This window comes from Papio anubis, chromosome 8 (genome assembly GCF_008728515.1).
Source record: "Papio anubis isolate 15944 chromosome 8, Panubis1.0, whole genome shotgun sequence".
Lineage (NCBI taxonomy): Eukaryota > Metazoa > Chordata > Mammalia > Primates > Cercopithecidae > Papio > Papio anubis.
The window spans coordinates 69,566,965-69,855,322 of record NC_044983.1 but is presented as its reverse complement, the minus strand read 5'-3'; the positions used below and the strand labels follow the sequence as shown (position 1 = coordinate 69,855,322).

At 41.8% G+C, this 288,358-nt stretch overlaps 3 protein-coding genes, 2 non-coding genes and 2 pseudogenes across 14 annotated transcripts; 2 read left to right on the top strand and 5 right to left on the bottom strand.

Annotated features, from left to right (window-relative positions):
- Positions 1 to 83,607: 83,607 nt before the first annotated feature.
- LY96 (lymphocyte antigen 96) lies at positions 83,608 to 196,670 on the bottom strand. Of its 6 annotated transcripts, none has more exons than XR_002523853.2 (5): positions 196,376 to 196,631; positions 182,968 to 183,057; positions 177,722 to 177,850; positions 150,762 to 150,912; positions 83,608 to 84,338 (listed from the first exon to the last, which is right to left on the bottom strand). XR_002523853.2 is itself a non-coding variant. In XM_017962115.3 (5 exons), the coding sequence occupies exons 1-5, from the start codon at positions 196,485 to 196,487 to the stop codon at positions 157,097 to 157,099; spliced, it is 393 nt and encodes a 130-aa protein (XP_017817604.1). In that variant the 5' UTR covers positions 196,488 to 196,615; the 3' UTR covers positions 156,950 to 157,096. The 6 variants fall into 6 exon arrangements, 5 of the variants coding, with proteins under 5 accessions (XP_017817604.1, XP_021798141.1, XP_003902921.1 ...); XM_017962115.3 differs by lacking the exons at positions 83,608 to 84,338; positions 150,762 to 150,912 and adding exons at positions 156,950 to 157,105; positions 160,903 to 160,955 and having other exon boundaries at positions 196,376 to 196,615; XM_003902872.5 differs by lacking the exons at positions 83,608 to 84,338; positions 150,762 to 150,912 and adding exons at positions 158,664 to 158,785; positions 160,903 to 160,955 and having other exon boundaries at positions 196,376 to 196,617.
- On the bottom strand, positions 106,753 to 106,859 carry LOC116268717. Its single transcript, XR_004175888.1, has one exon. It is a non-coding gene; the product is annotated as a U6 spliceosomal RNA (small nuclear RNA).
- LOC108587260 lies at positions 129,122 to 132,542 on the bottom strand (annotated as a pseudogene).
- Positions 138,986 to 139,090, bottom strand: LOC116268706. The gene has a single exon (XR_004175879.1). It is a non-coding gene; the product is annotated as a U6 spliceosomal RNA (small nuclear RNA).
- A 9,713-nt stretch (positions 196,671 to 206,383) lies between the features above and the next one.
- On the bottom strand, positions 206,384 to 212,092 carry TMEM70 (transmembrane protein 70). The gene is made up of 3 exons (XM_003902871.4): positions 211,748 to 212,092; positions 209,388 to 209,493; positions 206,384 to 207,089 (listed from the first exon to the last, which is right to left on the bottom strand). Exons 1-3 carry the CDS (start codon positions 211,955 to 211,957, stop codon positions 206,623 to 206,625), a joined length of 783 nt encoding a protein of 260 aa, XP_003902920.1. The 5' UTR covers positions 211,958 to 212,092; the 3' UTR covers positions 206,384 to 206,622.
- A 3,788-nt stretch (positions 212,093 to 215,880) lies between these two features.
- ELOC (elongin C) lies at positions 215,881 to 242,503 on the top strand. 5 transcript variants are annotated; one of them, XM_009213221.4, is made up of 4 exons: positions 215,881 to 215,948; positions 229,506 to 229,559; positions 232,833 to 232,976; positions 241,779 to 242,503. In XM_009213221.4, the coding sequence occupies exons 2-4, from the start codon at positions 229,556 to 229,558 to the stop codon at positions 241,967 to 241,969; spliced, it is 339 nt and encodes a 112-aa protein (XP_009211485.1). In that variant the 5' UTR covers positions 215,881 to 215,948; positions 229,506 to 229,555; the 3' UTR covers positions 241,970 to 242,503. The 5 variants fall into 5 exon arrangements, with proteins under 5 accessions (XP_009211485.1, XP_009211484.1, XP_009211486.1 ...); XM_009213220.4 differs by lacking the exon at positions 215,881 to 215,948 and adding an exon at positions 216,029 to 216,152; XM_021942446.1 differs by lacking the exon at positions 215,881 to 215,948 and adding an exon at positions 216,288 to 216,319.
- A 33,312-nt stretch (positions 242,504 to 275,815) lies between these two features.
- Positions 275,816 to 288,060, top strand: LOC100998868 (annotated as a pseudogene).
- Positions 288,061 to 288,358: the final 298 nt, after the last annotated feature.

The following is a 288,358-nucleotide window of genomic DNA, read 5'->3' as shown; positions in this document are numbered from 1 at the left end:
ACATTCACACCTTGGGCCTCCAAGTTCAGAATTCAGGCTGCTGTGGCTGCTTCCTGGTTTGATTAAGATACATAAATGATAGCTTTTTTTAATTATTATTAAATTTTCTGATTTCTTTGTTAAGTACCAGTCATTTTGTTGATTAAGATACATAAATGAGGCCGGGCATGGTGGCTCCTGCCTGTAATCCCAGTACTGTGGGAGGCCGAGGCAGGTGGATCACAAGGTCAGGAATTCGAGAACAGCCTGGCCAACATGGTGAAACCCCATCTCTACTAAAAATACAAAAATTAGCCAGGCTTGGTGGCACACACTTGTAATCCCAGCTACTCAGGAGGCTGAGGCAGGAGACTTGCTTGAACCCAGGAGGTGGAGGCTGCAGTGAGCCATACGATTCCTTGTTAAGTACCGGTCATTTTAAATTCAAAGGACCTTTCTAATTTCAGTGTTCAGCTGGGTGCCTTGGACATTCTTGCCAGGTAAGTAGTATCTTTTGGTTCAGGCATCTATTTATATTCATTCATGGATCTTTTTCTGGCCTGAAGCAAGTAAATGCTCCATCCAGGTTTAATTTGCAATATGGAGAAATGGGTGTCTGCTTATCTTGACACTAAAATATTTTTGGTATTTTATGTCTTACACTTTTATCCAAATAAGATAATTTAGAAGTTTTCCAGTGATCTACTATTTCTTATCCTTTAGATTTCATTGTAAACAATTTCATTTATTCCTAGAAAAGAGCCCCTAAATAAGTTGGATGATTAGAGATATCAGAGTATGAGTTAGCATCAAAGAAATTTTGACTTGCAGTACGATTTGTTATTCATTGAGTTCTTCAGAGAAGCTTAGAAGCTTCTGGCATATTTTGAAGAGAAGTGACTTAAATCAATGTACATGGTGTCTCTTAGTGTGTGTTAATTTAATCCTCTGAACTACCAATATTTTGTAAATAGGCTCTTCTTCATGATTATGTTATATGCCCAATGTTGTTTTATATAATTGACATTTCCCATGCCTATTTCAACCTGACACATCTCTCCTAAAGAGATTACAAATGTCTAAAGGGCAGAGCCTGTGACTGAAACTTCTTTTTGTTTCTCTACAATATCTAGTCTGATGCCTTGCCTCAAGTACATGCTCAATAAATATCTGATCATTGACTGAACCAGCATAACCTGGAAATGGTGATGATGGTGACCAATCCAAAAGAATAACAAGAGTAGCCTTGAGCCCAGCACCCACCCAGAGGCTTCCTGCACATCAGTCACAGTAGAGGGTGACCCCACCTGCCCACTTGAAGAGAGGTGACATGGGCCTCGCTGTTTGGGGCTTGTCTCTCATCCCTTTTACTTTCAGCTGAGAGATCTGATCAGCCATAATACTGAAATAAAAGTTAAAAAGAAAGTATTTAGGCAGATAGTGAGGGTATGGAATTCCACCGTAAGGTTTTCCTTTTAATGAAAACCAGCCCCCAAATCATTTCTTTTCTAATAAAAGCAGCCTGTAAAGTCGAGCTGCAAACACAGATAAGCAAGCTTTCCCAAGCTTGCACGGAGGAATGCTGGCAGCTGCGCCAATAGGAAGAGGCTACCTGGGGGCTAGGCATGTTCAAAATGGAGCCTCCATCTTCCCTTTTCTTTGTCAACCATGTGTACAGTAAGGAGCAGACAACATGGAGCCGGCCGAGTAGCAAATCCATTTGCATAATAAAAGATTAGGGTGAAGTGGCCAGCTTCTTCCTGCACTATGTTAATGTCACACCTGGTCCAACCAATCCTTGGGCCCATGTAAATCAGACATCGCCTACTCAAGCTCATCTATAAAACCCTGTGCATTTCACCACAGAAACAGAAGACCCACTGGGGTGCCCCTCTCTCTCTGCAGGAAGGCGAGCTGTTCTCTTTTCTCTTTCTTCCACCTATTAAACCTCTGCTCTTAACCTCACTCCACATGTGCCCGTGTCCTTGATTTTCTTGACATGAGATGACGAACCTTGGGTATTTCCCCAGATGAATGAGGTCACTTCAATACTACGTGTGCTACTGTACCCACTCCTGCCTCTTTGGTCCCATTCCTGGACTAACAGGGTGGCAAAGTCACATAAAAGAAATACTCCAAAAACAGTAGTCATGTATGCAAAAGGCATTACTATCAGAAAGGATGTGCTGAATCAAAAGGGGCGGTCACCTGAGAGCCCAGACTGACTCAAGTCATTGAGGCTACTTTCTGAATTTGAGCTTGGACAAGTAAAACCTGAGGGAGTCCTGTCCTTTCAAGGATGTCCTAAGAGCTATCAAGTCTGGTCCCACATTTGGCCTGATTTGTAAAAGATCTGAACAATAAATTAGTTGAAGACCAAGCCTAGGTTTAATTCCATCAAAGGGTAACCCAGTGAACTCCTCAACTTAATCAAATATTCCCAATTGAACCCAGCAGAATTAACTGACTGAAGTAAAATACGCATTCAGAAGCAACACTGGACAAGACATGAATGAGGTGGATACAAAGATGATAGCCACAGGTACGGACACCCTCCACATACTGTCTATTAGAAGAGATAAAACCCATTCTTTGTAAATTTTAAAACAACATAAAATGTGGTAAGTGCCATAACAGAGGGGCATGAGGAAAGTGCTGTAAGCATTCAGAAGTGGATCAGGCACGCTTGCTCACGTCTGTAATCTCAGCATTTTGGGAGGCCAAGACAGGTGGAACATCTGAGGTCAGGAGTTCGAGACCAGCCTGGCCAACATGATGAAACCCCCGTCTCTACTAAATATACAAAAATTAGCTGTAATCCCACTACTCGGGAGGCTGGGGCAGGAGAATCGCCTGAACCCAGGAGGCAGAGGTTGCAATGAGCCAAGATCGTGCCATTGCACTCCAGCCTGGACAAGAAGAGCAAAACTTCAACTCAAAAAAAAAAAAAAAAAAAAAGAATTCAGAAGTGGAATTTTCTTCTACCTGGCAACAATCAGGTAATGTTTCAAGTCAACATAGCATTGATAATAGTTGGGTTGGGCCAGAGCTAGCATGTGCAAAGGGGAATAGTGTGAGATGACTTGAAAGGGGAACTTATGGGACTTTAAATTTTTAAAGGGACCTTACGGGACCTTATTTTGGATCAAGGAGTTTGGATCTCCTTCAGTGGGCAGAAGAAGCAACTCTAGATTTAGAAGCAGAGGAGAGTTAAACGAATTTATAGAAGTCCCTTGATTTGGACTGAGCTCCAGCAGTAGGCCCTAACAGACCAAATCAAAATGGAGTCACTCATGCTAAAGTTCCAAATTCGAAAGTATTTATCTGACCTTTCGAGAAATCAAGGGAGCAAGGTATAGCCAAATCCCTACACAGGCCAGTTTTAGCTGACAGGATAAGAATGTCCCCTCAGCTGTAACCCTCACAGGGGGAGTAATCTAAGTAGCCTAATACTAACTGATCCACTTTTTGTTCCTTGTTCCTGCTTTCTTCAGCCTTTTCCTGCCTAAAAAGTCAACCTCCTCTGCTCAGCTCCTCAAGGCACCTTTCCTAAATGTTTAAAGGAGATGCTACCCTCATTCATGAATCAGAAATAAAAGCCAATTGGATCATGTAACAAAATTTGTTGTAATTATGACTTTTGACAAGAGTGTCATGAATTGTTCCTGAGGATGGAGATTAGTGTCTCACTGTGGAACACAATGAATTGCAGCCGGGAGAAAGTGGAGCTGAGATAGAGCAAAAGCCAAGGTGCTGCTGGCATGGCAAGAGGAAGCAAACCACAGGAGAGAGGAGCCGATACTGCACTCAGACAACCAGAGAAATAAATGACTTCAAAGGAACATCATGAACCGCATCAGCGTGGGCTTGTCTAAGGTATTTCTAAGACCCTCCTTACCCAGGCAAAGGTATAGAAAACTGTACTTTTAAAATAAAATATATTTCTTAATCCAAATTTGATCTCCCAAATAAACTTCTAGTTTGCTTTTTTGCAATTACTTTTTTGTAATGCCAAATTAGGCACTTCAGAGTTGAAGTTAATCTTTAAATCTGGGTTTTTTCCCCCTCCATCTTCTTAGCACATACCAATGGACAAGTCCAAAGTTTTTTCTCAGAATCATTCAAAACCAGTATTTCGTATTTCATTTACTTCTATTTAAACTTTATTTTTAAAAATCTACTGTGTTTTTCTCAGTATAGCTGAAGAAATTGTAAACATGAAGAAAGTTTTTGGCATATGTCTAAGTGCCACCATCCTGTCTCTCAGAAATCTAAGCAACTTTATTTTATTTATTTGTTTGTTTATTTATTTATTTATTTATTCGAGATAGCGTCTCACTCTGTCTCCCAGGCTGGAACACAGTGGCATGATCTCAGCTCACTGCAACCTCTACTTCCTGGGTTCAAGCAATTCTCTTGCTTCAGCTTCCCAAGTAGGTAGGACTACAGGTGTGCACCACCAGGCCAGCTAATTTTTGTATTTTTTTTTTTTTTAGTGGAGACAGGATTTCGCCATGTTGGCTTCGCTAGTCTCTAACTTCTGACCTCACGTGAACCACCCACCTCAGCCTCCCAAAGTACTGCGATTACAGGTGTGAGCCACCACGCCCAGCCCTAAGCTACTTTAAATTTGCATTTTCAGCCCAGCATGGTGGCTCACACCTGTAATACCAACACTTTGGGAAGCCGAGGCAGGAGGATCGTTCGAGGCCAGGAGTTTAGGACTACCCAGGCAATATAGTGAGACCCCCTCTCTAAAAAGTTTTTTTTTAATTAGTCAAGCATGGCAGTCCTAGCTACTCGAGAGGCTGAGGTGGGAGGATCACTTGAGTCCAGTAATTTCAGGCTGCTGTGAGTTATGACACCACTGCATTCCAGCCTGGGCAACAGTGAGACCCCATCTGTTAACAAATAAATAAGCATTTTTGTCACTGCTCTCACCAAGCAGATTCCTCCTTCTTACTGTTACTGACTCCATATCATTTCTCCCAAATTCCTCAGATACTATGTAATGGCGTTTACAAAATTCTCTGGTATTTTTTTCATGCAAATCAATCCTGTATTTACTATTGATTGCATCATTGTGGGCCAAAATAAACTCAGAGCTGAGAACATGAAGTTCTTACAGGTATTCCCCATAGCAATTAAGAGGATATTATTACAAAGCTAGGAATCCTGGTTTTATTGCATTGCTTTCATTGTTAAAGTTTACCAAGTCAAATGCACACAGCCAGTTTGTCTGTTGACTTGATGCCTTAAGAAAGTATGTGTCACAGAAAAGTTGCCAATGATTTCATCCAGGAGTAGTTGTTATAACGATAGAAAATGTTTAGATGTTGAAGTTGAATTTCTACCAAGAGTTGTCACCACATGACTCCATTGCCTATTGGACTATTTATGTATATAAATCTCTAGGGCGTCTCCTTTCAGAAATTCTCTCCACCCATCTCATCCTCTCTCCTCTTCTGTACATTTTAAGCATAGATGTTACCAGAAAGGAGTTCTGAGCCAGACCCCAAGAGAGGATTCTTGGATCTCGTGCAAGAAAGAATTCAAGACGAGTCCATAGAGTAAAGTGAAAGCAAGTTTATTAAGAAAGTAAAGGAATGAGGCTGGGTGTGGTGTCTCACACCTGTAATCCCAGCACTTTGGGGGGCTGAGGCGGGTGGATCACAAGGTCAGGAGATCGAGACCAGCCTGGACAACATGATGAAACCCCATCTCTACTAAAAATACTAAAATTAGCTGGGCAAGGTTGCACGTGCCCGTAGTCTCAGCTACTCAGGAGGACTAAGGTGGTGGGAATGGCACAGCAGGAGGCAGGGTTGCAGTGAGCGAGGATCACAGCACTGCACTCCGGCCTGGGCAATGAGGCAGACTTCATCAGGAGAGAGAGAGAGGAAGAAGAAGAAGAAGAAGAGCCACTTTACTTGCCCAGCGGCGACGCTGCCGCGCTTGCCCGCGTTAGCGCGGTAACGCGGCGGGCGGCATGCCTTTGCTGCTGCTGCTGCCGCCTTGCCGCCTTGCCGCGGGCGGGCAGGCGGCGGGCAGGCGGGCAGAAATCGCATCGATCGATATCGAGATCAGTCCTGTCGGATCGGATCCTCCTTCAAGATCAGATCAGATCTCAGATCCTCGGGATCGTCGTCACTCAGATCGGTTGTAGCAGTGAGGATGACCAGAGGTCACTTTCATCACTACCTTGGTTTTGATGGGTTTTGGCCAGCTTCCTTACTGCAACCTGTTTTATCAGCAAGGTCTTTATGGCCTGTAACTTGTGCGCCGACCTCCTGTCTCATCCTGTGACTTAGAATGCCTTAATCATCTGTGAATGCAGCCCAGGAGGTCTCAGCCTCATTTTGTCCGATCTTATTCAAGATGGAGTTGCTCTGGTTCAAATGCCTCTGACATAGATCTATGGACACATAGATAAGATAAATACCCATTCTCATCATGTGCTGAGGGAACACCATTAACTATAAATGGGACCCCTTAACCCAACTACACTCTGATTCCTGAGAAGTTCCTCCTCCCTACAATTATTTCTGGGTCTTGAAGTTGTCAAGAACAACTCATGGTCATTTTCCACATCTCTGCCCTGGCAGCACTGGTGCTGTCTGCCTGTAAGGTGTGAGCGTGAGCCTCCATTCAGCCATGAGATGGTCCCTCGGTGGGTGCCCCGCTGGCCAGGCACCATGCTGGCGGGGTAAACCTAAGCCATTGTATTGTGCCAGAACATCAATATAGCTGACATTGGATGCTACTTTGGCTCCAACCTGAGAGAAAGGGTGCTGGTATCCAGGCCAAGGGCACCATTTCCCACTGCTTCCAAAGCTTTCAGCCCCACTCCTTGTCACTGGCAAGGCCTTCTCCTCCTCTCCCCTCACCTCACCTCCTCTCCCCTCCCTTTTCCTCTTGCCACTACGGAATAAATCAGCTGTGTTGGCAGCCACCACTGGAACTGGTGAGCCACTGATGTGCAGGAGACACCAAAGTGCCAAAGCCCCTGACGTTCAAATGACTGCACTCTGTGCCCAGGTGCAGAGGACCTCTCTCTCCCCATTTTGTGTTTTTCTGTTGTATGCCTCTCGAAACAATGCTGCTTTGTACTCCCAATGTTTCAAAGAGAGTTTGTTTGTGTAAAAACAGCTCGTCTTTCTTTTTTTATTCAAATAGCTCTCCCCACCCCCACCCACAGATGGAGACACAAATCCTTTGGGGGTTGGGGGAGGGGACAGAGAGAAACCCTGCTATACTCAAAATCTTCGTTTCTTTTGGTGCCCAGGGCACTATTTGACCAATGGCCTAGGGCCTCCTTGAATCTCTCCTCCTCTAGATGATTTATTTCTGATGAGTTTCTTCAGTTCCTCAATGAGACAGACATCTTCAAACACGTCCTGACATTTCTGAATCCTGAGGAAAGATCCTCCTCCCCGCTTCCAACCCTCTCCATCCCAAGGCAAGGGAAGAGGACCCAGGGAAATTATCTGTAAAGATGGGGTGTCTTCCAGAACGGGAAAGTGATTTTTCATGCTCTAGGTGGATATCAGCTGTGCTGAAAAGTCAGTAGAACCACCTCACGCCTCTATCAGAGCAAAGCAAAGTGTGATAAATTTGGGGGAACGCTTCCTATAAGATCTCTAGCATTTGCAGGCACACCCAACATAGAGCACAAAGCCTGCTTTTTGTCTGGAGGTTTCTGAAGCTAGGAGGGTTGGAGACGTTACCTGCAACAACAGGATGAGACGGAATAACAGTGAAGTTCATAAGACCGGAAAGAATATGAGGGCGGCCCTTCACCTCATCCCAGATCCTTGTAGTCTTCAAAGGTGTGGGAGGTACCTTCAACAGTTCTTGTGGCTTCACAGGAAGGAGCACAGGGTAGAGAAGCAGCAGAAGCCAAGAAGATGCACAGAAGTACACAAATGGAGATGACCCACCCAGAAAGATGCTTAGGAACGTGGACCACTGTCACAAACCAAAGAGAGGCATAGCTGCACCCTCGCCATTAGGAGCTGAGATGAAACAACTTTACAGAGACCACACTCATGAAAGAAGCCATTGAAACTGCTTTTGCAAGGATTATGATAGCAAAAGAAGTCAAGCATGGCTGACTCCATCCTGCTTCTAGCCTCACAGGCTGGCTATCCTCACTCACTCCTGAGCCTAGGCCAAGCTAACCATGGGAGGTATTTCACTGATAGTTTAACTGTGAAGTAAGATTGATAATAGTCCCTCCCTAAAACTGACCCTCTCCTTGTTTAGGGACTGAAACGACCTTTGTAAGGCTAATGAAAGGCCATAAGCTGGGCGCAGTGGTTCGTGCCTGTAATCCCAGCACTTTGGGAGGCCAAGGCTGGCAGATCACAAGGCAAGAGATAGAGACCATCCTGACCAACATGGTGAAACCCCGTCTCTACTAAAAATACAAAAATTAGCTGGGCGTGGTGGCAGGCACCTGTAGTGCCAGCTACTTGGGAGGCTGAGACAGGAGAATCACTTGAACCCGGGAGGCGGAGGTTGCAGTGAGCCGAGATCACGCCACAGCACTCCAGCCTGGTGACAAAGCGAGACTCCATCTCCAAATAAAAAAAGGATAAGATTAGCATTGTGGGAGTGTCCTGAATTTTGCTAAGATGAAGGTATATTTCAATGACAACCAGCCATTGTTCCCTAGCTTGCTTTTCTATCATCATTTACTGCTCAGGAGCCACATAGCCAAAAGTCACAAGATTTATGATTTTCCCAGAGCTTCTACAAATGACATCACTATTGTATAAAGTAAGATTGGTCTTTTGAGATGTTTTTCAGATTTTTGCATTCTGGCAACTGACTGACTCTACTCGGATCTGTGACTCATGACTCAGCAGGTCCTATGGGCCCACCCAGAGACTGACTCAGCACATGATGACCGTTTTCCACACCCTTATGACTTCATCCCCAACTATTCAGAGGCACCCATTCCTCTAACCCCCACCCACCAAGTTATCCATGAAAACCCTAACCTGAGCTTTATGGGAGACAGATTGGAGAATTAACTTCCATCCTCCCACTTGGCCAGCCCTGTAATTATTAAACTTTCTTTGCTTCAAAACCCTGCCATTGTTGGTATACTGGCTTACTTACTCAGTGAGCCAGAGTAAGACTGGTGCTGCCTCCCTCCTAAGAAGAGCTTCTGCTGGTGAAAGGCAAATCCAGTCATCACGCTTTTCCTCCTCCCCAGTCAATGGATATAGCTAGAGCCTAGAAGACAGCAGGGAAGAAAGAGGTCCTAGAACCAGAACAGTGCCCCTCCCCAACCACCCAACCCCATACTACAGTATTCAGAAGAAGAATTAAAAGATAGTGGAGGGGGGGAAAAATATTTTTTCCTCACCCATCCTAGACTCATGGTGGAGGCCCCTATAACAAAAGGCAGACTAACAAGAGAAAACTTACACATTTATTTATGTTTTATGTGACAAAGGAGCCTCCATGAAGCAATGGAGATCTGAAAAAACCTGAATGTTTTATATAGTAGGTTTGATGAAAAGTGGATATTTGTGAAGAAATAGGATAGGGCAAAAAGGGTATGATGTAATGGTAATAAACTGGGGAAAATTAGCAAGGCCTGTTTGTTCAGATTTGTCTCTGTGTGTACCTGGGTCTTTAGAGATGAAGATGTTCCTTTCCTCTGTATATAGGGAGGGCACCTCTCACCCGAGGGTCTTATGACCTGCTTCAGGGGAAGATCAGAACATCTTTCCTAGGTTTTATGGCCTGCTTCAGGACAGAAGGGTAGGAGAAGATCAGAGAGACTTTGCTGCTTCTTAAGTTTTCTCAAATTCCTGCAGCTTAAAATATGTGGGGAAAGAAGCCCCAACAGTACACCAAGACCTCCTCCCTAAACCCAAACCTGATGGGGTGAGCAAAGTTTCACATTGACTATAAGTCGGAGCTTTAAAGTGGATTGGGCTATCCTGAGTTTAAATAACTAGAAATGACTGAGAAGTTATCAAATCTGCTCGAGATGCTTTTACGATTCTGCTATTAGGGAGAAGCAGAGATCCAACATAGCACAGCCAGGGGCAGATTCTAGAAAAAAGGAAAACTGTTACCCGTCAAGTTCATACTGATCAATAAACAAATTACATTTGTGATACTTGTCTCTTAAACACAGCTCTTAACACCCTTCTTCAAATCCGCCTTCCAGGTTTAAAGTTGATGTTCTAGACTGAGATTAGAAGGAAGTCTAGTTAAATGTCATGGAATTCCATTTCACTTTGTGAATTAAAATTATTCAAACTTAAACCTGTTGGAACCTAAAATGTTCTTGGCCTTGAGAGGAATGTGGCTATGCAGCCTGAGTCGCATGGCATGCAGTTACAAATTCTACTTTTTTCCCCTGTAAATACTTAGGAAGACCAAGCAGCACCAGAGATGACTCCCTCAGATCACTGCCCCGCCTCAGAGAGGAATAAAGTAATCTTCCTTGGAATGTAGCAATTGGTAACCAATCAAATCGCTATGGCATACACACTGATCTTGTACAGAAAATAGGTTTTGCTTTTTTTTTTTTTTTTAAATTTTATTTCAGTAGGTTTTTGGAGAGCAGGTTGTGTTTGGTTACATGAATAAGTTCTTTAGCGGTGATTTTGGAGATTTTGGTGCACCCATCATCCAAGCAGCATACACTGTTGTATGGAAAATGTTGTAATCCTGCTGGAACTTCTTTGTCTCTGCCGATATAAGCAAAACCTTAACTCCTCCACTTTGGAACGCTGACCTCATTTGTCTAGAGTTGGTGTGTCCTGGGTGGCTATCCTCAAGTTTTGCATTTGAGTAAACTTTATACTTAATCATATTTTCTGAATCTCATCATTTAAGGTTGGCAACTTTTTCTTTACAAGTCCAAAATTGGTTTGGTAAACTTTGATAGCCCCAAGTTACCCCAGGAGGGCATTTGCCTCTGCCCTTATCTCTTCTCTGTACCTCTAAGTTGAAGCTGGGATGGTGTTGGGATGAAAGCTGTGAATACGGAGGAAGTATAAGCAGTACAGTTCTAAGACAAATTATTTTTATTCCTTCTTCCTCCCACTGCAACCACTGCTTCTGCCTCTGCCTTAAAAAGGCACTTGGAACATCTAGTCAGCAATGAACAAACCTCTGTTCATGTTTTGTAGCAAATATGATCTACTTCACCAATTTAATGCACATGTCAAATAAGATCTTATTTATTACTCCGATTAATTCCTCAAAGCTGCATCTGTCTTTATCATCAGGTACTCTATGACTGCCCTCTTGAGGACATTTTCTTCATTGAGTATCCAAGAACCCCAGAAATTTACTTAATCCAAAGGAAATGAATCCAGATGAAAAGTGAGAAATGTAGTTGCTGCTAGCACCAAGCTTCATCCCCACCACATGGTGTCACTGTTGAACACTGGTCCTGCACAGTCTAGCAACCATGGTGTTTTACTCTCTGCCAAATCCCTGTATAACCCTGGAGGCCAGCTCTCTTGCTTCAGACTCACAGCTAAAGTACCTTTCTCCAGAGTCAGAATCAAGCCAGTAGGCTTCTAACCTTGGCCACGTGCTGTGCCCCAGCCTTCTCCCAAAACCCTTTGGACTTTGTGACAAGTCCAGGGTACCTAATCCCCCATACTCCAAGAGCAGAGTTGCCTTGTTAAGCCAAACAGAAGATTCTGTTATGCCCTTTAAAAATACCTTACATTATGCACACGAGGAAGTGTCATGCAAATGACTTTTCTGAACAAAGATCTACTCCAAAATTGTTTGTTGTATTCACCTATACAGTGAATTACTGAGAATTCCTCTTGCTAAAAAGAATTTTCTTGGGAATCCTGTTACATATTTCAATCCTTAATTGATAAATTTGGAAGGATGCTGATTTTTTAAGTCTGAAATGACAACCATATTCTTCCTTGAGGAAACACAATGATAATTTGGGGCCATGTTATTTAATCATAACCTAATATAGCAAATGCCTTCAAGATTCACTTTTTTGTGACAGGAAATCATTTTCCTTAGTTTACAGCTGGGCTTGGCTGATGAGAGGCACCTGTAAGAGATGAGAAGGGGACCCCTCCTCCAGTCCAGTGGCCCTGTCAGTAGAGCCACCCTCCCCAGGTTCCAGAGGCAATGGCTTCCTGCTTTTGCTACCTCCAGAGACTGCACTCTTGTTGGTTTTCCAAATCCTACCTGGGCCGTTAAAAAAGCCCCTTCCCTAGACAATCTTCACATTTCCAAGTTCTTACGTGCCATCTGTCTCCTGCTGGAACCACAACTGACACATCAGGAATAAGATGAGTTGGGTGTGGTGGTGTTAGCCTATAATTCCAGCTACTCAGGAGGCTGAGGCAGGAGAATTGCTTGAACCTGGGAGGCAGAGGTTGCAGTGAGCCAAGATCATGCCATTGCGCTCCAGCCTGGGTGACAAGAGTGAAACCATCTCAAAACAAATTTTTTAATTAAAAAAAAAAAATCTGTATTATTGAAGCAAACCATGCTTCTGCTTACTGCGACTGTGTATACAAAATACTCTTCCACGACCAGATCCGAGAGTCCTCTCAACCATAGAGATATCCCTGGGCCAGAATTTAAAAGTGGTCCCTCTTGTAATACTGAGATTGCCCCTGTTGAAACTTCAGGTGAATTCTTTCTATAGCAACACCTGGCAGCTCTAGGCCAATTGCAAATTGATTTTCAGTCAATTGGTCTTTCAGTATATTGGTCATTTGGTGAAATGATTTTTGGATATTGACTTTTAGGCAACTGGCCTGCTTCCACACACAAATACCACTCCTCCTCCCACCCCGTCCCCCCCGCCCACACACTTATTCCCTTGTTGTTTTGATCTTGAACTTACATCTCTTCCACTGCTTTGTAGGATCCTTTCAGAGCAAAAACCATGTGCTATTCATCTTTGTATTTTCCCCACTCCTCTCCAAGAGCCAGATACGGTGTTTTGCACTAATAGCTACTGGGTAAATGTTTGTGAAAGAGGGTGAATGAAGTACACAGTAAAAGGCCGGAGCAGACAGGCTCCCGCAGAGACAGACAAACTTCCACACACCGGAAGGGCCTCTGTCTCAGTCATTGAGAGACAAAGGAAAGAGGGAGTGGGAAAAAAATGGTCAGAAGGAAGTTTTCAGAAGAGAAAGATGGAAAAGAAAGTTAAGAAATGGAAAAGAAGGAGGAAAATATCTTTTTATAAATCCACCTTAAGTAAATATTTTTATAAATCCGCCTTAAGTAAATATTTATGTGTATATAATACATATATACACACACACACACACACACACATATATATAAAAAATCAATGACGTGGGCAAATAAACAGCTGGAAAGATTTTGCCACGATGACATTTTGATTGTCTCTAATAAAACCTTTTCAAAAATTGCGGCCAGGCCCAGTGGCTCACACCTGTAATCCCAGCACTTTGGGAAACTGAGGAAGGAAGATCACTTGAGTCCAGGAGTTTGAGACCAGCCTAGGCAACATAGTGAGACCCCATAACTACAAAAAATTAAAAAGTTAGCTGGGCACAGTGGCATGCACCTGTAGTCCTGCTACTGGGGAGGCTGAGATGGGAGGATTACTTGAGCCTGGGAGGTCGGGGCTACAGTGAGTTGTGTGATGGCATCATTGCACTCCAGCCTGGACAACAGAGCGAGACTCTGCCTCAAAATAATAATAATAATAATAATAATAATAATAATAATTGCTAGTACTTACGTAATGCCCAACACATACCTTCCTTAACAGTATTTTCAAATTTTGCTTCTCAAACTCTGCAGACTGTTTTAACTGCCCTACCCCCACCAAAAAAAAAAATCTCTTGAAATTTAAAACTCAAACCAGAAGGCTGACCAGGATCCAAACATGAATATGGTGGATCTGTCTCTGATTTCTAAAATAGGACCAGAGAAATTACTTTCCCAGCAGTATTTTTAGCGGCATGAGGGAAGGAGCTCCCTTGGCAGGCTTGCAGTCTGTCACTCCTGAGCCCGTCCCCTGAATCCTCCCAGCTTCGGCACCAGTCAGCATCTTCACTCCTGCCTAGGCGCCACTCAAGTGGTCTGCAGAGCTTACCAGTGTTCTTTTGTCTGAAGTGAGGACATTTAAGACAGCAAGAGATCAACCCCTGACAACCACGTTGAGAAAAGCAAACAAAATTCCAAGTAACAAAACAGTTACAAAATTCCAGGAAAAGCCCAATTTAAAAAGAGGCTAATTCACATTTGTGTAGAGCAGGTGCTCTGTGTATTTAATCAGCCCCTTGGAGAAGCAGATATATGCTCCTCTTTCTATGGATAAGGAAAATGGAGGCTTAGAAAGGTGAGATAACTTGCCCAGTGTTCCTCTGCTAGTTAACAGTGAAAGTAGTGCTTCATTAACAGCCAACATTTGGATAGTGCTGTACTGTTTATCACGCGCTTCTGCTCCCCGACCCTTACAATGAACCACAAAGATAGACTGGATAGGTATTAATTATCAACCCCATTCCACAGAATGGAGAACTGAGATTCAAAGAAAAAAAAGGAAATTCTCTAAGTTGGCACGGATGGAAAGAAGCAGCACCAAGGGTCAAACCCATGATTTCTGACTTAGCGGAGCCAGTGCAGCCTGCTGTCCATCACATCTCACTTCTTAGGCAAGAGGGGCAGAGTGATTGGTATTTCTCTGTGTTATGTGGCAAGGAAGTAAACTGCCCAAGCCAGGATGGCCAGGAGAGGATATCAGAGTAGTAAAACAGTGCATGACATTTCTATATCTAGATAATCCCTGGATGTCTGTATGGCTCACGCTGGAAGAAAGGAGGGTGGTGGGTGTACATAGTTGACAATATCTGGCATTGGGTTTAGAGAAACCCCTTCCTTAAGACTCAGGAAAGCAGGGTGAGCATATGTCCCATTTTTCTGGGACAGTTGTGATCTGTAGGGTATTGTCTGGTATAATGAGGCACAGTGCCCTCTTTCACTTCCAAATCATGTACTCACCTTCCATACGGGAATTTGTATTTCACAATTTACTAAAGCAAAATGCTTCTGCTACCTTCTTTTACCCTCCAAAACATAATTGCGACACCAATTTTGATCAAACAGGTTCATTACAACATATCAATGTCAGGAATCCACAAAAGCAGAGGCCAGACTGAGTCAACTCATGGGGAATTCACACTTTCTCAAGATTTTCAAGTTGATGAACAAAACAGTAAATCATGTTTTCTTCCCCAGGTGCACTGTATTTGAGGCTCCCTAGAAACTTTCCCAAAGCAAGTGTCATTACTAAGAAGCTGCAAGAAAATATCTTACTGCTGGAGTTCTTTGTTGCTGTAATAATGAGGCTAGATCTGGAGCAAAAGATGCAACTTCACATTTTCAAAATCACACATACTCAAGGTATAATCCAAGATGGCACCTTAAATATTTACGTGCTAAAATTAAAAAAATAAAGAAAGCACTAAGTGTCATTGTCCCTAGCATTACCACTACAAGAAGAATTCGCTAACCAAAGGTGTTGAATTACTTTCAGACATGGTAGCTTGTCCTTGGATGTTTTAAAATCAGCTCATGAGCTTATAGTTTCCTAAGCAGCCTTTCTGTCTTCTAATTGCCTTTAAAAGGACAAACGGTAAAAGCTGGAAGTCTTTCCAAGCCCCTGGGCTTCACCCCAGGACAACACACCACATACTTTCCTGCATCAGCATATCAGGTTGCATGTGAGCAAGAGAGCCCTGCCTGCCATGAGTTCTTTAAGGATCCATTACTGTGTTTTCCAGGCACCTATGGGACTTCTCCCTCCAATTTCTCACTTACTGGCTTCAAAGACGACTCTCAATGTCATCAAGATTAAACCAGCTCTTAGGGAAGCAACGTAATGCCATAATTAAGAGCACGGCATCAGAGTCCAAGACTGGCATCCAAATCACAGTTCTGCCACTTATAAGCCATGTGACTTTGGTCAAGGTATTTACCTTCTCATCTGTAAAATGGGAATGACAGCGGTGCATAACTCACAGAGTTTGTGTGGGGACTCGAGGATAGAAAGTAGGAAAACCACACAGTGCAATGTCTGGCACAGAGTATACGCTCAAAAAATATTTTTTATCTCTTCTTAGAAATTGAACATGGCTTAGAATTTTAGTTTACGTGAAATCATCAGGGTAAGGGAGAGGGTGGTTTTCATAGAAAAAAGGCAGAGTTTGGAACCAGAAAACCTAAATTCAAGTTCTGTTTTTCCCACCTCCCGGCTTTCATGGCTTTGGATTAATTTATTTGAACCTCAATTCTCTTCCCCTATCCAGTAAAAAGACAATAAATATACTCCAGGTTGTTGAGAAGGCCCAATAAAATAACACAAGGAAAAGTGTTTTGTAAACTGAATAAATGTTAATTATTAATCAAAATGGGACTAAGAACACATCACCTGCGCAAACGGAAGGGCTAACAGGTAACTAAAATGCCTGGTTTCTTGTCTGGAGCATCACGTACTCAGGTCTCAGGACCAGGCTGGATGGCTATAGTGGGCCCCTCGCGTGTCCTGGGCCAACCTTGCTCCACTGCCCAATACCCAGGTCTCAGAGCCAGGCTGGATGGCTGTAGTGAGCCCCTCATGTGTCCTGGGCCACCCTCGCTCCACTGCTCTGTCTTCCCCCTCTGTTTCCTATTCTGGCAGCTTCCTTGCTATGAACAAGGAGAATGCACCATGGGAGGTCTCTTCTAGCAACATGCGATATTCTGCCAACTCCCCTACAAGGAAAATGGTGAGGAGAAGGGAAAGCTGGTGTATCATGCGTTCTGTGCCCATAAACCCAAATAAGAGGCAATACATGAAACTATAGGTAATCACCCTCCAAGAAAGCTTTGGCCATGTAAAGGAATAAGGCTAGAAAGGGGCTTCTGTAGCTCACTGAGGAGATGCCAACCACATGTTGTCATATATATTTTGGGAGAGTGAAGACATTATTCAAGAAAAAGATGTGGAAGAGGAGGACAATTGTGACTATCCTTACATGGGGCCTAAAAGCAGGGCCTAGGTAAGATGTCACATCCACAGTAATAAGCAAGCTATGACACATAAAAAGAAAAGTCGTGCCAATGAAATGTTTAAAGCCAAATGCTTTTATATTTGTATTTAGAATTTACAAAGTCTTCTCATGTTACTTTATAGAAGCCTCATGTAAAAGTATTTTCCTTCTTCTGAGCAACATCAGGTGCTTGTAGAGACTCACTTTTACATTTTTATATAAATAAATACTAGGACATTTCTCAAACAGGAATCCGAAGCACAGAGAGGTTAAGGCTGTGACAGGGCCATTAACGTGGCACTCACCACAGGCATTCTAAGTTCTTCTCTGTGTCAACGACCAAACTAATACATAAATCTCTGTTAATTTCATAAAGAACGGTGTCAATTTCAGTTTACCTGCATTCTCCAGATAACTGGTATCATGGGATATGTTGATTCTCACCACTACCTCCTCTGAATCACCTTAGGAATAGCTAAAATATCCACCAATAACCTTACCAAGGGTTTTGAAAAATAAACATAAAAGTTTAGAAATAACAATTAGAAAAATAAGCCACAGGAATTCCCAGATATTCTCAGGAAGTCCCAAATTCCCCAGGTTTCCCATTCGTGTCTGTCCTCTACCTCATGCACAAGGCAGAAGAATTAATGCATCTTCCTGGGGCATCTTCTTCAGGATCTTGCTTTGTCACCCAGACTGGAATGCAGTAGTGTGGATCATGGCTCACTGCAGCCTCAACCTCCCAGGCTCAAGTGATCCTCCCACCTCAGTTTCCTACTAGCCAGGACTATAGGCACACCCACCATGCTTGGATAATGTATTTTAGGTAAAGACAGGGTCCCCCTTTATTGGCCAGGCTGATCTCGAACACCTGGCTTCAAGTGATCCTCCTGCCTCCACCTTCCAAAGTGCTGGGATTACAGGCATGAGCCACTGCATCCAGCTTATTTTTTAATGTCTCATCTTCCACTGTATAATTGATTGTCTTATTTTAAAATCTTCTACTTGTACCTCTACAGTTTCCAGTAATGGAAAAGACGAACAAATGTAATATTTTCTTCTAGCAAAGCAATAGTTTTGGACCATTGCACCTTCTTCCTGTTGATTGCCATAACTTTCCATGGAATGCCCAGAGGGTCCCTGCAGGATCTCCTCAGGGTCTCTACTCCTCCCCCACTTACCAGCCCACATTGGACATGAAAAAGCCTCTCTGCCCTGTTAGCCTCCCAATGTGTGTTTCTGTCTTATGTATTTCTGTGTTGATAAAAGGAAAACTTTAGACAAACTTTAACTGAGAAAAAAACCATTTGTAAATAGAGCAGCCCCCAGAACCAGAATAGGGCCAGAGCGACCCGGGGGCTGCCTCGTGGTTGGATCACATTTATGGATAGAAAAAGAAAAATGACATACAGAAAACAGAAGCAAGGTGCAAAAACAGCCAGACTGGCTACAGCTCAGAGTTTACCTTACTCCAACACGGCTTTAACAGTCAACTGCCTGTGATTGGCCTAACCTTGGCTGCTGTGATTGGCTTTTGTTACAAGAGTAGATTGCTTGCACTTCTGTTTGCACATCTAATTCGGTTACAGTTCACTATGTGTGGAGAAACCCCTTCAAACTTAAAATATGTAAGGACGTGGCTTTAGGCTAAACTTAATTTAGCAGTGTTATAGTCTTATTGTGCTGGTAATCAGACTCCTACTGTTTGACTGCGGTTACCATATACAATACAAAGCAACCTGGAGTTAGCGAAGGTCGCCATTTGTTCCCACTCCTCATCTCCTTATGTTTCCAGAGAGAAGAATATCAACTAGACTAACACAGCTGGTCACTTGCCCCACTCCTCAATCCCCTTTCCATACCCTGAAGAAGTGAATTGTCTGACGGATGAGCTTGGAAAAATGAACTAGGTATGCTCCACTCAGCCCCTGGTTGGTTTCTCTTAGAGCCAGCCTGACTGCAGAGAGGTATGTTCCAGGCACTTTCCTAGGAGATGATGAGGGGTGTGTCCATGCAAGGAAGCCAGCTATTGCCCTTCTGTTCCAGCATCTGGTGAAAATGCCTGGGTGGCTCTTGGCATCAACCTTTCTCTTGCTTCCATCCTTCAGTTTTGAACTTAGGCATGAAAGACAGAGGAGTAATAAATTATACACCCTTAAAACTCTAATACCAGAAATTTTATTTGCCCCTTCATATCATTATTTTCTCCATCTAAGCCAATGGGGCAGAACTTCTCTCAAATAGAAATTGCCATTTGTGTAACATGGCTGTCTTGTCTCACATTGCACCCTTTATGATTCCTGCCTCTTCTCATTAAATGGAAGGAACTGAGCTGAAGAGTCCTTATCTGAATGTTCAATTTGGGAATTAGTAAATCTGTACAAAGATAAAGTTAATCCTCCAGACTCTCATTGAGCACATAATTTGCACTGTTTTTCCAGTAGTGGAATTGGAGTCATACTGAACCATCCTACCCTCTCACTTTGGCTCCTAATGGTAAGCAGAGAGCCAGCCTTCACACTGCAATCTAAGCAGTGGGAAAGAATGACAGTAACACACGTGGAGTCGGGTGGGTGCACCCACCATCTTGCTGTCTTGAGCCCAGTACCATAACATCATGAGCAAATCATTTCAGGCAAAATAGTGAGTAAAAGGGATTGCTATCAGCCAGGAGGTAGCAATGATGAAGTACATGAGCTCTGGAGCTGGCTGCTTCTGTTCAAATCCCAGCTCTCCACTTTGTGATTGCTAGGCTTTAGGCTTATTATTTTACCGCTCTAACTCAATTTCTCATCTGTGAAATGAAGATAATAATAGTATCTATTTCACAGGTTTGATATAGAGCATAGAATTAAATCATTTAATACTTGTAAATTATTAGAAAGTGCCAAGTGTCTGCTAAACATCCGGTAGATGTTGGCTGTTATTGTTTGTGTTTGAATGTAGTGGTACATACAAATATAAGCAACAGGTAAGATTACATGTTGTCATCAGTGATAACAAAGAGCAAAACATTTGGTGTCTCCTAACAGCCTAATGTGGCTCTTTCCATAACAGAGCACTTTTTGAGATTAGCTATGTGTTCAGGCTGCTTCTTTTTTTTTTTTTTTATTCTTTTTTTCATATACTTTAAGTTCTGGAATACATGTGCAGAACATGCAGGTTTAATAAATAGGTAGACATGTGCCACGGTGGTTTGCTGCACCCATCAATCTGTCATCTACATTAGGTATTTCTCCTAATGCTATCTGTCCCCCAGGTCCCCACCACCTGACAGGACCAAGTGTGTGACATTCCCCTCCCAGTGTCCATGTGTTCCCACTGTTCAAATCTCACTTATGAATAAGAACATGCAGTGTTTGGTTTTTTGTTCCTGTGTTAGTTTGCTGAGAATGATGGTTTCCAGCTTCATCCATGTCCCTGCAAAGAACATGAACTCATCCTTCTTTATGGCTGCATAGTATTCCATGGTGTATATGTGCCACATTTTCTTTATCCAGTCTACCATTGATGGGCATTTCGGCTGGTTCCAGGTCATTGCTATTGTGAATAGTGCCACAATAAACATACATGTGCATGTGTCTTTATAGCGGCATGATTTATAATTTATAATTTATAATCCTTTGGGTATATACTCAGTAATGGGATTGCTGGGTCAAATGGTTTTTCTGGTTCTAGATCCTTGAGGAATCACCACACTGTCTTCCACAGTGGTTGAACTAATTTACACTCCCACCAACAGTGTAAAAGTGTTCCTATTTCTCCACATCCTCTCCAGCATCTGTTGTTTCCTGACTTTTTAATGATCGTCATTTTAACTGGTGTGAGATGGTATCTCCTTGTGGTTTTGATTTGCATTTCTCTAATGACCAGTGATGATGAGCTATTTTTCGTATGTTTGTGGCCACATAAATGTCTTCTTTTGATAAGTGTTTGTTCGTATCCTTTGCCCACTTTTTGATGGGGTTGTTTGTGTTTTCTTGTACATTTGTTTAAGTTCCTTGTAGATTCTGGATATTAGCCCTTTATCAGATGAATAGACTGCAAGAATTTTCTACCATTCTGTAGGTTGCCTGTTCCCTCTGATGACAGTTTCTTTTGCTGTGCAGAAGCTCTTTAGTTTAATTAGATCCCATTTGTCAATTTTGGCTTTTGTTGCAATTCCTTTTGCTGTTTTAGTCATGAAGTCTTTGCTCATGCCTATTTCCTGAATGGTATTGCCTAGGTTTTCCTCTAGGGTTTTTATGGTTTTAGGTCTAACATTTAAGTCTTTAATCCATCTTAAATTAACTTTTGTATGAGGTGTAAGGAAGGGATGCAGTTTCAACCTTCTACATATGGCTAGCCAGTTTTCCCAGTACCATTTATTAAATAGGAAGTCCTTTCCCTATTGCTTGTTTTTGTCAGATCTGTGAAAGATCAGATGGTTGTAGATGTGTGGTATTATTTCTGAGGCCTCTGTTCTGTTCCATTGGTCTATATATCTGCTTTGGTACCAGTACCATGCTGTTTTGGTTACTGTAGCCTGGTAGTATAGTTTGAAGTCAGGTAGCGTGATGCCTCCAGCTTTGCTCTTTTTGCTTAGGATTGTCTTGGCTATACAGGCTCTTTTTTGGTTCCATATGAAATGTAAAGTAATTTTTTCTAACTGTGTGAGGAAAGTCAATGGTAGCTTGATGAAGATAGCATTGAATTTATTTGGGCAGTATGGACATTTCATGATATTGATTCTTCCTCTCCATGGGCATGGAATGTTTTTCCATTTGTTTGTGTCCTCTCTTATTTTCTTGAGCAGGGGTTTGTAGTTCCCCTTGAAGAGGTTCTTCACATCCCTTGTAAGTTGGATTCCTAGGTATTTTATTCTCTTTGTAGCAATTGTTCACTCATGATTTGGCTCTCTGTTTGTCTATTATTGATGTATAGGAATGCTTGTAATTTTTGCTCATTGATTTTGTATCCTGAGACTTTGCTGAAGTTGGTTATCAGCTTAAGGAGACATGGGGCTGAGACAATGGGGTTTTCTAAATATGCAATCATGTCATCTGCAAACAGAGACAATTTGACTTTCTCTCTTCCTATTTGAATACCCTTTATTTCTTTCTCTTGCCTAATTGCCCTGGCCAGAACTTCCAATACTATGTTGAATAGGAGTGGTGAGAGAGGGCATCCTTGTCTTGTGCCAGTTTTCAAATGGAATGCTTCCAGCTTTTGCCCATTCAGTATGATATTGGCTAAGGGTTTGTCAAAAATAGTTATTATCTTGAGATATGTTCCATCAACACCTAGTTTATTGAGTGTTTTTAGCATGAAGAGGTGTTGAATTTTATCAAAGGCCTTTTCTGCATCTACTGAGATAATCATGTGGTTTTTGTCACTGGTTCTGTTTATGTGGTGGGTTATATTTATTGATTTGCATATGTTGAATCAGCCTTGCATCCCAGAGATGAAGCCGACTTGATTGATAAACTTTTTGATGTACTGCTGGATTTGGTTTGCCAGTATTTTATTGAGGATTTTTGCATCGATGTTCATCAGGGATATTGGCATGAAATTTTCTTTTTTTGTTGTGTCTCTGCCAGGTTTTGGTATCAGGATGATGCTGGCCTCATAAAACAAGTTAGGGAGGAGTCTCTTTTTTGATTGTTTGGGATAGTTTCAGAAGGAATGGCACCAAATCCTCTTTATACCTCTGGTAGAATTTGGCTGTGGATCCGTCTGTGCCTGGGCTTATTTATTTATTTATTTATTTTTGGTTGGTAGGCTATTAATGACTGCCTCAATTTCAGAACCTGTTATTGGTCTATTCAGGGATTCAACTTCTTCCTTGTTTAGTCTTGGGAAGGTGTATGTGTCCAGGAATTTATCCATTTCTGCTAGGTTTTTTATTTTATTTGCATAGAGACGTTTATAGTATTCTCTGATGGTAGTTTGTATTTCTGTGGGATCAGTGATGATGTTCCCTTTATCATTTTTTATTGTGTCTATTTAATTCTTCAATCTTTTCTTGTTTATTAGTCTGGCTAGCAGTCTATTTTGTCCATCTTTTCAAAAAACCAGCTCTTGGAGTCATTGATTTTAGAAGGGTTTTTCACGTCTCTATCTCCTTCAGTTCTGCTTTGATCTTAGTTATTTCTTGTCTTCTGCTAGCTTTTGAATTTGTTTGCTCTTGCTTCTCTAGTTCTTTTAATTGTGATGTTAGGGTGTCAATTTTAGATCTTTCCCACTATCCAATGTGGGCATTTAGTGCTATAAATTTCCCTCTTAACACTGCTTTAGCTGTGTCCCAGAAATTCTGGTACACTGTGTTTTTGTTCTCATTAGTTTCAAAGAACTTATTTATTTCTGCCTTAATTTCGTTGTTTACCCAGTAGTCATTCAGGAGCCGGTTGTTCAGTTTCCATGTAGTTGTGCAGTTCTGAGTGAGTTTCTTAATCCTGAGTTCTAATTTGATTGCTCTGTAGTCTGAGAGACTGTTTGTTATTATTTCTGTTATTTTGTCTTTGCTGAGGAGTGTTTTATTTTCAATTATGTGGTCGATTTTATAAGTGCTATGTGGTGCTGAGAAGAATGTATATTCTGTTGATTTGGGGTGGAGAGTTCTGTAAATGTCTATTAGGTCCACTTAGTCCAGGGCTGAGTTCAACCTTATTAATTTTCTGTCTCATTGATCTGTCTAATATTGACAGTGGGGTGTTAAAGTCTCCCACTATTATTGTGTGGGAGTTTAAGTCTCTTTGAGGTCTCTGAGAAATTGCTTTATGAATCTGGGTGCTCCTGTGTTGGGTGCATATATATTTAGCATATTTAGCTCTTCTTGTTGCATTGATCCCTTTACCATTATGTAATGCCCTTGTTTGCCTTTTTTGATCTTTGTTGGTTTAAAGTCTGTTTTATCAGAGACTAGGATTGCAACCCCTGCTCTTGTTTTCCATTTGCTTGGTAAATATTCCTCCATCCCTCTATTTGAGCCTATCTGTGTCTTTGCTTGTGAGATGGGTCTCCTGAATACAGCACACTGATGGGTCTTGACTCTTTATCCAGTTTGCCAGTCTGTGTCTTTTAATTGGGGCATTTAGCTCATTTACATTTAAGGTTAATATTGTTATGGGTAAATTTGATCCTGGCATGATGCCAGCTGATTATTTTGCAGATTAGTTGATGCAGTTTCTTCATGGTTTCATTGATCTTTATATTTTGGTATGTTTTTGCAGTGGCTGGTACCAGTTTTTCCTTTCCATATTTAGTGCTTCCTTCAGGAGCCCTTGTAAGGCAGGCCTAGTGGTGACAAAATCTCTCAGCATTTGCTTGTCTGTAAAAGATTGTATTTCTCCTTCACTTATGAAGCCTAGTTTGGCTGGATATGAAATTCTGGGTTGAAAATTTGTTTCCTTAAGAGTGTTGAATATTGGCCCCACCCTCTTCTGCCTCATAGGGTTTCTGCAGAGAGAGCTGCTGTTAGTCTGATGGGCTTCCCTTTGTGGGTAACGTGGCCTTTCTCTCTGGCTGCCCTTAATATTTTTTCCTTCATTTCAACCTTGGTGAATCTGACAATTATGTGTCTTGAAGTTGTTCTTCTCGAGGAGTATCTTTGTGGTGTTCTCTGTATTTCCTGAATTTGAATGTTGGTCTGCCTCGCTAGGTTGGGCAAGTTCTCCTGGATAATACCCTGAAGAGTGTTTTCGAACTTGGTTCCATTCTCCCTGTCACTTTCAGGTACAACAATCAAATGTAGGTTTGGTCTTTTCACATAGTCCCATATTTCTTAGAGGCTTTGTTCATTCCTTTTCATTCTTTTTCTCTAATCTTGTCTTCATGCTTTATTTCATTAAGTTGACCTTCAATCTTTGATATCCTTTCTTCTGCTTAATCAATTCAGCTATTGATACTTGTGTATGCTTCGCGTAGTTCTCATGCTGTGTTTTTCAGCTCCATCAAGTCATTTATGTTCTGCTCTAAACTGGTTATTCTAGTTAGCAATTCCTTTAACCTTTTTTCAAGCTTCTGAGCTTCCTTGCATTATGTTAGAACATGCTCCTTTAGCTCAGAAGAGTTTGTTATTACCCACATTCTGAAGGCTACTTCTGTCAATTCATCAAACTCATTCTCCATCCAGTTTTATTCCCCTGCTGGTGAAGAGTTGTGATCCTTTGGAGGAGAAGAGGCATTCTAGTTTTTGGAATTTTCAGCATTTTTGCACTAGTTTTTCCTCATCTTCGTGGATTTATCCACCTTTGGTCTTTGATGTTGGTGACTTTCGGATGGGGTTTTTGTGTGGACATCCTTTTTGTTAATATTGATGCTATCTGTTAGTTTTCCTTCTAACAGTCAGGGACCTCTGCTGCAGGTCTGCTGATGCTTACTGGAGGTCCACTCCAGACCCTGTTTGCCTGGGTATCACCAGCAGAGGCTGCAGAACAGCAGAGATTGATGCCTGTTCCTTTCTCTGGAAGCTTCATCCCAGAGAGCCACCTGCCAGATGACAGCCAGAGCTCTCCTGTGAGAGGTGTCTGTCAATCCTTGCTTGGAAGTGTCTCCCTGTTAGGAGGCATGGGGTTCAGGGACCCACTTGAGGGGGCCGTCTGTCTCTTAGCAGAGCTCAAGCCCTATGCTGGGAGATCCACTGCTCTCTTCAGAGCCAGCAGGCAGGAGCATTTAAGTCTGCGGAAGCTGCGACCACACCTGCCCTTTCCCCCAGGTGCTCTGTCCCAGGGAAATAGGAGTTTGATCTATAAGCCCCTGACTGGAGCTGCTGCCTTTCTTTCAGAGATGCCCTGCCCAGAGAGGAGGAATCTAGAGAGGCAGTTTGGCTACAGCAGCATTGCCAAGCTGTGGTAGGCTCCACCCAGTTCAAACTTCCCTGCAGCTTTGTTTACACTATGAGGAGAAAACTGTCTACTCAAGCCTCAGTAATGGTGGACGCCCCTCCCTCTACCAAGCTCGATAGTCCCAGATCAAGTTCAGGCTGCTGTGTTGGCAGAGAGAATTTCAAGCCAGTGGATCTTAGCTTGCTGGGTTCCATGGGGGTGGGATCTGCTGAGCTAGACTACTTGGCTCCCTGGCTTCAACCCCCTTTTCAGGGGAGTGAACGGTTCTGTCTCGCTGGCGTTCCAGGAGCCACTAGGGTATGAAAACAAACTCCTGCAGCTAGCTCAGTGTCTGCCCAAACAGCCGCCCAGTTTTGTGCTTGAAACCCAGGGCCCTGGTGATGTAGGCATCTGAGGGAATCTCCTGGTCTATGGGCTGTAAAGACCATGGGAAAGCATAGTATCTGGGCCGGAGTGCACTGTTTCTCACAGCACTGTTCCTCACAGCTTCCCTTGGCTAGGGGAGGGAGTTCCCTGACCCCTTGCACTTTCTGGATGAGGTGATGACCCACCCTGCTTCAGCTCACCCTCCATGGGGTGCACCCACTGTCTAACCAATCCCAGTGAGATCAGCTGGGTACCTCAGTAGGAAATGCAGAAATCACCTGCCTTCTGAGTTGATCTCGCTAAGAGCTGCAGACTGGAGCTGTTCCTATTCAACCATCTCGCTCAGCCTACTTCTTTTTAATCTAAACTCTGTGCACCTAATATAAATTGTAGGTGATTGGTGAATTATGTGCTACGTGCTAGTTGAGCCCAGATGATGACTTAAAAATACTTGGAATTTGCTGCTGTTGTCAGTCTCTCTAAGCATTGCCTGCTGCATAATCTGCTCATCCACCTCCACATCATGCCAGATCTGTAGGCAACATCTTGCCTGTGGCTTTGGCTAGCAGCCTCCAAGTGGGATATCTCATTGGCTAGCCAAAAATAGGTGTGGCAAGTAGAACAAGGGAGAACTTGGCAAGAGGATGTCAGGACCAAAGTCATCACTTCAAATTCCCTGAGTGGCACAGAAAAGCAGCAAGGTGAGCTGTGATCAGTTTCCACAAGGAGGATCCTGGTAAGAAAATGAACTGAATTTCCACAGACTCAGTCAGAATTTGGGTTTCATCTTTTTCTGGGGGGCTGTACACACAATAGATTCCATCCCCTAATTGTTATGTATTGCTTCAACTGCAAGAAATATGCTATGTTGTTTTTATGGTAATTGATGGTCTTGTTCAGAAAATGTAAAACTCCAACAGTCGCAGAAACAATTGTTCAATTAAGTTGTCACTGTATTTCCCAGGCCAGGTGGCTCAGCTGTAATACAGGCAGCATCCTTCTTGCTGTCACAGTAGGGACTTGTTTTTGCTTCCACAACAACTACCTTACACACTGTAACTGAAGATTCCATGTCACCGTTGAAAGGAAGAATATGATTTCAGTTCATTTATTCCTGCAGAATCCTGCAGTGAGTTACAAACCCAATATTTAATAGAGATCAGAATATAACTAAGTTTTTAATAAATGCAGCTGCATATGAGGTGAAAGCTAAGCAGCTGCTTTCAACTCAAGGTTTAGAAGGAAGCATTAGAAAATGCAGGGAAACTGTGGACATGGAAAAATGAAATTCGTGGCTGTGAGCCCAAGGAGCTGGCCACTTGATTTATCAGGCAGCTTCTGCCAAAGAATCTCCCCTGAGAATCCGTGGTATACAAGTGGATATATCTCTCTGGATCCCAAGGTAGTAGCTAAGAGAGAACTTCTTAAACTTCAAGTGATAAAGCAGCTAAAGAACTTTGCAAAACTCCTGACTCCAAGCCTTCTATAAAGAGTTAGAGAATCTCAGTGTCATGACATAGACTCCACCAACAAGAGCAGACAGGGCAGAAGGTAGTTTCCCTACTTCTATAAGTAGAGTTTTAAATACATACAGCTTTCATTACCATTTGTATTGGACATTGATTCTAATTCTTCACAATAATGAATTGAAGAAAGTTTTACTGAAACGAAGAAAAATGTCTGTGACCAATTCTAACCAGATTGTTTTATTCTTTAATTATCAAGGTCTATGTCCACATCACAGTTCTGATTCTAACAGAACCAGCTTTCTAAGCCTTTGACCCCTTTTTTTAAAACTTGCCAAGGCAATTATAGCATGTCCATCTCATTCACTGGATGCCACTGTTGTTTCCAAGCTTCAAAGGGCCATCCCATCAGCATATGAGGAAAGGCTCTAAGTGTCCTTGCCAATATATAAAATTCTGCCCCATATCAAACACTCTCCTACTATTTTTATATTCTACCTTCCTTGGTCCAAATTCTCAAGGTCAATTTCCAGTATTACTCTTCCTGTTCTTGCTGGTTATATGAGCCTATCCTGTAGCTCTTTTGATGAATAATCTTTTTCTTCTCATGATAGGGAAAGTGTCCCTCCTTGGGCCATGCTGGAACATGATCCTAGTCGTTGGTTTAGAAGCAATGACAGGAGGCAGATCTTGAGAAAGATGAGTACCATATTGTGGCGCTTCCATTTACATGGTCTCCAGATGGTGTAGGTTGAATCGTATCCCCTTGAAAGTATGAAGCCCTAACTACCAATATCTGTGAACATGACCTTATTTGGAAATCGGGTTTTTGTAGAGGTGATCAAGTTAAATGAGGTCATACTGGACTAGGGTGAGCCTTAATCCAACAGGACTAGTGTCCTTAGAAGAAGTGTAGAAGATATATGGACACAGGGAAGAATGCCATATGAAGATAGAAGCAAAGAATGGAGTGAAGCACCTACAAGCCAATGGATGCCAAGGGGTACTGGCACCACCAGAATCTGGGAGAGAGAGAGACAAGGAACATATTCTCCCTCAGAGCTTCCAAAAAGGAACCAACACTAACACCTTAATTTCAGACTTCTGGCCTCCAGAAGTATGAAATAATAAATTTCTGTTGTTTTAAGCCATGCACTTTGTGATAATTTGTGACAGCAGCTCTAGGAAACGAATACATTGATCAATAGGATCAGAGCAGTTAGGGGATCTTGGGGCTTATACCCAAATACCCTCATCTCAGGGTTTGACCCTTTCCTTACCAGGGGCTTTATTTTATCATAGGAGACTTTCTAGGATTGTTGGTTCAGCCTCCTTTGTTACTTTATCACACTTACAACCAAATCTTGTGCCTGATTTTCAGCACAGCCTGCCCTCTTGCTTCAGGACATCAGGACCCACCTAACTCCTAAACTCCTACCTTAAAGGTCTTCTAGTTTTTACGCTGTGCCCTGAGTTGATAGTTGGCTAGTCTGAGCATGTTATTTTCTTCCTTTAGGGTTTCTATGGCCATTAACACCAGCCAACTGTTCTACAGCCCATTAATCACCATGGACCACATCTTTCAAGCACTAGGATTATTAGATAAGTCCATGCCTCCCCTTCTCTCTGCACTCTACCCAATCCACCCCAGGTGAGGGTTTTAATACGTTTGAGCTATAAGACTCCAAGGGCTATCAGTGCTGTTGCAGGTGTGACTGGCTAGGGCTAGTGATGTGGGTAGTAAAAGAATTTACCAAGAGAGTTGTAGGTAAAGAAATGCAGATTTATTAGTGAAAGTACAAAGGTACATTGCAAGAGTGCAATGGGCAGCACAGCAGAGAAGAGGGTATCTGCAAAGAGACGGGGGCTGGAGGGAAGTTTTATAGGGCTATGCTGGAGGGGCATGTGGAAAGAGGTATTTGGGAACAGAATGTTGTGCAGGTAGGTTGTTTGTAGTTAGCCATTTTTCACAATAATTGTTCTCTACCACTTGGGGCTTCTCCCTCGTTGTTGCTTATTTATCATATCAGGACTCCACAAGCGCCACATGAACCCCAGCAATGAAGCCCTTGTTGCCAACTGGCCAGCCACAGGGTGACCCAACATAAGATCTCATCCTAAGGATCTGCCCACTAGGACCTCTCCTGATACCAGGTGCCTTAGACTAGGGTGTCCTGGAAGGATAGCCTGAGACATGGATTGGGTAGAAAAACGTTATTTGGGAAGTGATCCCAGAAAGTCTCATAAGGGAGAAAGAAACTAGACTGAGCTTGTCCACAGCCCAGAACAGCTTTGAATGTGGCCCAATGCAAATTTGTAAACTGTCTTAAAACATTATTAGATTTTTTTGTGATTTTTTCTTCTTTTTTTGGTTCATCACCTATCATTAACGTTAGTGTTTTTTATGTGTGGCCCAAGACAATTCTTCTTCTTGCATGTGGCCCAGGGAAGCCAAGAGACTGGACATCCCTGATACTAGACAGAGAAAGAAAGGAAACTAAAATAATTGTGTCGTTGAGCTGACTACCACTGTGGACAAGTGGGGCTCAATCCCATTGGGGAACTCTGAGAAACTTCATAGAACTGGGTGTTCCCAGCTGTGGCTCAAGAAAGCTGGGCTATTTATCCACCAGCTCCCATCTATCCATGATTCAGGACTGCTCCTGGGAGCGTTAACTCTCCAACACTACTCACCTGCCCTGTGCATGGGCCAAGTATGCTCCTGTAGCCACCCACAGAGAGCTGCAGGTACTTGCAGTAAGAAGCAGTTGCCTTTTCAGGAACAGTGATGCCAGAGATATACTGGAACATGGATCACAGCTGCTACACTCCCAATATAACAAACTCAGGGACAATGAAACAACACACACTGGCTCTTAGAATGATAACCAGAATGATAGAATGGTAGCCAAAAAAATCAAACAATCACATAGAAGTCACTTACTATATTATTATTTCTTAGATCACACGATGAAAATTCTACCTGTCACCCTCAGGTTCAAATGCAGTATTCTAGGGTTTGTTACTTAGCTATTTCTAGTAAGGATTACATTCTAATGTAGGGAATGCTGCCATTTGGAAGCAAATAACTTTACATGCTCTTTATATACTATATTATGGCTGGTCTTCAAATAAAGAAAATATAAACTATAGTATCAATTTACTTGCTTAGCATTAAAGAAAAAAAAAACAGAATTTTTACCCTACTCTGTGCTGCATGTCAAATAGAGCCAGGACTAGGCTTTCAAATATGAGGCTATAATGCCAGTCAGAATGTCATGCATCAGTGTGCCTGGGCCCCTCATGGTATAGTACCAAAGCAAGACAGAGATAGCTATGGTCAACAGAAGGAGTTCCCATGCCTTTGTATTTAGCAGAAAAAGCACTAAGTGTTTTCCGCGATGAACAGACTCTTAGTATATTCAGTTGGGCCACATGAAATTGCTGATCTTCTAGGATTTTTTATGGCAAAAATTGCAAATTTCATATTATATAAACTGGTAACTCCCAAATTGAGTTAGATCAATTACTTCCATCTCATGGAAGTAATACTACATGCTATTGCATCTCATGAGAAATGTTACTGTGAAAGAAAGAATTCTTGGCAGCCTAAACATGACCTGATCATGACCCCCCTTCCAAATGCATATACACACATACACACACACATGCACACACATGCACACTCCAGCAAATAGTGGATCCAAGAAGATCTCATCTCATTCAAAGAAGAAGGATCACAAAGGATCCAAATCTAACAGTATAATTTACAAAGCTATTTACTGCAGCATTGTTTGCAATGGCAAGATATTAGAAACGTACTAAATCTCCACCAATGGGCAACTAGTCAAATAAACCATATTACAAGCAAACAATAGATTTTTATTCATATTTTTAAAAGAATGATGTAGCTGTATATATACTAATATAGAACAATCTCTATATTACCCAGAATAGCTTAGGTTACACTGCAATAACAAACAATCTCAATACCTTAGTAGCTTAAGCCAACAAAACTATTTTTCTATCACACAACATATACTCGTGGAACAGAAGGATGCCCGGCACCACATTATCCTCGCTCAGGGTCCTGGATTCATCATCCAGAAATTCATAACCATAGTGCAGGGGCATCTATGAGGGAAAAAGAAAATTATGTACCTACTTTTAAATTCTTCTACCTAGAAGTGCCATGTGTCACTTTTGGGTACATTTCATTCATTCAAAGAAGTCATATGGCCACATAACTGCAATGGGTTAGAAGTGCTTTCCTACTGAATTAGGCAAGAGGAGAAGTGGAAATATGGGGGAGCAGCAATGACGTTTACCACCATCAACTCCAAGAGATATTATTAAGTGAAGAGGAAAAGCAGGCCTTATTCTTCATGTTAAAAACATTATATATATTTTCTATTCCTGATATGCATTGAATAATTCTGGAGGGATAAATTGACAATAAGGAAATAACTGCAAGTAAGCATAGAAAGACTGAGTCATTTAATTTTCTGGAAGGCTTAATAATTGTATGTGGTTTTGTATGTTATATATTTCATACTATAATGCATGTATCATTAAAAACATATATTTTAAAACAAAAATGACAGGCATATGCCCTTTGATCCTAAAACATAAAGGGTAACATAAGGAATATATGTAAATTTGCCTCCCCTTGAATAAAAAGATATAACAGTTTCCTAGAAGAAATGTTTGAGCCCACAAGAGATTTTATTTAACTATTTAAATTTATAAAAACTTGTTACAGCTTATAAATGAAATTTTCAAATTTTAAACTCAGAGACAAAGACAATAGATATTAGTGTGAAATGATTTGATAGTGATCACTGTCTGTGAACAAGACCAGATCACCACACAATACAGCTATCCATTTTCAGCCAGAACAAGGAGAGCCTTGCATTCTTGATTACAGCATTCTGGATAGGACATAAATCCATCATCTGTCCATCAAAGAAAGCTTAACTATTTTCTAAAAGCAGCAGAGACTATATCAGGGAGAGAGGGATGTTCTTTCCTTATATAAACTGCATGTCTAGTACATTTCCCCAGCTGGGGATCATTTTTAATGTAAACGTCATCTTGTTATGGAACTCCTTGTTCTTTCAAAGTTCCTTAAATCACTAATTAGTTATGCCACATTAATAGCAACTTTTAGGCTCTGTATCTTTCCACACTGATAGTCCTTTTAGAGGAGGGAAAAGACCAGCTGGAAGTCAAGGAAGACAGATACTTTTCCAGGCACTTGCATACCACCCACTACCCGACGTGATGGCCTCATGCCACACTTCCAATTCCAGAAGCACAAGAGCTCACAGTTCAAATAAACCACTCCCAAGTGCCTCAGTCTGGAACTTTGACCACTGAGAAGTTGAAATGAAGCCCTCCCAAGTGACCACAGGCAGCACCCAGGACAATCTCTCTGTGTACTTAGGCTGGGCTGGAGAGCTACTAAATGTTAACAGAGCTCCTCTCAGCCATTCTGTGCCTCCCTCAAAAGGCTACCAGTTTATGTGTGCCACAGCAAGCCTAGGATGAAGGTGGACCTTATAATTGCCTGCACATAAAAAAGAAAAGTTCAAAGACAGAAGGAATGAAAGGTGAAGTGAGAAGAAGAAAAATGTTTCCTTCTTGTAGAATTGGCCTACAATAAAATGGTGCAAAATAATTGTGGATTCCTAGGAAGCTATACCTGAGATCATCATCTCTACTACCAGGTCCCCTGCTTCCAGACCAGGATGGATTTTAGTCCCTTAAAGGAATAGGACACTAATGAGGAAAGGGCCAAACTCTCATAAACTCCCAGAAAATCAAGGTTCCAGGGGACCCCCAACTAAGCCCAAAGAAAGTAACCCCCAAATCAGAGTAAACCAGTTTTGGAAACTTGTTCAGTTCTGTGTCCTTGTATTGTTTTTCACATAGCAAGCAGAATAATTAATAATAAATTAATTTTACAAGATTCTACATAAATGCATTCACTAATATTAAAAAAGTGTTTGGTCAGATCATCTGTCCAGATTACTATTTAGGCAATAGGCACTTTATCTTCATTTTTACAGACAGCATTTTTGACTACCTACTACATGCCAGGCACTATGCTAGATACTAGGAATACAAAATTAAGAAAGCTACTATCCTCATGGCTCACAGATTTGCAGTTAGACATATGACAAATAATTCAACAGCTGCATTGATCAGATTGCTTGACATATCATGAGAACTCAGTAAGTGTTTATTGAAAAAATAAGTTTTAAATAAACGAATGATGGAGATTTGTAAAAAAGAGAATGCCAAAGTCTGAACTAGGTCAGGGAGACGTCCCAGAGAAGATGATGTATGAACTAAGAGTTTGTGGATAAATAAGAATTCTCCAGGAAGACGGGCAACCGGGGAGGTAAGCCTGCCAGACAGAAGCAACTGTGCATGGGAAAGTTATAGAACACAGCACATTCACGGAACTGCAGGCAGATCAGCACGGTAGCAAGGGCTCCTGTGGGGAGTGGTAAAAGATGAACCTTGAAGGGTAGGTAGAGCCCAGATCACAAAACAGTCTGAGGAGCTTAGCACTTCTGCTGGAAGCAATGAGGTAGGAAGGATGTAAGCTGAGGAATAACATGATCATGGTTGTGGTTTGGAAAAAAATCTCCTTAGCAGCCATCTGGAGAATGAAATGCAGTTCATCGAAAGTAGACACAGGGATGAGAGGTGAAGTAAGGCAAGGGAAGAGGAGGTGGTAAGAAACTCTTTAGGAGAAGATGGAATCAACAGGGCAGCTTTGGTGAGTAATGGAATCTGGAAAGAAAGGGAGAGGAAGGAGGTAGAAAGGACACCTGTAAAGATTCCAGTTTGGGTGACTCTGAAATACATGGAGAGTGTCTGATTTGGGAGGCAGTAAGTGTGGAGAAACAGGATCAGGAAGGAGATATAGCTCATAAGGGGTTGGGTGGCAGGGTGGTAATTGACCTTGAGTTAGTCAGAACCAGATAGAAAAATCCAGTAGGCAATGGGAACAGGTTATGAGGCCAGGAGAGATAACCCAGAAGATCAAGTTTGAGAATCATAAATACCAGGAACTTCTGGTAATCTGAAGGTAAAAGCCAACGTCGGTTGGGCGCAGCAGCTCACGCCTGTAATCCCAGCGCTTTGAGAAGCCAAGGCGAGCAGATCACTTGAGGGCAGGAGTTTGAGACCAACCTGGCCAACGTGATGAAACCCTGTCTCTACTAAAAATAATATAAAAATTAGCCGGGCATGGTGGCGCATGCCTATAGTACCAGCTACTCAAGAGGCTGAGGCAGGAGAATCGCTTGAACCTGGGAGGCGGAGGTTGCAGTGACTTGAGATTGCACCACTGCATTCCAGCCTGGGTAACAAAGCAAGACTCTTTCTCAAAACAACAACAACAACAACAAAGCCAATGTCATAATTACTATAAGAATAAATCACATCGACTGAGTGCTAACAATGTGTTTGGTGCTCTGCTTAGTGCTTTCCATGGATTACTTCATTTAATTTGCACAGCAGCTCTTCACAGCAGATATAACTATGATTCCCTTCTTTTTTTCAGATGAGCCACTGAGACATGCAGATATTACATCATCTGGCCCAGGTCTTACAGCAAGTTAGCCACAACTGGAGCTGAGACACTGCCTTCTCCCTAGAGCAGAGAGGATCCAAACAGGAGGCCACATCCAGAGGCCAATCCAAAATGTGTTTTGCTTGGCCAGCATGGTATTTTTATAAATTAGATGTCAATGATTTAGACAATGGCCTGCATCCTACCCCCTAAGTTCACCACTATCCTCAACATGCCAGACTGTCTCATGCCCACCTACTGTGGTGCAGGGATGGACATGTGTCATGAATGTGTCCTGTATCTCCTTCATGACCCTTCCCAAACAGCTGTGAGCTCCTTCAGGGTTTGCCTCAGCTGCAGAGAGCTGCCTCCCCAAGTCACACCCTTCTGGGCAATCCACATCCAATGACCAATGAAGCAGGAAAAGAGAATAAAGGCTAGGTCATCTGATCCCAGCACAGGGTGACTCTGATGGACCATTCCAATGTCAAAGCCCTGGTGAGATCAGCGGAAGCTGGCAGGCACGCGTTGCAACTCATTTTCTCCTTCTGCCCAAGCCTGCTTTCCTCCACAGGTGCTGTTCTCCAGGGCACTTCCCAATAAACTCTCTGCTCATGAAACTTCATCCCAGAGCCTGCTTCCTGGAAAACCAGCCTGTGACACATAAGTTGGCTGTTCTTGGAACACAATGAATTTTGACATCTACAAAAGGGTCAAGTATTGCCCTACAAGTTTCTAAATCTTTAAGACTTGGTGCACCTTAATATGTAAACCAAAAAAACAGTGGATTCCAGCTGCCAGAGAACAAAATTGACTCAGATTCCTGTCCAGGCAGCAAAACCCACTGGGACCTCCATCTGGGACTGCTCCAAACGTGACTCCCACCTGCTTTTCCTAAGTCTTTATATTTGAATGCCTGCTGTCCGAGTCTGCAAGCCCGCCACCTCACCAGCCCCGGGCCAGTTGAACAAAGGGCAGATATCTCGGGCTGTTCACTGGACTCACTCCTGCCCCTGCTCACTACAGAGTCCGTGTAAGCAGAGGGGACAACGCAAATCTCACTGGGACACATTCATTTCTTTGGCTGAGAACTTTGGCCATCTCCTCAAGAATTCTCTGCTAAAATGCAGACAAACTTAGCATATACATGTATGTGTTCTCCATATATATGCATTGACTAAAAGGTAAGAAGGACTCACACCACAGTGTCAACAATGGCTTCCTCTGGGCTGTGTTACAGAATTCTTGCTATTTTTTTCCTATCTTTTTCTACTTAAATATTTTCTGAAATGAGGTGTTTTCATAATAAGAAAATGACAAAAATTTTTTTCAGAGACAAAAGGATTGCACCCTTCTCCCTTGCAAATAACCTTGGAAAAGGAAGCACATTAAACTGTGAGCATGAGAGGAAGGTATTAATGCCTTGCTGTTAATTACTTGGAAAGCCAGCCAGCTGATAGCAGAGCGCTGAGGAAATTAGATGTTTGATAGGCTCGGACAGGATGAAACAGTTCTACATTAGGTGAAGCCAGCCTGGGTGAGGGACCACAGTGTTATGATGAAGGCGTCCAAGGTCACTAAAAGAGGAAGGCTTTGCAAAAATGCGCCTGGGAGACATTGAGACTCACCTGCATCTCACCTCATCCAGTCTTGCCTGCCTCGTCCCTCACTCTCCTGTGCCCACCTCTCCGTGCCGGCTCCCCAAAGCAGGCAGAAGAAGGGAGCCAATAGCTAGATGGGCTTTCGCTCGGGGCCCAGGTGAGGCTTCTGTCAGGACCCCTGGGCTGCCTCCCTTCCTCCCCTAGTGATGTCCAAGTTCCCTTTATCTTTCACCCATGAATTTAAAGTCTAGAACTAGGCCAAAGCTCTCAATTCTTGACTTCCCTCCTCCAAGCCCTACCCTGACCCTTCTCATTCTCCAGAAGAGAAAGGAATCTTCTAAATGGAAACCCAAACAGAGAGACAAGAGCACAGGGAGGAAAATGGGACTGACAGCTCCAGCTCATCTTTTTATGCTCCACTGACACCTTCCACAAAAGACCCACTTCACCTGCATTTCAATGCCCCCAATCTCATGACCTTGCAGCCCTCGCTGGGTGATTGACTTGTGTTTGTTTCACCTTGGTTCTCACTGGTGCAAATATGTACACCTGGGATCTACTGACTCCCAGTCAGCACCTGACCCAGTGCAGTCCACCTGTGTGAGGGAATCCCTGAACATCTTTCCCGCTGCAAGGAGACAAAGGAGACTGAACCCCAGCTCTGTCTCTACCTGATAACTCTGTCCCCACCCTAACAGTGCCAGACTGACCTCAATAAAAGCTTGGCGTACGCCCACGCTGTATGTTTCCCTCACATCCAGATACTCCTAGAGGGACCCTCTCCCTCTCTTTCCATTAAAGCTTGGCCCCGGGCAGTGGGGAGGCAGGGGGTAAATAAAGGAGCCCTGGCCTCTGCCTTCCTGCTCCTGGTCTCTCTCTTCCTCTCTGTAGTGGACAAGGTCAGTGCTCTGCCCAAGTCCCTTTGGGTCCTTTTTCACCATTTTGTGCACGTCCACAGCTTTCATCTTTCCATATATATGCACTGACTAAAAGGTGAAAAGGAGTCACACCACAGTGTAAACAATGGTTTCCTCTGGATTGTGTTATAGCGTAATTCTATTTATTTTCTTTCTTTTTCTACATAAATATATTCTGACATGTCCACGGCATTCATCTTCAACAGCCAACACCTGAGAATCTTCGCGGGCATGTAACTGGAGCCTGCTTGCCTTCATCTGTGCAAACTGGGAGTATCCAAGAATTTGTCCCCAAAGCCCTCCCGCTTCCCCCCATTATTCTTAACCATTGGCTAATGGGGGCAGGAATAGAAAAGCCTCTGCTCCCTTGCACAGTCCATACCCCTGAGTTCTTTGGTGGGGTCAGGATGAAGCTACCCTCTGAGCTCTGGCTCTCCTTCCCTGTGCCACTTGCCCCACTCCCTCACTGGTCCCCCGGCCACCATCCTTAATAGGCCACTTACACGCGAATCTTCTCTCAGGGTCTGCTGTATGTGACATATGTCACTCTCATTTTTCTTCTTCCTAGAAGGTGTGAGCTTGAAACCTTTCTATATTCTACATTCCTTCTACCATAGTTCAACCAACCTCATCTGTTACGGTAGAGAGGCCGCTGGCTTTTTTTAATGTCTTTCTAAAGAAATGCCAAGAATGATTCAGCACAATCTTCTTTTTACAAGGCAGATACAAACCCTGGAAAAACAAAAACGCAGGTACTCTCTTGGACTTGGTGATAATGGATAGCAGACAAGAGCCTTGGGTTGAACAAATTTATCTCAGAATTTTAAACCTAGAATAGCCCTGACCCCTTTATTGAATTTCATGTTAAACTTGTTCAATTATTTTCAACCAAATTACAAGTTATCCTCCAGATGCTGAATTTGACCTGCTTTTTAAAAATGGGTTAAAGACATTCAGTGTGCTCCCCGTGACATCGTTCCGTAATTAACATTCACTTAAAAACCTGAGCCATCCCTTTTTGCAACAAACTACCAATCAAATGTGTTCTGGGGAGACCTAACTGGGTTTGCTGCAGGTTGGTTCTGAAAGTTTAATATGGCACAGCAAGTCCCCAACATTTAGCTAATTCCTTCTTCAAATTAAGGCTGCTGATTATGTGGTGAATAAGGAAGCCACATGAAGCCTGGGCTTGGTGTAACAAGGCAAAAAGCCTGAAGTTAAACCATTTAAAAATAAAAGATTACCCATAGTATTGATCAGAGACGTAGAGTCCAAATCTCAAGGAGGGAAAGGCATGGTGCTTGTCTTCCCACCAACATTCCACATTGACTTTAGGTAGATCATTTTAATAATCTCTAAGTGGAAATGTTCCAAAGAAAGCGAAGTAATATGAAACTGACTCCATCAAATTAATTGGCTTCCTCCTGTGAATTCCATCACATTCTGCCAAATAGAACATAGTGAAGCAGAGAACTATTACTGAAGTTATGGGTAATTTTGGAATACAGGAACACAATTACACCTGAAACAAGGATGACTACTAGATTACTAGCACACTTCCACCACTATTCTTCCTCTTTGTAGCCAAATGAAGAGTAATAACTGGACAGCAAATACTAAGCAACTCTCGGGAAGTAGGAAATTACATGTGGTATAGAAAGCGCCAAGCAAATAATATTAGCTAAGGGTTTGGAGTGCTTACTATATGCCAAATACTATTTCAGAAGCTTTTCCACTTTAAACCATTGAATCCTCACAATTCAGTGAAAGAGGTACTATTATCCCCATTTTGCAGAAGAGTAAACAGGCACAGCAGCAGGCCATTTGTTCCTTTTACACAGCTTGTAAGTGGCAAGAGTCAGAATTTAAACTCACAGCTTTGCTCCAAAGCCCATACTCCTGCCAACACCCAGCCCCCAGTGGCCTCCATGCTGCAGAGCTGTGTAGGGTAGGCACTATTGAGATACTACAGTGTGGATGCTGCCCCCTGGAGGTGGGCCACTCTGAAGCGGAAGTAAAGTGGTAAGTCAGTGAGGCGCTAGAGATATTTTGAGTGACAATGAGGTCAAAAAGAGAAAAGGTAGAAGCCTGGTGGGATTTCTGGCCCAGCAAGCACTAGCATTAAGGCCACGGCACCTGGTATAAAAATAAAACCCCAACAAAATGAAAGCTAGAAGGTGGTTAAGGAAATCCTTGGGCTGTGCAGAACTTCGAAAGAGTGGAGATCAGCATTTAAATTTGCTCTGATTCCCTAGCTCCTAGTTGATCTCCTCTCAAATTAATCCCAACAGGGACTGAGTTAAATTATAATGCACCATCTTCCCAGACTCCTCTGCCCCTGCCCCGCTTGCCTCTCACTCCAAGGACAGCCACTGCTTGCTCTTCCCCAGGTAGTCTAGGCTGCCATACTTCTCTGCTCTTGTACATGCTGTTCTCTTAGACTTTTTCTTCTCACCTGGAAAATTCCTACATGTCTTTCAGGACAGTTACTAGATCATCTCAATTTTGATGGCTTCTCTAAGGCCCCAAATAATTCCATCTGGTTCAGCAATGGACCAGGTGCTGTGCTGAGGATTCAGAGGTAGACACAAAAGTGGTCCCTTGTTAATTTCTCCCTCATCAAAGCCCCCCTAATATACAGCCTTCTTACTTACAATGTGCATCAGACTCACTTCAGACACTTTAAACCATACTTTTGCCCTGGGCTACACCCTCTAGAGATTCTGATTTACTGTATTTCATCAAATCTAAGATGTCATTGGCTCTCTGAAGTGCATTTTCTGTGCAACTAAAAAAGAAAAATGTTTTCAATCAAATTATGAGAAAATACCATTCTTAACACATTGACTGTAAGAAGCATCACTTGAATCCCGGAGGCAGAGATTGCAGCTAGCCAAGATCACGCTACTTCACTCCAGGCTGGGTGACAGAGTGAGATCCTATCTCAAAAATAAAATAAAAAACAAAATGTGGGGGGAAATTGCATCTTAGAATCAACTAATGGTACTTGTCCTGGTTTGGGGACCTAGGCATCAATGTCTTCTAAATGAGCATTTTGTTATGTTACTAAAAACCACCACCCTAACACCTCTGCCACACCTCTGATCATTCAAGTCATTCTTTCATTCATTCAAGAAGCATGCTTTGAACACTTAATCAGTTCCAGGTGCTATGTAATGAATACTGTGTATATATGCTGTGTATATAATATAAAATGTATATATATAATGACAGCAGACATTAATATGGCATGGTTCCCCCTCTGAAAAAGCTTATACTCTAGTATAGAAAAGATCAGGAGATTAGCGATTACAATCTTTTCTTTTTAATTTTTTTATCTTATTTTTTATTTTTTTTGTCTCCCACACTAGGCTATTAATGCAATGACTTTTCCTTGAATAAAATGTTCTATTTCTTTTCATTTTGTTTTGTTTTTAAATTGAGACGAGGTGTCACTCCGTCACCCAGGCTGGAATGCAGAGGTGTGACCATAGCTCACTTCAGCCTCGAACTCCTGAGCTCGAGCGATCCTCCCATCTCAGGCTCTGAAGTAGCTGGGATTACAGGTATGCACCACTGCACCTGGCTCATTTTGTTTTGTTGTTGTTGTTGTTGTTGTTGTTTAGTTTTTGTGGAGATGGAGTCTTACTATGTTGGCCAGGCTGGTCTCGAACTCCTGGTCTCAGGCAATCCTCCCTCCTTGGCCTCCCAGAGTCCTGGGATTAAAGACATGAACCACTGTGCCTGGCCAGAAATGCTCTATTTCGAACAGAATGGGGAGAGAATATGCAAACCCTCTGTCTAAGGGTGAGGAGCCTCATCTTTTTATGCTCTAGCACCTTGCTGCTCCCTACATCACATCTCCATACATCAGAAGAGCATGGGCAATATTGCTGTTTCCAGCTAATAGGCAGCCGGACCATTCGCGCTTATAGAAACAGGAAAAAGAGGTGGCACTGGCTAATGACAGCTGAAACGGATAAGCTCCATGATCAACAGAATTGGAAAAAAGAAAGGCCACAAAATTAAAATAAAAAGTGGGACACAGAAGGAAAGGAATGGCATGCTGCAGATGTGGCATGTAGAAGATATGGCATTAGAGATTAGAAATAGTAAAGACGACAAAAATTACCAGCAGCAAGAGGGGACAGTGGACAAGAGAGCTGTTAACAAAGAGATAGGGAAGAAAGACTAGCACAGTCTGGCAGCTAAAGAGCAAATAGAATCTCAGCTGCTCTTGCTGGCACCATGTGAGGAATTTAGAGATGGACTGAGCCTACTCCTACCCCAAAAGTCATTTTATTACAAAGTAGAAGAGCAATTGATGTCTGAACCATTAAGATAAATGATTGTTTTCTATTGTTAAAATTGCCAACCAACCCCATTTAAAAGCTTTAAGACTTACAGGGCTAAGACTGACTCATACACAATATTTTCTTTTGAGGCACACCGATAATCCCAGGTCACTGGTGCTCTTCTATAATAGCTTTGTTCATGGATAGATGTGATCTGTCTGATGACGTTCCTTGCCTGTATGTTAAACATCACTAGAAAAATAGAACTCACCACTTAGACTTTCCCTGGAAAACGTTTTACTGAGTCTGCCTCACATATTTACACTTAATGTACTTACATTCTACCTGCACCCAAAGTGTGGACTTTGAAATATATTAGTGGATAATCCAAAAGAGAGGTCGTGGTAAGGCTTCATCTCTAAATTATGTTCTAAGTTATGTGTATCTTTCTTATTCCTTTGAATAACCTATTATTTGGGTGATTTATTATAGGATAAATTCAAGGGGACCTCACACTATACCACCAGAAGGTATCAACAAACATCTGCCTCAGCATACACAGAATTCTACCCATCAAGGGACCAACGGATATGCAAACCCATGTATGAGTGCCAATAAACCGAGTCAACAATGCGTTCGATAACGCTAAAGACACGGACGGATCCTAAGGTTAATTATGCCAAAAACTGGTAGACGCAGCAGAATCCTCAACTTCAGCACTGACAAACAATCCATCAAATGGCAAGTATGTTTTCAACGCCTGTGTGGGCCTAATACTACACGTCATCTGTGAGAGATCTGAAGTTATGATAGGTAGTCCTGTGTCACACCGAGTTTACATATCATCATGACCTCATTCATCTACCATTTGTTGAGTCCCTAGTTTGTACTAGGCATTGAGAGAAAAATTGCTTGAACACTGGAGGCAGAGGTTGCAGTGAGCCGAGATCGCGCCACTGCACTCTGTCTCAAAAAAAAAAAAAAAAAAAAAAAAAAAAACTCACAGTCCAATGGAGGAAAGAAACACATAAAGGTACAATTAAGGTTCTATGGGGCATTTAGCACCGCACCTGGGAATTCCAGATGCCGAATCCATGTCTGCTGCACGGAATGAACATAGATGTTCACGTGACCACCGGGAACTCAATTTGCCTGGAGTCAAGGACTTGTCAGGATATATAAAACACCAGGCTGGAAAGCACTGGAGCTAGCTATAACTGGATCTTTGATGACTTTCTAAGCTATATTAAGAGGTCTGAATTTTTTTTTCTGGCAAACAAATAGAAATGACTGAAGGTTCTCAAGCAAAGGAGTGGCATAATCTATGATCTCTGGGCAACAGTAAAGACGGTGGATTGAAAGAAGTGAGCCTGGAGCAAGGGTGATCTGTTGAAAGGCCATTGCAATAGTCCTAGTGAAGTATGACAAAGGCTTTCATGAGGCCAGTGGTGCCGGGGGTGGAGAAGAAGATCCCCAGATACGTTTAGGAATAGAATTGACAGAACTTGGTGACTAGATGAGTGCATTTCTGAAAGAAAGGGAAGGCATAATCAAGAGTGCCTCTGAGGAGTCTAGCTTAGGCAACTGCATAGAAGTTTATTTGTAGAAATTGATTACAGGAACAGGAGTGGGTTGGAGTAGGAAGGAGAGGTAGGTAACAGGTACCACCTCAGACATGCTGGAATTGAGATGCCTCTGAGACATCCAAGTTCAGGTCTCCAGTGGCCATTTGGTGCTAAGAGAAATATCTGAGCAGGAGATACCTGTTACATCTCCAAGTGATGTCACTAAGGGGACAAGACAGGATGTGCACATGCAAACAACTAATGAACAAAGCAACGTGCACTGTTTTTATATGCTAAATTGCTTTCAATGGAGAAGTCATGAATTAAGAGTTCAGACAGCAGGGCAAACTACATCAGCTGGCAGAATACGGGAAAAAGAGCCTGGCCTTCAGGGATGCACAGAATTCAGACAATCAGATGAAGGACATTTAGGGGGTCAAAGCACACACAACCCAAGTCAGGAGGTTAGGAGGTGCCCAGGCCAGAGAAGGGACCTGCATGATGGAGTGGGAAGCTTAGGTGGGAGAGTGCAGCATTATGACTGAAAGCAAAGGGAAGCCAATTATTAACAGTCCTGAAATAAGATCTTAAATCAGTAGGGAATAAGAGCTGTTATGCATTTTGAAGAGCATGTCATGATGGAAATGTTGTTTAACCACTCAATCAAAATGGAGTTTATAAGACTCATCCCACAGGTATTTATGTCCGTGCCCAATTCCAAGGTTTCATCTCTTCACTACAGCCCTAAGGTCACCTACATTTATATAGAGGATTCTTCTGTTGCTGCTGTTTGGTTTTGTTTTGAGACAGGGTCTCACTCTGTCACCCACGCTGGAGTGCAGTGGCAAAATCATGGCTCACTGCAGTCGCAACCTCCTAGGTTCAGGCAATCCTCCCACCTCAGCCTCCCCAGCAGCTGGGACCACAGGCATGCACCACCATGCCTGACTAATTTATTTTCTTTCTTTTCTTTTCTTTTCTTTCTTTCTATTCTTTCTCTCTCCTTCTCTTTTTCTTTCTTTCTTTCTTTCTTTCTTTCTTTCTTTCTTTCTTTCTTTCTCTCTATGTTTTTTTTTTCTTTTTTTTTCAGATGGAGTCTCACCCCCATTGCACAGTCTGGAGTGCAGTGGCACAATCTTGGCTCACTGCAACCTCCATCTCCCAGGTTCAAGCAATTCTCCTTCCTCAGCCTCCCAAGTAGCTGGGATTACAGACATGCTCCACCACACCCTGCTAACTTTTGTACTTTTAGTAGAGATGGGGTTTCACCATGTTGGCCAGGCTGGTCTCGAACTCCTGACATCAGGTGTTCCACCCACCTCGGCCTCCTAAAGTGCTGGGATTACAGGCGTGAGCCACCACACTCGGCCTCTTTCTTTATTTTTGTAAAGATGAAGTGTCGCTATGTTGCCCAGGCTGGTCTTGAACTCCTGGCCTCAAGTGATCCTCACACCTCAGCCTCCCAAACTGCTGGGATTATAGGTTGATATGGTTTGGATCTGTGTCCCCACTCGAATGTCAGGTTAAATTATAATCCCCAATGTTGCAGGTGGGGTGTGGTGGGAGGTGATTTGATCAGGGGGTGGATACTTTGTGGATGGTTTAGCACCACACCTTTTGTGCTGTTCTCCTGTTAGAGTTCCTACAAGATCTGGTTGTATAAAAGTGTGTAGCACCTCCCCACAACCCTGCCGCACCCCACTTGCTCCTGCTCCAGCCATTTATGACATTCAAGATGTTCCTGCTTCCCCTTTGCCTTCTGCCATGATTCACAGTTTCTTGAGGCCTCCCCAGAAGGTGAACAGAAGCCTTTATGCTTCCTGTACAGCCTGCAGAAGCATGAGCCGATTAAATCTCTTTTCTTTATAAATTACCCAGCCTCAGGTATTTCTCTGTAGCTGTTCGAGAACAGACTAATACACAGGTGTGAGCCAATGCACCCAGCCTATAGAGGATTCTTAAAAGGAAACTTCGCAAAAGATATATCAAAGCAAAGAAGCAGAGTAACAGTGAAATTTCACAACACCAAGTATCATTAAAATAAGTGACTGTAACAGATATTTCCATTTTCATACAGATGGTCCATAATAACAGTGTTTTGCTGAGCAGCTTATAACATGTCTTCTATAATGAGGGATCCTTTTTAACATATGCTTTCCTTTATTCTTGACCACCTAATTCACTTTCTGTGGGGACTCTAAAATATTTATGAGCTACCCAAAATCTTGGAGTAAGATTAAATGACAGGAAATAGAACCCCCTTTTTTAAAACTAAAAATTGGGTCAAGGATCTAACAAAACAAAACTATGCTTCTTCTGGGTATGAGAGTTAGCCTAGGAGACACAGAATAACAGAGATCCAATCTCTTCTGCTCTCAGTTTATGTGACTTGGGCAGAACTGACATAATACCTCTACCTAACACGATGACCACCATTTCCACAGCTCCACAGGGAGGCATGTGAGTAGGAGTGGTCATTGTGATTGGTTCAGAAATGATTACATAACTGAGTTAATCTAGTGAGACACTGGCAGATATGGTTGGGTACTTACACACCAACCATGTTCCAGTTCACCCCTTCTTCTTTGCTAACTGAACTCTGATTTTGTTTAGTTTTTAAGCAACATCCATGGGCACAAGAGATAAATTTTAATTAGCTTAAAATTATTAAGGTACAGGAATACCTCAGAGATATCATAAGTTCAATTTCAGACTACAATAAAGCTAATTCCACAATTAAGCAAGTCACACAATTTTTAAATTTTTCCAGTGCATGTAACAGTTACATTTACACTAAACTGTAGTCTAGTGTGTGCAATAGCATTATGTCTAAAAAATGTACAAACCTTGATTTAAAATTACTTTATTGCTAAAAAAAAAATGCTAATGACTATTGGAGCTATCAGTGAGTGGTAATCTTTTCTTACTGGTGAGAGGTCTGGCCTCAGTGTTGATGGCTGCTGAGTAATCAGGGTGGTGGTTGCTCAAGGTTGGGGTGGCTGTAGCAATTGTGTAAAATAAGACCACACTGAAGATTGCTGCATCAGTTTATTCTTTCTTTCATAAAAGATTTCTCTGTAGCATGGGTTGCCGCTTGATAGTATTTTACCCACCGTAGAACCATTTTAAAAATTGTAGTCAGTCTTCCCCCAAATGCTACGGCTACTTTATCAATTAAGCTCATGGAATATTCCAAACACTGTGTTGTCATTTCAACAGTGTTCACACCCTCTTCAACACGAATAAATTTCATCTCAAGAAACCACTTTCTTTGTTCATTCTTAAGAAGTAACTCTTCGGCCGGGCGCGGTGTCTCACGTCTGTAATCCCAGCACTTTGGGAGACCGAGGCGGGCGGATCATGAGGTCAGGAGATGGAGACCATCCTGGCTAACATGCGGAAACCCCATCTCTACTAAAAATACAAAAAAAATTAGCCAGGTGTGGTGGCGAGTCCCAGCTACTGGGGAGGCTGAGGCAGGAGATTGGCGTGAACCCGGGAGGCGGAGCTTGCAGTGAGCCGAGATCGCGCCACTGCACTCCAGCCTGGGTGACAGAGCGAGACTCTGTCTAAAAAAAAAAAAAGTAACTCTTCATGCATTAAAGTTTTATCATGAAATTGCAGCAATTCAGTTACATCTTCAGGCTCGACTTCCTTTTTTAAAAAAATTACTTATAGGGTAGAAGGGCAGTTTTGTTACATGGATACATCGCATAGTGCTGAAGTCTGGGCTTTCAGTGTAACCATCACCTGAATAGTGTACATTGTACCCATTAAGTAAATTTCTCATCCCTCACTCCCTTCCTCATTCCCACCCTTCCACGTCTCTAGTGTCTATTATTCCACACTCTGTTCATGTGTACACATTATTTAGCACCCGCTTATGTAAGAATATATAGTATATGACTTTCTTCTCTTGAGTTCTTTCACTTCAGATAATGCATTGCCTGCAGTTCCATCCATGTTGCTGCAAAAGACATGATTTCATTCTTTTTTATGGCTAAGTACTGTTCCATGACAGATATATGATAGATAGACAGATGATAGATAGATGATAGATAGATAGATAGATAGATAGATAGATAGATAGATAGATAGATGCCATATATAATCATCTGTTAATGGACACTTAGGTCAATTCCATATCTCTGCTATTGTGAATAATGCTATGATAAACATATGAGTGCAGGTATCTTTTTGATATAATTATTTCTTTTCCCAGTAGTGAGATTGCTGGAAAAAATATAGTAGTTCTATTTTTAGTTCTTTGATAAATCTCCATACCGTTACCCATAAAGGTTGTACCAATTTAACATTCCCATCAACAGTGTATACGTGTTCCCTTTTCTCTGCCTCCTAGCCGACATCTGTTTTTTGTTGTTGTTGTTTTGGTTTTGTTTTGTTTTGTTTTTTACTTTTTAATAATTGCTATTCTAACTGCTGTAACATGCTACTCATTGTGGTTATAATTTGCATTCTCTGATGATTAGTGATATTGAGCATTTTTCATGTTTTTTGGCCATTTGTATGTCTCCTTTTGAAAAATGTCTGTTCATCTCCTTTGACCACTTTTTAATGGGGTTATATGACAGGTTTTTTTTTTTTTTTCCAGATGGAGTCTTGCTCTGTCACCAGGCAGGAGTGAAGTGGTGTGGTCTTGGCTCACTGCAACCTCCACCTCCCAGGTTCAAGCAATTCTCCTGCCTCAACCTCCCAAATAGCTGGGACTAAAGGTATGCACACCACGCCTGGCTAATTTTTCTATTTTGAGTAGAGATGGGGTTTCACCATATTGGCCAGGCTGGTCTCAAACTCCTGACCTCATGATCCGCCCGTCTTGGCCTCCAAAATGCTGGGATTGCAGGTGTGAGCCACCGTGCCCAGCCTTGAGGATTTTTTTATTGTGTTGTTTGAGTTTCTTATAGATTCCGGATATCAGTCCTTTGTCAGATGCTTAGTTTGCAAATATTTTCTCCCATTCTGTTGGTTGTCTGTTCACTCTGTTGATTATTTCTTTTGCTATGCAAAAGTTTTTTAGTTTAATTAAGTCCCATTTGTCTATTTTTGTTTTTTGTTGCATTTGCCTTTGAAGTCTTAGTCATAAAATCTGTCAGCCTTCACTTCTAATTCTAGTTCTCTTGCTATTTTCAGCACATCTGCAGTTACTTTCTCCAATGAAGTCTTGAACCCCTCAAAGTCATCCATGAGGGTTGACATCAACTTCTTTCAAACTCTTGTTAATGTTAATATTGTGACCTCCTCTCATGAATCACAAATCTTCTTAATAGTGCCTAGAATGGTGAATCCTTTCCAGAAGTTTTTCAATTTACTTTGCCCAGATGTATCCAAGGAATCACTATCTATGGCAGCTGTAGCTTTATGAAATATAGTTCTTAAATAACAAGACTTCAAAGAGAAAATTACCCCTTGATCCATGGACTGTAGAATGGATGTTGCGTTAACAGGCAAGAAAACAGCATTAATCTCCTTCTACATCTCCATAAGATCTTGGGTGACCAGGTGCATTGTCAATGAGCAGTACTATTTTCAAAGAAATCTTTTCTTTAGGTCTTAACAGTGGGCTTAAAATATTCAGTAAACCATGCTGTAAACAGATGTGCTGTCATCCAGGCTTTGCTCTTCCATTTCTAGGGCACAGGCAGAGTAGATTTAGCGTAATTCTTAAGTGCAATATGATTTTCTGAATGGAAAATGAGCACTGGCTTCAACTGAAAGTAAACGTTGCTTTCGCCCCTAACAAGAGAGTCAGCCTGTCCTTTGAAGCTTTGCAACCAGGCATTTTCTTCTCTAGCTATGAAAGTCCTATATGGCACCTTCTCCCAATATAAGGGTGTTTTGCCCACATTAGAAATTTATTTAGTGTAGCCACCTCCATCAATGATCTTTGCCAGATGTTCTAGATAACTTGCTGCAGCTTCTACATCAGCACTTGCTGCTTTACCTTGCACTTTTATGTTATAGACATGGTTTCTTTTCTCAAACCTCATGAACCAACTTCTTCTAGCTTCCAAATTTTCTTCTGCATTTTCCTCACCTCTCTCAGCCTTCACAGAATTGAAGACACAATTTTAAAAAAATCACCATCTTTTGGCTGGGCGCAGTGGCTCACGCCTGTATTCCTAGCACTTTGGAAGGCCAAGGCAGGCAGATCACCTAAAGTCAGGAGTTCGAGACCAGCCTGGCCAACATGGTGAAACCCCATCTCTACTAAAAATACAAAATTAGCTAGGTGTGATGGTGGGCGCCTGTGATTCCCGCTCCTCAGGAGGCTGAGGCAGGAGAATCACTTGAACCTGGGAGGCAGAGGTTGCAGTGAGCCAAGATCGTGCCATTGCACTCCAGCCTGGGCAAAAAAAAAAAAAAGAATGAAACTCCATCTCAAAAAATATATATATATTTTAGGCAGACAGAGAGGAAAAGGGGTCCTTGGGAAGTTTTCATTTTTTAAAGCATCTCCAGTAAAGTTTCTTATAAAGCCCTAGCTCTTACAGCCAGGCCAGCAACCTTTGATATGCTTATGCAGGCCCTTAGAAACTGGGTCCACCCAACATGGCTGGGCTGGCAATCTTTAATATGCAAATGCAAGCCATTAGAAACTGGGTCCACCCAACATGGCAATTCCTGTGGCCTTCTTGCCCTTGCCCCATATGTTTCTGGTGACATGGTGGCCCCAACATATCCCCATGCGCATAGAACATCATGGCACCCTGCATTTGCATATTAAGAGGCTAGGATGGGAAGGCAATTTTTTTCACATGTTACATGAATGACATGCCTGGTCAAGCCAATTTGCTAAGCCCTATGCAAATCAAACAGCGCCTCCTCCAGCCTCTTCACATACCTGGCTGTTATCCATGGCAGGTGGGGTTACCTCTCTCGGCTTTGGAGCCCCCTCTCTCTGTCTCTGTACAGGAGAGCTTCTTCCTTCTTTCTTCTCCCTTCTATCTTGCCTATTAAACTCTCTGCTCCTTAAAATAAAAGACATTTTAAAAAGTTCACCATCTGCAAAGTGCAATAAAATGAAATATACTTGGAATTGTATTCCCCTTGGAAAGGATTGGTAAAGAGTGAGCATGTGATGTAACTCTGACCCAGAAGACATAGGAGAGGTCTGTTTAGTGACTTCCGGAGAGTTTTTCCACACTCTCAAGAGAAAACACAAAGCAGGGACTTATTCCTTCCTGCCTTTGGGCATTGTCATGTGAAGATGTGATGCTGGGTGCTATAGTCTGATAGTATGAAACTATAAGGGGAAGATTAAGAAATTCATAGAGAACCTGACCAAATGCTCTAACATCCTTGGTCTCCTGAGTTAACTAACTCTGGAACTGCCCCTACCTCTGAGTTTCTTGCTATGTAAGAAAAGTACAGCCCTGTAATCCAACATTTGAATTACTTGTGGCCAGAACCATCCTACCAGATTCAGGCTCAAACCTGAAAGAACTTCCTCTGCTATTAGCGTGACTACTGTGGTAGAACATGACCCCGCAGATCTCCCCAGCCTCCATAAGGGCGGCAGCAATGAGAAAATAAAACCAACAGAGAGGAAAACAGTGCCAAGAAATGGAAAAATACCAATTCCCAATGACATCATTTGAGAACCTAGATCTGATTGTGCAAGAAGCTACTCCCAACTTCTTTAGTTACATGAACCAAAACATTCCCTGTTTTGCTCTTGCTAGTTTGAGCTGCATCTCTTCCATTTGTGATTTAAAGAGAGTACACGTGCACTGGGAGGGAGGAAAAGAAAAAGAAAAACTGATTGTGATAGCATTTGGAAAACCCCTAGCACATAGACCTGGCACTCAGTATTATGGTGAAACCTACATTTAAGTTTTCTGTACCTCTCTTTTATCCTTCAGTCAAATCATCATCATCAAGAGTAACATTAAATGAGTATCAATATTCGCCCAATTCTCTCCATCTCCCCAATCTGAAATGGCCCACAAGCTTGAAATGGAACTTATCCAAGCATCCATATTAGTCCCCAAAGCAAGTTAGAACAAAAAATGTAAGTAAGGCAGTCAATAAATATGACCTTTTCTTCTTTCCCTTCCTACTTTAAAGAAAGTTCTTTTAACATATTAGGTTATTATAACTTCTCTCCTGGGAGTGACTCCCAGCACTTTGTCAATTATAATCACATTCAGAGGTCACATCTGATTGAGTCCTCAGACATAGCACATTTGGTTTATATGCTAATATTTATTTAACCTACAAGATTTGGAGTCCCTGGAGACTAAGAATAGTTTTCACTGAAAGCTCAGTATCTAATATAGTATTTTACACACTGAAGGTACCCAATAATGTGTGTTGATTGAACAGGTGAATGAATTCAACCTTAAAGTCTCCCTTAATTTATTTGAAGAAATAGGATGTTATTTAAAGATGAGCCATACTGGAGAGCCCAACACACCAGATTATTTATCTATCAAGGGTAGATCTCAGTTGTAAGCAGCAGAAGCTAATGCTGACTGATGAACTGGAGAATTAGTTGATTTAAAACATACTGGGCCAGACACAGTTGCTTATTCCTGTAATCCCAGCACTTTGGAAGATCGAGGCAGGAGCATCACTTGAACCCAGGAGTTCAAGACCAGCCTGGGCAACATGGCGAAACCCTGTCTCAACAAAAAAATACAAAAATTAGCCAGGTATGGTGGTGCATGTTAGTAATCTGAGCTACTGAGGAGGCTGAGCTGGGAGGATTGCTTGAGCCCAGAAGGTAGAGGTGGCAGTGAGCCGAGATCATGCCACTGCACTTCAGCCTGGGCAACAGAGCAAGAGCTTGTCTCAAAAAAAAAAAACTATATATATATCTATACATACACACACACATATATATATGCACATATGTGTGCATATATATATACACACACACACATATATATATGGTAGCACATAAGTTGCCCAGAAGACCAGGGAGCCAGACACAAGTCTTACCTTCTAAAAACAAAACTCAATTTCAAATCACAGAACTGGCCAAATGAGGAAATGCCCACCCCACTGAGCAGTGGAGGCATAGCCAAAAAACGGAAGCTCACTTCCCAGCTTGCTTTCTCATGTTCTTGACATCTGAATTGCAGCCTCACACGGATGCATCTCATTGGCAGAGTCTGGGTCCCATATTTGCATCCTAGCTGCATAAGATCCTGGAATTTGAGTTTACATCTATACAGAGGAGGAAAAATCCATCATAGGAAGACTTTTCCTAAATATATAAAGGTCATCCAAAAGATGAGGAACAGTCATGAGTATGACACATGTTCAGAACTTTGGAACTTAGAATGTTAGGGACAAAATCATCTGCATGAATGATTCTCTTATCATCTGGACCAACACCCCCAAAAGAGGCAACTACTGACTCCAGGTCCCTCAGCTGGCTCTGCAGGCTCTTCTGTAATCTGCTGTCTGGCATTGGACACCTAGGCTGAACCCTGGTGGGGTGGAGCAGAAACTAGAAGAAAATGTGAGAAAGTGTCTAGATTTGGTGTAAAGAACTTGCCTCAAGTAATGATCGGTAAAAATGAATCCTAAGCAATTTGCATCCATTATGTCACAACCTTGTGAGGCAGGTGTTGTATTACTTCACTCTACATTAAAGAAACTGAAGAGTAGAGAAGGATTTTCAACCTGTGAAGGACAGTACTAGGATTCGACACCACAGCTGCAGAAAACCCATTGCACTCTGACATTTTTATTTTCAAGTCCTCTGGCACTGATGCATTTAAAACTTCTCAATTTAAATACAAATGATTTTTATTTCTGTATCCATCTTTCAATTTTCCAAGTGTTTATATTAGATTTTCCAAAAATGCTTCTTGAACGAAACAACATAGATTTTATAAAAGCTGAAATCATCTATACTCTCTACCTTTATTGACCTTGAGTCTCATATATCACAATTGCTGGGAAAAATTTCTGTGAAATAACTCAAACAAATAGTTATAGCACTCCATATAACACATATAAATGCTCTTTAACTAGCATAGCAACATTTACCCTTAGAGGCACTCGTTTTCTGTAATTACTGCTTATATGAAAATAAACCTCAGCTGAAAGCTATGAGAAAAATCAATTCAAAATAGAACCTCCAACTTGCCAACACTGCGGAGATGTTTACCAATATGTATGTGCCATTTATGTGCACTGCCCACTGAAAAATCACCAACAGTTCACAAATTGCTCCAAGAATAAATCTTATTGACAAGGCAACAAAATGGAATTGAAAAATACAGTCAACCCAGTGATTTGTTGACAAATTATTCATGATAATCAGTAATTACTGATTTCATGACTTCTAACAGCATCCACTTTAGTGAGTGCTAAGTGTATTTTGTTGATCTCTTACAGTGAAGACATTGTTCATTATCGTTACCTTATATCTTTTAACGGAAGGCAGCTGTTGTCATGGCAAGACATAGGTATGAATTCTGGCTCTGTTTTGTGCTATCTCTTGGACTTTGGGTAAATTATTTTACCTCTCTAAGCCTGTTTTCCCATCTTAGAACTGGTATATCTCAGGATTTTGAGAGGGCCAAATTAAAGGTGTTAATAAGCAATAATTTAATAAATATTAATATATATTAACATATTCACAGTATACATTTCTACTAGAATTCTATGATAGGAATAAATATTACTTGCCAGATAAACAGATGTGCTTCCTTTAATTTGGGCTAACATGTTTTATAACAGATCACAAGGAGATTGGATCAAGATTGCAAAGTAAGAACATGCTAAAACCTCTCCTCCATCTCAAATTCCTGTAAATAACAAGAAAAGGAAGTAATTGAAAAGAGCACTTGGCCGGGCGCGGTGGCTCATGCCTGTAATCTCAGCACTTTGGGAGGCCAAGGTGGGCAGATTACTTGAGGTCAGGAGTTCGAGACCAGCTTTGCCAACATGGGGAAACTGTGTCTCTACTAAAAATACAAATATTAGCAGGGTGTGGTGGAGGTGCCTGCAATCCCAGCTACTCAGGAGGCTGAGGCAAGAGAATTGGTTGAACCTAGGAGGCAGAGGTTGCAGTGAGCCGAGATCATGCTACTGCACTGGGTGACAGAGAGCCTCAAAACAAGGAAAGAAGGAGGAAGGAGGAAGGGAAGGGAGGGAAGGAAGGAAGGAGAGAAAGAATGAAAGAGAGAGAAGAAAAAAAAAGAAAGAAAGAGAAAAGAAAGAAAGAAAGAAAAAAGAAAGAAAGAAAGAAAGAAAGAAAGAAAGAAAGAAAGAAAGAAAAGAAAAGGAAAGAAAAAGAAAGAAAGAAAGAAAGAAAGAAAGAAAGGAGGGAGGGAGAGGGAGGGAGGGAGGGAGGAGGGAGGAAGGAAGGAGACAGCACTAAAAAAAGACTTGGTGCTCTCAGTGGATCAGAAATGATAGAAATTCCTAAAAAAGTTAAAGACACTATGTATCCCATGAATATATGCAATTATTTTGTGTCAATTTTAAAAACAAGATTTTTTTTTTTTTTTAAAGGAGTCTGGCTCTGTCGCCCAGGCTGGAGTGCAGTGGCGGGATCTCAGCTCACTGCAAGCTCCGCCTCCCGGGTTTACGCCATTCTCCTGCCTCAGCCTCCTGAGTAGCTGGGACTACAGGCGCCCGCCACCACGCCCGGCTAGTTTTTTGTATTTTTTTAGTAGAGATGGGGTTTCACCACGTTACTCAGGATGGTCTCGATCTCCTGACCTCGTGATCCGCCCGTCTCAGCCTCCCAAAGTGCTGGGATTACAGGCTTGAGCCACCGCGCCCGGCCAAGATTATTTCTAAGTATTAAAAAAATTAAAGGTAGATGAGTTTATAGTGAAGGAAGAAATAATAGCCAAAACAGACACAAAGGAGAACTGATAAAGAGGATAAAAGTGTCTTTAGGCTCCAAGCTGAGAGGCAATAAATGAAAGGAATGAAAGAGGATCCAGGGTCAATCGGAAGAGTGGTTGGTGGAAGTGGAGGCATCCAGGAACTTTGAACCCTTTGTTCTTCTCCTTCTGGTGCCACATACGTTCAGCAGAGGCTTCTGCTCCGAGCGAGACAGCAGTAGTGCATATCCACGAACATGTCAGCCCTGGTCATCAGGACAGGGCTCACTGCCCTCCGGAAGGAAGCAGAAGCCTCCATTGCCCAGGAAGCCACAGGCACACCCCTGCGTGGAATCGGCTAACATAGGAGCTCAGATTCCAGAGGGGCATGCAACCAAACCCAGCAAATATTTAAGGAAAAGTCATCTTCCGGAAGAAGACACTGTGCTCATTATATACACAAACTCACACCCACAGAACCAAAGGTCATGGAACAAACAGGATTTTGATTTGTTTTTTTTCTGTAAAAGTAAGATTTCACCATGAGAGATGGCGAAACCCTGTCTCTAGTAAAAATACAAAAATTAGCAGGGTGTGGGGGCAGGCACCTGTAATCCCAGCTACTCAAGAGGCTAAGGCAGGAGAATTGTTTGAAACCAAAAGGCAGAGGTTACAGTGAGCTGAGATCGCACCACTTCACTCCAGCCTAAGTGACAGAGTGAGACTCCATCTCAAAAATAAAAATAAAAAATAAAGACATTCAGACATGCAAAAATTTAGGAAGCTTCCACTCATGCTTTATTCTCTGGAAAAAATATAATAAAATCAGCCCTGACCTAAAACAAACAGATTTTTTAAAGTAATGTATTCAAAATGGTGGTAAGGAGATAAAAATTATTACTAAGTCTAAATAAGTACTGATAATAAACAAACAAAAGTAGTGACAATTCCAAATGATCTTGACATGGAAGATAGTGGCCAGGAACACACAGGAGGGTGGGATTGTGGCAGGAAGGCTTAGAACAGCAGGAAGAAGTAAAAATGGGCTCTAGTTCTAGTATGGGCTAGGGGAAGGATGAAGACATTAATTCTACATGTTGATACAAAAATATGCTTATCTATAAGAGATAAAAATTTAAAGCAAATTACAAATCCACCTTCACTTCTAAACCAATGAGGGTAGGAGAATAGAACCTTGAAAAAGCAATCTTCACCCAAAAGTCAGCAATAGGGTTCAAGGTGGAGGTCAGGGGAGAGGAGAGAAATAAAAGAGAAATGAAAATTGGCCAGGCGTGGTGACTCACGCCTGTAATCCCAGCACTTTGGGAGGCTGAGGTAGGTGGGTCACAAGGTCAGGAGATCCAGACCATCCTGGCTAACACTGTGAAACCCCATCTCTACTAAAAAAATACAAAAATTAGCCGGGCGTGGTGGTAGGCACCTGTAGTCCCAGCTACTCAGGAGGCTAAGTCAGGAGAGTGGTGTGAACCTGGGAGGTGGAGCTTGCAGTGAGCCGAGACTGCACCACTGCACTCCAGCCTGGGCAACAGAGCAAGACTTCGTCTAAAAAAAATATGTAAGAATGCCAGAATAAGTCCAATGTATAAGTAATCACGGTAAATGGGAAAGGGTAAAATGGTCTATTAAAAGACAGAGACTTTTTTAAAAATTTAGTCAAATGCTGTTGATAGTAAAGGGGCCTAAAATAACATGTCTCAGGACTGAAAATAAAGAGAGAGAAAAAGACAGACATGGCAAATGTTAACATAAATAAAACAAAAGTATCAATATTAATCTCCAACAAAAGAAAGTTCAAGAAATAAAACTCTTTTCAAGAGAGAAGAAACATGGAAGTAAGTTTCATTTTTCATTCAACAAATACCGATTACACACCTGAAATGTGCAGGCACCCTTCTAGGCTTGATGGAGGTAGCAGAGAGCCAGGCAGACAAGACCCAGCTCGCATGGAATCCAGTGGGATACAGACATTCACTTCTATCCCTTACATTTACAGAACTCAGGGCAAAAATACAAATTCAAGCCAAGCATTCTTTATGTCTAAATGATTAAAAGTTATAATTCAAAGCAATGATAACAATTGACAAATTGTTAGATGAAATATTTTCTAGCCTCCTACTTTGATAGACACTCCTTCATAACAACTAAGCAGGCTTGGTTCAAAGTCAGAATTCTTCGATTCCTCAATTGTAGAAATCCACCCCTTAGTTGATACCCCCTTTTTCTTTCACCCCCAGTTCTGGCCACATAACAAGTGGCCTTGAGCACATATGTGTGGACTTTCCAGATTGTGTGTCCAAGTCCTATTGACATTTCCTGCAAACACCTCTTAGCTAGCCATCCCTCAGGCTTTGGAATATACACACTGACAGCACAGTCCACTCTTGGGAAGATGGACCTAGAAATGAGCTCCATACAGGTCCTAGAAGCTAGCTTGGGACAATATGCACAGGGAATTCTGGCGTATCAGTTTCCCTTACCATGGTCTGTAACTTGGGAGAAGGTAGTGCAGGCTCCAGGAAGGCATGTCCTTTTGCTCTGGTGGATCCCTGGATGTGTGTGGAATGGGTCAGAGCGTAATCCTCAAACAAAGGCCCCGGGGTAAGGGCACTTCCTGCCAGGTTGAAGGCAGCGCTGCTGACAATACACAGAAAAACCAATAAATAAAAAAACATGAAAAGTGCTATGCAAAGACTGAATACAGGGTGACAGAAAAACAAGATACTAGGTGGCGTTTTTTATAAACTAGCCAAAAGCAGTCTGAAGCAGGTGCAGATTACCTCAGCCAATATTAGAATTTTCAAAAAGAAAGCTGGACATTCTAATCAGAGGGAAGAATATTCTAAACAGAAGGCTAGTCACTCACACAAAGTCTCTGGGCAGAAATGAGCTTGATGTGTTTCAGGAACTGAAAGGAGGTCCAAGTACAGCAGGGAAGGAGGAGAGTGGCAGATGAGTTCACCAAGGTAGGCACACAGCAGATCATGTTGAGTTTTGTACGTGAAAGTAAGGAGTTTGGGTTTTGTTCTCAGTGGGTTAGGACATTATTAGAGGATTTTAAGCAGATGGCTGGGCACGGTGGCTTTTGCCTGTAATCTCAGCACTTTGGGAAGTTGAGGCAGGTGGATCACCTGAGGTCAGGAGTTCAAGACTAGCCTGGCCAACATGGTGAAACGCCGCCTCTACTAAAAATACAAAAATTAGCTGGGTGTGGTGGCGCATGCCTGTAGTCCCAGCTACTCAGGAGGCTGAGGCTGGAGAATCGCTTGAACCCAGGAGGCGGAGCTTGCAGTGAGCCGAGATCGCACTACTGCACTCCAGCCTGGATGACAGAGTGAGACTCTGTCTCAAAAAAAAAAGAAGATTTTAAGCAGAGAGCTAACATAATTGAACTTACGTATCTTAGAGTTGACTCTGGCTGCTGGGCAATATGGGGTAAAGCAAGAATGAAGGGAGAAACCAGTTAGGAGGCCACAGCAGTAGCCCAGGTATGACATGATAATGGTTAGGGAGGTAGTAGCAATGAGAGCAAGAAAATAGCCACATTTTGGATATGCTTTGAAAGTAGAGTTAATATGACTTGAGAATGAATGGGGTAGGGGTTGGGGGAGAGGCTTAGATAAAAGAAAGAAATCAAGGAAACTCTTGGCCATCTGGCTTAAGAGACTGGGTGGATAGTGGTGCTATTTACTGAGGTAGAAAAAACTGAGGGCAGAAATCCAGAGTACTGATTAGAAATATGGTCATGCGTCACTTAAAGATGGGGACACGTTCTGAGAAATGCATTGTTAAGCTCTATTTTTCCTTGTGCCAACGTCACAGAGTGTACTTACACAAACCTAGATGGTACAGCCTACCTCAAACCTAGGCAACAAACCTGTACAGCATGTTACTGTACCGAATACTGTAGGCAATTGTAACACAATGGTATTTATGTATCTAAACATGTCTAAACGTAGAAAAGGTTCAGTAAAAATGTGGCACCTTCTCTACGTTTAGATAATCTTATGGGACCACCATCGTATATGCAATCCATTGTTGATAGAAACCTTATGCAGCGCATTACTGTATAAGCAGTTTCCGCCCTGCTTAAGATATAGAAAGGGGCAAAGAGCATCACTCCTATCCTAACACTAAGAGAAATGCATTAAATCTACAAAATAATAACTTTCTTAAGTGTGTCAGCACTGAGAACACAAAACAACCAAGTTAACCAAATGCTAAAGAGCCTGTCCCTCCAAGGAAAGACAGTATCCATTAACTGCCTCCCGTCCGGCCAAGCAGAGGAGATAGAGGGGACCACCATGCAAACAGATGAGAAAACAAACCAGCTAAACCTTTAATGAATTTTTAAAGGCCATATGTGGGGTAGAGTAGCATTTTGGAATAGCTTAGCCCCAAGACACAAGGGAATTTTGCATTTACTCCCAAGCGCTTCTCCATGGGCCTCTACTAACAGCTCATAAGAAAGATTAGAGGGCCGGGCGCGGTGGCTCAAGCCTGTAATCCCAGCACTTTGGGAGGTCAACGGGCGATTCGCGATCAGGAGATCGCATCATCCTAGCTAATACGGTGAAACCGGGCCTCTACTAAAAAAATACAAAACTAAGCCGCATGGCTGGTGCCCGGTCCCAGCTACCGAGGTTTACAGACATGGAACCCGGAGGAGCTTGCAGTGGGCTGAGATCCGCCACTGCACTCCAGCCTGGTGCATGGCAGCAAGACTCCTCTCAAAAAAAAAAAAAAAAAAAAGAAAAGAAAGATTAGAGGCAGGCAGGAGAGACCGCCAGAGAGCCTCCCCTACAGGTGGGAGAGAGTCCTCACACGACAGCAGCTTCAGGGGGACCCACACCTAAGTCCACACATCCACAAACACACATGAACCCATGTCTCCACAAGTCAACTGCTGACACCAAACAGAGTAAGAGAGTCTTAAATGTAGCTGCAGCAAAATTATAATGAGGAACAAAGGTAAAATAGCACTTCACCGTGGAAACATGTTAGGCTATATAGCCAATTTAAAGCCAAAAGAAAAAACGTGAACTAGAATCTTATACCCAGTAGATACGTTTATTTTTTTTTTTCAAGAAAAAGGAACAGGCATGAAAGGGAAGATTTTTTTTTTTTGAGATGGAGTCTTGTTTCATCACCCAGGCTGGAGGTGATGTAGATTCCAGAGTCACTGCAAGCTCCCGGCCTCCCAGGTTCACGCCATTTCCTCCGCCTCAGCCTCCTGAGAGTAGTTGGGACTACAGGCTCTCACACCACGCCTGGCTAATTGTATTTTAGTAGAGACGGGTTTCACCGTAGCAGCTGGGGATTGTCTCATCTCCTGACCCTCCTGATCCTCCACCTCAGCCTCCCAAAGTGGGATTACAGGCTTGGAGCCACCACCGCCCAGGAAGATGTTTTGTATGAAAAGACATACTGGTCAGTGTTCTATTTTAAAAATACTCCAAAAATGAAAACAGTTTTTAAAATTGTAAAATATTGGTAATTGCTAAAGCCAGAATACATGATGGGGATTCATTATAGTGCCTCTACCTGTATAAAATCCTTCTATAATTCAAAAAAACTACACTAGGTGCAGTGGCTCACATCTTATCCCAGCACTAATGGGAGACCAAGGCAGGTGGATCACTTGAGCCTCAGGAGGCCAGACCAGCCTGGGCAAGATAGCATAAAGAGACCCCCTATCTCTACAAAAGAAAAAAAAAAAGGAATAAAAAATTTAAGAGAAAAGATGGAGAAAACTGATTTACTATAGAGCACCCTAGGTCAGGCAGGCACCTGTACTCAGCACTTTGGGAGGCCAAGGCAGGAGGATTGCTTGGGGCCAGAAGTTGAGAGACCAGAAGGATTACAGGAGTCCCATCTCCACACAAAAAGTAAAAAAATAGACAGATGTGGTGGCATGCAGTCTCGCTTAGAAGCTGAGACAGGAAGATTTGAGCTTAAAGTCTGTTGTAGTAGGCTAAGATCATACTACTGCACTCCAGTCTGAGTGACAGAGCAAGACTCTGTCTCAAAAAAAAAGAAAAAAGAAAAGGAAGGAAGGAAGGAAGGAAGGAAGGAAGAAGGGAAGGAAGGAAGGGAAGGCGCTGAAAGGAAGGAAGGAAGAAAGGAAGGAAGGAAGAAGAAGGAAGGAGAAAAAAAGAAAACAAATTTGAAAGTCAGAGAAAAATATTTTGGATTAAGTTGGACAATTCTTTTATGCCATTCTACTCTTCTAAGATACATATGCATCCATTTGTTTTTATAAAATCAAGAATATGAAGTGTCATACAGTCATTTAAAATTTTCACTTAGTAATAGAGCATGTTTCTTGTCCCCATATCCTTAAGAATCCTCTATAACATCGTTTTCCATGGCTAAATTGTGGCTCATCTTAGGCTGAACTATAGTTTATTTAAATTATGCAATTCCAGAAGTTTTCAACTAATCATTAATCGGTATTAATAGGTTAATCATCAATTTATTGGTTTTAAGAATTTCTGACCAGTGGGTCACGCCTATAATCCCAGCACTTTGGGAGGCCAAGGCGGGAGGATTGCTTCAGTCTAGGAGTTCCAGACCAGCCTGGGCAACAATGTGAGACCCCATCTCAAAACAACAAGAACATTTTGTTGATAATTAGCCAGATATAGTGGCACATGTCTGTAGTCTCAGCTACTCAGGAGGATGAAGTGGGAAGATGGCCTGAGCTTGAGAGTGGAGGCTGTAGTAAGCCATGATCGTGCCACTGCACCACTGCGCTCTAGCCTGGGTGACGGAGCAAGACCATCTCAAAAAAAGAAAAAAAGATTTTCTGGAATTTTATCAGTTAATCAATCAATATGTATAAGACATTGCTGATTGCTGCAATGAAAAATAAAGAAATATCAGTTTATTATTTACTTCCTATATTTGCTATGTTTAAGAGAGCAAATCTTGTATGTTATAAGAAATTGATTTCTTTACAGCATGGAGATAAATTTTCAGGGAAAATAAAAGAAAATAGGAGATAATAGCATACCCAGAAAGGTTTCTAATTCCTCTGGAGACAGGATCCCACAAAATAATTTCATTATTTTTTTGAAGTTAATTCCGAGAATATGGGTCATACCCTATACCTACATGATTAATGCGAACATAAAAGGTAAGTAAAGTCTCATAAAAAGTTTTAAATTGTTTTACATTTTTTTACTTCTCTAGTAAAGTCCAATAGTAAATAATTGACAGCAATCTACCATCAATTTGCATGCAGAGCATTCACCTATAAACTCTTTAAAAGTTGCACTTCTTGCACTGTAAAAATAGGATGAAAGGAACAGAAAAATTTCACCAGTATTAGCACCTACATGCATGTCCAGAGTCAGCTTAAACATTCATGGGCCTGAAGGATCTTTTCCCAGTTCAGGAACACATCCATTATTTCATAAACTCCAGGAGGCAAATGACCTAAAATAAATCTTTTTGCCATCTATAAATATAATTTTAAGTATTGACAAGCTCCAGAGACTTTGGCTGAATTTGCCTCAAAGATAAATGTATTATTCTTTTCCTGTGAAAAATCAATCAGAAATCTTCAGAGATTTAAATTTTGGTTTCTTAATTACCCACTGACTCAGATATTAAATATTTGGCATCTAAATTACTGGAAAGCAGGCCGGGCATGATGGCTCATGCCTGTAATCCCAGCACTATGGGAGGCCGAGGCAGGTGGATCACTTGAGGTCAGGAGTTCGAGACCAGCCTGGCCAACATGGTGAAACCCCCTCTCTACTAAAAATACAAGAAATTAGCCAGGTGTGGTTGCAGGCGCTTGTAATCCCAGCTACTTGGGAGGCTGAGGCACAAGAATCGTTTGAACCCGGGAAGCGGAGGTTGCAGTGAGCCGAGATGGTGCCACTACACTCCAGCCCAAGTGACAGAGTGAGACTTTGTCTCAAAAAAAAAAAAAAAGAAAAAAGAAATTCAGAAATTGCTGGAAAGCTTAAGTGAGCTCAAAAACATTTCCTTTCATTCAAGCAACAAAGGAAGATTTACTTTCCTGGAGATTTGGGCTGTAACAGTGTTTATTCCAGTTTATATTGTCATTGTTGGATAGAAGTGCAATGAAGCAATCTTTAGCAAATCTTGCCACAAACAATGCATCAGGAACATTCTAACTGTTTATTCCATAAACTCTTAGAGACACTGGAGTTGTTCAAGAAGTTTTAAAAAACACTTCAAAAAATGTTTGTTTTCAGTATATGGAATCTACAAATAACAGTCACATTCCTTTTGCTCATTCTTGCCCAAAGGTCTCCCAGTTTTCACCCTGTAATTTAACCTTGCTTTCCATCCTGAAAGCTTGTAAGTTGACTTGTAAATGCCTTAATGTAAAACTAAGTTGTTTATTTAGTTATAGCTATATGCCGCTCTATAGAGCTCCAAGTATACCCTTGGAAAGCAATTTAAAAGTTAAAAGTAGAGAGATCATTGACACAGTAACAAAAATTGCCATTCTGTTTAGTAAAATAAAAGTAAAAGCAGTGCAATGGCATAAATGACAGTGATGAATTCTGTTGTTGCCTTTAACAAGGGTTATTAAGGATAGCCACCTTTGATTTGAGATTATTCTTCTTTTCTTTCCCTTCCTATCCTGTAACTAAATATTTATGTCAAGGGTGGTGGTTTGATAAGACACTAGATAGATGGACTGACTCTGTGGCCATGTCTTTGCATAGCACCTATTAAGGCTATTTGTAATTTTAGGCTTACTAAATAGTTCTAGATGATGACTGAAGAAGATGCATGTTTGTCCGCTGTACCCCATAATGCACATTTGATCACTGTTTTAGTTTTGAAAACAGAAATTCTGATTTAGATCTGGCGCAGAGACTCACACCTCTAATTGCAACACTTTGGGAGGCCGTGGCAGGTGGTTCTCTTGAGTCCTGGGGTTTGAAACCAGCCTGGACATACTGGTGAAACTCCATCTCTACAAAAAATATAGGTGCCCATGGCTCCAGCTACTGGAGATTGTGGCGGGGGCGGGGATATTGATGTGGGAGGGTCACTTGAGCCTGGAAGGTGGGAAAGGTTGCGGTGGGCCGGGACTGCGCACTCAGCCTGGGTGGCAGAGGGACCCAAAGAAAGAAAGAAGAAAGGAAAGAAAGGAGAAGATAAAGAATGGAAGAAGGTAAAGAAGGAGGAGGAGAAAAGAGGGAGGAGGAGAAGGGAAGAAGGGGGAGGAGGGAGGGGAAGGAAGGAAGAAGGAAGGAAGGAAGGAAGGAAAAGGGAGGAAGTCAAAGTCGGTTAGTGTTATGGTGAAGTGCCAGATAAAGTGGTTGTGGCGGTGGTGAAATAATGCTGGGAGCTGAAACAGGCAAAGATCACAAAGGTCGAAGAGGTTAACATGCTTAAACAAATCTTAAAAATAAAATTAACCGAACATGGTGCTTCCAGATCAAGGAAGCTAAATAGGGAATCCGATTTGGTAAAACGAACCACTCGGAAGAAGGAGGAAGAGATGGGAAGCGAGATGTCGACGGAAGGAAGAAGGGAGGAGGGAGGGAGGAGGGAGGAAGGAGGGAGGGGGAGGAGGAGGGAGGAAAGGAAGGAAGAAGGAAGAAGGAAGGAAGGAAGGGAAAAGGAAAAGGAAGAGACAACAAAGTGAATCAAATCCTAAAATGGTCATTATACTGATTTTTTCGGGAATAGTACTAAAGTTTGGACAACCTTAGCAGGGCTGAACATCTTTGCATTTTAGAACCACGTGATTCTCTAGAGGGTAAAGGGATAAAATATGGTTGATTGGCAAAATAAATCAATCTCTGCTTCTCTCTTATTGATAGACAATATAACCAACCTTTAACCCTCAAGGAACTCAATTCGAATCCCACAGAATTTGAAGCCCTGCTCCATGGTTAAACAGCATCTGCATTGTCTCAGAATGCTTGCTGAAAGCTCAAATCCTGTTATACTGGTCAGTGTCTCCTTCACACTTCCTTTGCAAACTTAATCATCTTTACCTTCTCTGCTGGTAAACCAGTGTTCCTCTGTGTGCCCCTAGGGCCAGTTACTATTGTGTTCCCCAGTCCACAAAACTTATCTAGGCATGGAGTAGTCTTTGAAATCAAAGGCACGCCATGCTCAGACCTGCTGTAAACACTGCATGAGTTTCTGATCCAAACGTTTGATCTGCCATTTGTTCTCCAGTCTCTTCTCTCCCAGGATCCTGGCCCAGATGGCACTTTTTGTTGGTGGTATGCCCTACTCCTGTCACAGAACAACAAACGTTTTAATTTCGAAATATGGGAGAAATGTTTCAGAACTGATGGTATTTCTCTAAGTAAGGTAATACATTTCTCAACGTATTTCAAAGATATGGATATCTGGTACTATCACTGTGACCATTCTTCAAGATTGTATATTTTGATTAAACTATAAAAATTTCAGCAATTGTCCGGGCATGGTGGCTCACGCCTGTAATCCCAGCACTTTGGGAGGCTGAGGCAGGTGGATCACGAGGTCAGGAGTTCAAGACCAGCCTGGCCAACATGGTGAAACCCCGTCTCTACTAAAAATACAAAAATTATCTGGGCACTGTGGTGCATGCCTGTAATCCCAGCTACTCAGGAGGCTGTGGCAGGAGAATTGCTTGAACCAGGACCCAGGAGGCAGAGGTAGCAGTGAGTGAGATCGTGCCACTGCACTCCAGCCTGGGCTACAGAGTGAGATTCTGTCTCAAAAAAAAAAAAAAATGAGCAATTCATTTATTCATGTTTTAAAGACTCCATGCTGCAGGGCGTGGTGGTTTATGCCTGTAATCCCAGCACTTTGGGAGGCTGAGGTGGGCGGATCACAAGGTTAGGAGTTCGAGACCAGCCTGGACAACATGGTGAAACCCAGTCTCTACTAAAGCTACAAAAATAGCCGGGCGTGTTGGCGCACGCCTGTGGTCCCAGCTACTCAGGAGGCTGAGGCAGAAGAATCGCTTGAATCTGGGAGGCAGAGGTTGCAGTGAGCTGAGATGGTGCCACTGCACTCCAATCTGGGAGTCTCCCTCTGTCACCCAGGCTGGAGTGCAGTGATGCAGTCTTGGCTCACTGCAACCTTCACCTTCCAGGCTCAAGTGACCCTCCCACATCAGTATCCCCACTGCACTCCAGCTTAGGTGACAGAGCAAGACTCTGTCTCAAAGAAAAAAAAAAAAAAAGATGCCATTCACTTACAAAAACACAATGCTCATTATCTGTAGAATATTTCACATAGTTTAGGCAAGATACTTTTACATGTACCACAAAGGGAATACAAAAAGGTTAACAGATGGGATATATTTGCATTAGTATCTTACTCATAGAAGTGAGGAGGTGAAACCTTTTTTCTTAGGAAGTTACTTAGCAGAGAACCCAAATAGGTTAGAAATTTGAATAATGAGAATCAAATAGCAGACTAGAAGCCAATTTCCATTTAGGTGCCCCCATGCAATCTCCTTACATGGACTCTATGCTGTACCAGAGAGATGGAGAAAGAGAGAGGAGGATCTAAACAAGTCACATGTGAAATTCGTTGAGGAGGATGCCTGATTTTTAAAAAAATAAATTAGTAGTTTAGAAGCCTAGTAGAAAAATGCTGTGAACCTACATGATAAACAACACAATATGTAACATTTCCAATTAAAATTCTGAAACAAAAAATGCATATAATCTGCTATTGTAAGAGACTGTGAAAGGTACCAGAAGGAAAACAAAGATGAGTCTCTTTATTTAAAGAGATAAGACAATTCCTCTGTCTTATCTTATTCCTCTGCCTAGGAATTCAGTAACTTCCTCTACAAGGTTCGAGACCCCCTGATTAGGACCCCAGGGGTCCTTTTTTTCCTGAGACAGTCTCACTCTTGTTGCCTAGGCTAGAGTGCAGTGGTGCAATCTCGGCTCACTGTGACCTCTACCTCCCAGGTTCAAGCCATTCTTCTGCCTGAGCCTCCAGAGTAGCTGGGACTACAGGTGTGAGCCATCACGCCCGGCTAGTTTTTGGATTTTTAGTCGTGGCGTGGTTTCACCATGTTGGCCAGGCTGGTCTCAAACTCCTGATCTCAGGTGATCTGCCCACCTTGGCCTCCCAAAGTGCTAGGATTACAGGTGTGAGTCACTGTGCCCAAACGTGATTTTACTCATTTTTTTTTCCCTTTTTTTTTTTTTAGATGGAGTTTCACTCTGTCACCAGGCTGGAGTGCGGTGACACGATCTCAGCTCACTGCAACCTGCAACTCCCTGGTTCAAGCGATTCTCCTGCCTCAGCCTCCTGAGTAGCTGGGATTACAGGCATGCAACACCACACCCAGCTAATTTTTGTATTTTTAGTAAAGACGGGATTTCACCATGTAGGCCAGGATGATCTCGATCTTCTGACCTCGTGATCCTCCCACCTCGGCCTCCCAAAGAGCTGGGATCACAGGAGTGAGCCACCGCGCCCAGCCGATTTTACTTTTTTTAAATTTTTGCACATGCTGTTCCATGGCTTGTCCACCCAGTTATGTGTTCCTCATGCTTCAAAACATGACTCAGTGATCTCTTCTTCTGTAAGAGAATTTTCAGGAGTTATCTTCCATTGGCACTGCAAATGAGACTTCAGCAAGCCATGCACTCTTATGCCAACGATGATTCTCCATTCGAAATGCAGTTTCTGGCTTGTTTCCAAGTCCTGGTAGGGACTGAATGCCAGACAGGAGGCATCAAGTAACCCGAGCTGCTTATCATGAACTGGGTTTTGATCATAAAAGGTGGTCATTACATTGATATTTTCAGGAATAATACTAAAGTATTAAAAGGTGCTAGCCTACAGGATTCAGTATAATATATTAAAAGTATAAAGTGTCTGATACACCAAGTCATAAAATTGTGCACTGTAAGTTATGAACAGCATAATACAGAGGCGCCAGAGCATGCTGGGAAGGCACAAGCAGGAAGCTCCAATTTTCACAGTGCCTGCTCCAGTGTTTCACTCTCTCTCCCTCAATCTACCTGTGCTGTCCTAGGGAGCTCGTGGCCAGCTAAGGGAGGAGGAAAATACCCGGGTCTGGTAACAGATGGATCTGCTTGGTATGTCTTCCAGGCCGTCCCTGAAAGATAGTGGTTAATGTAAGTCCTCCCCAAGGCAGAACTTTGGGAGGTATATCTGGTTGTCCACCTCATGAGAAAGGCAAAATGGTTGATCTACACTAATTTACGGGCAGAGACTAACAGTGTTGGCTGGGTGGTCATGGACTTGACAAAAACAAAATTGAAAAATTGATGACAAGAGTGAGTGGGGAAGAGATTTGTAGATGAATTATTCAAATGGACCAAGTATGAAAATATTCATTAGAAAGATGACTTTTGGGGAGGCTCTCAACAATCAGGTGGGTAAAATGACTGATTCAGTATCCTTAAGCCTCTTTCCTCAGCCTCCTCAGTGTTTGCTCAATGGGGCATGTAAAAGGGGGCCATGGTAGCAGGGATGAAGGGTGCACCTAGCTACCACACCTGCTGAGTGCCCAACCTGCCAACAGTAGGGGCCAACACTGAACCCCTGACACGATACAATTTCTCAGGGGCCCAGTCAGCTGGAGGCAGATAAGTTACAGTGGACTCTTCCTCTGTCATAGAAAGTGTGTCAATTTGTCCTCACATATTTGACTTATTTTCTGGGGGACAGACTTGTCTTATCTGCCTAAAGTGCTTTCCTTACATGGAGTTGCAGAAAGCTTTACTTTTGCCACTGGTGTCCTACACAAGTTCCCCATCCAAGGGAAATTTTTTCTTTCCTTTTTTTTTTTTTCCAGACAGAGTCTCGCTCCGTCTCCAGGCTGGAATGCGGTGGCGCAATCTTGGCTCACTGCAACCTCCGCCTCCCAGATTCAAGCAATTCTCCTGCCTCAGCCTCCCAAGTAGCTGGGACTACAGGCATGTGCCCCAAGGCCCAGCTAATTTTTGTATTTTTAGTAGAGACGCGGTTCCACCATGTTGGCCAGGATGGTGTCGATCTCCTGACCTCGTGATTCGCCCGTCTCGGCCTCCCAAAGTGCTGGGATTACAGGCGTGAGTCACCATGCCTGGCCTCAGGGGAGATACTTTAAGGCAAAAGAAGAATGGCAATGAGCTCATATCCATGTCCTTCATTGATCTTCTCCTGGTTTCATATAAAGCTAGAATAGCCTCCTAAAATATCAGCTACGGTACCAGTTGGGGGACTACACACTGGAAATTGGGGTGCTATCCTACAGGATGCAGTACATGTCTTAAGCCAATTTCCACTACGTGGTCCTGTCTCCTCCAGAGCTAGAACACATGGGTCCAGAAACCAGAGCAAGAAGGTGGAAGTACTCCTTCTCACTATCATATCTAGTGAATTTTCTCATCTTTTTCCCACAACTCAAAGAAATGTTGTTTACTCTCAATGTGACTTTGAGCTCAGTGGGTTTAGATGTCTTCATGCCCAAAGGAAGCATGCTTCTACCAGGAAACACAGTCACTATTCTGATGAATCCTGAGGCTGCCCTCTTGCCTTTTTGAAATTCTCATGGCTATGAATTAACAGACAGAGGAAAAAGGTCATTCTACTGGTCAGGGTGATTGATCTGAATTACCAGGAGGAAACTAGATTGCTGCTGCATAATGGAAGCATGAAGCACTCTGTTTGAAACGCAGGGATTCACTAGGGCACCTCTTAGTAGATGTGCACAATAACTCATGGTCAATGGAAAACTACAGCAACTCAAAATGGAATCCAAAGACTCAGATCCCATAGGAATGAAGGTTTGGGTCACCTCACCAGGTAAAGCACTCTTAACTCAGCTGCTATAACAGAGTACTATAAACTGGGTGTCTTATAAACAATGGAAATTTATTTCTCATAGTTTTGGAGGCTGGAAGTCTGAAATCAGGTGAGGACCCTCTTTCAGATAGACTTCCAATTTCTTATTGTATCGTCAGGTGGCAGAAAACAGGGAGCTGAAGTAAGCTCTCTCATCGCTCGTAAAGGCACTAATCCCATTGAGGAAGGTCCACCCTCATGACTCATCTAATTTTAATTATTTCCCAAAGAGCCCACTGAATACCATAGCATTTGGGGTAGAGTTTCAACCTATGAATTTGAGGGGGGACACAAACATTCAGTCCATAGCACCAGAGAGCATGTGAGCACAGAACGAGGGAAACAGCTGTGGGACAAAGACAGCCATCATTACCAGTTAAGCCCTGTGACGAGCTATAGAGGCAGACAAGGTAGCAGCTATATTTTATATTAATAGGTTGTCCCCCACACCCTCATTACTTTATATGAAGAACACTGATGATTGTTGACATTTTAGTTTTCAGCTGAGAGTATGACCAGATTGATGATATCAATGTCAGTGATGTGGAAACTGATAGGATTTTGTATGTTTCCTGTATTGGAACATAAACTTTTAGCTATGTAAAGGACAGGAGTGGATAGAGAGAGGCAAGAGAAATGGATCATGGTGGATATCTTCTGTTTTCTCCTACAGACTCACTCTCCACCCTCCTTAACGTCTGTTCTCTGCACCCCAAAGGCTGAACTCTAAAGAATACGTCAATCAGCATCCTAGTCTCCTGACTTCTGCTCAAGTTCAGCCAATGAAGAACACCTTTACGCAATGAGGAGATGAGAGGACAGTAGAGTGAGGTGGGATGTTTATTCCCTCCACCCACCTCCCTCGTTGCAGAGCCCTCGGGTCCCTGCCTGTAACCCTCCTCCTAAGTTTAGCTCTGGCCAGGGACCCTCTCCAGCCAGCACTATCTCTCTCTGGGTTCTGGTAGCTGCTTCCCCCAATCCACCATTTTAACCATGCCTTGCTAGCCCTTAGATCCTACACTATCCCTTGTAAGTTCCCTACATGCTGTCCTGTGAATAATCTCTTTATTACATTCTCTTTAACTTATCCTATGACTGTGCCATCTGTTTGCTGCTGGGATACTGATGACAGTATCCTTCACCCCGACTAAAACATGAGTTCCTTGAGGGCAGGGTCCAGGTCTTATTTATAAATCTTTGAATTCTCCAGAGCTTCATTAATGCCTGGTATGTAATGAGTGCTCATTAAACATTTGTCAAGTGAATAAATTAGTAAATGGTAAAATATAAATATCTGTCATACAGGACAAACTATAAGTAGCACAAGAACAAGTCACCACACACAAGGAAAGATAAGCGGGGCTGAAATCCAGTCTGCACAGAGCTGGCACAGAGCTGCCTTAACCCAGACCCAGAGCAAGGGATACCTTTTTGTAATTGGTCTAATCAGCAGGGTTCGTTTTTGTAATATGCACAAAGAAGCGGTATATTCTAGCAGATGGTCTTGCATAACAAAAAGATATGACCTAAGTACTTTAGGCAGCAAGATTTAAAAGAGAAAGTTCGTATTAGCTTGGATATGGTAAAGAAAGACTTCAGCTAGTAGAGGTCTTCTGATTACACTTATCATGAGATAAATGCACTGCTATTCAGTTGTTTACTTACATCATCTTTACCGTTTTTTAATTTTCTATGAGGATGTGGCAGGATATTTTTAGCCAAGCCTACATAACCTCAGACAGATCACAATAGGATTATTTTCAACCCTGGTCCAATTCATTGAGGGCTAACTTAGTCTACACAAGCAGTAATGGGAGATGCTTCCAAATGCTTAGTACATGACTCAGCTGTGTAAACAAGTGGTGGCAAATGAAGCTGACCAAATTTTTCAGGTGTTCTGGTTTGGTCGCCTGAAGTGTACAAGGACTCATACAAAGCTTGAGCCCCTTCTATTTAAAATAATAATAATAATAATAATAAAAAGTCCAAGACTAGTAAATATTTTTCCAGGTTGCTAAACCAAGATCTAAATACTCTGAGATAAGCAATTAAATACATAAATAGCAATGTCATGTATGCTTCAATCCCATCTGATAACCTTAAAAAACAGTGCAGATAAATAATGCCAAAAGCTTAAGTAAAAATTGCTGTCAATAAGACAAGTCAAGGATTAACTCCACTAAAATACTTTTCTTTATTTGGGAAATCCAGTTTCATTTCAATTACTTCTAGGAAATGCTGAATCTGATTTTTTTTTTTTTTCCAATGATAATTTAAAACAAAATCTTTGTGATAGACTAAAATGCTCTGGTATCAGCATTTGTGAGACTCTCGGGTACTTAGGAAAAATTACAGGGTTTGGGGTTTAGTGAAAGGAGAATTAGTGAGCCTTCACATTCATAAAGAAGAGTTTATTTTAAGATTTCCATGGCAAAAGTGGATTACTCAATAGAGAACTCACACACTTTAATGATTATATCTGACCAGGCCTTTTAGCAACAAATAAGGCAGCTTTTCTTACTGTGCTTGGCTGGGTTAATTTAAACCACACCTGTTTAGAAGAGTGCCTAGAGAATTTCTGCAAGTTTTGACCCGCATCTCCTCATTTAGAGCTAATAAGAGTGTTTCTATATCATATTTATGTCTGGGGTTTCAGAAATGGGGATCAAAGCATATTTGCCATTTTGTGGGTCACTTCCTGGAGAAAATGTCTCCTTCTACCTTCTCTCTGATACTCAACCTTTTTTTCCCTTGCATAATGGAAAGAACATTGTTTTGAGTCAGGCTGTTTTGGATTCAGATTCCAATATTTCCATTTTTTTAAACTGTACAAACTCTGAGGTCCTGTTTCCCCATTTATAAAATGGGCTAATAATAACTTTTACGGGACTGTTATCAAGTATATCAAAAATGCATACAAAGTGTCTATTTTAGTACCAGGCATTTAGTAAGTAGTAGTAACAATAGTAGTCATCAATATCCTTGCCATTATTATTATAATTACTCCTATCGGGACTTCTAAGATACCAATTTGATTTCAAGAACCTGCAGTGGTTAGGAAGTTAAATTATTCAAAGTTATTCAGGAAGGCAGGGTGAATCACTAGTGAGTCAGTAGTATTTTATTCAATGATATGTAGACTAGTGATGGTAAGAGAGGCTTTCTGAAGCCATTTTACTATATAAAACATATGTATAATTAAACAGGATTCTTTCCCAACTGCAGTCAGAGAACTGCTACAGATCAGAATTTAAATGAGGCCTATGAAACCTAAATCACCCTCAGAGCACTGCAGAAATGAGATTTTCATTTGTGAATGTTGATCCAGGTCTTAACATAGTCTATGAGCAATGGACAGCTTTCAACATTGCTTAAAAAATAAAATCTCCAGAAAACGAATTTTTGCCACTTTGGTTGCTGTCATTGTTGCCATTATTCATTTAAATATCATTTATATATTTTCTGTCACATAAACAAAATGTCCAAATCACTTGAAACAGCTATATCCACGCACATCTTGGGTAAACATTGCAATAACAGAGATGGTTTAAGAGACCTGTCCTATAAAGCTGTAAATCCCAACATTCCAGCCATATTATAATATCTGTGTTGGAATGAAGTCACATGAAGAATTAGAAAAGCTTTCACATAGTGATTAATACATTGCATTTTCTAACATTTCCTACCTTTCTTCTTCCCATGACTTTCTGAAACTGTTATCTAACAGCAAATAATTTGCCCCATTCTTTCAAGATGTCAAATGCCATGTGTCTTTATTTGAATGATTTGATCTAAGAAAAGTGGCTTGGAAAAGCATTAGTAGTGTCAGGTTTTATAACAAACCATGTGGGTGGAAGGTTTTGTTGGGTTGGATTTTTTTTTTTTTTTTGGCTGACAGCAAACAAGTCTATCTGAAAACATACTAAGCTCCAGCAGGTGCCCAGAGCTAATTTGGTTTGGAACTATTTTTAAAAACCACCAGCTAAGTTTTATAACAAGTCATACCAAATGGCTATATTGTTTTTCTGTTTTCCTGCAATCCAGGAGCCAGTTTTTCAAACGTGACTCCAAACCTGAGGCCGCAAATTATCCCCGTACTAAGCAGATCTAAAATGCCCAGATTCTAGATTCTTAAGCCTTCTCATCGATCCCTAGAAACAAAACATTTAGAGCTTTGCACTTAAGTTTCCACCGAACACATTCCTTCATGAGTTCTCTACATTTCCTATCAATAGTTTTCATTTAAACCTAGTGAGTTTGAGCTCTTGCCGGCAAAGATGATGTGAAATGCTTCCCAGCAGCCAGATGCAGCTGGATTTGTGGATTCAGCTGCCTGCTGATGGCATGTGTTTTGGCTTCAGGCTATCACGATGGATGTTTACTGTCCCTATGGAATCTCATGGCAGTCCTGTCAATTGGCATTCTTCTCCTAACACTCCTGGATTAAATACCCACTTAGGTGTGGTGTCTGCAAAACCTTCAGCTTTGAATCTCTGAGACATCTATTTAGCCTGGACTTTCCTTTCTCAAATACAGAAGTGTTGTTTGGATTAAGATATAAATATTGAATTTTGGGGTTTGCTTTTTTGTTTTATCTCTGTACATACAAGTAGAGAAATCACTCATGTACTGCCTAGAGTCAAAGTATATATTTGTTTTAGGTGGGGTGCAGTGGCTCACACCTGTAATTCCAGCACTGTGAGAGGCCAAAGTAGATGGATCACCTGAGCTCAGGAGTTCAAGACTGGCCTGGGCTACATAGTGAAACCCCATCACTACAAAAATACCAAAAAAAAAAAAAAAAAAAAATTAGCCATGTGTTGGTGGCCTGTAGTCCTAGCTACTTGGGAGGCAGAGGCTGCAGTGAGCTGAGATCACACCACTGCACTCTGGGTGACAAAGGCCCCTATTTCAGAAAAAAGAATATATATATGTATATAAATTGTACACACAAATATGTATAATTTGTTCTACTATTGAGGCAGCAGATGTCATACAAAGAACAAGAGTTTTGGAATCAGCCTGACCTGGATTTGAATTCCAGCCAGGTCAGTTGGCAGCATGTAATCTTGGGTAAGTTACTTAACCTCTCTGAGAAAAATGAGGATAATAATGTCCACTTCACGGGATTCTTGTGAAGAGTGAATGTGATTACATATGTAACATGAAGTCAGGTTCGTAACAAACGTCAATAAATTCTACTTTCTTTCCAATTGCCTTTCTTTAACAACGAATCACCCCAAATCTACTTTTTGTTCCTTGTACCATAGGGAGCTCGCCAGTTGATGACACACCAAATATATCCTTCCATCCGACTCTCACAGCAGCCCTGTAACTTGATAGTGGCAGTGATTATTAACCCCCTTTTTCAAATTAGGAAACTGAGGTGCAAACAGGTGAAGTAACTTTTCCAAAGCCAACAAAAAATAAGTAGAGAGCCCAGAGTAGAGCCTGGATGATTGAATCCTAAATCTAGTTCTTTCTCTCCAATTTTATCATTTAGCAAGTTGACTTGGTTCAATGCCACGCTGAATTATTTAAGTGAAAACCTTCTCTAGGTAGTCTCCGTTCTTGGCAGACTTAGTAAACAAGATTCTGAGCATACAACGGGGAGAATCATAAGACATCAGAGCCACGTCCACTCTGGCCCAGTGTCTGGGCCTCACAGTGCAGCCAAGAATCACACTGTGGGTGGACACGGTTGCCTTCCGTGCTGTTAACTTCAAAAGGCTAGGGTATTAGGGCCAGAGAGCGCCATGAAGGGGAAGTGGTGGCCTAAAGCCAAGGTCAAGAAGTGATGAGTTCAATTTTGACATTTTGAGGTTGAAGAAACAATAGGATGGCTCACTTGTTCTCTTGCCCACTCCGCCCTCATTCAAAGGGTTTGCTCCGGAACATGCAGCCTTCTCAGCTGCCCTGGGAGGCACAGAGTGGATGTACTTTCAGGCTTGTACCCCAGACTCCTGAAACTTAATTCCCATCTATGTGGTCTCAGAAAAGCTGCTTTGTGCTGTTGTAAACGCTTGTGGGGTTTTTTTCTTTAACTCATCCTTGGGATTTTCTTGTTTCACTTGACTTCACAATCATACTGAGCTGTAGACAAAACTGGGGTTGTTATAAGGAGTTTGAGGTTCAGACATGCTAACTGCTAGGAGGTAACAACAGAAATGGGGACCCAGGCCATCTACTTCCTCACCCTGAATTCTTTGTCCCACCTGGTGGCCTCTTGTGGTAGCCATGGGAACTCAGTCACTCTCCTTGTGGCCTTCTGCTATGAGACATAAAGGGAATTTGGTAAACATTCATTGCATGATGGTACAACAAAGGGATAATGAGGAGCCGCACGTTCCAGTTTTCTACTTGTTCTCCCTCTCCTTTATTGTGAATGAAACTCCCAGGAAATTCAGCTGAAATAGTCAACTCATTTTTGTCCTGTTGTGCCAGTTTGTCACGTTGCCACAAGCCAAAGTAGTAACTGATCCAGGTCAAAGCACCCAGAATACTCCTGAGAAAGATTCTAGATGGGAGAAGGCCTCAAGAAACAGTCTGAAAGAACAAAGTGAAAACCACAAAAATAATGTAGCCCATCTGTGCTTGGTAGGCACTCCCAGTTTCCAGTATCTCTGCTGCTGACCTGTGAGAATTTGTAAATGTGATTTTAAAGCATGACTGTAATGAAATCATTTGCTCAGTTCAGTTAGAAGTCAGATTCATCATGCCTAAAATGTTGGAACATGAAAGCATTAAAGAAAGCAAAATTATGGGAGGCCTGGGAAAGCAAAAGAGAGAGAAAAATGGAGAAACAGAGGGGAAATTGACTCCAGGAAGACTCCAATGATGACAAACAAAAATACCACATGTTTTAGTTATTATTAATATGTCTGTCCAAACTCAATCAACAGAAACTCCTCAGCTCAAATACAGTTCTCCTTCCTTAAGATTCCTTTGACTTGTTCACATTATTATTGTTTAAAACAGATTAATAAATCAGGTAGGCCAGGCTCTTCTTGGTCGAAACATTCTTAATGACTTAGAAGTTCAAGTAATAGGGTGGTTCTCCACAATTGCATTATTGGTCACTCAAGCACTTGTTTATAAGGCTTCTTATTTCAATGTGGCAAGATAGCCTTTCAAAACCAAACTTTCCTGTTATCTGATCACATTTCTGCTCCAGATTTTGATCTAAATTCAGGAACACCAAGGAGCAAAACCTTTGATGGAACGTTAAAGACATCTACAAATGTTGGGGGAGAAGTATATGGAAGAGTTAGAGCTTGGTTTGAGTCCTTGAAAATGTCCCTTGTCTTCCTAGTCTTAACTGAAGGAGATATTAATCTTCGTATTCATCTCCATGAAGGGGCAAATATGGTGGATCAGGCCATTTGACATTGTTCTCTTAAACCTCAAATCAACATATTATGCATCCATGGAAATTAAAAAGTCTCTCATGCCCAAGACCTACAAGATGCAATAGAGAGGGCTAAAGCAAACAGGTGAATGACTAGAACATTACTCAGGGACACCAAGAAAAAACCAATATATGTGCTTTTTGTGTTTTTGTTGTTGTTGGCAAAGGGGAGGGGTACCAGTGGCCAGGAATCTGAGCTTGTGAGAGAGCTCAGAACATTGCTTCTCAACCAGACCTCCAGGGGACGTTTTTGGACATTTGTGGGAGTTATGTTATTGTCTGGATGATTAGAGTATGCTAAAGACATCTAGTGGGTTCAAACCAGTGGTATCAGATGTCCTGAAATGAGGAGATTGGTGCCACACTCCAAAGAATTATCCACACCCTGTACAATTTGTCAAACGTCCTGCCCAGCATCCATGTAGATAAAAAATCTATCGTTATCTAAATTTTATGTACATCTTAGATTTAAACTCAAATAATTTTTGCACTATTTTAATTTATACCAAATTCTGTGGGATTGTGAATATGGGGTAATTGAAGGAACATTTTGCACACTTTATTTCAAATTTTACCAAAAGTTGTTCATTGGTTTCAAAAATCACATTACCAACACAATACCACTGGCTGACTCTGAGACATCAGCAGGCCACCTCTGCACATGTAGCTATCCCCGAACCATGATTTCTCACATAGGGGCACACACCTGAATCCCAATGTATCCTCTTGTATAGAAGTGCCAAAGCATTTACATACTGAAATACACATTATTTTTTATTAGACATTATCATCCTTTTGTTTCTCCTTTATATTACAGCTGAAGTTATAAATAGATAGATTATACCACCTATAAAATACATTCCAGAATAGTAAAAAAATGTTGCAGATTCTTTTTATAAAAATAGATTTCTGATTTTCTAACTTCATCATTCCTTCCACATTTATTTCTTGGCATCTTGGAGTTGGGAAATTAGCAGTGGATGCTAACAAGTGCAGGAAAATTTAAAGACAAATAGGATGTTTACATAATTGTGAAGCGTCTCCTCACAAATTTTGTACTATTTGCAAAGAGAAAAATAGTGACTACAGTGGAGAAGCCTGGCAAACACCACCTCAATCAAATGATCAAGATTTAGAAGAATATTATATACATTACGTATAAGTATATTCGTGCTTGTGGAGAGAGTGAGAAAAGCAAAATAAAAATGGAATTAAAGGTTGAAAGACCTGACACAGCAATTTTTAAATCATCATCTGACTATTATATGTGTAAGTCTTTTGGGAGTCCATGCTGTATAAATAGCTTTTTTTTCTTATCGTTATTCCCTAAACCATACAGTGTGAAAACTACTTACATAGCATTTACATTGTATTAGACCTTATAAGTAATCTAGAGACAATTTAAAGTATACAGAAGAATGTGAATAGATTATATGCAAATACTACACCATTTTTAGATCAGGGACTTGAGCATTCGTAGGTTTTGGTATCCTTGGGGGCCCTGTAACCAATCTCCCTTAGACATTCAGGGATGACTGTACAGTAATATATGTTCACATCCACATTTGCTTTAGAAAATTATGATTCGGATTCAATTTGTGCTGTTCTCTTTCTTTCAATATATGACCACTTCCCATTGTTACTATCTTAGATATTTCCAAGAGTCTGTCTACACATATGAAATGGAAACTTCACAGTAATTATTTATACAGCATGAACTCCCAAAGACTTACACATATCACAGTTTTTTCTGAATATTTTCAATCTGCAATTGGTTCAAACCACAGATGTAGAACCCAAAGATATGGAGGGCCAACTGTGTATATCTTTTTTCTGGTTTGCAAAACTGTTCTTTTATGAATACAGGGAGAAATATGAACATGAGAGAATCTGATAGAATTTTCATACCAAACAAATAGAACCAAAATCAAATACCTCACTCTAGTTCTACTGCAATCCAACATTATGGACCCTCCCAACATTCACTGACGACAGTTTCTGCCTGCTTCCTGCAGGGCAGCCCATAGTGTTTTCTTCCTAAGAGGCCATGCAATACAGCATGCTCTGTCCCCATCATCACATTCTCCCAAGTATACAATGTTAAGTAAATGATTCACCTACTAAAGAATTTTGTAGAAAAACAGGCAGAGTATAGACTTCAAAAATTTCAAAATCTTTCATGAGGACCCCCAAACCTGCCCAGATTCTACAAAGATGAACACAAGGTGGGGTGTCCCCTTTCCAAAACCATGGGGCCCACTGCGCAGCCCACAGCTTCCCATCTCCCAGCTAGGAGCATTGGATCCGAAGGCAGCCGAGCACGCAGGAAAGGGTTTTCTCCTTCACCGCAGTTGTCTTTTTCCTGGCAAACAAGTCAGGTGCCAGAAACTTGACCCAGACTGGCAGGGACAGAGATTAGAGGAAGCAGAAGAGGGAGAGGCACTAATGAAGAAAATAGAAGCAGTAGAAAAAGTGGAAAAGAGTGTCAAAAGGGTCCCGACTTGAAACAATTTCAGAAAAGTTACCTATTTTCAAAACATTTAAAGCCTCTCAAAGTTCAGAAAAGGCATAAGCCTGCCTGGAAGTGTATTGCCTCTGCAGGGTCGGTTCCTCTCAAGTGTAGAAAAACAGAAAAATCTCTCACTCAAGAGCTGCAGAAGTATGCACGCTTGTGTGAGCACCGTTGACTGTTGGGTTTAATTCCTTTGTGCTGAACAGAAACCATTACCACTGGACCCCAGGGATGCCTGGCCAGCGTGCTTCCCAGCACGTATGTCACTGTGTGCTTTCCTGACACTGGTTCTTTCTATTCATCTGTCATACAATCCTCTCCCCTTCACCTGAGCAATGGATGTACCTTCCCCCAGACAGTTGATTAACCCTTATTTTATCTTGCAGCTATCAGGAAAACACAAAGTCATTTGGGGTCATCTCTTCAAGGTTGAGAAGCCTGAGCCTCCCACCTGCTCCTGCTTGTCAAAATGAAACCTGCCAAGTGCTGAGTTGCTCGAAAATGTCCCGTTAAGTCATTTAAAGACATAGTTCTTCATATATCTAGCACAGCATAACCTTAATTTGAGACATATTCCTTGGTGTTTTTCTTTACTAGAAAATAAAATGAGCTCCCATCTGAGAATGTTAGCATCCAGCTTTCTCATTCGTAGTTCTCATTTCCTTAATAAATAGAGCACTCTTTCATGCATCCAACTATGTGATCTTGCCCACAGTAAGGGACATTTTAAAGTTAACCAATCACTCACATCTACAGTGCCTTATAACAGGTTTTTAACCTCTTCTTCAACAAGCGACTGGGAATACCAGAATCAGCATTTTAACAGTTTCAGATCTAGGAACTAGACTGTCAATCTCTGCATCACATCACGGACACTTACATCACATCATGGACGTTTACTCTTCCATTGAGAACTGCTGATTTGCCAGTATATTCCCTGGGTATCTCCACCTCATCTATTTGACTTAAAAATTCACACTCCTGTCTGTCAAATATCTAGGGCATAATATTCTACAACCTAAGCCTTGGATAAATGCCATCGTTAGTTATACCCTTATCATGTTATGATTGCTAAAATGTTTACGACATTCTTCAAAATGAACTGCAAAGAATCATCTGACGAAATGAGTTTGACGTTATGTATAACATTCTTATTGTGTTTCTGAGAATTGTCCTGCACTTGTTCTGTCTGTTCCATCAGATGAGCTCACTGTGATTAGTTTCTGCAAAGAAAGAAACATTGCTAGTTGCCTCTTGCTATGGCATCTCAGCTTAGTGAGAAGGGACCCAGGCTCCCACTGTGGGGCCACTGGATTCAGAGTAGATAAGTGAGTCACAATTTCTCTTGGACTCGTTTTCCTCATGTGGTATTGGGGTGTTCATTATATGATCCTTCAACTCCCTTATAGGTCTAACTCCTACAGCTCTGTGACTATGACTGTGACCCCACGAGGCACTCTAGATAACTCTCAAACCAGCTCAGAAGCTTAGAGACTTTGTAGCTTCCAGAACCCTCTCTTATAGCCTACCTCATGCAAGTTTCCTAACATGCCCATGGGGTAGGCAGCACCTCACCATTTTATTCTCATTTTGCTCATATTGATACTGAGCCCGAGAATGGCTTACCTAAGGTATCACAGCTAATAATTAGAAAGACCTGGACTCCAACCCAATTCTAGAGTTTTAAATGCCCAGTCTTGTGCCCTTTCTACTACACAGTAATGTTTCTCTCATAAAGTTTCAATAAACAATCACTAACAATTGTGTAGGAAATTCTCATTCCCCCTACATGCTGCTGCGTAAATTAATCTGGAAGTAGATGTGCACATGTCATGGTTGCAGCATTTTTGTCCTAGGAAAAAGCTATTATTTCCCTTAGGAAATCTGACGCCCAGAACTTCTGTTCATTTATTTAAGACATTTTTGAGGACTACAAACATTGCAATATCCAAGGTTCTGTGATGAGTACTTTGTTGGCTCAAAGATTCTCCCGTCCAAGGGTCACAGTCTTGGTGAACCAATGGGATGCAATTAAATAAGCTATAATAGAAGGTGGAAAGTCTCAGGAAGTGGCAAAATGTCCCCTGGGAACTTTCCTCTGGGAGGATCAGAGAAGGCCTATTAGCTTTCTATGGCTGCCTTAACAAGTTACCACAAACTTGGTGGCATAAAACAACAGGAATTTATTCTCTCACAGTTTTGGAAGCCAAAAGTCCAAAATTAGTGTCAACAGAGCCACACCCCTTCTGAAGGCTCTAGAAGATAACTCTTGCCTGTTCCAGCTACCAGCATTCCTTGGCTTGTGGTAGCATCACTCCAATATCTGCCTCTGTCTTCACATGGCCATCTTTTGTGCATCTCTGGGTCATCTCCTCTTCTTACAAATATACGAGTTATTGGTCTTTAGGCCCTATTTCCAAATAAGGTCACATTCTAAGGTTCCAGATCACCATGAATTTGGGAGAGACCTTATGCAACCCACTTCAGAAGGCTTCCCAGAAGAGATGTCATTTGAACAGAGCCATGAAAACCAACTGATACTTACAGCAGCAGTGCAGAGGAAAACGATCCTAAGAGGACTCAGGAGAAAGATATGGAAGTGGGCACATCCTGGGCATATAGAAAGAGACAAGCACCTTGTGGAAGCATAAGAAAAGAAAATGCAAAGAGGATGCATTCATCTGCTTGGGCACCCATAATAAAATACCACAGGCCAGGTGGCTTAAAATGCAGACAGCTATTTTCTCACAGTTCTGAAGCCTGGAGTCCAAGATCAAAGTGGCATTAGGGTTGGTTTCTGGTGAGGCCTCTCTTGCTAACTTAGAGACAACGCCTTTTCTCTGTATCTTCATGTAGCCTCATCGCTGTTTATGCAGAGAGAAAGAGAGTGAGTTCTACTACCTCTTCTTCTTATAAGGACACCAGTTGTTATGGTTAGGTTGTGTCCCCACCCAAATCTCATCCTGTATCGTAACTCCCACAATTTCCACATGTCATGGGATGGGCCTGTTGGGGAGTAGTTGAATCATGGGGGTGGGCCTTTCCTATGCTGTTCTTGTGATAGTGAATAAGTCTTGTGAGATCTGATGGTTTTATAAAGGGGAGTTTCCCTGCACAAGTTCTGTTATTCTCTCTTCTCTGCCACCATGTAAGATGTGCTGTTTGCCTTCTGCCATGATTGTGAGGCCTCCCCACTCACATGAAACTGTGAGTCCGTTTTCTTTTTCTATAAACAGTCTTGGGTATGTCTTTATCAGCAGCATGAAAACAGACTAATACACCAGTCCTATCAGATTGGGGCCCCACTCTCATGACCTCGTTTCACCTTAATTCCCTTCTTAAAGGCTCTACCTCCAAATATCATATCAATTTAAGAATGACAACTTTCATAAATTTAGAAAGAAGAGCTTTATTTCTCATGAAGAGTTTCAGCCTGCAGGGTGGCCATTCCCAGAGGCTGGGAAGTGTAGCCTCTGGTCAGAAGCCAAAAACAGATACTTCAAGGGAGGGGGAAAGGGAACAGAAACATATGGTAAGTTGGGTGGTTAAGTGTACATATTCAACAGATTATAGGAGGAGTCATTAATATTTACAAAAGGAAAAACATGCACATGTACAGTTGAGCTTCGTGCCTCTTCATGGGTCCTGTGTACAAAAAATGGCAGTGTTAGCATAATCCCAGGGTGGAGTTTCAGGCCCTCTGGCATCAAAAGATGAAGCAGATGACATGAAAACCTTCACTGCACATTCTCCGTAGATTGGCCAGAACAACTCCATGGTCAATTGTCTCTCATCAGGAAGAAATGCTGGTCTGTTGTTGTACCGAAACTGCAAAAGGGAGGGGCAGCATCAGATGGTTGGTTGATATCAGCAGCAGAGTCTTTTGAGAGGGCTGGTTTCTATTCAGCCTGTAGGGAAGAAGGCCTAATGGCTGTTAGTGAGGGAGCAGGTATAATAAGGTGTGTCCAACCTCTCATACCATCATGGCTGAGAACCGTTTTCAAGGTTATTCTGGGGTTGCTATGGCCAAGAGAAGGTCTGTTCACTCAGTTGAGGGGCTTAGAATTTTACTTTTATTTCCCAGTAGTTATATCAGGAGGTAGGGCTTCAACATGTAAATCTGTGGAAAGAACACAGACAAAATTCAGTCCATAAAAGATTATTTAAAGCCAAATAAAAACAGGTGAAGAGTATCAACCAGGCCAAGGAATTGGACCTGTATTCCTCCAATCACAGAAAGATGTTGAAAATCTTGATCGAGGTTATAAAAATGTTTTCAAGAGAGGCATCCTCCTTTTCATTTTCCTGTTCTATAAAGTAAGGACTATTTTCTAGGAGCCCTTTCAGACTGTTAGGGTGGGATTGCTGGTTACATTTTAGAAAATTAATCTCTAAGAACTGCTAACTCTGTCTGAATCATGGGCTATGAAGCAATTATGTCACCAAAAGTTAGATAATTTGTAAGGGTCATTGTTTTTTATTCTAAAATGGCTAATAATTAATAGACCAGTTGCTGTCAAGAGCAACAGAATCCTGCAAGTTCTTAGTATCATCAAATAAATACTAATACAGAATAAGATGGTCTGAGTGTGGTGGCTCACACCTGTAATCCCAGCACTTTGGGAGGCCAAGGTGGGTGGATCACTTGAGGTCAGGAGTTCGAGATCAGCCTGGCCAACATGGCAGTCTCGATTAAAAATACAAAATACTAGCCAGGCGTGATGGTGGGTTCTTGTAATCCAAATTTCTTAGGAGGCTGAGGCATGAGAATCACTTGAGCCCTAGAGGCGGAGGTTGCAGTGAGCCAAGATCATGCCAGTGTACCCCAGCTTGGGTGACAAAAGTAAGACTCTGTCTCAAAAAAGAATATAGAAAGACATAATAAGATGAACCGGTGAGATTTTTTTAATTTGGACAATTCTGGCATGATTAGCTTGCACCATAAGGGACATTTGTAAATATTTTTCCAAGGCCTTACTTTTATACAGTTTCCAAAAGAAATCTTGGGTCTTCTTTAACTCCCTGCTCAGTAAAATGTGAATTGAAAGGCAGTATTGAATACCAAAGGGCCAGAGCTGGAAGGATACTTCTGAAATTACGCATTTCCAACTCTCACATCACAGACGAGTAAGCTGAAGACCAGAGGTACACAGTGATTGGCCTGAGACAGCACCCCAGCTATTTATTGGAAAAGCTTGCCTGACACAAACAAGAAATAAGCCTTATTTCAAGATTTTCAACATCTTTCTATGACCAGTTATGACTGGTGAAAAACCAGAACTGCTCTAAAATTTAACCAACATTATGTAGTACTTGCTATGTTACAGGCACTGCTTAAGTCAGTTTCTCTCCTGGCCATAGAAAGTACCTAGGGATATTGTCAAAAGGCAGCTTCTGATTCAGCAGGGCTGGGGCCAGGTCTGAGAGTCTGCATTTCTATTATAACAAGCCCCTAGGTATTGCTGATGATCCTTGTCTGAAGACAACACTTTGAGTAACAGAGGTCCAAGTACTTTATTTATTTATCTATTTACTTATTTATTTATTTATTTATTTATTTATTTGAGACAGAGTCTTGCTCTGTGGCCCAGGCTGGAGTGCAGTGGCATGATCTCAGCTCACTGCAACCTCCGCCTGCCAGATTCAAGTGATTCTCCTGCCTCAGCCTACTGAGTAGCTGGGACTACAGGCACACATCACCACGCCCAGCTAATTTTTGCATTTTTTAATAGAGACGGGGTTTCACCATGTTGGCCAGGCTGGTAACTCCTGACCTCAAGTGATCTACCCACCTTGACCTCCCAAAGTGCTGGGATTACAGGCATGAGCCAACATGCCCAGCCCCAAGAACTATATAAATATCAACTCTTCTATTCTCCAAAATAACCCTGCTACTGTTACCGATACAGGTACTGTTGCTATTCCAATTTTACAGAGAAGGAAAGTGAGTTGTCTAAGGGCACACAGGTGGAAAGGGCCAGAGTCAGGATTTGTACCCAGACAGCCTAACTGTAACCTGTGCTCTTAACTACATTACCCTCAGATTCTCGAAAGCAATCCATGATCATCTGCATGCATCCACATATCTGCTTTCAAGGCTGGGGCACTAACACTCTATTTTAAGTATGCTGTCATGAAAATAATCACCATGAAAATTATTTTTAAAACTAATCATGATATAATGTTAAGCAAAAATATCAGAATACAAAATACATCAGGCCAGGCCAGGCTCTCTGACCACCCACCTCCGTCACTCAAGTAGGAACCACCCAAGTCATCCCTGCAACAGCAGGAAAGGTCTTCTCTCTTTTTCTCTCTCCCAGAAACTACCCCCGGGAAACTTCATTCTTGCTCCTGCTCCCCAACAAACACTTTAGGAAGTGAGGTCTCCCCCGATCAAAGACGTGAGAGAAAAGTAGTCACGGCACCCTGGGAGCAAGCCAGCCACCCTAGCATCTATAGTTTTCTTTCATTCATTCAATAAACATCCACCGAGGACCTACTAGGTGCCATACACCATCATAGGTGCTGGGATACAAAACAGACAGAGTCCCTGCCCCCATGAAGATTGCATTCTAGTGGGGAGTGGCTGACAATTTTTAAAAGCATAAAAATAAGCATATTATATAGTATCTTACTAGACAATAATTGTTATAGAAAAATAATAGAGCAGGGGAGTCAGCAAGGCAATGGTACCTAGGGTTGTCAAGGTGACCTCAGCAAGAAAATGACATCAGAGAGAGGATTTGAAGTGAGGGAGTTCATGATGCACGTGCCTGGGAGAGAACATTCCAGGCAGACAGAACCACAGGTGCAAAGGCCCTAAAATAGAAACACATCTAGAAAGTTAAAGGTGCAGCAAAGAGGCCATGGTGTCTGAAATGGATGAGTGACAGGAAGAGGAGTCAGAGAGAGAATGGTTAGGGGAAGAGACAGATCATGCAGAGCTTCATTGGGCTTAATGAGGGCCTTGGCCTTTACTTTGAGAGTAATGGGGAGAATCAACCTCGGAGGACAAGGAAAGAAGCTTGAAGACCAGCTAAAAGGCAACTGCAAGAATCCACGCAAGGGATGTTTGTGGATCAGACCAAAGTGGTTGCAGTGGAGATAGTGAGAAGTGGTAATGAGATTCCAGATATTGGGGTTTTTTGAAAGGTTAGATGTGAAATGTGAGCAAAAGAGAGGAGTCAGGGATGCTTCCAAGGCAATTAACTTGGGCACTTAAACACATGAAGTTGTCCTTAACTGAGATGTGAAAGAAGGTAAGGAAAGCCAACTTGGAAGAAAGATCTAGAGTTCAGTTTCAGACACGTGAAGGTGGAAATGCAGAGACATGGAATAGATGGTTGTCTCTGTGAGTCTGGAATTCAGGGATAGGTGTGGGCTGGAGGTGCTCGTGTGGGAGTTTGCAGCACAGACAGCCATGAGACCAAATGAGATTTCCAAGAGCGTGTGGAAGGCAAGAAAAAGGAGCGATCTAAGATCTGAGCCCTGGATGTGTCAATGAAAAGAGAAGGAAGCAAAAAACATCTGGGGAGATGTATCCAGCAGCAGAAGAGGTAGGAAGGAAACTGCAGAGTCTTGGAAGTCAAGAGAAGAAAATGTTTGCTGGAGGAGAGAGTGAGCAGCTGTGTCAGCTGCTGCTACAAGGTGAGGTGGGATGAAGACTGAGAACCAAGCTTTGGCTGCAGCAAGGCGGAGGCCATGGTGACCTTCATGAGCAGTTTCACGGAAGTAATAAGAGGAATATTTTTCCCCACAGGAAGGATAGAAAACTTCAATGATAAAAATGGGAAAGGGGCACCATGGCTGGCATTAAACCTATAGGGAGGGATGGAGGAAGAAGCAACAATGCCTATGGCCCTTAAAGGACAGATCTGTGTCATCCAAGCTGAAATGCTTCTGTGAGTGTAGGAAAAGGCTTTATGTTCTCATGACTCAACAGATTATGCTGCTAATTTACTGACTCTTTGTTCTCTCTTCAGCTGTGCCCTGAATAAAGCTTAATCTCTTAAGCAGAAGAAAAAAAAGAAAGGTCATTGACCAGCAATTAAGCTATCACTCAGATGAAACCTGGATCCAGTTCATTACATGAAAGGGATACTTGCAACATTCTTCCTCAATTTGAGATTCGTGGCTCCAACAATGGATTTTTGGCTTTGATATTGCTGCCACACCTTTGGAACAACAATATTGGGACATTCACACTGTCCTTTCTCTGTATTCGGCCCACAGAGGCCAGATTTCTGCATTCAAGGCCAAACCTGCTCTTTCTATCAACTCTGTAAAATCATCTCCTATCACCAGCATTCCTGCCAAGTTACCCATTTAGAACTGTCTCTTTCTTTTTCACACAAAGCCATATGTGAATGCAGAAGAGATGATATACTTAAACCCATCAGAATCATTCCTTTTTTATCCCAAAAATGGAAGATCTGCCTTAAAATTCCTGAACAGTACCTTCTAACTCATTAGCAATTACCAATTGCTTGTTTCCCTAGTTAAACCAGACTATAAAATATATTTCTAGGAAAGCACCTAAGACATTATACTCACATAGATGATCATCTGCTTTGTTTCAACCTGATGGGAAGAACTATCATTATTACTCCCATGGCTAGGAAATAAGACAATTGCAATCAAACCTCATCATTTCAGATCCTGCTACTCTGACAATAACAGCAATTCAACCTTGATTGAAGATTACCTTTGTAGCACATTTGAAAATAAGGCATTGCAAAGAAAATTAATAACACGAATAATGTCCAGGGAAGATATTTAAGCTACTTAGAACATAAAGAGTTTCAAATATCATCAATTTGTTAAAGGAGAGCTATCTTCAACAATACTAGCACAGAAAGACAGGATACATGTGTAATTATGATAGATATCTACTCATGGGTTAATTATATCCTACCTTTTCCCAAAACTTATGAGGTTTTGTTGTAATTGCTGAGCTACACACACGCGCACATACACACACCCACTACCTCACCCACAGTCATGCAAGTATATTCAAACAACTTGCCAACCCACACATTTTATTTGCCAACACCCACACCCCACCCACAATTAGGTTTCCCAGATTCAAAAAGTAAATTGCTGGTCCTTTCTTTTGGTGCACAATAAGAAAGTACCAGCGACATACTTGAGTCATAAATGGACTACTCCCCAAACTGCTTTTTCATAATTACATAATTATAATTTTAGCAGTATAAAATTAAAAGAAAAAATATTATTTCTTGCTTGACTAAGAAATAACCTATGAAAGAGATTTGCCTCTTCTCCATGCCTATAGATTTCATCACAGAGCAGAAATAATTAGAATCTGTGCTTAACAACAAAAAAAATACACCAAGATTCATTTACGGAATTCAAAATAAATAATATGCTATCTCAAGTTATTATTTTTAGATGTTGAGTTGTATAAGCAACCTGCAGAGGATGAAATTTGAAGGCAGCTCCTCACAAGATGTAAGCATGAGAGAGGCATATATAAAGAATCTTACCAGCCCAGGACCAGCAGATGATGAAATCTGACAGATTGGCTGGCATTATCTCGCCCATTCCGGGTGCTTGTCTCATGCAATCTGCTCCCACGGGGCTGAGCCATTGCCTCACTCTAAAAACATCAACCACACACACACCACCTCCGATCCTGGAAACTGAAGAACTCTACACTGTGGTAAACATTTGTTCTCTGAAGTTTTCTTCACTAAACTTTTAGGATTCATATTTACCAAATGTTAAGAATGTACCAAATGCACAACATTCAGAAAATTTCCTCCATCGCAATCCACAATAGTTCAAAAATATTTGTTCAACAAACCTCTGTTGAACACCTGCTATGTGCCAGGCACTGCAGTAGCTATTAAAGATGTAAAGCTGAATCAGAGACTGGTCCCCTCCTAAAGGAGATCAGCATGCATGTAGAAAACAATGTCACAAATATGACATGAACAGTGCAACGGTAGAAAGGAAGGCAGTGTAATTCATTCTGCCTAAGAGATTGAAGAAAGCAATGTTGCAGAGGTTGTATTTGAGCTCGGCTTGCAGAAGGAGTTCACTGAATGAGAAGGACAGAAAGAGCATCCAGACACAGCAAAGCCCTGAGACCTGTTTGGGAAACTGAAAATCCAGAATGACAAGAGAAAGAGCAGGCTACAGTGATGGGCTGGGCAGGAAAGGTTTTGAATGCCATGCTTTTATTTTATACTAAAACAATAAGAAACCATGAATGACTTTTAACCAAGGAAGAACAACCAAATCAAATTATATGGTATAATTACATAATTGTGGCAGTTCAGAGGATGGATTGAAACAGGGAGAGAAAATCAGGACTTAAAGTGGAGCTGTGACAATACAGAGAGGAGGAGGAGGCAAGAGCTATTCCAGAGATAAGATGAACAGGATTCAGGGACCTTCGGATGCCAGAAGTGAAGAAGACGGAGCAGCACGGGATGAATTCAATGATCTCAGTGACAATGACAAGTGAGATGAACTTTCATGAGCCAGTCATGGGAAAGCAGGAGGAGGTGAAAGTTTGGGTGAAGCAGTGAGTTCAGTGTTAGCTATTTAATGGGTTGCCTAGGGGGAGTGGAAGAAAGGGATGGAGGAGGTCAAGAAACTCTACGTCCAAGTGTTGTCAGTGCTGAAGTTAAAGCCAGCCAGATGATAACAGGAGATGAAGTCAGGAGAGAAATGGCAGCCCGGGAGTCAATGGATGTAACGGAGTGACCCAGATGTTGATAGGTTATGGCAACTTGTGTGAAGGCACGTAGAACTGGTTGAGGTGTCCCTCGGGGGCCAATGTTCTTGGATGACTGACTTAAGGAGCCATTCCCAAACCCTTTCTCTCTAAAGCCACGTACTCATTTTCCCTGTTTTCCTTTTAGCTAAAGGGGACAATGTGAGGATACTGGAACTCTGGGAGGCTTCAGAAAACTTTTTTGAGGCCAGTCTTGCTCTGTAGCCCAGGCTGGAGTGCAGTGGCCGGATCTCCGGCTCACTTCTGGCTCCAGCCTCGGGTTCACGCCATTCCTCCGGCCTCCAGCCTCCCGAGTAGCTGGGACTGCAGGCGCCGCCACCTCGCCCGGCTATTTTTGTATTTCTTAGTAGAGGCGGGGGTTTCACCGTGTTAGCCAGGATGGTCTCGATCTCCTGACCTCGTGATCCGCCCATCTCGGCCTCCCAAAGTGCTGGGATTACAGGCTTGAGCCACCGCGCCCGGCCCAGAAAAACTTATGCTTCTCTGATAAAATGAACAGACTTAGTTGGTGCTTCCCCCACCATCTTTCTTGAATGCAGAAATAATGCCCAAAAGTTCTTTGAGCCAGCTTGTCACCCATGAGGTGACAAAAAGCCAATATATGAATGATAGCCAGGTAAGAAGACAGAAAGTCCCACTTTCTAGCCCTAGACTATAGGGAGCTTTTAGGCAAGGCCCAAAGCAAAGCAGTATCGTAGAAGGAAAATCAGGCTTTAAATGAGTCAAAAGGAAGGAGGCTTATTCTAAGGAAAGGTTGAGGACAGAAAGTGTGTCCTGCTATTTCTCCAGCACCCAGCATGATGCCTGAGATCCAGGAGCTACACACCATCCATTTGCTGAATCAACAAATAGTAAGTGGATGGAAGGACTTCAAGGAAGGCTTGAGGGAGGAAGTGCAAGCCAAAGGGTTTGAAGGAAAAACTCTGTCAAAGAAATGGGGACATGCTGGCTGGTCAGTTAGAGCGTTTGCCCCTTGGACAGAGGTCTCAGATCACAGCAAGGAGGGAAGCAGGTGCTGGTTGAAGGACAGTTTCAAGCATCAAGTCCCAGAAAAGAAAAGGCAGAAATATTTCTCAGAGAGAAAACCATCTGAAACAACAGTATATTGGCCTGTGTCCCTTTTACAGATCCGCTAGCAGAAGCAGTTCTCAAGGCCTTCCATTTCAGGAGAGCCATATCATTAACACCATGAAAGAATACGATTTCATCCTCAGATGCCTACAGCTCTCAAGTCCACCCAGGGACTCCTGAGGGGGGAACACAAGTCATCTTGTAGGGTACCTGACTCATAGGAAAGCCAGCCCAGAATCTTTGATCTTCCACTTCTTCAGGCCTGACCATGGCAGGATTTAATCCATAAGAACGAATTCTAACAGCAGAAAGTTGGGCATTGGACAAGAAAGATCTAGCCAGCTGCAGGGTTCCAAGAGATGCAATCTTGCAAGAGGTGGTACTGCTTCGAGAGCTTTCTGGGTGGAGAAAGATGGCCCAGCTGGTGGAGACAGCCCACAGCTGGAAGAAATTTGCTATCCAAAAAGTGTTCATAGAATGTTCCACACAACCTCACAGTCTCCCAAATATGACCGCAGGCTCACTTTCTCCTTGTATACCCCTCTCCCCATGCCACTCCTTTCTGTACCCACCTACACATTCTGTACCCACCTACACATTCAATAAAGGAAATAAATCTAATGATGCCTTATGTGGTCTTTTTACAAATAGCAGCCAAAATAGACGTCTATTGACAATACCCACATATACCAGAATCACATGGAGAAAGAAAGAAAGTAAAATGTCATCAGGCATTGAGGGCATCTGCCGCATGTGGGCACAGCTCTGTTTCTAATACTGAGATGCATTTTCTATCATTTAAATATCTAAATGTTCCACGTAAGGGAGAATTGACATTTTCAAATGTTAGGTTCATACATATAATTCCAAGAGAGTCCTACCAAATTGCTGGAGAAACTAATCTAATTTTCAATAGACTCAGAATACACTCCAGATAAGACTGCATTTAACATTTTGATCTACATTAGTAAGCCTTCTCTCACATTGCCTAGTTGGGGACGAAGCCCTAACAAGATATAGCACCACCTATTGACCTGATACTAAAAATACAGGCTGTCCATTTGAGCATATTCAGGCTCATAGGCTATGTAGGGTTGAGACATGTAATTTATTTCATATCAAATGATCTTTAACATTTCAACAGATTTAATAGAAGCAAGGTGGGAATAAAAACTATAAACATTGTCAAGGTATGCTGTCTCCATTTTTTTAATGTTATTTCTTACAGCTCTATTATAAGAACTTAATCTTATCTATTTGTCTTAATTATCTTATTATCCCAATCTTATCTATTTGTATTTGCTCCCTGGGTTCGTTAAATACATATTCATTTAGCACTTATATATGCCAGATCTTGTGTGTGGCAACAGAACCACAGTGGTAAACAGGACCAACATGACCCCTCACCACCGAGAGCTTACGGTTTTCCTAGAATCTGACCACTTTTCATCACCTCAACTATGAATGCCTTAGTCCAAAGCCACCTAGATGATTGCAGGAGTCTCCTCACTGGTCACCCTGCTTTCACAGTATGCCTCCACAATCTCTTCTTGATGGAGCATAGAGGGAGTCCTTTAAAACCTAAGTCAGAACACAAACCTCCTCTGCTCTAAAACCTCCAAAGGTCCATCTCATCTAAAATGCAAAATAATTACTGTATAAGACCTGGCCTCCCCTTTCCACCTCTCTCCATCCTCCCAGGCCCCAATCTTCCACACCAACCATCCTGTCCTCCCTGCTCTTTCTCAAAGTCAGGAAGCCGCGGGAGTCTTTGCACTTGCTAACCCCTCTGCTTGGATACTCATCCTCAGATGCCTGTAGGACACACTCCCTCAAGGTCTTTGCTCAAATAGCACATGATTCGTGAGGCCCTTCTTGACCACCTTTCCTGAAATCATAACAGCACTCCTTATGATGGCATTCCTATCCCCCCTGCCCCTCGTTTATCCATCATGCTTATCACTATCTGACCTACTATCTGCAGGTACTCTCCTGTTTGTCTGTCGTTGTCTTCTACAACTAGAGTACAAGCTCCATGAGGGCAGGGACTTTGTTTTGTTAACTTTGGAATCTCCAGAGCCTCAAACAGTGTCCATTACACATCTGTCAAATAAATTCTCATCCACTTTCCCTGTGTATCTTTCTCATTCTCTAGACCCTGGTTCCTGAGGACAGTGAAGGAGTCAGACATGGGAAAGTTTCATACCAAGTCTAGGACACAGGAGAGCTTGTCCTATGCATGTTTGGGGGCAGGGCTAGATTCATGAATGTGTTCCATGCTCAGAGGGGCCCTGTGCCAGGTTTAATGCTCTCAGTGACCAAATTGAAATCCTTCATAATTTTTGGACAAAAGGACCTGTATTTTCCTCTTGCCCTGGGCTCCCATAAATTCTGTGGCCAGTCTTGTTTTGAGGATTTGGAATAAAACATGTGTGAGTAAATAGCCCACGGAGAACATCCATCGAAAGATACACAGTTCTCTCAGTGCATGGCCCTTTTGATAAGTCACAACCACCAGCTGTTTCATCACTGATCATTCCAGGAAGGGAGCTTGGCCCCTGAGGGTATGGGAGGTTTGCTCTCTTCAGCCTAGGACTAACCCTATCCTGCTAGGAAGTCAGGGGATTGTTCCCAGCAGTTCTTTCCTCTGCACCCTTCTCACCCCATCTCTGGCTCTCACCAGGCCACAGGCTGGAATTCCCCACCAGCAAGATCAATCCATGCCAAGAGAGAAGGAGTAACTTACATGGATACAATTGTTAAATTAACTCCTGCAAAGCTTACATTTAAAATAGGCAGGAGGGGTCAGGCGCAGTGGCTCATGCCTGTAATCCCAGCACTTAAGGAGACCAAGGCAGGTGGATCACTTGAGGCCAGGGGTTGGAGACTAGCCTGACCAACACGGTGAAACCCCATGCCTACTAAAATACAAAAATTAGCTGGGTGTAGTGATGGGTACCTGTAATCCCAGCTACTCGGGAGGCTGAGGCATGAGAATCGCTTGAACCCGGGAGGCAGAGGTTGCAGTGAGCCGAGATCGTGCCACTGCACACCAGCCTGGGTGACAGAGCAAGACTCTCTCAATAAATAAATAAATAAATACTCAGGAGGGTTCCCAGTGGGAAAGGGTCACAATCTGCAGTTTTAGCTTAGAGGTTGAGGGGAGGGAATAGATGGGACTGAGCCCCAGAAGGGTGGATGCTTGGGGGTATGTGGTGCAAAAGAGGGAGCACAGCAGAAAGGTAAGAAAGGGACATAAAACATCTCAGAAGACTTAGCAACTGCTTTGTCTTGTCTCAGGGCACCAACAAATGGCTCCTTGTGTTTTCCTGGACATAGACAAAGAGGTGGAAAAAGGAGAAAGAACCATGGGTGCTCCACTGCCCTCTGCTGGCCCTTGCAAGAAGTGTCCTGTGTGCTGGCAAAGTGTCATGGGGTTTTCTCTTGAATGATGGCTGCACACAAAACATTCATGAGTCCTGAGAGCAGGGGAATAGTAAGATATGGTTAAGCAAAACTCTTCTATTCTATTCTATTCTATTCTATTCTATTCTATTCTATTCTATTCTATTCTATTCTATTCACTCAGTGAAGTACTAAACAGTATGGTATAACAGTTTTGGGAATTCAAGCCAGGAAAAAAGCCTTAGGTAGGTGGGTGGTTAGTGGATAAAGACAAACTTGAATTTGTCCTTGAAGTATAGGAAGGATTCAGACAAGAGAAAGAAGAAGAAAGAGAGATTAGAGGTGAAAAGGAAAGAAACAGAAAAGATTATAAGGGCAAGAACAGACTACAGAAAGAGAGAGAGATGGTTAAGCCCAACTCATACTTTGAATATTAAACAATGTTTACAGCAAGATGAGGACAAACTATGCCTTTCCTCAGGCAAAAAATAGGGCAACATCTGAAAGAACAAAGGAAGTTCTTGCCACTAGAAAGCTTGGCGATGTCTCTCATTAGACTTGTTAGGAGTTACACTTTTCACACCCCTGTGAAATAGAAAGTAGGCAGGCCAGAAACAAAAATTCCCCAAGCAAAGTGGTGACATGTTAGAGGCCCTTTAAGGCAAAATAGTGAACCTTGGCCACCCAGAAGTTTGTAACACTCTTCAAGTGTAGACCACACCGAGACTGATGCTATCTCTCAGGTGGGACCCTGGGATTCCAAAGCTGATTGGAGCCTGAGTGCTGACGGCTTTGTTTTGGTGGCTTTTCTAAGGTTCCTCGGGATAAGTAGGTTGTAATAAAATACAATTTCCTTTCTTAACGACACTGGTTCTCAAACTTTGGGGAACATACAATAAAATACAACTGAGCACTTGTCAAAATATAGAACGGCAGGCTCCATCTCCCAAGATATCGACATAGGAGGTCTGACTGCAGTTTATTAATCTGCATTTTAAATAAGTCTCATGCACTCCCCAGATGATTCCCATACAGGTAATTTTAGGACCATGTTTTGTACTGCCCTATAAACTGTTTCTCAAGTCGCTGGTTAACTCTAATGCAAACCCCTAAGCTTCAGATCCAGTTTTGTAGGATCTCAAGAGCTATTGCCACCCAACTTCAGAAGAGTTTCTGCAAGACTTTCCATTCTGTCATGATCTTCTTTCACCCAGAGGTATTCAATATTCACACAAGAATGGAGAATTTGAAAGATGCCCTGCTTAGCCTGTATGGGCTGCTGCAACAAAATGCCACAATGTGGGTGGCTTGTAAACAACATAAATTTATTTCTCACAGGCCTAAACGCTGGAAAGTCCAAGTTCAAGGTGCCTGCAGATTCAACATCTAGCGAGGGCTGCACTTCTTGATTGATAGATGGCCCCTATCTTGCTGTGTTCTCACATGGGGAAGGAGCAAGGAAGCTCACTGGTTTCCTTGGCACTAATATAAGGGCACTAATCTGATTCAGCAGGGCTGTGCCTCCCAGTGGCCCCACGTCTTAAAACCATCACATTGGTGATTAGGTTTCAACAGAAATTTGGGAACGTAGGGTAGGGGAGGATTAACATCCAGACCAAGCTCAAGCAAACAGTATCAGTTAGAACAGGAATTACCTTGGACCTCAACCTAATACCTAACCAGAATTATATGTGACCATTTTTGTCAAGTTTTGGTTTATAAATGCAAAAGGCAGGAACCCCTGACTTTCACAGAAGGAAAAGCCATGGCAGTTCTTGTGATTAACTGGAACCAGCAGTGATGGATTTGGGATAGTGAGACAGGCCTCCATGTAGTCTTCAATGAGCAAAGGATGCCTGAGCTAATTCATTCATTCAGCAAAGGCTTCCTGAGTGCCCATCTCGTGCCAGGCACCAGAATCCTCGCAGTGAGCAAAACTGGTAGATGTTCTCCCTATAGTTTGTAGAGAAAGACAGAAGATACTTTCAGATGGTAACAAGAGCTGGAAAAGAAATCGAGGATTGGGTAAGGAGTGGCTACTTTAGGTAGAAAGATCAGGGGAATGCCTCTGATTCAATAATATTTATGCTAAGATCTGAATGTCAAGAAGCTGGTCATGGAAAGATCCAGGAAAAATCTCACTTATATGTGGGATCTAAAAAAGTTGAACCCATAGAAATCAGAGGATAGAATGTTGGGGAGATGTTGGTCAAAGGGTACAAACTTTCAGTTATAAGATGAATATGTCTTAGGGATCTAATGTACCCCATGGTGACTCTAGTTAACAATACTGTATTATCTTTTGAAATTTGCTGAGAGTAGAAACTAAATGTTCTTGCTACACACACACAAACACACACACAAATGGTAACCAGGGTGAGGTGACAGATATGCTAACTAACTTGATTGGGGTAATGATGTCACAATATATATGTATATCAAATCATCACATTGTACCTCTCAAACTTACACAGTTTTATTAGTCAATCATAGCTCAATGAAGTTGGAAAAAATTAAATTTAAAAAGGATCCAGGAGAAGAACAGTAGATACAAACCTCTGAAATAGAAAGGAGCTCGGTGTGCTTGAGGAACAGGAAAAAGGCCAGTGTGACTGGAACAAGTGAACGAGAGGAAGGAGGAGTTGGAAAAGCAGAAAGAAGCTGGCTGCGGCAAAGGCATCGCTATTGCTGCAGTGGCAGAGAACTATTTTCAACAATGCCACTCCAGTGACAAATCTTTGGTTCCGTGGGTGATTGCCAGGCTTTTCCGTACACACTGACACAATGAGTAACTTGGGTCTGTCTAGCGGAAAATATCGACCTTGGGAAGCCATCCTCTCCCCCAAAGCCTTTTCTCCTCGTTCAAGATGTCTGAAATTATACAAAGAAGGCAGAACAAGATATGATTCCTCTGTGATTCCAGAATAAGATGTCTGGCTTGGAATGAGACAATCATATGTTTTAGTTTCGCCTCTGTCACCTTTTAGTTGGCAAGTTATTGAAACAACCTGAGCTTTGTTTCCACATCTGTAAAATGGGAATAACACAGAATACCTTACTCACAGGGTTGTTGTAGGCATTGTGTGAGACAGCACACATAAATCATTTACTGCCGCAGCTGGCATATAATAGTAAGTGCACACAAATGTTATTCTTCTCCAAGAAGCTTCATTTCTCTAACTTAAGACGTTGATGGAAGCTAAACAGAAAGTCTGTCTGGAGTAATCACACTGTAACCTGTTATTTGTCATTTGTACCTTAGTGTGAATGAGTCTGCAGTTCTTTCTCCAAAGCTCTACAAAGTTGGATTCAAGAGAAAGAGAGGGCTGGGTGCGGTGACTCACGCCTGTAATCCCAGCACTTTGGGAGGTCGAGGCAGGCGGATCACTGGAGGCCAGGAGTTTGAGACCAGCCTGGCCAACATGGTGAAACCCCATCTCTACTAAAAATACAAAAAATTAGCCGGGCATGGTGGCAGGAGCCTGTAATTCCAGCTACTCAGGAGGCTGAGGCAGGAGAATCGCTTGAACCCATGAGGTGGAGGATGCAGTGAGCCGAGATCGCACCACTGTACTCCAGCCTGGGCAACAGAGGGAAACTCCATCTCAAAAAAAAAAAAAAAAATAGAGAGAGAGAGCAAGATTCTAGATTACAGAGGGGCCGGGGAAAGAGGAGAAAACTATTTGGGGAAGAAGGGGTACAATCTCTGAAGTCTTCAGTGTTTAAATTCCTTAAAAACTATTAATAAAGGGAAAGAAGCCAGCATGAATTCTGACTGTCCTGTACAAACTGCACCTCAGAGTAACCAAATGCTGATGAGAGAAGTTTCTCTTCCAGACCAGTATTCTGGCTAAGGCATAGGAAGCAACAACAGAACTGGAGTATTACCACTGAGCAACCTCTAACGAGCTAAGGAGCTGAGTTAATCTGTACATCAGGACAGCTCACGTCACAGAAGCAGCGAGAATCCAGCATTTTGTGTCTCCAGATAGAAGTACACACACCACCCCCTATGAGATATTTCTGCCCTACACTCAAGCCTAAAGTTTTAGGTCTAACTACCAGTTTGATGGCAATACAGAGACCAGAGGAACAGGTTAAACATTACAAGGAAGCAATCAGCAATATCCAGACTATGGGAAACTCTATTGGAGAAATCACCCAGTTTCTTCAACAAATAAATTGCAATGGAAAAAAAAAAAAAAAAAAGAACATGAGGGGAAACCTGTAGGTTAGAAAAGATTTGGCTGGGCACAGTGGCTCACACCTGCAATCTCAGCACTTTGGGAGGCCAAGGTGGAAGAATCACTTGAGCCCAGGAATTCCAGACCAGCCTCGGCAACACAGTGAGACCCCCATCTCAAAAAAAAAATTAGCCAGGCATAGGGGCACATGCCTGTGGTCCCAGTTACTCAGGAGGCTGAGGCAGGAGGATCACTTCAGCCCGAGAGGTCAAGGCTGCAGTGAGCAGTGATTTTGTAACTGCACTTCAGCCTGGGTGACAGAGCAAGACCCTGTCTCAAAAAGAAAGAAAGAAAGAAAGAAAAGATTTAAGAGGTATCCCAACCAATCACAACATAGGAACCTATCAAAAATCCTGATTCAGACAAACCAACTATAAAAGTAAAAGCTTATAATAAAATCAGTGAAATGTGACTGGATATCTGATAATATTAAGGAATTACCAATAATTTTTTAGGTGTGGTCATGATATTATGGTTACTTTTTAAAGAGTCCTGGCTCATGCCTGTACTCTCAGCACTTTGGGAGGCCAAGGCAGGTGGATCAGGAGGTCAGGAGCTCAAGACCAGCCTGGCCAACATGATGAAACCCCATCTCTACTAAAAATACAAAAAATTAGCCGGGCATGGTGGCAGGCACCTGTAATCTCAGCTACTCGGAGCGCTGAGGCAGGAGAATTGCTTAAACCCATGAGGTGGAAGTTGCAGTGAGCTGAGACCATGCCACTGCACTTCAGCCTGGGCAACAGAACAAGACTCCATCCCAAAAAAATAAAAATAAAATAAAAAGAGTCCTTAACTTTCAGAGATATGTGCTGGAATATTTACACACATTTGCATTTATGATATGCATAGATATTTATAAATATACATTTACATATATAGATACATATAAATATATGTATAATACCTGGAACTTACTTCAGATTAATCCAGTAGGGGGACGGGGAAGATGGGGTTCAGGACACACTATCCCAAAATATGACATCTTGGCATTTGAGAAAACAGCAGAAGCAGGAAGGCCTCGTTCACCTTTCCCTCAGCCTTCTCCCCTGAAACAGGCCATAAATCCCTCATTTGAAAGGTACCCTTCCTATACCCGGGGTGAAAGGAACATCCTTACCTCTGAAGACACAGGGACACAGAGAGGAACCTGAACAAACAGGTCTTGCTAAGTTTCCCCCTAGCTTATTACCATTCAATCACATCCTTCTGCCCTGCAGTCATATTTCTCCATGACGGTCCATGCTTCATCAAACCTAAGCATAGCAATACACAAGCGCACCTGTTTACTTGAATCTTCATTTCCTTAAGAAGTCTCCCCTTCATATAAAACTTATATTAAATAAATGTGTATGCCTTTCGCTTGTTAATCTTCTTTTGTTATAGGAGCCTCCAGTATGAACCTAGGGTGGATGAGAAAAAGAAATCTTTCCTCTCCTGCAGGGGTGTGGGTTTTTAAAATAATAATACAATAATAAAAACTAAAATAAAAACAGAAAAATGTTCAAATGACTTCACAATTTTTCTTAAGTTTCTGTTACCTGCACACATTGCACTGCTAAGCAAGGGCTCCACGAGTTGGAGGTATTTGAAAGCCTTTACATGGACACAACCACAACCATGAGCATGGCCAGTATTTATTGATAACCTACACAATCTAAGTCCAATCTAGGAACGTGCTCAACCAGAAGAAAAATGGTGCAATTGCGTGAAAACAAAAATCCAGACAGAAGATAAAGCTAGAGTTACTCACTGTGAGTTCCTTGCAACTCTGTTTTCCCCAGTTCTTTATGAGCTGCTGAAGACTGAGGGACCACGTTTTATTCATCTCTCTGTTCCCAGATCCTAGCACAAGCCTGACACATAGCAGCAGTGTGGACAACTGGATAAAGAGGAGCACAAAAAATAGGACTGTAGATTAAGGGAAATATTCTATAATTGAAAGCAGGGAGATGGAAGCTGAAGCCAATCTGTTGGAATGGCCAGGGAAGAGTAAAGCTCTACGATTGTGCTCAATCTCCCGGAAGCCAAAATGATAACCAATACAAGAAACACCAGCCAAAGGCTGGGTGCGGTGGCTCACGCCTATAATCCCAGCACTTTGGGAGGCTGAGGCAGGTGGATCACGAGGTCAGGAGTTCAAAACCAGCCTGGCCAGCATGGTGAAACCCCATCTCTACTAAAAAAAAAAAAAATTAGCTGGGGATGGTGGTGCACGCTTGTAGTCCCAGCTACTCGGGAGGCTGAGGCAAGAGAATCTCTCGAACTCAGGAGGTGGAGGTTGTGGTGAGCCGAGATCACGCCACTGCACTCCAGCCAGGGTGACAGAGCAAGACTCCATCTAAAAAAAAAGAAAGAAAAAAAAGAAACACCAGCCAAGGCGGGAAAATTGTTTGAGCCCAGGAGCTCGAGACTGGACTGGACAACATAGCAAGACCTCATCCCTACTAAAAATTTTAAAATTAGCTAGGCATGATGGCTCACACCTGTAGTCTCAGCACTTTGGGAGGCCAAGGCAGACAGATAGCTTGAGCCCAGGAGCTCAAAACCAGTTGGGCAACATAGCAAGACCTTCTCTCCAAAAAAAAATGTAAAAATTAGCCAGGCACATTGCCATGCACCTGTGGTCCCAGCAACTTGAGAGGCTGAGGTAGGAGGATCACTTGAGCACAGGAGGTCAAGGCTGCAGCAAGCTATGATCACACCATTGCACTTAAGCCTGGGCAACAAATCAAGACCCTGTCTCAAAAAAAAAGAAAAGAAAGAAAAGGAGAGAGGGAAAGAAGGAAGGAAGGAAGGAAGGAAGGAAGGAAGGAAGGAAGGAAGGAAGGAAGGAAGGAAGGAAGGAAGGGAGGGAGGGAGGGAGGGAGGGAGGGAGGAAGAGAGAGAGGAGGGAGGGAAGGAAGAAAGGAGAAAGAAAGAGAGAGATAGAAAGAGAGAAAGAGAGAGAGAAAGAAGAAAGAAAGAAAGAGAGGCAAGGTGAGGTGAGGAGAGGTGAGGCGGGGAGGGGCGGGGAGATGTGGGGCGGGGCAAGGCCAAAAGACAAGAAAGGGCCTAGGAAATCATCAGACTCAGGGATTGTGGTTTGTGGCTTTAAACTGATTCAGTCTCTCTTCCACACAAAAGTCAGCCATTGCCAGGCAGGTCTGGGAACTAAAGAGCCTTAGAGGAAACCGAGCTTCTATTCCTGGGAGTCAACAAAGAGCTAACGGTCCACGGAGAAGGTGAAACCACATCAGCAAGGTGGGGCCTCTGCACTGCCTGCTGGGAAATTCCATCCTTTGCAATTCCACCCTGTTTACTTCTCTCACCAGGCCAGAAAAAGCACATAGGGGGCTTTTTGGAGAAAGGCTGGGAAGCAGGGAATCAGTAACAGTGTGGGAAGAATAAACATCCCTGGGACAAAGTGACAGTGGAGAAGGTAGAGTGTGTTATATGGACAGGGTTTCGTATACACAGCTTGACAACCTACACTTAACTTCATTTCCAAATTCTTCTACAGTTTTTTGCCTCTCAGGGCATGCACTTGGCCATGTAATTGCTGTGCAGCTCAAAGCCTGATTCCTGGCACCTCCACACTCAGCCATAAAGCAAAACCATCTGAAAGCACTTTCAGTGTCAATTTACCACTGAGGCTCTTTTCCCAGGATTCCTCAACCATGGCCGTGAGCAGCAGAAAGAACTTCTGGTGAGGTACTCAGGGCTTGGGAATATACCAAAGTCAATCAGGCTCAACACAAAGTCCCTTATGCTAGGATTTTCTTGCATTTTGATTCCAAGCCCCACTTACCACCCCAGGCAGACCCACAGAGGGCACTGCTGCTTGGGAAGTCTCAGCTGCCTTCCAACGGTCTTGCTTTCACATAAAGGGGTCCTAAACAACACTTCCAACATTGTCTGCAAAGGTATGCTTTCCCTTCAGCTCAGGTTCAATGCCACCACTCCTTCGCTCTTTTCATTGCAAATGATATTAGATGTGCACTTGAGGAAGAAACTTGCCCTCCCTTATTTTTTTCCTTTTCTCTGTCTTCATTGGAGTATCCCACAGCCTGGATGTAGAAAAGGATCAGTTCTTTCCCCTTCCTTGCAAATGTGTGCATGCGCACACACACATGCACATTTTGTAAGTCTCTGTCTTTAAGAATCCACAGCTAAGGCTGAGTGCAGTGGTTCATGCCTGTAATCCCAGCACTTTTAGAAGTCGAGGCGGGTGGATCACTTGAGCCCAGGAGATCAAAGCTGCAGTGAGCCAAGATTCCAGTCTAGGTGACATAGTGACACCCTGTCTCAAAAAAAAAAAAAAAAAAAATCCACTTTCTTTCATAAAATCCACTATCCACCACAAAAAAATACCTTTTTTATTTTTTAATTTTATTTATTTATTTATTTTATTATCATACTTTAAGTTCTAGGGTACATGTGCACAATGTGCAGCTTTGTTACATAGGTATACATGTGCCGTGTTGGTGTGCTGCACCCATTAACTCGTCATTTACATTAGGTAAATCTCCTAATGCTATCCCTCCCCCGCCCCACCCCATGACAGGTGCCAGTGTGTGATATTCCCTGCCCTGTGTCCAAGTGTTCTCATTGTTCAGTTCCCACCTATGAGTGACAACATGCGGTGTCTGGTTTTCTGTCCTTGCAATAGTTTGCTGAGAATTATGGTTTCCATCTTCATCCATGTCCCTACAAAGGACATGAATTCATCCTTTTTTATGGCTGCATAGTATTCCATGGTGTATATATGCCACATTTTCTTAATCCAGTCTATCATTGATGGGCATTTGGGTTGGTTCCAAGTCTTTGCTATTGTGAATAATGCTGCAATAAACATATGTGTGCATGTGTCTTTATAGCAGCATGATTTATAATCCTTTGGGTATATACCCAGTAATGCAATGGCTGGGTCAAATGGTATTTCTAGTTCTAGATCCTTAAGGAATCGCCACACTGTCTTCCACAATGGTTGAACTAGTTTACAGTTCCACCAACAGTGTAAAAGTGTTCCTATTTCTCCACATCCTCTCCAGCACCCGTTGTTTCCTGACTTTTTAATGATCATCATTTTAACTGGTGTGAGATGGTATCTCATTGTGGTTTGATTTGCATTTCTCTGATAGCCAGTAATGATGAGCATTTTTTCATGTGTCTGTTGGCTGCATAAATGTCTTCTTTTGAGAAGTGTCTGTTCATATCCTTCACCCACTTTTTGATGGGGTTGTTTGATTTTTTTTCTTGTAAATGTGCTTAAGTTCTTTGTAGATTCTGGATATTAGCCCTTTGTGAGATGGGTAGATTGCAAAAATTTTCTCCCATTCTGTAGGTTGCCTGTTCACTCTGATGGGAGTTTCTTTTGCTGTGCAGAAGCTCTTTAGTTTAATTAGATCCCATTTGTCAATTTTGGCTTTTGTTGCCATTCCTTTTGGTGTTTTAGACATGAAGTCCTTGCCCATGCCTATGTCGTGAATGGTATTGCCTAGGTTTTCTTCTAGGGTTTTTATGGTTTTAGGTCTAACATTTAAGTCTTTAATCCATCTTGAATTAATTTGTGTATAAGGTTTAAGGAAGGGATCCAGTTTCAGCTTTCTACATATGGCTAGCCAGTTTTCCCAGCACCATTTATTAAATAGGGAATCCTTTCCCCATTTCTTGTTTTTGTCAGGTTTGTCAAAGATCAGATGGTTGTAGATGTGTGGTATTATTTCTGAGGACTCTTTTCTGGTCCATTGGTTTATATATCTGTTTTGGTACCAGTACCATGCTGTTTTGGTTACTGTAGCCTTATAGTATAGTTTGAAGTCAGGTAGCGTGATGCCTCCAGCTTTGTTCTTTCTGCTTAGGATTGTCTTGGCAATGCAGGCTCTTTTTTGGTTCCATATGAACTTTAAAGTAGTTTTTTCCAATTTTGTGAAGAAAGTCATTGGTAGCTTGATGGGGATGGCATTAAATCTATAAATTACCTTGGGCAGAATGGCCATTTTCACGATACTGCTTCTTCCTATCCATGAGCATGGAGTGTTATTCCATTTGTTTGTGTCCTCTTTTATTTCATTGAGCAAAGGTTTGTAGTTATCCTTGAAGAGGTCCTTCACATCCTTTGTAAGTTGTATTCCTAGGTATTTTATTCTCTTTGAAGCAATTGTGAATGGGAATTCACTCATGATTTGGCTCTCTGTTTGTCTGCTATTGGTGTATAGGAATGCTTGTGATTTTTGCACATTGATTTTGTATCTGGAGACTGCTGAAGTTGCTTATCAGCTTAAGGAGATTTTGGGCTGAGATGATAGGGTTTTCTAAATATACAATCATGTCATCTGCAAACAGGGACAATTTGACTTCCTCTTTTCCTAATTGAATACCCTTTATTTCTTTCTCCTGCCTGATTGCCCTGGCCAGAACTTCCAACACTATGTTGAATAGGAGTGGTGAGAGAGGGCATCCTTGTCTTGTGCCAGTTTTCAAAGGGAATGCTTCCAGATTTTGCCCATTCAGTATAATATTGGCTGTGGGTTTGTCATAAATAGCTCTTATTATTTTGAGATATGTCCCATCAATACCAAATGTATTGACAGTTTTTAGCATGAAGAGCTGTTGAATTTTGTCAAAGGGCTTTTCTGCATCTATTGAGATAATCATGTGGCTTTTGTCTTTGGTTTTGTTTATATGATGGATTACATTTATTGATTTGCATATGCTGAACCAGCCTTGCATCCCAGGGATGAAGCCCACTTGATCATGGTGGATAAACTTTTTGATGTGCTGCTGGATTCGGTTTGCCAGTATTTTATTGAGGATTTTTGCATCGATATTTATCAGGGATATTGGTCTAAAATTCTCTTTTTTTGTTGTGTCTTTACCAGGCTTTGGTATTAGGATGACGCTGGCCTCATAAAATTAATTAGGGAGGATTCCCTCTTTTTCTATCGATTGGAATAGTTTCAGAGGGAATGGTACCAGCTCCTCCTTGTACCTCTAGTAGAATTCGGCTGTGAATCCATCTGGTCCTGGACTTTTTTTGGTTGGTAGCCTATTAATTATTGTTTTTTTAAATTAAACACTTCACAAATTTGTGTGTCATCCTTGCACTGCAGCCATCCTAGTCTTCTCTGTATTAGTCCGATTTTAATACACATGCTGCCAAAGCGAACACCATAACTATCTATTGATAAAACTCCCTTATAATCCTCTTCCAAAGTTGTTAGACAGCTTTTAATGGAGACCAGTATACTCCCAACATACTGGCAGACAATAAATTACAAAGGGCAATACCTGAAGATTGTGTATTAGTCAGGTTCTCCAGAGAAACAGACCTAGTAAGATACTTAGAGAGATATGTAGAAAGAGATTTATTATGAAAGGTTGGTCCATGATATTATGGAGTCTGAGAAGCTCCACAGTCTGCTGTCTCAAGCTGAAGGCCCAGGAAAGCTGATGGAGTAATTCCAGCCTGAGTGTGAAGGCATCAGAACCAGGAGTGCTGATGCCCAAGGGCAGAAGATAGATGTCCCAGCTCAAGCAGAGAGAAAATTCACCTTTCCTCCGCCTTTCTGTTATAGCTGGGACTTCAACAGATTGGATGATGCCCAGCCACTTTGGTGAGGGCCGATTTTTACTCAGTCTACTGATTCAAACGCCAATGTTTTTGAGAAACATCTTCACAGACACACCCAGAAATAATGCTTTACCAGCTATCTGAGCATCCTTTAGCCCAGTCAAGTTGATATATGAAATTAACCACTACAAATGGGCAGATACGTGAACAAAAAAAGAGAGAGAGAGAAAGCCCTTAGGAAGAGGAAATGCTCAGAGCTTCTAATTAAAATTCAGAATAGTATTGTTTTCTTCTTTTCTAATTTTTCTAGTTCCAGGAAGTTAGGCAGGAGTGTTATCAGCAGAAAGGGCCATCCCAGGCCTGTGAAACTCTGTGGGTCTGCCCAGCAGCCACGGGAGGACCAGTGCAGTTTGCTTTTCCAGGAGAGACAGAATATGCTGCCCCAGGGGTGCTGCCAGATTCCCTGGGAGCCTGAGAAGTGGCCAGCTTTGAACTCCAGTGACCCAGTGCAAAAGCCTCAGAACCCAACACAACATAATTTGGAATCCCATTAAAAACACTTGGATGAGTTCCCAAATATCTGAGTCTTAATATCCCAATCTACATAAAGGGAATCCTAGAAAATCTAAATAATAACGTGGGGTTGTGACTGTGAGAATTAAGACAGTGTATGTAAAGCACTTGACACTGTGTCTGGATGCTTTCAAAAATGCTCTCAGTAGTTTGCTTTCTGTCCTGCCTTATAATCTTCCTGTATCTCCTTTTCCAGTTACTCATTTGGTCACACTCGACAGGAAAATCCTCACATTCCACTGAAAGCTATCAGCTGCCACTGAAGGATGCTTTATCTCCAGGGCAGATCTTCATAATACTCAAAACTGAGTTTACTCTGGATTTACTTGTTGATTTCTAGCATATGAAAGACACCCAATAATAGATGCCCCCTATTTATTATGATAATTCTTTTTTTTTTTTTTTTGAGACAGGGTCTTCCTCTGTCACACAGGTTGGAGTGCAGTTGCACAATCCCTGCTCACTGCAGCCTCAAACTCCTCAGCTCAAGCAATCCTTTCACCTCAGCCTCCTAAGTAGCTGAGACTACAGGCATGCGCCCCGACACTCAGCGAATTTTTTAAATTTTTGTAGAGACAAGGTCTCGCTTTGTTTCTCAGGCTGGTCTTGAACTCCTGGCTTCAAGTAGTCCTCCCACCTCAGCCTCCCAAAGTGCTGGGATTACAGGCATAAGCCACTACACCTGGCCCGTGTTACCTCTTTTACCAATGAGGTATTATCTTAAATGACCTTTGGTATTTTTTTAGTGTTTTATTATGTTTTAATATTTTTTATATATTTAATTTTTATACATTTATATATCATAATATTCATTATAATTTATATTGATTTCATGTATTTTTCTATATTTATCTTTTCATTATGTTTTGAATTTCCAGATACACACATAAATAGAATACTAAAGAGAATCTCTTTGAGCCCATCTCTAGTTTTAACAGTTATCAACAATTTATCATTCTTGTTTTATCTATCAGTCCTCCATTTTTATTGCTGTCGCTTTACTGGAGCAAATCCCTGGGTACCTTATTCTACCACCATATTATGGTATCTTACATAACCATGATTCCATCATCACACCTGTAGTATAAATAAGGCTACCTGGTCTTCATTCCTGGTTCCTGGCACAAAACTCCTAAAACCCTTGGAATTTCCTGAGTGATAGGAGTGTCTTTTGTTATTCATAAAGCACCTCTTTAGATCACACCTGAGTTCATGCTAATGAAGTATCTGGAAAAGGGCAGACTCAGAGTACATGCTACAAAAACTCTTGAACAATGAGATTTGATGAGCTTCCAGGTTGGTGAATACATCAAGGTGCTGGGAGGGTGGCGTGCCCAGAGAGAGAAGAGAAGAGACACGAACCACTCTCCGGCCCCATACATGGCCCTATGCATCTCTTCTCTCTAGATTTCCTAGAGGTGTGTCCTTCATAATAAACCACTAAACGTAAGTAAAGTGTTTCCCTCAATTCTATGAGTCATTGTAGCAAATTATCAAACTCGTTATGGGAACCCCCAATTTAAAGCCAGTCATTGAGAACTGCAAGAGCCCCAGACATGCGATTGACATCTGAAGTAGGGGCAGCCTTGAGGAACCGAGCCCTTTAACTTATGGGATCTGATGCAAACTTCAGGTAGATAGTCTCAGAATTAGATTAAGTTGTAGTACACACAGCTGGGATCCAGAGAGTTGGAGAATTGCTTGGTGTGGGGGCATAAAACCCACACATCTAGTATCAGAAGTGTTATGTGAATATAAACAGCATGTTTTCTCAACCCCCAAGAAAAAATTAACATTAATCCCCTACTATCATTGGATACCCAGTCTATATCTATATTCCCGCAATTGTCTCAAAAGTATCTTGGGGCAGGCGTGGTGACTCACGCCTGTAATCCCAGCACTTCAGGAGGCCAAGGCAGGTGGATCACCTGAGATCAAGGGTTCAAGACCAGCCTGGACAACATGGCGAAACCTCGTCTCTACTAAAAATACAAAATATTAGCCTGGCGTGATGGTGCAAGTCTGTAATCCCAGCCACTCAGGAGGTTGAGGCAGGAGAATCACTTGAACCCAGGAGGCAGAAGTTGCAGTGAGCCAAGACTGCACCATTGCACTCCAGGCTGGGTAACAAGAGCGAAACTTCATCTCCAAAAAAAAAAAAAAAAAAAAAATTGTATCTTGGTTGTTTGTTGGAATCAGGAATCGTTGGCATTTGACTGATGTCCCTTAAGTCTTTCTTAATCTGTGATGGTTCCTGGGGTAGCCATGGAGGGGCATCACCAAGATACCCATCAAGAAGAACCTAAAGCCCAACTGTGACGTGTGGGGTCAGCAGACAGCCTCCAGCTCTCAGCTCCTTCAAGGTCAGCATCAGCCGCTGAGAGCTGAGGTCACACTCTTCCCCGAGTGACCCACATTCAGTGACTGAGAAAGGAGGGGTGAAAAGGTCCAGCTGTTGGCCTGACACAGAACAACTCTGATAAACAATATTTGCTCACAAAGCCACTCTGGGTTTGCCAAAGTTTTGCCAGGCCTGTGTTGCAACAGGTCTTTACCATCTAGCACCTTCCCTTTATAGGCACTGCGCCTAACCATCATCCTGCACCCAAACCGTGTGTCAGCATCTGCTTCCAGAGAATTCAACTTGCAATAGTTCTCATCTCTTTCTTTTCATACCTTTTACCTGTTGAAGAAACTAGGACTGACTTTATATTTAAAACATGATTTTCAGCATTCCCACAATCATTTCTCAAGAATGAAAATTATAAGCCAAACATTCTCATTTTCACTAATAGGAATTTCTAATTATTTAATCAAAAGAAATTAAAGATAAATACAATGTATTTTAAAAGTCTCACTTTATCTTCTAAAATAGGCAAACTATATCGATACATTTCCATTAAATTGCTGATGTCACCAAAATAAACCACAATAAGCCAGGCACAGGGGTTCATGCCTATAATCCCAACACTTTGGGAGGGCAAGGCAGGAGGATCACTTGAAGCCAGGAGTTTGAGAATAGCCTGGATAACATAGCAAGACCTTGTCTCTACAAAAACAAATTTAAAAACTAGCTGTAGTAGGGCATGCCTGTAGTCCTAACTACTCAGGAAGCTGAGGCAGGAAGATTGCTTCAGCCCAGGAGTTCGAGGCTACAGTGAGCTGTGATTGTGCCACTGCACTCCAGCCTGGGCAATAGAGCAAGACTCTGTCTCAGAAAATAAAAAATACAAATAATTTTTTAAAGCCACAGTAGAAGTCTAGATTCTCTATATAATAATAAAGGAGTCAATTCAGCCAGAGGATATAATAATTGTAAGTATATATGCACTCAACACTGAAGCATCTAGATGTATAAAGCAAATATTAGAGCCAAAGGGAGAAAGAGACTCCAATATAATAATAGTTATAGACTTCAACACCCCTCTTTTAGCATCGGACAGATCTTCCAGACAGAAAATCAATACAGAAACATTAGACTTAATCTGTGCTATAGAATAAACAGAACTAATGGGTATTTACAGAACATTTCATCCAACAGCTCCAGAATACACATTTTTTTTTCTTCAGCATATGGATCATTCTCAAGGATAGATCATGTGTTGGGTCACAAAACAAATCTTAAAACATTCAAAAAAATTGAAATAATATCAAGTGTCTTCTCTGGCTACAATGGAATAAAACTAGAAATCCATAACAAGAGGAATTTGGGAAACTATACAAACACATGGAAATTAGAAAATATGCTCCTGAATGACTAATGGGTCAATGAAGAAATTAAGGAAACTGAAAATTTTCTTGAAACAAATGATAATAGAAACACAACATACCAAAACCTATGGGATACAGAGAAGGCAGTACTAAGAGAGAAGTTTATACCTTTAAGAATCTACATCGAAAAAGAAGAAAAAGTCATGTAATTAACTTAACAATGCATCTTAAGCAGAAAAGCAAGAGCAAACCAAACCCAAAATTAGTAGAAGAAAAGAAATAATAAACACCAGAGCACAAATAAATAAAATTGAAATGAAAACGATATAAAACATCAACAAAATTAAAAGTTGGTTTTTTCGAAAAGTTAAACAAAAATTTAAAAAAGAAAGAAAAAGAATCAAAAGAAAAATAATATTCACGACACATAAAATAATTAAAAAGTCAAATTTCAGTGTTAAAAAGTCTAGATTTATATTTTTAAAACTACGGTCATGCTGGGCAAATGTCTCACGCCTGTAATCCCAACACTTTGGGAGGCTGAGGCAGGTGGATTACTTGAGGTCAGGAGTTCGAGACCAGCCTGGCCAACATGATGAAACCCTGTCTCTACTAAAACTACAAAAACATTAGCTGGATATGGTGGCAGGAGACTGTAATCCCAACTATTCAGGAGGCTGAAGCAGGAGAATCACTTGAACCTGGGAAGCAGAGGTTGCAGTGAGCTGAGATCATGTCATTGCACTCCAGCCTGGGCAATAGAGCAAGACTCTGTCTCAAAAACAAAAACAAAAACAAAAACAAACAAACAAAAACAAAATTAAAACTATGGTCATATTTAAATTACAATAAATTCATCAGGTCAGGTGCAGTGACTCACACCTGTAATCCCAGCACTTTGAGAGGCTGACGGAGGTGGATCGCTTGAGCTCAGGAGTTCAAGACCAGCCTGGCCAAGATGGCAAAACCTCATCTCTACTAAAAATACAAATATTAGCCAGGCATGGTGGCATACTGCCTCAGCCAGGCAGGAGGCTGAGGCAGGAGAATTGCTTGAACCCAGGAGGCAGAGGTTGCAGTGAGCCGAGATTGTGCCACTGCACTCCAGCGTGGGCAACAGAGCAAGACTCGGTCTCAAAATAAATAAATTAATTAATTAATTAATTAATTCATCAATCTCTTTTTTTTACCTCTAATCAATCAAGGGCCAACTTGAGCAACCACAGGTTGTGGGAAACTGCATGGATTAGAATTGCAAACCTACCCTTGAGTATCTGATTATAAAAATGAAAAAATTTGCAGTCCCATCACCCATCAAAAAAATTTGCAGTCCCATCCTCCCTTCAACATGACTGAGCTCTGGAATTTCAGTTTACTCACCTGTGCATTAGAAATGCTTACACTTCTAACTTCACAGGCTATTGTGTGGACTGAATGAGATCATCTGTGAGAAAGCACCTTTCACACTGTTGGATGCCTATGGCTGTAAATTCTTTCTTTCCCTCACATACATCTGTTGATCTACTGACTCACCGGGTGGCAGGAAGCCACAGCAGAACCTGCAACTGCGCCGCCTTCCCCTTCCCTCCTTCAACTTCTTCTCCTGAGCCAGGTGTATGTGGTTAGGTCCTCAATAAAGGACCCAGGCTTCTACAGACAGAATGGCCACACTATCAAGGTCAGAGGCAACAAGAAATGACACGGATTTCAGTCTGTTTGTGTGGGCTTAGCTCATGCTTGCGGAGTCTTACCTGCCCTCGGTCTCCTCTAATTTCCATCTGTCTTTTATGCCTGACTACCTGCATCATGGACTTCAAGCTCCAGCCTCACACAGATACAGGGATAACAGCCTTACAGAGACCACTTAACCCACTTCTTGAGTTGCAAAAACCCAAATCCTTATATCTGTACATATATCTGCTAGCAGTTCTGCTCCCCTGGTTGAATTCTGACTGAGGCACCCACATGCTCACCTCTGAACTCATGCAGGCTCCCGGCCTTTCTCAGAAGGCTGTGCTGAGCATGGCTCCTCCCCTCCCAGCTTTTTCCAGGACCTCCCTATGTGTTCAAGCTTTTCCTCTTTCACCCCAACTTTGTCAAAGTCCATAAAACTGCTTATATGTTTCACAGGTTACGAGAAAAACCTCATCAGGTAGATTGGCACTATTTCAGGAGGTAACTTTTCAGTGTATTATCAAAATATTTTACAAAATGAGCGTATCTGCCTCCTCAGCCTACTCCACTTCTAAGATTTATTTGAAAGAAAGAAATCCTGAAGGTACCCAAAACGTTATCAGGTCAGCTCTACTTATAATAGCAAAATATTGGGAAAAAACTAAATGTCCAACAATAGAGGACTAATAATTATAATTAACCATATGTTAGATTATACTGCATCAGTTAGAAGTGGAAAAAGAACAAATAAATTGCAAAGAGCAAGCCTTTCACAGAACAGAAAATAGATATGGCCCATAAAATATGGAAAATTTTTGATTTCATTAGGACTTACAGAAATGTGAACAGGCTTACAAGATAAACAATTTTATACCCATTAGTTCGGTAAAATTTAAAATTTGTGGACATTTAGCCACAAAATGTCCACTTCGCAACTTTAATTCAAAATAAATTTTAATAAATTTAAAATTTATATTCATTTCTATATCTATTAAAAATGATATCGATCAATGGATAGTAGAATAAAAACTGGTACAACCACTTTGGAAAATTATTTAGTGTATCTTGCAAAGTTGAACATCCACATACACTCCAGCTCAGTAATCCCATTCCTATTTATCCCCAAAAATGTTTGTGCTTGGCATTGTACTTGGCACACAGGAGACATATACAAGACCATTAGCAATGTTTGCAATAGCAAAAAACTAGAAACCACTCAAATGGACATCAACAGGTAAATGCATAAATAAATAAATTGTGGTATATCCACACGATGCAACATGATATTGCAGAGAAAATGAACCACCACTACACACAGTGTGCATCAATATTAGTAACATAATGTTGAGGAAGGAAAGGCAAGAAACAGATAACTACGTATCGTTTACACAATTCTCAAAACAAGCAAAGGCGAACAATATATAGTTCTTAGACAAATATTAGTGCTAAAACCATATTTTCGCTTAAAAAGCAATAGGATGGCAAGCCTCTAGGTAGGCCTGGAGGCAAGACGCAGGGGACTGGGATAGGGAAAATATACATTGGTAGATACAAAATTTTGGAAATATTCTAGTTCTTGGGTTGAGAAGTGGTTCATAGTATTTGTGATATTACTATATTTAATAACTAATATTTATGTTACAGGTAATCTCATGTATATTATCAATTTTTTTTACTACAAAAGGCATTCTGGAGTCAGATGGGTTCAACTTTGAGGGTGGCCAGAGGAGAACTGGGAACTAGTTGCAGTACCCTACATTAAAGAGTTAACTCTGTTGGGAATATAAAAAACTGAAAGAAGAAGAATTATTTGGAACTATTTTCTGATTCTACAAAAAAAAAAACATTTTTCTGTTTCTTCTAACTCTGTTTCTTCATATTTCAAAAGTTTTGCTTCTAAAAAAAAAAGAAAGTCCTTGTAAGACAATTTATCCTGCTTAAGGTACTACCTGCCACGTCTCCTATGAGGAATGCTTCTGAGCAACTGAATAGCATCATAGTATGGTGCTAATAAGCCCACGTTCTGGAGTCCAACTGCCTGGCTCCAACACCTGCCCTATACTTGCTAGCTGTGTGACCGAGGAGAGTTACCAGTATCTCAGTCTCATTTTTCTCATCTTTAAAATGGGGATGAGAATAAGAGCCCTAGCAAATTTCATTAATGTGAGAATTAAACACTTAATTGTGTCGTAAAATGCTTGACACTGGATACTCAGTAAGGAAATTTTCATTTCTAGCAAATATGATGTACAAGGTACCCAGAACATTTCTGCTTAAAAAAACAAAATCATGCCATATAAAGTTTTTAATTTTTTTAAAAAAGTATCCATAAAATGTCAAGAACATAAAAACCCCTTGTATCCTGATTTTGGTCTCTAGTGCCATTCCTTATGGAAATAAAAATAATAATTAATCTTTTTTTTAAAGAAAAAGCAAGGTTCCTTGGAGAACTGATTCCAGAGGCAGGATGGTAAGGACACAAAGTGAGCCTGGGGCATTTCTGTAACGCTCAAAAACAAGGAAATTTCCAAAGATGAATGGACTCATAACAAAAGGACACAGGAGTCAGTTGAAGGGGAACTTACTGACATAGTTGTGATAACATAAGCATCAAAAAGAATAATGATCATAGTTAAATGGCATACATTGGTTATGTAAAAACCCAGAAGTCTACAATACTGAAAAAAGATAAAGCTGGAGTGAGGGAGACTCCTTTGTCTAAAGAAGCTATTAAAAGAAGCCGTCTAAAGAAGCTATTAAACCAAATTCTTGTTTTGAAAATTGGCAAAGGGAAAGATTTAAGCATTCATCTTAATTTTCTAATATGAAATATATTCAGGAGAGCCAGCCAGCCCTACTTTACAGAAGAATGCCAACTAAGAAGTATAGAAGAATAACTGAATTAATTAAAACTCATTATTTCACAGCTCCTAATTGAAATTACTGATTCATTTTCTAACAAATAAATGGGCCAGGCACAGTGGCTCATGCCTGTAATCCCAGCACTTTGGGAGGCCGAAACAGGAGGATCACCTGAGGTCAGGAGTTCAAGACCAGCCTGGCCAACATGGTGAAACTCTGTCTCTACAAAAATACAAAAATTAGCTGAGCATGATGGTGGGTTCCTGTAATCCCAACTACTCAGGAGGCTAAGAGGGGAGAATCACTTGAACCCGGGAGGTGGAGTTTGCAGTGAGCCGAGATGGCCATTGCACTCCAGCCTGGACAACTGAGCAAGACTCTGTCTCAAAAAACAAACAAATAAAAATAAATAAATAAATTGATTGACTGCTGATTAATGAAGTTTAAAAGTATTAGGTAGAGGCCACATGCAGTGGTTCACACCTGTAATCCCAGCACTTTGGGAGGCCGAGGCAGACAGTCAGGAGATCGAGACCATCCTGCTTAACATGGTAAAACCCCATCTCTACTAAAAATACAAAAAAAAAAAAAAAATTAGCCGGGCGTGGTGGCAGGCACCTGTAGTCCCAGCCACTTGGGAGGCTGAGGCAGGAGAATGGCGTGAACCTGGGAGGCGGAGGTTGCAGCAAGCCAAGATTGCACCACTGCACTCCAGCCTGAGTGACAGAGCGAGACTCTGTCTCAAAAAAAATAAAATAAAAAAGTGTTAGGTGGATGGTAGATGGGGAACTGAACATGCAAATGGTGCTATGGAAACACCACATAGATTTCTTCCTGGTCACGCATGTGAATGTCACTGTCCATCACAGGAATGAGGCTTCCTTCCCCAGGTCTCCTGAGGATATGTGCGTGAAGGGCACAACACTTCTGACCTATGCTAGCCACAAAATGCCCACTTCACACCTTTGATTCAAAACAAATCCCAGACCCAAACCTAAATGGATAAAACTGCTAGAAGAAAACGTTGGAGAACATCTTCATGACCTTGGGAAAGGCAAAAGACACAAACTATTTTTTAAAAATAGATTGAACTTCAGGAAAATCTAAAACTTATGCTTTTCAGGGGACATTGTATAAAAAGATAAATCACAGAGAGAAAATATTCACAATATATTTATCTGACAAAGGACTTGTATTCATAATATCTCAAGAATTATTAAAACTCTGGCCAGGCACAGTTGCTCACACCTGTAATCCCAGCACTTTGGGAGGCCGAGGCAGGCAGATCACTTGAGGTCAGGAGTTCGAGACCAACATGGTGAAACCCTGTCTCTACTAAAAATGCAGAAATTAGCCAGGCATGGTGGTGCGTGCCTATAATCCCAGCTACTTGGGAGACTGAGGCACGAGAATTGCTGGAACCCTGGAGACGGAGGTAGCGTGAGCTGATATTGCGCCACTGCACTCCAGCCTGAGTGACAGAGTGAGACTGTCTCAAAAAGAATTATTAAAACTCAGTAATAAGAAAAAAAAGCAATTGTTTAAAGGCAAAAGATTCTAAAAGATCCTTCATAAGACAAGATATTGCATATGAATGACCAATAAGGACATGAAAAAATTCTCAACATCATTGCGAATTAAAACCACAATGCCATCCACTGCATACCTACTAATGACTAAAACCAAACCCTGACAATATCAAGTATTAGAGAGAATGTAGAGTAATCATACACTGCTGGTGAGAAAGTAAAGTACAACTAATTTGGAAACCATTTTGAAAATTTACCAGAGTTAAATATATATTAACCATATGACCCAGTAGCTCTATTCTTAGGTATTTACTCAGAAATCATTTGTTCACACAAAGATATGTACATGAGTATTCATGGCAGCTTTATTCATAAGAGCTAAAACCAAAGACTACGCAAATGTCTGTCAAAAGGTAAATGAACAGTGTATCTTTTTTTTTTTTGAGATGGAGTCTTGCTCTGTTGCCCAGGCTGGAATACAGTGGTGTGATCTCGGCTCACTACAAGCTCCACCTCCCAGGTTCATGCCATTCTCCTGCCTCAGCCTCCCGAGTAGCTGGGACTATAGGCACCCACCACCATGCCTGGCTAATTTTTTTTTTTAGTAGAGATGGGGTTTCACCATGTTAGCCAGGATGGTCTTGATCTCATGACCTCATGATCCACTCGCCTTGGCCTCCCAAAGTGCTGGGATTGCAGGCGTGAGCCACCATGCCCAGCCATGAATTGTGTATCTTTATAACAGATAACAATACTCAGCAATAAAAAGAAACAAACTCCCAATACATACAACATGAATGAATCTCAAAAGATTATGCTGAGTGAAAGAGTGCATTCTGTATGACTCCATTTATATGAAATCTAGAAAAGGAAACTCTAATATACAGAGACAGAAGACAGACTGCTGGATTTTTGGACCCAGGATTGGCAGATGCTCACTGGAAAGACAACAAGAAAACCTTTGGGGGATGATGGAAAAGTCCTTTTTTTTTTTTGAGACAGAGTTTCACTCTTGTCACCCAGACTGGAGTGCAATGGCACGATCTCGGCTCACTGCAACCTCCACCTCCTGGGTTCAAGCAATTCTCCTGCCTCTGTCTCCCGAGTAGCTGGGATTATAGGTATGTGCCACCATGCCCGGCTAATTTTTGTATTTTTAGTAGAGACGTGGTTTTACCTCGTTGACCAGGCTGTTCTCGAACTCCTGACCTCAGGTGATCTGCCCGCCTCAGCTTCCCAAAGTGCTGAGATTACAGACGTAAGTCACGGCGCCCAGCCCGGATATGTTTTATATCTTGATTGTGATGTCAGTTGCAAAGATTTTTTTTTTCAAAACTCAGCATTAACCTCAGAATACACCTCAACGCCTCCATCTCCCCCACCATTGCCATATCCAAATGGTTGTCAACTTCTGACAGTTCTGCTACTGAGCATCAGTTGAATTTGGGTAGTCCTCTCTTGTCCCACTTCTGCTTTTGTGAAAGTTGTCAGGATCAAAATGGAGTCACTGTGTCAAACTAACAACAACAACAAAAAAACACATGGAAGGCGCAGTGGTTCACGTCTGTAATCCCAGCACTTTCCAATGCAAGAGGATCACTTGAAGCCTCGAGACTAGCGTGGGCAACATAGTGAGACCCCATCTTTACAAAAAATAAAAAATTACACATGGTGGTACACACCTGCAGTCCCGCTACTTGGGAGGCTGAGATGGAAGGATCACTTGAGCCCAGAAGGTTCAGGCTACAGTGAGGTGTAATTGCACCACTGCACTACAGCCTGAGTGACAGAGCAAGACTCTGTCTCAAAAAAATAAATAAAGCTGGGAGGTTAAGAAGGGAAGGCTGTCATGCACATGTACCTATTACAAAGACTCTCTGAAGGGCTTTATGCACATATGCCTGGAACCAAAACTTTTGCCAAGGACTTTCCAAACTGCAGCTTGCTACATAAGTCACAAGGACAGCTAGCGGGGTGCACAAGAACACTTGCCTGACACACTGTCTCCACTAAAGAACTAGTGTCAACTCCTGTGATGAGCCCCTGTAACCATTGTTCTCTTTGTTTCAAAACAAATTACCTGTACTTCTCTCTTTTGCCTTTAAAAGCTTCCCCCTGCCTGAACCTCTTTGGACAGATGTGATCCCCAAAGCCCACACATTCTGCATTTGCAGATACCCTGAGCACTCCCAAATAAATCTTTGGATAAATATTTGGATATTATCTTTGGAGAATCTCCCTCTGTTTAGGTTGACACCTTCATCCTAGCTTGACTAGATTGTAGCTGCTGGTCCACCTGCCTCCAGTCTCTTGCCTTGGGTCCATCCTTCCTCCAGGTAAATCTTTAAAAACACAAATCTGCTCCTATTTCTTCCCTGCTGCAGTCTGTCAATGTCTCACCAATGCTGATAGGTTAAAGCACAAATCCTCAATATAAGTCTTTAAGCCTAGATGCTACCTATTTTTTCAGCTTTATTTTATACTTCTTCTCTCCACACCCATCCCCCACAAAATACATATGCATACCTGCTTCCCTTACACCCATGTTATCCTACCATCATACTGAATTCCTTAATAATCCCCAAAGACACCTTTATCCATCATGTCTCCACACCTTTGCACATGTGAGTCCTCTGCTTGGGGTGTCAGCTATGATTTGAGTGTTTGTGTCCCTCCAAAATTCATGCTGAAACTTAATCTTCAGTGCAAAAATATTAAGATGTGGGGCCTTCAGGAGGTGAGTAGGTCATGAGGACTCCATCCTTATGAATGGGATTAGTGTCCTTATAAAAAGACTGGAGGGATTCTGCTGGTCTCTTCTACCACTACCCCTTCTGCCATATGAGGACACAGCAAGAGGTGCCATCTGTGAAGCCAAAAGTGAGCCCTCACCAGAAACTGAATCTGCTGGTGCATTGGTCTTGAACTTCCCAGCCTCCAGAATTATGAGAAATAAATGTCTATTATTTATAAATTATCCAGTCTAAGGTATTTTGTTATAGCAACCCAGACTAAGATGGTACTCTTCCCTCACATACAAGGTTGCCAGATCTAGCAAATAAAGACATAGAATGTCCAGATACATTTGAATTGTCCTGCATGTCCAAAGTGTGCCATGTATAACATGTTAACAGTTTCACCTCTGTACTCACCAGTATAATTCAGGGGCTTGCATTCAACTCCAAGAGCATTCCTCCATTACCAGACTATGGCAGAATGTTCCCCTTTTAATTTAAATGCCTCAGAAATGTGTTTCTGTCTCAGCTGTGAAGATTGTCTTAATAGCTACTGTAATGCAATGCTAAGTGGGTTAAGTGATTTATATACACTCTGTCTTCTTTATCATCTCAGTTGTCCCAATGGATAAGTAATGTTAGAAATTTTCATTTACAGATGAGGAAACCAAGGCATGGAGAAGTTATAGAGCTTGGTCAAGTTTACATAATAAGTGGGGGAGCACCAGAATTTGAATTCAAATAACCTCACTACAAAACCCACAGGATAAGTCTTTGTGCTTCAATAACTACTCATGTTTGCATAATACTTTACAACTTGTGAAACTCTTTTATTTCTTTTCCTTATGTGATCTCTTAGAATAAGGTATAAGAATAATACAACCAAAACTCATGTGCACACCTACAAGAAATACAGTGCAAATACAGCTGAAGCCTGTTGATGAAAAGGCTCTGTAAAAATATTTAAAGAGGTTTATTCTGAGTCAATATGAGTGACTATGACCTGGGAAACAGTCTCAAAAGGTCCTGAGAATGTGTGCCTGCAGTAATCAGGTTATAGCTTGGTTTTATACATTTTCAGGAGACAGAATTTACAGGCAAAGACATAAATCATTACATGTAAGGTATACATTGGTTTGGCCCAGAAAGGTGAGACATCTAGAAATGGGATCTTACAGGTCATTGGTGGATTCAAAGATTTTCTGAGGAGCAACTGGTTATGAGTTAAGCTTTGTGTAAAGAGTTGAAGTCATGGCTGGGCACAGTGGCTTATGCTTGTAATCCCAGCACTTTGGGAGGCTGAGGTGGAAGGACTGCTTGAACCCAGGAGTTCAAGACAAGCTTGAGCAAAATGGCAAAACCCCATCTCTAGAAAAATTAGCCTGGCTGGTTGGCATGCACCTATGGTCCCAGCTACTCAAGAGGTTGAGGCGGAAGGGTCACTTGAGCCAGGGAGGTCAAGGCTGCAGTGAGCTGTATTTGCATGACTGTGCTTTAACCTGGGTGACAGAGCAAGACCCTGTCTCAAAAAAAAAAAAAAAAAAGGAGTTGAAGTCAGTAGAAAGAAATGCAGAAATGCTTGAGTTAAGATAAGGGCAGTTGTAGAAGCCAAAGTTCTTGTTACATAGATGAAGTCTCTAAATGGCAGGCTTCAGAGAAAATGGATGGTAAATGTCTCTTTTCAGACCTTAAAAGGTGTCAGACTCTTAGTTAAATTTTTGCTAGATACAAAAAAGACCTAGAAAGGGGCTGGACATAGTGACTTATGCCCATAATCCCAGCACTTTGGAAGGCCAAGGCAGGAGGATTGCTTGAGCCCAGGAGTTCAAGCCCAGGGCTACAGGGTAAAACCCCAACTCTACAAAAAATTAGCAGGGCATGGTAGAGCATACCTCTACTAATCCCAGCTACTTGGGAAGCTGAGGTAGGAGGATCACTTGAACGTAGGAGATAGAGGCTGCAGTGAGCCGAGATAGCACCACTGCACTCCAGTCTGGGCGACAGAGTGAAACCTCGTCTCACAAAAAAAAAAAAAAAAAAAAAAAGAACTAGAAAGGGAAGGAAATTTTCTACATATGCAAATTTCCCCCACAAAAGACAGCTTTGCAGAGCCATTTAAAAATATGCCAAAGAAATATATTTGGGTGTAAAATATTTTGATTTCCTCCAGGGCTTACTATCTCATGTTATGCTATACCAGAGTCAAGTTGGAATTTGGTATCTTATTGTCACAGATAGTCTGTTTTGTCAGTCTTATGATCTCTATTTTTAGGTTAATGCTGGTCTGTTGTGCCTAAACTCCAAAAGGGAGCGAGTATGATGAGGCATGTCAGATCTCTCTTCCCATCATGGTTGGAAATTCAGTTTTTCAGGTTTCACTTGGACCACAGGGGGTCCATTCAGTCAGCTGGGGGCTTAGAATTTTGTTTTTGGTTTACACTCCCAGTAACATTTTCTTCACCAAACCTGTACCCCTAACAAGTTCTTATCCTTCACACTAATGTACAGCTTATGTAGAGCATACAATGTACAATATTACTTCATATTTTAAACATGTTATTAGTGTTGTTATAGTATGTGTATTCTTCTGTGATTTACATTTTTCTCACTTTTTGCATTTTTGAGACTTAGCCATGTTGATACATTGTATCTGTCTATTTTGTATTGCTATAAAGGAACACCAGAGGCTGGGTAATTTATGGAGAAAAGAGGTTTATTGGGCTCCCAGTTCTGCAGGCTGTACAGGAAGCCTGGCACCACCATCTGCTTCCGGTGAAGGCTTCAGGGAGCTTCCAATACTGGTAGAGGAAGGGGAGCTCACATATGACATGGCCAGAGAAGGAGTAAAAGTGGGGAGGGGGTGCCACGTACTTTTAAAATACCAGCTCTCTGAATCTTAAAGTTGACTGGTGAAAAAATAAATAAACAATTTTTTAAAATAAACAATCAGCTCTCTTGTGATCTAATAGAGTGGGTACTCTCTTAAGGATGAGGATGACACCAAGCCATTTATGAGGAATCCACCTCCCATGACTCAAACACCTCCCACTAGGCCCCACCTCCAACACTGGGGATCACATTTTAACATGAGATTTGGAGGGGACAAATATCCAATCTATATTACATATATAGGTTTATTTATTCATTTTCACTGCCGTATAATTTTTTATTGAATGACTATATCATAATTTAGTCATTCATTCTCTTGTTAATGGACATTGTCATCATTATCAGCCTTTTGTTTCTTGTTTTGGTTTTTATGTTGGTTTTTTGGTTGTTTGGTTTTTGTTTGTTTCTTTGCCTTTTCTTGGCTGGAAACAAAGGCTACTATAAATTATTTTAATGGCTCCTTATACACTTGTGCCAGAATCTCTCTTAGTAAATACTTATTTTCCCTAAGCTGCAATATATGGATTAAACTAAACTGTCCATATTTACAGTCAATCTAATTGACTGTAGAGACAATCCAAAATTTGACAAGACAAAAATTTAATAAGAGCACAGCAAAAGAGGCTGCTCATAAACTTAATGTTCAAGTATTTGTTACATTCTTACACTATAGCAAAGAAGGTTGGAAAATATAAATTTTAAGAATAATTAGGAACAAATTTTACAAAAGATGTACAGGATCTTTATGAAGAAAATCATAAATTTTATAAAGTGCATCATAGATCTAAATAGATAGATATAATCATATATAGAAAAACTTAACGTTGTAAGGCTATTAGTTTCCTTCTAAGTGAACAGATGTGAATTTATTGCAGTTCCAATCACAATCTCAGTGGGACTGCCACAGACTGGGAGAAAATATTTGTAATTCAAATATCCAATAAAAATGATTGTCCAGAATACACAAAAAATACCACAGGACAAATTTTTTTAAAACACAAGGGGATCATCAATATATAGGTGGTGGTTTTTAAAATGTCAACAAATTCTGTCCATATTCCCTTCAAAAAGCAGAGCTAATTCTCCTCTCCTTGAGTATGATCTGGATTTAGTAACAAATTTAACAAGTAGAATAAGATGGAAACAAGATAATATGTGTGATTTCTAATAAGTCATATAAGGGATCATGGCTTCCTCCTTGCTCACTCTTGAATTACTTACACTGGAATAAGCTCACCACTATGTCATGAGGACACTCAAGCAGCCCTATGGGTTAGTCCATGTGACAAGGAACTGAGACCTTCAGCCAATAGCCATATGAGTCAGCCATCTTGGAAGCAGATTCTATGCCCCAGTCAAGCCTTCAGATAACCCAGCTGACATCTTGACTTCAATTTTATGAGAGATCTTGATACAGAATGACATAGCTGAGACACTCCAAGATTTCTGATACTCAGAAGTTATGAGTTAAATTTTTGCTGCATTGAGCTGCTAAGCTTAGTGGTAATGTGTTATGCTATTATAGATAACTAATGCAAGAAGTTGTACATTAATAACATAGTGACTAAGAGCACAAGATCTGAGCCAGACTGTCCAAATTCAAATTCTGGCTTCAACACTAACTAACCATATGACTATGGCCGGTGACTAGTCATGTGACTGCCTCATTTTACTCATCTGTAAACTAGGGATATTAGCAACATACCACATAGGACCACTGTGAGGACTGAGTTGATACGGATTGAGTTGATACAACTAAAGATACTAAAAGACAGGGAATCAACCCAAATGCCCATCAACAATAGACTGGTTAAAGAAAATGTGGTATATATACACCATAGAATACTATGCAGCCATAAAAAGGAATGAGATCATGTCCTTTGCAGAGACATGGATGAAGCTGGAAGCCGTTATCCTCAGCAAACTAATGCAGGAACAGAAAACCAAAGACCGCATGTTCTCACTTATAAGTGGGAGCTGAACATTGAGAACACATGGACACAGGGAGGGGAACAACACACACTGGGGCCTGTCCAGGGGTGGGGTGGAGGGAGGGAGAGCATTAGGAAAAATAGTTAATGTATGCTGGGCTTAATACATAGGTGAATGGGTTCATAGGTGCAGCAAACCACCATGGTACACATTTACCTGTATAATAAACCTGCACATGTATCCCAGAACTAAAAATAAAAATTAAAGGAAAAAAAAAGATACTAAAAGAGTACCTGGCCACCAGTTCATCTGAGAAATATTACCTGCTGTTATTAATTTACAGAAGAGTAAATCTGAATGTCAAATAGGAAGCTCAGCCTCACTATAAATCAGGGAAACAATTAAAAGCAAAGTGAGATACCATTTGTTACCCATAAAATTGGCAAAAAGTATCAGTTCTTAGCTTGAGTAGTGGTTACTTGGGCATGCTCATTTTGCAATAATTTACCAAAAAGTACATGTCTGATTGGAGCACTTTTTTGTGTGTACACTGTACTTCAATCCAAAAGTTTAAAGAATAAACAACAAAATACATACAGAAAAATCCTCTCCCTCCCTCTACCCTTCCCCTAGGAATTGCTCTGTCAATATTAAATGTTAGCAAAGATGTAGAACATGAGAGTTTTTGTGGTTTGCTGGTGTTAGTATAAATTGGGGCAACCATTCTGGAGAGCAATTTGACAATATAAGAAAAGTTGAAGATGCACAACTAAGGTTTTACCTGAATATCTGAATAATAAAACATAGACTTTCGCTGCCCATTTTTCTATATCCTCTTTTTCTAAAAAAAAAAAAATTCGACTTATCACTTTTTGTGGTGAGACATTAGAAATTTACTATCTTAGCAACTTTGAAATCTACATTATAATTAACCATAGTCACCCTACTGTGCAACAAATCTCACACACTTATTCCTGCTGTCTAACTGAAACTTTGTACCCTTTGACCATCTCCTTATTTCTTCCTCCATCCCCCAAACATTCATTTCTGTTAAGAAACATATTTCTCTCAATTCTAGAGACTGAGAAGTCAAAGATCAAAGTGAACATCTAGTGTCTGGTGACAGCCCTCTTTCTGCAAAGCAGACAGTCATCTTGTTTTGTTCCAGTGTGCTGGGGAGCAGAGAGAGAGGAAACAAGCTCTACAAGTGTCTTCTTATAGTGGCCATTAATCCTATTCACATGAGGGCTCCACCTTCAAGACCTAATTACCTCCCAAAGGCACCACCTCCTAAAACCATCACATTGGAGGTTATGGTTTCAACATTTTAAACCGGGAAGGGACACAAACATTCAGTCTATAACAGCGATCAGTTGTCACAGGAGCCTAGAGAAGGGAGCAGGCCAGATCCTTGAAGGGCTTGATTTGGCATGCCAAGGAATTTGGCCTTCATCCTACAAGCAGTAGAAAAAAATACATAGCATTATATCTCTGAACACAAACAGAGGTCCATTCTCCAGGACACAAAGATATAGAAATGCTCAACATTTTGTCATTCTTGAGTAGGGATGGTATTTTTGATAGCAAATAACAAAGCTCAGAACCTGCCACGGCAACTGGAAAACTGGATTACCAGAAAGAGGTTTGGAAGGACCACGTGGGCCTGGAATTACCCCAAGTGTTAAACAAGTAGATCAATTTACTTTTCCTGAGGAAACATAATCTTCTAAGCTAGAGGAGAAAACCTGAGGGCAAGGAGTGACCAGACTACCCCTCAGCTTACTACCTGAAATGAATTTGGTTGTGGAGTTCCAACATCTACCCCCTAGATTTGCACAGCAAAGACAGGGCTATGCCTGCGCAGTACACAAGGGTCAAGGAGGGACTCAGGTTTATTCATTTATTCCATCAGTCTTGCAACATGTATTTATCGAACACGTATTATGTGCAAGAAACTGAGACTCAAAAGTGGAGAGAAAAAAACACCCCAGATTCGTTCCCTCCTCTCTAGGAGCTTACTGTCTAGTTGCTCAACAAGGAAAAATGATTTCGGAGTGAAAAGTGTTGTGATATAATTACCCCAACTGAAAGTCAGAGTTCTGATAGGCAGTGAATTTTAAGCCAAGACCTGAAGGTTAAGAATGGCCTATTGCCTATCCCGTTAGATTTTTTGTAACTTTGCTAATTGATTTATAAAATTTTAAGAAACATTTTCCGGATATCAATTGTTTGTTATGGTAACTGAAAACACCTCTCAGACAGACACTTAACTTTTACCTTTGTTAATGGTGTTTTTTTCTTTTGACAATAAAAGTTGGAAGTTTTTTCATTGTTGTTGTTCTTGTTGTTTGAGACAAGGTCTGGCTCTCTCCCCCAGGGCGGAGTGCAGTGGCATGATCCTTGCTCACTGCAACCTCTGCCTCCTGGGCTCAAGCCATCCTCTCACCTCAGCCCCCTGAATAGCTGGGACCACTCGTGCACACCACCATGCACAGCTAATTTTTGTATTTTTAGTAGAGACGAGGTTTCACCATGTTGCCCAGGCTGGTCTCAAACTCCTGAGCTCAAGTGATCCACCTGCCTCAGCCTCCCAAAGTGCTGGGATGACAGGCATGAGCCACTACACCCAAGCAAAGTTTGAAGTTTTTGATGTAACAAAATTTATCTTTTTTTTAATTTTATACTTTTGTTGTTTGTGTCTTGTATGCCTAATATTTTGCCCTGAGATCATAAAGCTGTTCTCCTAATAGTTTTAAGTAGATTTTTGTATAATAGTTTTGAAGTTTTGCTTTTCACATTAGTCTTTAAATCCATTTGAAATTTAACTTTTTTGAAAATTTAACTACTAAAAAATGTGAATTAGACATTTCATTTTATTTTTTTTCCATAAGGAAGGTGAATTTTGGCAACGCCATTTATTGAATTTACCCTTTTCCAACTGGTATATGGAAAGTTCCTATAAATATCATCTGTTCCCAGATCTCATTGTCTATTCTGTGTCAATAGTACCGTTTTATTTATATAACTTTTTAAAAATGTCTTTATATCTGATAGAGAAATCCCCACCTCCTGCTTCTTTTTTAGAATGTCTTGGCTAGAAGTTCTTAGAATCTGTTTGTTAAGTTCCACACAATAATGTTGGGATATTGATTAGAACTGCATTAAATTCATAATTTAATTTATGGAGAATTCATATCTTTCTATCAAGCATTTGCTTCCATAAATATGTTAGATTTCTTCATTTCTTCAGCTCTTCTTTCATATCCTTTGTGATAGTTAATTTTATGTACCAATTTGCCTGGGCCACAGGATGCCCAAATATCTGATTAAACACTATTGCTGGGTGTGTCTACAAGGGTGTTTCCAGAAGAGGTTAGTATTCGAATTGGTGGACTGAGTAAAGATGATGGCCTTCCCCAATGTGGGTGGACATCATTCAATCCATGGAAGGCCTAAATAGAACAAGAAGGTGGAGGAAGTTTGGATTAATCCTCTCTCTGCTTGACTGCTTGAGCTAAAACATCAGTTCTCGACCCTTGGCGCTGCTGGTTCTCAGACCTTGAACTATGTCACTAGGTTTCCATCTTGCAGACAGCAAACTGTGGGACTTTTCATTCTGTATAACTGCATAAGCCAATATCTTATAATAAATCTCTTTCAGCCGGGCATGGTGGCTCACACCTGTAATCCCAGCACTTTGGGAGGCTGAGGCAGGTGGATCTCCTGAGGTCAGAAGTTCAAGACCAGCCTGGCCAACATGATGAAACCCCGTCTCTACTTAAAATACAAGAATTAGCCGGGCGCCATGGCACATGCCTTTAATCCCAGCTACTCTGGAGGCTGAGGCAGGATAATCATTTGAGCCCAGGAGGTAGAGTTTGCAGTGAGCCAAGATCACGCCACTGCACTCCAGCTTGGGCAACAAAGCAAGACTCTGTCTCAAAAAAAAAAAAAAAAAAAAAGTCTTTCTAGATAGATAGATGGGTGTAGATATATCAGTATCCTTTTGCTTCTGTTTCTCTGGAGAACCCTGACTAATATATTCTCTAGTAAACCTAAATTTTTCTCCATAAAGGTTTTGCAATGGGTGATATTTTCAAAAACTGAAGTTCATGAGTAGCAGAAAGTTTAGGCTTAAGGTAGAAATCAAAGTTATAATCCAGAAGTTTCCTCTGGATCAGCTTAATATAATTAAAACTATCATGAAACAAATAAAATGGAAATTCATTTTAATGGACCACCCTGGAAGATAACGGGAATGTGTTCAGCATAATCTGTGTTGTAATATTTTAGTTTTTGGGGTTTTTTTTCCACTCTTACAAGGGATCAAAAGAAAGGCTGTCCTAGTGTTGCTTGAAACATCTACCTAATTTGCTAGAGTCATAGGAGTCTCCCAGGCATATTTGTTCAAGCCTAGACCTGGGGAAGTATCCTCTTCAAACAGGACTACTAACTGTCCTTAGGCTCACGAAGTATTGATGGCCTAAGAAGGTAATCATGGCAGGCTGAATCCCAAAAAGTGAATGCATGTTTTCACCTCTAGCTGGAGCCCTTTTCTACCCTACAGATGTTCACTGCCCTTTTCTATGCCTTCCATTCCACATATTTATACTGAAGCATAACTTATGCTAACACCTCATCCCCTGGATTACTTTAACAGAGAATAAAACGTAAAAGGAAATTAAGCTATTAGAGTAAAATTGCACGTGTGAGCCTGGCCACCCAGTTGCCATTTAATGAGTTCAGACCACTAAAATCAAAACTGATCCGTATCAATGACCTAAAGAAAGCCTTAGCAGGATGAGAGAAACCTAAGTGGGAGTGTGAAGATATGCCCAAACAACCATGATTTCTGTGTGGCAGGGGACAGTGAAATTGGGCCTATTCCAGAGTTCCTCAGAAATGTCAGTCACCTATATGAGACATTGCTCTGTTTGAAGAGCCTCTGAGGGCTTTCTTAGAATAAAAGAGTCAGCATATTCTTTTTCTAAAAGTGAAAAAATAATCAAATTTAAATGACCTTCCAGTTACCTTCTGAGAAGGATTATCCAATACACATTAAGGTAACATTTATAAAAACATTATGATATTTTGTAAACTTTGTAATCTCTATATGTTTGCCATTTGTGTTAAAGTGTCATAATCCCCAGAGTAATCAATGGTAAAATCCCAAAAGTTTTAAAAGCCTGCAGGCTTCTTTTGAGGCCATCAAAGGTAGGAGAGCTTCCCAACATAGCCTTAGAAAATGGCGACTGCTGAGGAGATATGCATGTTCAATTCTTTAGTGTTGCAAGAGGAAAGGTGCGCTATGTGAAATCACTGTCTGTATGAAGAGTGTGATTTAATCTTCAAGAAGCTGAAACTACATGATGTATTTTCCAAGACAGCCTTTCTGCATACAAACTCTCTCCTTCTGATCTCTGCCATTTTTGTTAGCTAGGAGTCTGTGCTTGGGGCAAATGGAAGTGATGATGATGCTACTATATAACGCTAATGCTTACATAATAACTTAGTTGTCTATCGCTGCCATAACAAGTTACCACAAAACTAGCAGCTTAAAACAACACCGACTTATTACCTCACAGTTCTATGGGTCAGAAATCCATTGAGCTCAACTAGTTCCACACTCAGAGTCTTACAAGGACAAAATCAAGTTGTCCACCAGCCCGTACACTTCTCTGGAAGCCTTAGGGGGAAAATCCACTTCCAAACTTATTCAGGCCCCTGTTTCCTCACTGACTGCCAGCCAGTGTTGCCTTTAGCTCCTAGGGGACTGTCTCCAATTCTCCTCCTCACACACAACAAGCAAGACTTTTGTCATCGTGAAAAGTCTAAATATTAAACAGGTTCTTGAACTGGTGGCTCACATATAACTGCTCGTTCAACTTTCCCACCTGTCTCATCCCCAGTAGCTTTTCCAGAACTGCTCCCTTCACCATGAAGCTCCCTGAGTTTTCTCAATTCAAACTTGGGCTTTTTTAGCATGTTTACTTTTCTAATGAAGACCTTATGGACAGACCTTAGGGTAACTAGACTGGCAAGGCTTTCTATGTCTTTGTAGTGCTGTCTAAAATCAATTTATTGATTGTCTCTTTTAAGACATCTGTCTGCACCTCTGGGATCATGATTTCCATCATCTTCTTCCAGATTTGTCAGACCTGTTGGTGCTGAGCATAAACGTAATGCAAACCGATTGCTGGGTCACACAGAACAAATGAAGCAAGTAACCACAGGTAGCCTGAACATCAATATGAGCTTCAGTCATGAACTACCATGGAATATATTTTGTCATGGATAAGATTCATGCCATGAAAGCTGGGCAGGTGGATTTTACCCTGAACATTCTCAGTAATTAGTCTGAATTTTCTAAATGCAGCTTCATCATTCTCCACCTCAGCAAGGCTTACCTCAATATCACAACCCTTGAGGCCAACAGATGAGTGTTGGTTCCTTGTGTCCCTGGGACTAGTGTTCTACCAATATTTCTTACATTGAACATAGCTGGTGCTTTCACATTGTACCAATCTTCTTAGAAAATGTTGTCAACCACTTTCTTCTTGGCTTCCTTTTTGCTGCTTTTTGTAAAGCACTTATTCTTGCCAACCACCATCATGCTGCTCAGAGAGCCAAAAGGGGCCAGTCCTTGCAGATGGCCACATGGCCTCCTACATCTTAGGGCTGGCAGTGCTCATGTAAAAGCTTCTCATACTTGGAATCTGACTTCTCTTTCTGCTCCATCGCTTTTGCTGCCAGCCAGCAAAAGTCCTCTCCTCCTAAGGGATCATGTGATTAGATTGTGCCACCTGGATGATCGATGTCTTAAGGCCTATGACCTTGATTTTAACTGCAAAGTCCCTTTTGCTGTGTAACATAACATATTCACAACTCAAGGCTTAGGATGTGGGTATCTTTGAGGGACCATTCTGTCTACTATGCATAGTGTGTCTTGTGTTTGTGCCACATAATGTCCCAGATGCACTACATACAGAAATTGATTTAAACTTCACCAAAACCTTATGACTGACACTTTGAATATCATAACCATCTTACAGATAGGGACTAAGGAAAAAAGCTTAAATAACCTGCCCAAGGTCATGCAATTTTTAACTAGCACTAGTGAGCTTCAAATGCAGAGGGACAAAGGGAGACCCCGTCTCAAAAAATAAATAAATAAATAAATAAATAACTAGCATACAGTCTTTTCCATCTGTATATAAACAGGACATAAAAATTCAGCCAGCCATAGTATCTGCGCCCTTAAGAATGATGCATGATGGCTGGGTATGTTGGCTCACACTTGTAATCCCAGCACTTTGGGAGGCTAAGGCGAGCAGATAGCTTGAGCCCAGGAGTTTGAGACCAACCCGGGCAACATGGCAAAACTCTATCTCTACACAAAGTAGAAAAATTAGCCAGGCATGGTGGTGCTGGCCTGTAGTGCCAGCTACTCGGGAGGCTGAGGTGGGAGGATCACCTGAGCCTGGGGAGGTCAAGGCTGCAGTAGGTCATGATCAGGCCACTGCACTCCAGCCTAGGCAACAGAGTGAGACCCTGCATCAAAAACTTTTAAAAATAGAGTGGCACATGATTTTTTTATAGTCCCAAGTTTAGAGACCAGCCTGGGCAAACATAGAAGTAACTTTTTAGAACGATACATGGGCACATACAATACAATACAATACAATAATACACACACACACACACACACACAATGGTGGCATGCCTGTATCCCAGGCCACCCAAGAGGCTGATATGGTAGGAGGATCACTTGAGCCCAGGAGGCTGATAAGGTCAGGTATCATGATCTGATCATCAGTAACTTCCAGCCCAGGTGACAGAGTGAACCCCTGAACTCAAATGGGGAAAAGAAAGGAAGGAAGGAAGGAGAGAGGAGTGGAGGGAGCAGGAAAAGAATGGTTGTTGTTGTTGTTGTTGTTGTTGTTGTTGTTGTTGTTGTTGTTGTTGTTGTTATGTTGTTGTTGTTGTTGTTGTTGTTGAAAGTGCCAAGCTGTTGTTGTTGTTGTTGGTGTTGTTGTTGTTGTTGTTAGTTGTTGTTGTTAGAAAGAAAGAAAGAAAGAAAAGAAAAGAAAGAAAAGAAAGAAAAGAAAATGAGGAATCTCAGTGTTCCAGGTGACATCACTGAGTCACTGAATCAGACGAACCCTGGAGCCTGCCCTACGACTTGCATTAGATAATAAGTGTCCTTAGTCCATTTTCTGCCACTATAACTGAGTACTACTGACTAGGTAATTTTATTAAAAAGAAGTTGGTCAGCCACGGTTGCTCATGCCTGTAATTCAGTACTTTTGAAGGCTTGAGGTGGGAGGACTGCTTAAGCCCAGGAGTTTGAGACCAGCCTGACCAATGTGGTGAGACCCCATTTCTACAAAATATCTTGTAAATAGTTGGGCACTGTGGCATACACCTGTAGTCCCAGTTACTCAGGAGCCTGAGATGGGAGAATCACTTGAGCCCAGAATGTTGAGGCTGCAGAAAGCCATGTTCACAGCACTGCACTCTAGCCTGGATGACAGAACAAGACTTTGTCTAAATAAATAAATAACAAGTTTATTTAGCTCACAATTCTGGAGAGTTCAAAGTCACAATTCTGAAGTCCAAAAACACAGCACCAGCATCTGGTGAGGGCCTTCTTGCCACATCATAAAATGGCGGAAGACATCACATGGCAAGAGGGAAAGTCCATGCATGTCAAGTCAGATCTCTCTTCCTCTTATAAAGCCACCAGTCTCATCATGGGGGTCCTACCCTGACAGCCTTATCTAATTCTATACTCCTCCCAAAAGGCTTACCTCCAATCAACCTATGAATTTTGAGATTAACTTTCCAACACGTGAAATTTGGCAGACACATTCAAATCATAGCATTAGTTAAGTCCTTTTGAGTTGGGGTTTGTGTTGCTTACAACTGAACACATCCTAATACAGAAAGGAAAGGGTATTCATTCTAGGCAAGAAAAGCAGTGAAAGTAAAGGTAGAGAGTAATGAAACAGCGTGACCCCTAGAGGAGCTGTGGATGATTCAGTATGTGGAGCACAAACGCTGCAAGGAATGACGCTGAAGTTGCAGGCAGAAGTCAGTATGTGAGCTAAACATGCTAAATCACACTGATTTTATTCTATAGGGAGTGGGGGAAGATGAGAATTTAGAAGGCAGGGCTTCAATGCAATGACTTGCTTCAATTTTTATTTTTAGACTGATCACTGAAGGATTAGAAATGGGTGAGAAATGACTGAGATATGGGTTAGATCAGCAAAGAAATCGTGAAAATCTAAAAGACATTGAGAGTAGGAATAAAGAAAGGGGACAAATATAAGAGACAGAGATTTCAGGAGGCTAAATCCACATGGCAAAGTCATGTATCAAAAGTGAGGAGTGGAGTAGAAGAGGAGTCAGGACTCTTGCCCACCTGCCTAGCTTAGGTTCCTGGCAGTCTGTGGCATCACTTGCTGAAATAGGGACTACAGATGGAGTTCCATTTTTGACATGTGGAGTTTCAGGGGCCGTGGGATGTGCAAGGGTTGCTTGGCAGGTACAATAATGTCCCACATGGTACTGTTAAACTTTTAAAATCAATTGCCAACATTTTATGATTAAATTTTCACATAAAAATGTAATTTACCCCTTCTCTTGAAAAATCAGAAGATGTGACAACATTGGTTCAATATTCCCACATGGCAAATTTAAATGCTGCATGTGTTCTTCTATTCACCACAATCATCCCTCCTTACTATCCAGCTATTATCCATCCTACTCTATCTGGTCCCCTTAGATCTGAATTTGCAGTACCTCTGATGTATGCAATTGATGTGCTAGAACTAAGCATCCTCCCCTGAATCAAGTTCCCATCACTCACATATACCTTACTTCCCTAGGTGCATTTCTAGAAGCATGTGGAGCTCCTGCCACCAGCCTACCAACACCAAAATTTCTGGTCACCATGCCACCAACAGGCCACAGTTCCCTTCTTCTATAGTTAGGCTTGCTGCTACAACTCTGTCCCAAAAGGAGTCTCCAGTTTCCAGGTCTCTCATGCCTTTAATATCTGAGCCTTAATCTCATATTTTTCTCTTCTTTTTTCTATTTTTCATCTTCCTACTTCTAATAAAAGAAGAGTAGGTCTATATTAGATGAGGAAAGGAAGAGTCAGAAACAGAGCAGCCTGCATAAGGCCAATCAGGCTAATGTGGGGGTAGCTAAAGGTTGCACCCCTTCCAAGTATCTGTGTGCACACAGGGTTGCCTGGCACCCTAACTGAAACTGTGACGGAGGCAGTTATGTCATGCTTCTACTTTCTTTTCTTAGGCCCTGTTGTCTAGCACTCCCACCAGCCCCTGTGGGCCTCCCACACGCACACTCAAGGCACGTGCTCACATACACAGTCCCCTCCTACTGGCAAAAACCTTCCATCCACCAAAACCTCCTTCCCTTCTCCAAAATAACCTCTTCTCTCCCCAACAATATTGCCAAGTATTTTTCTTTTTCTTTTATTTTTCTTTTCCTTTTCTTGTTTTACACGTTCAGCTGCACTAAACATCTGTAGGAATAAATTTTACTTATACAGCTGTACTAAACATGTATAGGAATACATTTTACTCATACAGGAGTTGAACTTGAAAATTCAATAATTTGAATTAAGGAGTGAAATTGAACCCCACTGTCCTAGTATGTATGAACTGCTATAATAGGATACCATAGACTGGGTGGCTCAAGCAACAAACATTTATTTCTCCCAGTTCTGGAGCTAGGAAATCCAAGATCAAGGCACCAGCAAATCCGGTGTCTGTTGAAGGCCAAGTACCTCGTTCACAGCCAGCCAACTTTTCACTGTGTCCTCATATGATAGAAAGGGAAGGGCATTCTCTGAGGTCTCTTTTGTAAGGCGCTAATCCCATTCATAAAGGCTCCACCCTCGCAACTTCATTACCTCCCCCAAGTCCCTGCCACCTAATATCATCACAGTGGGGATTAGGATTGCAACACAGGAATTCTGGGGAAGCCACACGAATGAATTTGGGGGTACATTCAGTCCATGGTACCTGCTAAAAATTTCAGCATCATGAGAGAGAAACATGAATTATTAAGATAATTACTAAGAAGTATACATGGATTGGAGGACCTACCTACAGTCAAATGCATTTCTGAGCAGCCACTGAACAATTTAAGAAGCTGCTCTCAGTCTTTTATCTCATGCCCAAGTTACACCAAGAGCAAAACAACTGAATTCTCGAGCACTAATCCTTGGTTATCTGCACACCAAAGCCTGCTGTGTACTTTTTGCCTGAAAGCATGTTGTTCTCATTAGCAGTTATATCCAGATCAGGCCGACTCATGAACACTAAGGAAACAGAAGCTCTTCACTTCTCTTGCTTTGAATTACTGCTTCCTCTCTTGGCTCTGAGAATTATAAATGAATGTTATACAAGAAAATGCATCTTCTGCCCATTGGCCACATTTGTGCTTATGTTTAGAACAACCCCATCTTCTTTCCTCTATTACCAACGGTATCTTATGAGTCTAGATAATTTTTTTTTGTTTTTTGAGACAGAGTCTTACTCTGTCACTCAGGCTGGAGTGCAGTGGCACGATCTCAGCTCACTGCAACCTCCACCTCCTGGGTTCAAGTGATTCTCCTGCCTCAGCCTCCTGAGTAGCTGGGGTCACAGACATGTGCCATCACGCCTGGCTAATTTTCGTATTTTTAGTAGAGACAGGGTTTCACCATGTTGGTCAGGCTGGTCTCGAACTCCTGACCTCGTGATCCACCTGCCTCGGCCTCCCAAAGTACTGGGATTACAGGCATGAGCCCCCGTGTCCAGCCGAGTCTTAGATAACTTTTAAAAGAGCATTGCTAACAGGATTAGTGGTGGTAATTATGTTTTGGTGATGGTAATAGTGCTATAATTTCATTTAATTAGCAACAATATGAAAACAACATTAAAGAAGACATGTTAAAATAACAATAAAATTGAAAGCCCACCACCTTCACACATTTTTCATATGGCTTCATTAAGAGTGTCCATATTAAATATATTATTTTATATTCCTATCCAATATGATAATGATAAGCAAAACATCTGTACCTGGTGACGGATGGTGGAGTGGGCAGGTGGGTGTGTGTTATGGGTGAGGTGGCCATCATTCACACCAAGTCTTTTTTTTAAATATTTTAATTCATACTTAATTTATTTTAACTTTTTTTTTTTTTTAATTGAGACAGAGTCTGGCTCTGTCACCCAGGCTGAAGTTCAGTGGCGCTATCTCAGCTCACAGCAACCTCTGCCTCCCGTGTTCAAGCAATTCTCGTGCCTCAGCCTCCTGAGTAGCTGGGATTACAGGTGCCCACCACCATGCCCACCTAATTTTTGTGTTTTTAGTAGAGATGGGGTTTCACCATGTTAGCCAGGCTGGTCTCCAGCTCCTGATCTCAGGTAATCCGTCCGCCTCGGCCTCCCAAAGTGCTGGGATTACAGGTGTGAACCACCACGCCTGGTCATAGTTAATTTATTTAATAGCGTTTATTATTTATTTATTTATTTTTAGGGATGGAGTCTTACTTGTTGCCCAGGCTGGAGTTCACTGATGCAATCATAGCTCACTGCAGTCTCAAATTCCTGGGCTCAAGCCACCCTCCTGCCTCAGCCAGCAGAGTAGCTGGGACTACAGATGTACGCCACAATGCCGGGCTCCACCAAGTCTAAATTAAGCTTATTAATTGATCAATACAATATTAATATCTATTGGCTGCTAACACTCATGGATATTCCATTAATTAGCAACTTAAAATACCATCCTTCTAGATTCTAAACAGAGAATATAACATTTAACTCTTTGCTTCCCAACTCTCATGGAAAGCTGAGGTTTGAGAAACAGCACTCATGCAGAATTGCATGAATGCCCTAATTCAAGTATCTATTTCACTCCACAGCAAGCAAGTCCCTGGGTGTGCTGGCTAACTTGGCCCTTTTTGTTTGTTTACTTTTTTCTTTTTGAACTTTTTTTTTCCTTTGGCCCTTATTTTTTGACTGCAATCAGCCATGTCAAGCTCTTCATGTACCTCAGGCAATGTTATCATGTATCTTCATGTACCTCAGGTGATGCTATCAGAATTGACATGCTATCATGTCAAATCTCAAAATGAGAAGTATAAATAAAGATGTGAAAATGTGTATCACCTGAAAACTCACCAAAGAAATGTAAGCAACAGTGAGGTGACTATGTTTGTTTACCAGATTAGCAGTGATTTCCTTTTAACTGATAATGAATACATTGCTAGGCAATCACAAGTGGTGTGGTCTGGCTGGAGTGTCAAGCATGACAGGGATAGCAAGAGGTAGGGACCTGATTCATTCACACATGTATTCAACAAATGTTTATTAAGATCCTACTGTGTGCCAGGCACTGGAATAGATGGTAAAGATACAATGGTGAGCAAAAACACATACGGTTCCTGCTCTTGTGGAGATACAGTCTAGTGGGGTAGATAGCTATTAATCAATAATCACACTAATTAATCTAAGTTGGGCGTTCTGCTCCAGGGACCACTAGGTGTCCTCATATCCACTCACTCTATCTACAATAACAGAGTTCCAGGTACACAGCTATGCACAAGGCAGCTAAAATAAAGGCTACTTTTCTGAGCCTCCCTTACGGCTGAGTATAGCCACGTGACCAAGTTCGTTCATTTGTTCATTCTCTTTCTTTCTCCTTTTCTTTTTCTTTTCCTTCCTTCCTTCCTCTTCCTTTCTCTTTCTCTTTCTCTCTCTCTCTCTCTCTTTCTCTTTCTTTCTTTCTCTCCTTCCTTCACATGGACCACTTCACGAATTTGCATGTCATCCTTGCGCTGGGGCCTTAGCTAATCTCTGTATGGTTCCAATTTTAGTATATGTGCTACAGAAGCAAGCACACAACCAAGTTCTGATCAGTAAAAAGTGAGTAAAAGTAATGAGTGCAATTCCTGGGTCATGCTTTTATAAAGAGCAACTGTTTCCTTCCTTTTCTCTTTCTTCCTTCCACTGGCTGGAATGTGGATGTGGCAGAGCATTCTCCCAAAGCAAGCTAGGGAGCCCAACAAGGCAGAAGGATCCTGGGTTCCCAACATCGGAGCCTCCAGATAAGTCCTGGGCTGCTTAGGCCCACACTAGATTTACAAAAATTACCTGGGCACAAAAACTACCTGGGCATGGTGGCAGATGCCTATAATACCCAGCTACTCTGGAGGCTGAGACAGGAGAATTGCTTGAACCTGGGAGGAGGAGGTTTCAGTGAGCCAAGACTGTGCCACTGTACTCCAGCCTAGGCAACAAGAGTGAAACTCTGTCTCAAAAAAAAAAAAAAAAAGGACTAAACGAAGGCCACTGTGGCTTAGAGCCTAGAGTAAGAATGTATTAAAATAATGGTGGGAGCTGATGCCAGGCTCCAAGGACTTGAAGGCCATATCAGAGATGTGAGTCTTCATTCTAAGACCAGGTGGGCTTGCGTCCAAGGAGTTCGAGACCAGCCTGAGCAACATAGGAAGACCCTCACCCAAAAGAAAAGTTAGCTGTGTGGTGGTATGTACCTGTGGTCCCAAATACTCAGGAGGCTGAGGTGGGAGGATTGTTTGAGCCACGGAAGTCAAAGCTGCAGTGCGCTGTGAGCTGTGATTATGCCGCTGCACTCCAGCCAGGGGAGACAGAATGAGATCTTGTCTCATTAAAAAGAAAAAAAAAAGCAGTGGGAAATGGTTAAAATATTTTAAGCAGGGTAATGATATTATCAGATTTGTGTTTCAGATACATTGCTCTAGTTGGGATTACGGTTAGGATTATGGTTTGGATAATACCGTAGCAGTCTAGAAAGAAATTCACAAGCACGTGAGGAGGTAAGTATTATTAACTGTATTTTAGAGATGTGAAAACTCTGGCTTTAGGCACACAATTAGTGGCTGAGCCAGGACACAAAGCCAGGTCAGAGAGTGTTCTACCAGCATTGCCATAATTTATTTACCAGTCCCCTGGCATTGCACTGGGGTAGCAGAATAGCTTTTCTCTTGTATCTTGTGCACAAAGATTGTATTACTGGGCATGATGCTTTACCCAACTTTCAAAGTAGACAGCCAACTTGACCTGCTAAGATATTCTTCCTCCTCTACCCTGATTCTGGTGGAGAAATGCTCCTGAACCCTCTGCCTCCACGCTTACCCATAAGTTGTGGGGACAGAAGCATAGTGTGAGAAACAGACTCCACCACACCTTCTTGGCTGTGCAAAGAAGTCAGATGATGTTTGAGTCTGTGCTATTGTGCCAGAAAGTGTATTAAGGAAGAAATAGTCCCTCTAGTGCAGAAAACAGGCTCTTCCACGAATTCAGGACCAAATCTTTTCATATAGAAAATCCATGTAGAATGAGTGGGTCAGGGCCGGCGCTGTGGCTCACACCTGTAATCCTAGCGCTTTGGGAGGCCGAGGCAGGCAGATCACTTGAGACCAGGCTGGCCAACATGGTGAAACCCCGTCTTAACTAAAAATACAAAAATTACCTGGGTGTGGTGCTGTGCGCCTGTAATCCCAGATACTCAGGAGGCTGAGGAAGGAGAATGGCTTGAACCCAGGAAATGGAGGTTGCAACGAGCCAAAATCATGCCTCTGCACTCCAGCCTCGGTAACAGAGAGAGACTCAGTCTCAAAAAAAAAAAAAAAAAAAAAAAAAAAGAATGAGAATGAGAATGGGTGGGTCAGTAAAAATGTTCACTTTCCCCAAAAAGCCATAAAAGATAAGTTCTAATTTAGAAAAACATGCATGTAGGAAAGAGAAGGGGGATTGCTGGAAGAGAAGGTGAAGGATTATGAAGATCGATCCATAGTTTACCCTTCACAATTAGCAGAGGGTGTGTTATTTAAGAATAGCCTTTGTTTCTTAGTATAGCTCTCTCGGTCTTTGTTATTGATCATACGCCACCAAAAAAACAAGTTCAGAATGACTTTGGTGTTTATTGTTAATATCAGAAAATGTTCATGTATCCTGTCTGGGATTTTCTTGTGTGGGGGGTGTGCATATTTATATTCTGTTTTGGAAAAAACACAGAAGAGTACTTTTTGGTATGCAGAATTTTCTTCTTCAACTTACACTGCCTTACTAACTTGAAAAATGTGTTCCTAATAAATAGCAAGATTTTTGGTAGGTGTGCTCTTAAGGTTTTGCTATCCACATTCAGTAACCATTAAATTACCAGTTCTGGGAGTTGTCAAATATTGACTGAGAAGGTGTTGCAAAGGTCTTTGTGAACACTTGACTGTCAGATTCTTGGTCACTTAGTTGTTCTGGGCATCTTTTTTTTTTTTTTTTTTTTTTTCAGAAGGAGTCTCACTGTGTCACCCAGGCCTGAGTGCAGTGGCACAATCTCAGCTCACTGCAACCTCCACCTCCTGGATTTAAGTGATTCTTGTGCCTCAGCCTCCCAAGTAGCTGGGACTACAGGTGCATGCTACCATACCCAACTAATTTTTGTATTTTTAGTAGAGACGGGGTTTCACTGTGTTGTCCAGGCTTGTCTCAAACTCCTAACCTCAGGTGATCCACCTGCCTTGACCTCTGAAAGTGCTGGGATTTCAGGCACGAGCCACTGTGCCCAGCCTAGTTCTGGACATCTTCCATTCACCCCTCCAGATGCTCTCTACCCTTCTGCACTGTCCTCTGTGCTCTGGGAAGCTGACCCGTATAGACTAGATCAGCTGGCTCCCTTGTCTTCTGGTTCCAGTGGGTCCAGCAATGGGGAGCCCAGCAGGAGATCTGAGGGTGTAGCAGTGCGATCCCTCCCTGTAGGGTTACTTCCAGCTGGTCTAGTTACATAAAGGAGGTGAAGGGGGTGGTATTCACTTTTTGCTACTCTCAGGCCCCCTCTGTCTTCTGGTTCTCCCACCCTTGACCCTTTAGACTTCGAGCAATAATGGGGCCCCACTGCTACTACTAATACTGGGGGACTGCACTATTCATGGTTTCCTACACCTTGTCCACAGCTCTGTAAACATTCCCTTTATTAAACTCTCCTTAAGTAACCCCAGTTTAAATGTGTCTTCTGTTTCTTCAAGGACTCTGACTGACACAGTAATAATACCTTACAGCTAAAAGCTTTTACAGTGTCTCGTTAATGTATTCAGACTTGGATAACATTTTTTGGATTTTTTAAACAGTAGACCTAGAACCTTAAAATGCGTCAGGGTTTGATTCCTAAATCTGTTTGCTGTCAAGTAGAACTGAATAGTGCCTTTGTTTTTGTCATTGGCATTTATTGTAGCCTTTGTGTTTTTATTTTCATCCGTTGTTCCCTGTATGGTTTTTATATTTATGTCATGTTAAGGCATGAAACAGCTTTTTCCCATTGATTATTGCTTGGTTCATTTTTTATCCTCTCTAATATCTGGACTGACAAGCCTGTGAATGCCCTGAAGACAGGAACCGAGTGTTTTTCTGTTTGTATCCTCTGCATGAAGCACAGGAGAGGCGTTTTGAATGAATGGAGAATATCATCTATTCTGGATTTCAGTTATTAGGGAGCAAAGATTATCAGACAGTGCTCTGCCCACCTGGGCACCACCCAGTCATGCTCTGAAGCCCCAGCAATGGCTGACAGGAATTTTATACATTCTCACAGCTTAACCACAGAGGTTGTATAATGTGAGCCAAAAATTAAAGATGAACCCAAACCTACTTTCCATTTCGAAGTAAAGTTTCGTTCATAGAGAATAAGGGATTCATAGGAATGTAAAAGAAATCCTTCAACTTGACAACCCACTGACAAGGCAGCTAAAATGTAGGAGACAGAAACCATTTTTCTTTTTTGCATTGAAAGTAGGTTAATGTGGTTAATTCATGAATGTTTAAATGGGATAATTTGCTCAGAGAAAAAAAATTCTTCATCTTTGAATTTTTGAAGGAGAAAAGAATGAAAAGGTAATGTGAGTCTGTGAGCCCTTCAGCTTCCAAAGGTCCCTCACCACCATCTCCATTTGCTTTGCCCTCTTCCCATGCTCTGATCAGCTCTAATTTTTTTCTTACCCTACCAACATCTTGATGTTTATCTAATTTTTGACTCACATTATACAGCCTCTCTGGCTAAGTTGTAAGAACATATTACATACATTGGGATGGGTACAGTGGCTCACAGTTATAATCCCAGCTTTGGGAGGCCAAGGCAAAAGGATTGCCTGAGCTCAGGAATTCAAGACCAGCCTGGGCAACTTATCAAGACTCCATTTCTACAAAATAATTTTTTTTTAATTAGCTGTACATGGTGGTGCATGCCTGTAGTCTCAGCTACTTAGCAGGCTAAGGCAGAAGAATTGCTTGAGCCTAGGAGTTGGAGGTTACAGTGAGATATAATTGTGCTACTGCACTCCAGCCTGGGTGACAGTGAGATCTTATAAAAAAAAAAAAAAGAAAAAGAAATAAATTTTTCTTAATGTACAAAAGAAAATAACATACATGTTTCCACCTTGCTTACTAAGTGTTGCTTACCTTTCTCATGTTTGCTCTGGCACTGGCCATTGTTTTAAACTTTACAATGCTGCTCTGGCTTGGTGGCTTATGCTTATAATCCCAGCACTTTAGGAGGCTGAGGCAGGAGGATCCCTTTAGCCCACGAGTTTGAGACCAGCCTGGGCAACCTCCCAACTACTTGGAGGGCTGAGACGGGAAGATCACTTGAGCCTGGGAGGTCGAGGCTGCAATGAGCCATGATGGCACCATTGCATTTCAGCCTAGGCAACAGCCAGACCATGTCTCAAAGATAAAAATGAAACAATATTAGAATGCTAAAACTTTTACTTTTAATTTTACATGCCTAAGTATCCTCTTTTAGTTAATTAGGCATTCATTAATTTTTATCATCTATGATAGATGATGAAAGAGTTCATTTATATCACTAATTTTTTAAGTTAATTTATATTAAGATCTTCATAGTATTGTTTATATTTTCAACCAGTGTATGTAATCCAAGTATCCAACAATAAGCAGATATGCCAACTGAAGCAGATAAGGCCAATTAAAAAATGACAAATATACATGTGCCAATCTCCTTGGCAACTAATATGAGCAAATTCCAGTCAACCTCAACCTGGAAAAAGTGCTGGGATTACAGGCATGAGCCTCTGTGCCCAGCCGCAGTCTCAAATTCTGTTAGTTTGACTAGAAAGGTACACAGTAATGCATGCATGCCTTTGTTGTTTTTAATTAACTTAAAAATGTTTATTTTTAGCTAATTTATTGGGGGAATCCACCCCCAATATTTCAATGTAGGTTCTTTCTATTTTCCATAAGTGTCGGCCAACTTATTCTAACTATTTTATTTATTATACTGAAACAGTTTGTGCCTTCAGTCTCTTGCCTCGGCACCTAGGTAATCTTTCGCCCACAATCCTATTTGGCCAGCTGAGAAATAAAGAGAAAGAGTACGAAGAGATGAATTTTACAGCTGGGCCTCCAGGGGTAACATCACATATCAGCAGGACCGTGATGCGCACCTGAGCTGAAAAACCAGCAAGTTTTCTTAAGGATTTCAAAAAAAGAGGGGGTGCAAGAACAGGGAGTAGTCACAAGATCACATGCTTCAAAGGGCAAAAAGGAGAACAAAGATCACATGCTTCTGAGGAAACAGGACAAAAGGCAAAACAGAACTACTGATAAGGGTCTATGTTCAGCTGTGCACATATTGTCTTAATAAACATCTTAAACAACAGAAAACAGGGTTCAAGAGCAAAAACCGGTCTGACCTCATATTTACCAGGGCAGAGTTTTTTCCCCACCCTAATAAGTCTGAGGGTACTGCAGGAGACCAGGGCGTATTTCAGTCCTTATCTCAACCACATAAGACAGGCACTCCCAGAGTGGCCGTTTATAGACCTCCCCCCAGGAATGCATTCCTTTCTCAGGGTCTTAATTATTAACATTCCTTACTAGGAAAACAATTTAGTGATATCTTCCCTACTTGCACGTCCATTTGTAGGCTCTCTGCAAGAAGAAAAATATGGCTGTATTCTGCCCAATCCCCCAGGCAGTCAGACCTTATGGTTGTCTTCCTTTGTTCCCTGAAAATCACTGTTATTCTGTTCTTTTTCAAGGTGCACTGATTTCATATTGTTCAAACACACGTGTTTTGCAATCAATTTCTACAGTTAACACAATAGTGGTTCTGAGGTGATGTACATTCTCAGCTTATGAAGATAACAGGATTACGAGATTAAAGTAAAGACAGGCACAAGAAATTATAAAAGTATTAATTTTGGGAATTGACAAATGTCCATATTAAAATGAAATCTTCACAATTTATGTTCAGAGATTGAAGTAAAGACAGGCATAAGAAATTATAAAAGTATTATTTGGGAACTGATATATGTCCATATTAAAATGAAATCTTCACAATTTTTATTCCTCTGCCTCAGCTCCAGCTGGTCTCTCCGATCGGGGTTGGTCCCTGACTTCCTGCAACACTAATTTTAAATAAATATTTAAATAATCTCAGATTCATAATAGTTTCAAATTTATAGAAAAGTTGCAAGAAGGCAGGTGGATCATGAGGTCAGGAGATCGAGACCATCCTGGCTAACACAGTGAAACCCCATCTCTACTAAAAATACAAAAAATTAGCCAGGCGTGGTAGCACATGCCTGTAGTCTCAGCTACTTGGGAGGCTGAGGCAGAAGAATCACTTGAACCCAGGAGGTGGAGGTTGCAGTGAGCTGAGATCATGCTACTGCACTCCAGCCTGGGTGGCAGAGCGAGATTCCATCAAAAAAAAACATAAACAAAAACCAGACACATAGAGTAATGGAACAGAATAGAAAACCCAGAAATAAATTCATACATCTACAGTGAACTGATTTTTGACAAGGCAACCAAGAACATACATGGGGAAAGAACAGTCTCTTCAATAAATGGTGCTGGGAAAACTGGATATCCATAAGCAGAAGAATGAAACTAGACCTCTATCTCTCATTATGTACACAAATCAAATCAAAATAGATTAAAGACAAATCTAAGACCTCATACTATGAAACTACTACAAGAAAACATTGAAGAAACTCTCCAGGACACTGGTCTAGGCAAAGATTTCTTGAGTAATACCCCACAAGCACAGGAAACCAAACCAAAAATGGACAAATAGGATTGTGGGCAAAAGATTACCTAGGTGCCAAGGCAAGAGACTGAAGGCACAAACTGTTTTGGTATAATAAAGAAAATAGTTAGAATAAGAATAGTTATGATACAAATTAGATATAGAGATGATCATGGACATTATCAATCATTAGCTTTTAATATTACTCTTTATTGCATTACTAATATAACCTAGGAATAATTGGCAGGTTGAGTACTGAAGAGATGTTGTGAGAAGTGACCTAGAAGCCAAGAGGTGAGCCCTCTGTCACACCCACATAAGGGCCACTTGAGGGCTCCTTGGTCAAGCGGTAATGCCAGTGCCTGGGAAGACAGCCATTACTTAGCAGACCACAAAAGGGAGTCTCCTTTCCTTGGAGGAGTCAGGGAACACTCTGCTCCACCAGCTTCTTGTGTGACTCTGGATATTATCCAGGCCTGCCCACAGTCATCCAGAGGCCTAAACCCCTCCCCATGGTGCTGTGCTTCAATGGTCACACTCCTTGTCCACTTTCATGTTCCTCCCGTACTCCTGGTTCCTCTTTGAAGTTCATAGTAGATAGTGGTAGAATAAACAGGGAAAGTCTTAAAGTCTTTGATCTTTCTTATAAGTGCATAGAAGAAAATGCTGACATATGCTGCCTTCTCTCTCTGCTTTGGTTACCTAAAAGGGAAGGGCCCTCATCCTATGATCACATGACTTGCTTCACCTTATCAATCACTTAGAATATCCACCCTCCTTACCCTGCCCCCCTTGTCTTGTATGCAATAAATATCAGCACACTCAGCCGTTCAGGGCCACTACCGGTCTCTGCGTCTTGACGGTAGTGGTCCCCCGGGCCCAGCTGCTTTCTCTTTATCTCTTTGTTTTGTGTCTTTATTTATTACAGTCTCTCATCTCCACACACGGGGAGAACACCCTCTAAGCCCTGTAGGGCTGGACCCTACATAGGATCACATCAAGTTAAAAAGATCTGCACAGCAAAGGAAACAATCAACAAAATGAAGAGACAACCCACAGAATGAAAGAAAATATTTGCAAACTACCTATCTAACCAGAATATATAAAGAGCTCAAATAACTCTACAGGGAAAAAAAATCTAATAATTTAATTTTTAAATGGGCAAAAGACTTTAATAGACATTTCTCAAAAGAAGACATACAGATGTCAAACAAGCCATATGAAAAGGTGTTCGACTGGCCCGGCATGTGGCTCATGCCTGTAATCCCTGCACTTTGGGAGGCTGAGGTGGGTGGATCACCTGAGGTCGGGAGTTCAAGACCAGCCTGACCAACATGGAGAAACCCTGTCTCTACTAAAAATACAAAATTAGCTGGGCGTGGTGGCACATGCCTGTAATCCCAGCTACTAGGGAGGCTGAAGCAGGAGAATTGCTTGAACCTGGGAGGCGGAGGTTGTGGTGAGCTGAGATCATGCCATTGTGCTCCAGCCTGGGCAACAAGAGTGAAACTCTGCCTCAAAAAAAAAGAAAGAAAAGGTGTTCGACATCATCAATCATCAGAGAAATGCAAATGAAAACTACAATGAGATATCATCTCACCCCAGTTAAATGGCTTTTATCTAAATGTCAGGCAATAACAAATGCTGGCAAGGATATAGAGAAAAGAGAACCTTCATAGACTGTTGGTGTGAATGTAAATTAGTATAACCACTGTGGAGAACAGCTTCGAGTTTCCTCCAAAAACTGAAAATAGAGCTACCGTATAATCCAGCAATCCCACTGGATTATCCAAAAGAAAGGAAATCAGTATATCAAAAAGATATCTGCATGCCCATGTTTATTGCAGCACTATTCACAATAGCCAAGATTTGAAAGCAACATAAATGTCCATCAACAGATGAATGGATAAAGAAAATGTGGTCCATTTACACAATAGAATACTATTTAGCCACAAAAAAGAATGAGAGTCTGGGTGCACTGGCTCATGCCTATAATCCCAGCACTTTGGGAAGCTGAGACAGTGGGCCTCCCTTGAGGCCAACAGATCAAGACCAGCCTGGTCAATGTAGTAAGACCCCATCTGTATGTAAAAATTAAATTAAATTAAAAATAAAAAAATAAGAGCAAGAGCAAGATCCTATTATTTGCAAAAACATGAATGGAACTGGAGGTCGTTATGCTAATTGAAATAATCTAGGCACAGAAAGACAAACTTCACATGTCCTCACTTATTTATGGGAGCTAAAATTAAAACAATTGAACTCATGGAGATAGAGAGTAGGACGGTTACCAGAGGCTGAGAACAGGGGGTGGCACAGAGGAATGGGGTTGGTTAATGGGTACAAAAAAAATAGTTTAAAAGATGAATAATACCTAATATTTGGTAGCACAGCAGAGTGACGATAATAAAAAATAATTTAATTGTATATTTTAAAATGACAAAAAAAGTATAATTGGATTGTTTGTAACAAAAAGGATGAATGATTGAGCTGATATATACCCCATTTACCCTGATGTGATTATTACACATTGCATATCTGTGTCAAAATACCTTATGTATTCTTGGAAGTCTATTTTGATTTTAAAAATTTCTCATGTAAACATTAAATATATACACCTACCACATACCCACAAGAATTAAAAAATAAAATTTTTTTGAAACAAAACATTTTTGAGGACTGTCGGCACTGTGCTTACTCTACCTAATGGATAAGTTACCCTGCAACCATTAGCAAGAGAAGGGCTGAAAGCAATGGGAAAACTCAGAAGGGAATGGTAAGACAATTTAGCTGTGAATCAACTAGAATGCTCTCAGGTGCAGATAATAAAATTCTGACTCCAACTCACTAAAGCAATAACCAGAAAGTCCAGAAGTATGGCAAAACCCAGGCTTGGGTGATTCAATGACCCCACAGTATCTGCAATTTGAGTTATTATTTTTTTAATTTTTAAAAATTATTTTGAATTTTATTTTTGAAACAGAGTCTCACTCTGTTGCCCTGGCTGGTGTGCAATGGTGCAATCTCAGCTCACTGAAGCTTCAAACTTCTGGGATCAAGCTATCATCTCACCTCAGCCTCCTGAGTAGCTGTGACTACAGGCAGGTGCTGCCATGCTTGGCTAATTTTTATTTTATTTTTTGTAGAGACAGGGTCTCACAATGTTGCCCAGGCTGGTCTTGAATTCTTGGGTTCAAGCAATTCTCCCACCTCAGCCTCCAAAGTGCTGGGTTTATAGGTGTGACCCACCACGCCAGGCTCTTATTTTTTTAGACTAACCATTCTTCTGTTCACAGTATCAGCTTCATTCAGACACTAATTCCCTTTCATGGTCATCAGATGATTGTCCACAGAAATGTGGGCAACTTTCCTCCTTGTTTACATCTAGTGAGACAACCAAGGAATTTGAATTCATCCCTTCTGATTGAGCCAACCTCAGTCATGTGACAAACCAGACCAATTAACCATACCCTGGGAATACTTCACATGGCTGACCTAGCAAATCAAGATCCACCCTAAAGTAGAAATGTGGTGTACATCAGAAAAAGAGCAGGAAACATGACATGTCTCATAATCCATTCCACATCTCTGAACCCTGTCCTCACATCAAGTACATTAGAAGGTCAAAGAATCTTTTAATCCAAGAGAAAAATCTAAGAGAGAGGGTTCGCGGAGGATATTTTTAGAGAAAGCTATGCTGTGAGTCCTGTTTCCAATCCCCTCCCCATAAGAACTGAAACAGGGTTGGGTAAAAACCTGCTCTACCTCAAAGCTAAGTGAGAGGGGACTCCACAGAGCTACTTAGAGAGCTTAATGTGTAATCGATTGCCTGATATGTTCTTCTTGCCCACTGCAATTGACTGAGACCATGGCACTGCAGTAAGGAAACTTTAATTAATATGAAGGAGAACTGGAGTTTCCACTCAAATCAGTCTCTTGGTATGGCCAAGGGACTTAGAGTCAAAGGAACTCTAAGCCAAGGGACTTAGAGTCAAAAGACTTATAGCCAATTAAATGTCCAGATAGGAATAGACATGGACAGGCATTCATTATCCCTTAAAAAAAATGTTTTTATGTAAAAAGTCAATAAACAAAAAGCCGAAGGCAAGGTTACAAAACTGACTATCTTTAACTTCTATGCCTTGAGCTACAGTAATGTTGGGTTTAGTTACAGACTTTTAGCAATTAGCTATATAAAATGCAAACGTTCCGAAACAAAAAGTTTTTAAATATATATCTATCTTCACAACTCATAACTGGGAATTTTGTACCCAGGAGGCTTTGTCACAAGGTATCTTTATCCTGTCTGTAATTATCTTCCTTTAATTCTACGGGAATTAGAAAAGGTGCCACATAACAGCTCAGAAGGCAAAGTCCCTTGTTTTACTGGCTGTTTAGGCATCTTTGTACCCATCCTTGATTTAGAGGGTCTGACCTTGACTTAATTCTATCCCTGAAAACTGGCCCTTACAGTCTCATATGCTCACCTCTTCCATGACAGTCTCCGGGCCTAGAGGGACGGTGTTTGTATAGTCTTAGCAGCAGGGCATTTTCAGTGAAAAGCAAATTGGAGCCAGTGTGATGCCAAATGAGGGAGATTCGCATCTCTACTCTTCAGAATACCATGATTCTGGTTTCCTTGGAGGTAAAACAAGGAAAAATAAATAACAGTATTTTTGAAAATCAAAAGAGTATTTGTGTGTCAGAATAGAAAAAGGAACCTATTCCATTAGGGCACCAACTAAAAATACGAAGAAAAATGCTAACCTGGCACTCTTTAGAGGATTATATAATTCATGATTCAGTCTGCACTCAAAAACAAAAGTTGGGGCTGAAATCTAATAAAAAGTGTTACACTTCTCCTTTGAAACGACCTCTTTCTCTAGCTCTCCTTTTCTATTAAAGAATTTTTTTTTTTAAGTCAGAGAGTCTCACTTTATTGCCCAGGCTGGAGTACAGTGGTGTAATCTTGGCTCACTGCAACCTCCATTTCCCAGGCTCAAACAATTCTCATGCCTCAGCCTCCTGAGTAGCTGGGGTTACAGGCGTGCACACCTCACCTGGCTAATTTTTGTATTTTCTAGTAGAGACAAGGTTTCTCCATGTTGGCCAGGCTGATGAAACTTCTGGCCTCAAGTGATCCACCCACCTTGGCTTCCCAAAGGGCTGGGATTACAGGTGTGAGCCACTGCACCCAGCCTAAAGAGAAATTATAGTAAGACCAATTTATGTGCAAAATAAGTTTTAGGCTTATTATACTTGGCCTGATTATTCACATAAAGTGCAGCAAGAATTAATTGGCCACATAGGCTCCTTTTAAGTTGGCTTTGCTGGAACTTTGCCTCAAAATATGTTATTCTAGTCTAAGCCCTGGGGGAAAAAAAAAAAAACAGTGTCTCCAATTGTCCTGTTTTGAAAGAAATGAATCTTACTAAACTTATCCAAATAACTATATTGTCATAAAATCAGAATACTCATGAACAGTTTCTGAATTCTGGAGAGCTCAGAGAGAAAAGTAAACTTGCTCACAAAAACATTCTTCACTTAATTGCTCTAAACTATAAATAATTCAAAAGAAAAAGATTTGCTTGACTCCTCTTTAACCACAGCAGCAGCCTTCCAAACACGATGTCCTTTGTTCACCTTGGAAGTTCACAAGTGAAACAGCTCTGGTTAGATGGGAGCTGTCTATCAGGCTTTGCAGGATCTAGCAGCTCCTACTTAGTTAGAATCAGTCTTAGGGGAAAAAGAGGCCCTCTGCTGAGTATTCTCCTCCTTGCATTCCTCAGGTAGCAAGACCCTATATCAAAAGGATATGGGTCCCCAGCAGGGGTTGGGCCAAGGCACTCAGTCCCTTTTGTGAATCTTTTTATCTTTAATTCTTGGTTCCCATTATTGCTACAGGCAACGAGTATCTCTCTTTTTTTTTTTTTTTTTTTTTTATTTTATTTTATTTATTTATTTATTTTTTTTTTTGCATTTTCTTTTTGATTTATTTATTATTATACTTTTAAGTTGTAGGGTACATGCATAATCGCAGGTTTGTTACATATGTATACTTGTGCTATGTTGGTCTGTTGCACCCATCAACTCATGCCATTTACATCAGGTATAACTCCCAATGCAATCCCCTCCCTCCTCCCCAAGGATAGGCCCCGTGTGTGATGTTCCCCTTCCTGAGTCCAAGTGATTCATTGTTCAGTTCCCACCCCATGAGTGAGAATACGCGGTGCTTGGTTTTCTGTTCTGTGATATTTGCTAAGAATGATGGTTTCAGTTGCATCCATGTCCCTACAAAGGACGCAAACTCATCCTTTATGGCTGCATAGTATTCCATGGTGTATATGTTACATTTTCTTTAATCCAATCTTGTCACTGATGGACATCTGCTGATTCCAAGTCCCCGCTTATTAGTGAATAGTGCTGCAATAAAACATACGTGGTGCAGTGTCTTTATAGCAGCATAATTTATAATCCTTTTGGGTATATCCCAGTAATGGGATGCTGGTCATATGGTACATCTAGTTCTAGATCCTGAGGAAATCGCCATACTGTCTTCCATAATGGTTGAACTAGTTTATTGATCCCAACCAACAGTGTAAAAGTGTTCTATTTCTCCACACATCCTCTCCAGCACCTGTTGTTTCTGACTTTGAACACTATTCAACTGGTGAGATGGTATCTCATTGTGGTTTTGATTTGCATTGATGGCCAGTGATGATGAGCATTTTTTCATGTGTCTGTTGGCTGTGCTTAACGTCTCTTCTTGAGAAAATGTCTGTTCATATCCTTTGCCCACTTTTTGATGGGGTTGTTTGTTTTTCTTGTAAATTTGTTTGAGTTCCTTTGTAGGTTCTGATATTAGCCCTTTGTCAGATGAGTAGATTGCAAAAATTTTCCCATTCTGTAGGTTGCCTGTTCACTCTGATGGTAGTTTCTTTTGCTGTGCAGAAGCTCTTTAGTTTAATTAGATCCCATTTGTCAATTTTAGCTTTTGCTGCCGGGCAACGTAGCATTCTCATTATAACCATTGTCTTTGGAATTTTCTTAAATTTTCCAATCTGGAGCAAGTAGTGTTTTAAAGGCCTTTGTTTTAACTCCCTAAATTTTCATTTTATTTATTTCATTTCTTAATAACCATCCAAAAATTTGTATCACCCTTCTGGGGTGAGCTCTTTTACTCCCTTTCTCTTTTCCTGTCTTTTTTTTTTTTTTTTTCGTTAATTGCCCCTGATATTTTATTAAGCATCTGTAAGACCCACAAGAGACAGCAAATTTGGTAAGGCTTCTCACATAGTCCTATGATGCTGCCGGAGTAATGTCACCCAGGGTGCCCATGTAAAAAGGGCTCCCTAAACCCCACAATTTACCATGACGTGGGTAATAGAAATTTTTGTTGGAGAATATTCGGGTCACCATGAAGCCAGTCCCACATGGCTTACATATGAAGCATATCAACTGCTTCATCTGGGGTGTTCCACTTGGCATTTTATAGGGAGAGTTGGGCAATCTCCTTCTCAGGATGAACACTAGGCTTGTTGTTCTCTCAGGAATCACCTCCTGTGTATTTCGATCACATACATTCACCAGCAATTGTTTAATCGTGAGCTGTGGGTCCTGCATCAACCCAAGCAAGCTCTTTCATTCTGTAGCATTTAAAATTAATGATTCTATCCTTAAAGTAGTTATTTTTACAATTTTTTGTGTAGCAGGATGAGCCGCAGACAAGAACCCCTCAGACACCGAGTTGTAGAAGGAAAGGGCTTTATTCAGCTGGGCGCGTCGGCAGACTCACGTCTCCAAAAACCGAGCTCCCTGAGTGAGCAATTCCTGTCCCTTTTAAGGGCTTACAACTCTAGGGGGCTCCGCATGAGAGGGTCGTGATTGATTGAGCAAGCAGAGGGTACGTGACTGGGGGCTGCATGCACCAGTAATCAGAACAGAACAGAACAGTACAGGGAATTTCACAGTGCTTTTCTATACAATGTCTGGAATCGGTCAGGGGTTGATCTTTAGCTACCAGGGCCAGGGCTCAGTGCCGGGCTGTCTGCCTGTGGATTTCATTTCTGCCTTTCAGTTTTTACTTCTTCTTCATTTGGAGGCAGAAATTGGGCATAAGACAGTATGACGGGTGGTCTCCTCCCTTAATTGTAGTAAAGGTTTCTCAGGGAGATGATGATACCAATCTTCAAAATGGAACAATTCCTTTACATAACACCCTGTGGCTTTTTGGGTTTTTTGTTTGGTTGGTTGGCTGGTTTTTTTGCTTTGTTTTGATTTTGTTTTTTGAGACAGGATCTTGCCCTGCCACCCTTGCTGGAGTGCAGTGGCACAATTTCAGCTCACTGCAACCTCCACCTCCCAGGTGCAAGAGATTCTCACACCACAGCATCCAAAGTACTGGGATTATAGGCGCGTGCCACCACTCCCAGCTAATTTTTGTGTTTTTAGTAGAGACAAGGGTTTCACCATTTTGGCCAGGCTAGTCTGGAACTCCTGACCTCAGGTGACCCACCCACCTCAGCCTCCCAAAGTGGTGCGATTACAGGCAGAAGCCACCATGACTGGCTACCCTCTTGTTTTAATGGTTACCTCATTTCGCCCTTCCTCCACATCGACTGTCTTCTTGGTAACCACAGGTCTCAGAGGCAACTTTGTTGCCTGAGCTTAGTTTTTCTCTTTAGCCATTTAGTTTTATCTGTATAATTTTTCCTTTACTCTAAAGCAATTCTTAGTCACTTAACTAAAAAAAAAAATTACTTTTTTTTTTTTTTTTGAGATGGAGTCTCACTCTGTCGCCCAGGCTGGAGTGCAGTAGTGGCACAATCTCGGCTCACCGCAACCTCCACCTCCTGGGTTCAAGCAATTCTCTTGCCTCAGCCTCCTGAGTAGCTGGGACTGTAGGTGCCCACCACCACACCAGGCTAATTTTTGTATTTTTAGTAGAAAGGGAGTTTTAACATACTGACCAGGCTAGTCTTGAACTCCTGATCTTGTGATCCGCCCACCTTGGCCTCCCAAAGTGCTGGGATTACAGGCGTGAGCCACTGCACCCAGCAAAATTACATTTTCTTTAGCAAAAAAACACATCCTTGTGTCTTTTTGTTTTTTGTTCTTTTTTGGAGCAGAGGTTTAATAGGCAGAAGAGAAAAGAAAGAGAAATGGTCTCCAAGTGGAAAAGACCAGCAGGAGGCATATACTCCACATTTTACAGAGAGGATGAGAGACATGGTAGTTGTGGACAGGAAAGGAGGAAATTATGATAGGAAAAGTGGAGATCCTGTTACCGACACCCCATCAGGTGGTCAGAAGCTAGGGTCACTCCAGAAGCCTTTGGATAACACCGGGTGGTAGCTCCAGCCAGAAATCCTCAGTTGCTCCAAAACCTCTTCCAGCCCCATGCAACAGCTAAGTCCTCTCTGAAAAGTAAGCTGGTTCAAACAGGACCAATATGCCCAGCAACCCATGGGTACAGGGGAATTCTCCATGTTCTCTCCAGAAAGCCTGTCCTCCAAGTCTTATGAGGCTGGCAGCCATGCTAATTGTTTCTAAATGGCTGAAGGTAGCCCAGTAGTTGGTTTGATTTGGTTCTTAAATGGAGACTGAGAGCCTTGAAATGAAAGGACAGAGTTGGAATCTGCTCCTCTGTTCACCGTTTCAATGAATGTTGTACCTTGGTATCCCAGATGAACCTCCAATATGAAGCTGCTATGTTGTCTGGAGTATAAACCCAGGGTTTTATCAGGGGAACCAGCCCCCAATATTTCAACATAGGTTCTTTTCTATTTTCCTTAAGGGTCGGCCGGTCTGAGAAATAGAGAGAAAGAGCACAAGAGAGAAATTTTACAATTGGGCCTCCAGGGGTACCATCACATATTGGTAGGACCATGATGGTTACCTTGAGCCATGAAACCAGCAAGTTTTTATTAGGGATTTTAGAAGGGGAGCGAGTGTACAAACAGAGAGTAAGTCACAAAGATCACATGCTTCAAAGGACAATTAAGATTGCAAGGCAAGGCAAAATTAGAATTACTGATGAGGTTCTATGTCCCGCTGTGGACGCAGTGTCTTGATAAACATCTTAACAGAAAACAGTGTTCGAGAGCAGACTACTGGTCTGACTAGAATTTACCAGGCTGGAATTTCCCAATCCTAGTAAGCCTGAGGGCACTATAGGAGACCAGGGTGTATTTCAGTCCTTATCTCAACTGCATAAGACAGACACTCCCAGAGAGGCTGTCTATAGACCTACCCCCAGGAAGGCATTCCTTCCCCAGGGCTATTCCTTACTGGAAAAAGAATTCAGTGATATTTCTCCTACATGCACATCCGTCTATGGGCTTTCTGCAAGAAGAAAAATATGACTCTATTCTGCCCAACCCTTCAGGCAGTCAGACCTTATGGTTATCTTTCCTTGTTGCCTGAAAATCGCTGTTATTCTGTTCCTTTTCAGGGTGCACTGATTTCATATTGTTCAAACACACGTTTTATAATTTGTACAGTTAACACAATCATAACAGGGTCCTGAGGTGACATACATCCTCAGTTTACAAAGATGACGAGATTAAGAGATTAAACTAAAGACAGGCATAGGAAATTATGAGTATCAATTGGGGAAGTGATAAATCTCCATGAAATCTTCGCAATTTATGTTCAGAGATTGCAGTAAAGACAGGCATAAGAAATTATAAAAGTATTAATTTTGGGAGCTGATTAATGTCCATGAAATCTTCACAATTTATGTTCTTCTGCCACAGCTTCAGCCAGTCCCTCCGTTCGGTGTCCCTGACTTCCCTCCCGCAACAGAGTTTGTCATCTTGCACTAGGAAAACTTAAGACACAAATACACATGAGGAGTTTAGGAGTGGAGGTTTAATAGGCAGAAGAGAAGAGAAAGAGAAACAGCTTTCTCTATATAGAGAGAGGGGTCTCCAAGCAGAAAAGACCCCATCCTTTTGTTTCTATAAACATCACCAAAAACACCTCTGTTGCCAGGCTGGAGTGCAGTGACATGATCTTGGCTCACTACAACCTCCACTTCCCAGGTTCAAGCGATTCTCCTGCCTCAGCCTTCCGAGTAGCCAGGATTACAGGCGCATGCCACCAGGTCCAGCTAATTTCTGTATTTTTAGTAGAGACAGGATTTCACCATGTTGGCCAGGCTGGTCTCGAACTCCTGACCTCAGGTGATCTGCCCACCTCAGCCTCCCAAAGTGCTGGGATTACAAGCGTGAGCCACTGCACCCAGCATTTTTAATGTAAATTCTTGGTAAACAACTCAGAAACTCCCTCTTCTTTCCCTTTAAAAACCCTCTTGTAACTGCTGCTAATTTATGGAGTATATATTCAGGCAACTCAAGTTGTAGTGCTCCCAGGATGCAATCCTCAAGTTTGGCCCAGGTAAACTCTCTACTTACACTAATTCTGCCTCAGCTTCTTCCTTTTAGGTCAACACTGCTATATTAGTCCATTCTCACGCTACTATGAAGAAATACCCAAGACTGGGTAATTTATAAAGGAAAGAGGTTTAGGCTGGGCACAGTGGCTCACATGTGTAATCTCAGTACTTTGGGAGGCTGATCACCTGAGGTCAGGAGTTCAAGACCAGCCTGACCAATATGGTGAAACCCCATCTCTACTAAAAATACAAAAATTAGCCAGTGTGATGGCAGGTGCCTGTAATCCCAGTTACTTGGGAGGCTGAGGCAGGAGAATCACTTGAACCTTGAAGGCAGAGGTTGCAGTGAGCCGAGATGGCACCACTGCACTCCAGCCTGGGTGACAGAGTGAGACTTCGTCTCAAAAAAAATAAATAAAATATAGGAAAGAGGTTTAACTGACTTATGGCTCCGCAGGGCTGGGGAGGCCTCAGGAAACAATCATGGCAGAAGGGGAAGCAAACACATCCTTCTTCATATGGTGGCAGGAAGGTGAAGTGCAGAGCAAAAGGGTGGGTCGGGAAAGCTCCTTATAAAATCATCAGATCTCATGAGAACTCATTCATTATCATGAGAACAGCATGGAGGTAACCGCCCCCATGATTCAATTACCTCCCACTGGGTCCCCTACAACACGTGGGGATTATGGGAACTACAATTGGATGGGGACACAGCCAAACCATATCAATTACTTACCCTACCTTGCCCATTGCTTCCTATGGAAAACACAATAAACACTCTTGCCCACATTTTCCCCCTCCCTCCACGTTCTCACAGACCCTGGTGCTTCCCCAGGTGGCTCTGCATGGTGCACCACACCTCCGTTTTCTAGAGATCTGTGAGGATAAGCTTCTTTCTTCATGACAGTCATTTCTATGTCTTCCTATCCTACCATATCTGATTAAAACAAATCCTGGGTACCCTTAAAACAGGAACAATACCTTCAAAAAATTTGTTTATATACTCAATTTATTCTAATTTGAATTAGGTTGGTGTATGATGTCAAACTCCAAGCAAAAGAGCATTTCTTCTGGACTCCCAGAAATAGCTTCAACAACACATTTGTATTTTCCCTAAAATGAAGTATAAGAAATACAAGTAATACAAAATGTTAGATGCTACTATTTCAGAGGCTTTGTAAGAACTTTCTCTTACTAGCAGAAAGCCATTTAAATTGGATTGATTTTATTAGTTTTCCAATGAGACAAAATTTTCCATGTCTTTGAATTAGATGAGCATAAGCCCATTTATTTCCCAATTATAAAATTATGTTATTTTTAAAAACTAACCTAAGAGGTTTTGAAATATTAGATATTAGTTTATAACAAAATAATGAAAGAATATGCATTATTACATTTTATTTTAAAATGGTCACCAAAAGTAAAATGCATAAATTTTCATTACTAGATACATCATGCAAACATCTAAAATCACAATGGTATTATTCATTGAAGCAGCAATTATTTTTACAAAGGCATGGATGACCAGGCTAAGTTCCCAAGAAAATCTTGAACAAAATAAGTCTGTAATTTACATGATTTTTATTCTCCTAAACAATGTTCACATTATATCTAGTATATTACATGAATAGTTATAGAGATTTACTGGCTTATACACAGTGGTCATTCAGTGCTTTCATCTGAAGACTGTTCAACAGATTAGTAATGAGCTCTTGCATTCAAATTACTCTTGCCCATGTATGTTAAAGGGAAAAAATGAAGTGGAAAAAAATGCTATCTTTTGTGCAATTTTTCCATAGTCTACAGAAAGAAAAAATACCAAAAGACCTAAAATACTAAGGCTGTGCGCGGTGGCTCACACCTATAATCCCAGCACTTCCGGAGGCCAAGGCCAGGTCTCACGAACGACTGTTTCAGTACTGACCAAGTGGTTAAGTTAAATATTGAAAGCCAGTGCCCTTATACAAAGGATGGGATGTAAGAAAAGCCCATCAGGAGTTTTGGCCAGGCCTTTCCTGGGCCTTAAAGCATGACAAAATAACTGAGAAATTCTTAATAGGACCCATTTAGGATTAATCAAGTTTTATTGTGGGTCTGAAGAAACTCCCCAGGTTTCTACAACCAAGTTTATTGGGGGTCTGAAGGAACTCCTCAAACCTCCATGATTTAGCAGGAGACAAGATAAAGGTAATCCCCCCAGCACCCAGACCCATTTAGATTAAGTAAAGTTACTGAGGCTCCAGAGGAAGGTCTTCAGGACTCAGACCTTAGTCATAGATTAAAAGAAGTTAATCACTTGTGTCTTCAGATGAATGCACACTTACACATAGACATATTCCTTGGAATGAATATAAACTCTGAAAGATTTGTAATTTTGAGTTGGTCTGACAATAATTTCCAGACCTTCTCCCTGTAACCAGTTACAGAAATGAAAGCTCTCTTCCTCCCCAGTTCATCTGCATCTTGTTATTGGGCTGCAAGAAATGGCAGCCTGACCCTCAGTTTGGTCCAGGAACAGAGGTGAGTGGATCACATGAGGCCAGGAGTTTGAGACCAGCCTAGGCAACATGGTGAAACCCCATCTCTACTAAAAATTAAAAAATTAGCTGGGCATGGTGGCATGTGCCTATAATCCCAGCTACTCGGGTGACTGAGGCACAAAATCACCTGAACTTGGGAGGCGGAAGTTGCAGTGAGCCCAGAACACACTTCACTCCAGCCTGGGCAACAGAGCAAGATTCAGTCAAAAAAAAAAAAAAAAAAAAAAAAAAAGCTAATTCTAAATAAAAGTGAAGGAAAAAACCTTGAACATCTTAATCTTGAATTGCTATTCATGAAATTGTCAGCTGGGCATAGCTGCCCACACCTGTAATCCCAGCACTTTGGGAGGCTAAGCGGAGTGGATTGCTTGAGCTCAGGAGTTCAAGACCACCCTGGGCAACATGGTGAAACTGCATCTCTTCCAAAAATACAAAATGTTAGCTGGCATTGTGGCACGCACCTGTAGTCCCAGCTAGTCAGGAGGCAAAGGCATGAGGATTGCTTGGGGTGGGGGTTGGTGGGTGGAGGTTGCAGTGAGCAGAGATTGTGCCACTGCACTCCAGTCTGGGTGACAGACTGAGATCCCATTTCAAAAAAAAAGGAAGAAGTTGTGAATTGCTTGTTTCAAATGCTTAACATGTCTATTACTGCTAAAGGTTAGACAATACAAAATAAATATTGAACAATACCTTAGAAAATTTTATTCCCCTGAAGGAGAATGATACTGTTGTATTCACAGTCTCTGCAAACAAAATATAAAATACAAGACGTTATTGGTCACGGTTAGGTGAATTTTTCCTTGGTAGCATAGAGTACACCTTTATGGCATACACTTAACTACTGACAGAGGCAGTCGCAAGCAAAACTGTAGAAAAATAATGAACCTTTTTTACCCTGGCTACTATTCTCCTGTGGCTTCCTTTCCCTGCCCCTACAGCCTCTCTGTACACCTGCCCCTATCTTATCCCTTACGGGACACAGACTGTTAAGATCTGCTGGTCTCAATAATGAATAAACGATGAACAAGCTAGTGCTAATATGCCTCAGACCAAGTTACACATGTGTATTTTAAACTAGTTTTCAGAGACATTGATGCACATTAAGCTGAGTATAATAGAGAATAATCTTTCCAAAGACACATGAGATATTTTGGAGGCAGCCAGAATACTGAAGCGCCTCCCAATTACACCACTGAGAAGCTCACGTTAGCTTCTGTTTAAGTGCATAGCCATGGGCCTGGCCCCACACAAGCTGTGGAGCACAGAGTCAAAAATGCAGGAAAATCCACACCCTACTGTTCTAGTCAGAACAAAGTAGTGAATGTGATGTGATGGGGTAAAGATAGAAATACATGTTTTGAATCTCAAACAAAAGAAACAGTGGCCAAAAATATTTTTAATATAAATAGTTAAATCAAAAACTATAATATTGTTCTCAGAAGTAAATAAATAATGTCTGCATGTATACTTCTAGTCTCACAAATAAGCATTTATTTATTTACTTCTGGGTGTATCCTTTTTTGTTTTTGTTTGTTTGTTTGTTTTGAGATGGAGGCTCACTCTGTTGCCCAGGCTGGAGTACAATGGTGTGATCTCTGCTCGCTGCAACCTCTGCCTTACGGGTTCAAGAGATTCTCCTGCCTCAGCTTCCTGAGTAGCTGAGATTACAGGCACCTGCCACCACGCCCGATTAATTTTTGTATTTTTAGTAGACACGGGGTTTCACCATGCTGACCAGGCTGGTCTCAAACTCCCAAATTCAGGCTATCCGCCCACCTCAGCCTTCCAAAGTGCTGGGATTATAGGCATGAGCCACTGCACCCAACTGTTTTTTCTTTTCTTTTTGCTTTTTCTTTAAAGCAAATAAAGGGTGTATTATTATTATCATTATTTTTGTTTTGTTTTGAGACAGAATCTCGCTCTGTCGCCCAGGCTGGAGTGCAGTGGCGCGATCTTGGCTCACTACAAGCTCCACCTTCCAGGTTCACGCCATTCTCCTGCCTCAGCCTCCCCAGTAGCTGAGATTACAGGCACCCACCACTACACCTGGCTAATTTTTGTATTTTTAGTAGAGACGGAGTTTCTCTGTGTTGGCCAGGCTGGTTTTGAACTCCTGACCTCAGGTGATCTGCCCACCTCGGCCTTCCAAAGTGCTGGGATTACAGACATGAGCCACCACACCTAGGCAGGTGTATCCTTACTAAAGGAGTTGATACCTGAGGTGTTTCTTCTGCTCGGTAAAGTGATCATGTCTTCATAATCTTATGATCTTTCATTCAAGGCCAATCCAATTCAAAACTTAACAATTCAACAACTACTTATTGAAAGCCTACTACCCACCAGGGCCTGGGAAGACAATGGTAGTACAACTCTGTCCCTTCTCTCAAAGAGCTAAAGTCTATTGAAGATATAGATATTTAAGAAACCATTCCAGCTGTGAGCGGTGGCTCACGCCTGTAATCACAACACTTTGGGAGGCTGAAGAGGGTAGATCCCTTGAACTCAGAAGTTCAAGACCAGCCTGGGCAACATGGTTGATCCTTATCTGTACAAAATATAAAAAAGAAAGATGGGTATGGTGGCGTGTGCCTGTAATCCCAGTTACTTGAGAGGCTGGGGTGGGAGGATCACTTGAGCCCAGTAGGTAGAGGCTACAGTGAGCTGTGTTTGTACCACTTCACTCCAGCCTGGGTGACAGGGAGACCTTGTCTCAAAATAAATAAATAAATAAATATTAAATTAAAATTAAAATTTTTAAAAAACAAAAAAAGACCCCCAAAATAATAAGAAGAAACCATTCCAAATACAATATGCAACGGGAAAGATGCAGTAAGGACAAATATAACATCTTCGTAAGAGTGATGGCCCTGGGGCCAGAACTGCTTGGGTTTGAATCTCAGCTCCTCTACTTGGTGTGTAACTTCGGACCAGTCACTTAATTTTTCTATGGCTCAGTAAAACAGTGATGGATGATAACACGTATCTCATAGAATTATCACAAGGGTTATACCAGTTAATACATGTTAAGTGCTAAGAACAATGCCTGGGACACAGCACTTATTAAATATTATTACCACTAAATGTTACTTATAACATTTAATATTATTCTTTCTCGCTTCTAGACCCTCCTTCCAATGGCATCTTGTGAATAATAACATATTCATACCTTGTGAATATTAATGCATTAATATATTAGTTATATATGTATATATTATATAATAACAATAATAGGCTCTATCTTATTAACTTGCTAGTTTCTTTGAGAATATTTTTCACAAATTGAATCATATTTCATTTTTCTCCTTTTTTTTATTTTATTACTTCATTAGGATCTTGTTTTCTCCACTAGTTTGTAATTTCCATGAGGACAGGGGTTTTGCTTTGGACATTTTTGAATCTGGCTCCTAGTATCTAATTCTCAGTACCCAGCTTCAGGACCAACTATTAGGTTGGTGTAAAAGTAATTGCAGTTTTTGCCATGAAAAGTAATGCAATACATCATTACATAATTAAATCCGTAATTTGCAAGGCCCAGCACAAAATGACGATATGAGGCTGCTTATTCAAAAGATAGGGGAAACCTGTTAAAGTTACTAGAACATAAAACTTTGCCCTTCTTCTATGTGTTTCTCTCTCTAGACTTGCCATAATGTTTTTATTGCAATTTAATATCATTTGTAATAAAGAGAACATTTTAAACTATTAGTATGAATTTCAGTATTCATCTTCTTATAATACAATGTCAGTTTTAAATGCAAATATCAAAGCATTTAACTTCAAGGTAGAATCACTGAAATTACACAATTTGTCTTTCCCTGCTTATCCCCAGGGGGTGCCTCGAGCGGAGCCAGCCAGAGGAAACTAACACAAGCCAGAGGCAGGAAGTTTGAACGGAGAAAGAGAAGGTCCCCAAGGCATGGAACAGCCTGAGGGAACGCCCCCTCAGCAAGCAGCACAGGTGAGTGTAGAAACACCCAGGGGCTCGTCCACGACTGGGGGCTTCTGTGCAAGCTTCGGCCTGAGAGCTGCCTGTCAGGGTCCTCCTTCCACAAACTGCCAGATGCCCCATGCGCCAGTGAGGGGCAGGAAGTCCAAGCAAGTACCTTTCTTTCCCACAGGCCTGCTATTCAACAGTGACTCTCAATGCACTGCAATCTCCATGCAATACCTCCACACACTACCTGTTTTGGAGTGGGACAGGGGATGGTGTGCCCAACTAGTCAGCTGCTGAACAGGGCCATGGTGCTGCCAGCCAAGGTAGGGCAGCCACTGTCATGCCCACACAAGATACTGCAGGGCACCCACACCAGATCCTGACCCTCCCTGTAGCCAGGATTTCACCAGGAGCAGAGGTTAGCAGGTGGCACTGGACAGAAGAGGGGAGAGGATCCCAGGGTGCCAGCAGGGAAGTGGGCAGCGAGAACCAAGAACCAGTCCAGGGAAGGTGGGTTCATACCCCATTGTCTCATTAGATTTCACTTACACAAAACACACACTCGAAAATAAAATTATTAAGAATTTCAAGATTGTGATCACAGGGCATTAAACCCCAAGCACAGGGCTCTTCTGTATATGGTGCCCTGGGCTCTGGTCATGAAGCCAACTCTGTCAACTTTGTGGAAGGGGTCGGGGAGGAAGATGGATGAGACTTGAGGATTTGAGAAAGAAATTAAGAACAACCCCTAGACCAGGTGTGGTGGCTCACGCCTATAATCCCAGCACTTTGGGAGGCCGAAGCGGGTGGATCATGAGGTCAGAAGTTCGAGACCAGTCTGGCCAACATGGTGAAATCCTATCTCTATTAAAGATACAAAAAATTTGTTGGGCATGGTGGCACACACCTGTAATCCCAGCTACTGGGGAGGCTGGGGCAGGAGAATCGCTTGAACCAGGGAGGCAGAGGTTGCAGTGAGCCGAGATTGTACCATTGCATTCCAGCCTAGGCAACAGGACGAGACTCTGTTTCAAAAAAAAAAAGAACAACCCCTAGTTTTCTATTTAGGGAGACTGTCTTAACACTTAGCAGGTCAGGTAGACAGACGGAGTTCTAACCTCCTCTGTTGGATAGACCTCTTTTTCAATTGTTTTGTCTGTCTTAGAAAGCTGTTTTTTTGTTTTTCCTTTTTTGAGACTGGAGTCTCACTGTGTAGCCCAAGCTGGAGTGCAGTGGTGGATGTGGCTCACTGCAACATCTGCCTTCGATCAAAGTGATTCTCCTTCTCAACCTCCCGGGCCAGCTAAGGATTGCAGCTATGCTACCACACCCACATCTACTGTAGTTTTAGTAGAGACTGGGTTTTCACCATGTTAGCTGGGCCCCTGACCTCAGGTGATCCTTCGCCTCGACCTCCGAGAATCTGGGATGCGTGAAACTCCTACTGCTCATCTTGCTCATACCTTCCATTCTTTTCTTTTCTTTTCTTTTTTTTTTTTTTTTTTTTTTTTTTTTTTTTTTTGAGACTGGAGTCTGGCTGTAAGCCCAGGCTGGAGATGCGGTGGCTGGGTCTCGGCTCACTGGCGCTCCCGGGTTCCAGCCATTCTCCTGCCTCAGCCTCCCGAGTAGCTGGGACCACGAAGCCAGCCACTTAAGCCCGGCTAGTTTTTGTATTTTTAGTAGAGGCGGGGGTTTCACGTGTTAGCCAGGATGGTCACCGATCTCCTGACCTCGTGATCCATCGTCTCGGCCTCCCAAAGTGCTGGGATTACAGGCTTGAGCCACCGCGCCCGGCCTTCTTTTCTTTTTTATTATACTTTAAGTTCTGGGGTACATGTGCACAACGTGCAGATTTGTTACATATGTATACATGTGCCATGTTGGTTTGCTGCACCAATTAATTCATCATTTACATTAGGTATTTCTCCTAATACTATCCCTCCCCCATCCCTCCCACCCCATGACAGGCCCCGGTGTGTGATGTTCCCCTTCCTGTGTCCAAGTGTTCTCATCGTTCAGTTCCCACCTATCAGTGAGAACATGCAGTGTTTGGTTTTCTGTCCTTGTAATAGTTTGCTCAGAATGATGGTTTCCAGCATCATCCATGTCCCTACAAAGGACATAAACACCTCCTTTTTATGGCTGCATAGTATTCCATGTTGTATATGTGCCACATTTTCTTAACCCAGTCTATCATTGATGAATATTTGGGTTGGTTCCAAGTATTTGCTATTGTGAATAGTGCTGCAATAAACATACGTGTGCACGTGTCTTTATAGCAGCATGATTTATAATCCTTTGGGTATGTACCCAGTAATAGGATGGCTGGGTCAAATGGTATTTCTAGTTCTAGATCTTAAGGAATCGCCACACTGTCTTCCACAATGGTTGAACTAGTTTACACTCCCACCAACAGTGTAAAAGTGTTCCTATCTCTCCACATCCTCTCCAGCATCTGCTGTTTCCTGACTTTTTAATGATCGTCATTCTAACTGGTGTGAGATGGTATCTCATTGTGGTTTTTATTTGCATTTCTCTGATGACCAGTGATGATGAGCATTTTTTCATGTGTCTGTTAGCTGTATAAATGTCTTCTTTTGAAAAGTGTCTATTCATATCCTTCACCCACTTTTTGATGGGGTTGTTTGATTTTTTTCTTGTAAATGTGTTTAAGTTCTTTGTAGATTCTGGATATTAGCCCTTTGTCAGATGGGTAGATTGCAAAAATTTTCTCCCATTCTGTAGGTTGCCTGTTCACTCTGATGGGAGTTTCTTTTGCTGTGCAGAAGCTCTTTAGTTTAATTAGGTCCCATTTTTCTATTTTGGCTTTCGTTGTCATTGTTTTTTGTGTTTTAGTCATGAAGTCCTTTCCCATGCCCATGTCCTGAATCATATTGCCTAGAAGAACCTTTCTTCTAGGGTTTTTATGGTTTTAGGTCTAACATTTAAGTCTTTAATCCATCTTGAATTAATTTGTGTATAAGGTTTAAGGAAGGGATCCAGTTTCAGCTTTCTACATATGGCTAGCCAGTTTTCCCAGCACCATTTATTAAATAGGGAATCCTTTCCCCACTTCTTGTTTTTGTCAGGTTTGTCAAAGATCAGATGGTTGCAGATGTGTGGTATTATTTCTGAGGCCCCTGTTCTGTTCCATTGGTTTATATCTCTGTTTTGGTACCAGTACCATGCTGTTTTGGTTACTTTACTGTAGCCTTATAGTATAGTTTGAAGTCAGGTAGTGTGATGCCTCCAGCTTTGTTCTTTCTGCTTAGGATTGTCTTGGCAATGCAGGCTCTTTTTTGGTTCCATATTAATTTTAAAGTAGTTTTTTCCAATTCTGTGAAGAAAGTCATTGGTAGCTTGATGGGGATGGCATTGAATTTATAAATTACCTTGGACAGTATAGCCATTTTCACAATATTGATTCCTCCTATCCATGAGCATGGAATGTTCTTCCATTTGTTGTGTCCTCTTTTATTTCATTGAGCAGTGGTTTGTAGTTCTTGAAGAAGTCCTTCACATCCCTTGTAAGTTATATTCCTAGGTATTTTATTCTCTTTGTAGCAATTGTGAATGGGAGTTCACTCATGATTTGGCTCTCTGTTTGTCTGTTATTGGAGTATAGGAATGCTTGTCATTTTTGCACATTATTTTGTATCCTGAGACTTTGCTAAAGTTGCCTATCAGCTTAAGGAGATTTTGGGCTGAGATGATGGGGTTTTCTAAATATACAATCATGTCATCTGCAAACAGGGACAATTTGACTTCTTCTTTTCCTAATTGAACACCGTTTATTTCTTTCTCTTGCCTGATTGTCCTGGCCAGAATTTCCAACACTATGTTGAATAGGAGTGGTGAGAGAGGGCATCCCTGTCTTGTGCCAGTTTTCAAAGGGAATGCTTCCAGTTTTTGCCCATTCAGTATGATATTGGCTGTGGGTTTGTCATAAGTAACTCTTATTATTTTGAGATATGTCGCATCAATACCTAGTTCATTGAGAGATTTTAGCATGAAGGGCTGTTGAATTTTGTCGAAAGTCTTTTCTGCATCTATTGAGATAATCGTGTGGTTTTTGTCTTTGGTTCTGTTTACATGATGGATTATGTTTATTGATTTGTGTATGTTGAACCAGCCTTGCATCCCAGGAATGAAGCCAACTTGATCTTGGTGGATAAGCTTTTTGATGTGCTGCTGGATTCGGTTTGCCAGTATTTTATCGAGGATTTTCACATTAATGTTCATCAGGAATATTGGTCTAAAATTCTCTTTTTTTGTTGTGTCTCTGCCAAGCTTTGCTATCAGGATGATGTTGGCCTCATAAAATGAGTTAGGGAGGAGTCCCTCTTTTTCTATTGATTGGAATGGTTTCAGAAGGAATTGTACCAGCTCCTCTTTGTACCTCTGGTAGAGTTTGGCTGTGAATCCATCTGGGTCTGGACTTTTTTTGGTTGGTAGGTTATTAATTATTGCCTCAATTTCAGAGTCTGTTATTGGTCTATTCAGGGATTCAAGGTCTTCCTGGTTTAATCTTGGGAGAGTGTATGTGTCCAGGAATTTATCCATTTCTTCTAGATTTTCTAGTTTATTTGTGTAGAGGTGTTTATAGTATTCTCTGGTGGTAGTTTGTATGTCTGTAGGATCAGTGGTGATATCCCCTTTATCATTTTTTATTGCATCTATTTGATTCTTCTCTCTTTTCCTCTTTATTAATCTTGCTAGTGGTCTATCTATTTTGTTGATCTTTTCAAAAAACCAGCTCCTGGATTCATTGATTTTGTGAAGGGTTTTTGTCTCTATCTCCTTCAGTTCTGCTCTAATCTTAGTTATTTCTTGCCTTCTGCTAGCTTTTGAATTTGTTTGCTCTTGCTTCTCTAGTTCTTTTCATTGTGATGTTAGGTTGTTGATTTTAGATCTTTCTTGCTTCCTCTTGTGGGCATTTAGTGCTATAAATTTCCCTTTACACACTGCTTTAAATATGTCCCAGAGATTCTGGTATGTTGTGTCTTTGTTCATATTGGTTTCAAAGAACATCTTTATTTCTGCCTTCATTTCGTTATTTACCCAGTAGTCATTCAGGAGTGGGTTGTCCAGTTTCCATGTAGTTGTGCAGTTTTCAGTGAGTTTCTTAATCCTAAGTTCTAATTTGATCGCACTGTGGTCTGAGAGACAATTTGTTGTGATTTCTGTTCTTTCACATTCGCTGAGGAGGGCTTTACTTCCAACTGGAAGTATGTGGTCAATTTTGGAATAAGTGCGATGTGGTGCTGAGAAGAATGTATATTCCATTGATCTGGGGTGGAGAGTTCTGTAGATGTCTATTAGATCTGCTTGGTGCAGAGCTGAGTTCAAATCCTGGATATCCTTGTTAACCTTCTGTCTTGTTGATTTGTCTAATATTGACAAAGGGGTGTTAAAGTCTCCCATTATTATTGTGTGGGAGTCTAAGTCTCTTTGTAGGTCTCTAAGGATTTGCTTTGTGAATCTGGGTGCTCCTGTATTTGCTACATATATATTTAGAATAGTTAGCTCTTCTTGTTGAATTGATTCCTTTACCATTATGTAATGGCCTTCTTTTTCTCTTTTGATCTTTGATGGTTTAAAGTCGGTTTTATCAGAGACTAGGATTGCAACCTACTCTTTTTTTTTTGCTTTCCATTTGCTTGGTAGATCTTCCTCCATTTCTTTATTTTGAACCTGTGTGTCTCAGCACATGAGATGGATCTCCTGAATACAGCACACTGATGGATCTTGACTCTTTATCCAATTTGCCAGTCTGTGTCTTTTATTTGGACCATTTAGCCCATTTACATTTAAGGTTAATATTGTTATGTGTGAATTTGATCCTGTCATTATGATGTTAGCTGGTCTTTTTGCCCATTAGTTGATGCAGTTTCTTCCTAGCATCAATAGTCTTTACAATTTGGCATGTTTTTGCAGTGGCTGGTACTGGTTGTTCCTTTCCATGTTTAGTGCTTCCTTCAGGAGCTCTTGTAAGGCAGGCCTGGTGGTGACAAAATCCCTCAGCATTTGCTTGTCTGTAAAGGATTTTATTTCTCCTTCACTTATGAAGCTTAGTTTGACTGATTATGAAATTCTGGGTTGAAAATTCTTTTTTTTAAGTATGTTGAATATGGGCCCCCACTCTCTTCTGGCTTGTAGAGTTTCTGCCAAGAGATCCGCTGTTAGTCTGATAGGCTTCCCTTGTGGGTAACCCGACCTTTCTCTCTGGCTACCCTTAACATTTTTTTCCTTCATTTGAACCTTGGTGAATCTGACAACTATGTGTCTTGGGGTTGCTGTTCTCAAAGAGTGTCTTTGTGGTGTTCTCTGTATTTCCTGAATTTGAATGTTGGCCTGCCTTGCTAGGTTGGGGAAGTTCTCCTGGATACTGTCCTGAAGAGTGTTTTCCAGCTTAGTTCTATTCTCCCCATCACTTTCAGGTACACCAAACAAACGTAGATTTGGCCTTTTCATATAGTCCCATGTTTCTTAGAGGCTTTGTTCATTTCTTTTTACTCTTTTTCCTCTAAACTTCTCTTCTCGCTTCATTTCATTAACTTGATCTTCAATCACTGATACCCTTTCTTCCACTTGATCGAATCGGCTACTGAAACTTCTGCATGCATCGCAAAAGTTCTCATGCCATGGTTTTCAGCTCCATCAGGTCATTTAAGGTCTTCTCTACACTGTTTATTCTAGTTAGCCATTCATCTAATCTTTTTTCAAGGGTTTTAGCTTCCTTGCGATGGTTTCGAACATCCTTCTTTAGCTCGGAGAAGTTTGTTATTACTGACCTTCTGAAGCCTACTTCTGTCAGCTTGTCAAAGTCATTCTCCATCCAGCTTTGTTCCGTTGTTCGCGAGGAGCTGTGATCCTTTGGAGGAGAAGAGGCACTCTGGTTTTTAGAATTTTCAGCTTTTCTGCTCCAGTTTCTCCCCATCTTCGTGGTTTTATCTACCTTTGGTCTTTGATGATGGTGACGTACAGGTGGAGTTTTGGTGTGGATGTCCCTTTCGTTGATGTTGATGCTATTCCTTTCTGTTTGTTAGTTTTCCTTCTAACAGTCAGAACACTCAGCTGCAGGTCTGTTAGAGTTTGCTGGAGGTCCACTCCAGACCTCTTTGCCTGGGTATCACCAGCAGAGGCTGCAGAACAGCAAATATTGATCCTGATCCTTCCTCTGGAAGCTTTGTCTCAGAGGGGCACCCAGCTGTCTGAGGTGTCAGTCAGCCCCTACTGGGAGGTGTCTCCCAGTTAGGCTACATAGGAGTCAGGGACTCACTTGAGGAGACAGTCTGTCCGTTCTCAGAGCTCAAACACCGTGCTGGGAGAACCACTGCTCTCTTCAGAGATGTCAGACAGGGACATTTAAGTGTGCAGAAGTTTCTGCTGCCTTTTGTTCAACTATTCTCTGCCCCCAAAGGTGGAGTCTAGAGACGCAGGCAGGCCTCGTTGAGCTGTGGTGGGCTCCACCCAGTTCGAGCTACCCACCACTTTGTTTACCTTCTCAAGCCTCAGCAATAGTGGACGCCCCTCCCCAAGCCAGGCTGCTGCCTTGCAGTTCGATTTTGGACTACTGTGCTAGCAGTGAGCAAGGCTCACTGCTGAGCCAGGTGCAGGATACAATCTTCTGGTGTGCTGTTTGCTAAGACCACTGGAAAAGTGTAGTATTAAGGCAGGAGTGTTCCAATTTTCCAGGTATAGTCTGTCACAGCTTTCCTTGGCTAGGAAAGGGAAATCCCCTGACCCCTTGCACTTCCCGGGTGAGGCGATGCCCTGTGCTGCTTCGGCTCACCCTCCATGGGCTGCACCCACTGTCCAACTAGTCCCAATGAGATGAACCAGGTACCTCAGTTGGAAATGCAGAAATCACCCATCTTCTGTGTCAATCACTCTGGGAGCTCCAGACCAGAGCTGTTCCTATTCGGCCATCTTGGAATGGACCCTTCCATTATTTTTCTTAGGAAGTTAGCTTGAAGCTTTGCCCACAATGAAGAAGGCAAGAGGGAACTTAGGAAGGGCGAGGGAGAACAGAACCCCTTCTTAGGCTCTCCTCTCCTCTTCCCAAAAGGTGTCCATGCAGCTCACTCATGGTCCAGTTTAGTTTTCCTGGCAACTATGCAGGCAGCGGGATCCGAGCCTCAGATGGTATTGTACATTGAATTGTGTCCCCCAAAAAGATATGTTGAAGGCCTAACTTCCAGTGCCTGTGAACATGACCTTATTTGGAAATAGGATCTTTGCAGACAGTCAAGTTAAAATGAGGCCATTAGGGTGGGCCCTAGTCCAATATCCGTTATTAAGAAGGGGAAATTTGGACACTGAGATAGGCACACATAGGAAGGAAGACCACAGTGAAGGGCCCCAGGAAAAAGATGGCCATCTACAAGGCAAGACATGCCATAGGCCACCAGAAGCTAGGAGAGAGGCCTGGAACAGATCCATGCCTAGCTCCTGCAGAGGAAGCATGGCCTCGTTATCTTGGTTTCAGACTTCTGAACTCCAGAGCTGTTAGATGATAAATTTCTGTTTTTCTAAGATATTCAGTTTATGGTACTTAGTAACAGCAGCCCCAGCAAAATCCCGGTAACAAAACTTACAGGCTTATGAAATTTTTTTTAAACAAGATCTTGCTCTGTTGCCCAGGCTGGAGTGCAGTGGTGCAATCACAGCTCACTGCAGCCTCCACTGCCCAAGCTCCAGTGATCCTCCCGCCTCAGCCTCTCAAGTATCTGGGACCACAGGCATGAGCCACCAGGCCCAGCTAATTTTTGTATTTTTGGTAGAGACGGCATTTCACCATGTTGTCCAGGCTGTTCTCAAACTCTTGATGTCAAGCAACCCACCTGCCTTGGCCTCACAAAGTGCTGGGATTGCAGGCATGAACTACCATGCCCAGCTCAGGCTTATTAAATTTAAGATGCTTTGAAATATCCATCTATTGATTCATAAATGTGTTTTTGAAAGAAACAGATATGTGTGTGTGTGTGTGTGTGTGTGTAAAAACTGGTGAGATTATGGGTAACTTTTACTTTATAATTGCTTGTCCATATTTTCTAAATATCATATCATAAAGATGTATAACTTTTATAACAACCAAAAGGAAAATTATTTTAAACATAGATATGTATGGTACTTGCAAATTTGACTCCCAAATTTCAAGGGACTCTTGCTACGTCAATGCTTCTTAAATCAGAAAGTCCTAAGTTCTGGGCCCACATACTCAGCTGCCAGATGGCCATGTTTATTTGAATGTTCCAAAATTACCTTGAGCTTAACATGCCCAAGCCAGAACTCATTATGTTTCCCTAAAAAAAAAAGAAAAAAAAAAACCTGCCTGTTCTTTTGTACACATCATCTCAGATAATAGCACTTCCATACATCCAGTCACTGGCCCTCAAGTGTGGTGCTTTTTTTTCTTTATCTTTTTTTTTTTTTCTTTTTTTTTTGAGTCAGGAGTACAATGGTGGATCACAGCTAGCCAAGACCTCCTGGGTGCAAGTGATCCTCCCACCTCAGCCTCCCAAGTAGCTGGACTAAAGGCTGGTACCACCACACCCAGCTAATTTTTTTTTTTTTTTTTTTTGAGAGATGGGGTTTCACCTCCTTGCCCAGTCTGGCCTCAAACTCTTAGCCTCGGCCTCCCAAAGTGCTGGTATTACAGGTAACCAGCCCAAGAGGTTCTTGATCTTACCTAATCCTTGCCTGCCACATTAAATCAGTGTATCCTGCCTATTCTGTCTCCCAAAACGCTCTCATTCATCTCCTGCCTGCTACTCCCTGGCTGCCATCACGTTCACCCTTCATGGTCTCTCACAGAGCCTCCTGGATGCTCTTCCTTCCACCCAAGTTTCCTGCCTCAGCCTACCCCCACCTCCTGCCATATGGATGCTAGTTATCTGCAAAAATGGAAATCTCAGTGGGTCATCCCTGCCCACTGACTATAGAATACAGGCCAATATTTTGCGCATGACTTATATGCTCACACTGCCCCCTTTTCTAGGCTCATCTCCAGCAATTCCCCACAAGCACATTCTGCTCCAACTACAAAAAAACTACTCTCCAAATAAACCATACTCTTTCATGACTAGATGTGTTTGCATATGCTGTTTCCTCTCCAGGGAATGTTTTTCCCCATCACTCTCTGATGCTTTCAGATTCAAGACTCTAATAAAATACTCTATTGAAGGCTTGTCTGACCAGCCTGGGCAATATAGTGAGACCCTGTCTCTACAAAAAATTTAAAAATGCCTAGGAGCAATGGCTCACACCTGTAATCCCAGCACTCTGGGAGGCTGAGGCAGGAGGATCACTTGAGTCCAGGAGTTCAAGACCAGCCTGGGCTCAAGATAAAGTGAGACCTTATCTCTATTTTTTAATTAAAATTAAATTAAATTTAAAATTAGGGCCGGGTGCAGTGGCTCACACCTGTAATTCCAGCACTTTGGGAGGCCGAGGCGGTCGGATGGCCTGAGGTCAGGAGTTTGAGACCAGCCTGGCTAACATGATGAAAACCTGTCTCTACTAAAACTACAAAAATTAGCTGGGCATAGTGACCTGTGCCTGTAGTCCTTGCTACTCAGGAGGCTGTGACTAGACGATGACTTGAGCTGAGGAGTTTGAGGCTGCAGTGAGCTATGATTGCACCACTGCACTCCAATCTGGGTGATGGAGCAAGATCTTTTCTCAAAAAAAAAAACACCTTATCCCAGTTTTTCTGCCACAGTGATTTAGTAACTATATAGTTAAAACTAATAACCTATAATTCTATTGCTAATAGAACTATATGTTATTTACATATACTTTTTTACAATTAATTTACAATAAAATTATATTTAGTATAATTATATGTACATATAATTTTATTGTATGGCAATGGCTCACACCTGTAATGAATTTACAATAAAATTCATTACAGGTAATTACATGTAATTTTATTGTAAATTTTGTTTTTGTGACAGTATTTCCCAGAATGGAGTGACTTTTTTTTTTTTATACTGATTTACCAGGTACATGTGCAATCTCATTACCTGCATAGGTTGTGTAGTGGTCAAGTCAGGGCTTTTAGGGTTCCCATCACCCAAGTAACATATACCCATTAACTAATTTTGCATCATCCACCCCCTCACCCTTCCAACTCTTCACTATCATTCCACTCTCTAGTACATGTGTACACATTTTTAGCACCCACTTATGGGTGGGAACATGCAATATTTGACTTTCTGTGCCTGGTTTGTTTCACTTAAGATAATGGCCTCCAGTTCCATCCATGTTGCTGAAAAATACATGATTTCATTTTTGTAATGGCTTAATAATATTCCATTGTGTAAATATACCACATTTTATTTAGCCATTCGTCTGTTGATGAACACTTAGGTGAACTCCATACCTTTGCTATTGTGACTAGTGCAATAAACATATGAGTGCAGGTATCTTTTTGATGTATTGATTTCTTTTCCTTTGAGTAGATACCTAGTAGTGAAATTGCTAGATGGAATGGTGGTTCTATTTTTAGTTCTTTGATAAATCCCCATACTGCTTTCCATAGAGGCTGTACTAATTTACATTCCCACCAAAAGTGGATGAGTTCTCTTTTCTCCATATTCTTGCTAACATCTGTTACTTTTCCTCTTTTTAAGAATAGCCATTCTGACTGGGGTAAGATGATATCTCATTGCAATTTTAATTTGCATTTCTCTGACAATTAGTGATGCTGAGCATGTTTTAATATATGTGTTGGCCATTTCTATCTCTTCTTTTGAAAAGTATCTATAAGTATCCACTCATGTCCTTTTCCCACTTTTTTTTTTCTTTTTTTTTTTTTTTTGAGACTGAGTCTCACTCTGTCACCTGGACTGGAGTGCAATGGCATCGTCTCACCTCACTGCAACCTCCACCTCCCGGGTTCAAGGGATTTTCCTGCCTCAGCCTCTCAAGTAGCTGGGACTACAGGCGCATGCCACCACACCTGGCTAATTTTTGTATTTTTGGCAGAGACAAGGTTTCCCTACGTTGGCCAGGCTGGTCTAGAACTCCTGACATCGTGATCCACCTGTCTCAGTCTCCCAAAGTGCTGGGATTACAGGCATGAGCCACTGTGCCCGGCCACTTTTCCCACTTCTTAATGCGGTTGTTTTTGTTGTTGTTGTTGAGTTGTTTGAGTTCCTTGTACATTCTGAATGTTAGTACCCTGTTGGATGAATAGTTTGTGAATTTTTTCTCATATACTACAGATTGTCTGTTCACTCCATTATTTCTTTTGCTATGCAGAAGCTTTTTGATGTAATTAAATCCTTTTTGTCTACTTTTGTCTTTATTGCCTGTGCTTTTGAGATCTTTGTCATAAATTCTTTGTCTAGACCAATGTCCAGAAGAATCTTCCCTAGGTTTCTTCTAGTATATTTATAATTGCAGATCTTATGCTTAAGTTGTTCATCCATCTTGAGTTGATTTTTGAATGTGGTGAGAGATAGGGGTCCAGGTTCATTCTTCTGCATATGGCAATCCAGTTTTCCCCAGAGTGACTTTCTGAGCAAGGAGATCCTACCATTCAACTTCAGATAACCAGAACCTAAATCATGATTTGCCCAAATTAGGTTCAATAGATGTTTATGGAAGAAAGTGGGAGGAGGGAGAGAAGAAGTAGACAAGCTGACTTGAGTCTGACACCTCTGAGGTCTCAAGAAAGAGAAACTTTGAAGATTCAAGTAAAATATCAGTGTAATCCCACAGAGATTGTATAAAATAATTGTAAAACAGTTGTGCAAAAGAAATGCACAATTTAAAAAAAACCAGTAATCTGCTAAGGGAATTTCTTTTTTCAAAGAGAAAGCATGACACAGTAGAAGAGTCATATCTTAGAGTTAGGAGGCTACTCTGTTACTAGTTCTCCAAATGACCATGGACACCTTACTGAGCCACTGCAAACATCAGTTCCCTCATTATAAAGATGACAGGACTGGAAAATCAGTAACAAAAGAAGGATTCTTATTCTGAACACTGTACTAGGCTTTTTTTTTCTTTTACACACATTCTCTAATTTAATTCTTAAAACTATTTATGATGTGTTTTACTTCCCCATTTTATAGCTGAGGAAAATGAGGCCAAGAAGAGTTAAATATTAATAACATGCTGAAAGTCACATTGCTGGTAAACAGAAAAGCTGGAATATAGTTTTAAAGTGGTAATTCCTTTTTTTAAATTCATTTTTTATTTTTATTTTTTATCCCTTGGTGCAAGATCTCTGTAAGGGTCCTAATTTCTGGATGTTATGATTCTGTAAATAATTCCAAGGAGGAACATAAAGGCAGAAGTCACTGAAGAAACCAATGACTGTATAGAAAATCTGGTGGGTTACTATGAAAAATATTAACAATACAAATCATATAAGTGTCATCTTAACAATTCAAGTACATAATTATAAAATGCTATTTAAGCTGCTAAAAGTAAAAACTTTGGATAGAAAAAGAATTATTACCAGAAAAGGAAGTTTTCATTTTCAATGTATTTAATTTTCACAACATTTTCATAAGGAATTATTTCCTATTCTAAAAGTAATATGAACTGAACACTTACCTCCCTTCAGAGCTCTGCAAAAAGAATAATCATCATCAGATCCTCGGCAAATAACTTCTTTGCGCTTTGGAAGAGTCATGGAGTTGACAGTTATATAGAGATTGAAATATAATTGCTTTACATCTCTCCCTTTAAAAGAAAAAATCCCATTAGGTCCTCAAATAGTAGATTCTTTTATACATAATGATTAACATTTATTGTATAGTTAAAAGGGGCCCTGTGCTTTTCTTACATTATTTCATTTAATCATCACAACTATCTAAAAAGTGGGTATTATTACTCTTCTTCTGCAGATGAGAAAACTGAAGTTCTGAGAGGGCAACTAGTAAATCATAATCAAATACAATGTTCCACGGTAAAACTATGCATGCTCTGCCTAAAAACAGAAGAGCCTTCATAACTTCATAGAGAAAACTATGAAATAAAGACATAAAATGTCTAGTTCTAATCATGGTTCTGCTAGAAAATTCAAAAGAAAAGAAAGGGAAAGGAAAGACAGTGAGACAGTCAACTTTCTAGGAGTTCTGATGAAAGAGTTCTTGAGAATAAAATAGAATCTTTTGATGAAAAATAAATATATGGCTATTTTTTAATTTCCTTGTGATCTCCCTATTTCCAACTACCATGAAAAATTCCAGTAATCAATGCATTTTTCTCAACTCTTCCAACTTATTCAGTTGGCCCAAATGAAAAAGATGCACAATCCTTTTCTTTCTTTTTCTTTTTTCTTTTTTTTTTTTTTTTGAGACAGACTGGAGTGCAGTGGCATAATCTTGGCTCACTGCAACCTTCGCTGCCCAGGTTCAAGCGATTCTCCTGCCTCAGCCTCCCGAGTAGCTGGGATGACAGGCGCCTGCCACCACGTCCAGCTAATTTTTTTTATTTTTAGTAGAGATGGGGTTTCACCATCTTGGCCAGGCTGGTCTTGAAGTCCTGACTTTGTGATCCACCCGCCTCAGCCTCCCAAAGTGCTGGGATTACAGGCATGAGCCACTGTGCCCAGGCAAAAAAGATGCACAATCCTTTTCATAATGAAAACAATTTTGCAACCACTACCTCACTGCAAATATTTTCCTAGTAAGATCACCATGACTCATTATAACCATAATCAAAAGACAACTTTTCTAACTTTAATTTGAACTTGGCTATGCTTAATAGAACTGCCTGCTTCTTTCCCTAAACCGTCTTTGGTGTTGGTGCAACCACTCTCTTCCAGGTGTCCTCCAATCTCTCTGACTCCTCCTCCTCAGTCTATTTCATTGACTCCTAGATTTCTCCAGGTTCTAGCCTCAGTTCTCAATTTTCACTCTGCACACTCTCTCAGACCAAATACCACATAAGGTGACAATTCTCAAATCAAGTTTAGTCTCAACCTTTCTCCTGAGCATTGATCCCATGTATTTATTCAATATCTCTACTCAAATATTGCCCAGTTACCTTACCCAACAGATCTAAAAGTGATTTCCTCCTCTTCATCACCAAATTGGCACTAGAATTCCCAGTCCTAGTAAATCTTTCTAACCTCCTTTTCATACCCATTACCGTGCTGCCTTCATGCAGGCCCTCATTGCTCTGAACCTGAAGCACCACCAACCTTCCTAATTTGTCTTCACTTCTCAACTTTCAGGGTAGGGTATGGAGAAGACTATCATGGGGTCTGTTTCAAACAGTGATTCCATGGCCTACTCCATGGACTTTGGCTTGAACTTCTCCAAAAGCAGGGCTGTGTGTAGAAGTTGAAAGACCGTTTTCACAAGGAATTCCTGGAGACACAGAAGCACAAGACAGTGCCACCGTGGTGTCCAGTGACAATGCAGGGCAAAGGACCTTCTTCCATTTCTTCGTGAAACACAGCATGATTCCAGTCTTCAATAACTCCAGGAAAGGAAGTCCTGCTTTGACAACTCAATAGTTTACGTTGTGAGAAACTCCTTGGCCTTGGACACCCCTGTGGTCATGTTAAGAACATGAACAATGGCAACAATGAGACATCACTTTTGTGGCTCAGCAGGCTAGGGATGTCAATGTGGGTGTTGGAGTGAGGGACAAGAAACATGGGCTGGGCACGGTGGCTCACGCCTGTAATCCTAGCAATTTGAGAGGCTGAGGCGGGCAGATCACCTGAGGTCAGGAGTTCGAGACCATCCTGGCCAACATGGCAAAACCCCATCTCTGCTAAAAATACAAAAATCAGCTGGGCGCGGTGGCAGGCTCCTGTAATCCCAGCTACCAGAGGTACTGAGGCAGGAGAATTGTTGGAACCTGAGAGGCGAAGGCTGCAGTGAGCCGAGATCACGCCACTGCACTCCAACCTGGGTGACAGAGTGAGACTCCGTCTCAAAAAAAGAAAATAAACATGGTGGCTGTCATGTGGTATATAAGAGGACTGTTTTTTAGCTTACCAAAGACAATTCCAGGAACTTCCAGAAATAACCTTAAAGGAAGCTTATGCTCCAGTTCTATTTGTCAATCAGTTAATAATATACAAATAATTTACTAGCAAGGCTATGACGTCTCAAAAGATATCATTTCCATTCTCAACCTATTTTTGGTTCAAGTTTGTACTTGTATCTCCTTCCGAATTCAAGTAGAAATAAGGCCATAAAAATAAGGTCGATTTCCATGAATGTGGCCTCACACTTTATACCAACATTATAGTATATTCTATGGAAACTCAGGTCATAATTGCACTATAAAAATGTGACTGAATAATTATTGTGTTGATAAATTTATATAATTTGTTATATAAATGTCATATTTAGTGAGAAATTATAAAACATTTGTGATGGCCATCGAGATATGTTCCTCAAATTTCCCTTCAAAAGCAGCTGCTGTGAGGAGAGTAGCTGGCAGACAGTCTGCAGCTGCCGCACCTTCACATCTATCTCAGCACTCAGCCAGAGGCCACCCTCTCATAGGCTGCTCCTATAATGATCCAGCACTGCAAGGACCCTAGAGCCAGGCTACTCCCGCCTGTCATGGGACTCTTACGACAGGCATTCTGCTCTGGGGCTCCCTATGTTGCCCAGGCCAAGAGTGTCTCAGGGATGCATTCTGGTCTGAGGGTTATCCTACTTAATTCTCCTTCCTCCCTTCTCTCTTTTCAAAGTTATCAGAGCTGCACCCCAATCTGAATTTTCTCCTAGCCTACTCTGGCTTCCTTTATTGTTCACAGATGTTTCCTCCAAGAAATCTCTAGCCTAATTCCTTCTTAATATCTGCTTTTCAGAGAACTCTAAATGATTTCGTACTGTCTTATTATCTTGGCCTGGAAAGATACAACCTGTTTCCTGTGTGTAAGGGGAAGGAATTCAATTGAAAGTGAGATTACTCATTATGTAAATCATCCTTTATGGCAAATGTGTAGGGGTAAAACCTGCCAACAGACCAGAAAACAGAACCTAGGAAAAAGGAAGAAACTGTAGAGCCTTAGCCAAGCAAAACTTTAGATTATTTATTTTATCCTTGGCCAGGAAATTGGAGGAAATAGAGTTAATCATCCTTTGCTCTGTGCTGTCACTAAGCTCTATTCCTATCACTTCACTTATACCATACTATCTGCAGATTTGTCTCTCCTATTGCACTGATGGATTCCTGAATTTCAAGAGAATGTCTTATTGGGTGGGCACGGTGGCTCACGCCTGTAATCCCAACACTTTGGGAGGCCTACGCGGGTAGATCACTTGAGGTCAGGAGTTCAAGACCAGCCTGGCCAACATGGTGAAACCCCATCTCTACTAAAAATACAAAAATTAGCTGGACGTGGTAGTGGGCGCCTGTAATCCCAGCTACACAGGAGGCTGAGGCAGGAGAATGGATTGAACCCAGCAGGCAGAGACTGCAGTGAGCCGAGATCATGCCACTGTACTCCAGCCGGGGCAACAGACAGAGACTCCATTTCAAAAAAGGAAAAAAAGAAAAAAAGAGAGAGACAGAGAATATCTTATCAATGAATTCACAGTGCCTAGCACGATACTTATAATTTACTAAGCATTTTTTAGTGAATAAATGAATGCAGATACGGAGTGTCAAAAAAACAGGTTGAACAACTAGAATCATGAAAATTAAAACACAAGTTTATTGTCTATCATTCCTGGGTTCTCAGTTTCGGGGATTTTGTTGTTGTTGTTGTTGTTTTTCATTTTTCTGGTAAGCCAGATAACTAATATCGGGGGAAAATGTTTAAGCTTATTTATGTAAAACTACTCTGTAAAGCATTAATAGAAAACAAGCTCCAAATCTAAACTAGGATGTGAATTATGGTGATGATGATGATGATAAAGATTAAAACTAAAGTTTTCTGGGATTCCAGAGCTTACAGGCAATAAGCAATGTTGGGTAACTGGTAGGAGAAGAAAAAGTTTTGTGTCTGCACAGAGACTGAGATACAGCCCCATGCTATCACCCCACCTGTGTTAGCTTTTTCTAAGCTGATAACAAGCAGAGTCAGAGAGAGGAAAACCAAGACACAACGCAAAGCAAAACAAAACACATTGCCTTCTGTCATCACATTATTACTGTATTTTTCTCTAGAAAGACCATCTTTAAAAAATTTTAAAGTCCTGGCTTGCTCACACACAGATCTTCCACTAATGGAAACCCAATATTACTTATAGCTAATGATTGACAAAGGATATACCTATAAAATTATTGGATATCTGAAGTTATTTCCATTTCTACCCACATGTTCTTGTGTAATCCTCTCCCAATAGTATGGACTGGCCTAGTGATTTGCTTCTAACCAATAGAACACAGGAAAGGTGATGGAGTGTTACTTCCATGATTATGCTACATAAGATTGTGAATTTTGCCTAGTTAGCTGACTGTCCCCCTTGCTGGCTTTGAAAAAGCAAGCAGCCATATTGAAAATGTCCATGTGGTAAGGAACTGATGGTGGCCAACAGCCAGCAAGGGACTGAATACTAACAACTGAATACTGACAACAGCTACGTGAGCTTAGAAATATATATTTCCTAGTTGAGCCTCAGAAGGGACTCCAGCCTGGCAAGCACCTTGATTGTAGCCGTATGGTAGACCTGGAAGCAGACACAGGTAAGCCATGCCCAGAATACTGATCAACAAAGATGATGAGATAATAAATGTGTGCTGTGTTAAGCCACAAAGATCATGGTAATTTGTTATATAGCAATAGATAACGAACACAAGTATATTTGAAACACAATCATTTATCATTGATATTTCTTAACTCCTTTGATTGGTCTATAAAAGCAAAAATTTGGACTTACTTGGAATGTAGAAAATGTGCAACAATCCTCTGGATCCCTTCAATTTTATGCAGGGATTAACATTAATTGAAATTGGGTATTGCATTTTATCTAAAAGCAATAAAGATAATGTCAATAAATTACTACAAATCATCTCCAATAAGTTTAGTATTCTGGATATCAGCCTTTTAAGATGAATTTTGCATTAAAATCATAAAATAGGAAAAATTGATGACAGTTGAAAATGTCTCCCCAGAGAAATGACATCAGCAGCATGGCAGAATCAGAAGCCCTGAACTCTTCTTGCCTCCACTAGCACAACAATTTACAGAAAAATTCCCTTTGTGAGAAATCAAACTAATTGAAAGACTCCTGCACCCAAGGAGAACTCAAAACCAGATTCAACAAAGCCAGTAGGGAGACTTGGGACATTCTTTAACCAGAGATTATTACCCTGGTGTGGTGTTATACAATCAGGAAGAGACCCCCCCACCCCAAGCTCCTAGCTCCACCCATGGGAGAAAAGAAGTTGTTTCACATGTGCAGAACCCCAGCTTTTTCACGAGGGCTCCCCAGAGGATTGGCTTCTGTCTTGCCAGTCTTGGAGTTCTGATGAGTCTGGCACAGTCTACCACCCAGGGGAGAATAAAGGCAGTGTCTTGGGCAGATAGGCATCATTGATCCTCCCCTCTGCTCAGCACAGACTGAGCAGATGAAAAATCTTAGTTCTCAGCTTTCTCCTGGGGAGGGAGAGTTAATCCATGCATCCAGCACCCCAACTTCTCTGGGGATCCCCAAAACACTTACATCTTTCTCATCAGTCCTAGAGCTCTGACAGGTCTGGCATAGTCTAGCTGCCTGGCAGGGGAATGGAGACAACAGCTTGGGCTGGTAGATGCCACAGTTCCCTCCACCACCCCATCTCTGGCTCAGCACGGAATAGGTGGACAAAAAAACACAGCTGCCTGCATCTCCCTGAAGTGAGAAAGAGTTGGTAGAGGACCCCAGAATCTCCAACCAGGCTACTAGTGAAGTGGGAAATTAAAGAAAGAAAGAAAAATAAAAATAAAATTAAAAAGAGAAAGAAATAAGCTTTCCTGTATTAGGTCAACTCATCTCAAAGGTGGTAGCAGGCAAGGCCCAGCCCCAGGAAAAGTCTTGATAAACACTATCTGAGAAGCTAGGACACAAAGGAATGTGCTCAGCACTCCCTCAACATAGGGAGAGGAAAAACAAATTTTCCTTTCTTTTATGGTATGAGTTTATAGATTCTTGCTCTCTGTAACTAGTAACTTCAAGTATTCTGTTTTATTTAAGAAGTACAGTGAAGGTCATGAGAAGCCTGAGCAGGCCTGAACTATAGCCATCTGGGCACCATGGTGAAGATTATGAGATAAACCACTGCAAGGCTCTTTTGAGCAAAACCTAGATAACAGACATCTGGGTTGCATAGTAATGGTCATGTGTAATCCTGAGTTATAAACCTATCGCAATTTGATTAATTGTTCTGCCTCTATATCCTTGCTTTCATGCCACTGTAAGCCTGCTTCAAGCTAGCCTACCACCTTTTAGAAGTGTGTATAAAAGTCAAGTGCTGTCTTTGTTCTGGGCCCAGTTTTTAGATGTTAAGTCTGCTGGGTCTGAGTGCATTCAATAAAGATCCTCCTGCTTTACCCTGAGGTCTCTCTCATCCTCCTGATTCCCACAACAATAGGTGTGGGTTATGTTCCTGTGTGAGGCCAATTTGTGAAGACTGAAAGAGATGTCTGCTTTGTAATGTGCAGATGCCAAACAGAGAAACAAGTAAAATGAAAGATCAGGCAAAGATGTTTCAAACAAAGGAGCAAGACACATCTTCCTCACTTATGCTAAGGAAATGAAGTTATATGATTTACCTGACAGACAATTTGAAATACCTCTTATAAAGATGCTCACTGAGGTCAAGAGAACAATACATGAATCCAGTGGGAACTTCAATAAGAAGAAAGAAAACATTTTAAAAGACCACACAGAAATCATGGAGCTGAAGGCTGGGCATGGTGGCTCATGCCTGTAATCCCAGCACTCTGGGAGGCCAAGGGGGGTGGATCACCTGAGGTCAGGAGTTCTAGACCAGCCTGGCCAACGTGGCGAAACCCCATCTCTATGAAAAAAAATACAAAAATTAGCTGGGCGTGGTGGCATGTGTCTGTAATCCTAGCTATTTGGGAGGCTGAGGCTGAGGCTGGAGAATCACTTGAACCCAGGAGGTGGAGGTTGCAGTGAGCCAAGATTGCACCACTGCACTCCAGCCTAGATGACAGAACAAGATGCTGTCTCAAAAAAAAAAAAAAGAAAGAAAAAGAAATCATGGAGCTGAGGAACACAATAACTGAACTAAAAAAGTTCACTAGAGGGGTTCAGCAGCAGACTAGACCAAGTAGATGAAAGGATCAGTGAACTCAGAGACAGATCACTGCAAAAGGATTCAATCAGAGGAGCAAAAGGAAAAAATAATTTAAAAGAGTGAAGAAAACTTAAGGTAATGGTGAGATACTACCAACCAGAACCATATATGCATTATGAGAGTTCCAGAAGTGGAAGAAAAAAGAACAGACTACAGAAAGTTTATTCAAAGAAATAATGGCTATAATCCCCGCCACTCGGGAGGCTGAGGCACAAGAATCACTTGAGCCCAGGAGGCAGAGCTTGCAGTGAGCCGAGATCATGCCACTGTACTCCAGCCTGGATGAAAGAGCAAGACTCTGTCTCAAAAAAGAAAGAAGGAAGGAAGGAAGGAAGGAAGGAAGGAAGGAAGGAAGGAAGGAAGGAAGGAAGGAAGGAAGGATTGAAAACTTCCCAAATCTAGGGAAGAAAATGGAAATAATGGAAATACAAATCCAAGAAGCCCAATGAAATAGTTTTGTTTGTTGGTTTGTTTTTAAATACGGGGGTCTGCTCTGTCACCCAAGCTGGAGTGCAGTGATGTAATCATAGCTCATTGCAGCTTCTAACTCCTGGGCTCAAGTGATCCTCTTACCAATAGCTGAGACTACAGGTGCATACCACCACACTCAGCTAAGTTTTTTATTTTTATTTTTACTTATTTTTATTTTTTTTTTATTTTTATTTTTTGTAGAGATGAGGTCTCACTATGTTGCCCAGGCTGGTCTTGAACTCCTGGACTCAAGTGATCTTCCTGCCTCAGCATCCCAAAGTGCTGGAATTACAGGCATAAGTCACCACATGTGGTCTGTTTTTTGTGTGGTTTGGTTTGTTTTTAATTTAAAAAAAAATTGTAGAGGCCAAGTGTGCTGGCTCATGCCTGTAATCCCAGCACTTTGGGAGGCCAAGGCAGATGGATGGTTTGAGGTCAGGAGTTCAAGACCAGCCTGGCCCACATAGCAACACTCCATCTCTGCAAAAAATACAAAAATTATCCAGGCATATCAGCACAGCATGTGCCTGTCATCCCAGCTATTCGGGAGGCTGAGGCACAAGAATCACTTGAATCCAGGAGGTGGAGGTTGCAGTGAGCTAAAATCACACCTCTGCACTCCAGCCTGTATGACAGAGCGAGACTGTCTCAAAAAAAAAAAAAAATTGTAGAGATGGAGTCTTCCTTTGTTGACCAGGCTGGTCTCCAACTCCTAAAGTGTAGAGTTGTTTGTGTGATTCAATTTAAGTTGTCATTAGCTTAAAACAGACTGTCAAAACTATAAGGTGTTGCTATGTTTGGAATGCATTCGCTGAAGTTCATGCATTGGAAATTTAATCCCCAGTGCAAGAGTGTTGAGGGGTGGAACCTCCAAGAGATGATCAGTTCATGAGGGCTCTGCCCTTATGAATGAATTAATGCTGTTGTTGCGGGAGTGGATTAGTTATTGTGGGTATGGATTCCTGATAAAAGGATGAGTACAGCCTCCTTCCCCACCCCTCACACGTGCTCTTTTGGCCTTCTGCCCTTCTGCCCTTCTGCCATGGGATGATGCAGCAAGAAAACCCTTGCTAGATGTTGCTCAATGTTGGATTTCTCAACAACCAGAACCATGAGCCAAATAAATTTCTGTTTATTATAAATTATCCAGTCTTATGTATTCTGTTATAGCAGCAAAAAACAAATGAAGATAGAAAATTGGTGCCAGAGAAGTGAGGTGTTGCTATAACAGGTACCTAAAAATATGGAAGCAGCTTTGAAAATGGATAATAGGCAGAGGTTGGAAGAGTTTGGAGGAATAGGCTAGAAAAAATTCCATATTGCCATGAACAGAGCATTAAGGGTAATTCTGATGCAGGCTCAGAAGAAGGGAAGAAATGTAGGGAAAGTCTGGAAATTCTTAGGGATTACTTAAGTGGTCATAATCAGAATGTTGGTAGAAATGTGGAAGGTAAAGGCAATTCTGATGAGGCCTCAGACACAAATGAAAAACAAGGTATTAGAAACTGCAGTAAAGGCCATCCTTGCTACACAGTTGCAAAGAACTTGATGGACTTTTGTCTGTTCCCTAAAACTGTGTGAAAAGTAGAACTTAGGAGCAAGGATCTATACTGTCTGGTAGAAGAAATAGATAAGCAGGAAAGTGCTCAAGGTGCTGCATGGCTTCTTTTGGCCACTTATAGTAAAATTCGATAATGAAATTAGTATGGATAGAAGGGAGCCAAGTGTTCTTCTACATCAAGACAATGGGAGAATGACCTGAAAGGCATTTCAAAGATCATTAAGATAGGCTAGGACTTTGAGGGCAAGGTCATATATAAAAAGCCCACAGTCAACATCATACTCAATGGTGAAAAACTGAAAGCTTTTCCTCTAAGATCAGGAACAAGGCAATGATGTCCATTCTCACCACCCTTGGTCAACATAGTACTAGAAGTCCTAGCCAAAGCAATTAGTCAAGAAAAAACAAAAAAGGCATCCAAATTGGAAGGGAAGAAGTAAAATTTTCTTTTTGCAGATGACATGGTCTTATATATAGAAATCCCTAAAGACTTCATTAAAAATTGTTACAGCTGGCTAGACATGGTAGCTCGTGCCTGTAATCTCAGCACCTTGGGAGGCAGAGGTGGAAGGATCACATAAGGTCAGGAGTTCAAGACTAGCCTGGGCAACATAGCAAGACCCTGTCTCTATTACAAACTTTTAAAAATTTTAAAGAAAATAAAAATGTAAAAAATTGTTAGAACTAATAAATGAATTCTGCAAAATTGCAGGATATAAAATGAACCTACAAAAATCAGTAATGTTACTATATACTATCAACAAGCTATTAGGCCTGGTGCAGTGGCTCATACCTGTAACCCCATCACTTTGGGAGGCTGAGACAGGAGAATCACTTGAGTCCAGGAATTCAAGACCAGCTTGGACAACATGGCAAAACCCCGTCTGTACAAAAAATACAAAAATTAGCCAGATGTGATGGTGCATGCCTGTAGCTACTCAGGAGGCTGAGGTGGGAGGATACTTGGGCCCAGAGAGTCAAGACAGCAGTGAGCCAAGATTTTGCCACTGCTCTCCAGCCTGGGCAACAGATTGAGACCCTGTTTCAAAAAAATTAAAATTGCCAGGTGTGGTGGCTCACGCCTGTAATCCCAGCACTTTGGGAGGTCGAGGAGGGTGGATCACCTGAGGTCAGGAGTTTGAGACCAGCCTGGCCAACATGGTGAAACCCCATCTCTACTAAAAATACAAAAATTAGCCAGGCATGGTGGCAGGTGCCTGTTGTCCCAGCTACTCAGGAGGCTGAGGCATGAGAATTGCTTGAGCCCAGGAAGTGGAGGCTACAGTCAGCTGAGATCACGCCACTGCATTCCAGCCTGGGCAACAGAGCAACACTCTGCCTCAGAAAAAAAAAAAAAAAAATTATAACAAGCTATCTGGAAAAGAAATTAGAAAAACAATCCAATTTACAATAGTACCAAGAGGAATACAATAAACTTCACTAAGGAAGTTAAAGACTTGTATAGTAAAAGCAACAAAATAAATTGATCAAAGAAATTAACAGGACAAAAACAACCAGAAAGATATCCCTTGGTCATAGATTGGAAGACAATGTTGCTAAAATGTTCATACCATCCAAAGTGTTCTACAGATCCAGATTTGAAGCAATCTCTGTCAAAATCCTAATGGTGGTGGTGTTGGTGTTGTTGTTGTTGTTGTTGTTGAGAGAGAGAGAGAGAGAGACAGGATTTTACTCTGTCACCCAGGATAAAGTGTAGTGGCACAATCATAGCTCACGGCAACCTCAAACTCCTGGGCTCCAGTGATTCTCCCACCTCAGTCTCCTGAGTAGCTAGTACTACAGGTGCATGCCACCATATCCAGTGAATTTTTTTTTCATTCTTTTGTAGAGATGGGGCCTTACTATGTTGCTCAGGCTGGTCTTGAACTCCTGGCTTCAAGTGATCCTCTCACTTCGGCCTCTCAAAGCACTAGGATTATAGGCATGAGACACCACGCCTGGCACCAATGACATTTTTTTACAGAACTAGAAAAAAATAATTATAAAATGTATACAGAATTTGTGATATTGTAAAATAATAAGAAATACATATTTTGTCTTTGCCCCAGTTTCTGGCATAGAGATCCTAAAATCCTTGTAGTTTACAGAACAATGGGAGTGGTAAGAGAATTTTTTTGTCCTAACATTTGGTTTTTGATGCCAATTTCTTGCCCAGAGCTTCTAGTTCCTTGGACTGTCCTGGGCAATAGCAGCATCTTTTTTCTAATGGTGACTCTTGGTGGGTTCATGGATAAGGGCCAGTTACCAGAAAGACCAAGCCATGATGAGAAGCTTGGAACTTTTAGCCCCACCTCCCATCCTGCGGGAAGGAGAGAGGGGCTACAGACAGAGTTAACATTCGATTATGCCTACATGATGAACCCCCCCATAAAAATTTCTGAGCGACAGGGTTAGGAGAGCTTCTGGGTTGATGAACACGTGGAGATGCTAGGAGGATGGTGCGCCCAGAGAGGACATGGACACTCTGGTTCCCTTATCCTGCACCTTACCTTATGTATCTCATTTATCTGGCTATTTGTCTGTATCCTTTGTATTAATATCCTTTATAATAAACCAGTAAACATAAATGAGTGTTTCCTTGTGTTCTGAGAGCTAGTCTAATGAATGATCAAACCCAAGAAAGGGGAACCTCCAATTTATAGCCAGTGAGAACCACAGGTGTCAACCTAGGGCTTGCACATGGCATCTGAGCTGGGAGGCAAACTTGTGGGAAGGACCCCCTAATGGGTGGGATCTGACTGTAACTCTAGGTAGTGTTAGTATTGCTTCAAGATCCTGAGGAGTCTTGGAGGTCTTGGTATAAACCTGAGATTTCACTCTAATTGTAGTGAAAAGCTACTGGAGGATTTTCAGCAGGAGAAGTCACATTATCTGACTTATTTTCATTTTGCAAAGATCTCTCTGGCCTCTGTGCCAAGAATAGATTGTATGGTGGCAAGAACTGAAGCAGAGGGAGGGCAATTTAAGAGGTTTTTGTAGAGGCCAAGGAGAGACAAATGTGGCATGAGTGTTAGAGAGCAGTGAGAAGCACTTGGATATAGAATAGAATCTGAAGATCATGAAAACAGGAATGACTAACACAATAATGTTAGGTGAGGGAAAGAGATACTTAAGGATACTTCTGGTTTGGGACCTAAGGAATTAGGTGGATGATGAGATGGAGAAGACTTAGACAGAAACAGGTTTAAGGCCAGACACGGTGACTCATGCCTGTAATCCCAACACATTGGGAGGCCAAAGCAGGCTGAACCCCTAAAATCAGGAGGTCAAGGTTAGCCTGGTGTCTATTTAAAAAATACAAGTCGGGCGTCGTGGCTCACGCCTGCAATCCCAGCACTTTGGGAGGCCCAGGTGGGCAGATCACCTGAGGTCAGAAGTTTGAGACCAGCCTGACCAACACGGTGAAACCCCATCTCTACTAAAAATAGAAAAATTAGCTGGGCGTGGTGGCGCACTCCTGTAATCCCTGCTACTCAGAAAGGGAGGCAGAGACTGCTGTGGGCCAAGATCGCGCCACTGCACTCCAGCCTGGGCGACAGAGAAAGACTCCATCTCAAAAAAGTAAATCCCATCCCAAAAAATACAGAAATTAGCTAGGACCAGGCGTAGTGGCTCACGCCTGTAATCCCAGAACTTTAGGATGCCAAGGTGGGTGGATCATTTGAGGTCAGGAGTTCAAGACCAGCCTGGCCAACATGGTGAAACCTCATCTCTACTAAAAACACAAAACAATAGCCAGGCATGGTGATGCACGCCTGTAGCCCCAGCTACTTGTGTGGCTGAGGCACGAAAATCACTTGAACCTGGAAGGTGGAGGTTGCAATGAGCCGAGATTGCGCCACTGCACTCCAGCCTGGGTGACAGATCAAGACTCTGTCTCAAAAAAAAAAAAAAGAAAAGAAAGAAAGAAAGAAAAGAAACAGGTTTTAGGCCTAGCATAGTGGCTTATGCGTGTAATTTCAGCACTTTGGAAGGCCGAGGCAGGAGAATTGCTTGAGCCCAGGGGTTGGGACTGACCTGGGCAGCACAGCAAGACCCTGTCTCTACAAAAAATTTAAAAATTAGTGAGGTTCGATCTTGCTCTGTTGCCCAGACTGGAGTGCAGCGGCACAAACATGGCTCACTGCAGCCTTGACCTCCTGGGCTCAAGCCATCCTCCTGCCTCAGCCTCCTGAGTAGCTGGGCTATACTACAGGTGAGTGCCATCACATCTGGCTGGCCATCCTGATTTAAAATGCAGCCCCCCAGCTTCTCCACCTTTGCATCTTTGCACCCTCTACCCCGCACCCCCCAGCTTTATTTTTCTTTCACAGCAATTACCACCATCTGACATGCTGAATATTTTACTGAATCCATAAGGGCAGGGACTTTTGTCTTTGTTGTTAATTCAATTATCTCCTCAGTTCCTAGAGTAGGTGCATGCTAAATGCTCAGAGAATATTGGTTTCATTAAATAATCTATTAATTCCTTGGATTTTCTAACCATCTGTAGCAAAAAAAAAGATTAGAACTGAGATCAATGACTCGGGATCATAGGAGAGCTGTGCCTAAGGCCCTGGAAACCAACCCACACACCCACATTTTTTGCCTTTCCCAAAATTGGGAGAATAAATCAGCCAATTTTTGTCATTTCTGTATATTATGGACTGACAGAAATGTGTCCTCATTCCCCCAACCCCATTCATATGGTGAGGCTCCAGTCCCTCCGAATGTGACTGCATTTGGAGACAGTGCCTTTAAAGAGGTAATTAAGTTAAAATGAGGCTGTTAGGATGGGCCCTAATCCAATCTTGTTGGTGTCCTTACAAGAAGAGGAAATTTGGACACACAAAGAGACACCAGGGATGTGCACACGCAGAGGAAAGGCCGTGTGAGGACACAGTGAGAAAGCAGCCAGCTGCGAGTGTCTTAGTCCACTTTGTGCTGCTATAACAGAATATTGGTGTCTGGGTACTTCATAAAGAACAGAAATTTACCATCCTGGCTAACACAGTGAAACCCCATCTCTACTAAAAATGCAAAAACATTAGCCGGGCGTAGTGGCGGGTGCCTGTAGTCCCAGCTACTCGGGAGACTGAGGCAGGAGAATGGCATGAACCCAGGAGGTGGAGCTTGCAGTGAACCGAAATCGCGCCACTGCACTCCAGCCTGGGCGACTGAGTGAGACTCCATCTCAAAAAAAAAAAAAAAAAAAAAGAACAGAAATTTATTTCTCACAGTTCTGGAGGCTGGTAAGTTCCATGTCAAGGTACTGGCATCTGACAGGGGACTTCTTGCTGTCTCATCTGGTGGTGGAGGAGCAAAAGGGCAAGAGGGGGCAAAAGCAAGAGACATACGGGGGCTAAACTTGTCCTTTTATAAGAAACTTACTCCCTCAATAATGACATTAATTTATTCATGAGAGGAAAAGCCTCCATGGCTTAATCACCTCTTAAAGGTCCCACCTCTTAATATCACCACAATGGCAATTAAATTTCAACATGAGTCTGCAAGGGCACAAAATTCAAAACACAGCAGCAAGCCAAGGAGAGAGGTCTCAGGAGAACCCAATTATGCAGATACCTTGATCTTGGACTTCTACCCTCCAGAACTGTGAAAAAATAAATGTTTGTTGTTTAAGCCATCCAGTCTGTGGTATTTTGTTATGGCACCTGAACTAATGAAGACACTGTAGCCCTGAATCAGTGGCTCAGGCCTGTAATCCCAGCACTTTGGGAAGCTGAGGCAGGGAGATTGCTTAAGTCCAGGAGCTCAAAACCAGCATGGACAACATGGCAAAACTCCGTCACTACAAAAAATTTAAAAATTAGCCAGACATGATGGTGCAGGCCTGTCGTCCCAGCTACTTGGGAGGCTGAAGTGGGAAAATCACTTGAGCCTCAGAGTTTGAGGCTGCAGTGAGCCATGATTGTACCATTCCACTCCAGCCCGGGTGACAGAGCAAGACCCTGTGCTTAAAAAACCATACACTTAGATGCCCAGCAGCTTGACCAAATGGAAATCTAGCTCTGCTTTTTCATGGAGATCATCGTCACAGTGAATCAGAGGTTGTTGTCACCAACACCCTCACAATAGTACCTAGAGGAATCACAATAGTACCTAGAGGAATCAGTGCTTCCCACAGATAATGCATTTTTGGCCTGGCGGGATGGATTCTCTCAGGCCGGGAAGGCAGTCATATGGCAGTGGGGACGGCAGCAAGCACCATCTTGCTGTAGATGTGTATTCCAGTGGCTTGCCCACAGTCCCTTTGTCAGTGGGGCAGCAGGAAAGGACCACAGGATTTCTCAGAGAGAAAGAAGGAAGATCCTCCTTCATAAAGTCAAATCAAATTAGCCGGGCATGGTGGTGCACGCCTGTAATCCCAGCTATTTAGGAGGCTGAGGCGCGACCATTGCTTGAACCCAGGAGGCAGAGGTTGCAGTGAGCTGAGATCGTACCACTGCACTCCAGTCTAGACAGAGTGAGACTGTCTCAAAGAAAAAAAAAATTAGAAAGTCAAATAAAAAGATAAACCAATGGTGATGGTTTCACAGCAATGTGCATATACTTAATACAATTGAGCCAAACACTCAAAAGTGATTAAAATGTGAAATTTTAAGCCAGGTGCAGTGGCTCATATCTGTAATCCCAGGACTTTGGGAGGCCAAGGTGGGAGAATCTCTTGAGCCCAGGAGTTCTAGACCAGCCTGGGCAATATAGCAAGACTCCATCTCTACAAAAAATTAATGATTAGGCCAGCTGTGGTGGCTCACGTCTGTAATCCCAACACTTTGGGAGGCCGAGGTGGGTGGATCACCTGAGGTCAGGAGTTCGAGGCCAGCCTGGTCAACATGGCAAAACCCTGTCTCTACTAAAAATACAAAAATTATAGGTGGTGGGCACCTATAATCCCAGTTACTCAGGAGGCTGATGCAGGAAAATCGCTTGAACCCAGGAGGCAGTTGTTGCAGTGAGCCAAGATCACGCCATTGCACTCCAGCCTGGGCAACAAGAGTGAAACTCAAAAGAAATAATAATTAATTAATAATTAGCCAAGTTAATTAATTAACCAAGACACGTGGTGGCACATGTCTATAGTCCCAGCTACTAGGAAGGCTGAGCTAGGGGGATGGCCTGAGCCAGGGAGGTGTAGGTTGCAGTTAGTGGAGATCATGCCACTCACTCCAGCCTGCACAACAGAGCAAAACCCTGTCTCAAAAATAAATGATAAAATATTATAAAATATGAAATGTTTTTAAAAGACAAATTGAGTTATTGTTAAGAAAAGACTAAAAGCTAAATAATAATACAAAATGTTATATCCATAAAGATCATATAAAGAGTGGCATAAGCCAGGTGAGGTGGTTCATGCTTGTAATTCCAGCACTTTGGGAGGCCGGGGGGAGCAGATCACAAGATCAGGAGATTGAGACCATCCTGGTCAACATGGTGAAACCCTGTGTCTACTAAAATACAAAAAACAAAAATTAACCAGGTGTTGTGGCATGCACCTATAGTCCCAGCTACTCAGAAGGCTGAGGCAGGGGAATGATTTGAACTTGGGAGGCAGAGGTTGCAATGAGCCAAAATCATGCCACCGCACTCCAGCCTGGCAACAGAGCAAAACTCCATGCATTCGCACACACACACACATGCACACACACACAGAGTGGCGTAATTCGCACATGGTACAAAAGGGCCAAAGGAGGAAAGGGAAGTGGGGGCCAAGTAGAGTAGGAGCCTTGCTGGAAGAGCGGAATGCAAAAGGATCTTGTAGCATGGGGAGATTTTAGAGATACGTTGAGAGGGAATTCAGTGCAACCCACCAGGAGAAGAAGGGCCATGGTGTGTGACTGGCCACATTCCTAAGTCTCCTTCTCACATGTGGCAATTATCCCAATTTCCCGAAAGTCACTTTATATTAGCATTTGGCAGAGCATGTTTCTCAAGAGAGTTAACATACACTCCAGACTAAAAACCAAACAAACAACAAATGAAATTGAAAATGTTGTGGTTAAACAGGTGCCTTTACTGCAGAACTTCTCAGAACTCAAAGTACATCTGTAAATCTCTCCCAGATGATTAGGCCATAGATCCTATTTTCCCAAAAGAATCTCAAAGAACTAGTATTTTGGGAAGCACCACTTTAAACCTTCCGGATAGTGCCAGTGGGTGGAAAAGGGCAGCCAATCCATGGTGAGCCGCACGGTGGAAAGTACCGAACCAAAACAGCTGTCAGGCCTGACACTGTGCCTTCAGACCCGAGGACGCTTGCTAATGAGCAGCTGGGGCAGCGGACAGTGATACAGCCAGTGAATAGCATTAGGGTATGGCTGACTCCAAAAAAAAAAATTAAGAGTATTGTCTTTATGTGACCCTGTGCTAAAAAACTTCACCTCACAACACCCTTATCAAGTAGGCTATAAACTTTTACGTTAGTGCTAAAAAGGCTGGAGTACTTTGCTTAAGGTCACACAGCTAGTGACAGAAACAGGCTTACATCCAGTTAGGGAGATGATTCCAAGAGCCCTCAAAAGTCACAGCTTGGAGCAGAAATCAACTACAGGAAGCAGCTGGGATTGCTCTACCATCTCAAGAAGAAGAACTAGTAAGCGTCAAGGCTGAGGCGAAAGCTCAGAAGCAGACGGTTTTACTGAAACTGGGCAGAACCCGAAACTGGGCTCAGGGTAGAGAAAGATGACACAGGGAACAGAAGCACTTGGAGGTCAAGCACAGCACAGTTTAGAGACTCACGAGCTCTGTGAAGGGTCGAAAAGATTCTCACGGGGTAGCTGCCAGCTATTGCTTTTCCTGCTGGCGGCATCCGCCACAGCAGCTGGAACACACTCACATTTCCTGTGTTCCAGCCACAACAGTGTAAGGTTCTTGTGAAAACTTACCCTCAAAATAGTTGATGCTACAATTATTTGTTTTGCAGTTTTACTTACCACAGTAGGTGTATGAAATACTTGCGTCGGATGAGTTGCAGACCCAATAGTGCTTCTGAGCTTCAGTAAATATGAAAGAAAATAGGGTGGAAAAAAACAGAAATGGTAACATGATTCAATATCTCCAAAACTTTACAAATGCAAAGAGGATCAATAGCTAATCATCAGACTCTTCCTTTTCAGTAAGCAGAAAAGATTTAACTTAGTCATCGGTCACATGATTTCTGAGTTCCTATCCAACTGTTTCCTCTTTGTGTGTGTGTGTGTGTGTGTGCTTAACATTTGAGCACTTCCTGCAAAGGAAGAGAGAAAAATGATTTAGAATGTACTCTTCAAATACTTACTGTAAATGAGAGTGATCAAAGCCTTAAAAATAAAACAAGACACTTTGGCCAGGTGTGGTGGCTCACGCCTGTAATCCCAGCATTTTGGGAGGCCAAAGCAGGTGGATCACTTGAGGTCAGGAGTTCAAGACCAGCCTGGCTGACGTGGTGAAACCCATCTCTACTAAAAATACAAAAATTAGCCAGGTGTGGTTGGCGCACGCCTGTAATCCCAGCTATTCAGAAGGCTAAGGAAGGAGAGTCACTTGAACCTGGGAGGCAGAGGTTGCAGTGAGCCGAGATGGCACCACTGCACTCCAGCCTGGGCAACAAAACTCCATTTCAAAAAAATATTTTAAATGAAAAATAAAATAAAATAAACAAGACACTTCCCAGTCAACTGTAACAAAACCAGTCCCTAGGTCCCCCTGAAAGTCTCAACAGACAGGAACTCCTTTTCCCTCTGCATTGCTCTTCTCTCCCACAGCTCTGTATACCAGCAGTTCCCAACATTTTTGGCCTCAGGGACCAGTTTCTTGGAAGACAATTTTTCCACGGACTGAGGGGATTGGGAGGGATGGTTTCAGGGTGAAACTGTTCCACCCCAGATCATCAGGCATTAGATTATCATAAGGAGCATGCAACCTAGATCCCTTGCATGTATACTTCATAACAAGGTTCCTGCTCCCCCCTGGGAATGTAATGCTGCTGCTGGTCTGACAGAAGCTGGAGCTCAGGTGGTAATGCTCGCTCACCTGCTGCTCACCTCCAGCTGTGCAGCCCAGTTCCTAACAAGCCACAGCCAGATTCCTAACAGGCCATGGACTGGTACTGGTCCACGGCCCCCAGCAGATGGGGACTCCTACTTTATAAAACAAATTCTCAGCCAGGCATGGTGGCTCATGCCTGTCATCCCAGCATTTTGGGATACTAAGGCGGGTGGATCACTTGAGGTCAGGAGTTCAAGACCAGCCTGGCTAACATGGTGAAATTCTGTCTCTACTAAAAATACAAAAATTAGCGAGGCATGGTGGTGCACACCTGTAGTCCCAGCTACTCGGGAGGCTGAGGCAGGAGAATCGCTTGAACCCAGGAGGAAGAGGTTGCAGTGAGCCAAGATCGGGCCACTGCACTCCAACCTGGGCGACAGAGTGAGACTTGGTCTCAAAAACAAACAAACAGGCCAGGCGCAGTGGCTCACCTCTGTAAATACCAGCACTTTGGGAGGCCAAGGTGGGCAGATCACCTGAGGTCAGGAGTTTGAAACCAGCTTGGCCAACACAGTGAAACCCTGTCTCTACTAAAAATACAAAAATTAGCCAGGTGTGGTGGCAAGTGCCTGTAGTCCCAGTTAATCAGGAGGCTGAGGCAAGAGAATTGCTTGAACCCAGGAAGTGAAGGTTGCAGTGAGCCAAAATCATGTCACTGCACTCCAGCCTGGGTGACAGAGCGAGACTCCATCTCAAAAAACAACAATAACAACAACAAATCAAATTATCATGGCCCAGAGAGCTGCACTTATGGATCTGAAGTGAACAATCTCATGGGAACTATTTCTTTTCAGCAGCAGGTTTAGTTACAGGACACAACAGGGCCAGATAAGACCCCAAACAGGGGACACTAGCTGTAATTCTGTGCTGTGGGCAGGGACTCCACCAGTCTTAATAATGCATTCACCTACAACAAGCTAGACCTCAAGAGAACATTTTGAGTCCTGATAATGAAATGTCATCATTTTGTTGTGACATGTATTTCATTTCAAAACTCTGACTCCATTTTAGAAAGCCAGCTATTCCTTTAGATATTTTGCTACTTGAAATCCTTTATAGGATATAGTTTAGGGTTAGTAGCCAAAAATGGCATGGAATTTTGGCTAAAAATCTGCACACTTAAGAAGAAAATAACATGTTGGTAAAAATATTTTACAACAGAAGTGTGTTTCTTTCCATTTTTTTAGAGACAAAGTCTCACTGTGTTGCCCAGGCTGGGGTGCAGTGGTTATTCTCAGGTGTGATCCTAACACACTGCAGCCTCAAATTCCTGGACTCACCTGGGACCACAGGTTTGAGCCATGGCTGTTGGCCCTGCCATTTTCAAAAATGCAAAAGTCCAAGGGAGGAGGGGGAAATAGGGAGTTGTTCAATGGGCATAGAGTCTCAGGTGGACAAGATGAAAGAGTTCTAGAGATCTGTTGCACAACAATGTGAATATAGTTAACACCACTGAACTCTATGCTTAAAACTGGTTAAGATGGTAAATTCTTTAACAAACACAATTTTAAAATAAATTTAAAAGATGGGAAAAAAAGGCAAAATCCCATGAACACCCTTAGCAGTCTCAAAATACCATTTCCCACTATTAGCAACCAGCACTCCTTGGAGTCTGGGGTAGAAAATGTACAAAATGAGCCTAAAACACTTTGTTATATTAGATAACCAATTTGATGATGGTGCCACTGACCAAAGACAGGTGTTTCTAGTTTCCTATAATGGCTGTAACAAATTGCCAAAAGATTTCATGGCTTTAAACAACATAGCCTGGGCACAGTGGCTCATGCCTGTAATCCCAGCACTTTGGGAGGCCAACGCGGGCGGATCACCTGAGGTCAGGAGTTTGAGACCAACCTGGCCAACGTGGTGAAACCCCATCTCTACTAAAAATACAAGAAATGAGCCAGGCGTGGTGGCAGGCGCCTGTAATCCCAGCTACTCGGGAGGCTGAGGCCCAAGAATTGCTTGAACCCAGGAGGCAGAGGTTGTAGTAAACTGAGATTGTGCCACTGTACTCCAGCCTGGACGACACAGCAAGACTCCATCTCAAAAAACAAACAAAAACTGTAAATGTATTCTCTTACGGTTCTGGAGGTCTGAAGTCTGAAATCAGTTTCACTGTACTAAAGTCAAGGTGTCAACAGAGCTGTTTCCTTCTGGAGACTCTAGGGGAAGAATATGTTTCCTTGCCTTTTTCAGCTTTTAGAGCTACAACCCTTGTATTTCTCCATCTTCAAAATGCATCACTTCAATCTTTTTTTTTTTTTTTTTTTTTTTTGAGCCTCCCTCTGTCGCCAAGCCTGGAGTGCAGTGATACAATCTCGGCTCACGGGCCGGGCGCGGTGGCTCAAGCCTGTAATCCCAGCACTTTGGGAGGCCGAGGCGGGTGGATCACAAGGTCAGGAGATCGAGACCATCCTGGCTAACACGGCGAAACCCCGTCTCTACTAAAAACACAAAAAATTAGCCGGGCGAGGTGGCGGCGCCTGTGGTCCCAGCTACTCGGGAGGCTGAGGCAGGAGAATGGCGGGAACCCGGGAGGCGGAGCTTGCAGTGAGCTGAGATCCGGCCACTGCACTCCAGCCTGGGTGACAGAGCGAGACTCCGTCTCAAAAAAAAAATAAAATAAAATAAAATAAAATAAAAAAAAACAATCTCGGCTCACTGCAACCTCTCCCTCCTAGGTTTAAGTGATTCTCCTGCCTCAGCCTCCTGAGTAGCTGAGACTACAGGCATGCGCCACCACGCCCAGCTAATTTTTGTATTTTTAGTAGAGATGGGGTTTCGCCATATTGGTCAGGCTGGTCTTGAACTCCTGATCTTGTGATGCGCCTGCCTCCGCCTCCCAAAGTGCTGGGATTACAGTCCTGAGCCACTGCGCCTGGCCCACTTCATCACCTTCTGCTCTGATTTCATGCCTCTTTCTTATAGGGACCTCAGTGATTACAATGGACCCAGCTGGGTAATTCAGCACAATCCAAATTAAAATCCTCAATTTAATCACATCTGCAAAATTCCTTTTGCCATGTAAGGTAATATTCACAGCTTCCAGTGATTAGGAGGTGAATATTTTGCGCCATTATTTAGCCTATTCATATGACTATATGAACATTAATAAGATAGTAATTGCAATAAGTTGAAATACTTTAATATATTTAAATCCATAAGCTCATAATATTTTATTTATCATTTTTGTGAGACAGGATCTACCTCTTTCACCCAGGCTGGAGGGCAGTGGCATGATCACAGCTCACTGCAACCTTAAACTCCTGGGCTCAAGCAATCCTCCCTCCTGAGCCTCCAAGTAGCTGGGACTACAGGCATACACCGCTATGCCCAGCTAATTTTTTTAGTTTTTTCTTAGAGACAGGGTTTCACTATGTTGCCAGGGCTGGTCGCGAACTTCTGGCCTTAAGCAATCCTCCCCTCAGCCTCCTAAAGTGGTGCCCAAAGTGGTGGGATTACAGGCGTGAACCACCGTGCCCAGCCTCATAACGAATTTTTTAAGTCTACTTACCAACAGATGATGCTAGGAAACCAAATCTATTTTTAAAACTAGCAAATAAAAGGACAGAATCAAGCATTTATCCTGACTTTTCCACACAAACTGAACTACTCAGTTACCAAATAGCAGAGAGGGGCAAATTTCCCTTGCCTTCTTGTGCTTTTAGCTCTATTTTTAGAAGTATTTCAGCTAATAAGTGAAAAGGGAATAATAGAATATAACCATTTTTCAACATCTAATGAATTGGTGGACTTACGCATTGAGCATCAATGGTTGCTACCATCACAAAGGCAAAACAACATTATGTACCTCTTAATGGGAGAATACTACGGGGACTGGCCTCCAAATAGCTCCCAATGAGCCTTACCTCCTGGTGTACAGGTCCTTGTGAATCCCCTCCAACATCGAATAAGGCTGACTGTGTAACCAATAAAGTATTGTAAAATGACAGTGTGCAAATTTCATGTAGGTCACACAACACATTGTATAACCTCACTCTCTTGGATCACTTACTCTGGGAGAAGCAAGAAGCACTAAAGAGAGATCCATGTGGTGAGAAACGGAGGCCTCCTGCCAAAGAGCTAGTACCACACTCTCAGTCTTGTAAGTGAGCCATCTTGGAAACGGGGGGTTCCTCATGCCCCAGCCCAGCCTTCAGATGACAGCAGCACCAGCTACCTCCTGAGAGAGCTTGAGCTAAAACCACTCAGCTAGGCCACTCCTCATTTCCACACCTACAGACACTGTGCAGTGTTAGAAATGTTTATTGTGGCTTTAAGCATGTAAGTTTTAGGGGTAATTCGTTATGCAACAAGATAACAAATATGATCATCTATAAAAGTAGTTTTGTCCAAAATAATCAAACCTTACTCTGGTGAAGTTTTAAGATCTACTTATCAATTTATAGGAAATGTAGAAGACAGAGAAACATGTTAAAATACAGCTCAGGGATACAAGTAGAAAATCTAGACCATGAGAAGATCTAAGTGACAAACAATTATTTCTTCAACAGATAATTTGCAAGGGAAAAAAAATGGAAAGGCCTGGCCGGTACAGTGGCTCACACCTGTAATCCCAGTACTTTAGGAGGCCAAGACGGGTGGAGTTCAAGATCAGCCTGGGCAACAGGTAAAACCCTGTCTCTACAAAAAATACAAAAACTAGCCGGGCATGGTGGCACACGCCTGTAGTCCCGCTACCCTGGAGGCTTGAGGTGGGAGGATTGCTTGAGTCTAGGGGGTAGACTCAATGTCTAAATGCTTTCTAAATGTCTTTTAGAACAGTCTTAAAAGCCATTTAAACAATTGATATGTGTAAGATATGAAACTTATTTGGAGATATATATATATACACACACACACACACATATATAATTTTTTTAACCAACTCTTCATTCTGGTCTGATTATTTGAATCGTAAATCCAACCAAATGTGGGAAAAAATTATGAAGCAATTGGAAATTTAAACAGACTGATAGATTGATGACATTACAGCTGTGGGGTTGTTTCGTTTTTGTAGATCTGATAATGGTATTGTGGCTACATTATTAAAGAAGTCTCATCTTGTAGAGTTACAAAAGTAAATACTTAAGAAAGAAATATTATTATGACTGGAATTTGCTTTCCCCAAAAAGTAGAGGAGAAATGATTAGGGTCTAGATGAAACAATATTGACTATAAATTGGTCATTGTTGAATCTGGATGACAGAGTCATGCAGGTTCACTGTACTCTTCTACTTCTGTGTTTGAAATTCTCAATAAAAATAAAAGCAAGTACAAGGTGTTCTAAAAGAATCAGAATAAAATTTTTACAAATACATTCAAGCTAAGACTGTCATTTATATCTAATGGTCATCTTGTTACTTTTGCTTCCAAAAGCCTTTCAGTGCGGTGAAATCTGCATTAGGGAAAAGGATTGTAATATTTTATTGTTAACGGGGTTATTACCTGATGTAACCCAGATGTCAGCTAGGATCACCCTGCCTTTTCACATGCAAATAGGTAACTTTTGTGATGCAAATAAATGACTCACTTTCCCTAAACAGTGAGAGATTCATTACCTTCCCAGTCTTCCTGAGATTACTCTGCCTGGGATAGAGTAGCAAAGTGGCATGAGGGAGGTGCCTATGTTTCTCCTAACCTTGGCCTGAGTTGGTTCTGCTGATTATTTCAGTGATGAATCATCCTGTTATCCTATGCATGCTGATCCTTTCTCTATCCTAGTTTCTCACTCCAGATCATGCCCTTAAGATGTCACCTTTCCACTTAGTGTAAGCATATTTTTCCCCTAGACTACCAAGTTGTTTTCTGAAGAATTATTCTGATATCAACCAATAAAAACAAGTTTTTCACTCCACTCCACAGTGATAAAATGCCTTGAAATTTCTTTTTAATTGCATCCTTGGAGCTTGCATAGATCATTTTACTTTTCAGAGGTGCTAGTTCTGGTGCCCACAAAAAAAAAAAAAATCAACTCTTCTTTTCTGGATTCTTTTGTTTCAAAGCTTGCATCATACAAAGCATAACAACAATCTTTTTCAGGAAGCATTCCCACAAAATGCTTGAAAGGATCAGTTATGGTTATGCCAACATCTCCACCATCTCTTTGCCTTCTACAATGATGCACTTTTTGTCTGCACTGAGACAAAAAAATGACAACCTTCTTTCTTTTCTTGATTTCTTCTGGTGTGGAGCATTTACGAACTTTCGTGTCATAAAAAATGCAATATACTTCATCAGCTACTTGCACTCCTGAGGCCATCTTCCCCTCGGACAGTCACAGGGACACGGGGGAGGAAGCCAGTGAGCAGTGAATCTGCAGAGCGTCCTCCTCACAGCTGCAGGACCGAGAGCACAGTGATAAAATGATCACATGGATATAGAACATGTAAATGTTAGATATGAGTTCTAAATTTCTCTTCAAAGAATCAATATGTCAGTATGTTCAATTCTTTACCTTCTACTTTTAAACTTAACTTCCTCATAAACCAACCTTTTCCGATTACCTGTTCCACCCTGACTCATTCCAATTACCTGCTCATTCTCCACAACCATTTTTCCCGCCAAACCACTCACCCTGTCGCTCTTTTTAAATTAGCCATTCGGAATTAGTTTAGCCTGTGCTGTCTAACCGGAGCCAATAGGGGAACGACAGAGCAGCAGGGACCACGTGTGTCAGGAATAAGACCCCCTTTTCCTCCCTTGTCCAGGTGTGCACTCACCATTGCTCCATCTGTGAGGGCGCAGTCTTCTATAGAATTAAACTGCCTTGCTGAGAAGAAAAGAAGAAAATTTTATATTTGAGTGCTATTTCTTTTGCGGCACCAAAACTTAAGTTTAACATAACATAAAGAAATAACATAAAGAAATATAACATAAAGAAATATATTGTACTTAAGTTGTGAAGAGAGGTAATATTGGAAGAGATCTTTAAAATGTAAACAATGCAATTTTTTCTAGGGGGAACTAGGACTGATTTTTCCTTTTTTGTTTTTGAGATGGGGTTTTGCTCTGTCACCCTGGATAGAGTGCAGTGGTGCAATCCCAGCTCACTGCAGTCTTGATTCCCTAGGTTCAAGCGGGTCTCTCACCTCAGCCCCCCAAGTAGCTGTGATTACAGACAAGAGCCACCAGACCCAGCCTCTTTCTTCCTTCTACTTTCTAATGTATCCATAATAAACATTTGATCATGGAATAACTTTTTATAGAAAGATATCTCTTATCTCAGGGGTGTCCAATCTTTTGGCTTCCCTGGGCCACGTTGGAAGAATTGTCTTGGGCCACACATAAAATATACTGATAGCTGATGAGTTTAAAAAATGTATCTCAAAAATAAAATGTAAGTTTATGAATTTGTGTTCGGCCACATTCAAAGCCATCCTGGGCTGCAGGTTGGACAAGCCTGCCTTATCTAGTAGGTTGCTATGAAAAAAAAAGAAAGACATCTCTCATTCATTGCTAGGATACATCTAGGGGACAAAGGACAGAGGAGCAAGCAGGCAGAAACCCACCCTGAGCAGAAGATGACACAGGAATGGCGGTGAGAATTCTGCCTGGTGAGCTGGACAATCCAAGCAGAGGGCAGGCTCTAAGTCTCAGAAAGACGGCTTTGCTGTCTTATCTCCTACGAATAAATTTCTAGAAGCCTGGGAATTGAATGATCTCTTTGATCAGATGTTCCTGCTGCTTCCCCATCAACCTCCCTCATACACATGTACACCATAAAGTTTAAATTTACTATCATGGTGGCCGTAGACAATGTTAGGTAGCTCCATAAAGACAGACTGGGTGTTTTGTTCTTAACTATGATCTTAGTAACCAGCACAGTACTGGGCACTTAGTAAATATCTACTGATCTAAATAGTGTGGTTTGAGGCCTCTTATTCCTAGCTAAAAATCCTTGGCAAGAGTCAATCTCCACTTTACAATAGAGGTAAAAAATCTTACAATGGATATTCTTGACAAAGCTAGCATAGAGACAGCAATTTTACACAAGGTATTTTTCACCTACTTAGTAACAGTGGTTTCCTAAACCCATAGGGTGCCACCAAAGGAGGAGTGCACAGTTGGAGAAACAAATTAAGACTACTGAAGACAACACTACTTATCATTTCCCTTATAGCTAACCACCAGTTCAACTGCGCATGAATGTTCTTATGGGTAATCATTCCAGGGGTTAGGCAAAAACCTGTGTTCTGAACCAAAGGAGACTTAAAACTATTCCCATAATTTGTGAATTTCTTGAAATTTTGGGGTTTAAAAAAAAAATTTTTAACAACTGATAATCTATTTATGAAAATAATCGACTTCAGCATTGCAATGGCTACTTCCATCTCAACTCCTGGCTCAATACTGATGGAAGTAACCTGCTTAACAATCTGAGGACTGTGCAAGTCAGAGTCGCTTGTGGATTCTCAACTGGAAACGATCCCATGTCTTAGAACCTTCACAAGTTTTTCTTGTAGTGATTCTCAAAGTCTTGGTAAGCATTCAAACTGGTCCTTTCACTGATTCTTTTTCTTTGCTCCTCTGATCAAGTCAGCACACAACTTATCCAGGGATTTTATGTTGCAACTCGTTAGTGATTTGAATTCAGTGAATTGCCACCTCTGACTCCACGGGTGTTTTTCTGGTATCTTTAAAAGCCATGGCTGCTGCAAGGCTTCCTAGCCAGCTTCCTGACAGATTTGGTCCTCAGGCAAAAGCAAAGAGCAGTGAGTCAGGAGCAAGAGCAGGTGGACCACAGCTCCGCACCACCTATGACTGTGTCTTCCTCAAAGAGAAAATGTCTTTTAATGTCAGAAAATATTTATACACTTAGAAAAATCCATATACAAAGAATAAAGTAACTCTCCCATTTGCTACTGACATCAGATCCCCAGTTTAGAGTCAACCACAGTAATACAGAACTCTTATACCAGCATGAACATATTTATTCACATACCTTTTTCTAAAACACGAATGGCAGATACTACGTTTTGGTTTTCAAACATATCTTGTTTTATTATAAATAAACATCATTCTCTGGAAATTAAAAGCTTTGCTAATTCAAATTATTTAACAATCAGTCACTAACAGAATGCAAAAGGCTATTTTATTATTATACATTAAAACGTAAATCACATTTAAGCACGAACATTTAAAAATAGGCTCATTGCTCATCTTTATGCTGTTTCTCTTCACTGGGTTTTTCCATATCCAAAATGAATTCTTCTTTGTCGTAACCCATTAGATGGACAAAGTCTTCACGGTTTGGAAAGAGCACTGGATTAACTAACAGTGATTTTGTTTTAGCATAAAATGTGGTAAACACATGTGTAGCATCTGGAATTTTCACATCATCCTGGTGAAACAATGTACTCGTTTCTGCAAGCAAAGCATTGTAGGTAATGGCTTTATAAGTGTCTGTTGTGGCCTCATGGTACAATCGAATGACATAGCCTTTTGTAATAAAGTGAAGCAGCACTGGGGTGATCAACGTAAAGCTTCCTATGATGCCATAAAATACGATTTGAACAGGCAGAGACACACTTTCAAAAAAAGCATTATTTTGTGTAAGAAAGTATGGCAGAAATGTAAGGCCAATCAGACTCGTAGAATAAGAGAAACATTTCACACCTAAATGGGAAAAAAAGAGAGAGGATCAATACTTGTAAATTTTATAAAAGAATCAATCTATCCCACTAATTCTTCCATTTTTCTTCTTACTGTATCAGCTCAAGACAACAAAATCAAACTATAAATACCGTGCTTATTATATTCCAACCTCTGTTTTAAGGACTTTACATATTTTGACTTCAATGTCCATGCCACTGACCATTAGAATGCACTGCCTCTCCAGGCAGGAAATCTGCTTTAGGGTTTAAGTGGCCCTACCTCAGTTCCACAATAAAGTAGTTAATATTACTTAAAGATCCTTACTAATACTGTACTACAAAAGTTGATTCAGAGAGCAGATTATCAACAAAACTCTTTATTAACAAGCACTCCAGTATATCTAACATAAAATATTCAAACGTGGTAAATTCTATCAGGCTAAATGCCCAGGATTAAAACAGCAAATCACCAAAGAAATAACACCAGTGGTTAAAAAACACATGGGACTGGCTCATGCCTGTAATCCCAGCACTTTGGGAGGCTGACGTGGTTGGGTCATTTGAGGTTAGGAGTTCAAGACCAGCCTGGCCAACATGGTGAAACTCCATCTCTACTAAAAATACAAAAATTAGCTGGGGATGGTGGCATGTGCCTGTAATCCCAGCTATTCAGGAGGTTGAGGCAGGAGAATCCTTGAACCCAGGAGGTAGAGGCTGCAGTGAGCCAAGACTGCATACTACACTCCAGCCTGGGAGACAAAGCAAGACTCCATCTCAAAAAAAAAAAAAAAAAGAAAAAAAGAGAGAGAAACACATGGGAAAGATATTCAACTTCTTTAGTACGGAAAGACATTCAAGTTAAAACACTGAGATAAGCAGCCTGGCCAACATGGCAAAACCCTGTCTCTACTAAAAATACAAAAATTAGCCAGGCTTGGTGGCATGCGCCTATAATCCCAGCTACTGGGGGTGCTAAGGCAGGAGAATTGCTTGAACCCGGGAGGTGGAGGTTGCAGTGGGCCGAGATTGTGCACTCCAGCCTGGGCAACAAGAGCAAAACTCTGTCTCAATAAATAAATAATAAAAAATACAAATAAAACACTGAGATACCATTTTTACCTATTACCTTAGAAAGATTAAAAATAAATGACTTCTAGTGCAGTGCAGTAGCTCATGCCTGTAATCTCAGCACACTGTAAGGTGTAGGCAGGGGGACTGCTTGAGACCAGTTTGAGGCCAGCCTAGGCACCATAGGAAGACCTGTCTCTACAAAAAAATTTTTTTTTTAATTAGCCAAGGCTGGTCTGATGGTAATGAGTTATCAGAACTTAACATTGGTGTCACTGAAGTTGGTGTACAACGCCCCCACTGCTAAATTTGACTAGCTTAAAAAAAAAAAATCAGCCAGGGGTGGTGGCACATGTCTGCAGGCCTAGCTATTTGGGAGGCTGAAGTGGAAGGATCACTCAAGCCCACAAGTTTGAGGCTGCAGTGAACTATGATCACACCACTGCACTCCAGTCTAGATGACAGAGACCCTGTCTCTAAAAAATAACAATTATTTTTAAAAAATGGCTTCTAAACTGTATACTTCAAAATGATTAAAGTGAAAAATTTTATGTTTATCTAACCACAATAAAAAATGACTTAAAATGTAAATTTATCTTACCTTTAATTTATAATTTTAATATGATCCTAATAAAAAATACCATCTGTTTGGAAAATAAAAAAGTTGAGATCCTAAACAAGTTGATTTTAAAGTTCACTTGGAAAAACAAAAGCAGCAAAAATAAAAAAATAAATAAAGCAATGAGGGGAAGTTACCCCTTCCAAATATTAAAACATAATAGAGGCCGGGTGTGGTGGCTCACGCCTGTAATCCCAATACTTCAGGAGGCCGAGATAGGTGGGTTACTTGAGGTGAGGAGTTCAAGACCAGCCTGACCAACATGGTGAAACCCTGTCTCTACTAAAAACACAAAAATTGGCCAAGTGTGATGGCACATGCCTATAATCCCAGCTACTCAGGAGGCTGAACCAGGAGAATCGCTTGAACATGGGAGGCAGAGAGTACAGTGAACCAAGATCATGCCAATGCACTCCAGCCTGGACAACAGAGTGAGATTCTGTCTCAAATAAAAATCTAAAAATGCAAAGTTCTCTACATCTTATCAACACACCTCAAGAAAAAAATGACAATCTAATTTTCCTTACGCATTGTAATTAAGGGATGCCATAACAACAAGTAAGATATGGTAAGGATATTTTTACAATTAAAAGAGAAAAAAAAAAGTAAGTACCCTCACCTCCAATTACTTACCAAACACTGCTCGGGCCATATTGCCAGTATAAATTAGCCTTCCATCTTCTGATTTGTCAGACGGCGTATGTAAGCATCGAACATATCCTTCCCAACAAACAGGGATCTATTGAAACAGGGATCATTATGGTCAACCAACCTTCTTAAATTTTTAAAGTTTTTTTTTGTTTTTGAGACAGAGTCTCGCTCTGTCTACCAGACTGCAGGGCTGTGGTACGATCGTGGCTCACCACTGCAACCTCCGCTTCCCGGGTTTAAGCATTTCTCCTGCCTCAGTCCCCTGAGTAGCTGGGATTACAGGTGCCTGCCACAACACCTGGCTAATTTCCATATTTTTAGTAGAGATGGGGTTTCACCATGTTGGCCAGGCTGGTCTTGAACTCCTGACCTCAAGTGATCTGCCACCTTGGACTCCCTAAGTGCTGGGATTACAGGCATGAGCCACCATGCCTGGTTTAAGTTTATTTTTAAAACAGTAATGAAGAGGGCAGGAGCAGTGGCTCATGCCTGTAATTCTAGCACTTTGGGAGGCTGTGGTGGGCGGATCACTTAAGGTCAGGAGTTCAACACCAGCCTGGCCAACATAGTGAAACCCCGTCTCTACTAAAAATACAAACAACTAGCCGGGCGTGGTGTCGGGCACCTGCCAGCTACTCGGGAGGCTGAGGCAGGAGAATCCTGTGAATCCAGGAGGCGGAGGTTGCAGTGGTCAGAGATCACACCATTGTACGCCAACCTGGGCAACAAAGTGCAACTCCGTCTCAAATAAAATAAAATTGTAATGAAGAGAACCTGTCACACGAGGTGACATAAGGAATTCTCCCAAATAATCTACAGAGCTAAAGAAATCAGTTGGCTGATAGAATGGCCTGCCTTAATTCTAGTCACAAGTAGAAAACTGCAGAGTTGGAGTTTGTTAGCTTTGCATCCCAGCTCTCAGGTTTCTAGTATGACCTTGAACAAGTAAAAATAGTGGAACAGTTTCTTCTACTCCACTGTTAATGAGGGCATCATTTCCATTCTATTTAAATGCAACACCTTTTCAAAAAATAAATACATTTAGCAGGTGTAATGGAACATGTCTGTAGCCCCAGCTACTGGGGAGGCTGAGGTGGATCACTTGAGCCTAGCAGTTCAAGGTCAGCCGGGGCAACATGGCAAGACCCCATCTCTAAAAAATAAAATTTAATTTTACTAAAATAATTTAAGTAAAACACTGCAAGTTCAGAATATATTTCAAGTCCAGGCCTTTTATAAATACTTCTAAAATATTTGTACAATAGTATTAAAAGATATCAATTCTTTCTCTAAAGACCTTGTAAATACTGTGTATCCCCTGGTCTTCTTATTTCTTGCCAAGAAACAAAATTTGGCTGGGCACAGCGGCTCACGCCTGTAATTCCAGCACTTTCACAGGCCGAGGCAGGAGGATCATTTGAGGTAAGGAGTTTAAGACTAGCCTGGCCAACACGGTAAAATCCCGTCAGTACTAAAAATACAAAAAAATCAGCCGGGGTGTGGTGGAGCGCGCCTGTAATCCCAACTACTGGGGAGGCTGAGGCAGGAGAATCGCTTGAACCCGGAAGGCGGAGGTTGCAGTGAGCCAAGATCACGTCGCTGCACTCCAGCCTGGGTGACAGAGTGAGACTTCACCTCCAAAAAAAAGAAATAAAATTTACTTGAAATCCTACATCAAATTTCAAGGGAAAAGAAGAGTTCCTCAAACATCTGAAAACGAGTTTCACAGAGCACACTTCAAAATGTAAAAGGCATGCCTAATTCCTCAATCCTGAAATGTAATTAGATTCCAATTTCCATTTTAAGCATTTCTTCCAAGTTTTAACCAGGTTTGCCAATCCTGATATTTTACAGAGTAGAATTAGGAGACAATTTATTCAGACCAAAATAAAAGAATTAACATCTGCATCCTCCCCCTTTCCAAGGGACCAAAGTAATTCTTAAAAGTACAGCCACCTAATAAAAGTAAAACAAGCTCAAAGTCAGGTTAACCTGGTCTTTCGGTTCTATTTCCAGGTGCTGCATCCAATTTCTTGCAAATTATTACACTTCTAAGCTTCTGCTCAAGGGTAGAAAACTACATATAGTCGTCAACACAAACCCTGTGGATTTGGAACCACCACAAAAGTAAGCACTTTCCAGCCTTTCTCCTGGACTCGCGGAGGCTGAGGACCCCGGGGCCCTCGGCCTGCTACTTCTCCAAGCCCCGCAGAGGGGGCTCCTCCCGCGCTCCAGTCACGGACACCCGGGAGAGGTCGCGAAGAGCCGCCGGGGCTCCCCAGGCCCGACGCGACGCCCGCCCTCCCCGCCTCACTTGGGACACCAGACCTCCGACGCCCCACCTGCGCTCGGCCGGGACGCCGGAGAAGGCGCGCGGCTCCCCAGGGCCCCGTACTCCCGCCGGCTACCAGCCCCGAAGGCCTGCTGCAGGAGGACGCCCGGGAGACAAAGGCCCGGGGACCTCGGAGCGCGGCGGCCGCACACAATGCAATCCTACTTCCGCCGAGACGCAGTTCGACCGCCCACGGGCGGCCTAACGCCACAAACAGCATCCCGCGAGTGACTACCGGCTGCGGACGCCCCAGCTGCAGAGGCCCACGCGGGCAAGACACCGCTTCCCACCCTACTGTTGCAGAAGCGGCGCAAGCACCGCCTCGGGCCCCTGGCGTGCAGCTGGGCTGCCCGCGCGTGCGCAGAATCTGCCGCCCGCCGCCCGCCTTCCCCGCAGCGCGCGTTACCTGCCAGCTGAGCTGGGAGCCCGCCGCTGTGTCCTTGGCTGAGCGGCTCCTCCTTCCTAGAGTTTTACCTTCTTTATAATAGTGTGGAAGAGCAGAGGGCTGTGCGAGAATGACAAAGCCCAGAAGCCAGGGTTAAATCTTTTTTTTCTCGTGGACGACATCCCTAAAAACTGTTTCCTTTGCGGAAAATGATTCCAGCCTCTTGGCACAGAAGGAAGAATATATGATTTGAACAAAAATGAATGATAACTTAATTCAATCATCGGGTTGGAGGAAAATAAATGGAATTTGTTCATGTAATATTGATAGGTGTTATCAGATTTGCCTTCGGAAATCATTCACATCTATATACACATTGATTCATTACTTGTTAAAGAGGTACTGAGTGACTTGTCAGGACTGAGCTAGGAGCAGAGGATACAAAGATACTAGATAAAATTGGGACTCCACAGTGCTTAAATAGTGGAGGAAAACACCTGAAAATTGGCTAGAATATAATGTAATATAATTGAGATACCGCAATATACAAAATGTGGCCGGCCGTCGTGGCTTGCACCTGTAATCCCAGCGCTTTGGAAGGTTTAGGCAGGAAGATCTCTTGAGGCCAGGAGTTTGAGACCAGCCTGAGCAATACAGGGAGACCCCGTCACTACAAAATAAAAAATTTAAAAACCTAAAACAAAAAATAAAGCACACATGGTAGTGTGTGCTTGTGGTCCCAGCTACCCAGGAGGCTGACATGGTAGGATTGCTTGAGTCCAAAGTCGAGGCTTCAGTGAGCCAAGACCACACCACTGCACTCTAGCCTGGACCACAAAGTGACACCGTGTCTCAAAAAAAGGCACAAACAAATGCCACAGAAGTGCAAAGAAGAACATGATTAATTTTGCCTCAGAATGTCTTCAGACTGGCTTCACATTTAGCTCAGTCTTGAAGGATGAGCATCTTAGTAATAGAGACACACTTTTGTTTACCACTGCAGAACTATAACTGTTTTTTGATTTGGTATGTTATTTGCACTGGAGAGGAACAAATTCATAGTTTAAAATAATGTGTGGCCAAGGGCGGGAACTTATGCCTGTAATTCCAACACTACATGGAGGGCCAGGTGAGAGGATCCCTTGATTCCAGGAGTTTGAGAACAGCCTGGGCAACAAAGTGAGACCCTGTCTCTACAAAAAATTTTAAATTTAACTGGGTGTTGTGGTGCGTGCCTGTAGTCCCAGCTACTTGGGAAGCTGAGGCGGAAGGATCACTTGAGCCCAAGAGGTTGAGGCTGCAGTGAGCCCTGATTGCACTACTACACTGGGTGACAGGGCTAGATCCTGTCTCAAAAATAAAAGTAAAAATAAAAATAAATCAATAGAACAACATGATCATGTTGGCAACTCCAAATACTGTCTATTGGGGGGAGTATTCAGAAGGAGATAATGATAATACCTCTATACGGATAACTTTATTTTATAAAAAGTTAGCTTCTACTTACATTTTGTTTCTTTTTATTTTAATATTTGTTTTAATAGTAGAGATGGAGTTTCACCATATAGCCCAGGTTGTTCTCAAACTCCTGAGGCTCAAGCTATCCGCTCACCTCAGCCTCTCAAAGTGCTGGAATTACAAGGGCAAGCCACTGTGCCCACCTTTTATTTTGTTTTTGAGACAGGGTCTTGCTCTGTCACCCAGGCTGGAGTGCAGTGGCACCATCATAGCTCACTGCAGCCTTGACCTTCCAGGCTCAAGTGTCCCTCCCACTTCAGCCTCCCAAGTACCTGGGACTACTGGCCATGCCACCATACCCAGCTAATTTTTGTATTTTTAGTGGAGACAGCATCTCCTTTAGTTGCCCAGGCTGGTCTTGAGCTCCTGGAATCAAGGGATCCTCCCACCTGGGCCTCCCAAAGTGTCGGATGAACCTAAGCTACCACACTTGGCTTATTTACATTTTAAAAACTCTTCTGTTTAGGGTAATTCATTCACAATCAATATTCACTATATTATTTTGCTGATATATTTAAATTTTTCATGTAAAAATGTTTTTCTTAACTATATTGAGAGAACTCAAATTTTTTATCTTCTGTAAAGCTGTTCCCCCTACAAATACTGTAAGTAGATAAAAATAAAAACATTTGTTTGATCTAGTTCTCAAAATTTCTAAACAGATAAAATGAGATTATATTCTGAAAACTCTGTACTATAGATTTACATAGAATTGTTATTTATGTTAGATGGATTTTCCAGTTCCAGTAATTTAGAGACATTTGTTAAATATAAACTAATGGGATTTTAGAACTATTTTAAGGATGTTTTTAGGCCGGGCGCGGTGGCTCACGCCTGTAATCCCAGCACTTTGGGAGGCCAAGGTGGGCTGATCACTTGTGGTCAGGAGTTTGAGACCCGCCTGGCCAACATGGTGAAACCCCGTCTCCACTAAAAACACACAAAAAAGTCGCCCGGCGTGGTGGAGCACACCCGTAATCCCAGCTACTCAGGGGGCTGAGAGGCACAAGAATTGCTTGGGCCTGGTAGGTGGAGGCCGCGGCGAGCCGAGATTGCGCCACTGCACTCCAGCCTGGGAGACAGAGCGAGACACCCTCTCAATAAAAAAGAAGGAAAGAAAAAAGAAAAGGGGCCTACATCCTAGCCTCCTCATCTGCATCTCCATGCCTGTCCTCCCCACCAAACTCTACTTTGAGCTACCGTTACTATCAAAAAATCTTTGTTCTGATTTCTGCAAAGGCTTTGAAAAATTTATCCAAGACAATCTTGATTATTGCAATTAATTATAAAAAGCCAATGCTTTTATCTACCAAATCAACCAAATTAAAAAAAAAAAAAAAAAAAAAAGGCCTTTCTGTCAAGTCCTCAGTTCAACAACCTCCGGATAGCCTGTTACCTATTTTTTGAGCACACAGAGTGCTTCGTTGAGCAACTTGCAATGTTGTCTTGGCCCTACATACATTCTCTTCATGCCACACTCCTGGAATACAGTAGAAGGTGAACTTTATTTAGCTGTTTCAGCCTTCCTGGAAAGGTGCCTGCATATCTTACCACAGGAAACGCTGGGGGTGGGAAGGGGGGCGTGGAATGAGAAAGAAGGTCCCCAAAACTGAGTAACGGTATTGGCAGGCGCCTGGATTTTCTGTGCGTGAGCTCAGGATCCAGAATAGCTGAGCTAACCCAGAGTCAGAGGCAGGACCCTCGGGGGTGTAGTGCGGGGGGAGGGGGGTTTGTTAGTTTTCAGTTAGCGTTGAATTCTACCGGGAAGAGAGGAAATGAGGCCAGCCGATTGCGCTAGTCGTTGCTGTGCTGGCTCTTCTGCACGCACAGCAACTTTTCACGAGGGACAGATGCTGCTTCATAAAGAGCACGATCTCGTTAGCAAAGAAACCGCCCTCCCACGTTTCAATCTTTCCTCAGCAGTCTCCCACCTCCAGGCGTACCCCTAAATGAGAGGCAGGGACAGTCTCTAAAACCACCAAAATCTTCACACGCAGTGCGAGAAACTACAAGTCCCAGGATGCAGGGCTGCCTCGGTCCCAAGGCCGACGGTATCCACCAGAGAAACTACAAATCCCAGAATGCAGTGCTGTCTCGGACTCCCGAGAGCCTCTCTAAGGGTGCGTCTTTACAGTAATTGGATCAGGGTCTGCGCTGCATGCTGGGAATCCAGAAGAGATAGACTCGGATTGGTCGAAATTTGCCGGTGTCGTTCATAGGCTGGCCTACTATAGGGGAAGAGAGTAGGGCGCTACGCACTACCTCTAGACGGAAGTGAGCGACGCACTCTGCGTCCTCGCCTCACCAGGTACGGATCTCCCGCGCGTCGCAGAAAGCTGCTGTGACCCAGCGGAAGTAATTCTTTCGACTGCCCCGGAACCCACAGAAGCAGGCAGCTGGGGGCGGGGGGGGCGGCCCTGGGATAGGGGCTGTGGCAGTACGCGGGGACCCGGCTGCGGTGGCTGCGGGGCTGACGATTGAGTCTCGGGCTGGGGCGGAAACGGAGCTCCGGGTAAGGGTGGAGGGCGAGGGAGGCCGAGAGGGGACGAGCTCGCAATCCCACTTCCCACCCCTTCCCTTCTGGGCGGGGAAGGAACGGAAGCTGTTAACCTCCCTGGGCCTTCCCAGCCCCTGGTTTGGGGGAGGGGATGGCGGCGGGACCTTTCCTGGCGCCGCTCGGTGGGTTTGGAAAGAGGTGGAAGGAGGGGCAGCAGCCAGCGAGACTGGGCCTTCTCCGGGCTGAGCGCGGGAGGGTGGAGTTAGGAGCATGGTAGCCCTGTCGCTTTTTTTTTCTGCTTTCCTCGTGTCCGCTCAGATTCGTTATTTTCTTGAAGCCAGTCCCTAGCCCAGGGAGAGGTCTCTCGCTTCTTCCAGCAGCAGTACCCGAGAAGTTTACCTTCTGGGTAACTCGTTGGATGATCTATGCTCGACTTCATGAGTTGGGGGTTTCGTGCATCTATTGCCCGTCCAGTCTTGTCTGAAAGGAGGTATCTAGTGTGAAATACTGTGCCCAGTGAGTTTCTCTTAAGGAACTGAGATCTGTTTAGTAACATATAACTGTAGAGTTTGTGCCATTTTAGAATGAGCATTTGTACTCCACATTGCTTTTAGTGTAGAAAACCGAAATTCTTTTTTAGAGGGCCGGGGGAGACAGACTTTTGCTCTTGTTGCCCAGGCTAGAGTGCAGTGGTGCGATTTCGGCTTGCTGCCACCTCTGCCTCCCAAGTTCAAGTGATTCTCCTGCCTCAGCCTCCCAAGTAGCTAGGACCAAGACGCATGCCACTACGCCTGACTAATCTTTCTATTATTAGTAGAGACGGGGTTTCGACATGTTGGGTTGGCCAGGCTAGTCTCGAACTCCTGACCTCAAGTAATCCGCCCCCTGTCGGCCTCCCGAAGTGTTGGGATTACAGGCGTAAGCCACTGCGCCTGGCCTTGAAATTCTTTAGTGTCTTAAAACCTCACTTTTTAACTGCCGTCTTGGCTTTTTTTTTTTTCTTTTTTCTTTTTCTTTGCTTTTTTTTTTTTTTTTTCTTGAGACGGAGTCTTGCTCTGTCCTGAGGCTGGAGTGCAGTGGCGTGATCTCGGCTCACGGTAGCCTCCATCTCCGGGGTTCAGGTTATTGTCCTGCCTCAGCCTATGGAGCAGCTGGGACTACAGGCGCGCACCACCACTCCCAGCTAATTTTGTTTTTTTGTTGTTGTTTTTTTGTTTTGTTTTGTTTTTTAGTAGAGACGGGGTTTCACCATGTTGGTCAGGCTGGACTCGAACTCCTGACCTCAGGTGATCCGCCCGCCTCCGCCTCCCAAAGAGCTAGGATTACAGGCATGAGCCACCGCGCTCGGCTCCATATTTGCTTTTTGATCCCCGAAAGTTGTTTCCTTTTCTGTTCATTGACCTAAAATGACATATCTCTGATCTCATTTACATTATAATCATGTTGTTGAAACGTAGCAGTTTACATGTGGATTTATTCATTCTGGACATACAATGGCAAGGAAACAGCTGTAGTACGTACTATAATGGGTATTTATTGTTTCTTGCCAATGATGATTTGGGGTCCCTGTTTAATTTTAAATGACCATTCCTCTTTTACTTAAATATGAAATTTAATAACTATCATTCAAAAAATATGCATATATGCATTACCAGATGGTAATTCCCTAATATAATAGGCACTAGTTCACAGCCAGAAGTTATAGTCAGTCCTATACATCAAGTTCTAAAGTGATACTTAATTGTTTAAATCTTCTAAAATGTTTATCTGGGTTTTTTTGGTAGATTTTTTAGTACTGGAAAATAATCAGGGAAGTCTTTGCTATTATGCTCATACTTATTTTTGAGTCAGAGTCTCACTCTGTTCTGCACTCCCAGGCTGGAGTACAGCAGTATGATCACAGCTCACTGCAGCCTCAACCTCCTGGGCTCAAACTATCCACCTGCCTCAGCCTCCCTAGTAGTTGGGACTATAGGTGCCCACCACCACACCCAGCTTATTTTTTGTTTGGGTGGCTCAAGTGGTCTTCCTACCTTGGCCTCCGAAAGTGCCAGAATTACAGGCGTGAGCCACCAAATCTGGCCGGCTATGGTCACATTTATGTGTTAATGCATTTCAGCTAAACTGCTATCCTAAATTCTTTATTGTTCTGTTATTAAGTAAGAGCAGAAAAAGCTCATCCAGTAATGCCTGAATTTCAAGCCTCAGCGATTAGGAAAATAATAGTACATTCACTCAAGAAATATTTATTGAGCATCTACAAAGTGCCAGGCACTATTCTAGGCCTGCTGTCAAGGAACTTGAGGAAAGAAAGGATATGTGTAAGTAAGTGAGTATAGTTTCAAGAAGTGATAAATGTGAAAAAAATATATAGCAACGTTAAGGGTTAGAGTGACTGGGATGGGAGTGTCTAATTTTGGTAAGATCATCAGGGAAGAGCTCTCTTGACGAGTTGATATTTTACTTAGAGATCTAAATGATGAGGATTTAAAAGCTTTTGAGACAACAGCAATTACAAATACAAAGACCTTGAGGTAAGAGTGAACTTGACTGATTTTGAGGAATACCAAAAAGGCCAGTGTAGCTGGAGCATAGTGAAGGAAGAGTGGTGGGAGACAAGATCAGAGTGGTAAGCAGGAAAGTAAATCAAATGTCCAGTTGAGATATGGTAATTTGAACTAGAAGTGTAGAGTTGAAAGTGAGTAGTAGTCTGATTTGGAATGTAATTTGAAGCTGGAACCAAATGGGTTTAGCTTTCTTCCCAGGAATAAAATAACCAAAAAAAAAAAAATGTTTTTTGAATAACCAATCATTTTTCCAAGCATTGGGGTAAACAGCAGTGCATGTACTGAAATGTGGAAGACTGGGAAGGGTGTATCAGTTTCTGAGATTGATAAATCAGAAGTTCTGTATGGGAATTAACTGAGTTCGATAATTAATAGGCACCTGAGAATATGTGCAGTAGAAAAGTTGTATATTCACAACTGGCACTCAGGAGAAAAACTAGGGAGATGACTGGGAGTCATATTTTATAGATGATATGTGGTCTGGAGGACATCAAATAGAGAATGTTAAATGGAGAAGGCAGATGACTGGGAGCACTCCAGTCAGAAGAGGAGCATACAGTAATGGAAGCAGAAAAGTAATGGAAGGAGTGTGTGACATCTGGAGTACTAAGGAAAAAGTGTTTCATGATGGAGGGAGTAGGCAACTGTTTAAAACACTGCTAAATGAGCATTAAAGATTGACCCTGTGACTAAGTGAAGTAATTGAAATTTGATAAGAACCCCTAACATGGACTGGTGGGCCAAAAGGCTGATCAGAATAGGTTAAGAAGTAGATGGTAGATTGGTGTGTGGGTGGGAATAATGGCCATAGCAGAGTCTTTAGTTAGGTGAGGGGATAGCAATCATTGCTTAAGTGGAAAGATTAACCTTTGGTAGGAAGGACAGTTTTTATTCAATATTTTGAAACAGCAGGGTGGACAAAATGTATGTTATACAAAAACAGGAGCGCTGAAGGTGGAGAGACAAGGCAACTGAAGTGATTGGTTTCAGTTTATTTTTAGCCAATCTTTCTAAAGGTTCTGTTAATTATAATATGTAGAATCCATGATTCATACACATTGTAAGTTGGGAATATCTGCTCATAATTTTAAAACTGAAACAAGGGGGTTTGTAGATATTATTTGAGAGAATAATTAGGTCGTTTGCAGGGGTGAGGCAGACAGACTCAGTGAGAAGATGCAGTACTCTGGAGCCCTTAAGTTCTGTGTTGTGGGAGAGCGACTCTGGGTAATAAACATGGGAAGCTGAGTTAGAGGTGGTTGTTAGGGAAGGATGAATTTCAGATGGATTTAGTCATGATATAGTGGAGCCAGAATGGACTTTTGTACATAAATGAGTCCAATTCTCTCATTTGGAAGATGAAGAAACAGAAGTCCTATCACTTAATTTATCTGAGTTTCAAGATAGAAATACCTAACAGAGTAGAAATGCAGATGTGGAGATGGGTTCGCGTCTATATAAGGTAGCCATTGACTTTCATTCAACAGGGCTAGTTCTTAATTTATGATAAGAGATAAAAGCTGTGGACCTCCTCATTCCGCTTACCCTGAACTGCACATAGGCACAAAATTGTGCTTACAGGTTCAAGGATTTGGGATTCTGCTGCTTATCTGTGAACCTCGAGGAGTAAGGGACTGCAGATTAAGAACCTGCTAGAACAGGGTCAACAAGTTAGAACCACAGGCCACATCTGACCCACTACCTGCTTTTATACTACCCACAAGCTAAGAATGCTAAGAATGGTTTTTAAATTTTTTATTAGTTGGACAAAAATTCGAAGTAAATATGTATTTTATAACATGAAAATTATTGGCTGAATGCAGTGGCTCATGCCTGTAATCCCAGCACTTCTCGAGGCCAAGGTGGGCAGATTACCTGAGGTCAGAAGTTTGAGACCAGCCTGACCAAATAGTGAAATCCCATCTCCACTAAAAATACAAAAAATTAGCTAGGCATGGTGGTGCTTGCCTGTAATCCCAGCTACTCAGGAGGCTGAGGCAGGAGAATCACTTGAACCCGGGAGGTGGAGGTTGCAGTGAGAGCCAAGGTTGCGCCACTGCACTCCAGCCTGGGTAACAATAGTGAAACTCTGTCTCTTTAAAAAAAAAAAAAAAAGAGAGAGAGCAAATTATATAAAATTTACCTTTTTTTTGCCCATAAATAAAGTTTTGTTGGATCATAGCCACACTCAATCGTTTACATCTTGTCTGTGGCTGCTTTTGCACTCCAGTGGCAGAGTTGGAATAGTTGTAATAGAGACCTTACAGCCTGCTAAGCAAACAGTATTTACTTTCTGGTCCTTTAGTGTGTCATCCACCACACTAAAAATGTAAATTCCAGGATACGGGTGGAGGAGAGGTTGTTGGATTTATTTTGTCCACAGATTCCTCCCAAGCATGTAGAGCAGTGCCTGGCACATGGTAGGCCCTCGATACATATGGGAATGAACCTCTGGTTCAAAAATAGAATAATGGCCAGTGTTCTAATGTGTGCTAGGCAGTATTCTGAGTGCTTGTATATGTAAAGCCATTTATTCTTCAGAACAGCTCTGTGAGGTAGATGCTGTATTATCCTCATTTTACCGTTGAGGAAACTAGGCACAGAAAGATTAGGTTAGTTTTCCCACAGTGATATAGCTAGGAGTTTGACTGATTTTAAGCACTGCATTATATGGAAGGCTGAAATCAAGTCTTCAAAAATGATAGAAAGCAGCAAAAGGATAAATAGGAGTGATGAAACAGGGTAATGTAGCAAAGAAGGAATACATTCTTCTGTAGCGTTGTTTACTCTTAAGACATTCAAGACCCATGTCTTGGACTGGGTGTGGTGGCTCACACCTGTAATCGCAGCACCTTGGGAGGTCAAGGCAGGAGGTTTACATGAACTCAGAAATTCGAGACCAGCCTGGGCAACAAATAGGAGACCTCTATTTAAAAAAAAAGAAATGTAGCCAGGCTTGGTAGCAGGCTACTCAGGAGGCTAAGGTGGGAGAATCCTTTGAGCTCGGGAGATTGAAGCTGCAGTGAGCCGGGATTGCACCACTGTACTTCAACCTGGGTGACAGAGCAAGAACCTGTCTCAAAAAAAAAAACCCATGGCTTGGTCAGTATCTCAGTGTGTGCTCCTTATGTGTATCGCTGTTTGCCTCTTTGATGAAGTCCAACTTCCCAAACTCTCACCTCTTTTCCTGTTTTCCTACACTGTCTTCTTGACTCACTCCTCTGGCCAGACTGGTCTCCTTGCCATTCTCCCTCCATAAAAGGCTCTTCCTTCAGATATCCGTGACTCATTCCCTTGCTTTCTTCAGGTCTCTGTTAATGTTAGTTCTTCACCATGCTGTATGTATTATTTTGTTTTGGTTTTCTGTCCCCACCATTCTTCCCATGAGGTTGAAATCTTTGTTATGTTCATCTCTGTCCCCAGTGCCTAGGCGAGCATCTAGCATACTAACCCTTGGTAAATATTTATTGAATGAATGAATTTGTAAACTGATTTCCAACAACACTGAGTTGCATTATGTGCCCCAGGCTGTCTGACTCAGGTCATACTGTTCACTTTGCCTGGATCTCCCTCTCTTTCCAGTTTTGCCTAGTAAAAATACCTCTACCAGCTTGCAGTGAGCTGAGATCGCACCACTGCACTCCAGCCTGGGCAACAGAGTGAGACTCTGTCTCAAAAAAAAAAAAAAAACAAACCTCCATCCATCAAAAGCTACTTTCCTTTTATAGCTGTTCACTTAACAGATTTTCTGTTGCAGATTTGTAGTCTCATATTTCCTTTCTTTGGGATGACCAACGCTTATTCCTCCTCTGTTAGTATTTGCATATCTAGAGAATTTGGGTTAATTTTATTACTGGTGTCACTTTTGAAAGCTTAATTAGGCAGAAAACCATCCTAGAATGATGATATCTTTGGAGTTAAGGTAAAGTAAACTTCAGAAATGCTATCATTTTTTAAAATTCTAGCTTTAATATAACCTACATATGGTGAAATGCTAATTGTACCATTTAGTTTTGACATTTTTATCACTCCAGAATGTTCCTTTCTAGTCACTTGCTGAGCTATCATCATTGGTTTGTTTTGCCTGTTGTATAATTTTATATAAATCGGATAATACAGTGTATACTTTTTTGTTTGGCTTTTCCACTTAGTGTAATATTTTTATATTCTTCCATGTTGTATCAGTAGATCATCCCTTTTTGTGAATAGTATTGCTCTGTATGAATGTGCCATAGCTTATTTATCCATTCTCCTATTATGATGGACTCCCCATGAGCAGTGTATGAGAGTTCATTTGCTCTACATCCTCTCCAGCATTTAATGTTGACGGTCTTTTTAATTTTAGCTATACCGGTGGCTGTATAGTAGTATTTTGTTGCAGTTTTGAGTTTCATTTCACTGATAAGTAATAATGTTGAGCACTTTTTAGTGTGTTCATTCAATTCTTCTGTCCAACTTTAATTGGATTTTTTTAATTGACATACAGGCATTTTTTAATTTACTCTGGATGCAAAGCCATTGTCAGATATGCGTTGTGAATATTTTTTTCCAATATGTGGCTTGAGTTCTCATTTTTTTCATTTTTCTTTTTGGTTTTTGAGGGGATTTTTTGGTTTGTATTTGAGACAGAGTCTTACTGTTGCTCAGGCTGGAATGCAGTAGAACCATCATGGCCTGCTGCAACCTCAACTTCCCTGGGCTGGGGTGATTCTCCCATCTCAGCCTCCCAAATACATGGGACTACAGGCATGCACCACCATGCCCAGCTAATTTTTCTATTTTTTATAGAAACAGGGTTTCACCACTATGTTGCCCAGGCTGGTCTCAAACTCCTGGGCTCAAACATTCGGCTTGCCTCGGCCTCCCAAAGTGCTGAGATTATACGTGTGAGCCATGATGCCCAGCTGTGGTAGTTGATGAACAGAAATTTTGTTTTGGAGAAATCCAGTTTATCAAGTTTTTCATTTACAATTTGTGCTTTTTGCATCTTTTCTGAGATTTTTGTTTTGTTTTTTGAGAAAGTCTCGCTCTGTCACCCAGGCTGGAGTGCCTGGCTGGTCTCAAATTCCTGACTTCAAGTGATCTCCCTCCCAGAGTGCTGCGATTGCAGGTGTGGCCACTGCATCTAGCCGCTGAGAAATCTTTGCCTACAGTGAGGGTATGAAAATAATTTGTTTTCTTTTAGTAGCCTCCTTTTGCATTTTAAGTTGAATTCTGTGAACCATCTGAAATTGATTTTTGTGTATGGTTTAACAGTGAGCTTCTAATCCATATGGCTATTGTTCCAGCTTCCTTTGTTGAAGAGACTGTCCTTTCTCGCCATACACTTTGACTCACTTTTCCAGTATAAGGATTCAGGAAGTCTGTTTTTTTGTTTTGTTTTTGGTTTTTTTGCCATTTATAATTTGATATGAAACGACTGCAGCCCACCAAAATATAAATAACCATCATTCACTATCCAGGGACCGCTTAACATTACTGTGATTGCCTGTTGCAGTCCACACTACCATATGTAATACTTCTTTTTTTTTTTTTTTTTGAGACGGAGTTTCACTCTTGTCGCCCAGGCTGGAGTGCAGTGGCATGATCTCGGCTCACTGCAACTTCCACCTCCTGGGTTCAAGCCATTCTCCTACCTCAGCCTCCCAAGTAGCTGGGATTACAGGCACCCACTACTACACCCAGCTAATTATTGTATTTTTCGTGGAGGTGGGGTTTCACCATGTTGGTCAGGCTGGTCTCGAGCTCCTGACCTCAGGTGGTCCACCCATCTTGACCTCCCAAAGTGCTGGGATTACAGGCAAGAGCTGCTGTGCCTGGCCCATGTGTCATATTTCTGATTGGTGATTTGTGGTTGGTCTAAAATACAGTTCTTAAGTATCAGAGATTTCTTCTGATCAAAATTCCTTAAGCCCCACAATACATGACAGATCATAGGACTGGCATTTGTGAGGGTGTGTTACTAGAAATTGAGACCCTGCCAATGAGATATTATAACATTGATTACTGGGTATTATTAGATGAGTCGTCATTTTATTACTAAAAGTTTGACCATTTGGAAGAACAGCAGCTGTTACTAAGTATTAGCTATCAGAAACAGATTGGAAATTGAGATCAATGCTTTTACTTTGGGTTTTAATTTTAATTTTTTTTGAGAGCTCCCCTCAAGATAGAAGTGTGTTTACTTTAATGACCTGATAGAATTCTTAGTAAAAACAGAGAACTTCTGTCTTTGACCCACTGCCACTGAAGACAAAACTTGAACAACAAGCTCAGAACAGAAACTCAGAGTCTTAATGCTAAGAGAGCAGGTAGCTTTAGTGCTAGGAAATTTGAGGACATATCAAATAATTAACATCTTCAAACAACTGTATCTGTTCTAAGAAACACGAAATTCCAGAAATCTTGTACAGGAATACATGTTTCATACACTCGCATATATTATTAACAGTTATGGTAGTGGGTACATAATTGGGAGACTGCTATTTTAGGTATCCTAATTTTATAAGATATGCCTGTGTCCTATAATTTTTTTTTTTTTTTTCTCGAGACAGGGTCTTGCTCTGTCACCCAGGCTGGACAACAGTGGTGCGATTTCGGCTCACTGCAACCTCTGCCCCTGAGAGGTTGCTTAAGCAATTCTCCTGCCTCAGCCTCCAGAGTAACTGGGATTACAGGCGCACGCCACCCCACGCCCAGCTAATTTTTGTTTTTGTTTTTGTTTTTGAGATGGAGTTTCACTCTTGTTACCCAGGCTGGAGTGCCATGGCGCGATCTTGGCTCACCGCAACCTCGGCCTCCCAGGTTAAAGCGATTCTCCTGCCTCAGCCTCCTGGATAGCTGGGATTATAGGCATGTGCCACCACACCCAGCTAATGTTGTATTTTTAGTGAAGACGGGATTTCTCCATGTTGGTCAGGCTGGTCTCAAACTCCCGACCTCAGGTCATCCGCCTGCCTTGTCCTTCCAAGGTGCTGGGATTACAAACATGAACCACCATGCCCAGCCCATCAAGCTTTTTTTTTTTTTTTTTTTTGAGATAGAGTCTTGCTCTGTTGCCAGGGTGGAGTGCAGTGGCGCAATCTCCGCGTACTGCAACCTCTGCCTCCCGGGTTCAAGCAATTCTCCTGCCTCAGCCTCAGCCTCCGCCTCCAGAATAGCTGGAACTACAGGCTGCCGCCACCACACCCAACTAATTTTTGTATTTTTAGTAGAGATGGATTTTCACCATGTTGGCCAGGATGGTCTCCATCTCTTGACCTCGTGATCCACCCACCTTGGCCTCCCACAGTGCTGGAATTACAGGCGTGAGCCACAGTACCCAGCCCCATCAAGCATTTTTATACCTGTGTAAGCTAGTTGTATTCTTTTTTTCTGGTGTTTTTCTAGAGTTCGTGGATTTTTTACATTTGAGTCTTTAATCTGTAGTGTATTTTTGTGAGTGATCTGTAAAGTATTTGTTATTAAACATACACATACACAGAAAAACTTGAAGAGATTAGTGTTTATATGTAGCACCCTAAAAGCATAATGACGTCTCAGGCCATTGTTCATGTTCTTTCTTCTGCCTAGAACTATTCTCAATCCAACGGTTCCCTTATGACTGGCGTTTACCTGCCCAATTCATACTTCCAGAATTCAGCTCTGTCATGCAATAGATGTTCAAGCTGAGATTTTTGTCTCCTCAAACTTAGATTTCTTTAGATAACTTATGGGTTAGGTCCAAATGTAATCATATTTTAAATATTTCTAACTCCTACCTAAGAATTAGGAATTTTAACTCTTAATGTTGATTTTCCCTTTCAATGTTGGGAGAAAGGGTGGGTCTCCTCTTCCTCTGCTTAATCTCTGTTGTATAAAATGATGGAATTGATTTACTACATTAACTCTCTAGAGAAACTGTTGCTGCCCATAGGGCTCCTAAGATGTGACTTTGCGTTGTTGCTTAGCTACTGCTAGTTAAATAAACATCCTCAATGTTTTATTCTAGAGATTTTCCAGATAGAAGAGTTGGCCCTTGAAATTCTTGTACTTCAATCTTTCTAGCATTTTTTCTTTTCTTGACAAAGTATAATGAAAAGAAAATAATAATGGCTGTTGTGAATTTTTAAATTGTGTAATATCATAAAATGACAGTACTATTTTTAAATTTTAGAGAACTGTTTGAGGATTTACATCAGTAGCTGTTGAGAATTGTGGCAATTAAGTTTAACTGGAGCCAGAATTTTTTACTGTGGCAGTAGGCAATAATGGAAGGAGTGGAATGTGGACTGTGAAGGCAAACCTACCTAGGTTTAAATCCTAATGATGCCACTTAAGCTGTAGAAGCCTTGAGCAAGTAGCAGACTCTTCCAGTGTTCCTCATCTCTAAAATCAGAATAATTCCCTTGTGGAAGAGTTGTTTTTAAATAAGATAGGCCAGGCACAGTGGCTCACACCTGTACTCCCAGCACTTTGGGAGGCTGAATTGCGTGGATCACTTGAGGTCGGGAGCTCGAGACCAGCCTGGCTAACATGGTGAAATCCTGTCTCTACTGAAAATACAAAAATTAGCCAGGCATGATCCCATGCACCTGTAGTCTCAGCTACTCGGGAGGCTGAGGCACAAGAATCTTTTGAACCCAGAAGGCAGAAGTTGGCCAAGATCACGCCACTGCACTCTGGCCTGGGCCAAAGAGTAAGACTCTGTCTCAAAACAAAACAAACAAACAAATTAATTAATTCCTTAATGTATATAAGGCATTTAGTACAATGTTTACCACTTATTAGGCCTGCAAAATGTTCATCGTTATTTCATTGTTACTGCTGCCTGTTTTCTCTGCTTTATCTCACATTGGAAATGGTACTTTGGGAGGCTGAGGCAAGTGGATCACCTGAGGTCAGGAGTTTGAGACCAGCCTGGCCAACATGGCGAAACCTGGTCTTTACTAAATTACATAAATTAGCCAGACATGGTGGCAGACACCTGTAATCCCAGCTACTCAGGAGGCTGAGGCAGGTGAATCGTTTGAACCTGGGAGGCAGAGGTTGCAGTGAGCTGAGATCACGCTACACACTCCAGCCTGGGCAACAGAGCAAGACTCCCTCTCAAAAAAAAAAAAAAAAAAGGTACTTTTGAATATCTGTCTCCATGCTTAGCAAGTGTTCTAGACTAAGATTTGATTTCTGCTCCTGCTCTGTCACTACCTGAAACAAATTGTTTAGCCTCTCTACATGGATGACATTCAAACCTGAGGCATTAGAGAGGTTACCTGCAAGTTCCTTTTCTGCTCTGAAGTGTTATGGTTCATTTTCTTGATCCTTCTCTTAATGCCAGAAATAAAATTTGTCAGGAATTTCTTAGAGCTGGATAGTTAGGAAATGCTTTTTTCCTATAAATGACATAAAAAAGAGTATCAGTATGAATAAGATCCTCCTCTGAATAAATGCTGTAGTATGTTACTAAAATACAAATTACTGAGAAAGTGAAACATTTTCTTTAGCAATCATCTTGTTATTTTGTAAAATTTATAATTTCTCAAAAAATTGTAAATTTTTGACCACTTTATTGTTAAATTTCAAAACTTAGGTAGCCTGTATATGGAACAGATGGAAGCATAAAAATATGTATGTATGCTTATCTAATTAAAGAGCAAGACTTCTCTTTTTTCTTATTTATTTATTTCTATATTTACTTTAGAGGTAGGGTCTCAATATGTTGTCCAGGCTGGTATCAATCTCCTGGGCTCAAGCAGTCCTCCTGCCTCAGCCTCCCAAAGTGCTGGGATTACAGGTGTGAGCCACTGTACCCAGCCCTGTGCTTTTTTATTCTCATGGAAGTTACTGGAATGTCCTTGGTTATTATATCATGCCATTCATTCAAGCAAATATTTGCTTATTGTCTACTACTGTGTACTAAGTACAAGATCCAGAACTTGCTGTGTCCTCCCTGTGTTAAGTCAATATGCATCATCCTTCCAGCACATTGATGTGTACCATAACAAGGTGTACAGAGCATTGCTAACCTCAAAAGCTCACTTGAGCTTTGGTGTCCAGGGATTTTCTTGGGGTTTCATTCTGTAGACATGATTGGTGAGTCATAAGCAACAAGACTGAGCTCAGTCTTCAGCACCCCTCCAACTGGAGGTGATGGAGATATCAAAAAGCCACCTCGGAACCATTTGTCCTGAGTCCTCTTGTTAAACTATCCAAAGGCCCACTGTGAGTTACCTGTTTAACGTAAACTACCAGGACCCATGATGAATAGCAGAGACTTGCATCACTAGGGAAATTCCAAGGATTTAGAGGCCATATCTCAAAACGAGGATCAAAAACCAGCCAACTTCTTTGTTATGCAACAGGACTGATAGTTTTGTTCGGATTTTCAGCAGAGTCCTTTACCCAGAAAAAGAATAAAGGACCTCTGCCTTAGAACACCTCAGTATGGCAGTTTTTTCTTGATAATTATGTTCTGTGTATGTATTTTAATGGAGTGAACATTTTTACGTGTCTGTTACTTTTAACATGTCACACTTATAACCTCTTCAACAACCCCACCCCCAATCAATTTATAATGATTGTTTCTATTTTAAGTAGTCTTTTTCCAATTCAAAAGTGGCAGCTGATCAAGCTGTCAAAGCATTTTGCTATTCAATTGATTTTGTTAAAGTGCAGTGTTTTTGCTGTGTAGGAATGGTGAGCTCGTAATGTAACCAGGAGGGAGAGTTCTTAAACTTTTAACACCAAGGACATATTAAATAACAATGAGTGAAAACTTGTCTCTTGCAACATTAATCTTAATATGATATTGTTATATTTTCAGGAAACTACTAAAGTTCCTGGGGAAGCAAAGTAGAATTTCATAAGAACAAAATGGGTAAGCTAAAGATAATTAATTTTGTGTTTTAACTAGTAGAAACTGGTTTTTTGTTTCAAAGATCTTCAAAATCAGTGAACGCAAGTGAAATTTCAGTAGACTGAAATTAGTTGTCCATATCAACAGCTTATTTTTACTACACAGTCATGCCCTGCATAATGATGTTTCGGTCAGTGTTGAACCACATGTGTGACATGGTCTCATAAAGATTATAATAGAGATGAAAAATTCCTGTTGCCTATGGTGACATCTCGATGATCCTGTCCTTGTGTAGGCCTAGGCTAATGTGTGATTGTATCTTAGTTTTTAACAAAAATATTTAAAAAGTAGAACAAAAATTACAATTTTTTAAAATAGAAAAAAGCATATAGAATAAGGATATAAAGAAAAATTGTGCTGGGTACAGTGGCTCATGCTTATAGTCCCAACTGCCTGGGAGGCTGAGACAAGAGAGCTGCTTGAGTGAGCCCAGGAGTTCAAGGCAGAAATAAGCCATGATTGTGTGACTGCACTCCAACCTGAGCAACAGGTAAATTTACTGTAGCCTAAGTGTGCAGTATTTATGAAGTCTGTAGTAGTATAGTACTGTGTTAGACCTTCACATTCACTCACCACTCACCCAGAGCAATTTCCAGTCCTGCAAACTCCATTCTTGGTGAGTGCCCTATACAGGTATACCTTTTAAACTCTTTTATGCTATATTTCTACTGTACTTTTTCTATGTTTCGATACACAAATACCATCATGTTAGAGTTGCTTACAGTATTCATACAGTAACATACTGTACAGGTTTGTAGCCTAGGAGTAGTAGGCTACACCATATAGCCTAGGTGTAAGTACACTCTAGATTTAGTAAGTATACTCTTAGGATGTTTGCGTCATGACAAAATTGCCTAATGATGCATTTCTTGTCTTGGAAGGTATCTCCATCATTAAGCAATGCATGACTGTATATTCCTGATAGGCAGATCAGTAATAATATCGTGGTAACTCCAATTTGTGATTTTTAGTGAGTAATTTTACCTTAAGAAATTTGAAACTTTCACTACAAACATGAAATGGTTTCTGTTGCAAAAAATATTAGAAGCATAAATTGAAATAATAACCATTATTACTTTCTTTTTAGAGGTTGGCAAAAACTGCTAGAAATCTATATACTTGAATAGTCTATAATTTAGAAGCTACTTACATCTTTATGGGTCCTCCAGCTTTTTATGAAAAATTAGACAAAAAAAGATACTAACATAGCTTTCACCAGATTGTTAATGTTTTGCCACATTTGCCTTCGTGTGTGTGTGTGTGTATTCATACTGTAGAGTTGGCAAAACTCCATCTCAGTCCTCTTAGGGTCCTAGCTGGGTCTGAGAATTAAATCGACATAACATAGATGAACATTTGTTACATAACATAAGATGACATAACACAGATGGAATATTTATCACAAGTTTTACATGGAACAGAAGCCCTTTTTAAAAAAACAAAGACCAATGCCAGGCATGGTGGTGCATGCCTGTTTCCCAGCTACTTTGGAGGCTGAGGCAAAAGGATCTCTTGAACCCAGGAGTTCCAGGTTACTGTGAGCTATGATTGCACCACGGCACTCCAGCGTGGGTAACAGAGCAAGGCCCTGTCTCTTAAAAAAAATAAACCATAAATAAATAACTAGTCCAGGTGCAGCAGCTCATCCCTGTAATCCCAGCACTTTGGGAGGCCAAGGCAGGTAGATCACTTGAGATCAGGAGTTCGAGACATCCTGGCCAACGTGGTCTACTACTAAATACAAAATTTAGCTGGGCATGGTGATGGGTGCCTGTAATCCCAGCTGCTGGGGAGGCTGAGGCAGGAGAACCTCTTGAACCTGGGTGGTGGAAGGAAGTTGCAGTGAGCCAAGATTGTGCCACTGTACTCCACAACAAGAGTGAGACTCCGTCTCAAAAAATAAAAAATAAATAAACAAATAAATAGGCGGGCGGGTGGGTGGGTGGGTGGATGGATGGATGGATGAATAAATAGATGGATAGATAAAAACATTTTTAAATTATCATACTGCATTAACTTGTCTCTTTAGTCTCTAAATAGTTTTCTACTTCAAAGACTGTTCCTCAATTTAAATTTGTCTGGTTGTTGTGATTTAAATCAAATTAAACATTTTTGGCAGTGGTAGCACATGAGTGATTTTGAGATTTATATTAATTTTAATTTTAGAGATTTCTGAATTAATTGTTTAACAAATGGATATCTGTGGCCAAACAGTACTTCAGCTTCATCCTTCTGCTTCTTTCTAGGGCTTCCTAAGTTTTTAGAATAAACCTTAAGCTATTTTATTTCACATGTTAATAATTATAAAAGTTAAAATTCTGTTACAGTACAAAATTGTAAAAATTAAGGAGATTTTTACTCGTGTATGTAACTTTTACGCTTTATGTATGTGGCTACTGTGACTGAAGCCAGTACAGCAGCAGTGGCAGTAGCAGAGTAACATCTGTGCACTCTGTCTCCTCATGTCAGCTTTGGGTGTTTTTTAAAGGCCAATATTTTGTCCGTATTAATTACTTTTAATCTTGCATGAATTTAAACTGAGTATTGTTTAAATGTGTACTTTGGTCATTATTTTTAACCATCAAGTGTGAAATGCTGAGTAAAAGAAGTCTTTTAGAATTTGGGGCTTGTCAAAGGAAGTTGAGCTCACATGGCATATAAACACTGATTTGTAAATCTGCTATACATCTTATTTTTAAAAATGAGTATTTCAGGTGATAGAATTAAAGTCATACTAGTTAAATATTTTGTCTTAGTCTCCAAATTTGAATGGGCTGCTTTGGTTACAAAACAACTGTTAATACCTTCTTGAAAAATACTAGTAAATTTTCACTGAAGTAGCATTCTTAAATCTACAGTTTATTCTGATATTGGAAGATGTTTATAGAGAAGTATAAAACAAGGAGTTAAAAACTGTTAAAGTCTTGGTGACTATTATAATACCTTTCAGAAATGTTTCTGGTCTGAGTTCTTCAAATATTAACCTTGTTAATAAACCTTTTATTTATTTATTTGAGGCAGAGTTTTGCTCTGTCACCCAGGCTGGATTTTTGTATTTTTAGTCGAGACAGGGTTTTACCATGTTGACCAGGCTGGTCTTGAACTCCTGACCTCAGGTGATCCGCCTGCCAAAGTGCTGGGATTACAGGTGTGAACCACTGCGCCTGGCCAAACCTGTTTATTTTTAATACATTGTGTGATTCAAAAATTGTTTTACTACTTACTTTACTTTAGATGGAGAGGAGAAAACCTATGGTGGCTGTGAAGGCCCTGATGCCATGTATGTCAAATTGATATCATCTGATGGCCATGAATTTATTGTAAAAAGAGAACATGCATTAACATCAGGCACGATAAAAGCCATGTTGAGTGGCCCAGGTAAGCACAGTTCTGTCTTCTTCTTCATATGTTCGCTTTTAATGTTTGATGGATGTTTGTAAGTTGAATTAAATGATTCAGCATTTAAAGAGAGTAAGTCTTCTAACATTGTTGTATGATTACATTTTTGTTTTTTTCTTTGTTTGTTTGTTTGAGAGAGAGAGAGTTTCGTTCTGTTGCCCAGGCTGGAGTGCGATGGTGTGATCTCAGCTCACTGCAACCTCCCCTCCTGGGTTCAGGTGATTCTCCTGCCTCAGACTCCCGAGTAGCTGGAATTACAGGTGTGTGCCACCATCCCTGGCTAACTGTTGTGTTTTTAGTAGAGATGGGATTTCACCATGTTGGGCAGGCTGATCTTGAACTCCTTACCTCAGGTGATCCGCCCATCTCAGCCTCCCAAAGTGCAGGGATTACAGGCATGAGCCACCGTGCCTGGCCTTTTGCTTGATTATGTTGCAATGGGAAAAAATTGATTTCTGCCATTTTCTGTTTTCAGTTATTTATCCTATACGTTTCAACAAGACTGAATGGATTTCCCTACATTAGTTTTCTATAGTCAGCGTTTTTTTTTTTTTTTTTTTTTTTTTTTTTTTTGAGATGGAGTCTCACTCTGTCGCCCAGGCTGGAGTGCAGTGGTGACATCTCGGCTCACTACAACCTGCAACCTCCACCTCCCAGGTTCAAGTCATTCTGCCTCAGTCTCCCGAGTAACTGGGATTACAGGCGCCTGCCACCACGCCTGGCTAATTTTTTGTATTTTTAGTATAGGCAGGGTTTCACTATATTGGTCAGGCTGGTCTTGATCTCCTGACCTCAGGCGATGCACCCGCCTCAGCCTCCCAAAGTGCAGGGATTATAGACATGAGCCACTGCACCCGGCCCATTGTCAGCCTTTTAACCACAGACTGGTGATTTGTGTTCCTAGCTAGATAAAAAGTTTATACAAGTTGCCACCTTCCAAATCTCTATTCTTTTTTTTTTCATTTCGAGACGGTGTCTTGCTCTGCCGCCCAGGCTGGAGTGCAGTGGTGGCATCTCAGCTCACTGCAACCTCCGCCTCCCAGGTTCAAGCAATTCTCATGCCTCAAGCCTCCCAAGTATTTGGGACTACAGGTGCCCACCACCATGCCTGGCTAATTTTTTGTATTTTTAGTAGAGACGGGGCTTCACTGTGTTAGCCAGTATGTTCTCATCTGACCTTGTGATCCACCTGACTTGGCCTCCCAAAGTGCTGGGATTACAGGCATGAGCCACCTCACCCAGTCCAAATCTCTATTCTTAACATTTTTTTCTTGAAGTAAAATTCACATAATGTAAAAGCAGCTGTTTTAAAGTGTACAATTTAGTGGCATTTACTACATTCACAGTATTTTGCAGCCATCATCTCTATCTAGTTCCAAAACATTTTATTACTCCAAAAGCAAGCCCCATACTCATTAGCTGTCACTATCCCTTCCCATTCTTTACCCTCAGTGTCTGACCACCACCAGTCTGCTTTCTAATTTACCTATTCTGGACATTTTGTATAAATTGAATCATACAGTATATGGCCTTTTGTATCTGGCTTTTGTTATTTTTCATGTTTCCAAGGTTCATTTATGTAGTGCGTTCACAGTACTTCTCTCTTTTTTATGACTGAATAATAATCCATTCAGCCAGATGTGAATATACCACAATTTGTTTATTCATCAGTTGATAAATATTTGGGTTGTTGACACATTTTGGCTACCATGTATAGTTCTGTGAACATTTGTGTACAAATAATTGTTTGAATACCTACTTTCAGTTCTTTTGGATGTCTTCTTAGGAGTGTAGTTGCTTGATTATATGACAATTCTGTTTAACTTTTGGAGGAGCCACAAAACTCTTTCCATAGTGGCTGAATTGTTTTACATTCCTACCAACAATGTGCAAGGGTTCCACTTTGTATACATCTTGGCCAATATTTGTTATTGTCTTTTTTTTTTTTTTTTTTTTGAGACGGAGTTTTGCTCTCGTCCAGGCTGGAGTGCAATGGTCAGATCTTGGCTCACTGCAACCTCCACCTCCCAGGTTCAAGCAGTTCTCCTGCTTCAACCTCCTGAGTAGCTGGGATTACAGGCATGCACCACCATGCCCGGCTAATTTTGTATTTTTAGTAGAGATGGGGTTTCTCCATGTTGGTCAGGCTGGTCTCGAATTCCCAACCTCAGGTGATCCATCTGCCTCTCAGGTGATCTGCCCACCTTGACCTCCCAAAGTGCTGGGATTACAGGCGTGAAGCTGCTATCTTAATGGGTGTGAAGTGGTTATCTGGTGGGTTTTTGTTTGTTTGGTGGTGGTGGTGGTTTTTTGAGATAGTTTCACTCTTACCCAGGCTGGAGTGCAGTGGCACAATCTCCACTCACTGCAGCTTCCACCTCCCAGGTTCAAACAATTCTCATGCCTCAGCCTCCTGAGTACCTGGGCAGGTGCACGCCACCATGCCCAGCTAACTTTTTGTATATTTGGTAGAGACGGGATCTCGCTGTGTTGGCCAGGCTGGTCTTGAAAACTCCTGGCTTCAAGCGATCAGCCCTCCTCGGCCTCTCAAAGTGCTGGGATTACTGCCACCACACCCAGCCTCTCTGGTGATTTTGATTTGCATTTCCTTAATGACTAATGATGTTGAACATTATTTAATACACTTCCTAGACATTTTTGTATCTCCTTTGGAGAAACGTCTATTCAAGTATTTTGCCTATTTTTGAATTGGGTGGTTTGTATTTTTGTTGTTGAATTGTGAGAGTTCTTTATTAATTCTCAGTAGTAGACCCTTATCAGATACATGATTTGCTAATACTTTCTCTCATTCCATAGTTTTTTGTTTTGTTTTGTTTTTTTTGAGATCGAGTATTGCTCTGTCACCCAGGCTGGAGTGCAGTGGCTCAACCTTGGCTCACTACAAGCTCCACCTCCCGGGTTCACGCCATTCTCCTGCCTCAGCCTCCTGAGTAGCTGGGACCACAGGCACCCGCCACCATGCCTAACTAATTTTTTTGTATTTTTAGTAGAGACGGGGTTTCACTGTGTTAGCCAGGATGGTCTCAATCTCCTGACCTCGTGATCCGCCCGTCTTGGCCTCCCAAAGTGCTGAGATTACAGGCGTGAGCCACCGCGCCTTTTATGGTGTCATTTGAAGCACATTTTTATTTTTATTTATCTTTTTAAATTAATTAATATATTTATTTATTTTGAGACAGAGTCTCGCTCTGTTGCCCAAGCTGGAGTGCAGTGGCACAGTCTCGACTCACTGCACCCTCTACCTCCCGGTTCAACCAATTTCCCTGTCTCAGCCTCCTGAGTAGCTGGGATTACATGTGCCCACCACCACACCTGGCTAATTTTTGTATTTTTAGTGGAGATGGAGTTTCACCGTGTTGGCCAGGCTGGTCTTGAAATCCCAGCCTCAAGTGATCCACTCGCCTTGGCCTTCCAAAATTTTAATTTTGAAGTGTAACTTATTTTTCCTTTGGTTTTTGTGTCATATATAAGAATCTGTTGTCAAATCTAACCCTGTGTTTTCCCCTGTGTTTTCTTATAGGCTTTTATGGGTTTGGCTCTTTAATTTAGGTCTTTGGTCTTAAGTTAATTTTTGTTTATCCTGTGAGGTAAGAGATCAGCTTCATTTTTTTGCATGTGGCTCTTCCACTACCATTTATTGAAGAGACCGTTTCCCCATGGCATCCTTATTAAAATTCAGTTGACTGTAGATGTTTGTATTTCTGGGCTCTCACTTATATTCCATTGATCCGTATGTCTGTTCTTATGCCAGTACCATGCTGTTTTGATTACTGTAGCTTTGCAGTAAGTTTCAAAATCAGAAAGTATGAGGCTTCCAACTTTGTATTTCTATTTCCAGATTGTTTGGGCTATTTGGGATCCCTTGCAATTCTTTCTGGTTTTGTCTGGGTTTTTTTGTTGTTGTTGTTGTTGTGGGGTTTTTTGTTTGTTTTTGAGATAGGGTCTTGCTCTGTTGCCCAGGCTGGAGTATAGTGGCACAAGCCCTCCTAGGCTCAAGCAGTCCTCCCACCTCAACCTCCTGGGTAGCTGGAACCACAGGCGTGCACCTTTTTTAAAATTTTATTTTCTGTAGTGATGTTGCCCAGGTTGATCTTGAACTCCTGGGCTCAAGCAGTCCTCCCGACTTGGCCTCCTAAAGTGCTGGGGTTACAGGTGTGAGCCACCGTGTGTGGCCACAATTCTTTTTCTGTTTTTACTATGGAGATTTTAAAACCTACACAGAAGTAAAGAGAACTGTATAATACAGCTCCATGTACCCATCATCCAGCTTCAATAGTTATTAACATTTTGTCAGCCTTTCACTCTGTCTCCCAGACTGGAGTGCAGTGGCGCAGTCTCAGCTCACTGCAACCTCTGCCTCCTGGGTTCAAGCGATTCTCCTCCCTCAGCCTCCCCAGTAGCTGGTATTACAGGCATGCCACCACCACACCCAGCTAATTTTAGTATTTTTAGTAGAGATGGGGTCAGGCTGTTCTTGAACTCCTGACCTTTAGTAGAGATGTTGGTCAGGGTGTTCTTGAACTCCTGACCTCAAGCAATCCATCTGCCTCGGCCTCCCAAAGTGTTGGGATTACAAGCATGAGCCCTGTGCCTAGCCCATTTTGCCAATCTTAAGTTGTTTCATTATCCCTACTTTTTTGGAGTATTTCAAGCACATGCCTGATGTTGTGCCATTTCACTTGCAAAATCTGCAATAGTTCCCCTGCACCTTTTCTTTTTTTTCCAGGCCATCGGTTAATTTTACAGAGAAGCAAGGTCATTTGTATGCTGTCCATATTTCATATTGAATTATATTTGAGTTTTATTCTGTAAACTCATAGTTAAAATTCCAGAGACTTGACTAGACTCTGGTACATTTTTGTAGGCAAAGGATACTTTGTAGGTAGCACTCTTGTATTCCTGTTATATCATGTCTTTTAGCAGTGTCATGCTTGATCAGTGGGTTCCAGGTTGTCAGGCTGATTCATCCATTAAAAATTTCCCACTCTGAATTAGCATTCATGTGATTATTGTTAAGATTTACTTTGAGATTACAAAACAGTGACTTTCCAATTCTGTAAAATTTTTTTGCATTTATTAGCTAAAATTGTCCTATAAGATACTATTTGGTTACATTGAAATACGGTCTATATGGGAAAGATGATAAAGACTTGATTTTTTTCCTTTTAAATATAATTTTTCAGAGTAATGAATTGATTCTTCAGCATCATCTAGTAGTAAAGAGTGTTTTGTTCTTGAGTGCATGTCATCATGAATTCATGACTTTATATTTCATGTTTTTCAGTCTGTTGCAGTCATTCTTACTGATGCTCAGATTGTTCCATTTGCTTCATTTTTATGTCAGAAAGAGCCACATTGTGTTAACTCCTATGTCCTTTTGACATGGCTCTGTTAGTCTTGAGTAGTTATACTGCTTTCTGTAATAAGATTTCTTAGGCGTGTCATGTACATTGTTCCCCAATCCTGAAAACAGCTGTTTCTTCAAAAATCCCTGTTTTGTTTTAGGAGAAAATGGTATTTAGGGGCCCCAATCTGGGTGCTAAAGACACTCATTGCTCCTTGGTTGAATTGCACCCTTCACTCCTCATACACACACACAACATGGCTCTGATGAATATGATGAATTGATTTTGGGCTTTTCCACAGGACAATGCAAGGAGGTACTTTAGGGGGAAAAAAAATCACAAATGCCAACAGAATTTTAATTAAAAATTAATTTTATAACAGCAGGCTAGAAGCAAAGAACTTTTGCTTTTTATAAATTTGATCTTTAATTTAAACAGGAGATTTTTATCTTGGAAAGATCAGGAAAACATTCAGCCTCAAATTACTGTTTGCATGAAAAGGAATGAAGTACTGATAACATGCTACAGTACGTATGCACCTCCACAGCATGCTAAGTAAAAGAACTCATACACAAAACGTCACACATTTGTATGATTCCGTTTATATGAAATATCCAGAATAGGTAAATCCATAGAGACAGAAAGCAGATTGGTGTTTGCCAGAGGCTGGGGGTGGAGTGAGGAAGATGAGGAATAACTGCTTAATGGATTACTGGGTTTTAATTTGGGGTGATGAAAATGTTTTGGAACTAAATAGAAGGGATAGTTGTACAACGTTGTAATACTAAATACCACTGAATTGTACACTTTAAAATGGTTAATTTTATGTTATATAAATCTCATCTTTTAGAAAAATCACTAATGTTTGTTTAGTATCAACAGCTTAATAAGTGCCTATTGGTAATATTTCAGTTATGTATTCAAGAAAGGAAGTTCTAGTTATTGGCAAACCAAAATTTACCTTATTGTTGTGAATTATTTGCTGAGTCCTGCTGTACTGCTTTCTTCCTATTACAGTATACTGCCAACCAACAGATATATAAAAGGCATTTTATATATATTTTAGTATTTTAAAATATTGTATTCTCAAATACTGTATTCTCAAAGTATATTTGTAGATGTGAAATGCCTTTTATATTCAGTACACAGTGCTAGTACTAGACTGCTAAGAAAATATTTTATCCCTATATGTAAAGGCTAAATGATACAACCTTTGTGTAGCTACAGAAATTTTGAGGAATGACTGAAAAACTGTTTATGAAATGCTGTTAAAGGAAAATGTCTTGTGAAGAGATCTCATTAACATGATCATGTTTTTAAGAAACTGAAGGAGGAAACAATGGAATTCCTTTCCTGAAATGTTTCTTTTGCTTGCTTGCTTGTTTGTTTGTGGCAGGGTCTCTGTCTGTTGCCCACGCTGGAGTACAGTGGCGCCATCATGGCACTCTGCAGCCTTGAACTCCCGGGCTCTAGCAGTCCTCCTACCTGAGCCTCCTTAGTAGCTGAGACTACAAGTGGGTCTCCCAAAGTGCTGTAATTACAGGCGTGAGCCACCATGCTCAGCCCATTTCTTTTAAATAGAATTTTTCTTATTTTAGGTAAATAAATAGTTTAAATAGTTTTTTTGTTTGTTTGTTATATCTTTTAAGACGGAGTCTTGCTCTGTCACCCAGGCTAGAGTGCAATGGTATGATCTCAGCTCACTGCAACTTCCGCCTCCTGGATTCAAGTGATTTTATATATTCACTAATTCTCAGAAAAGCTAAATCAAAAAACCCGTTATGTGCCCTGGCTTTATTTTTAAATGGCAATTCAGTACAACACAGGGATCCTGATGATCCGTAAAGACTTGATTGCCTGGATTGATCTTTTTTAAAAACGATTTACTTTTTCATCCTGCTCACCCTTCAGTAATCATATCACCAAGATTCTTAGGAAAAGCTACTTAAGTTTCCAACCCACAGGGAGAGAATTTTTAAATTCAGTTTTGATGAATCTCAAGTACTATCTTTTTTTGAGATGGAGTTTCGTTCTTGTTGCCCAGGCTGGAGTGCAATGGCGCAATCATGGCTCACTGCAACCTCTGCCTCCTGGGTTCTAGAAATTCTCCTGCCTCAGCCTCCCGAGTACCTGGGATTACTGGCACTCGCCACCACGCCCAGCTAATTTTGTATTTTTAGTAGACATGGGGTTTCACCATGTTGGCCAGGCTGGTCTCGAACTCCTGACCTCAAGTGATCACCCACCTCGGCCTCCCAAAGTGCTGGGATTACAGGTGTGAGCCACCCCGCCCTGCCCCCAAGTACTATTCTAGTGAAGGTTTTTTTATGTTGTTGGCCGGGTGCAAGTGGCCAAGCCTTTAATCTTAGCACTTTGGGATTCTGAGGCAGGGGAATCACTTGAGTCCAGTAGTTCAAGACCAGCCTGGGCAACATGGCAAAACCCTGTCTCTACAGAAAATCCAAAAATTAGCCAGGCATGGTGGTGCTCACCTGTGGTCCCAGCTACTCGAGGAGGCTGAGGTGGGAGGATCACTTGAGCCCGGAAGGCAGGGGTTGTAGTGAGCCACAACCATGCCACTGCACTCCAGCCTGGGCAACAGATCAAGACCCTGTGTCAAAAAAAAAAAAAAAAAATTATTATGTCATTAATACTAAAAAAATCAGAATTCCGTAATTTATTTGGTGCTAATTGAGGTTGTTTTAATGATGATTAGTTTGCTAGGGCTGCCATAACAAAGTACCAAAACTGGATGGCTTGAACAACAGAACTTTATTTTCTAACAATTCTGGAGTATAGAGGTTAAAAATTAAGGTGTTGGTAGAGTTGGTCTCTTCTGAGGCTCTCTTCTTGTCTTGTACGTGGCCATCTTCTCCATGTCTTCACACAGTTTTCCCTCTGTGCCCATCTCTGTCCGGATCTCCTCTTATGAGAACACCAATCATGGCCAGGCGCAGTGGCACATTCCTGTAATCCCAGCACTTTGGGAGGCTGAGGTGGGCGGATCACGAGGTCAGGAGTTTGAGACCAGCCTGACCAACATGGTGCAACCCTGTCTCTACTAAAAATACAAAAATTAGCCGGGCGTGATGGCGTGCACCTGTAATCCCAGCTGCTCAGGAGACTGAGGCAGGAGAATCGCTTGAACCTGGGAGGTGGAGGTTGCAGTGAGCCGAGATCACGCCATTGCACTTCAGCCTGGGTGACAAGAGCACGACTCCGTCTCGGGAAAAAAAAAAAAAAAAAACCACCAATCATATTAGATTGCCACCCCAATGACCTCTTTTAATTACCTCTTTAAAGAACTTATCTCTAAATACAGTCACATTCTGTGGTACTAGGGGTTAAGACTTCAACATATAAATTTGGAGAACACAATTCAGCCAATAACATACATAATTCTTTTGTTTTACAGGTCAGTTTGCTGAGAACGAAACCAATGAGGTCAATTTTAGAGAGATACCTTCACATGTGCTATCAAAAGTATGCATGTATTTTACGTACAAGGTTCGCTACACTAACAGCTCCACCGAGATTCCCGAATTCCCAATTGCACCTGAAATTGCACTAGAACTGCTGATGGCTGCGAACTTCCTAGATTGTTAAATAAAATAAATTATAATAAACTGTTAACTCTTTTCAGTATTTAATACCTGTAGTTCAGTTAGTAACTTTTTCATATATAGCATGTTGCCTGTATGCAGTTGAACTATATTAAGTTCATTGCAAAGCAGATTATCTTCTGTTTTTTTGCATAGCAATCAAAGTTGAAATTTGTTTGCTACATCAACAAATTAAGGACATTTTCACAAACTGAGAAATAAACAAATATGCCAATTCGTAGGTGGTTTTGCCTTATCCTTTGAATGTGACTTAAAATCAGCAATGATGATATAGTAAATACTGAAATTTAGGCATAAATGAACACGTTCTACAGGGAAATAATGGGGCTAAGTATTTTTATGTTTTTAGTGGTTTTTTAGAAACCTATTCTGATCTTATAGCTGCCGTTAGCATTACTAGAGTTATGCGAATAATTGCATTATAAACATGTTTATAACTTAGCCAAAACATTTTTATAACTCTCCAAGTATGAGTTGAAATTTCTTATGTCTTTTGATAAACTGCAGTATTCTTTAAGTGTGCTTTGTCCTTTTGTTTATTGCTATAATTTAAGAACTTTATTTAAAAACAATTTTGGAAGGTTACTAGGTATAGCTTTTGCAGAAGTAACTGAACTGTAGCCAGATGGTCAACAAGTAAACTACATGACTTAGAGTTCTTGTGCATTATACATTTCGGATAATTCAAAGTACTGTATTTGCATTGACTATAAAGCGTCTTTTGTAATTTTTATTCTTCCTTCATAGTCCCTTGTTGTGATTACACTTCCAGTTGTTTAAATGTGTTTTAAAAGACTCACTATTAACTTTATTCAGATCTTAAAAGCTACACGTTTCTGAACTATTCCAGTCTTTCTCCATCCAGTTAGAATGTTATAGAATAACATGTGAAGAGATACAGTGAAAATCTTATAATGCATTGAAGATATCCTACATGAATTATCTTCTATTAAAATATGTCCCAATAAATATACCCATAATCAGTGGGTCTTCTACTGAAATCAAGCTCATTCAGCTTTTCTATTAAGCAGCCAAAAACTTTTTTGAAAAAATATGACAGCATCATTCCTTATGCATGGGAAAAGAAGCACTGCAGATGGGTTTAGTATTGTCTTTATCTCAGAGGTGGAACAAAGTTGTCATTATAGGGTCTATAAACTTAAGTCTTTAGCTTATTTGAGACTGACTTAATATGGCTGAGCTCGGTGGCTTATACCTGTAATCCCAGCACTTTCGGAGGACGAGGCGGGTAGATCACTTGAGGCCAGCCTGGCCAACATGGCAAAACGCCGTCTACTAAAAATGCAAAAATTAGCCAGGCCATGGTGGCACACGCCTGTAATCCCAGCTACTTGTGAGGCTGAGACATGGGAATCGCTTGAACCTGGGAGGTGGAGGTGACACTGAGCCGAGATCGCACCACTGCACTCCAACCTGGGTGAGAGAGCAAGACTGTCTCAAAAGAAAAAAAAAAAAGACTGGCCTGATATGGACCAGCTTTTCTGGAAACTGCAAAAACTATACACAAAAGAAATTTTTCCTCTTGTACTTAAACATTATACATTCCAGCTTATTGAAAGGAGTTAAATATAAATTACATATTTTTAGTAACTTTTTTTTAAGCTACTCCTTGCAGAGCAGGGCTAACTTCTAGGCAGTGCGCCCAGAGCCGCCTTAGCAACTTCTTAAGCTATACTGTTACATATTTTAGTATAGAAGATTATTTATCAAGTACAAGAATTATATTTTGCCACTTGGTGACAAATAATGCCAAGTATAAACCTGAATGATGATTTCAAAAGTCAAGGTCAGGCCGGGCGCGGTGGCTCATGCCTGTAATCCCCGCACTTGGGGAGGCTGAGGCGGGTGGATCACTTGAGGTTAGGAGTTCAAGAGCAGCCTGGCCAACGTGGTGAAACTCCATCTGTACTAAAAATAGAAAAATTAGCTGGATGTGGTGGCACTCTACCTGTGATCCCAGCTACTTGGGAGGCTGATGCAGGAGAATTGCTTGAACCTGGGAGGCAGAGGTTGCAGTGAGCCAAGATGGTGCCACTGCACTCCAGCCTGGGCGATGAGAACAAAACTCCGTCTCAAAAAAGAAAAAATAGCTACGACCTATTTCTAGGTCGCTATTTATTACTTTATTAACTCACTATTTATTAATTCACTATTAACTCACTAGCTATTTCTAGGTCATAGCTAGAAATAAAGTTTAACTTTGACCAGTTTTTATAGGTTATTTTATGTGTTGGAATCAGAATAACCTTAAGACATTAAAACTGAATCAAAGACTAGGTAAGCCTGTATATCTTGAAGCACATGGTGCTTGCACGTTAATAAAGGCTGAGTTGACTGAAAGGTATGATGAACACTTGGTGTTTGATTTTTTTTTTTTAGCCTTAATTTTCTGTTTTTTCTATTTTTATTTATTTTAGCCTTATTTATTTATTTTTCTTTTAGCCTTAATTTTCTGAGGATTTGTTAAACTGCCTCAGGACATTTCTGCCATATGATTGAATATGGGAAATTTTTACTTGGTTAAATTTAAGATACAACACTGAAATCTTAACAGTTCTCTGATACTTGGTGATTACTTTTCAAATTATGTGCAGATTCTGTATTTTTTTTTTCTGCATAAAAATTACCACAAAATTCTTTCTATTATTCAGTTATTTCATTTTTACACTAGGTTATGCTTTTTAAATTGCTTATCTTTCATGCAGTTATTATCAAGATAGTCTTCCTATTTTATTTTATTTTTTCGTTTTGTTTTTTAGAGAGTCTTGCTCTGTTGCCCACACTGGAGTGCAGTGGTGTGATCACCATTCACTGCAACCTTGGCCTCCTGGGCTACCAAGTAGCTAGAACTACAGGCATGCACTACCACGCCTGGCTGATTTTTTTTTTCTTTTTAATCTTTTGTAGATACAGAGTCTTACTTTGTTGCCCAGCTTCATCTCAAACTCCTGGGTTCAAGCAGTCCTCCCATCTCAGCCTCCCGAAGTGCTGGTGTTACAGGTGTGAGCCACCATACCCAGCCAATCTCTGCTTAAAAGTAGGGAGATATTTGTTGATACTGTGAAAAAGGATTTATCTTAGGTGGCAAATTCAGCTCATGCTAACAAAGAAATACATTTAGAGACATCTTACTATGCATGGAGCTATCATCTTAGTGTAATTTTGCTAAGCTTATCAATGCTATTTCAAAATAGTGCACATATTCTGAGAAATAATATGAAATTATTGTTTAATGGCCAGGCACAGTGGCTCATGCCTGTTTTCCCAGCACTTTGGGAAGCTGAGGTTGGAGGATCACTTGAGGCCAGGAGTTCAAGACCAGCTTGGGGAACATAGTGAAACCCCATCTCTACTAAAAATACAAAAATTAACTGGGTGCAGTGGCATGTGCCTGTAGTGCCAGTTAGGAGGCTGAGGCAGGAGGATCACTTGAACCACAGAGGCGGAGGTCGCAGTGAACTGAGATCACACTGCAGCACTCCAGCTGGGTGATACAGCAAGATCCTATCTCTGAAAAAAAGAAATTCTTGGCTGGGCACAGTGGCTCACACCTGTAATCCAGCTCTTTGAGAGGCTGAGGTGAGCAGATCACTTGCGGTGAGGAGTTCAGCCTGGCCAACATAGTGAAATCCTGTTTCTAAAAATATAAAAAATTAGCCAGGCATGGTGGCGCATGCCTGTAATCCCCGCTACTCGGGAAGCTGAGGCAGGAGAATCGCTTGAACCTGGGAGGTGGAGGTTGCAGTGAGCCAAGATCACGCCATTGCACTCCAGCCTGGGAGACAAAGCGAGACTCATCTCAAAAAAAAAAGAACGCTTTTTTAAATTGCCGTTTAAAAGTGAAGAGTGTGTACATAGATTATATTGATAGAACACTTAATGTCCGGTAGTCAGAGATGCCATTAATCTTTTGTGTATTGTGTTTTTTTTGCAGTATATAATCTGGTTTATTTCCAGGCCAGTTATATTTGTCATAAGGTTTTATATTGCTATTAGGCTTAACTCTTTTAAGTATTAAACCTAATGGTGTATTTATTTGTTTATTTATTTATTTTTGAGATGGAGTCTCGCTCTGTCACCAGGCTGGAGTATAGTGGCACAGTCTCGGCTCACTGCAACCTCCACCTCCTGGGTTCAAGTGATTCTTCTGCCTCAGCCTCCCGAATATCTGGGACTACAGGTGCATACCACCACACCCAGCTAATATTTTTGTATTTTTAACAGGACAGAGTTTCACCATGTTGGCCAGAATGGTCTCGATCTCCTGACCTTGTGATCCGCCTGCCTTGGCCTCCCAAAGTGCTGAGATTACAGGCATGAGCCACCGCGCCCAGCCATGGTGTATTTAAACAAATATTTATTGGCTTAGAAATATTGTGGTATATTAGCATACCAACCTGAGAGTGAGAAAGTCTGGGATCTTGTGTTGATTAGCCATGCAACCTTGAACAAGGCCCTGGGCCTCCATTTTACATCTATAGAATTAGGAGGTTACACATCCATCTATAAGGTAATGTTTACCAACATTTAAAAAATTAATGAACAAGATTGTGTTTGTGGATGTTGCTTAAGCCTAAGATTGTAAAACATTACAGATGGTCAGATTAGAATTATGAACTAGAGAGAAAATGGGACTTTTTGCTGCCTCTGGATTAAGCATGAAGTATTACAGTCATTACTAAATATATCAGCTAGATGAATTTAGAATTCTTGTAGTTGTTTTTATTGCCCGCTATATAGAGAAAATCCTGTTTTAGCTCTGGTTGTCAGTCACTGCTGATATAAAGGAAAATTTATGTGCTATGATTTCATGCCAATATATTTAATGCCAGGTGAACCTCCAACTTATTTTGCATTCATGTACTAATGTGGTAAGTTATCCTGAATTAGGCACATACATGATTTATCTCCTGTGTGGATCTCTAGCTGAAAACAGAAGATGAACTTTTAATGTCCTGTGGAGTATTCAGTTTACATCCTCATTCTGTAGTTTGATTCCTTCACCCTCAAGTTTTTTTAATTGGTAATTTTTTTTTTTTTTTTTTTTTTTTTAAACAGACATGGTCTCCACTGTGTTGCCCAGGCTGAAGTGCAGTGGCTATTCATAGGCGCACAATCATAGCACACTGCAGCCTTCCACTCATGGCCTCAAGCAATCACCCTGCCTCAGCCTCCCATAGCTGGGACTAAAGGCACACACCACTGCACCCAGCTGGGGAAATTTTAAAGTTGCTTTGAGATCTCATGTTCTTAATCATCAAATTATTCTATAAATTTTGTATTTTTGTATGATGGTATTCTCATATAGGACAGACACAGGTACATCAGAATTAGATTTTTAAAACCATCAGATCTGAGACTTACTCATTATCACAAGGACAGTATAGGAAAGACCAGCCCCCATGATTCAGTTACCTCCTACTGGGTCCCTCCCACAACATGTGAGAGTTCAAGATGAGATTTGGGTGGGGAAACAGCCAAACCATATATATCATTCCACTCCTGGCCCCTCCCAAATCTCATGTCCTCACATTTCAAAACCAATCATGGGCCAGACGTGGTGGCTCACACCTGTAATCCCAGCGCTTTGGGAGGCCAAGGCAGGAGGATCACTTGAGGTCAGGGGTTTGAGACCACCCTGGCCAACATGGCAAAACCCCGTTTTTACTAAAAATACCAAAATTAACCAGACATAGTGGCAGACGCCTGTGATCCCAGCCAGTAGGGAAACTAAGACAGGAGAATTGCTTGAACCCGGGAGGCAGAGGTTGCAGTGAACTGAGATTGTACCACTGCACTCCAGCCTGGACAACAGAGCAAAACGCTGTCTCAAAAAAAAAAAAAAAAAAGAATCATGCCTTCACAACAGTCCCCCTATAACTCATTTCAGCATTCACTCAGAAGTCCACAGTTCAAAGTCTCATCTGAGACAAGGCAAGTCTCTCCCACCTATGAGCCTGTAAAATCAAGAGCAAGTTAGTTACTTCCTAGATACAATGGGGGAATAGGCATTGGGTAAATACAGCCATTCCAAATGGGAGAAATTGACCAAAACAAAGGGGCTACAGGCCCTATGCAAGTCCGAAATCCAGTGGGGTAGTCAAAGCTCCAAAATTATCTCCTTTGACTCCATGTCTCACATCCACATCATGTTGATGCAAGAGGTGAGTTCGCGTGGGCAGCTCCACCCCTGTGGCTTTGCAGGGTACAGCCTCCCTTCTGACTGCTTTCATGGGCTGGTATTGAGTGTCTCCAACTTTTCCAGGCACACAGGGCAAGCTGTCAGTGGATCCACCATTCTGGGGTCTGGAGGATGGCCTTATCACAGCTACTCTAGGAGTGCCCCAGTAGGGACTCTGTGTGGGGGCCTCTGACTCCACATTCTTCTTTATTCTTTTTTTTTTTTTTTTTTTTAAGACAGAGTTTCACTCTCCAGTCTGGAGTGCAGTGGTGCAATCTCAGCTCACTGCAACCTCCATCTCCCAGGTTCAAGCAGTTTTCCTGCCTCAGCCTCCCAAGTAGCTGGGATTACAGGCATGTTGCCACCATGCCCGGCTAATGTTTTTGTATTTTTAGTAGAGATGGGGTTTCACCACGTTGGCCAGGCCAGTCTCGAACTCCTAACCTCAGGTGATCCACCCTTCTCGGCCTCCCAAAGTGCTGGGATTACAGGAGTGAGCCACCACACCCAACTCTGATTTCACATTTTTCTTCCACATTGTCCTATCAGAGGTTCCCCATGAGACCCCTGCCCCTGCAGCAAACTTCTGCCTGGACTTCCAGGCATTTCCATGTATCTTCTAAAATCTAGACAGAGGTTCCCAGACCTCAATTCTTGACATCTGTGCACTTGGAGGCTCAACACCATGTGAAAGCTGCCAAGGTTTGAGGCTTGCACTCTCTGAAGCCACGGCCCAAACTCTATGTTGGCCCCTTTCAGCTATGGCTGGAGTGACTAGGACGCATGGCACTAAGTGCCCAGGCTTTACACAGCACGGGGACCCTGAGCCCAGTCCCAGAAACCACTGTTTTTTCAGAGTCACTCTTGCCCAGGCTAGAGTGCAGTGGCACAATCTCAGCTCACTGCAACCTCTGCCTTGCCGGTTCAAGTGCTTCTCCTGCCTCAGCCTCCTGAGTAGCTGGGATGATGGGCACATGCTGTGCTGACACGCCTGGCTAATTTTTGTATTTTTTGTAGAGACAGGGTTTTGCTATTTTGGCCAGGCTGGTTTCAAACTCCTGACCTCAAGTGATCCGCCCACCTCAGCCTCTCAAAGTGCTGAGATTATGGGCATGAGCCCCTGTGCCCACCCTGAAACCACTTTTTCCTCCTAGGTCTCCAGGCCTGTGATGAGAGGGGCCGCCACAAAGACCTCTGACATGCCCTGAAGACATTTTTCCCATTGTCTTGGGGATCAACATCGGCTCCTTGTTACTTATGCAAATTTCTGCCGCAGGCTTAGATTTCTCCTCAGAAAATGGAATTTTCTCTTCTATTGCATTTTCAGGCTGCAAATTTTCTGAACTTTTATGCTCTGCTTCCCTTATCAAACTGAATGCCTAAAAACAAAAACAAAAAACAAAAAACTGAATGCCTTTGACAGCACCCAAGTCACCTCTTGAATGCTTTGCTGCTTAGAAATTTTTTCCACTAAATACCCTAAATCATCTCTCTCAAGTTTAAAGTTCCAAAAATCTCTAGTGCAGGGGCAAAATGCCACCAGTCTCTTTGCTAAAACATGTCAAGAGTCTCCTTTACTCTAGTCCCCAACAAGTTCCCCCTCTCCATCTGAGACCACCTCAGCCTGGATTTTATTGTCCATATTGCTATCAGCATTTTGGGCAAAGCCATTCAACAAGTCTCTAGGAAGTTCCAAACTTTACCACATTTTTCTGTCTTCTGAGCCCTCCAAACTGTTCCAACCTCTGCCTGTTACCCCATTTCAAAGTCACTTCCACATTTTCGGGTACCTTTTCAGCAGCGCCCCACCCTCCTGGTACCAATTTACTGTATTAGTCCATTTTCATGCTGCTGATAAAGACCTACCCGACACTGTGCAATTTACCAAAAAAAAAAAAAAAAAAAAAAAGTTTAATCAACTTATGTCTCCATGTGGCTGGGGAGGCCTCATAATCATGGTGGAAGGTGAAAGGCACATCTCACACGCCAGCATACCAGAGAAGAGATCTTGTGCAGAGAAACTCCCCTTTTCTAAGATAATCAGCTCTCATGAGACTTATTCACTGTATGAGAACAACATGGGAAAGACCTGCCCCCCATGATTCAATTGCCTCCCACTGGGTCCCTCCCGCAACACGTGGGAATTCAAGATGAGATTTGGGTGGGGCACAGCCAAACCATGTCACCCTCTTTATAGTGTTAGATGCTTGCAGTTATTTTAATATAAAAAACTTTGTTACATTTGACTTACATATATTTTATATACTAAGACTTGAGATAGGCTTTGTTGCTTCATTATTTAGAAAAGCATGCATAAGATGACAGGTGAGGATAAGAAGAATTCAAATTTGGTGACTTTTTAATCAGAATTAGCTAAGATCTCATCAGAGCCTCCTTTTTACATGAGGTAAAGCTTGTGGTTAATCCTACCTACACATACTAACTGGCTCCAATCCACTGTTAGTGTTTTTTTTTTTTTTTAAATACATCAGTAGGATTTTAACTATAGGCATTTTGATGTAGACTTATCAAATATCTTTTAAATCAGTGTAGTGTCATTTCTGCTGTAGAAAATGGCAAGAATGTGCTTCCATGAAGTATAATTTTGAATTATAAAAAAGTGCATTTTCTTCAGACCATCAAGAGCAGTTTTTGTCTTTCCATAATTTCATTCAACGATTTTTGAAAATTCAGGTTTCTTTAGTTTCTTAAAGCCACCATTTGAATCCCATTATGTTCCCTTTTGATTTTCGGTGTGGAGGTTTTTTTTAAAAACAAGAGTCCAAGACAAAACCATGAGAATTTAAGGTTACAAGCTGACTTGCAGTGAGATTCTAGATCCAGATTGTAGTTCAGGTTAATTAGAACAAACATGGTGCTCAGATTTTAGAGAAAGACACCAAGAAGTGAAAGTCATCTTTGTTAAAGTATTCAAATACACAATATACAAAATATTAAAACGGCAAACTGAGGTAGGGAATTAATGCATGAGATGTGCCTATAACATAAATACTTTAATAAATATATAATATTTCTATATAAATGAACATCATCTTTAATAAGGCTATTGTTGCTCCAAATGTGTCTGGAACTGCCTTTAGAGCTTATAATAAATGTTCTTTTGAATAGCCTCAGTGGTGGGAGATACTTTTCTTTCAGTGTCTTGCAATAGTCAGTAAAATGGTTTTTTGTCCACACCTTCTGAATAGAGGTGAGTGGCCAGGCTGGGTTGGAAGAAGATGCACAACTAAAGGAATTAAGAGTAGCTTTCTCACATAACCAGTAACTGGCTCAGATAGCGGTCACATCACAGAACCAAATTTAAAGTTGCAAGCCTAACCTTGGAAATAAAAGTAATTAATCAAATTTTCTTTAACATGACTTCAAATATTTCTTTCTGGTATATTTGTGAAAACACTAATTTCACAAGGTAACCTCTATTCAATTTTCTTTGGTAAAGCAGTCACCAAGCATTTGCTTTTTGAAGAAAGAAGCTGCATCAAAATTATAATTCAAATGGATTTTATAAAACGCTGTCATACAATGCAAAACATCATCTCTGTTACTCCACTCAAAGTAGACAGGATTTAAGCATTGTGATTCCAATGTGTTGGTGTTTTTGCAACATCACACTGAAAGATGATTTTCCTGTTCTGGACAAGTGTATCTACCTGATAAAGTACCACCATATCCTTACAGTGGTGGTATTGTCTGATGAAAACCTATTCCTAAAGATTTGGGTCCATGAAGTGACATGGACTGGTGGAATGGCTGTACTTTGAGTCATAAAAGGCCAAAAGCTTATGAAACCATGATTTAAAGTTACACGATTTGTTTTCAAATGTAACTACGTTTTCGTTATTTTCCTAGTGGCAGTTTTTGTCCTATATATATCTTCCAAAGACTAGATTGTAAGACAGCAGGAATGAGAGTAGGAGTGGGGTTTGTTTGTTTTTAAGACGGAGTCTCACTCCATTGCCCAGGCTGAAGTACAGTGGTGCGATATCCGCTCACTGCAACTTCTGCCTCCCGGGTGCAGGCAGTTCTCCCTGCCTTAGCTTCCCGAGTAGCTGGGATTACAGGCACCTGCCACCACGCGCAGCTAATTTTTTTTTGTTTCTGTTTTTTGTTTTTTTGAGACAGAGTCTCACTCTGTTGCCCAGGCTGGAGTGCAGTGGCACTATCTCAACTCACTGCAACCTCTGCCACCTGGGATCAAGCAATTCTTCTGCTTCAGCCTCCCGAGTAGCTGGGACTACAGGTGCGTGCCACCACGCCCAGCTAATTTTTGTATTTTTAGTAGAGACGGGATTTCACCATATTGTCCAGGCTGGTCTCGAACTCCTGACCTCTTGATCTTCCCCCCTGGGCCTCCCAAAGTGCTGGGATTACAGGTGTGAGCCACTGCACCTGGCCTTGTTTGTTGTGTTTATCTCAGTATCTCCCCCAGTGCCAAGCACAGATGCTTTACACATAGTGAGCATTCAGTAAATGTTTATGGGGTTGAATTTATTGATGTGTAGGGGTAGTGTCTCAATTACATTCCTCTGGATCCTTTGGTGTTACATCTTAACTGTGTATAAGTGCTGAAATAAAAGATTTGATCTTAAGTAGCCTAACTGGGGATGTCTGCACATTATCCAGTCTCCCACTTTCAGAAAAGGATACCGAATTGGAAGTAGGAAAGCTGGGTTCTAGATTGTTAATTGCCAATCTAGATATTTGGCACTCTATGAAAAATGAATAGTCTTTGGCACTCTATGAAAAATGAATAGGCTTCTGAATAGTCATTTCTCCAAAGAAGATATATTAATAACCTCAACAATACATGAAAAGATGCTCAAGTCATGAGTCATCAGGGAAATTCTAATCAAAACCACAATGAGATACCATAGCTGCAATAGCAAATATTGTCTAGGATGTATGCATTGCTGGTGGGAATGTAAAATGGTCCAGCTGCTGTGATAAAGTTTGGCAGTTCTTTTAATAAAAGTTAAATAGAATTACCATATGATCAGCAATTCGGGTAGGTATAAACTCAAAAGGCCCTATTGAACATTTAGACATCAAAATAACTAGTAAAGAAAAGTGACTAAATTCAAAAAATCTGAAGACAATGCTAAGGAAAGTGGATAAAAGAATTAGCAAAAATAGAAACAATTAGAAAATAGGACTCAGTAAATCAGAATATAAGAAAGCTAGTTCAAAACAGTAGATGAACTTGTAGGACATACCAAGGGAAAAAATAAGAAAGCAAAAATGCATAGATATGTTGCTATGAGAAAGGTTATATACCCAGAAATAGAGAAAAGTCTTTTAGACCACAAGCGATTATTACTTATACCATACCAAAAACTTTTACATTGTAAGTGCGTGATTTTCTGGGAAAATAATTATAAAACTTAACCTAAGACAAAATGTGAATAGACCAACAACCATGGAAGAAAGTGAAGTAGTTGTTAAGATATCTCTTCCAAAGAGGCATGAGATGACTGTTTTATGGTTGAGTGTATTTTAATCTTTAAGTAACATGATTCCCACACTAAACTGTTCTAGCATATAGAAAAAAATGACAAATTTCCAAGTCAATGTTACCAAGCTGATATAATCCTGATAAACCATGAGAATGCCACCCCCTAAAAAAGAGGTCCACAGGCAAATAGAAGCAATATTCCTGAATAAAATACTAACAAATTAAACCCAGACTGTAGTCAAGGACCATTATACCATGATTAAGTAATGTTTATTCTAAGAAAGCAAAGATGGGCCAGGGACAGTGGTTCACACCTGTAATCCCAGCACTTTGGTAGGCCGAGGCGGTTGGATCACCTGAAATCGGAAGTTCCAGACCAGCCTGGCCAACATGGTGAAACCCCTTCTCTACTAAAAACACAAAAATTAGCCGGGCGTCGTGTCTGTAATCCCAGCTACTTGTGAGGCTGAGGCAGAAGAATTGCTTGAACCAGGGAGGCGGAGGTTGCAGTGAGCCGAGATCGCGCCATTGCATTCCAGCCTGGGTGACAGAGGGAGACTGTCAAAAAAAAAAAAAAAAGAAAAAAGAAAGAAAGAAAGAAAGAAGGGACAGACGGAGGGAAGAGAAGAGAGAGGACGGGCACGGTGGCTCACATCTGTAATCCCAGCACTTTGGGAGGCCGAGGCGGGCGAATCACGAGGTCAGGAGACCGAGACCATCCTGGCTAACATGGTGAAACCCCGTCTCTACTAAAAATACAGAAAGAAAAAAGCCGAGGCGTGGTGGCGGGCGCCTGTAGTCCCAGCTACTCAGGAGGCTGAGGCAGAATGGTGTGAACCAGGAGGCAAGCTGCAGTGAGCCCAGATGTTCCACTGCACTCCAACCTGGGCAACAGAGGAACTCCGTCTCAATAAATAAAATAAATAAAAATAATAATAATTTTTTTTTTTTGAGCCAGTCTGTTTCTAATGCTTGAGCCTGAGTGCAATCAGGCAGATCTCAGCTCACACAAAAACTCAGCCTCGGGTTCCGCCATTCCTCACCTCAGCCTCCCGAGTAGCTGGGACTGAAGCCCGCCACCTCGCCCGGCTAATTTTTCAATAGCGGGGACTCCGATGTGCTCAGGATAATCTCGATCTCCTGACCTCGTGATCCGCCCGTCTCGGCCTCCCAAAGTGCTGGGATTACAGGCTTGAGCCACCGCGCCCGGCCCAAATAATAATAATTTTTAAAAGTACATATATAGTGCCCATTGAGGGCAGAGCTTTGGATGCTTGCAATGCACCTATCAAAAAACAGGATAGGGCTGAGCGCGGTAGCTCATGCCTGTAATACCAGCACTTTGAGAAGTCGTGGCAGGCAGATCGCTTGAGCTCAGGCGTTCGAGACCAGCCTGGGCAACATGGCGAAACCCTGTCTCTACAAAAAACACAAAAATTAGCTGAGCATGGTGGCACACCCCAGTAATCCCAGCTACTTGGAGCCTGAGGTGGGAGGATTGCTTAAGCCCAGGAGGCAGAGGTTGCAGTGAGCAGAGACTATGCCACTGCACTCCAGCCTCCAGTCTGGGCGACAGAGCAAGACCCTATCTCAAAAAAATAATAATAACATAAATAAATAAAACAGGATGGGGGTGGGGGAGGGAGAGCATCAGGAAGAATAGCTAATGGATGCTGGGCTTAATACCTAGGTATTGGGATGATCTGTACAGCAAACCACCATGGTACCTACTTACCTGTGTGCACATCCTGCAGATGTACCCATGAACTTAAAAGTTTAAGGAAAAAAAAATCATCATCCCCCCCAAAACTAAACTGCCCTCATGAAACTAATAAAAGGCCACCAAGTTAGGTGAATGAAAGTGGCCTGAATTCAGTCATTATTCTGGAGGTCATAGATTTGCAACTCCCCCAGTTACTCCTGTAGATAACATCACCATTGTAGAAATGAAGATTGGTCTTTGGAGATGTCTTTTCCGGCTTTTGCATTTCTAACAACCGGATGGCCCAACCTGGACCTCTGACTCCACTGGTCCTGTGGCTTCCACCCAGAAGCAGACTCAGTGCATGAGGACCATTTTTCACACCCCTATGATTGCATCCCCAACCGATCAGTAGCACTCATACACTAGCCAGCTGCCCATCAAACTGTTTTTCAAAAACCTCTAACCTTTGAGCCTTCAGCGAGGTTGATTTGAGTAATAACTCCATCTCCCACGTGGTGTGGCTGATCTTGCTTCAATTAAACGCTTATTTAATGGGAAAAAAAAAAAAAAAAAACCCAGGATGGAAAATGTGAAGAATTAACTTTCCTAATTTATAGCCTGAGAAGTGAAATGGTTGCTTTTAATGGTATTGGATGGATTAAAGAAAGAGTACAACCTTAAATCTCTGAGTCTCATTGCCAGGCACAGTCAGAATCTTCCTAGGAAATTTCTAGTACTCTTCTTCAGCCACAAACAGCTTTCTGATAATTGAAAAAGCAAACTTGAAGTTTAATCAAATAAGAAGCTGAATTAAAGTGTCCATTGAGTTGACGCTTGCCATGTAAAATATGGCACATTGATGGAGAAAAGAGTGGGAACCTCAAAAGTTAAACAGGACTCATTTTCCCAACCCCAGTGACTCTCCTCAACGGCTAAATCTGTTACCATCTTCTTGGAGTGAAGAAGCAGGAACACGCTTACCTGGAGTTACCTGCAGAGTGAGCTCATTACCCTGCAGGGAGAGCCCCAGCTACTTAGGGGGCTAAGGTAGGAGAATCACTAAGGTGAGGTTGAGGCTGAAGTAAGCCATTATTGCACCACTATGCTCCAGCCTGGGCAACAGAGTGAGACCCTGTCCAAAAAAATAAATAATTTTTTAAAATTTAATAATTGGCCGGGCAAGGTGGTTCAAGCCTGTAATCCCAGCACTTTGGGAGGCCAGGGTGGGCGGATCACTGGAGGTCAGGAATTTGAGTCCAGCCTGACCAACATGGTGAAACTCCATCTTTACTAAAAATATAAAAATTAGCTGGATGTGGTGGTGCAAACCTGTAATCACCGCTACTCAGGAGGCGGAGGTTGCAGTGAACAGACGTGGTGCCACTGCACTCCAGCCAGGGAAACAGAGCAAGACTCTATCTCAAAAAAAAAAAAAGAAAAAAAAATTCGATAATTGACAAGACATTGAGTTGCTCCTCTGTGGGGGTATGGCTAGTGCATTATTTATTACAACAAGAATCATTGCATTATTTTAGTCAGTAGCCTTTTTTTTTTTTTTCCAGAAGTGCAAGTCTACAAGGGGTGAACTGTATTTGATATAGGAGAGAAACTTTGGTATCAAGCAGCTGAATGCTCTCCCCCCCACCTTTTTTTTTTTTTTTTCTTGGAGACAGGATCTCACTCTGTCACCCAGGCTGGAGTGCAGCGGCGCAATCATGACTCACTGCAGCCTTGACCTCCCAGGCTCAGGTGATCCTCCCACCTCAGCCTCCTGAGTAGCTGGGACTACTCAGGCACCTACCACCACACCTGGCTAATTTTTGTATTTTTTGTAGAGACAGGGTCTCACCTTGCTGCCCAAATTTGGTCTCAAACTCCTGGCATCAAGCAATCTGACTGCCTTGGCCTCCCAAAATGCTGGGATTACAAGCATGAGCCCCCATGCCCAGCCATTTCTGGCATTTTTGCTCAGCGTTGTTTGTGAGATTCATCTCTGTGGCATTTAGAAATAGTTTTTTTGCACTGCTGTGAAGTATTCCATTGTGTGTGTGTGTCTGTGCGTGTGTGTGTCTGTGCGTGTGTGTGTGTGAGAGAGACAAATTTATCAATTCTACTGTTGATAGACATTTAGGTTGTTTCCAGTTTTGAGCTGTTATGCATAAAGCTACTGTGAACATTTTTGTACATGACGTTTGGTGCTCAAATTATATGCATTTTGTGGAAATACCCAGAAATACCCAGAAGTAAAATTGCTGATTCACAGGGAATGCATATGTTCAGCTTTTTTTTTGGCAGTGTCTCCTGTCTCCCAGGCTGGAATGCAGTGCTGTGATCTCTGCAACCTCCGCCTCCTGGGCTCAAGCAATCCTCCCACCTCGACCTCCCAAGTAGCTGGGCACACAGATGCACGCCACTACACCCGGCTAACTTTTGTATTTTTTGTAGAGATGGGGCATCTCACTATGTTGCCCAGGCTGGTCTCAAACTCCTGAGCTCAAGCGATCCAATCGCTGGCCTTGGCCTCCCGAAGTACTGGGATTACAGGCATGAGCCACTGCACCAGACCTTTTTCCTGGTTTTCTGTTGGGTTGCCTGTCTCTTTCTTGTTGGTTTATAGGACTTCTTTATATATATACTTTTTTTTTTTTTTTTTTTTTTTGCTATATGTATTAAAATATATTCTATCAGTCTGTGGTTTGGCTTTCACTCTGTTAATGTTGAATTTTTGTGAACAAAAGTTCTTAATTATAAGATCATTCAGATTATTTTTTTTTCAGGCTTGGCATGGTGGCTCATGCCTGTAATCCCAACAATTTGGGGGGTCAAGACAGGCAGATCACCAAAGGTCAGGAGTTTGAGACCAGCCTGGCCAACCTGGTGAAAACCCATCTCTACTAAAAATGCAAAAATTAGCCAGTCATGGTGATGGCGTGCCTGTAATCTCAACTGCATGGGAGGCCGAGGCAGGAGAATCGCTTGAACCTGGGAGGCAGAGGTTGCAGTGAGCCGAGATGGGGCCACTGAACTCCAGCCTTGGTGACATAGTGAGACTCCATCTCAAAAAATAATAATAAAAATAAATAAATAAATTTTTTTTAAGGCCGGGCACAGTGGCTCATGCCTGTAATCCTAGCACTTTGGGAGGCCGAGGTGGCGGATCACCTGAGGTCTGGAGTTTGAGACCAGCCTGACCAACATGGAGAAACACCATCTCTACTAAAAAAAAATACAAAATTAGCCAGGTGTGGTGGTACGTGCCTGTAATCCCAGCTACTTGGGAGGCTGAGGCAGGAGAATCGCTTGAACCCAGGAGGTGGAGGTTGCAGTGACCCGAGATGGTATCACTGTACTTCAGCCTGGGCAACAAGAGCGAAACTCCGTCTCAAGAAAAACAAATAAATAAAAATAAATAATTGTTTTTCTTTCTGTTTAGTGCTTTCTTTGTTCTGTTTAAGACATCTTTGTTCACCTGAAGGTCACAGAGCTATTCTCTTATGTTTTCTTCTAGAAAGTGTAGTACTCCCTTTTACACTTAGAATTACAATCCATCTAGAATTAATGTTTCTATATGGTGTTAGAGGTTGGTTAAGATTTATTTTCTGATATTAATATCCAGTCGACCCAGTGTCATTGACTGAAAAGGCCATTCTTTTCCTGCTGTACCACAGAGTTGCCTTAGGTTACAGTGTGTGCGAGGGGGGCTCTATCTGGACTCCTTCAATTCTCATGCACTAGGGAACTGAGGGCCCTGCATCCTGTAGCAGCCCGTTTCTATCATTCCTTCTTATTTCTTTCAGAATTATCTTCTTGAAGCAGATATGAAAGTGAGGTAATGGGAGTGGGATTGCTCACTTGATCTGGGGGCTTTTTGTCTTTCTTTTTCTTTCTTTTTTTTTTTTTTTTGAGATGAGACTCTCTCTCTAGCCCAGGCTGGAGTGCAGTGGCGCGATCTCAGCTCCCTGCAACCTCCACTTCCCGGGTTCAAGCAATTCTCCTGCCTCAGCCTTCCCAGTAGCTGGGATTACAGGTACCCACCACCATGCCTGGCTAATTTTTTTATTTTTAGTAGAGATGGGGTTTCACCATGTCAGTCAGGCTGGTGTCAAGCTCCTGACCTCGTGATCCACCCACCTCAGCCTCCCAAAGTGCTGGGATTACAGCTGTGAGCCACCACGCCCGGCCCAGGTTAAAATCTTAAATTAAATACCCCTACTGTAATACTGTAGGATGCTTTTCTATCAGGCAGAAAATGATGGTAATGTAGCATTTATTTATTTTCCAATTATTTATTTTTGGGAAGCTTGGGTTATTTAATATGTGTGTGTGTGTGTGTGTGTGTGTGTGTTTTTTTGAGACGGAGTCTTGCTCTGTTGCCCAGAGCTAGAGTGCAATCGTGCAATCTCGGCTCACTGCAACCTCCACCCCCCGGTTCAAGCAATTCTCCTGCCTCAGCCTCCCGAGTAGCTGGGATTACAGGCATGCACCACCATGCCCGGCTAATTTTGTATTTTTAGTAGAGACAGAGTTTCACCATGTTGGCCAGGCTGATCTTGAACTCCTGACCTCTGGTGATCCGCCCACCTCGGTCTCCCAAAGTGCTGGGATTACAGGCATGAGCCACTGCACCTGGCCAATATTCCTAATTCTATATTCCTTTATGCTAATTCTATATTCCTTTATGTAGTAAAGAAAACTTTCCATTTAAAAAAGTGTACTGTGAGACCACTCTGTGCTAGGTACCCTTATACATATTATGTCATGTAATCATAAACTAGAAGGTATTTAACAATTCCCCTACCCCACCCGCCTTTGTTGAGACAGGGTCTTACTCTGTTGTGCAGGCAGACTGGTGTGGCATGATCATAGCTCACTGCAGCCTCGAACTCTTGGGTTCAGGCAATCATCTTTCCTCAGCCTCCAGAGTAGCTCAGACTACAGACACATGCCACCACACTCAGATAACTATTCCCATTTTTTGCTGTTGAGGAAACAAAATCAGAAATTAGATGACTTGGCCAAAGTCACGCAGCAGGTGAATAAGTGATAGAGCCAATATTCAATCATGTCTTTTTCTCTAAATCACACAGCCCCATGGATATGCAATCTCTAGGGTTCAGCTTAGTTAAAGACAGTAAATATTTATCAACTCGGCTATGTACAAGGCTCTGTACTAGGATTTATGGGAAATAAAAATGTCTAGTGTGCCACAATCCGTAAGAGAAACAGGCAAATGCAGCTATGCAATGATATAGACATACATAATTGTAATTACTTATGATCTGAGGCTAGTAGTGATCCATGCTGAAACTGATGTACAAATAAAAGCAAATGAGAAGACCAGGCACGGTGGCTCACGCCTGTAATCCCTGCACTTTGAGAGGCAGAGGCAGGCAGATCACATGAAGTCAGGAGTTTGAGAGCAGCCTGGCCAACAAAGTGAAACCCTGTCTCTACTAAAAACAAAAAAATATCAGGCAAGGTGGCTCACACCTGTAATCCCAGAACTTTGGGAGGCCAAGGTGGGTGGATTACCTAAGATCAGGAGTTCAGGACCAGCCAAGCCAACGTGGTGAAACCTCGTCTTTACTGAAAAACACAAAACTTAGCCAGGCATGGTGGTGGGCGCCTATAGTCCCAGCTACTCGGGAGGCTGAGAGAATTGCTTGAGCCTGAGAGGCGGAGGTTGCAGTGAGCGGAGATCGCGCCATTGCACTCCAGCCTGGGCAACAAGAACGAAACTCCGTCTCCAAAACAAATACAAAAATACAAAAATTAGCCAGGCATGGTGGTGCACGCTTGTAATCCCAGCTACTTGGGAGACTATGGCAGGATAATCACTTGAAACCAGGAGGTGGAGGTTGCAGTGAGCCAAGATCACACCACTGCCTCTAGCCTAGGCAACAGCGAGACTCTGTCTCAAAGAAAATGTTTTTTCTTTTTTTAGTTGGTTATAAAAGGGCTCTGAAACTAAATTCCATGAGCTTTTGCGTAGATGGTTTTAAATTTGGGGTCACATTATCCTTTCTTTGAAGAATTTCTTTTAGATACGAGTTAACAGTTTTCTAGTAAGACAGTGGAGAATTTTTTTCTTTTTTTCTTTTTCTTTTTTTTTTTTTTTTTTTGAGTCAGTGTCTCACTCTGTCCCCCAGGCTGGAGTACAGGGCACAACGTTGGCTCACTGCAGCCTCTGCCTCCCAGGCTCAAGCAATTCTCGTGCCTCAGCCTCCCAAGTAGCTGGGACTACAGGCATGCGCCACCATGCCCGGCTAATTTTGTGTTTTTAGTAGAGAGGGGTTTCGCCATGTTGGCCAGGCTGGTCTAGAACTCCTGACCTCATGTGATCTGCCCGCCTCGGCCCCCCAAAGTGCTGGGATTACAGGTGTGAGTCACCGAACCCAGTTACAATGGAGAATTCTGATGCCAGACTGATTTGTTCTTGATTTTTTAAAAGTCAGTATTTATAGGAGTTTTCATTTATATTTAAATTTTAGTATTTTTATTAGGATAAGCCTCTGAGCTGATCAATCAGTATTATCCTAACAAAAAAAATGTTTTTTTGAGACAGACTCTCCCTCTGTCTCCTCTGAGCTGATTGATTGGTATTACCCTAATGAACAACTTTATTAAATTACTTTTTTTTTTTTTTTTTTTGAGACGGAGTCTTGCTCTATCGCCCAGGCTGGAGTGCAGTGGCATGATCTTGGCTCACTGCAACCTCCACCTCCTGGATTCAAGCGATTCTCCTGCATCAGTCTCCGGAGTAGCTGGGATTACAGGCGCCCGCCACCTCGCCTGGGCTAATTTTGTATTTTTAGTAGAGTTGGGGTTTCACTATGTTGGCCAGGCTGGTCTCACATTTCTGACCTCAGGTAATCCTCCCACTTCGGCTTCCCAAAAAGTGCTGGGATTACAGGCGAGAGCCACCTCGCCAGGCCTAAATTACATTTTTTAATCTTTTCTCCCAATTTTTTATTATAAAAATTTTCATACCTTGAAAAAAGTTAAAAACAGTACAATGAATACTCTTCACTTATGTGTGTCAGTCAACATTTTGTCACATTTGCTGTATGTCTGTCTTTATATATACATATAGGTATCTGTTATGTATATATGTATTTATATTATTCTATCAGTCAAGATTTTCCAAAACAGAGCCAAGAGACTGTATCTATATCAATATCTATCATCTATCTGTATCTTTATATAGAAATAATTCTCTCTCTCAATCTGCATATATGTTTTAAGGAATTGGCTCATGCAATGTGGGGGCTGGCAAGTCTGAAATCTGGAGGGTAGGGTGGCAAGCTGGCAACTCAGGAAGGAGTTGATGCTGCAATCGTAAGGGAGATTATTCTCCAGGAAAAACCTGTTTTTGCTCTTAAAGCCTTCAACTGATTGAATGAGGCCTCACACAGATTACTGAGGGTAAATTTTATGAAGGTCAACAGATTATACATGTTAACTAGGTTTACAAAATACCTTCACAGCATCACCTAAATTAGTGTTTGATTGTAAGTTAGGTACTATAGTCTATAAGAATTGATAGTTGAAATTAACTATCAGGCCAGGTGCCGTGGCTCACACTGGTAATCCCAGCACTTTGGAAAGCCAAAGCAGACGGATTGCTTGAGCCCAGGAGTTTGAGACCAGCCTTGGCAACATGGTGAAACCCTGTCTCTACTAAAAATACAAAAATTAACTCAGCATGGTGGAATGTGCCTGTAGTCCCAGTTACTTGGGAGGCTAAGGTTGGAGGATCACTGAAGCCTGGGAGGTCAGCACTGCAGTGAGCAGTGATCGAGATGCCACACTCTAACCTAGGCAACAGAGTTAGGCCTTGTCTCAAAAAAAAAAAAAAGCAAGAAATTAACCATCAAAATTATCTATAGAGGCCGGGCGCGGTGGCTCATGCCTGTAATCCCAGCACTTTGGGAGGCCGAGGTGGGCAGATCACCTGAGGTCAGGAGTTCGAGACCAGCCTGGCCAACATGGTGAAACTTTGTCTCTACTAAAAATACAAAAATTAGCCAGGTGTGGTGGCGCCTGTAATCCCAGTAACTTGGGAGGCTGAGGCAGGAGAATCGCTTGAACCCAGGAGGCAGAGGTTACAGTGAGCCGAGATCAAGCCATTGAACTCCCTCCTGGGTGACAAGAACGAGACTCCTCTCAAAAAAAAAAAAAATTATATATTTCTCTATATATTTCTCCATCCCTCATTGTATATAAATACATATATTTGTGCATGTGTTCACAAAATTTGTATTTTTTTTCTGAGACGGAGTCTCACTCTGTCACCCAGGCTACAGTGCAGTGGTGTGATCTCGGCTCACTCGGCTCACTGCAACCGTCGCCTCCTGGGTTCAAGTGATTCTTCTACGTCAGCCTCCTGAGTAGTTGGAATTACAGGCTTCCACCACCACGCCTGGCTAATTTTTGTATTTTTAGTCGAGATGGGGTTTCGCCATGTTGGCCAGGCTAGTCTCCAACTCCTGACCTCAGGTGATCTGCCCACCTCAGCCTCCCAAAGTGCTAGGATTACAGGCCTGAGGCATTATGCCCAGCCACAAAATTTGTATTTTTAATGGATCATTTGTCAGCAAATTGCAGAATCCTCACACTTCATCCATAAATATGTCAACCTGTTTCTACTAGGGACTGGGACTTTCTTTATAACTACTGTACTGTTGGTACAATAACGTAATTTAACTTTCACACAACAACATTGCTCTTTCCCCAATTATCCCAATAATTTTTTTAAACTGGAATTTACTGAAGATTAATTATTGTCTTTAATGGTTGTCTCTTAAATCTTTTAATTATAGAGCAATCCTCCATCTTTGTTTTTTCATCATACTGAATTTTTTCTTCTTTTCTTTTTTTTTCCTTTTTTTTTTTGAGACAGAGTCTCACTCTGCCACACAGGCTGGAGTGCAATGACGCAATCTTGGCTCACTGCAACCTCTGCCTCCCAGGTTCAAGCGATTCTCCTGCCTCAGCCTCCTGAGTAGTTGGGACTACAGGCCTGTACCATCACGCCTAGCTAATTTTTGTATTTTTAGTAGAGACAGGATTTCACCATGTTGGCCTGACTGGCCTTGAACTCCTTGCCTCAAGTGATCTGCCCGCCTCAGCCTCCCAAAGTGCTGAGATTACAGGCGTGAGCCACCACTCCTGGCCTTTCTTTCTTTTCTTTTTTTTTTTTTTTTTTTTTTGAGACAGAGTCTTGCTGTGGCCCAGGTTGGAGTGCAGTGGCAAAATCATGGCACACTGCAACCTCCAACTGCTGAGCTTAGGCAATACTCCTGCCTTGGCCTCCCAAAGTGCCTGGCCTCATACTGACATTTTTGAAGAGCCCAGGCCAATTGTGTTACAGAATCTCTCACAATCTGAGTTTCACTGATTTCTCCTTCATGATTGATTCAGGTTAAAACTTTAGTCAAAGAATACTAAATAAGCAATGCTGTATACTATCCCATCAAGAGGCACATAATATCAGTCCTATCATTAGTAATGCTAAGTTTGGTCACTTGGGTCACGTTCTATTTGCCAGATCTCTCTATTAATAAAGATATGTTTCTGGGTTTGAAATGTATAAGTGATCAATGAGCTGATACTTTGATACTTTGTGACTATTTTGTTCTTCAACAACATTTTATCTAATGGTATTAATGTCCACTGGTGATCTTTGTACTACATCAGAGTTTGCACAATGGTGATTTTCTAATTCTATAATTGTTTCTTCATTTATTAGCTAACATTCTTCTGTAAAAAAGAACTTTCCCTTCTCCTCTTTCTCTTGGATTTTTGCTATGATTTACAATTTTTTATAAATCAGTGTTTTATAATCCATTACCATTTTTTTCTTTTTTTTTTTTTTTTGAGACAGAGTCTCGCCCTATCACCCAGGATGGAGTGCAATGGCGCGATCTCAGCTCACTGCAGCCCCCGCCTCCCAGGTTCAAGCAATTCTCCTGCCTCAGCCTCCCGAGTAGCTGGGATTACAGGCACCCACCACCAGGCTTGGCTAATTTTTTTGTATCTTTAGTAGAGACAGGGTTTCACCATGTTGACCAGGCTGATCTCAAACTCCTGACCTCGTGATCCGCCCATCTCAGCCTCCCAAAGTGCTGGGATTACAGGCGTGAGCCACTGCGCCCGGCAATCCATTACCATTATTGTTGCTTTGAATATCCAAAGCGTCTCAATATGGCCAATGGGAATCCCTTGAAGAGGGATCATGGGTCCTTTTTACATGTCCTCGTCATTTTGTGAGCAATTTCTTACTTTCTGGCACAGAAACTATCAGGTAGTTTCTCCTGAGGGTAGGCCCTGTTAAAAAAGAACAGAATTGACTGGGCGTGGTGGCTCACGTGTGTAAGCCACGCAAGACTCTGTCTCCCCTATCCCCCACCCCCAAAAAAGAAAAAAATAATGGCTATTTGTTCAAGCTTACTTTTGTGTCTTTCAGGAATGTTTTCACATTTTCCTCATATAGGTTTTCACATTTCTCATCAAGTATATATTTAAGTATTTTTTCTTGTTTGTTGCTGTGTACATGCATCTTTCTCTTTCATTATATCATTTGACTAGTTTTTTTCTATATTTTATATGCAGTTAATGCATATAACACAAAATTTACCATCTTAACCATTTTTAATTGTATAGTTCTGTGGTATCAAGTACATTTATATTGTGCAACCATCACCACCCTGTGTCTCCAGAACTCTTTAAATCTTGCAAAACTGAAACAATATTCCCATTAAAAAATAACTCTCTATTTCCCACTCCTCCTGGCCCCTGAAAACCATCATTGTACTTTTTGTCTTAATTCATGATTTTTACCATTCTAAGTACTTTATTTAAATATAGTCACAGTAAGTCGTCTGTCACTTAATGACAAGGATACACTGTGAGACATGTATAGTTAGGCAATTTGTTGTGTGAATATCATAGAGTGTACTTACACAAACCTAGATGGTCTGGCCTACTACATATATACCTAGGTTATATTGTACAGCCTATTGCTCCCAGGCTACAAACCTATACAGCATGTTACTGTACTGAATACTGTAGGCAATTATAATACAATACTAGGTGTCTGTGTATCTGAATCTATCTAACCATAGAAAAGGTGCAGTGCAAATGTGCTATAAAAGATTTTTTTTTTAATTGGCTGGGCACGGTGGCTCACGCCTGTAATCCTAGAACTTTGGGAGGCCAAGGCAGGTGGATCACCTGAGGTCAGGAGTTCGAGACAAGCCTGGCCAACATGATGAAACCCCGTCTCTACTAAAAAAAATACAAAAAATTAGCTGGGCGTGATGGCGGGTACCTGTAATCCCAGCTACTCGGGAGGCTGAGTCAGGAGAATCACTTGAACCCGGGAGGCAGAGGTTGCAGTGAGCCAAGACTACGCCATTGCACTCCAGCCTGAGTGACAAGAGTGAAACTCTGTCTCAAAACAAACAAGCAAGCAAACAAACAAACAAAAACCAGGACTTGGTGCGGTGTCTCACACCTGTCATCTCAGCACTGTGAGGGGCCAAGGTGGGAGGATTGCTTGAGCCCAGGTGTTTGAGAGCAGCCTGGGCAACAGAGCGAATCTCTACAAACAAACAAACAAAAAATTTACAAAAAAAAAATAAAATGAAATGAAAGACTGCAGCTTAAAAAAAAAAAAAAAAAGGATGGCCTGGCACAGTAGCTCATGCCTGTAATCCCAGCACTTTAGGAGGCTGAGGTGGGCAAAACACTTGAGTTTGAGACCAGCCTGGCCAAAGCAGAGAAACCCCATTTCTACTAAAAATACAAAAATTAGCCAGGCATGGTGGTGCACACCTCCCAGCTACTTGGGAGGCTGAGGCATGAGAATCACTTGAACCCAGGAGGAGAAGGTTGCAGTGAGCCAAGATTGTGCCACTGCACTGCAGCCTGGGTGACAGAGCGAGACTCTGGCTCAAAGAAAAAGAAGAAGGAATCAGCAATTCTTGGAATCAGTGTGTAGTACTCACTTGAGCTCTTTGAGCTCTCTGCTTCCATAGCTCACCTTTTCTGCCCTGGTGAATCTTCTCCCAGGCCAAACCTTCCTTTTTTAGTAGAAGCACTTTGACTTCATTCTGGATTTATTTTGGATATAAAGCAGCCTTAATATTTCTCCTGGTATGATTAAAGACTTTTTGTGTTTTCTGGCAAATCCATTCTGGTATAAAGACAAAAGTTGGTGGGGCACTGTGGCTCACGCCTGTAATCCCAGTACTTTGGGAGGCCTAGGCAGGTGGATCACTTGAGGTCAGGAGTTTGAGACCAGCCTGGCCAACATGGTGAAACCCCATTTCTACTGAAAACACAAAAATTAGCCAGGTGTGATGGTGCATGCCTCTAATCCCAGCTACATAGGAGGCCGATGCAGGAGAATCGCTTAAACCCAGGAGGCAGAGATTGCAGTGAGCCGAGATGCACCATTGTACTTTAGCCTGGGTGACAGAGTGAGACTCTCTCAAAAACAAACAAACAAACAAACAAACAAAAACAGACAAAAGTTCTTATCCGAATACTCTGTTTACAGAATTTACATTCTGTCTCTGACATATGTCATTTCTGGTAAATTTATTTTTGTTTCTACCTGCACATCTGATTTAGTATTTTGATCTGCATGCCTGGGTTAAAATTTTTGTGAGCACTCTGATTTTGATTTCATTTTGGTATATGTGTGCCTCTAAATCATTTGGCTCTTTTTCCTTCCTTGTTTCTAATAATCTCCCAAGAGCAAAAACAAACATTCTCAATGGCGGGTGCAGTATGGCTAATTAAAAACAACTAGGATGATTGCTACCATCTAAAACATTGATCCAAACTTCTGACATTCTCTAAAAGGATTTATAGGATTTTCTTTGCTCTTGAGAACTTATAAGAAATAGGATGGGATTTTCAAACATTAAGGCATGCTAGGTTTTCTGAGACTTCAGCTTGCTATATTACAGCTCATTCTCATGCACATTTTAAAACTGATGGGTAGGCCGGGCACAGTAATCCCAGCACTTTGGGAGGCCAAGGCGGGTGGATCACAATGTCAGGAGTTCGAGACCAGCCTGACCAACATGGTGAAGCCCCCGTCTCTACTAAAAAAAATAAAAAATAAAAATACAAAAATTAGCCAGGCATGGTGGCACACGCCTATAATCCCAGCTACTGAGGAGGCTGAGGCAAGAGAATCACTTGAACCCAGGAGGTGGAGGTTGCAGTGTGCCGAGATGGCACCATTGCACTCCAGCCTGGGCAACAGAGCAAGACTCTGTCTCAAAAACAACAACAAAAAAAACAAAAAACCAAAACTGATGAGTAAATTACATCAGTGAAAATTCAGAGCTCATATGATCATTATTTGAAAGCTCTAAAGAAAGCCCTGCAACTATAGAGTTAACATGTCAGGCCTTAGAAGTTCTCTGTCTCTTTATTTCTTTATTTTTTTTCTGCCTACTTTGAATGAGCTGACTCTTCCTCAGTTGTTGAGGTGAAACTCACTGCTTATGGCATTCTAGCCAAGATTTTTTTTTTTTTTTTTTTTTTTTTTTTTTATGGCGTCTTGCTCAATCTCCCAGGCTGGAGTGCAGTGGCACAATCTCGGCTCAGTGCAACCTCTGCCTCCCGGGTTCAAGTGATTCTCCTGCCTCAGCCTCCCACGTAGCTGGAATTACAGGCATGCACCACCATGCCTGGCTAATTTTTGTATGTTTAGTAGAGACGGGTTGGCCAGGCTGGTATTGTACTCCTGACCTCGAGAGACCCGCCTGCCTTGGCCTCCCAAAGTGCTGAGATTACAGGAGTGAGCCATTGTGCCCCGCCACTTTAATTTTTTTTGAGGGGGAGACGTCTCACTCTGTCACTAAGGCTGGAGTGCAGTGGCATGATCATGCTTCACTACAGCCTTGACCTGGCAGGCTCCAGCAATCCTCTCCTCTCACTTCAGCCTCTCAAGTAGCCAGGCCTACAGATATGTGCTACCACACCCAGCTAATTTCTGTTTTTTGGTTTTTGTTTGGTTTGGTGGAGTGGCATCTCCCCCATGTTGCCCAGGCTGGTCTTGAACTCCAAGGCTCAAGCGAGCCATTCACCTTGGCTTCCCAAAGTGTTGGAATTACAGACATGAGCCACCATGCCTGGCTTAAAAGTCTTAAAGGGCTTCTAAATTAATGACTTTATAAATGACAACAACTCCATGACAACCAGCAACATCTGAAAATGTTAAAGTAGGTTTGCCTAACAATTGCTTAGGGTAATAGAACAGTTAATTGAAGGATTGCTATCCTAAAAAAAAAAAAAAAAAGAAAAGAAAACTAGATAAGTGTTTATAAAAGTTAGGATCTTAGATTAAACAGGTTGAAATCTTGAGTTCAGAGTAGCAATAATAAATCTCTGCCCAGCATAAACATTGTTTTGTCTGCCACACAGAGGCTAAAACAAGCAAAAGCCAATGGAAAAAAACTGCTAAAATGTTTCCCTGCCTGCATTGACTAGTCAAGCAAGCCAGACCAGTAAACAAAAGACAGATTTGTACAAATTCAAGGCCGCTGGAGATTCTGTTTTTCTTACACAATTCAGCCAGTTTCAACTAAAATGTAAACATTTAAATATTTAAGCCTAAACTCATTTGAAACTGTAAAAAGAGTAAAAAGTGTTTGTTTTTAATTGAAACTTCCATGGGAACTGTTTTGCCCAAAATTTTGGTTCACAGCTCTCATTAGATTACCTTTCAGGTCAAATAAAAACTTAGCCATGTGAACAAGTCCCATTTTGTCAAAAAGTAATTTGGATCCAACTTTTTTAAAGTCACGTGTTTGTTTTACTATCTTATGACTAAAATTCTAAAATGAAAGCTATAAGAGCCTTGTGTGTGTATATGTGTTTAGGTTATGTTTATGTACATGCATATGTATTATGTTATATGTTATGTTTACATGGTAAAATATGGCATTATCAACCAAAGTTTCCTTAAGAAATTCTATTCAGATTGGCTTAGATGATCATTCATGTAACATATATAATAATTAACTCAATGCCTTTTAGTAATGTGACTTAAGTAAATTTTGACAAAGAAGCTGATTTTAAATTTGGTAGTAAAATAAAAATAAAAATGTCTTCAGAATTTTCAGAATACATTTTTGCCTGGATTTACTAGTCAGACAGTCTTATATTTGTGCCCACTAGATGTTTTAAGTGAGGGTTTGTCACAAAGGTTATCAAACTATAAATTCAACCTAAAAACAGAATAGTCTTGTTCAATATTGTTGGTATAATGAAAACCATATTAGGCCGGGCGTAGTGGCTTACGCCTGTAATCCCAGCACTTTGGGAGGCCAAGGCGGATGGATCACCTGAGGCTGGGAGTTTGAGACCAGCCTGACCAACATGGAGAAACCCCGTCTCTACTAAAAATACAAAATTAGCCAGGCATGGTGACACATTCCAGTAATCCCAGCTACTCGGGAGGCTGAGAGAGGAGAATCACTTGAACCCAGGAGGCAGAGGTTGCAGTGAGGCGAGATCATGCCATTGCATGCCAGCATGGGCAATAAGGGCAAAACTCCATTTCAAAAAAAAAAAAAAAGAAAGAAAGAAAAATAAAAGAACTGTATCTTCTGAGTTGTAGGCAAAATACCTATATATTTAAATTTAAGGTTCTTAGGTGAACACCTGATAGTCACATTCTATAAAAAATGGTTAACAGGGAAACAACTTGAAATGATGACCAGTTTTATCTAATATATCAGTTTTCATAACTAATCTAGTTATAATTGTTACAACAATTACAAATAGATTAATTAGGTAAATGTAAATGTTAATAAATAAAATTTCCATGTAACTAGAATGTTATGTTAAATTAAGTAATAAGTACTCATAAATATCCAGATCATTTCCAAGTTTGGGGGCTCAAGCAGTCCTCCTACTTAGCCTCCTGAGTAGCTGAGACTAAGGAATGTGCCACCATGCCTGGCTAATTTTTTAATTTTTTGTAAAGATGGGGTCTCACTTTGTTATCCAGCCTGGTCTTAAACTCCTGACTTTAAGCAATCCTCCCACCTTGTCCTCCCACAGTGCTGGGATTATAAGAATGAGCCATTATGCCCAGTTGGGAAACATGTTTCTAAAAATTATGAAATGGGGCCAGGCATGGTGGCTTACGCCTGTAATCCCAGCACTTTGGGAGGCTGAGGTGGGCAGATCACCTGAGGTCAGGAGTTCGAGATCAGCCTGACCAACACAGTGACACCCCGTCTCTACTAAAAATACAAAAGTTAGCCAGGCATGATGGGGCATGCCTGTAATCCCACCTATTTGGGAGGTTGAGGCAGGAGAATCGTTTGAACCTGGGAGGCAGAGGCTGCAGTGAGCCAAGCTCACGCCACTGCACTTCAGCCTAGGTGGCAAGAGTAAAACTCTGCCTCAAAAAAATAAAGAAATAAATAAAAATAAAAATTATGAAATGGTTCTCATCTGTGAAATACTGATATGTGACAGTTCAAAATCTCTTGCTGGAAAAACAAAAACATAGCTGGTGTGGTGGCAGGCACCTGTAATCTCAGCTACTCAGGAGGCTGAAGTAGGACAATTGCTTGAATCCAGGAGGCAGAGGTTGCAGTGAGCTGAGATCATGCCACTGCACTCTAGCCTGGGTGACAGAGTGAGACTCCGTCTCAAAAAAAAAAAAAATTATTGCTAGAAACTGAGGTTACTAAGAATTAAAAATTCATATATGTATATATATGTTTGTATGTGTCTGTGTGTATTATATAAACAGAATTATATATATTTTAAATATATATTTATATATTTTATTTATAAAATAAATAATATATAAATATTTTATATTTATATATAAATATATTTAAATATATATATTTTAAATATATATATAAAATTCTGTATATAAAGTTTACCAACAAAATTAGATTTTTTTTGAGTCAGAGTCTCTTTCTGTCACCAAGAATGGAGTCCAGTGGCACGATCTTGGCTCACTGCAGCCTCCACCTCTCAGGTTCAAATGATTCTCCTTGCTCAGCTTCCTGAACAGCTGGGACTACAGGCGCCTGCCACCATGCCTGGCTAATTTTGTATTTTTAGTAGACACAGCGTTTCATCACATTGGCCAGGCTGGTCTTGAACTCCTGACCTCTAGTGATCCACCTGCCTCAGCCTCCTAAAGTGTTGGGATTACAGATGTGAGCCACTGCACCTGGCCAGATGTGTTTTTAATTATAAAACTTATAAGAGAACCATTAAAAACTGTTTTGTTGTTGTTGTTGTTGTTTCTTGAGATGAAGTCTTGCTTTGTTGCCCAGACTGGAGTAGAGTTGTGTGATCACAGCTCACTGTAACTTCTGCCTCCCAGGTCCAGGCACTTCTCCTGCCTCAGCCTCCCAAGTAGCTGGAATTACAGGCACCTGCCACCATGCCCAGCTAATTTTTGTATTTTTTGTGCAGACAGGGTTTTGCTATGTTGGCCAGGCTGGTCTCGAACTCCTGACCTCAAGTGATCCACCTGCCTTGGCCTCCCAAAGTGCTGGGATTACAGGCATGAGCCACTGCACCCAGCCAAAACTGTGTTCTTTATTGAGAAAACTAATTCTCTTTTCAAATCAGAGTTTGTTTAAAAGTTGTTTCAAACTATGGGCTTAGGAAAGGAATAGAAACAAGATAGAAAGAAACCAGTTAAGTAGGAGGGAAATGTAAAGAAAGTTATAGGTAGGAAAAAGTATTTTGGGCAAGGAAGGTTAAAAAGAAAAGAAGATAATTTTGTATGAGAAAGAATCTTATGTGGTCAGTTTTTGTCCTGAAGTAAAATGACTAGTTATTTAGAAAAGACGAAGTATTGGGGCCGGGTGTGGTGACTCACGCCTGTAATCCCAGCACTTTGGGAAGCGGAGGCGGGTGGATCACGAGGTCAGGAGGTCCAGACCATCCTGACTAAGAGGGTGAAACCCCGTCTCTACTGAAAATATAAAAAAATTAGCCAGGCGTGGTGGCAGACGCCTGTAGTTCCAGTTTCTCGGGAGGCTGAAGCAGGAGAATGGCATGAACCTGGGAGGTGGAGCTTCCAGTGAGCCGAGATCGTGCCACTGCACTCCACCCTGGGCAACAGAGCAAGACTGCCAAAAAAAAAAAAAAAAAAAGAGGAAGTATTGGAAAATGCAGAAATTCTAAGCATGTCATTTAAGGTCTGTGCAGATTGTAAAAGATCACAAATAATGGATTTATGAAAGACATTTTGTGTGTAATCAAGTTGACTACAATAAGAAGGGAATTATTTGTGTCTTTTAAAGATTGAACTTTAATATTAAAAATACACTGGGCCAGGCGTGGTGGCTCATGCCTGTAATCCCAGCACTTTGGGAGGGCGAGGCAGGTGGATCACCTGAGATTGGGAGTTTGAGACCAGTCTGACGTACGTGGAGAAACCCCATCACTACTAAAAATACAAAATTAGGGGCTGGGCGCCGTGGCTCACGCCTGTAATCCCAGCACTTTGGGAGGCCGAGGCCAGCAGATCATGAGGTCGGGAGATCCAGACCATCCTGGCTAACATGGTGAAACCTCGTCTCTACTAAAAAAAAAAAAAAAAAATACAAAAAATTAGCCGGGCGTGGTGGCGGGCGCCTGTAGTGCCAGCTACTCAGGAGGCTGAGGCAGGAGAATGGCGTGAGCCTGGGAGGCGGAGCTTGCAGTGAGCCGAGATCGCACCACTGCACTGCCGCTTGGGCAACAGAGCAAGATTCCATCTAAAAAATAAACAAATACATAAATAAAAATACAAAATTAGCCAGGTGTGGTGGCGCATGCCTGTAATCCCAGCTACTCTGGAGGCTGAGGCAGGAGAATCGCTTGAACCCGGGAGGCAGAGGTTGCCCTGAGCAGAGATCATCACCCGGTTGCACTCCAGCCTGGGCAACAAGAGCGAAACTCCATCTCAAAAAAAAAAAAAAAAAAAAAACACTGATACAACGGAAAATATGGTCTCCTACGTTAGAACAATAAGCTTTTCTTGAAATACTGATCTACTGTAAGTAAAATTTGCAAGAGGCTTTGATTTTTAATTCTCCGCACATTTTTTTTTCTGTTTTACATTTACATTTAATTTTCTTAATTCAAGGTTTAAAGTGCTGTCTTTTTCATTTAAAATGATAATTTCCACTTCAGGAGGCAGAGGCGGGTGGATCATGAGGTCAGGAGTTCGAGAACAGCCTGGCCAATGTGGTGAAACCCTGTCTCTACTAAAAATACAAAAATTAGCGGGGCGTGGTGGCGGGTGCCTGTAGTCCCAGCTACTCTGGAGGCTGAGGCAGGAGAATGGCGTGAACCCGGGAGGCGGAGCTTGCAGTGAGCCAAGATGGCACCACTGCACTCCAGCCTGGGCGACAGAGTGAGACTCTGTCTCAAAATAATAATAATAATGATAATGAAATAATGATTTCATTTCTTGGGGTAGAGTTTTCCTCTTGGAGTTTCTCAAACTCTTATCTCGGAAGTTCAAAGTTTGTGGTATCCTGCTACATGATTTGCAGGTCATGCATCATTACATCAGCTCTTCTTTCTCCCCTTCAGAAGCTATATATTTTTGCTCAACTTGGGTAATAACTCTTTTTTAACTCTTTAGTCAGCTCCTGTAACTTTTTTCTCCAGTTCTAACTCTGCTGTTATAACCTGACACTGAAATGTTCTGTCTTAAAGTCCTAGAAAAGCAATATTTTTCTTCACTGTAAGTTGGTTTGTGCACTCTTGGCTTTTTTTCTTTTTTCTTTCTTTTTTTTTTTTTTTTTTTGAGATGGAGTTTCCCTCTTGTCACCCAGGCTGGAATGCAGTGGTGCGATCTGGGCTTATGCAACCTCTGCCTTCCAGTTTCAAGCGATTCTCCTGCCTTGGCCTCCCAAGTAGCTGGGATTACAGGTGCCCGCCACCACACCCAGCTCATTTTTGTATTTTTAGTAGAGACGAGGTTTCACTATGTTGGCCAGGCTGGTCTCGAACTCCTGACCTCGTGATCCACCCACCTTAGCCTGCCAAAGTGTTGGGATTACAGGCGTGAGCCGCTGTGCCCAGCCCTCTTGACTTTTTTTTGATGTATCTGAATTGTTTCACGTAACCAAGAAATTTCTCATGGTTTTACTAAGAGCCATGTATTCCCCTGCTCAAGATACTAGTTCTTCTTTACATTTTTCTTTGTTTCTTTCTTTTTTTTTTCCTGAATTGGAGTCTTGCTCTGTCACCCAGGCTGGAGTGCAATGGCGAGACCTCGACTCACTGCAACCTCTGCCTCCTAGGTTCAAACAATTCTCCTGCCTCAGCCTCCTGAGTAGCTGGGATTACAGGCGCCCGCCACCACGCCCAGCTAATTTTTGTATTTTTAGTAAAGATGGGGTTTCGCCATGTTGGTCAGGCTGGTCTCGAACTCCTGACCTCAAGTGATCCACCTTTCTCAGCCTCCCAAAATGCTGGGATTACAGGCGTGAGCAACCATGCCTGGCCACATTTTTGTATAATGTGGTGTATACATATAAACTTGGACACATATGTTTCCTGTGTTTGACTGAATTCAAGTATCTTCTCATCAGGTATGACTTTCAGTTTATTGCAAACTCGGATAAATGAGCTTCCAATAAGGAGAAGCCTTAAAAAACAAAGATTTTACATTTTGTCAAGATAATTTCCTGTTATCTTTATTAGATTTTTTTGAGCTTTGAAAGGGTTAAGAATTTTACATCCACGTTATTTTCTGTATTGCTTTTTAAGTCTTTGATATCACTCTGGTTAAATGAATATTATTTCACAATGGCCTGTGGTCATGTTTTCATCAAGTGTTTTGAACCTTTTGAATCCTTGGCAGACTTCTCCAAGATCAAAATTCTAAATTTTCTTTTTGTTCTAGAGTTAACTTTGGCACTTTCCGTTTGAACCCCTGGAGAGTTTTAAATGGCAGTCCCGCTGCGCCTCCTCCCTGCCCTTGCTCCCTCCCAACCTGCGGCTGCCCCAGCTGCCTGCACCCTCGGCAGCACCATGACAGATCAGGCCTTTGCGACACTGACCACAAATGATGCCTACACCAAAGCTGTCCTGGCCCTGGGCTCATCTCTGAAATAGCACAGGACCACCAAGAGGCTGGTCGTACTCGCCACCCCGCAAGTCTCAGACTCCATGAGAAAAGTTTTAGAGACCGTCTTTGCTGAAGTCATGGTAGATGTCTTAGATGGCACGATTCTGCTCATCTATCCTTAATGAAGAGGCCAGAGTTGGCTATCACGCTGACAAAGCTCCACTGCTGGTTGCTTATACAGTATTCAAAATGTGTATCCATGGATGCAGATACTTTGGTCCTAGGAAATATTGATGATCTGTTTGAGAGAGAAGAAATATCAGCAGGACCAGACCCAAGGTGGCCTGACTGCTTCAATTCCGAAGTCTTCATTTATCAGCCTTCAGTTTAAATATATAATCTGCGGTTTCATCTTGCTTCTGAGCAAGGTAGTTTTGATGGTGGGGACCAAGGCTTACTGAACACATTTTTTTTGTTTTTTCTTTTCTTTTTTTATGAGACTGAGTCTCACTCTGTCGCCCAGGCTGGAGTGCAATGGCACAATCTCGGCCTACCACAACCTCCACCTACCAGGTTCAACTGATTCTCCTGCCTCAGCCCTCCAAGTAGCTAGGATTACAGGCACCTGCCATCATGCCTGGCTAATTTTTGAATTTTCTTTTCTTTTTTTTTTGGAGACGGAGTCTCACTCTGTTGCCCAGGCTGGAGTACAGTGGTGCGATCTTGGCTTACTGCAACCTCCGCCCCCTGGGTTCAAGCAATTCTCCTGCCTCAGCCTCCCAAGTAGCTGGGATTACAGGTGCCTGCCACTGCTCCTGGCTAATTTTTGTATTTTTAGTAGAGACGGGGTTTCACCATCTTGGCCAGGCTGGTCTTGAACTCATGACCTCATGATCCACCCACCTTGGCCTCTCAAAGCACTGGTGTGTCCAGAGTTGGTTTCTGCCAGTGGGTTCATGGTCTCGCTGACTTTAAGAATGAAGCCGTGGACCTTCGCAGTGAGTGTTACAGCTCTTAAAGATGGCATGAACCCAAAGAGTGAGCGGTAGCAAGGTTTATTGTGAAGAGCAAAAGAATAAACCTTCCACAGCATGGAAGGGGACTCGGGTTGCCACTGCTGGCTGCAGTGGCCAGCTTTTATTCTCTTATTATCCCCTCCCATGTTCCATTTCTGTCCTATCAGAGTGCCCTTTTTTCAATCCTCCCCACGATTGACTACTTTTAGAATCCTGCTGATTGGTGCGTTTTACAGAGTGCTGATTGGTGCATTTTACAGAGCACTGATTGGTGCGTTTTACAATCCTCTTGTAAGACAGGAAAGTTCCCCAAGTCCCCACTTGACCCAGGAAGTCCAGCTGGCCTCACCTCTCAATCCCCCCTCTAAACATGACACCCCAACTGCTGTTGGGAATTAGGCAATGACCACTCTAGCTACTTCCTGCTGGACAGGGGCGAAGAAGGGACCCTGCAGTTGTAGTGTCCTCCAGAGGAGAACTCTCTAGGCCAGTCAAAGGGCCAGCAGGTCGGTCCAGGGGTCCTCAGTAGATGTTGTGAGTTGAGCTCATTTGGGGATCCATTTGTAAGACCATCTGTAGCTTGATGGCCTCAATCCTGGAGGAAACAAATTTGACAAGGAGGTTAAAAATACAGGGCCCGAAGGCAAGTAATAGCAAGAAGGCTGTCATGGGACCTAGAAAGGGGAGAAGCCATGTTGCCCAACTTCAGAGGTTGGTATAAGAGTTTGAAAGGCATTGTCTGATTTCAGAAGCCTTTTCCTGTAAACCCTGGGTGGCATCTCCTACTATCCCTGACTGGTTAGTGTAAAAACAACACTCTTCCCCTAAGAAGGTGCAGAGTCCTCCTTTCTCAGCAGTGAGGAGGTCTAGGTCTTGACGGTTTTGGAGAGTCACTGCTGCCAAAGAGTCTACTTGGGATTGTAGAGTAAGGATAGATTTTGTTATTTCTTGCAAACTGTCTGAGAAATCCTTTGAGAGTGTGGTGAAGTAGATAAACAGTGAAGTAGATAAACTGGCTATTCTGGTTCCTGTAGCAGTGGCCATTCCTAACTCTATAAGTAGGGGAATTAGTTGTATGGCCCTGTGCTGATGGACTTGAGCCTTGAGGGGCACTAATAGGGTCTGATTTCCTGGGGCAATGTCAATGTCGGTACTTAGGAAGACTAAGGTGCAGGTGCCTGTCCAGTTGGTGGGGAGGCAGATATAGGTTGAAGTTCCACATAAGAGGAATATGCCTTGGCTGGTTGCGTATGTTAAAAAGGTGTGTGTTTGTTGATTTCATTTTCCCATACTCCTAGAGTACTTGCCAAGGTAGCTGCGGTGAGTGGCTGGAAAGGGGTGTTGGGAGCAAACTGACTGGCTCCCTGTGTTCTATTTTCCCATTGGAAAAAAAAAAAAAAAAACTTTTTATATCTACTAGGAACCATTCAAGAGAGTGATTGAAAAAGGGGATGAAAAGACATTCACTAGTGGTGGGGGCGCTGCTGCAGGGGCTCCAGGGATGAATGGTCATGCAGGGAGTATGTTCGCCATTACAAAACCTGGACTGTTTGTTAAGCAGGGAGGTGGTGATGATTTTGGGGGAACCTGAGAAGTGGACAAGCCATCTGAATGGAGCTGTTTGGGTGACTCAGAAGTTACTGTGATCAATTGGGCCTTAAAGTTGTAGGGTATAATTACACTGATGGGATAGTAGGTGCCCTATTTTGTGAGAATTTCAGATTCTCAATAAGGCCATGGGCAAGAGAGTAGGCCATGGGAGATGCGTTTCTTGTGTTAGTTTCCTTAAGTGCCTCTTGAGTGTTTCGTTTGCCTTCTCAACCTTCCCTGAGGATCGTGGCCTCCAGACGCAGTGAAGGTGATATTGTATCCTAGCACCCTGGAAATTCCCTGAGTTATCGTGGCTTTAAAAGCTGGACTGTCACTTTATAAGCTTTGGGGAAGCTTTAAAAGCTGCCACTTTATAAGCTTTGGGGGGGCCCAAATCTAGGAATCATTTCATGAATTAGGACTTTAACCACTTCCTGAGCCTTCTCTGTCTTGCAGAGAAGGCTTGTATCCAATTTGTAAAGATATCAACACAGACCAATAAGTATTGAATCCCCTTGACTTAGGCCTATCGGTGAAGTCTAACTGCCAGTCCTCTGCCCTATTCTTTGTTCCCCCAGAGGAGCCTTACAATGTACCAAGGGATTATTCATTTGGCACACCTCACATGCTTTGACTACTTGCTGGATGGTCCGGAGGAGATTTGGCCCTGTAAATAGGGATTTGGCCATTTGATGAGTATTCTCAATACCCATATGAAAAGTTTGGTGGAGGGTCTTAAGTATTTTCCACTGGCTAGCTTTGGGTATGAGTACCTTTCCCTCTTCTGTCGTTAACCACCCAGAGGGGAGAAAACTATGCCACCGTGAAAGTCCCCGTTCTGTTTCAGTCAGGGAATACTGCAGCTTAATCTCTTGGAGAGGGTTGTTCCATACCAAGGGTCCTTCCATAGGTATTTCTAATGGGAAGTTCTACTTGGCAGCAATTTTGGCCTCAGCGTCGGCCTGACAGTTTCCTTCTGCCTTTTCTCCTTCACCTTTTTGATGGCTTTGGCATTGTAAGACTGCCACCTCCTTGGGTTTTTTCACTGCGTGCAATAACTCCATGATTTCCTTGTGGTATTTATTGGGGGTTTCCCCAGAGGTTAGGAACTCCCTTTATTTCCATATTGCAGCATGGGCATGTAGGATTAGATAAGCATACTTGCTATCTGTATACATATTTATTCTTTTTTCCTTTCCCAGTTCTAAGGCTCGGGTAAGCGCCACTTGTTCTGCTAACTGGGCACTGGTGCCTGGGGGAAGAGGTTTACTTTCAAGTACTGTTACATCACTAACTATGGCAAAACCTGCCCTTCGTATCCCATTCTCCACAAATGAACTTCTATCGCTATATAGGTTAAGGTCAGGATTAGCTAAGAGGACTTCTAAGAGATCATGTCAGGTGGCATAAGTCTGGCCTACAATTTGTTTACAGTCATGCTCAATTGGTTCCCCATCCTCTGGAAGAAAAGTGGCAGGTTGAGGGTTGCACACGTGCATATTTGAAGCACTGGTCCCTCAAGGAGTAGTGCCTTGTATCTAAGCAGGTGATTGTCTGATAGCCATAAACTTCCTTTGGCACCCAGTATGCCATTTACATCATGAGTAGTCCAGATGGTGAGATCCTTTCCTTGTATTATTTTGACAGCCTCTGACACTAAGATGGCCTCCGCCACAACTACCCATAAACAGTGAGGCCAGCCTTTTGCTATTGCATCAATTTCCTTACTTAGGTATGCCACTGGTTGTGGGGTTGTCCCATGAGTCTGAGTAAGGACTCCAAAAGCTATTCTCACTCTCTCTGTGATGTATAAAGAGAAGTTTTGTCTTGTGGGAAGGCTTAAGGCTGGAGTTTGTACAGGGCCTGATTTAAGGTTTTGAAGGCTGTTTCTGCCTTTGGTTCCCATTCTCCTAGATGAGTATTTGCCCTCTGGGTCTCCTTGATTAGAGTATAGAGTGGCCTGGCCATCTCGTTGTATCCAGGGATCCATAGTTGGCAAAAGCCAGTAATTCCAAGGAACCCCTGAAACTGTTTTAATGTCTTAGGGTGAGGATAACCCAGTATAGGCTGAATTCATTCTTTGCTGTGGGCCCTGGTTCCTCTGGCTAAGATTAGGCCTAGATATTTGACTTGTAGGCAGATCTGGGCCTTCGATTTAGACATCTTGTACCCCTGATTAGCTAGAAAGTTCAAGAGATCTAGAGTAGCCTGCTGGCATGAGGCTTCTGAACTGGTAGCCAAACGTAAATCATCCACATATGAAAGACCAGAGTGTCTGGACTTGAGAAGCAGCCTAGATCTTGGGCCAGTGCCTGACCAAACAGATGAGAGCTATCCCTAAACCCTTGAGGCAAGACCGTCCACCTAAGTTGGGATGTGTGGTCTGAGGGATCCTCAAAGGCAAAGAAAAACTGGAAGTCAGAGTGCAGGGGAATGCAGAAGAAGGCATCCTTGAGGTCCAGAACAGTGAACCATTCTGCTTCCTCTGGTGTTTGAGAGAGCAGGGTATAGGAGTTGGGTACAGCTGGATATAGAGGAATTACCACCTCATCGATGAGACTAAGATCCTGCACTAGTCTCCACTGACCATTCGGTTTTTGTACTCATAAAATTGGGGTGTTGCAGGAACTGCTGCATTTTCTTACTGGGCCTTGAACTTTTAAATATCTAACAATATCCTGTAATCCTTTATGAGCTTCAGGCCTGAAGGGTATTGCCTTTGATAAGGAAAAGTGGTGGGGTTTTAGCTTGATTTGAACTGGGTGGGCATTTTTTACCCTTCCAAATTGTCCTTCCAATGCCCAGACTTCAGGGTTGATTCCCTCCTCCAGTAGGGTACAATGAATGGGTAACTTGTCCCCCATATTCATGTAGATAATAGCTCCAGCTTTGGCTAATATGTCCCTCCCTAATAACGGTGTGGGACTTTCAGGCATAACAAGAAAGGCATGTGAAAAGTGCAAAGTCTCCCAGTTACAACTGAGGAGGTGGGAGAAATACTTGGTTACAGGCTGTCCCAGGATTCCTCAGGAAACGGACCATAAGGACAGCTGTCTGGGGCAGGAGATTAACAGTGAGAAGGCTGCACCATTGTCCAAGAGGAAGTCAATTTCCTGGTCCTCAATGGTTAAACTTACCCAGGGCTCAGTGAGGGTGATGGCATGAGCTGGCGCTTGCACCAGGCATCCTCAGTCCTGTTGTTGGATCATCTGGTTGGGGGCTTCTGGCCCAGAGGACCCTTGTCCTCTGGGTCAGTGTGCCTTCCAGTGATTGCTTTGACATAGTGGACATGGGTGAGGGGGCGGCTTGTTTCTCATTGGAGAATCTTTTTTAAAGGGTCCCTGCAAACCACACTGATAACAAGCTCTACCGGGTGATTGGCCTGCTCCATTTTCTGTCCTATCTGAACCACCAAGGTTTGTTTGTCCGAGGGCCATGACTAAGGCTGCAGCCTTTCTCTGATCTCGCTTTTCCTTTTGGGCCTGTTCCTCTAGGTCCCTATTATAGAACACCAAGGTTGCCAGGTTTAATAATGCCTCCAAATTTTGTTCAGGGCCCAGGGCTAGCTTTGGTAGCTTTCTCCAGATATCTGTGACTGATTGGATAATAAACTTACTTTTTAGGATCAATTGACCCTTGAGGGAGCAGGGTGACAGGGGAGTATATTTTCTTAAGGCCTCCCATAGCCGCTTGAGGAAGGCAGTAGGATTTTCTTCGTTTTTCTGAGTTATGGTGGACATCATTGAATAATTCATGGGCTTTTTCCTAATTCTCCTTAGTCCTTCTAGAACACAGGTCAACAGATATTCATGACTCCAGTCCCCATGATCTGAGTCTAGGTCCCAGTGGGGATCCATACTGGTGATGGCTTGCTGACTGGTAGGGAATTTGTCCCTTTCTTTGGCTGTCATTCTATCATTTACTTGACTAAGATACCAAACTCTCGGGCTGCAGCTAAAGCTGCATTCTTTTCATTAAAGGCCAGGGTTTGACCTAACAGTAGCATGATATCTCTCCAAATGAGGTCAAAGGTCTAGACCCTGTAGGACATCTATATACCTATCAGGATCATCTGAAAACTTCCCCAGGTCTTCCTTGATCTGCTTTAAATCAGAGAGGGAGAAGGGGACATGTACCTGGGTTGGGCCAAATTCCCCTCCCCCTACAGCTTGAAGGGGACATAACCGATAGCCCGGGGGGCGGGGGGAGGTTGTGGTCCCTTGGAGATTTCTTTGTTTGTTTCCTTCTGGGTGGGGGAGATTAGCGGAGGCTCACCATTAATAGGAAGGGGAGCTGTAGGGAGGCTAGGATGTGGGGGTAAGCTGAGAGGTCCTCCTGTGGGATGTAGATTGCAAGCTTTGCAAAGTTGTGGATTACCCTTCAATGAAAAGAAAGCTTGGACATAAGGTATTTCATTCCATTTGCCTTCCCTTTTATAGAAAAGGTTAAGCTGCAGGATAGTATTGTAATTTACACTTCCCTCAGGTGGCCATTTTTCCCCATCAGAGAGAGAATATTGGGGCCAGGCCATAGTGCAAAAAATAAATAAACAAAATAAGCCATGTCTTTTTCAGGGTTTGTGGGCCAAATTGGTCCCAATGGCTTAGGATGCATTTCAAGGGTGAGTTGTTGATGCCTGAGTGTTTCCCAACTAAAACAGAAAGAAAAAACTGCCCATGGTTTTGGTCTGTTTCTTCCCCTGCCCAAGAACCCACAACGGTCCCTGGACCCTGCTGTTTCGAATAGTTGCGCTCACTGAAGCAGCAGCGGAAACACTTGTTTTCCTCCTAGACCACAAAGAGGACTGAGGAAGGTCAGATTTAGTGGCCCTTACTGATGCATTCTTGAAAACCTGTACCCTTGCCTTTCCTCTTAGACCACAAAGAGGATCGAGAAATGTCGGATTTAGTGGCCCTTACCGATGCATTCTCAAAAACCTGCTAGTTAGAGTCCTAAGTGTTTTCTCCTGTTGGTATTGGGACCTTACCCTTGTCCTATAAAGACGATATGCCTCAAAATGGAGTGAAAGGCCATACCTTGAGGGAGGGAAGGGATCTCCAGGGTTGGAAGAGTGACACCTTTTGTCCTCACTTCTCATCATATGAATAGGAAAGATATCCCCCCAATTTAGGAGTCTATAATTTCTGAGGCTCCCCATATCCTAGCTTCAGGAATAGCCTTTGTTAGGCCTGCAGTCTGAGGAGGGATCCTAAAAGGATAGATGGTGTTCCAGATAGTCCGCCCGATGGGGCTCCAGTAAAAAATTATGTGTCCCAGGGTGCCTATTTCCCATTGAAGAATTTTGGTTCTTTCTGATTGGTAAGCCCAGGTGCCTAAAGAAGGGAACAGAGTCCTGAAATCTCTATTAGAAATCATCCTTATAGGAGAAACTAGGGAGTGGTTTTTAGAAGCAGGACTAGGCTTGGAGAAGAGAGGCAAAAGGAAGTTTGACTGACAGGCATTAGGACCCAGGAGGCAAGGGTCAGGATAAATAGGATAGATAGGCAAGTCTCATTTGGGTGATGTAACTGAGAGCTCCGCTCATGGCTGCAGGGACAACTAACTTTTTGTTGGGACCCTGGAGCTGAATGGCTTTCCTCTCTGCTGACCCTCGGCTCAGCCCAGAAGTGCAGGAAAAGCGGAAGCTGGTTCCAGGCAAAGCAATGGTCCTGACTTCAAAGAGTTGGGGATTGTTGGAGAGCCCTTTCCCAGAAAGCCTGAAACCTATGTCTTTAGTCTGGCAGCCACACTAGTCGCTTTTAACTGGCCAAGAGGTGCCCAGTGTTTAGGTCCCGAATTCTAAGGAAAAATAGGACAGAATAGCAAGTGAAAGGGGTCCAATGGTACTCACCGCATGGCAATATCCTGGATGAGCCCCCAAGATGTGTCCAGAGTTGGTTCCTGCCACTGGCTTTGTGGTCTCACTGACTTTAAGAATGAAGCCATGGACTTTTGTGGTGAGTGTTACAACTCTTAAAGATGGCACGGACCCAAAGAGTGAGCAGTAGCAAGGTTTATCTTAAAGAGCAAAAGAACAAGCTTGAACAGCATGGAAGGGGACCCGAGTGGGTTGTCACTGCTGGCTGGGGTGGCCAGCTCTTATTCACTTATTGTCGCCTCCCATGTTCCATTTCTGTCCTATCAGAGTGCCCCTTTTTCAATCCTCCCCGTGATTGGCTACTTTTAGAATCCTGCTGATTGGTGCATTTTACAAAGCGCTGACTGGTGCGTTTTACAGAGTGCTGATTGGTGCATTTTACAGAGTGCTGATTGCTGCGTTTTATAGAGTGCTGATTGGTACATTTTACAATCCTCTTGTAAGACAGAAAAGTTCCCCAAGTCCCCACTCGACCCAGGAAGTCCAGCTGGCCTCCCCTGTCACTGGGATTACAGGCATGAGCCACCATGCCCAGCCAATTTTTGTATTTTTGTAGAGACAGGATTTCATCATGTTGTCCAGGCGGGTCTTGAACTTCTGACCTCAGGTAATCCACCTGCCTTGGCCTCCCAAAGTGCTGGGATTACAGGCGTGATCCACTGCACCCAACCTGAACACAATTTTTAGCAGCTGGGCAACAATAGATATCAGAAAACCCTTGCCATTTATTTATAACCTAAGCAGCATCTCTATATACTCCCATCTCCCAGCATTTAAAGTTTTTGGTGTAAGTGCCAAAGTTGTGCATTTCCTGTACGAGTCAAACCATGGAATTATATTTATGATCCCCAAACAAAAAGTGTCAAAAGTGATCCAGAGTTTCTCATCCTGTGGTGGAATATCTTTACCAACAATGTTTTACCTCTGCTTCAGCAATTTGGCCTTGTCAAAGACACCTGCTCACATGTAAATATGGAAGATGTCTCAGGGGCCATGTCACATCTGTCCCTTGGGGAGATCCCAGCTATGACACAGCCTTTTGTATCCTCAGAAGAATGGAAGGAGTGGTGGGAACAGGGCCAGGCTGATTATATGGGAGCAGATTCCTTTGACAACATAAAGAGGAAACTTGACACTTACCTCCAGTAGAAACACTGCATTTTCCTGTGGACGCATCCACTTCACAAGCCTTGTTTCAAATACTAAGTATATAGAGCTGGGCTGAGAAAAGTCTGTTACAGTTGGCAGAGGTTTTCACTAAAATGTAGCAGATGAGAGGTTTTGTAGGATAACAGGTGAGAACTGGGCAAAAGTTGTGAAGCAGCAATTCTGTTATATGGACAGTGTTCTGCTTTTTAATCCTATTTAGCTCATCTCAGAAATTCTCACTTTTGTTGATTGCCAACAATCAACTCAAGGGAAACTCAATATTAAGCTGTTAAGATGACTATTATCAGTTCTTAAAATCTGCAGAGCATGGTTCCAAATCACTCACTCCCTTTGGAAGCAGACATGGCATTTATCCCTTGCTTGCTTGCTGGTTGTACCTACTTTTCATTAGACCTGCATATTAGAATTGCCCAATGCTGCCAGAGTGAGTAATTGTAATTCTGCTTTCAGGTAAAGATAGCCTATATTAACACTGTTGAGTGATTCAAAAACGTTATCAACAAATAGTATTCACTCATTTTATTTCCTGGTCTTAGTTTCTGAAGATGTTCACCAGTTTTCTATGTACAGTAAGACACCATGCTAAAATGCTTTTGTTCAGTTCTGTATATTTGAAAATAGCAAATTCAGTTCTCTGATGGTTACCTGCAGTGGCACCCTGTATGAGAAATGAAGAAAAATAAAATAAAATAAAATAAAATAAAGGATATATCTCTCATTTTGTAGAGATGCTAAATAATTAAGCTCATTTGATGTATTAAATGTATAGAAAGTCATTATTACTGTCAAATAATAAGTCATACTAGGTTTTTTTCTGTTACATTTATGGGTATATTATTGATATAAATTTTCTAGAGTAATATAGAATTCTTAAAAATCTAGTATATTATCAGTCATGATTTTGGTTATTAGATTGTATGTCTCAAAAATAAATACATTTACTTGTCAATTGCTGATTATAATAAATGTTCATCAGATTTTAAACATGGCTAATTTGTCTCTATCATCCAGGGTTTTCATTTTTTTCTAGTGGCATCTAATCAGATTCATGGAAAAGATTCTAACAAGTACTCCTAAAACAAGTTTCTAATAACTTTAAGATCAGTAGACTAAAAGTTTTCCAAAACTCTGAGAAATTCACAAAACTGCTAATTAAGATCAAAGGAAACAAAAATTAATTTCATGAAATTGAATAACTGATGAAGATGTTTTTATGACTTTTATTTTAAAACTTGGTTTTTTACTTAAATGTTTTGTTTTCCAGATTTAAAGAAATTTTCTCTTAAGCTATCTATAGTTTACAGCAATTTGGTAAAGTATACTTTTGTGAACAAAGGTGGAAGCATGTGCTTTTCCTCCCTACTTGATCACTCCAAAATTCAGAAGTTATTTGTGAATTTTCTTATGGCAATATGGTTATTTGCATAAGTTCAGTAAAAATCTGTTCTCTCTTTATAACAGGATACAATTGGAAACATGGGTTATATTACCAATGCCTTGAATAAAATATCGTATTTGAAAGCGTGAATAGAACACCTGGTTTCAAGAGTTCTCAGCCTTACAGTGACGTGAGTAAACTCTTATCACTTCCTGGCAGGCCCAGGAACCTTCACACTGTAGGAAAATCTAAAGTCTTCCTTGGTTTTGGCTTCCTAGCCCCAAGAAGTTTTTAAATCTGACATTTCTATGTGATCAATGTAGAGAGAAACTATTTCTAAAAGAAAAACTATAATACACCTGTTATTAGATTGTAGCCCTGTGCATTGTTTTTGAGTTCTTATTATCTACCTATAGCCAAGATTAGATTCTAAATTCTTCTGCATCCCCCCAATCGAACTTTCCTCCATGAGAATACTAAAAACAGGGCCAGGTGTGATGGTTCACGCCTGTAATCCCAGCACTTTGTGAGGCCAAGGTGGGTGGATCACTTGAAGTCAGGAGTTCAAGACCAGCCTGGCCAACATGGTGAAACCCCATCTTGACCTACAAAAAAAAAAAAAAAAAAGCAATTAGCAGGGTAGCAGGGCATGGTGGTATGTGCCTGTAATTCCAACGGCGACTTGGGAAGCTAAGGCAGAAGAATCGCTTGAGCCCAGAAGGCAGAGGTTTCAGTGAGCCGAGATTGTGCCACTGCTCCAGCCTGGGAGACAAAGTGACACTGTCTCAGAAAAAAGAAAAGAAAGAAAAAGTAAAGAAAATACTAAAAATGGGAACTGTTTTGTTCCTGAAGCCCTATAATTCAAAACTAGATGAATT

Coding starts and splice junctions, on each gene's coding strand:
- TMEM70 (XM_003902871.4), bottom strand. CDS start 211,957: ATGCTGTTTGTGGCGTTAGGCCGCCCGTGGGCGGTCGAACTGCGTCTC. Junction 209,494..211,747: donor GGCGTCCCGGCCGAGCGCAG/GTGGGGCGTCGG, acceptor CTGTTTCAATAG/ATCCCTGTTTGTTGGGAAGG. Junction 207,090..209,387: donor TATGGCCCGAGCAGTGTTTG/GTAAGTAATTGG, acceptor TTTCCCATTTAG/GTGTGAAATGTTTCTCTTAT.
- ELOC (XM_009213221.4), top strand. Junction 232,977..241,778: donor AGCCATGTTGAGTGGCCCAG/GTAAGCACAGTT, acceptor TTTGTTTTACAG/GTCAGTTTGCTGAGAACGAA.
- LY96 (XM_021942447.2), bottom strand. CDS start 196,487: ATGTTACCATTTCTGTTTTTTTCCACCCTATTTTCTTTCATATTTACT. Junction 183,058..196,375: donor TATTTCATACACCTACTGTG/GTAAGTAAAACT, acceptor TATTGCTTTTAG/ATAAAATGCAATACCCAATT. Junction 177,851..182,967: donor GCACATTTTCTACATTCCAA/GTAAGTCCAAAT, acceptor TTTCTTTTAAAG/GGAGAGATGTAAAGCAATTA.